The 283,715-nt window shown below is 42.8% G+C and overlaps 3 protein-coding genes across 9 annotated transcripts; 1 reads left to right on the top strand and 2 right to left on the bottom strand.

Moving 5' to 3' along the window:
* Positions 1-69,188: 69,188 nt before the first annotated feature.
* BCL9 (BCL9 transcription coactivator) lies at positions 69,189-176,273 on the top strand. Of its 5 annotated transcripts, none has more exons than XM_054974985.1 (9): positions 69,189-69,329; positions 159,959-160,040; positions 162,204-162,510; positions 164,024-164,340; positions 167,000-167,189; positions 167,758-167,854; positions 168,060-170,295; positions 172,975-173,235; positions 174,853-176,273. In XM_054974985.1, exons 3-9 carry the CDS (start codon positions 162,458-162,460, stop codon positions 175,959-175,961), a joined length of 4,263 nt encoding a protein of 1,420 aa, XP_054830960.1. In that variant the 5' UTR covers positions 69,189-69,329; positions 159,959-160,040; positions 162,204-162,457; the 3' UTR covers positions 175,962-176,273. The 5 variants fall into 5 exon arrangements, with proteins under 5 accessions (XP_054830960.1, XP_054830959.1, XP_054830962.1 ...); XM_054974984.1 differs by lacking the exon at positions 69,189-69,329 and adding an exon at positions 143,139-143,273; XM_054974987.1 differs by lacking the exon at positions 69,189-69,329 and adding an exon at positions 143,139-143,273 and having other exon boundaries at positions 162,163-162,510.
* A 431-nt stretch (positions 176,274-176,704) lies between these two features.
* ACP6 (acid phosphatase 6, lysophosphatidic) lies at positions 176,705-190,684 on the bottom strand. 3 transcript variants are annotated; one of them, XM_054974989.1, is made up of 10 exons: positions 190,238-190,684; positions 186,723-186,851; positions 186,510-186,640; positions 186,078-186,157; positions 185,060-185,147; positions 183,827-183,959; positions 181,174-181,274; positions 180,835-180,930; positions 179,651-179,810; positions 176,705-179,335 (listed from the first exon to the last, which is right to left on the bottom strand). In XM_054974989.1, exons 1-10 carry the CDS (start codon positions 190,409-190,411, stop codon positions 179,207-179,209), a joined length of 1,221 nt encoding a protein of 406 aa, XP_054830964.1. In that variant the 5' UTR covers positions 190,412-190,684; the 3' UTR covers positions 176,705-179,206. The 3 variants fall into 3 exon arrangements, with proteins under 3 accessions (XP_054830964.1, XP_054830965.1, XP_054830966.1); XM_054974990.1 differs by having other exon boundaries at positions 179,651-179,747; XM_054974991.1 differs by lacking the exon at positions 179,651-179,810 and having other exon boundaries at positions 179,205-179,335.
* Positions 190,685-208,087: 17,403 nt separating this feature from the next.
* On the bottom strand, positions 208,088-227,789 carry GJA5 (gap junction protein alpha 5). Its single transcript, XM_054974992.1, has 2 exons — positions 227,548-227,789; positions 208,088-211,458 (listed from the first exon to the last, which is right to left on the bottom strand). Exon 2 carries the CDS (start codon positions 211,431-211,433, stop codon positions 210,330-210,332), a length of 1,104 nt encoding a protein of 367 aa, XP_054830967.1. The 5' UTR covers positions 211,434-211,458; positions 227,548-227,789; the 3' UTR covers positions 208,088-210,329.
* Positions 227,790-283,715: the final 55,926 nt, after the last annotated feature.

Genomic DNA, 283,715 nt, shown 5'->3' with positions numbered 1-283,715 from the left:
TCGGCTGTGGTCAGCGCAGTGGCTGAATACACGTCAGTGTCCAAGGCGCCGCATGCCTCTACGGGCTCTAAGGCATGCTGCAGACGTGCTCCGCAACTTCTGCGGGAACCGGCAACGGGATGTACTAAAACGAATGACAGGATTGCCCATTGGAAATAATGGGAGAGGCTTGAATGCCCATTGGAAATAATGGGAAACTGGAATGCCCATTGAATTGCATGGGCTCCATTGAAACACATTAGAGCAAAAAAAGAGGTGCAACGAAAACATGGAATGGATTTTGAAGGAAAGTGTCTGGGCCCAGATAGCCTGTTCTGGGACGGGATTGAAAAGCCCCATGCTGGAATGACGGCCCCTGGGTGTGCCAGAAGGGCTCAGGGACTGGATTGACAGGCCCCATGCTGGAATGACGGCCCCTGGGTGTGCTAGAAGGGCTCAGGGACTGGAATGACAGGCCCCTGACTGGAATAAAGGCCCCCGGGTGTGCCAGAAGGGCTCAGGGACTGGAATAACAGCCCCCTGACTGGAATAAAGGCCCCTGGGTGTGCCAGAAGGGCTCGGGGACTGGAATGACCAGCCCTATGCTGGAATGACGGCCCCTGGGTGTGCCAGAAGGGCTCAGGGACTGGAATGACAGGCCCCATGCTGGAATGACGGCCCCTGGGTGTGCCAGAAGGGCTCAGGGACTGGATTGACAGGCCCCATGCTGGAATGACGGCCCCTGGGTGTGCCAGAAGGGCTCAGGGACTGGATTGACAGGCCCCATGCTGGAATGACGGCCCCTGGGTGTGCTAGAAGGGCTCAGGGACTGGAATGACAGGCCCCTGACTGGAATAAAGGCCCCCGGGTGTGCCAGAAGGGCTCAGGGACTGGAATGACAGCCCCCTGACTGGAATAAAGGCCCCTGGGTGTGCCAGAAGGGCTCGGGGACTGGAATGACCAGCCCCATGCTGGAATGACGGCCCCTGGGTGTGCCAGAAGGGCTCAGGGACTGGAATGACAGGCCCCTGACTGGAATGACGGTCCCTGGGTGTGACAGAAGAACTCGGGGACTGGAATGACAGGCCCCTGACTGGAATAAAGGCCCCTGGGTGTGACAGAAGGGCTCGGGGACTGGAATGACAGGCCCCTGACTGGAATGACGGCCCCTGGGTGTGCCAGAAGGGCTCGGGGACTGGAATGACCGGCCCCATGCTGGAATGACGGCCTCTGGGGGTGCCAGAAGGGCACGGGGACTGGAATGACAGGCCCCTGACTGGAATAAAGGCCCCCGGGTGTGCCAGAAGGGCGCTGAGACTGGAATGACAGGCCCCTGACTGGAATGACAGGCCCTGGGTGTGCCAGAAGGGCACGGGGACTGGAATGACAGGCCCCTGACTGGAATAAAGGCCCCCGGGTGTGCCAGAAGGGCGCTGAGACTGGAATGACAGGCCCCTGACTGGAATGACAGGCCCTGGGTGTGCCAGAAGGGCTCGGGGACTGGAATGACAGGCTCCTGACTGGAATGACGGCCCCTGGATGTGCCAGAAGGGCTCAGGGACTGGAATGACCGGCCCCATGCTGGAATGACGGCCTCTGGGGGTGCCAGAAGGGCACGGGGACTGGAATGACAGGCCCCTGACTGGAATAAAGGCCCCTGGGTGTGCCTGAAGGGCTCTGGGACTGGAATGACTGGCCCCTGACTGGAATGAAGGGCCCTCGGTGTGACAGAAGGGCTCGGGGACTGGAATGACAGGCCCCTGACTGGAATGACAGGCCCTGGGTGTGCCAGAAGTGCTCGGGGACTGGAATGACAGGCCCCAGACTGGAATGACGGCCCCTGGGTGTGCCAGAAGGGCTCGGGGACTGGATTGACAGGCCCCATGCTGGAATGACGGCCCCTGGGTGTGCCAGAAGGGCTCGGGGACTGGAATGACAGGCCCCTGACTGGAATGACGGCCCCTGGGTGTGCCAGAAGGGCTCTGGGACTGGAATGACAGGCCCCAGACTGGAATGACGGCACCTGGGTGTGATAAACTATGTCTTGGCTCCTTGCTAATGCTATTTCTTTAAACTTGAAAATATTTGCTGTTTGTTACTCGTATCAGGACAAGCTTTACTGTATAAACTCAACATTACCTCCACTGACCTATCAAAATCTGCACAAAAAAGATAACTCATTCAGCCCCTACCCCTCATAAAGGAACTAATTCCAGTAAGAAACAACTGAGCAACAAAATGGAAAGCATTCTAGAGTCAAGAAATCGTTTTTTTCCCCATTTTCTTGCAAGCCGTATAAGTGGGGAAGGGGGGGAAACAATCCAAACTTTTAAAAAAAAACAGTTTAATATGTCACTAGCAGTTTGTGCTACCCAGCAGTATTGAGGTTCGGGGGGGGGGGGACATTTTCTCTTGCTCCCAATAAAGACAGGCCCTTGATTTTGCACTTTTGTTCAACAGGCCGAAATGAGGTCACTTTCCACAGGGTCTCTCAGAGGCTGTACGTATATCATGTTTTTTGATTTAGCATTTGGTATGAAAATTGCTTTCTTATTAATTTGAGTTCAATAGTTTTTGTGGGGTCCAAAGGGGAAGGGAATATAACATATCGTTATCAATATTATATTGCCTTTTCAATGGGTGGTGGGTAGGGGGTGAAATTTTGTTATTTTATACTAGAAACAGAGCCCGTTGTGCAAATAAATACAATGGGCTCTAGAAAGCTGGGGCTGGGGAGGGCTGGTGGGAAGTTGTGGTTAGAAAGGGCTGGCAGGTGGGGGGCAAGGTGGGTCTGGGGAGAGGTGAGAAGCAGGAGGGGTCTGGGGAGGGATGGCAGGTAGGGAGGCAACGAGGTTTTGGGGAGGTCTGAGAGTCAGTTGGGGTGTGGAGAGGAAAGGCATTTAGGTAGGCAATGGGGTTTGGGGGAGGGCTGAGAGCCAGGTGGGATGTGGAGAGGAAAGGCAGGTAGGGAGGCAATGAGGTTTTGGGGAGGGCTGAGAGCCAGGTAGGGTGTGGAAAGGAAATGCAGGCAGGGAGGCAATGGGTGTTTGGGAAGCAGTCAGAGGCAGGTGGGGGTGGGGAGAGTAATGGCAGTTAGGGAGGCAATGGGGTTTTGGGGAGGGCTGAGAGCCAGGTGAGGTGTGGAGAGGAAAGGTAGGGAGGGAGGCAATGGGGTTTGGGGGAGGGCTGAGAGCCAGGTGGAGTGTGGAGGGGAAAGGCAGGTAGGGAGGCAATGGGGTTTTCGGGAGGGGTCAGAGGCAGGTGGGGTGTGGAAAGGAAAGGCAGGGAGGGAGGCAATGGGGGTTTGGATCGGAGAGCGGAGTGCCGTGGCTCCAGAGGCCTTGCAGGGCGGTGGCGCTCCGCTCACGCCGCCTTTCCCCAGGCCCGAGGAGAGTGGAGCACTGCTGCCCTGTGAGGCCCCAGGAGCCGTGTGCACTGCTCTCCTCGAACCTGGGGCAAGACGCCGCAAGAGGAGCACCGCCGCCATGCAAGGCCCCAGGTCTTTGCAGAGCGGTGTGCCCGGCTCCGGCAGGGCTGACATGGCAGCGGGTGCTTTGCCCTTGTCCCGTCCCTGCCGAAAGCAGCGCGGCGCGGTTCTGGCAGGGGTCAGAGGGCAGCAGGCTTCTCTCCTGCCGCGGCTCCCCTGAGGCTTTCTGACACGCCGCCCTTGCTGCCCTTCCCGCGCCACCATGGGAAAGGCTGAGAGGGGCACCGCTGTGGTGCAAGGGCTGAGCGCTGCTGCCGTGCAAAGCCCCGGATCTTTGCAGAGTGGCACACCTGGCTCCGGCAGGGCTGACGCAGCAGCGAGCACTTTGCCCTCACCCTGTCACCCCGTCCCTTCCGAAAGCGGTGCGGCTTGGCTCCAGCATGGATCAGACTGTGGCGGGCTTCTCTCCCGCCATTGCTCCCCCAGGGCTTGCCGGCACGCCACCCTTCCCATGCCGCTGCCACCACCCTCCAAACGGGCTGCGAAGCCTGCGGCATCGAGCAGCACCCTCCAGAAGCGGCCTGCCTGGTGCACTCTTATGCTGGTGCACCCTGCGCAAGCGCACCAGCATCAATGTGAGTCATTGGAAACCCGCTAAGGGAATTATAAAGTAGGACTAGCAACAAAGCCCATTGTGGGGGGAAAAACCAACAGGCTCTAGAAAGGGCGGGGCAGGCATTTCCGCTTCCACCGCAACATGATCTGGTCAAGGGGAGGGCAGGGCAGCCGGGCCTGGCATTGCCCCCTCTGCTGCACCCCAATATGGGCAGGGGGAAGACAGGGTGGCTGGGCCTGGCATTGCTCCCTCCCCAGTGCTGACCAATCATGTTGGGAAAGGGCTGGGAGGCGGGACCGTCCATCCTGCCACCTCCTCACCCCAACTGGGCTGCAGAGGGTTTGGTAGGTGGACCCTTCCCTCCACCAGCCAATCCCAGGCCTGATTTGGACACCATAGAGCCAGGAGCATCGCTGGGGGGGGGGGGGAGAAGGGCCCTGGAGTGCTCTTGTGCACTGCAGCCACCCGATTCTGCCCAGAATTGGGCCACTGTGGAGACCAGTAGAGCTTCTGGGCAGGCAGAAAGGGCCCAGGAGCACTCCTGAGCCCTGCAGCTGGCTTATTTAGCCCTGATTCGAGCTGAATCGGCCAGCTGTGGAAACTGGGAGTTCTATCTGTGTTGGGGGCAGAAATGGCCCTGGAGTACTCCGGTGCTCCACAGTGCATCGAATTGGGACTGCTTTGGTCTGAAATCGCCCTACTGTGGTGCATAGGAGCATGCTGAACCATCAGAGAGTGTGCCCAGGGAGCGGCATTCCCCGTGCTTCCCCCAATTGGCCTGGCCCTGCAAGTGTATGGCAGATAGACCTGAGCTGTATGGGTCTGGAGGGCAGGTTAACTCACTGTGCAAAGCTATGGCAAGTAGACGTGGCCTTGAGACATGCAGGGGCCAAGTAGCCATGGCAAATAGATCTGGCCTTCGGAAGTGCGATCAGATCTACCTGCTTTGCAATGCCATGGTGAATAGACCTGTCCTTCAGACATGCAGAAGCCAGGTCTGCACCCCCCCCCCCCCCACGGGCCATTCAATGCCATAGCAATTAGACCTGGCCTTCAGATTAGTAGAGGTCAGGTCTACCCACCAAACAAAGCCATGGTGAGTAGACCCAACCTTCGGATATGTGTGTTGGCCAGGTCTACCTGCCTGGCAAACCTGTAGCAGGTTAATCTGGCCTCTATTGGCCAGAGGCCAGGTCCACTTACTGTGCAATATCATAGCAAGTAGACCTTGGTTCTGCACATCTGGCATGCAAGCCGGGTTACCAACTGCACACACAACCTCTCCATGCAGCAGATCGAGGCTTGGAGGTGGGAAACGGAGGTGGAGCTGTGGAGATAGAGGGCAAGCAACACTCTCCACACCTGTGCCCTCTTCCCCACAGCAGACCGAGGCTTGGGCAGGATCCTTGGGAGGCGGAGTGCAGTCAAGCCAGGCATGCCCCAGACCGCCTTGACCCAATCGTGTCTGGTGAGGGTAGAGCCAACAGCTCTGCAATGCCATGGAGAGTAGACCTGGCCTTCGGACATGCAGGGGCCAGGTGTATTCCCCTTGTAATGCCATGGCAAGTAGACCTGACCATCAGAAGAGTGGAGGTCAGGTCTACTTACCAAAGTCTTGATGAGTAGAGCTGGCCTTCAGAGGTGTACAAAGGCCAGGTCTATCTGCTCTGCAAAACAATAACAGGTAGATCTGGCCTCTGCCACTTCGGAGGCCAGGTCTACTCCCTGTGCAAGGCCAAGGGAAGTAGACCTGGGCTCTGCAGGTCCATCATTCAATCCACATTACCTGCTGCCTTCTCCTCCTCTCCCACTGCTGGGGGGAACCTTGGGAGGAGGATCACAGGGAAGCAAGGTTTGCCCCATAACTGCCAGCCCATAACTGCGCTGAGCAGATTTTGAAAAATATTCCTTAGGCATCAGCTGACAACTCATTACAGGGATCTTCACCGTGTGACCAAAGGAACACTGCACCCAGTCTTTGCTTGCTCACTCACCTGCTGCAGCAGTCATTTAGTGTCTGCACCCACCATGGTGTGTCAGAATCACAAACATGCCAGCTGGCTCCAAAGGGTCGCAAGTTTGGGGACCCATTTTTTTACTCTTGGATTTATAGTCTGTTATCACAGCAACCTGACCAAAAGTGAATTAGAACAAACTCAATAAATAGATAAAACAGCAAAAGCATGCAACAAAATAAGACCATGAGTTTGTCAACTGTTAAGCTAAGGTATGAAATGGGTTTTTTCACAGAGAGACGTGCTCTGGGCCAGTGGTCGACAGAATTAGCAAAATTGAGCAAGGAATTTGAGTGGGGTGTGACACTTGAGGGGGACATGGAAGTCTGGATGGCTGTGGAAAACGCTGTGGGAGCAGGAAGGGAGAGAACAGAAGGATTTATGCCTGAAAATAGAAGAGGTGGCTGATATAGACTTCATGAAATTGTGATGAAACTGACCAGGTGAGAGGAAGGATAAAGATATAGGAGGATCTGAAACGATGATAGCTAAACAAATCCCTGGAATATAAATTGAAATGTTAAGTGTTTGATTCCAGTCTTGGTGACTTCAGTTGGAGACAACTATCTCCATAAGAGACCATTATTCCAGTCATGGGCATGTCATTCCAGCCACAGAACAATTCTACAATTTTTAGAGATTATTAGTCCATACAGGGATGATTCAATTAGCTCCCACAAAGCTTCCACCACACCAGGGGCTTTCAGGGCAATGATGGGACTGAAATTCAACTGCAAGACCACATCTCTCACACCTATAGACCACTATTCCAGTCGAGGGTCTGTCATTCCAGTCCCAGAGCCCTTCTGGCACACCTAGCGGCCATCAGTCCAGTTAGGGGCCTGTCATTCCAGTCCCCGTGCCCTTCTGTCACACCCAGGGGCCGTCATTCCAGTCAGGGGCCTGTCATTCCAGTCCCCGAGCCCTTCTGGCACACCCGGGGGCCTTTATTCCAGTCAGGGGCCTGTCATTCCAGTCCCTGAGCCCTTCTAGCACACCCAGGGGCCGTCATTCCAGCATGGGGCCTGTCATTCCAGTCCCCGAGCCCTTCTGTCATACCCAGGGGCCGTCATTCCAGTCAGGGGCCTGTCATTCCAGTCCCCGAGCCCTTCTGGCACACCCAGGGGCCTTTATTCCAGTCAGGGGGCTGTCATTCCAGTCCCTGAGCCCTTCTGGCACACCCGGGGGCCTTTATTCCAGTCAGGGGCCTGTCATTCCAGTCCCTGAGCCCTTCTAGCACACCCAGGGGCCATCATTCCAGCATGGGGCCTGTCAATCCAGTCCCTGAGCCCTTCTGGCACACCCAGGGGCCGTCATTCCAGCATGGGGCCTGTCAATCCAGTCCCTGAGCCCTTCTGGCACACCCAGGGGCCGTCATTCCAGCATGGGGCTTTTCAATCCCGTCCCAGAACAGGCTATCTGGGCCCAGACACTTTCCTTCAAAATCCATTCCACGTTTTCTTTGCACCTCTTTTTTTGCTCTAATGTGTTTCAATGGAGCCCATGCAAGTCACTGGGCATTCCAGTTTCCCATTATTTCCAATGGGCATTCAAGCCTCTCCCATTATTTCCAATGGGCAATCCTGTCATTCGTTTTAGTACATCCCACCGGCAACAACAGCGCGAGAGCCGGATCGGGCGCCTCCTGCGGTTCCGAAGCAATAGCAGCAGCAACTCTAAAGGAGACTTGGCTACGGGAAGGAAGGCGGGCGACGCACATCCAGGGGCGGGCTAGCCCTTAAGGTCACTGGGGGCGATGCCCTGCGCCCACCAGTCCGCCCAGCCTCCCTAGCTTGAAAGATTGGCTCCCTCGTCCTGCTCCTAGCTCGGGCAGGCGCTCCCTCCATCCTTGTGGCTGGGCCCCCATTCCACGTCTAGCAAGGGGAGAGCTGTGCTGCCAAGTGCCAGGTGCCCCGAGGCAGATGGCCACAACCCATAATTGAGTGGTGGTTTCCAGGCTCTTGAGCGCACCTTCCGAGCTCAGCCAACACAAAAAAGTCACACAGCCTCTTCCCCCGCCCACTGTGGGAACCTTTTAAAAGGACTCCTTTGGAACCTGGAAACTTCGGATCCTGCATTCTGAGAGTGATTCTGCACACATTGGATAATGCACTTCCAATCCTCTTTATAGATCATTTGGAACTGATTTTTTTGTGTGCGGAACAAAACATCCACCTCAAACGATTGATAAAGTGCATTGAAAGTGCATTATCCAACATGTGCGGAATCAGCCTGATGTTTGTCGAATAATCAGAATTCACCCTGAATGTTATCGAGGAATGCTTAGTAAAGAGGAGTGGAAACCCTGCCCTGCTCTGCCCTTTGTTGGCATCTGGTTTTGGTACTCTAAAGAAACGGGGTTCCTTTCTTTATTAGCTGCTTTTCCGTGCATTTTGTTCGAGGCACCCTTGCATAAAGATAAGTGTAAGTTAGGGGAAGTCATCCCGAGACCGTGGAAGACATTATTTTACAAGACAAAATGTATGTGTGTGCGCAATGGTGCAGAAGTGCGCTATGTGTTGGCAAAACTCCGCATCGCCTCCCCTCTCCCCGCCCCCTCCAGTTAAGCCCTGCCCTTGCTCTTACAGGATGTCAAAAAGATAGCTCTTTATCCAAAAACATGCACAGGAGTTAGGTGGTCTCATGCTAGTGAGCAAATTTCAAGTGTTTATAGTAGGATAGTATAAAGATTATTTTTTTTAGTGCATTTTAATCCTGCTCTTCCTCTAGGAAGCTCAGAACAGAGCACATGACTCTCTGTTCCTCCATAACTCTCCTCAGGACAACCCTGGAAATAAATTAGGCTGTGAGAGAATGACTGTGCTCCAACATACCTAGCCAGCTTTATAGCAGAGTGGCAAGCTGAACTGGGCTCTCCCAGATCCTGGTTGGACACCCTGCACACGGGCCACACAGCACTTAGGTAAATAATTAGGCTTCCTTTCTCTGAAGTTCATGCAGCCTTGCACTTCTATTCCCAAAAAGAACACATACCTTTAGATTTCTTGAGAGTTTGTTTGTTTGTTACTCATATAGTTCTCCATTTAGCATCACATCAACCCTGTGAGGTAGGCAGGGCCAGCGCACCCATTGAGGCCAGGTAGGCAGTGGCCTCAGGTGCGGGGTGCCGGAGGGAGTGCCGGAGGAGGCGCGGGGGGCGGGAGCGTGCACCACAAAGCAGCAGCCTCCTATCCCTCCCACCCCATGCTGCTGCCGCCGCCAGCACAAGCCCCTGGCCGGGCGCAGCTGCCGTGGGCAGGCATCTGTGGTGGCGCAGGCAACCAAGCAGGAGAGCTTAGAGACCGCCCGCCGCAGCGATCGAGCCAGCAGCGGTGCACACGCTCCCGTGATGACGTCACGTGTGATGTCATCATGCAGGCCGGTGCACGCGTGCTTGCGCACGCGGGGGGGGCACCCGACCGGCTGGCCACGAGCGCGGCAAACCCTTGCGCCACCCTGGAGGTAGGTTTGGTTGAGACCATGTGATTGGCCCAAGGTCACCCAGGGAGCCTGCATGGCAGAGTGGGGATTTGAAGCTGGACTTCCCAGGCCCTAGTCTGGCACTCTGACCACGACACCACGCTGGATCTAAATGAAGTGTATTCACTTGGAGAGAGGAAAAGGATGTAGTTTAGAAACCCTATGACATGCCTACCATTACAGTTCCTCTTGCCCAAGATCTGCAGTGGGGACAATTCGGCCCCCTGTATCATGCTTGTTTTTCACAATTGTGACCATCACATAGATCTGCATACAAATGAAAGGACATCATTACTCTGCTGGGGAAAAGGATGTTGTTTGTTGTTCAGCATTAAATCTTTACTAGGGAAAGCACTTCCACAGGGGCTCTGCATTCAGACAATGGGATTTTGGTGCTGTTTGGGGATTTGTTGGACAAGATTTCCTGAAGGGATGTGAGGGACATCCCATTCTCTGACTGTGTTCAGAGAATGGGATTCTACTGCAAGTAAAATATTCTGATGGATGAGTTTTTCTCCAAAATAGCTCCACATTACATTTGGGTTGCAGTGGATTCTGACTGACAGGAACTTATGAGGCCCAGTCTGTCAAAAACAGTCTCGATCAACTTTTGGTACCTTCACCCAGGAATTGGATGCTTCAGAAGGGAGATTCTGATGGAAAGTTTTTTGGATAGCCTGGTTGTAAAAGACTGTATTGCGGAACCCCCATGAAGTATAAGTTACTATAACTTCCTTGCCTAAATATATATATTTTGATTGGGATCTTGGCATATGAGGACACACCATTTCCTTGACATGAAATAGCCCCAGGGAGTCCTTATTTTCTCGCTGGGGAAACTTGCATGTACATGTAAGTGGTTCCCTTGAGTTGTTTCAGACAAGAGAAACTGCACAACTCTCCCTGCATACCATGTCTGGGAATTAAGTTCCAAGCACAAAACTTCCAAAGAATGACTGATCGCCAGGACTTAGGGTAGCCCCACAGGGACTCTGAGGATAATGTGAACCATCCCAAAGAGTTTGCTTCAATTGCTCATATTTAGGTTTACTTCCAATAAGAGATTGTGTCAAAAGCTTCACTAGAAATACGGGCTTTGATAAGAGAGTTGAAGGAAGTAAGAGAGAAATGGAATGGTGCAGGTGTTCTAGGAAGCCATTCCAGGCATGAGGGGCAGCAAGGGACAAAGGGCACTGGAGGGAGCGGGGTTCTTTGGGCAGCTGAAGGTGGAGGAATGAAGACCATGGACGGATTTTTTTGAGTATGAGAACTGAGAGATAATAAGAAGCAAGGCCATAGAAGACTGTGAAGGTTAGAATGAAAAGTCTGTGCTGAATCTGGGAAACGAGAGGCAACTATTGTAGGGATCTGAGGAGGAGAATCACATTTAACAAAAGCCTTATGAACATAAAAAGGCAAAGCCTTAAAAGGATATCTTTTCTTAATTCAGAGACTGTACTATGCACACGTATAATAATATTACATTTGAGTCAACATGCATAAGGTCGGACTGCATATAAGACACTGGTCTCCAGTGTGGCACTCGCGGGTGCCATGGTGTTCACAATTGGTTTCCTGGTGCCTGCTTGTTTTTAGAGATAAAATCCAAAGGGCCTTGAACAGAACAGAAAACACCAGGGAGTTTACCAGTTCTGAGCTCATCTCAGGTGGGTGTGTCACAGCCACAGCCCCTTGGCTTGGCCATGAACACTTTCTTTTGTCTTTCAGCATGGTAACCTCTTACTGTTGGTGCTCTCTACTCTTTCTCAAAAGTCTAAAAGTGTTTATAGGCCTACTAAGGTCAGGGGAATTGCAGTCTAAGATTTTGGAGCTTAACCCAGTCTCAGCCTATATTCCTTTATCTTAAGAAGTCTTTGTAGTGTATTGACCCTCTCAAGTTACCATACTAGGAAGTGATGGAGTTCAGAATCCTGGCAGAGTAGTTCCTCTTTCCTGTTCCAAAATCATTGTGGCTTTTGCTAGTAGCCTGTTCCCGTCTATATTATTGTGCTTACAATGAAGATCAATTGTGTCATCAATGTCATCACCTCTTTCTGACACAATACTCTTGTAGTCTGCTGTGTTGTGATCTTACAAGATCTTAGAGCCAAGCTACATGTGACGAGCTTCATAACTGGAACTCCAGGTGTATTATCTGGCCCTAGAAAGCAACCACAGGAACATCTGATATGGATCAGTGTCAGGGAGAAAGGAATTATCTCTACCCTGCCATGCCATTTTTCCATCTAGTCCCCTTGGGCTGCTTTAAGCCCCAGAAGAAAAAAATATAGGATTGTGCTTCTTTTTTTCCCTACTGGGGCTTAAACCAACTTGAAGGGGGTGGCATTTTCAATTGAGGAAACATCATGGGTGGAGGAAGAATTTCCTAACACTGCAGGTTGATCCAAGACAGGCTGCCTGCAGGTGGTTTTAGGGAAAAAATAGATCAGGAATTCCATTCCATGGAATCCATCCTCATGTATAGGTCAGTGCTTTCTTGGGATATCAATAATTGCTTGTGTCTCTGTCAAATTCACTGGGGTATCATAATGTCCAGAATTACCCCTAGTGTAACTCCACATTGACTTTCAATTATTCTTTTTCTTTTGGGAATAAGAATAGATTCAATTATCCTGATCCTCCATGGAAATATTAGAAACTACATCAATAGGCAGCAGCATCTCCAGAAAAGATCGACAACTTGCAGAGCACTCAGTATGGATTTCAGTAACATTGGGAGGTTTATTAAGATGGAGTCAAAAGAGTATCTTATCTGTGTTTTTTCCTGTTTCCTGAGTTGATGAAGTCATTCCTCATTCATACCTGAATGAACTTTAAATAGGAACTGCACTAGTTAGAGGAACTCTCCAACAAGACTTTAAATGAGATTATTCTGTGAAAAGAATTATCCTGCCATTGAGAAAACAAGTTGAGCAAAGAGGAGCCAGGGGAGTCCCCCCTCCCCTCTTCCCTTCCATTTCAGTCTCCACCTAAATAACAAATCATTCATCCATTTGGGATCTTACTATTTCAAAGTTTGCTAGCTTCCTTCAACTAATCACCCCAGGAGAAAAACTGCCAATATTGGATAATTAAGTTACATGGGGCTCCATTAAAACTTTATGAGACAATATTTTTGAGATCTGCAGTTGCAAATTAGCTGCAATGGGCATTGTTAAGAAGATATTGTTTGCATAAGACATAAATAGAAGAGGGTTGTACATCAGAGTATCCTCTGGTGGCTGAAAAATGCAGCAATATTCATTGTGCTCAACTCCAAAATTACAAATAGAGCCCAGAGCATTCATTAAGGAATGCGATTGTGCTGCAGACAGGCACACCAAGTCAGAACTCTGGAGACCTGATTTTCCTTTCTGACATCCAAGATGATTCACTTTTTTTCAAGTGCGTGTGTATGAAGAATCAAACACTTCCCCAACTTTATAATGGATTGCAATGTATCTACTGATTGGATGCATTGATGGTCAAGCTTCAAGAATTTGCCTTATTAATGAAAACCTTCAATTGACATATAAACATTATAAGCTACATTGCTGGTAGTTTCTGGAATCTCTGATTATTTTCATGTATGCCCTCTCAACACGCGTCTTCTTTCTCTTGCCCCTTTCTATTGGTTTCCTGTATCTGATTTCAAATTGCAAGGTATTGTTTATTGCTGTGTTAACAGTGGCACATAATGACCATCTATAATAGCAGTGAAAAAATCATAATTGTGTCTCCCAAGCCCAATAGCTATGAGCACAAGTTGCTCTTACTTGTCTGGGGAACTATGGAGCTTCATGAAGAACTCAAAAAAGCCCATGTGAGAAGATGGATGTGGTTCAATTCCTGTCAGCCGGATTCCCTTCATTCCCAAAGTCCAAATCTGCAACAAAGTGTTTACAAAGCTCCCAAAGGTAAATAAGAAAGAGGTGCATAAATTTCACCTGTTTATTGACAAGACTTCCTGGCTCTGCATTAATCCTCATTAATTCTGTCTACTTGGATATGTATATGTGATAGAGCGGTGGTGGTAACTGCTCAGGATTAAGTACAAACACAGTGTTACAAGATATCACGGGACTGACTCAGTGCGTGTTGGTTGTTAGACCAGCCCTTAAAGGTTCAATCTTATGCACCCTTTTTTAGGAGTAAGCACAATTAAACATTATTGAACTTACTTCTAAGAAGACATGTTAAAGATCACACTGCATGTCCGGCATGAATATAAAATGTAAAATATGATCTCTGGTCAAATCCAATGTCACCCTACTACTCTTAGAAAGGAAGAACTTTAAGATGTGGGGCATGTTACATTTTCATGCAATTCAATAATTTCTTATTTAGGTCATATTAGTTACACCATCCCTTGGTGTATTTTACAGTTTGGCAGATGACAAAATCTTAACATTCCATAGCTGTAAGGAACTCCTTGCCTTAAGACAAAACATCTGCATCGAAACCATCCGTGGCAGATGCCTATCTGAAACTTCCAAAGAAGAAAAGTCGGCAAACACCTTGAGGCTGCTTATTCCATTGAGGAGTTGCTCTTCCAGCTAGCCTTTTTGTTAGTTGCTTAAACAATAACAATCTGCCTTTAGTTTACATTTATGGTTTCTTGCCCAAGTTTCGATAATGTGAATAATGACTTCTCTCCTTTTTCCTCTGATAATCTTTGTGTCAAATGCCTCCTCTACAGCTCTGCCTTCTGTGGCTGGTCATATCTGGTAGGAAGAGGCAGGGAGATGCACAATAGAAAGAGGAGAAGGAATGGTTTCAAAGCTACCATCTAGCTGATTCAGTTTATGCGGGAAATGTAAAATCCAGGTTAACTGTAACGTGCGAAAACTTATTCAGTCTTCAAATGCAATTCAGTTATCAAGCAGTTATCAAGCAATTCAGTTATCAAATTAGCCATCTTTTCATAGATATAGCTTACACTTTTTGATTTGCATTGTTATCTTATTCTGTAATCCAATCTTATTGCATTGTCTTGTTGTTTTTAGTGCTTTGTTTTTATATTTGGTAATCCTCCTTGAGTCTCAGTGAGAAAAGTGGACTAATAATTAACTCAGTAAATTGTGAGAATCAGAATTAAGTAGTAGCTACCATTCCATCCACCCACATACATATTTTCCAAATGATTTTAATCTTGATTTAAATGTGGTGGTGAGGGAAAAGCACACTCTCGTGGGATTTTGCATTCTCATAGCATCTGGGTCATATCTACATGAATTATTTGCCCCAAGTTCAAAGCTATTGGCATTTTTTTTCTGATCTGCTGACAGCATTATGGTATATTCAGGTACGTCCTCGGGTCTATCAAGTTTTGTAAATTCCCATCTTTCAGTATCTCCACAAGAAAAGGGGCTAGAGACTTACTTTCTTTTTAAAAACTGAAAGCTTGGAATTCATAAGACCTGATAGACAGATTGTTGCAATGTTATATCGATATATCAATATTCAGTTGCTGTGTTTTTAAATGGAAAAAGCCTTGGGGGTGTGGGGATGGCTGCTGCCAGGAAGCTGGGGCAAAGAAGCTATGGGGAAACCTGCCATGTGGAAGCCTTGTTGCCTCTGGCAGCCACAAAAGAAATGGAGCCTGTCCCTGTGTGGAAAACACCTTGTTCAGACTGAGATAGTACCCATGTAAAGCAGCTACATGTGCTTTCTAGCTGTTTTGCATGGTATTTGTTCATTTTAAGGCTGGCTTTAGTGCAGCAGACAGAGGAATAAGGCTTAATCTTTAGTAGTATCCCAGGTTGACTTGCAAGAGCTTTTTTTTTAAGTATATCAACAAATAAAAAGTATACTCCATACCAAATCTTGTATCCTGAATAACATCATTATTCAACAGACATAAAATGCCCATTGAAATCAATGACAAAGTGCTAGCTGATTTCAAATGCAATCTGGTTACATCATGCATACTCTGTACACAGATAAACTTCTGCTGTTTTACCCCAAAGCAAGAAATGATTAGATTCTAGAGAAATCCTATAGTCCTAAAGATGCTCCTCTTTGTATGCCCCCCCCCCCACCTGAAGCACTGCCTTTGTTCGTTGACCAAGTTCTGCATTTGCAGGTGAGTGTCCATATAGTTTCTAAGAGCTTGGATTCTGAATTTGATCAGACACATAGCACAGTCTATAGAGCTGTTGACTTATTGGGGATGCACCATCAAAAACGCTATATGCAACTCAGAAATTGTGGTTCCTTCATTTATGAAGGTGGGTGAGCATTTCCATGCTGAGGGTGAGATTTTTGTGGGCACTCATTCACATGTGCCAAAGCTGGAAAATATGAACAGGCAACAGTGTATATTGAGAGGATTACGCTGTGTGTGATCTTCCCTTATGCATGGTTGATTGTAACAAGTGGAAAGAGCTAAAGAGACAGAGAAAGAAATGAGAGTTTCTTGCCGGAATTGCCCAGAAAATGGGGTGCAGTCTTGAGAAAGAAGGGCACGGAGTGTTTTCTTGAGAATGAACAAGGTTTGAGTCCAGTAGCACCTTAAAAGACCTGTAAGATTTTCCAGGGTATAAGCTTTCGAGTGTCAAGCTCCCTTAGTCAGATAATGGGAATGAAAAGCTGCTTGCCTGATTTGTGCTGTACTCATGTATTGGTAAATAAAACAAATATTCTAAACATTACAAATATTATACATCTACAGTGCTCTCATATCCAATGGAAACAAACCAGCAATATTGCCCATTGAACTTCTTACCGCTTGGAAACAGTACGTTTGTAACAGTCTGCATTACAGTTTTTCAGTTATCCAGATTAATTGGGTTCTTTGTTCTGTCGGCACAGGGATAAGGCTGGGGCAATCAGAGATGTGCCAGTCTCCATATATTTCAATCCAAAATTTTTGTCTAGAATAACTATTACATTACAAGCAGTCAAGCACACAAGAAAATGCAGGTTTTGGATTTGGTTTCGTTTTCTTGGCTATGTCGGATGCTCCTCTCCGCAGGTCCGGGAGGAAGCGCCCGAGCAGCCTGACCGGGCGGCTGATCTGCGAAGATTAGCCCCCAGAACTCCCAGTGAGGGAGGCAGGGTCCGGAACGCGGCGGGAAGAGCCCCCTGAAATCGATGCAGGGGGTAAATTGCCCGTTTGTTCCTATGGAGGCCGGCAGACGTGCGCAGCACCTCGAGTGCTGCCGGGCCATGGAAAACGGCAAAGAGCAGAACTAGGTGGAAGCCTGTAAGTAAGCGAATCCCTTCTGTTATTACAAGCGCACGCGAAGGAGTGGTGGGATCTGAAGCTAAGAAGGCTCGTTCTTCCCCCTCGCTGAGTTTCAGAATTTGGTCGGCGGTCCCCCCCCCCCCTAAAATGGCAGCGAAAAAGCAGAGTCCCGCTTTGGGCAAGTCAATCTTGGCTGCCCTGCAGGGGAAAGGAGAGTCGCTCGAGGACTTGGTGAAGAGGTCGGTTATCGAAGCCATAAAGCCCTTTGTTGACAAGCTGAATGAAACAGATCAAAGGGTGGGCTTAATTGAGAGCGAAGTGAAAACCATTAAGGAAGCAGCGGGGGGGGGGCAGAGAAGTCTGCTCGGGAAAATGCGTCACTCGTGAGGGCAACGAATAAAGAGTTAAAGCTGGTGGAGAACCAGCTGATCGGGCTACAAGTGGTACGAACACAGACAATTTTGCGCCTCCAGAATGTGAAAGAGGAGGAAAATGAGGATTTAAGGGATCTGGCCTCGGAACTATTGGCGACACCCGCGAGGGCAACTAAAGAAGAGGTAAAAAGCACCATTTTGGAAGTCCGTCGGGCTTCTTCAAAATATGCAATGAAGCGTCAGCTGCCTCGCAAGATCATCATCGAGTTTTCATCTAAAAGGATCCGAGACACTATCCTATACAACTCATATAATGCGGATCTGGATTTTCTGGGTAATAAAGTCAAGATACTGAAGGACGTTCCATTTTTAGTTCGGAAAAGAAGATTTAAATATAAAAAGTTTGCAGCTCGTCTGAGGGAACGTGGAATAAAGTATAAATGGCTATTTCCGGAAGGTATCTGGTTTAGCTACAAAGATCAAGCTTACAAGATAACATCAGAAGCTCAACTAAGGGATTTTGAGGACAAAAATCAAGAATTTCAGCAAGACACCAAGCAAGAAGAAAAGGATTTGAAGTCTGAAGGGGGGGGGGGAACAAGCACTGCGGTTGCAGTTGCTCAGAGAGAACTGCATCCGAGGCCCAGGGTGGGGAGGAAGACTTAATTTGGACTGTAATCTGTATTTTGCAAGGTCAACCACTCCATCAATATCTTACAAAGTTTTAATTTTTTAATAATGGCAGTATGAAGGGAAAGCATTATTTGTAGTGTAGTGTTGTTACATGTTGCTGTTTTTTTTTCTTTCCTTCCCCTGCCCCCCTTCTTTCCCTCTGTATTGTTAGTTAATGTAGGTAATAAAAAAATAAAAAAAAATAAAAAAAGAAAGAAAATGCGGGTTTTGTAGCTGTGTGAAATGGTTTGGCATGTATTTTATAATAAAATAAGCCTAATAGTTGGCTGTACCTGCCCACATCAAAAGTGAAAGAGATTTGGTAGTGGCTGATGCTTGCAGAACACATAAATGGGAGGGGGAGTAAACTGGTATGCTGTTGAGTAATGACAGGGCAGTGTCAAACTAACAGAAGGTCAAATTTCAGCATAACATTAGGAAAAGCAGGGCAACGAATGAATTAATGAAGCTGCATGGACAAACTATAGGACCTCCTTCCATCTGGCACAACATTGTATACTCTAGTTGGCAATGGCTCTCCAAAATCACAGCAAAACATCTTTCCTAAACCTATGACTTGAAGATCCTTTTATCCCAGAGATATCGTGGATTAAACCAAAAACCCCTTGCTTGCAAAATATACTACTGAGCTATGGTGCTCTGGAGCACTTTAGATAACAGAGCACCCAGCCTTCACTTACAACAGAGGGTTAGACAATAACTACATTCAGATGCTGTGACAAGCAGATGTTTGTCCATGCTGCCATGTACAGTGACAGGAAAAAATGTTTTGAGAGAAGTTAAAAGTAAAATCCTTCACTTGCTCATAGCGAAGTTACAAGTAGCCAATTGGAGATTACAACCCTGGCCCATTAACAATAATGAGTTATAAAATATTTGTTTAAAAATATTTATATGTCTCCCTTTCTGCCAAGCAACTCTGGACCAAATACTGTAAGAAATAATGAGATAAATGTAATTAAACATAAAAATAACACATATTACATTAAACCCACATTAACATACCTATCTAAAACCAGCTTATGCTCACCTTGCAGGATATTTTATCATCAATCGTCGTCATCATCACCCTCTTCATCATCATCTGCCCTTCTAATTCAGACCCCTTTTCTGCAAAAGTGTGGTACGCTTGTCTTTCTTCATCACCTAGGTGAATACATGTGGTACCCCTTGCTGAATCAATAATAGAAATACAGCTATGGATTTTAGTTGACTTTGGCAGTGGAGATCTTCTTTGAGGGAGAATGTGGAATAAATCTATAGGCTTATATTTCCTCCTTTGTTGGAACAGATCAAATGATCACTCTAGAGTTCAGTAGTGTCCAGCTGTCCAGAAAGAGACTCATGTGTACAGCAGTATGTTCACAATCTATTGCTACATGCAAAGAAATGTAGACTTGTGCCATTGACTCATAAGTAAGGCTGGGTATTGTGGGATATTGTGCATTCACCTCCTGGATTTTCTAGTTGGAAAGTTGAATTATCACAGTGGCATAATATCCCAATTCTACCCAAAGAATTCTAAGGGTCTGCAGTCTACGAATATCCTTGAAATTACTCCCTAATACTGGAAAGCAGCTGTTTAAACCACGGTATTGGATCATGCATAAAGATGTCTGTAATGTCAGATGATATCAGTGATGTTCCTAAGAGAGGAATGCCATAATTTTCATGCTGACTAGATTCATGCAATTCAACCCTATAATGTTTCTCTCTCTTCAACAACTTCTTTTGCACCCTCCAGTTCTACCCTTATTTGTAACTCCAAATCACCACCTTTTGCTTCAGCCTCCCCATTCTTAGATAATGTTTTTGCATCATTCAACAATCCTTCTTCTTCTTGATACTATTTTCTAGTTCTGGGAGAACGAATGGAAGAAAGGGTAAGATCCAGTTGTTTCTTAGTGTATTTACACAACTGGTCTTTTTTTGTTTCTCTTCACTTTCTTGAATTATATAAGACTTATGGTTGTTGGGGGTTTTCCGGGCTGTCTTGCCGTGGTCTTGGCATTGTAGTTCCTGACGTTTCGCCAGCAGCTGTGGCTGGCATCTTATATAAGACTTGTTAGTGGCTCACAAACCATCCTGAACTTATAGCGATAAAAAGTTATGCCTGAAACACCGAAGAACCGTGATAGTCGCTGTGGACATTGGTGCTCTACATAGACTTCACTGACTACATAGATCTTCATTGACTGTCTCTGTACATGAGACATCTTACACGAGGATACTCCCTTCACTTGAGCATCCTCAAGTGAAGGGAAACGCAATGTTAGCTGGGAAGCATAATCTGTCAATTTCACCTCTCTACAGGAAGGTAGAAAAATACAGAGCCTGCAGAGATGGCTCCTCAGAGAGTTTGTTAATTTCATCTTCACCTCCCAGAAGGCTCTGTCAATTTCAACTCCTTTTCAGGGATGTGAAGATTAAATTAACAACATCTCCGAGGAGCAATCTCTGCCAGCTCTTTTTAAACTATCCTCATGTAGAGAGGTGAAATTGACAGAGCTTTTAAACTGTCTTTTTAAACTATGCTTCCTGGCTAACATTGTGTCTCACTTCACTTGAGCGTCTGAGTCTCTCTACACAAGACATTATACGAGGTTGTTCAAGTGTAGAGAGACTCAATGCTAGCCAGGAAGCATAGTTTTAAAAGACAGAGCCAAAGGCTCTGTCAATTTCACCTCTCTATAGAGCCGGCAAAGATCACTCCTCAGAAGGTTTGTTAATTTCTTCTTCACCTCTCCAAAGGGGAGGTGAAATTGACAGAGACAGATGTCTTGTGTATAGATACTCTGGGTAAAGCAATCACTTGTAAAGTCACAGAGGCTGCAGTCCCAGTCTAGCCATGCACAAACAAAGTTTTCAGGTGTGATTTATTGTACAAGTATCTGGATGTGCATCTGAATGCCTACGATGGATGGTATTCTTATTCGGGTATGCTGCAGAATGTGCATTTGAATATATATCTAATTTATAGCCAGCGGCTTGGATCCTATGAACAAGTTCCATGTGTGTTACTTAGAGGTTTTCTGCACAATTTTTTCCTGTTGCTTCTGGCCTCATATGGCTTAGATTTATCCCCTGATTTCCACACACTTCCTTTGCTTTTAGTTTTTGCATCTGGTTTTTTTATTTCCCCTTGTTTTTTCCCGGTTCTTTTGAGGCCACTTTTACCCCAATCTTTTTCTGGAAACCGATTTTGAGTTGATTTTTTCCTCGTGTAATGTTTTTTCAGTGTTGTTTTCCCACCCACTCCCACCCATCTTCCACCCACTTTTAGATGACTGGACGTTCGTTATCATCGAACCACTCCTCCTGCCTCCTTTCTGGCTCCCCTCCTGGTTTTGTATTCTATCTCTTTTATCGTCATTTTCACAGTGTTATCTCAAACTACAATTGTACAATACATCACAGCTTTCTTTAATAACAAAAAAAGAGTAAATCTCTAGCCTGTTCTATTGAGGAAATATGCCTTTTTTCTTATAGCTCTGCAAACGAAGCAGTTAGAGACTTACTCTTTTTTAAAAAATGAAAGCTGGGTATTCAGAGAATCTGCTGCATGTATTGTTATAATCAGGGCTTTTTTTCTGGAAAAAGAGGTGGTGGAACTCAGTGGTGGAACTCAGAACCGCACAATGACATCACTTGGGGTCAGCTGGAACAAGGGGGGAGTTTTTTAAAGTTTAAATCACCCTTGGTGAAAATGGTCACATGGCCGGTGGCCCCGCCCCCTGATCTCCAGACAGAGAGAAGTTTAGATTGCCCTCCATGCCACACCAGCTCCAGTGGCGCGGAGGGCAATCTAAACTCCCCTCTGTCTGGAGATCATGGGGCGAGGCCACCGGTCATGTGACCATTTTCAAGAGGTGCCGTGTTCCCGCTGAAAAACAACCCTGGTTACAATGGTAGGTTGCTATAACACTGAAAATGATAAAATTAAAAAATTGTAAATGCCCTTAGATCCCAGGGTCCTCCCTGGGGTCCAAGGGCATTTACAATTTTTTAATTTTATCATTTTCATAGTGTTAGTGTTATTTTATCATTTTCATAGTGTTATAGCCCCTGGGGCCAAAGCAGCGTGGTATGAAAAGCTCGTCACTGCTGCTGCTCTGGGCTCAGTTTCCACAGAGCTTGGTTTGCCCCAACAGTGCTAGTCTCCACCTTCCAACTCTGGAAAAGCCTGAGTGGGGCTGCTCCCTTTTTAGATTTCTCCATGCAACGATTTCCCCATGTGTTCATTTTCAGGATTTTTTTTTAAAAAAATCAGCCTTTATATCATTATAACATTATAAGCATGCACAAAAAAATTAGAAAGTGGGGAGTGATGTGACATGACTGATGATGCCACCAATAGCAACAGCACCCTCATGTAAACATCCTGACTATTTAAGGTACATTCAGAACAAAATAAACCAACCACAAAATAGTTAAAAAAGGAGGGCAGATGTGTAGAAGAATCGTACCCAAACTGATTCCAGTGCTTGGGGATTGACTGCTAAGAAAATCAGGAATAAGATGAGGGTATTACATGTTCTTTTGCATTGTCATTTGTATGCTAGTATACGTCAAACATATTTAAAATCTGCTTTAGCTAGTATGATGGACTGCTCTGACTCACTCAAAGTCTACAGACTGTTGAATGATTCCTTTCCTGACGTCACTGAGAAGGTGGCCAAGTTTCTCCATTCTGCTTTAAAGCTGCATCAAAGGATATCATGGAAATAAGCTATAAATGTATTTATGTATTTGTAATGTAGTATCCTTTTAACCTTGTTTTTCTTTTTTGTAAGTGGATAACTTGAATTGTTGCTATATGCCAATAAAGGCGAACTTGAACTTGAACTAAGATGAGTGTATGGGAAAGCCCTGCCACAGGGCACACTTCTTATTCCCCTAAAACATCTCTTGAAAACCACTGGTCTTGAGAAATTGGAATTTATAGTGGCAGTGGAGTCACCCTCTGCAGCAGAGACCAAGACTAAGTAGTGGGCACAGAATTCATTCCTAGGATCCAGGCCATAGTTCACAATCCTGCAAAGGTATGTGTGAATGTGCTCATAAATCTACATGGATGTAAACCTTTCAGTGTTGTGTTGTGTTGTGTTGTGCAGTGCAGTGCAGTGCAGTGCAGTGCAGTGCAGTGCAGTGCAGTGGTACGAGCAGGAACTGAGAAACCCAGACTAACATGCCCATTCCATCATAGAGCTGCCCTGAGCAACTTGGAGGAAGACTGGAATAAAAATGTACTAAAACAAGTGGTCTGACCTGGATGGCCCAGACTAGCCTGATCTCATCAGATGTTGGCTGCTAAGCAGGGTTGGCCCTGGTTACTACTTGGATAGGAGACTAGCAAGGGTCAGCCAGACATCACCTCTGTCTTTGGCCTTGAAATCTTATGTGGTTGCTGTAAGTTGCCTGAGACTTGACAGCACTTTGCCTGAGACTTGACAGATAAATAAATCATAATATACAAATATTTCTAGCAGGGTTGTTGTGGAGAGTGTTTTATTAGCATCTTTATTAACTGATGCAGAGATACCATAAACATTTTCTTTGATAAAGCTTTATGATAAAATGAGAGACACTCTAAACAGCCATTTAGGTTGTGAATTTGTGATAACTCAATAGACTCTTGGAATTTTTCCCTTCAAAGAGCTCCCATCTTATATCATAAACTACTTTTGACACTCTACCCCTTTTTTATCTTGCTATACAGCAGTGGGAGCTGCTTTTCAAGATAAGAAGCTGAAGCTTAATTGGAAGGAAGGGACCTCAGCCGGGTATAATGCCTTCAAGTCTACTTTCCAAAGCTGCCACCTGCTAGAGAACTAATCTCCATAGTCTGCAAGATCAGTTGTAATTCCAGAAGATCTCCATGCCACACCTAGAAGTTAGCAGCCCTAACACAACTAGTTTTGTAGTTCTTTGGATTCTGGTCATTGTTAATTTTATGGATCTGATTCGGTCCTTTGTGAGAAAATGTAGGGTTAACCTACATACAAAATATATGAATGTTTTATTTGGGATAAACAAAATAATTCTCACGAAAATGTCCAAATGGATGTTATGTATAAAGAATGGTAATAAATATAAGTTTCATCTATAAAAGCTTATCTTTGATTTAGTAGGAATTACATTTTTATGAGGAAATATGTACCCTGTAGGACACAGAGAAAAACTAAAGAAATGAGATCCACTTATAAGCTATGTGAAAGTAATAGAAGAAAGACAAAGATTCAGCATTCCTAGGTACACTGAAATTATTTATGAGGTAAGAGATATCTTAAAAAATTAATCTTGCTTCAAGATGTGAAAAATAAATAAGTTATCCTGCTATAGGGTGACAGGGAAAATAACTCAATAAAATAAGTTTGTTACTGTTGTCTGCACCAAAGAAGAAACTTGTCTACAAATGCCTTATTATTTGGAAACCACTATATGGAAAGATTTAAAAGGGCCTCCATGATAAAGCATGTATGAAATCTGCTTTACTTATGATATTCAAGCAGATTTTTTTTCAAAGTAGGGATTGCTCCTACTTCTGCATACAAAGGATCGATGTAACATATAACTCGTGGATTCCATTTGGACTTTATTTTGGAACTCTGGCAAAATATGATTGCCAGACTCAAAGTGAACTTCTGACTATCCTGCAAGTAAAAATAAAACAAAACTTAAAAAAAATATATTCAAGGAACAATTAGAAAACTATAGTAGAACTTAGCAGGCCAAATAATGGGTAGGTCATGAAATGCTCTATAAGTCACTGTTAAAGAATTTTTAGGCGCATTTTATAAAATCTTGTTCTGAGCATACATTCAAAGCTAACAGCACATAAATCATGTAAACAAGTAAGGAAGCCTTGCTCCAAGTGTCAATTTTTTCTCTCTGAGATATCCTGCAGGTCATATAGGTCTCCCCAGTGGATGGTAAAGGTCACTGAGCAAAGTATAAACATTTTCTTGTTTTGGTTATTTTAATTAGATAAGTAAGATTTCAACCTTGTATGCATTCTTTCCTTAAGAGAATTTCAGATACATGGCTCCAGCTTCTCAAATGTTTGTATAATTCATTTGTCACTCAAGCTTGTCAGATGGCATGTTCTCTGGGGAAATGCATCATCTTGCGTCATTTTGACAAGGTGTATGCGTCATTGTGACAGAGTTTTATCATAAACTCTGATCTTTTATTCTGTAAACAAATAGCAATTATTCTGTAAACAATTAGGGCTGAAGGGTATTTAAAGCCCTCAAATGTTACTGGCCTTTACACGTCTCCCCAAAATGGAGAATGTGTCATGTGTTATTAATTAAATAATAAACCCATATTTCTTTGAAGATCACTGCTTGATGTCTTGATTCTGTGTAAAGTCATTGGCTGAAAGGGGAGACAAATTAAAATGCAGAGTACTCTAAATAAAATCCCCTTTCAGTCACGTAACCAGCCATCTGAACTGAACTCTGAAATAATTTGGCAGCCAATGTAGCTGTTTTAAAATAGATAAGATGCATTTTGCTTGGCTAGCCCCTGACAAAAGTCAAAAGTCAGACAGCTATATTCTGAGCCCGTTGTAGCCAGGTTGTCTTCAAAGGCAGCCCAACGTACAGCATATTACAGTAATCCAGCCATGAGGGTGCAAAATATTGTGTTAGTGTGGTCAGGTTGGCTGCTTCTCTTTTGGAATACTCTCACATTTTTTTTAAATATCACCCACCAAGTAGAAATATAGCACAGCTGAGAAAGAGATTCTAGCCCAAATCATCACCTCCCCACCCCCACCCCCTTTTAAAAAAAAACTTTCAGGGAGCTTTTCTTCATTAAGGAAGTGCTCAAAACTGAGATCCCAGGCTGCTACCTGATATGGTATGGTTTGGTGTCACCTCTAGGCTCTACCACCTCATTCTGCTCCGTATGAATCCATCATTTCTTGAGAAGACACTGTAGTTATGAGGGACACTTCTTTCACTTTCATGTATTAGAGAACCTAATTCTCTCAGTGGACAGTAGATGACAAAATATAAGAAGGTAATTTCCTCAAAACTCTTTCAGTGCATATAAGATGGTACTTCATTATTCAAACAGAACTAAAGTAGCAATGTCTCTCCTTCTTGACATCCTCACTCCTGAGCATTTAAGAATTCTCTCTCTGTGGCTCTGTGTATCCTTGGAGAGGCCTGAACCTCTGCGACTAGATGAAAAAGAGTGGTTGAGGGCACTCAGATAAGCTCCACATGTGTCAGCTGTAGAGAGGAGGCAGAATACTACTCCTAATTCCTAATTATCTGTGGTTCAGTTATAAGGATTGTACTTGAATCCTTAAATGGAATCCTTGAGCTGCTGTAGCACAGTGGTTAAGTGGTTCAGCTGCGAATCAGCACTCCACTGGTTCAAATCCCACTACTACCAAGAACTCAGTAGGTGGCCTTGGGTAAGCCACTGCTCTCAGCCCCAGCTCTCCAGCCGTATTGTGGTTATAATAATAATACTAACTTGTTCACTCATCTGGGTGAGGAAATAATAATAATAATAATAATAATAATAATAATAATAATAAATCTCACCAAGGAGGGCCAATTGCTGCCTTTCCTTGCAATATCTTCAGGGTTTTCCATACAGGTTTTCAGATAGGAAATGCCTCCATGCAGCTGTGTTAAGCCTAAGTAGAGAAAAAAGACGTACTATATTTTCAATACTAGATTTTCAAATGGGGAAGTAATGCAGGGGAGAAAATGTAAGCTTCCCTTCCTCAGTGCCAGTGAAGACTGGATTCCACTATGGCTGCCAAATGTAGTTTCCAACCACTGACTTCTAGCATCACGTATACTTTAACCCTTAAACTCAGGACTCTTTTTGGTGGTTATGGTGGTACTTGTTGCTGGAACTGAATAATGGCACATTTGGGGGAGAGGACTCTCCTAAGTCCTGAGGGGAGAATTGGTGGAAATCAATGCAACCGTTCCTATGAGTACCAACACCTTTTTAAAAACAAACCAAAACAACCACTACTAAAACTGATTTTTTTGGAAAACCCCTCAGTGTTAAACAGTAGCAGTAACTGCAGTGAAAATAATTTCTGATGGAGGTTTTAGACATATAGTCCAAGTATACAGTTAGTTTGGGCAGAGAAATGCTTTAATTTACTGTCCTTGTAGTTTCCCTTATCTAATGTTCTTTTCATGAAACCCTAAACAGGAATACGTCTTGGTGAATTGAGTACTTGTTCATTATTCTGGACACATTTTATTAATATTCTCACTGCATGGGTGGTAGCAACTTTGGGAAAACAAATGACCACTCAAAATGTTTGCAGAAAACATGAAAAAAACTCACATACCAGCACGGCTAAAAACATATCACTCTTATCTGTCCCCAGCCGTTTTACTGATAGGGAGAGGCAGAATTTTGAACTCCAAGAAAGAAGGGAGGGAGAGGCCAATATAATTTCAGGATGTAACATTTTCCAGTTTACCCCTGACCTTCTTCTCATCCTCAATTATCCTGCAAGACTCATAGTTCACCTCTCCCCAGAAAATCATACTCACATGAAGGAGCTACTGGGTTTCAGTAGTTCAAAAAATGAAGGGTTGTAGAGATGACAGTCTCTCTATTCCAATGGACATGGAAGGAAGGAAGTGTTGTTATATCAGGGAAACAGTAACTTAGCATGGGCAGAGATGCTTTGGTTTCTGCTGTTCATATAGCATTGAGGCATAAGTGCAGTGACAGATGAGAACTATTACTGCATGCTACCTAAACTATTCATGGGAGGGGTCTGGAAGTGCTTGGCTTGCAGGCCAAGTCACTTATCAACTGATTCCATGCTCTTCTTCTCAACCCCTTACGCCAACTCTCACAAAACTCTTGTGGGGAAATGATACAGTATTTTATATCACTAGAAAACCCTGACCTGGATAGCCATCCTGACTGGGGTGGCTCAGGCTAGCCCAGTCTCATCAGATCTTGGAAGCTTAGCAGGGTTAGCCCTTGTTAGTACTTGGATGGGAGACCACCAAGGAAGTCCAGGGTCACTACAGATGATGGAAAACCAGTTTTGAATGTCTCTTGCTTTGAAAACCTTAAGGGGTTGCCATAAGTTGGCTGCAATTTGATGGCACTTTTCACTACCAGAAAACAATGGGAAAGAATAGATTGTCCATGTCAATATCAGGGGCTAGATGACAGTTCAGGACCTCTGAACACCTCAAAATCTTACTTTTGCTTCAATATATTAACCCACATAAACGAACACTTGCATTCAGCTTCTAGTAAAGATCTTTAAAATGGATGAAGGCTTCCACAATAAATTAAATCTATTCTACTTGTTCCCACAAGAGGGCGGCAGAGCCTGGTAGTAAGAAAACAGGTGTTTAAAAATACCTTGTGAGTTACACAGTTAAATCAAAATCTGCATTTTTTCTGAATTACGTTATGAATGCTGGAGGCTGGGGTTTATATTTACATTTTGATCCCATAATTGTCTGAATAACTGCCTCATACGTAGAGCAAAGCTTAAGATACAACAAAGGAGCACTGATGTAAGTTGTATTCCTTTTCTTGTAGCTTTCTTTCCTTTGTCTTATGTCTTTATTCCTTTCCATGTCATTCCCTTCCTGCTTGCCTGCCAGTTTCTTCCCTGCTTTTATGGCATGTGCACACACATACCACTGCATATTCTCTTATCTCTTTCCCAGTCATGCTGCTTCCCCTCTCTGAATCACTCCTGTGAAAAGGAACTGAATAATTGCTCAAATGCTGAGCCACTATCTTGCTTACATTATTTGGAGTACATCCATCCATTCCAAAAATATCAGGGGAATGGCTGAATTGTGGGCTTTCTGCTGATTCATTCTTCACTCACCATGCCGGATGTATTAGAACCACCCCCGTTATCCAGAACACCTAACTGCCACTACGCCGCCACTGGAGCACAGCGTCATTTGTGATTTACCCTTCTACCCATCCCGAGGTCTTTAAATGGATAGTAATTGCAGCTTCTTGCAAAAATACACCCAGTTTAAAAGATTTTTTACAAAAACATTTGGAACGAGTAGATTAGGACATCGCCAGAAGCACAAGTCCCCATTGACAGATCTAGATGTTACACTTATCCACTCTTCTGCTTTCTCTCTGTAATATCTCGTACAATTTATCAGACATCATGACACTGCATGTCACTCTGCCCCTGGCATCGGTAGCTAATGATGGGAAGTAAAAGTGGGAAGATGCCCAGCAAAGCTATAGTACAAAACTCTCCTTCTATAGACACTACAGGACATAATGAGGGAGGTTTCTGAAAGCCAGCCTTTCCATTCCACAGAACTCTGCTTTTTAATATGTAACAGTTATCTTCTGATTAATGGTTGCTCAGAGAACTCATGAAACTCAGAAAACAAAATACATGGGAGCTGGACCCAATCACAACTCTTGTTGCACCATTTATTACAGAACATTCATGAGTCAGATGCATGATGTGAATCTGCCTGACTTCCTGAGAAGTGCATTAGTTAATGTATATGATGAAGTAAACTCTGATTCACAAAAGCTGGCGCCATAACAAGCTGGTTAGCATTAAAGGTGCCACAAGACTCTTTCCTCAGCAAACTAACACAGCTGCCCCTTTGGAATGTGTTCAGAGAAGGTTAGAACTTGGTTGTTTGGTACTACCACCCTCATTAAAACGGCAGAAAAACAATAACTCAGTGGTAGAGCTCCTGGTTGACATGTAAGACATTCCAGATTCAATCTTTGGCATTGCCAGTGAAAATGATCTTGGGTAACAGCGCTGGGAAAATACCTTTGATGGGCTTTGGAGAGTTGCTGCCAGTCAGAGTTGACCACAGGGAGGCTTGAGGGATCAGTAGTCTGATTCAGAATTAGGTTGGTTCAGATGTTCATTATTTTGTACCTAAATGTATTTCTGACATAGTCCTTTTCTTGAGACCTTCTAGAAATGATCAAATGTCAGAACTCTGACAGGAGGAAGTCAATTTATGCCTGGGTCCTCCAAAAAGCTGGTCCTCGGCACCACTTTCCATTTATAGTCTTCTTGAGCAGAACTAACTCTTTGTCTTCCTCTATGCCTCATCAGTGTGATTGATTCTGGGTCAGTCTTACCTCTATAGCAGTCTAAAACTCAGGTAAATTTTAATGAAAGTTTTATCAACCATGTAGATTAAAGGTTACACAATGCTTTGCTGAATGTCAGCTTGCTAGGGAAAAACATGGGAAGAGATCTGGTATAAAGCTGATACCCTGACTGTGCATGGATACCAGAACCTAGTATCTTTTCCCAGCCTTGTCTACTTCTAGGCTAGTTTTCAGTTTCTGCGTTGACTCCTTGACCATCAGTCCCACCTGTCTCTGTCCTTGTCCTGCTCATTTGGACTGCCTACCAGGGACAAATCTTTTCCACTCTCTTGGACCTACATAGCCATTTCAAGAGATGCTCCTGTATTTCCTATGTCCTTGGTCTTGTAGGAAAGCATTGCATCCATTTCAAGAGTTACAAAAATGAGCAGTGAATTGTTGACACTGCCTCCAGAAGTCAAATGTTAAGGTTTTTTAAATGTTACATAACCCACAAAATACCTTAAAACTATTGTGCACATTTTCAGATAAGGAAGCCATGTTGGTCTGCAGGATTTGAGACCAACAAGATTTTTGTAAGTAAACTTTCAAGAGTCTGAAGAAAGGAGCTCTGACTCTCAAAAAGTCATACTCTGAAAATCTTGTTAATCTCTAAGGTGCGACTGGACTGAAATCCTATTGTGCTCATTTATGGCACATTTACATCTAAAGTTCCCCCTCAGTAAAACTCAGTAGTTCCCCCTCAGTAAAACCAGTTGAAGTGGAAGTTTTCAGCAGGAAAATGGTAGAAAAGTGAGCATTAAATAGTTTTTAAACTGCAGCCATCTTCTGTTTTAAAAAAAAAATGAATTGGGAACAACAATCATGATACTATATCTAACATGAAGTTCCATTTCTTCATACATTTTATTTCCATCATTTATACCCCACATTTCCATTTGCCCAAGGCAGCTTACAATCATAGTTGCAAGGCTGCAAAAAGATAGCTAAAATCATCATCAGAAAATACAAAAAAGAACTCAAATAGTGTTTGTAGTAATAAGGGGCTAAAGGATTTATAACCAGCACATCTAGTCATGAGTGTCAGGTCTGGGCCTGACAATTCCTTATCAGAGGATTTATATGTCTTTCCTTATTCCCCACTGCCTCTCCAGTTCTGTTTGTCAAGAAGAAATGTGGTGCACTGTGCCTCAGCAACGATTACCAGGCACTGAACAAGATCACCATCAAGAACCACTATCCCTTGCCTTTAATCCAGAGTTGTTGGAGCGGCTCCAGGGGGGCTCAATCTATACAAAGCTAGATCTTCATGGGGCACACAACCTGGTCTGCGTCTAGCAGGCAATGAATAGAAAATGGCATTTTATACCTGCTATTGCCAGTCTGAGTATCTGGTCATGCCCTTTGAACTTTGCAATGTTCCTGCAGTATTTCAGCATTTTATGAAAGACTTCTTTTATGACTTATTGAATCAGTGTACCATAGTGTACCTAGATGACATCCTTTGTCCTACACACAGCCTGTGAAGATGGTGCTGCTGTGACTACAGCAACATAGCCTAGCAAAGCTGGAAAAATGTGCATTCACCCTATCCAAAGTAGAATACCTGGTGTACAAATGGAGGCCCAAAGGTATTTATTTTTTTATTTTATCATATTTATATTCCGCCCTCCCCACAAGCAGGCTCAGGGAGGATCTGGGGTAGGAGCTGTCCACCCCAAAACCTGAAGGATGTCCAGCACTTCCTATGTTTTACCAACTACTGTTGCTGTTTTATCCCAGTATATGCAGTGTTACCCCTTTGACACAACTACTCAAGGCTCAAGAGCCTTTCAAGTGGACCCCAGAAGCACAATAGGCATTCCAGACTCAGAAAATCCCATTCACCTCCAAATCACTACTCTAACATCTGGACCATCAGCACACCTTTGTGTTGAGATCAACACCTCCAGCCTGGGTTTGGAAGCAATCCTGCTACAACATGACCTCTCTGAGCTCTTGTTTCCCTGAGGCTATTACTCCAAACAATTCACTCCTGCCAAAAGAAACTATGCCATCTGGAAGAAGGAGTATTTGCATTAAAGAGAGGTCTGGTGGCATCATCTCGATGGAGTCTGGTACCCAGACCTGTGGAGGTCTGTAATGACCACTGGAATCTGAAGTACTTGCAGACAGCCCAAAAGCTCAACAAGAAGCAAATCCATTAGTCACGTTTTCCCCATTTTAATTTTATAGTGACTTACATCCCTAGCTCCCAAAATCACTGCATTGATGCCCTATCTCAGAAGCTGGACTGTACTTACTGTACACTGATTAAGGAACCCCTTACTACTGTTCTCTGCCTTGAATCCTTTGTGGGTATCCATCTGGAATACTATTGAGGGAACAGATATTAACTATCGAACAGCATGATGACCTCACCCAGACCCATTTGAAAGCAATCCAGGACCCAGCTCAGGAATCACACTTGCCCTTTGCTGACCACCAGGAGTTCCATGTTCACTTTGGACCTCTAGGCTTCAAACTTCTATGCTTGTGCCATGATTCCAAATCAGCAAGCATTTTGACCAGTGTAAGACACTACATCTCCTTATCCAAGAGTTCTGGTGGCCTCAGGTGTGAAAAGATGTGTTTTGATATATGGCATCTTGTGTGGGCTGCCACAAAGCCAAGGATCAGTGAGGAAAACCCACAGGGCTATTAACTCTGTTCACATCACTGAGCCCTTAGAGAGCTGTGTCCATGGACTCCCCACTCCCAAGGCTGCAATGCCATCCTGGTTACGCTGAATCTGTTCTCCAAGATGGCTCATTCCGCCCCGTGTGTGGGAGTTCCACCAGCAAAAGGAACTGCGTGGCTGTTTCTCCAGCATGTCTTCTGGCTTCATGGACTTCCAGACTAACTTGGTGATGGAACAAAGACACCAGTTCTGGAATGCTTTGAACAAAGTTCTGGGAACTCACTGGCCCACTTTTTCCAGCCTATCATCTTCAATATGATGGGCAAAGTTAACAGGCAAATGCCACCCTTAAAACACTATTTCTGGTGATATGTCTTCTACTAACAAGATGACTGAGTGGCCCTGCTTCCCCTCACTGAGTCCACATGTAGTAATGCCTTCCATTCCTCTACCCAGCAGACCACCTTCATGACTAATTATGGATATAACCCCCATTTCTTCCTACCAGTCATGGACTTCTTACCAGATCCTGTTGTGGACAGAATGGTTCAGGAATTATAAAGTATACACTATGTGTTATGGGGACAGTTGGCCACACAAAACAGGCTTAGAAGGTGACTGCTGACTGCAAATGACAACCAGTACCACCAATCAAGGTGAGAGATCTGGTATGGCTGTCCATCAGTACTTTGTGGGCAAGACGATCTTGCAGACTAGATGCTTGGTTCATTGGCCCTTACCTTGTCCTGGATCCAGTCCAGCTTCCTCAGCCATCACCACCTCCAATAACAGAGAGGAGTATGAAGTAGCTTGCATACAATCAAGGACAACTCCAATGTTTCTAAGAGTAGAAAGGTTATGGGTCTGAAGCTTTCCTGGGAAGTTGCCCCAGATGTTTACACCCCTGCTGTATTAGGCTGGTTCCATAAGGCATACCCCTGAAAACCTAGCCTGGTCCTCCTCTGTCCAGGGAGCCCTAAGGGGGTGAAATAGTGTCAGATCTGGCCTGACAATTCCTCATGAAAGGATGAAGACACCATGGTGGTAGATCCCCTGGAAGGCAAAACCATGATAGACTTCCCCAAAGTGCTTGGGCTCTTTGACTCCGAGGGGCTGCCAGGGGACTTGAGGCCAGCTGTGGCTACCATACCAGAAGCTCAGAAGGCTTAGGAGAAGGAGCCAGCACCAGAAACTGGGATTGCTGAGTGACCCATGAAGCAGAGTGACCTGCCTGCCTGGACTTGGATCCTGTTTGACTTAGGTTCCCGGTTGCAAACAGGACAAGGAGTTCATTTCACTTGTCTGTTAGGATCTGATAATATCAGGGGCAGCAGCATCAATGCTCTTTTTAAAAAGACAATTCCTGCTTCAGTGCTGAACAAAGACAGAGTTAATTCTTCAGTGATTCAGGAGTGTGAAAACTCTACTTAGTAAACTCTACTAAGAATAATTATATAGCTATCACCATGTGTTGACAGGTTTTATTGTGTTCTGGTGCTTCTTTCTTGGAGACCACATGCCAAAACAGTTAGCCATTTTCATCAGCTACATCCAGATCATCTGTTCAGTCAAAACCCCCTTTGTTTTCAGAATAGGCCTTCAAGAAGGCTGAGGACTCTTTCATCTTCCAAGTGCTGCGCCATTCAATTATGGACAATCCCTTCCTAACAGGTGGACAATATTTCTTCAAGCAAGACTTTTTTTGTTAACTCTCTTTCATTTCCTAGGGTTGTTGAGTCTCTAAACTGAGCTGCTGGGGCTAGATATTTGGGAGCTGTTCGCTAGATGACAGTTACATAATGTGTACATGATTTCCATTCACTCTGTTGTGACATTTGCCTGTTAAACTTCATTCAGTAAAAAAACCCTTTGTCTCTCTTATTTGCTTTATTTTGTCTCATTCCTTTATTTTTCACTCTAGAATGTACGCAGATCTCCTCCTCTCCCAACCACACACACGCATAATTTTTGCACATGGCCCTTAATTTAGATGTCATCTTTTCTTTCTGTTCAGGACCACCTTCTCCCCTGGTCTGCTTTACTCAGTCTTCTCCTTTCTTGTTGATATTTACCTCACCCATCTTCCAAGATGTTCTTTGCATGCTTTCTCTCTCTTTCTGCTCCTCAGCTCCCACTCACACTAGGTGAATGCAGACAACCATTTAACAACTTGCTGTGGTGTGTATAGAATGACTTGGTAACTGGTCATCTGAATTGTTCTGAGGAGTGAAGGTCCATGTGGTACTGAGTGCTGGACATGGACCAGGGTTTGAATCCCTACATGAGCCTTGAAGCTCAGTTGATGTTATTGGCCAGCCATTCTGTCTCTGTCTAATTTATCTTTCAGGGATGGTGTGAGGGGGAAAAATGACAACATCCCATCCAAGTATGCTTTTGAAGATGGGTTGGGGGAATAAATGAGTGAAAGGGTGAAGAGAATTTTTGCCATTCCCTTCTTCAAATTTCTGATTAGGTAATGAAATGTGTTACATTTCCCCACCAACAGACTTTATGGAATCAGTGACTAGCCTGTGGACCAGGAAGATTTGGGTTAAAAAATAGGTGGGCTGTGCCTGGATGAAGTGACAACAGGAAGGCAAGACTGGTGAGAACTAACAGAGCAACCCTGTTCCAAATCCTACTCAGGTCAGGTCTACTCAATGTGGCTTACTCTCAGGAAAGTATTCTTAGGATTGCCCAGTAAGTTGCCTTTAGTGACAAGCCATACCTGACCCAATCACTTGTCGACATTGTTAATTTGGTAGCAGAGGAAAGTGACATGGTTATATATGCTAAAATGTTCCAAACATAAAAATCTGGCGTCTGCTTGATTACATTGCTTAGGACCAAGAAGATGTAACCTCTTATTGTATATCAGTTAGCAGAACAATCACCCCCCCCAAAAGTTCAGTTGTAAAGGTATTGTTCCTAATGTTCAAAACAAGAGGTACCTTGCTCAGTGGTTACAGTGCAGTCCTAAAACAGAGGATTTGGAAGGGTGCAACTCTGCTTCGAATTGCGCTAATGGTCTCCTACAGAAGTAGGCCTTGGCAGCAAATTACTTTTCTTAAGCCAAATAGCAAGATTAAGTACATTTTTTTCACAAAAATCAGGAAGACAGGAAATTTTGGCACCCCTTTGAATATTTCAATGTGTGCTAGTAGAAGGGTGCAGGTTTTACAGAGCAGATCACACTGAGCAAAGGTACGCTGGAAACTGGAAGTCTCCACACACATGTTGTGTTCATTAGACACTGGTGTTGCTAACTTGAAAGAAACAATCAAGCTGCTAATACAGTGAGTCACTATGGAGTCGCAGAAGCTCTCAAGAACCAGCATCGAGGTAACCATTCTCACATCAGGGCACAACTTGTCCCCTTCTGTCCCAATCAGCCATAGAGCTGCTGCAGTGAGGTAGTAGCACCTTCAACTGTGAGGAAACCAGGATTCAAATCCCTGTTCTGCCATGAAGTCCTCAAGGCCAGTCTCTGTCTTTCAGCAAAACAGCAAGGCTTGACGTGAGGATAACAAGAAGGAAATAACGGCATATGCTACACTGACATCCTTGGAGGAAGGGTAGGAGATAAAATGATCTCTGCTGCTGAACCTATAATTTATTCCTTATTCTGTAAAATGGAGTAATGTCTTCCTAAGCAAAAGGCAAGGACAGGTCATCAGCAGATCCTGGTGTGGGTTTCAAAGTGGCCCCCACATGTTTGCATCTAAAATCTCAATCATGTTCCCTCTTGATATGTGAGAATAAGCATTGGCTCATTTCCTCTTGTAGACTTTGTAAACCTCCTCCAGAAGGGCCTGAGAAGAACTGGCAGTTAAGGTGCTTAAGAGTATAAGAACAGTATTCTATTTCTCATGTTTGTAAATTGAATGAAAGAGCCCCATTGATTAGCATATTTGAATTAAAAATGTCTTCAACATTCCTATGTGTTGAGCTGTACATTAAAAATCTGTTTGTGCTATAAATGCCCTTTTAGTACCATCCATGACCAGAAATTTCTACTGGGCAATGAAAAGAACTATTTAATAGCCAGCAATAAATTCTGTAGATTAAGAATGAAGTCCACCTGGAATTTCTCCTGAACTCATTTGGGCTTGCACAAGAGGATGTTCCCCGTGGATTGTGCCCTTATTCTCTAGAGTTCTATAGCTGTCTAGTAAACAGTTTGTAACACATTGACAAATTGAGTGTCAAGTTCCCCTAGCGCAGCTGGTTGACAAAGAGAGTAACAGCTATTTTAGAAGCCAGAGGTAGCTGTGGGACTTGAATTCACCCTCCACGTGAATGCATTTGTACAGGTTTGTTTGTTTTAAAATTGGATTATTACATTTGCAGAGAGAGAGAGAGAGAGAGAGAGAGAGAGAGAGAGAGGAAAAATCCTGTAAAAATCAAGGGAAGATAGCAAATGTGATTGTAAAATGAGCTCGACAATGTATGTGTATGTACATAGCACATTTGGGCTTGTCATACATTTCCTTTGCAGGCAAACACTCTGGCAGGTTAAAGGCTGAGAGTTAGGCTTATAAGACAACACAACACAGTTCAAGAGTGGTGACGGTGTGGGTAGCATTGAAGCATGTTCTTTGGCGTTGGGGTTCCCAGGCTGTCACAACAATGGAGGGACGACTCCTTTTTAGAACTACTATACTCTGCCTAGATCTGCACTTCTCAGCATGGTCCTGCCTTTTGAGCATACTAGAAGAGATACTATGCTTCAAAGGAGAAAGAGGTTAATGATAGCTGCATAATACCTTTTATTGGGGCTAGCCAAAATGATACGAAACAGTACCCAAGATTCTGAGTATTCCAGAATGCTTCATCAGGCTGGATGTTTGTGAGGAGGGGGCGGGGGGGGGGAGAGAAATCTGAAGCGATGAACTTAAGGTGTTGCCTTTTATGCATCCAGTGTAAAATTCTGAGCAGATATAAAATGGTGCTGGTGTCAGATCATCCCTATGGCCTTCTGGGAAGAAAAGGTGGGGAAAAAGCATCTCACTGAAAATACAAAAACCTGCTCATACAAGGCTGAGAGCAGAGGAAGAACATGGTAGCTATTGAACTAGCAATATTGGGGGTTCATTTGAGTTGCAGCACAAGGTAAAGAGGCAAAGGAAACCAAGATAGTGTGACCTTATGTGCGGTGTGTGTGTGTGAACGCTAAGCACAGTCTTTTCCCAGGTTCATTTTTCACCACTTGACAAATCCCTCTGTTTATTGACTGAATCTAGTCATTTACAAAGTAGGACAGGCGTGTAGGTAGCCACTTTGGTTTAAAGCAAAAGGCAAATCCAAAAGCTACAGAGTTATCTTTATTAGAACCAACCAAAATGATGCAAAACAGCATGCAAGCTGTCATGTGCTTTCAAGGGAGATGGCTAGTCCTGGAGACTGAAATCCTAAGCCCAGTTCTCAACTCGATTGAGTAACTGGTGCATATGTTGGCTAAATGTTGTCCCTCAATTTTAAAATATTGACATTCAAACCAGGAAGCAGATCTTTTACACTCAGTGAGTCCGATCCATCTTCTCAGTCCAACAAGAGCCAGTCAAGGAAGTGCCTCTCATATTCTGAGACAATGCTTAGTTATTGGATAGAAAACATATGAAAACTCTGGCCTTCACTAGATGACCTTGGAGATCACTTCCAATTCTACAACTGTATGACTCCAGATTTAGAGCAGACCTAGACATCAATTCAAGGTGCTAGTGCATCTCTTTTAAGCCCTACAAGGTCTAGTATCCCTGCAATTGTTTTTTTAAGGCTGCAGATCCACACATCATCGGATAGTGTGCTGTTGCTGTGCTAGAGAAATCATTCATTCATTTCCCAGATTGTCTTATTCACAGAGGAAAATACAGTTGTGAAGGGTTGCTATAGTAGAAGGGTAGTGTAATATCCAGCGACATGCAGCTCAAGAGTATGAGAAGGCAGGTGCACATTCACATATCCACAAGTGCTCACATAACCCTTCAAAATGAAGCAACAACAAACAAAAATACAGTGCATAGTTACTTCTTCTCAGCAACCCTGCCACTCATGATTCCCATTGGAATGAAACTGATTAGATCGCAAGCTGCTTGAAATCTCACCACTCTGTTGATTTGTAGGGGAATAAGAGAAGCTGCTGCAATTAAGAACTATGCAAACAGATTGAACAGCTTTTCCCCCCACAGCAAGGCTCCCCTCCCCTCCACAATGGACTAGGGCAATAGAATATCACAATTTGCTCCCCAACCCTGCCATCTGCGACTGTGCAATAAGACACAACAAAGATCATTTGGCTGCCTTAGGTTTGTTGGGCCCAACCTCCCAGCAGCCCTTGTAAGAACAGGAAGAAATTACTAGTAGGCCATTGGACACACTCAGAATTCCTCAGAGAGAACATTGGTTCCTTGTTGCACTGGCAAACCTGTATATTTGAACCTCTCCCTCTCCTTGAGCTGCATCATGTTGGAGGCTTCTCCCAACCTGCTGCCTGACCTTAGTTGCAGACCTGTTGAATGTCTGCTCCTATCTGCCTGTTGAAGCAGGGCTGGTGTCAGTGTATCCCAAGGGACCAGTTGCGGGGCCCACATTTCTTGGCAGGGCCCACTGCTGCTGAGTCGACCCTCCCACCTGTTAGAAAAAGGGACTGGCGATGTCTGTGGCTCAAAACTTCAAGACAAGAACCATAGAATTAGACAGGTAGATAGGCTAGTATCAGTCTCTCCTTCCTGCCTACTCTACTATCACTAGGGTTGCCAGCTCCCAGTTGGAAAATTCCTGGAGATCTGGGGCGTGAAACCGGGAGAAACCTGGAGAAAGAGGGGTTTGGGGAGGGAAAGGACCTTGGCATGGCATAATTCCATAGAGTCTACCCCTCAAAGTAGCCATTTTCTCCAGATGAACTGATTGCTGTGGCCTGGAGACCAGTTGTAATTCTGGGAGATCTCCAGCCACTACCTGGAGGCTGGCAAACCTAACTATCACTCACTCGAATTGGTAAAATGTAGTCCAAGAGAACTTCTTTCCTCCTTCTTTCCTCCTTCTCTTCCCTGCATGCCTCAAGAGAAGCAACATGATATTTCCTTCTGGGACAAATGAAACAGATGGCCTGTTATCAATCTGACGACATCCTAGTTAGCTAGATTAGTTAGTCACTTTTTCTTTCCACTATATCTAAGTTAATGTACTTGAATAAATAAATAGACCATTATTGGTTCTTTATCTCAAGGGAGAGGCTCTCTCTGTGCAATTTGTAAAATTGTGTGGTAAATATTAGGCTACACTGCTGTGCTGAAGCTCAGGAGGAGCACTCTGTTAATAAGGAAAGGAAGGGCTGTCTGACTGGTCCAGCCATCCTTAACTAAACCCAACACCACCCACTCTCTTGCTAGCATTCCACCACCTGTACTCCCAGCTGCATACACTGCCCAGTGCCCCCAGGAAAAGGCTGAGGGTGGTGCGGGCATCTGTGAAAATGGGGTGGGTGGGAGGTCTTGCAAGTGGGTAGGGGGACACTCAAGCAGGTGGGAGGCTTGAGTGTAGGTAGGAAGGAAGGGATGCAGGTGAAGGTTTAATGGAAGCAGAGGAGGGGGAGCTCTGGGAGCTCTCTGTCTGGAGCTCGCTAAAACCTAGAACTGACCTTTTTTTTAGGGCTACACCACCCACTCTCTTGCTAGCATTCCACCACCTGTACTCCCAGGGGCAAATACTACCCAGTGCCCCCAGGAAAGGACTAAGGGTGGTGCAGGCATCTGTGAAAATGGGGGGTGGGAGGTCTTGCAAGTGGGCAGAGGGACACACAAACAGATGGATGAGTGTGGGTAGGAAGGAAGGGGTGCAAGTGGGGGTTTACTGGTAGCAGAAGAGGGGGAGCTCTGGGAGCTCTCTGGAGCTCGCCAAAATCTAGAACTGGCCTTGTGTCTAGGGCTACTTTCATATGAGGATTGTTTTGGGGAGCTTCTACACAGGTCTGGGGGCTCCTGGAACAATGTTGCTTCTCAGCAGCGTGGCTCCAGGCAAGCATCCGCATAGACACACTGTCTGCAGCAACTATGGGGAGGTAGGTGGAGCTGAGCTCAGCCTTCAAAATGACAGAGCTTAAAACACCAAATTTCCTCTCCTATCTCTTTAATAGCCCCCCCCCCCGCCCCTCTGCTGCTGAGCCACAGAGAAACTTTGCCCCATGTCTCAGCTGGGAAGGGGGAAAGGAAGGGCTGGTCAAGAGGGCAGTGCTGGCATGATCATTACTGGAGTGGAAGTGTAGTGTCGGTGGGGATGACGGATGTGGATACCATCCCCACCCACGCCCACTCTGCTTGCTGCTGCTTTTACAAGTGGGAGTATTTTTTCTTGCTCCTATGTGGAAACATCCTAGAGCCATCCTGCCTTGACTCTAGGTGAATACCTAGAGTCCTAGGTGAATTTAAAGGTAGGTAAAGGTAGTCCCCTGTGCAAGCACCGAGTCATTACTGACGCATGGGTGCACGTCGCATCATGACGTTTTCTTGGCAGACTTTTGTTACAGGGTGGTTTGCCATTGCCTTCCCCAGTCATCGACACTTTACCCCCAGGAAACTGGGTACTCATTTTACTGACCTTGGAAGGATGGGAGTCTAAGTCAACCTTGAGCCGGCTATCTGAACCCAACTTCTGCCAGGATCCAACTCAGGTTGTGAGCATCCAATGGGATGCAGTACTGCAGCTTACCACTCTGCGCCACGGGGCTCTTTTTAGCGGAATACATTTATTAAGTGGTAATTTACTGTATGGTATGCGACCAGTGAGTAAGGTGGTTATTTATATTTCTTAGCAAGTGGTAACGACAATGCTTCTGTCTTGTTTTATTGTAATGAACTATTTTAACTTTAATGGTGAGGTATGCATTACAAGTGTAATAATAAATAAATCAAATAAAAATCTTACTGCTATTCTAGATTTCTGATCAGTGGCAAAAGGATGGTAAGATTCTTTACAGTGCTTGACAATACAATACAGAAGAAAAATTTACCAAGTAATAACATAGTTGTCCAGGGTTGGAGCCCCCGCCCCCGGACTTGCCAGGAGCAGAGGCTGGGAGGGGGCTGGGAGTGACGGCCTCTGCCTCCCGCACCCCCATGTTGGAAGCCCACCACGCGGCCAGACAGAGGACATCCGTGTACACGTTACCGAGGGAGGTCCAAGGGGTAGAGGGCAAAGACAATGCTCTGGCCTGAGTGGGGCAGAGGAGCATGGTCGATGACGCCTCCAGAGGCAGCTGAAGTGGGGTAAAAGCAGATAGTGCCCCGACTGGCATGACAGCAGCCGAGGCCGGCCGACAACAGGACAAAGACGCCAGAGCAGACTCCGACCCAGGCACCCCACCCAAGCTGCAGCAAGTCAGGTAGTGCAGATGGAGGCCAGGCAGTCCCATCCTCCAATGGGATGTGAGGAGTCCAGGCAGGACGAGAGAAGTCGGCCAACCACCAGAGGGAACATAGGAGTTGAGTCAGCTGCCTGTCAAGCCCAGGGAAAGCGAGGGGGCAAGGCGATAGGGCAAAACTGGGAGACTAAGGCGGGTGCCCCTGCCAGGAACTCCGTAAAAAGGTGAGGGAATGGAGAGATGGGGGTGGAGAGTTGAGGAGAGTGTGCGAACGGAGTGGAGAGCGAGAGAGTGAGAGAAGGAGGGGGAGAGAGGAAGGAGGACAGAGACCTGGAGAGTTACGGAGGAAGCAGCATGGAGGTTGGCAGGTTGAGCAGGCCCACGAGTGGACGAGAGGGAGCGAGGGTGAGGTATATCCCCCCTCCACCCACAGAGCAGGAACCTGTGCAGTCCCTGCCCGTGCTTAAGGGCTGAAAGTCAAGAGCAACGGCACCCAGCGTAGCTGCGTCCATGCCGAAGCGGGACAAAGTGGTGGCCCATACAGGGACTTGCGATACGCCATGGCCACACTACAACTCGGGTGGGAGGAAAGAGCTGGAGCTCACTCACCTTGGTCGTTGGCTAGATGAGCGCCAGGAGAAGCTCTGGCATGCAGTTGCAGCACAGCAGCGGGAGAGCCAGGCTGCCCTGGTCAGAGAACTGTGCCATTGCTGGCGAGAGCCCCGGGCAGCAGGCAGGTGTCTTGGAGGCCAGACCCCAGCGGGGGGCTCCCTCCAGGGTGATGCCTCTGCTTGGACAGGCGGCATGGTGGCCCAGCCTGGCTGCCCCGAGGAGGGGGAGGCACTCCGCAAACTTGGCCAAGAGGCATCTGAGGGGTCTCAGTGGCCTTGGGAACAAGGGCCCTCACACCCCTCCAGGTTGAGAAGGGGCGCCCTTCAGGAATGCAACCTAGCGTGCGAAATCTCCCTGCCCTTTTCCACCAAGCCAGAAGGGATGCCAGGACTGTTGGCCCCTGTAGGGCTAAGCGGCAGGGAGTTTCAGGCCCTCATTGACTCTAGTAGTGCCCTCTCAATGGTATGGAATCAACTTTTCCCCTGGACCTGCCCATCACCTGGATGGCCCCTGTGACCTGCATAGCAGGCCCAGCCTGGAGGTGGCCTCTTGTCTGGCTGACCCAGCCATCGCTCCTGGCCCCCTCCCAGCCTCTGCTCCCAGCAAGTCTAGGAGCAGGGGCTCCAACCCTGGACAACTATGTTATTACTTGGGTCTCAGAACTTCCTACACCCTGGAGGTAGCCCGGGTACCCAACCTGCTGTGGCTCATGCTGCTGGGCTAGATAGCACCACAGTTCCTACGCCTACTCCAAAGGGACTTGCAGTGGAGGACCATCCCACAGGTGATAGTGGCCCTGAAGGAAGAGGCTGTGAGTGACCTGGGGGCAGGCCCCAGAACCACGGTGGAGGAAGACCAGGGAGAGGGGCCCCTGGCGGTGGCTCCGGCCGACCCCACCTTTCGCATGGCTCAGGCAGCAAATGTCTCTTTGCAACAGCTGCAGGAAGGCATGGCGGTTGAAGAAGGACAGGTATGGGATGAACGGAAAGTGGCGTGGGTACCACGGATTGAGAAGCAGGGAGGTGTTTGGGTACGTATGGCCAGAGCCCCTAATGGACAGGGGGAGATCTGGCAGCTGTTGGTGTCTGGCCCCTACCATGCAGAGATTCTGCGCTATGCCCACGAGCACTCATGGGTGGGTCACCTAGGGCATCGGTGTCAGGTTCTAACTGTATTCAAACCAAAGAAACTCCATTTTGATCCTGTCTGTATATTAAGTGTTTTCTTTGCAGGTGGCAAGCCTTCCACTGGAAGCTCACAGAGAGAAGAGGAATGTTATGTCTACAGATATCTGCCTTTCCGACGCCCTTGGGAAACTTTCACTTTCTCACCCTCGGGCCGATTGTTTTGAGAACTAAGGGGGAGGATGGGGCCCACAGGGAACTGCTATTCTGTACCTTTGCTTTTGCCTATCATTCGTAACAATTTCTAAGCTCAGCCCTGATCCTTGGATCTGGGAATGTGGACTTATATTAGTTGTTTATTTTCAGTAAAAGCCTTTTGGAATCAATGAACTCTTGTCTCATTGCAAGGGGTAGTCTGGATTGCAACTTTTATTCAAGCCTCAGTCTGACGGAAGACTCTGGCTAAGATTCTGGAGCACTTCTTCTGGCTTTCAGTCAATGAGGACATGAAGGCTCACTGCCGCTCATGCCCCACCTGCCAGAAGGTCTCAGGCCAGTGGCCCCTCAGGGTCCCACTAGCCCCGCTGACCGTCATCTGGACGCCATTCCACCACATCAGTATGGATTTTGTGGGGCCAATGCCCCGCACAACTCGGGGCTTCCACTATGCCTTGATGACAGTGGATTACGCCACCAGGCGTTCCCTGAAATCATCCCTCTTCGGACTATGCAAGCCCCGGGGGTAGTCAAGGCCCTGATAAGGCTGTTTTCAATGGTGGGGTTGCTAGACCGACGGGTTAGTGGAATGGCTAAACCAAACGGTGAAGGAGGCCCTAAGGAAATTGGCACACAACAGGCCCAACCAGTGGGATTTGTACATCGATTCCCTATTGCTCGCCTTGACGGAAGCACCCCAGGCTTCGACGGGGTTCAGCCCTTCTTTGTTGTTGTATGGGCGCAAGCCTAGAGGGATACTCTCCCTGCTGGAGGAGCAGTTCCCCCCCCCCGGCAGAGGACCAGGCTCTACCAGCCGACAAGTATGTCCGACAGCTGAGGGAGCAGCTGGAATGGGCCAGCGAGGAAGCCACCTAACACCTAGCCCACACCCCAAGCCCAGCAAAAGGTGACCTATGACTGAAGCACCTGGCAACAAGCCTTTCAGCAAGGGGAAAAGGTCCTCGTACACCACACAGCTTTCCTAGGGGAAGGGGGAGACCCATGGAAGGGTCCCTATGAAATGACGAGCGTACTGGGACCCGCAACATATGAGGTCCAGTGTGGCCCCCAGCGACACAATAGCAAGACACTCCACATGAACTTGCTCAATGATGGCACAAACGGCCAAGTGAAGAATGTCAGTTGGCTGAGGATCCCATGGAGCTGCCAACCTATGAGATGTCGTGGACCAGAGTTTGAGGAGCCCAAGGTAAATCCCCAGCTTGATCCAAACCAACGCGGCCAGCTGCGAGCCCTCTCGGAATGCATGCCGGGGGTCTTCTCCCGTAGGCCTGGTAGCACGAGCCTGATATAGCGCGCCATCCCAACTGAGCCAGGGCAGACAGCTCGGGCTACTTGGTGCTCAATCCCCAGGAAGCAGTGGGAGGCCATAGAGTGGGAGATGGCAGAAATGCTTCAGATGGGGGTAATCGAGCCCTTGTGAAGCGCCTGAAGGAGTCCCATAGTTTTGGTGCCGAAGCCAGATGGTACAACCCACTTTTGTATTGACTATCAAGAGCTGAGTAAGGTGGCCAAGTTTGATGCCTACTTCATGCCTGAGCAGATGTGCTTGTGGACCACCTGGGGTCCGCCCAATACTTGTCGGCCCTCGATTTGATGAAGGGGTACTGGCAGGTGCCTGTACGGCCCAAGGACCGGGAGAAAACGGCCTTTGCCACCCAACAAGGCCTTTTTCAGTTTAAATGGATGCCCTTTGGTCTCCATGGAGTGTTCCAGTGACTGGTGGGCCAAGTGCAGGCCGAGTGCAGGGTGTACACAATGGCGTACATTGATGATATCGTCATCTTTAGCCCTGACTGGCCCTTCCATCTCCAACACCTGGAGTCAGTCCTAAAGGCCCTCTGGCTGGCAGGACTCTGAGACAACCCAAAGAAGAGCCATCTGGGTTTACAAGCGCTCCAATACCTTGGTGTCGTGGTTGGAGGAAGCCGGATCCGACCGCCCCCTGACAAAATGGCCTTGATTGGAGACGTGCCCGGCCCCATACCAAGAAGCAGGTCAGGCGATTCATGGGGCTACTCGGATATTACGGGCAGTTCATCCCCCACTTTGCCTCCCAAGTAGCACCCCTATAGACTGTTTAAAGAAGGGGGCACCCAACAAAGTCCGGTGGACCCCAGAGTTGGAGGCAGCTTTCACCAACCTGCAGACTGCCTTCTCTAATACCACGGCCCTGTGGAACTCTGACTTTGACTCGCCCTTTACTTTGGCCATGGACACTTCCGACACCAGTGTTGGGGCCATCCTGACACAGGAGCATGATGGAGTGGACATGCCAATCCTCTTCCTGAGTTGGAAGTTGCAACCCACAGAAAGGTGTTAAGCTACAGTGGAACAGGAGGCGCTAGCAGACAAGTGGGCGGTGGGGGCCCTGCAGTATTACCTTGCCATCAACCCCTTTGTGCTGGTGACAGACCAAGCGCTCCTCCAATGGATGCACCGCATGAAGGAGCACAATCCGCAAGTAGTGTGGTGGTACCTTTCCCTGCTCCTGTTCCAGTTCACCATCAAGTACCATAGCAGAGCCCAACATCTTGACGCGGATTTTATGTCCCAAATGCATGAAGCTGGCCCCGACGCACATATGGAATGGCCAAGGGGGGAGGTGTGTCCAGGGTCGGAGCCCCCGCCCCCAGACTTGCCGGGAGCAGAGGCTGGGAGGGGGCCAGAAAGATGGCCTCTGCCCCCCACACCCCCACATTGGAAGCCCACTGCATGGCCGAACAGAGGACAGCTGCATACACTCTACCAGGGGAGGTCCAAGGGACGGAGGGCGGAGACAATGCTCTGGCCCTAGTGGGGTAGAGAAGCATGGTCGATGATGCCTCCAGAAGTAGCCAAGGCGGGGTAAAAGCGGAGTGCCCTGACTGGCAGGACAGCGGCCAAGGTCGTCTGACAACAAGACAAGGACGCCAGAGCAGACTCCGACCCAGGCGCCCCACCTAAGCTGCAGCGGGTCAGGCGGCGCAGATGGAGGCCAGCCAGTCCCATCCTCCAATGGGATGCAAGGAGTCCACGCAGGGTGAGAGAAGTCGGCCAACCACTGGAGGGAACATGGGAGTCGAGTCAGCTGCCTGTCAAGCCCAGGGAAAGCGAGCAGGCGAGGCGGAAGGCAAGACCGGGAGACTAAGGTGGGTGCCCTTGCCAGGAACTCCGTAAAAAGGCGAGGGAAGGGAGAGATGGGGGTGGAGAATTGAGGAGAGTGTGTGAATGGAGTGGAGAGCGAGAGAGCGAGAGGAGGAGGGGGCGAGAGGAAGGAGGACGGAGACCTGGAGAGTTACGGAGGAAGCGGAATGGAGGTTGGCAGGTTGGGCAGGGCTGCAAGTGGACAAGAGGGAGCGAGGATGAGGTATACCCCCCACACACCCACAGAGCACGAACCTGCGCAGTCCCTGCCTGCACCTAAGGGCCAAAAGTCAAGCACAACGGCACCCAGCGTAGCTGCGTCTATGCTGAAGCGTGACAATAGTTTTAGGGGGTAAGTGTATTGCTCTGTAGTAGAAGAGGAAGATCTGGGTCCAGTAGCACCTTAAAGACTTACTAGATTTCCAGGGTATGGGCTTTGGCTCTCAGAAGTTTGTACCATGGAAATCTAGTAGGTCTTTAAATTTCTTTTTTTTTTTTGAAAAAATTTTATTGGGTTAGAATCCGTTATTTTTACATTTACATTCAATTTTCCCCAAATTTTTCATTTCTAACCCCCTCCCTTTCCCCCCCTTTTGTTGACTTCCAACAGTTTTCCAACCCTTTGTCCCTTTTCCCTTACTTCTATTAAATTCCTCTATCTAAAACAAATATATATTCTCCATTATACTAAGCAGTACATCCTTAACTATTTTTCTTATTATATACCCAAACTGTAAGTCTTTGTTTCCATCTTAGATAAACAATTTATCCCATTTTCCAATTTTAAATATTTCTATATATCATAAACCTATATATCATAAACCATAAAAATCTTACACATTTAAATCAAACAATTTGACTTATTCTCTATATATTACTCATTCTATCTTTTTATGGTAATTCTATATAACTCTCATCACATAGTCAATCAATTTAACTCGTCTATACCTTCAGACATTCAGTTTGGTGCATTATACAAATCTTATTAAAGAAAGAAAATATTGTTGGTTACTCAATCCTTATATTTAATCCTTATAATTAATTATTTCTATCAATATTCTATTTATTAACCTATATATCTCTCTATATATATCAATCTGTTAATCTAACTGCTTATAAATTCACATTTATCTCTTCTCCCCCCGGTAAAGTCACCCCCCTCTACATTTTATTATACTTCAGTAGTTCTCAAACTGCCACAGTTTTCCTCCCACCTCCCATTTCTTCTCCAAATATTGTTTCAGCTTCTCCCAGTCTGTGTTAAACTGCCCTGAGTACAGATTTCTCAGTTTTCTTGTCATCTTGTCCATTTCAGCCATGTACAGCAATTTGTAGATCCAATCTTCAATAGTTGGCACTTCCTGTACTTTCCATTTTTGCGCATACAATAGTCTAGCTGCTGCCGTCATATAAAATATCAGCGTCCTGTAATGGGCTGGAATTCCCTCCATTCCCAAGTTCAGTAGCAGGAGTTCTGGGTTCTTATTAATTTGAAATTGTAAAATTTCACTCATTTCTCTTATTATTACCCCCCAGTACTGCCTGGCTACCTCACACGACCACCACATATGATAGAGGGAGCCCTCATGCTTCCTACATTTCCAGCATTTATTAGAAGTGTTCAAATTCCCTAGCGCAATCTTCTTTGGTGTCATGTACCAACGATAGATCATTTTGTAGATGTTCTCTTTGATATTTGTACGTGTCGTTGTCTTCATTGTAGTCTTCCACAAGTATTCCCATGCCTCCATTGTTATTTCTTTGTTAAAATTTATAGCCCATTTCACCATTTGTGTTTTAACTGTCTCATCCTCAGTATACCATTTCAACAGTACTTGGTATACCTTGGATATTCTTTTCTTGTCCTCTTTAAAAAGGGTCTGCTCTAGTTCCGAATTCTCTATTCGTATACCTCCTTTTACAGAGTCCGAGTTGTACAAATCTCTGATCTGTCTATACTGGAACCAATCATAATTAGGTGATAGTTCCTCTTGCGTCTTTATTCTAAGTTTAGATGCTTCTACTTTAGTTATTTCTTTGTATGTTAAACATTGTCGTTCATTATCAACAGCTCTCGGGTCTATCACCTCATATGGAACCACCCACCAAGGAGTTCCTTCTTGTAGATAAATTCTGTACTTCTTCCAGGTTGTGTATAGACTTCTCCGTACAAAATGGTGCAGGAACATCGAGTTGACCTTTACTTTGTCGTGCCATAGGTATGCGTGCCATCCAAATATTTTTTTATATCCCTCTAGGGCTAATAGTTTCTTATTCTTTAATGTCATCCACTCTTTCAGCCAAACTAGGCAGATTGCATCATGGTAAAGTCTCAGGTTGGGCAGTTGCATTCCGCCTCTTTCCTTTGCATCTTGTAAAACTTTCATTTTCACTCGAGGCTTCTTGCCTGCCCATACAAAGTCTGATATTTTCCTCTGCCATTTTTCAAATTGTTTAGAGTCTCTGATGATTGGTATTGTCTGTAGCAAAAACATCACTCTTGGTAACACATTCATTTTAACTGCTGCAATCCTACCCAACCATGACAGATTAAGCCTATTCCATTTAGTCAAGTCTCTCTCAATCTGAGTCCATAGTTTTTCATAATTATTCTTGAATAAATCTATATTCTTTGCAGTCAGTTCAATTCCCAAATATTTCACCTTACTTGTTACTTCACAGTCCGTTGTTTCCATTAACAGTTGTTGTTTCTGCTTAGTCATATTTTTGCATAGTATCTTTGACTTCTTTTTGTTGATATAGAAACCTGCCAAATCTCCAAACTCCTTGATCTTATCTATCACTTTTGGCATGTTCTCCGATGGGTCCTCTACGATTAACATTATATCATCCGCAAATGCTCTGACCTTGTATGAGTAGTCCTTTATTTTTATTCCTCGAATTTCCTCGTCTTGTCATATTTGTATCATCAGGATCTCCAATACTAAAATGAACAACAGTGGAGACAACGGGCAACCTTGTCTTGTTCCTTTACTTATACTCAGTTTCTTAGTCAATTCATCGTTCACCACAATTGCTGCAGTCTGGTCTCTGTAGATTTCCTTAATTGCTCTGATGAATCTTTCTCCTAATTGTAGCTTTTCCATAGTGGCAAACATAAAGTCCCAATTTAAATTGTCAAATGCCTTTTCAGCGTCAACAAAGAAGAAACCAACCTCTTTATCACAACGCTTATCATAATATTCAATAGCATCAATCACTGTCCTTAAATTGTCTCTTATTTGTCTGTCTGGCAAAAAGCCTGCTTGCTCCTCCTCTATAACTTCCGAAAGCCACCCTTTCAGTCTCTCCGCCAGTATCTTCGCAAAAATTTTATAGTCATTGTTGAGTAACGATATAGGTCTGTAATTTTTCACATTGGTCAAATCTTGGCTCTCTTTTGGGATCAATGATATGTTCGCTTCAGACCAAGTGTCTGGAATCTTTTGATCCCTTAGAACTCCATTGATCACCTCCTTTAGGAATGGTGCCAGCTCATTGGCCATAGTCTTATAAAATTTAGCTGTAAGTCCATCTGGCCCTGGCGCCTTTCCTAGATTTGCAGATTGTATTGCCTTACTTATTTCCTCATCCGTTACTTCACTATTCAGTTTATTTCTCCAAGCGTCCGAGATTTCTGGTAGCGTCATTTTCTCCAGATATGACACTATTGAGTCTTTATTTACTTCTTTCTTGTTGTACAGTTTAGCGTAAAATTTATAAAAGGCTCTACTAATGGTAGTCTGTTCCAAATACGTTTTGTCATCTTCACAAATTTTATTTATTATTTTCTTTTCCCTTCTCTTCTTCAGTTGCCATGCCAGGTACTTCCCAGGTTTATTTGCACCTTCAAACGCTTTCTGATTCAGCCTTTTAAGATTCCACTCCAATTCTTTATTGCTCATTGCTGTTAGCTGTTCTTGCAATATTTTAATTTCCTGGTATAATTTCTTTTTCCCTGGTCTCTTTTTTAACTGTATTTCCTTAGCTTTTATTTTCTCCTCAATCTCTTGTCTCTTCTCCTCTTTCTTCTTTCTTGCTCTACCATTTAAGTCCATTAGTATACCCCTTATAACCGCCTTGTAAGCATCCCAAACTTTATCAGTTGGTACTTCTTTATTCACATTGTATTGTATGAAAAACTTTGTCTCTCTTCTCAATATTTCCAAATTCTCTTTTTCCTGTAGCAAGTCCTCATTTATTCTCCATGCTTTCCTTTTTCTCCTTTTCCCTAATTTCCACATAATTGGGTTATGATCTGAGCCTACCATCGGCATTATTTCTACATCTTTAGTCCATAACGCCAAATCTTTTGAGGCCCAGATCATGTCAATTCTTGATAATGTGGAGTGCCTTGCAGAATAAAAAGTAAACTGTCTGCTTCTAGGATATTCTCTCCTCCATACATCTTCAAGAGTCTCTTGTTGAGTCAGCTCAAAAAAGAGCTTTGGTAATAGTCCTCTTTTCTTTTGTGCCATTGTAGTCTTTTTATCCAGTTCCAAGTCTGTCACTCCATTGAAGTCTCCAGCAAGAATTATCTGATCATATGAAAGATCGTCTAAATGCTTCCTCAAATCCTCAAAGAAGCTCTCTTTTGCACCATTAGGTGCGTAAATTCCGACTACCAACACTCTCTTTAGGTTCCAAGTACATTCCACTGCTACAAATCTGGCTTCCACATCTTTCATTATGAATTTTGGTTGTAGCTCCTCTTTTACATACAACACCACTCCTCTTTTTTTCTTACTTGAGGCCGCTACAAAGTCCTTGCCCAATTTTCCCAATTTTAAATATTTTACATCCTGCTTTCGAATATGAGTCTCTTGCAAACAAACAATATCACATTTTTGTTTTAGTAGCCAGTGAAAAATATTTTTCCTCTTATTCGGTGAATTTAGTCCATTTACATTCCAAGATAATACTTTACACTCCATATTCATAATCTTGTTGGTAAGTCTTTTTCATTGTCCCTTATAAATCGCTCCATCTCCCGCTCAGATCTGATACGCTTTTTGGCACCTCCAAATTCGAAGGACAAACCCTCTGGGAGCTCCCATCTGTACCTGATTTTCATGTCCTTCAGCATCTGGATTAGCGCTTTTTTTTTTCCGATCTAGTAACACTGATCTGGGTAGTTCCTTCATTATAATGATTGTCTTGCCATCAATCTCCAATGGATCTTGAAACTGTTTAGTCACAATCTTCTCTTTCATGTTTCTTGTTGTAAATTGTACAATCACATCTCTTGGTACTTTCCTCTGGGTTGCAATTCTCGAGTTCACACGATATGCCACATCTAGGATAGCCACAACATCCTCCTCCTCCTTCCCCAGGTATTCAGCTAACACCTCCGTCATCTGCTCTTGCGCTGTCTTTCCTTCCATTTCCGGCAGGCCGCGAAATCTCAGCTGCTTCTCCATATGTCTACTTTCCGCAACCGCCATCCTTCCCCTCATCAGCCACATCTCGGTTTGTTGCGTATCTGCTAAGTTCTCCATCGCTCCTTCTACTGTTTTAACTCTCTGCTGCGTCCCTTGTAATTCACTTTGTATTGTTTCCATACCTTTCTTCACTTCTGACAGCTCCGATTTTACTTCTGACAGCTCCGATTTTACTGTCTGTTTAACCTCTTTGATCAGCTCCAATTTCATGTCTTTAAATTCTTTAATCACCTCCAAAAATTTTTTATCCAGGTTTTCTATTGCCGATTGCCACTCTTTCTTCGACATCGTGGGGCTTGCTTTGGCTCGCTCCCACGAGTCCGCTCTCTTCCTTAGCTCCGTGGCGTTAAATTTAGTACCTTTTTTATTTCAAATGTCCTGGTCTTCTTGCATAAATTAATTTTAAAGGGTCCAAAATGTCGGGCGTCTTTTCTCTATGGTCTCTCTATGATTTTATAATCCAATATGGCCTACTTCCTTTTCCGCTGAAGCCGCGACCCTTCCCCTCTCAAAGATGGCGATTCCCTTCTTCCTGCCCTCCAGCAAGGGCCGCTTCTCTCCAGCCGCTCTATTGTTGTTACACACTTCCTGTCTCCCGTCTTCCCACAGCAGATCTCGCGATGGTGTCTTTTTCTCACAGCTCCAAAGCCACAGGTATTCAAAACAATAGTCCGATTTCTTTAATAACTTCTTTAAACTTAGTCTCTTTTCTAATACAACTCCTGCCGAAGCTTCCCCTCCTTTTCGCTAGTCTGTTGCAGTTTAAAAGTCTACTTTTTTTCCTCTCTGTTTTTATCAATCTGTCCCGTATCGGAAGATAGTGATCTTTACCTTCCCTTCACTTTCCTCGGGTTGTAATCGCTGTTTCGATTTCAAGTTCTCCTTTCCACTTCTTCCCCCAATCGAAGCTTGGGTATGTAGGTCTTATGCCAGCCGAATTGGCCCCAAAACTGCCGCAGAGATTGTAGCCGACCCGTCGCAAGGTGGGACCTCAAGGATCGGGAGGGGACCCGTTGTGTAGAGCCCCCCCTCGTCCGAGATCTAACTCACCCTAGGGTCTTGAGCGTTCTTTGCCTGCTCTCCGCCTGACAGCAGTCGGCCGCGGGCTATTTTCACCCCGCCGGCCGCTTAAAACGGCAGTCCGGTCAGCTCCGCAAATGGAGCTGCGTTAGACCTCCATGAATCCCAAACCGGAAGTCCCCGTAGGTCTTTAAATTTCTTCTGGACCTAAATCTTGCTCAGGTAATACATTGCTGAATCAACACATCCAGGCGTAGCGCTAAACTTTAGCTAAACTTCCGGAAGTATAATGTCTTTCTAGTGCAATTTCTGACTTGTGGTGCAATGAGTCAGAAATTGCGCTAGAAAGATGCTATACTTCTGGAAGTTTAGAACAGCTTCAGGAAGTTTAGCGCCATGTGTGGATTCAGCCCATGTTCACCATGGCAAGTTACTGCTTGGCAAATGGTTATTGCTTGACAAGTATATTAATCTTGTACCCCAAATCTATCTCAATTTGTGTGTGACTTATCCCTAATACTACCCAGGCATTCTTGGACCAGTGCCAGTGATTGATGGCTGTTGGCTATGTTCCTGGTTCTGTCCTATGCTCTAACAGAACACAGAACTTAATGGTCTATATCTGCTTTTTTCAGGACTAGGCACCCATGGACATAGGGTGGTTGCTGAAGTTAGTGGTGCACCAGAAAGCTTTGTGCTGCATTGTGGCTCAACAACAACAAAAAGCAGCTGTATAGGAAGAGGTGTCTTTATCTACTGACTTGACACCATTGAGTCACAGCTCTGAGGTTCCAGGCAAGGTTTGGGAGAGCATAGGCATGCTTAGCAGCAGCAGAGAAAGGGGCATTTAACAGTTTAAAGGGCCCTTTCCTGCCTTGCAAGCGGCAGGTCCCTTTAAACTATCAGCCGGCAGGCAGCAGGGGAGGAATCCCCTCCCCTTGCTGCTTGCCAGCTGATAGTTTAAAGGGACCTGCCTGTGGCAGGGCCCTTTAAACAGCCCAACCCCCCCACACACACACTTTCCTTTCCCTGTGGCACGCGACGTTCTCTCTCTCCTCCCGTGAGGGACAGGAAGGCCATCTTCGGCCTCCTCCATCCCTCTGCGGGCCTGCAGGGTGGCGGCGGAGGACGAAAATGGCCTTCTCGCCTCTCAGTGCCAAAAATGGCCTTGCCACCCTTCACATAGCCACTGCAGCGGCCATTTTAGGGGCAGGGAGGCTGTTTTCAGTTTCCTCTGTCACCCTGCAGGTCCGCAGAGGGACAGAGGAGGCCAAAAACGGCCTTGCCATCCCTCAAATGGCTACGGTGGAGGAGGGGGAGGAGGCCTCACACCGTAGGAGTCATCAAGGTAAGTGTGGGGCTGAGGGGGCTGCGGGCTGGGGCTGGGGTTTGTGGGCCGTTTAAAGGGCCCTGCCACTTGCAAGCGGCAGGTCCCTTTAGACTATCAGCTGGCAGGCGGCAAGGAGGGGATCCCCCCCTGCCGCCTGCCAGCTGATAGTTTAAAGGGCCCTGCTGCTTGCAAGCTGCAGGGGAAAGTTTAAATGTCCCTTTCCCAATATGGCCCAAATGAACCCGAACCAGTAACCAGTTCGTGGAAATTCGTAGAAAGGAGCTTCCACAAACCGTGATTCGCGAACTACAAACCAGCCTGGCTTGTGTTTTTTTGGATCGTAATTGGATCCATGCCCATCTCTAATGGTGAGTGTAGCCCTCCATGATTGGTGGTACAATGTGTTAATGTGGTAGTACAAGGGCGCTGCTGTGCACTTCTGTCATTTTGCATATGTGGAGGCCAAAGTAGCAACACTGAGTGGAAAGAGTGCATTCTACACTGGGTGCCTGCCACAGCAAACATCTCTCCAAAGAGCAACTGGGGAGTATGTGTAAACACCCACTACACATAAGATTTCATGAATACAGAACAGTATCATAGAGACAGCCACAATGGCCAATCTAAAGCATTGTGGTCTATAAAAATGAGCACCCTGCAGTCACATTTTCAAGCTTTCTATTGGCAAACACCTGAAAAAGGGGCTATGGACTGTTGCCAAAAAACCAGATATTTGGGAGTTGATTGCAGCAGCACATACTTTAAATGTCCTACGAGTTGCTAATTCAGAGCATTGATTGGTGGTTTCCATGAAATACATGCTGCTGTGTTTAATATATGATACAGAAAAGAAGGGGGAGGCCTGGGCAGCTGGATGACTAGCTTGCCTTATTCCCTGGGTTGGCAACAATGGGGACAACAGCCTGAAAGATGTATGTGTGGTGTGATGTGTGGTGAGTACCCTGCTGGTCACTTATCATAAGCATAATTTCTTTCTAGGAAATCAGTGGCTGGAACTCTATAAAATGGAGTCCCCTCAACACTTCACAAGCAGGCAATGTTTTGATCAAGAGCCTTGCCGTATGATTCACTGAGGCAGATGATGTCTGACTTCCTGGATTTCCACACAAAAAACCTGATTCAGAATAGGCAGAAAAGAAAGGGAGCATCTTCTATGACCATTCCTCCCTCAGTCTGACAGAGCAGTATTCATCTTGCAGATTTGTGTTGCTAGGAGAGGTGGAGGGGAAAAAAACACCTCAACTCAGCCTTGGCATAATGATTATGCATAGCGCTGTTATTTGTTCAGCCTAGGTCCTCCTACTGTACCCTACTGGAAACTACACCATTTTTTTGTATTTCATGATCAATATTTTATTGTATTTCTTGATAAAATAATGCAACTGTGCCACATGACCCTCCCCCTCTCAGTTTGGTAAATAAACATATTTTAATGAGGTGTGTGTGTGGGGGGGGGGGTAAATTAGAATCACAGACAAATTATCCTGCTAGAAAAATCCAAACTCTGCAATTGGTTATCAAAGTGGGAGGGAGACTTTCTCAGGGTGGTACCTACACTTGCTGTGGGATTAGAAGTCTTCTTGGATGAGGGGTAAATCAGAAGTGGCAGGCTTTGTGTTGGCTTTGGTTCTAAGAATTAAAGATCCTAACTTTTATACTTTAGTACATCAGCGGTGAGCAGTGGTGAGAGATGATGTGGAAAAGAAAGACCTAGTGGGAACAGGAACCTAAGCAAAAACAAACACAATTAACTCCTTTCTGTTTTTCAGATATTACCATTCTTTTAAGACTTAATTGCCCATGTCTGTAAGGACTAACTTCTTAGGATTCTACAAAAGATACGTTTCACAAGTCATGTTCAGACTACGATCACCACATATAGATTTCTAGAACTCTTGGTAATGATAACATTTTTAAAAAATTACAGAACACCTTTCAAACACCTTGGTGTCCATTTACATGAAAAGTTTAATGTTTCTTTAAACAAACACTCATCAGGGCTGTTATGAGTAGGTGCTGTGCCAATGACCTAGCAGCACAGAACACTGGTAATGGCTGGGGGAAGGGGGAAACATTTGGTTTTGTTCAGTTGCTGGAGGCTTGATGAGAGCAGCCAGAGTTAGCTATGGTTTCTTCTGTTCTTCAAAAAGACGGAAGACAGTGACAGAAATCTTAACAGATAGTAGCTTCATGCATTAGGGATTATGTTTTATTTAGAGCGTTCTTTTTGTAACTTTACCACCTAGGGTTGTATTATTAATTTCAGTGCCTACGTTCCCCCAAATTCCTAGGTGCTTTGCTTTGTCCTTATTCTGATTTGTTTTTATCCATCAAATTCCTGTTTTTCTCCACACTTCTCTGTAAAGAATATTCAGAGGAAGGACTTAGGGAGTGTGAGGTTCGTCTCACCTGTGGCCATTTAGGTCTGCTATGTGGTACAACCTATATACTGAAAGAGAGCCCAAGAAAGTTGAGATCCTTCTTGTATAAAACTGGGGTGGAAGAAGAGCCAAGGTATCCCCTTCCCTTATTCAAAACCTTGGGGGTTCCAGCTAGGAGCCTGAGGGGGTGGTGGTAGGGTTGGAGGTCAAAAGGGCCAGGGCAGGTTCTCCCACTCACCCATGACAATCCCTCTGAGAGTTAGTGCTGTGTGCCAGAATATGTGACGGAGCATTCTTGTGCCTGAACATTTCCAGCATGAATCTGATGAAATATAAAACTAGCATTATTATGTAGTTTCATTATCCAGCCATTCTCTATACAGGTTATAGTCATCTCATCAATCGTGTATTTGGTTTATGCCGAAAGTCCAAGTGTTATTTTCTTTTTGGTCATCTGTTTTGAAGGTTACAAAGCCATTGCTAGTCCCCCTGCTCCAGAAAAGGCTAAAGCCCATGGATCAGATGGGATTGCAAGCGGTTCCCCCCCCCAATAAATCCTCTCCCTATAAGAGCCTGCATGCCAACTCTATGCTTCTCAGAAACTTCTGCTATTGACCTCTACTTTCAGAACAATTAGATTGGCTCTGCCTTGTGCTAGCCACCACTGAAAAAGAACCTCAAGAGAAAGGTGGTCTACAAATGCTTTTAATAAACAAACTAAGACTTTTAGTCACAGCTACCTCCTGGGATCCAAAATATAGCAATGGGGATCAAACAGCACCCTCTCATTTTGAACCTCCACAGAAAAGGTCAACAATATACCTGCTAACTTCCCACCACCACCACTTCTATTTTACTGGTGTTAGTTGGTTTGTTTAAAAAACATATATCCATGTTTTTACAAGAACTCAAGGTATCTTACAAAGTAAGAAAGGTAGTTAAGAGTAAAACACATCATCAATGAAACCTAACAATCACATTTTGAAGGAGCTAGCAGCAATACAGATGCCTGCCAAGTGCCAGAAAATTCAAAATGTACCCAATTTCAAAGGCTCTCCAGAATAAACAAATTTTCTAGACAATGTTGGACTAAAAAAGGAAGGAGAAGCCAGACAGTTTTCAGAGGACCAAGAGCAAAAGCTCTAAAAGCCCTGCCTCATGTACATGCCAGTGTTATGTCCAATAAGTGGGTTCCCAAAGCAAGGCACCACTGGCTGATTTCAGGTACCAGGCAGGGTGAACGTAGAGCTTGCTTTGGTGCCAAGCTGTGTAGGGCTTTAAAGATTAGCACTTTCCATTCAGCCTGGAAACAAAAAGGAAGCCAGTGCAACTGACATAGCACTGGTCTTAAATGCTCCTGTCCTGATGGCAGAATCTAGTCAATACCTTAGTTGCTGCATTTTGAAGCAGTTAAAGTTTCCAGACAATGTTCAAAAGCAAGTCCACATGGAGCACATTACAGTAATCTAATCTGGATGTTATCAGTACAAGTGTGACTGTGGCTAACTCTGCTCTCTCCAGAAATAGCCATGGGGGTGAGGGGGTGGGGGTGGGGGAGAAAGAATTTGGACCTAGATTGTATGCCATTTTAAAAACTTCAGTCAGTTTCCTTAACATCTGAATCAAAGCTAGTCATGTTAAGAAATCAATCAAAACATTATTTGCCTTAGTTTCATTTGGTAACACTCCCTCCCTCCAGTAATTTACCCAGTGAGAGTTTACCCCTCTCACCAACCCCCAACTCCATTTTCCTTGCTGAGCTTTGGTGCTTTCACAGTCAGCCAGATTAAGAAAAATGGCTAAAACCACCTGAATGAGCTGAAGGATAGGACAGGTTTAGCTCCCCTGACCGAGGTGCTTGGGTTTTGTTTCAAAATAACTCCAACCTTTTGAGGAGTGGGCTGTCTTTTCATCTGCCCATGCCAATAGCAGTTGTTGGGCAGCAGGGTATCATTTATATTGGGGAAAAGAAGGGATTGGTTAGTGTTTTTGTCCTGACATTATAGCTGTTGAGAGACAGATCCTTCCTTTTACCCAACAAGTTTGATGTGTGTGCATGTGCATACATACACATGTATGGTTGCAGAGACAAAGTTTTAGCCCTTGTCTTGCCTCCCACCAGCATCTTCAAGACAGGCAGGATAATGCCCGAGTCTCTGTGCCTATCCCGCCCCCCCAGTCTCTACAGCTAAACCAGTTAAAGCATTTTCCTCCGTCCCCTGTTTACCTATCACCAGGGGAAGGAAGAAGTATCTCTGCCCTGCCTTACAGCCTAATAAAGGAAAGTATTTCCCTGCCTGCCTAAATACTAGAACAGTTCAAAAAATATGATTACATAGAAGATGTTTTGAAAGCCAGTGTAATGTAGAGGATAAAGTGTCAGATGAGGGCTAGGAAACTATAAGGTTAATAGTTTGTTAAATAACCAAACACTTGTTGTAAATGTTTAAATGTTTAAAATTTTATTTGTTTACTGTAATGTATATTCACGCTTTGAACTAAAAAACATTTATGAAATAAAAAGATTAAGGCTAGGGAGGATCCCAGGTTCAAACTCAAACTATTGCCCCGAGGGAGGAAGGACAGGATAAACATGTGAGAGAGAGACTCAGAAAGCCCTCACAACAAACCTACAGACTGGCATAAATAATTTTGTTTGCGTCTGGAGCATTTATGATATGTATGAATGGAAGTTGTTCAGTTTGGATCCTGAATTTCTGATTGCGTGCTCCTCGTCCCAGCTATCACTGCTGTCTGTTTATCCAGAAAGACTATCTAGAATCCAGCTTTCATTCAAGATTAGCTCCATAGCTTGCACTTGTCAAACCATTTTTAGTTTTCAGATTATTGAGTATGTTGATCTGAAAAAATGAATAATCTGACAGCAAATAATCACCCAGAAAGTAAGCAGCAGATATGTGACTGGCTTGTGAAACAGGTAGGAACAAACAGCTTTCTCCTTAATTTGATTTATGTATATAGCACTTTTAATGTGGAAAGCACTTCACAATATTTATTCAGTTTATCCTCAAAACAGTCTGTATGAAGCACTGTGCAGATCATAATAATGCCCTATTTATAGATGAGAAATTAAGGCTGAGCGATAGGGATTTGCTCAATTCACCTCAGTGGCACTGTTGGATAGGAGAGGTTCAGGGTCTTACATTAGCATTAACAAACATCCCGAACCATTTCCCATTGGACCTAGTTGTTCTCTTTACTCAGCATTTTCTGTTTTAGGATGCAATCCTAAACACACTTGCTAGGAAGTCAAAACAGCAGGGTCTTGCTTTTATTGGAGCATTTCTTGTGGCAACTTATAGACTAACAAATGTATTGTGGTGAGCTACAGCCACATCCTAAGAAGTACATCCCAGTGAAATCAATTGTACTTACTTTTGAGGAAACAAGTACAAGATTCAATTGCATAATCCTGTGAGATGACTATATACAGCTCAGCAGCGTGCTTGACTTGCAGTGTGGTACTCCCTCAAAAACAGCTATTGTGGAAAGAAGTGGTGGAGAATATATCATGCCAAGATGTTATATAGTGCAGGATTAGACAGACATGGCCACAGTGGGGGACAGGATGACTCACATACATGTATTAAAGAGTTTTCAGACCCTACATAGCTAACACCCCAAACATGCCTTCATTTTCAGTAACAATCTGTTAAAATAAGACTATCTGCCAGGAAAGCAGGGCAAATAAATGCTTAAAAGAAAGTTGTCAAACTAATTGAGTACCGGATTAGATTCAAGGTTCTGGTATTGACCTATAAGGCCCTGTGTAGACTGGGACCAGCATATATACGGGACTGTCTCTCCCCATATATTCCCCGAAGGACACTCCGATCAGGGGACAAACAGCTGTTGGTGGTCCCTGGCCCCAAGGAGGCCCGCCTAGCCTTGACTAGAGTCCTTTTCAGTCCTGGCTCCCACCTGGTGGAACGCTCTGTCTGCTGAAATCAGGGCCTGGCAGGACCTACTGTCCTTCCGCCAGGCCTGCAAGACAGAGTTGTTCCGCCAGGTATATGGCTGAGGCTGGGCCTCCACCGGCCTGAAAAAAAAAGGGTGTGTGTGTATAAAATCTTAACACTCCCTGTGAAGGCTGTCCACCATCCTGTTTTAAATGTGTATGCATTTTAATTGTGTTTTAATATGTTGTTATTGTTAATAACAATATTATTGTTATTGTTAATATGTTTTTATTGTGTTTTGTATTTTAATATGTTGTTATCTGCCCTGAGCCCACTCGTGGGGAAGGCGGAATAGAAATTTGAAATAAATAAATAAATAAATAAATAAATAAATAAATAAATAAATAAATAAATAAATAAATAAATAAATAAATAAATAAATAAATAAATAATTGTGCTCCATCCCCATAAGGCTCTCCATCCAAATGAACTTGATGAACACAATTTGACTAGAAGTATTCTGAATGTGTATTCTCAACTAGGTGCATTGTCATTTATGTAATCATATTAAAAATACAATTCATAACTATTCAGCAGTCAACATTTGCCAAATTGTCACGCTTACATGATGTCATGCTTATTTGATTTATTGTAACATTAAAATGATTTTTTGTGTATTTTATTATTAATTTAAATACAAACATCTTGAGGGCTTTTACGGAGAGATGAAGTATTTTATAAATACGTAAGTGAATTAAAAAATAAATAACATTGCTGCTCTTATTGTGATTAGCATCCATGCACCCTCCATCTATGTTTTTCTATTAATCCTTTTGGGTTTTCATGATGTGACCTGAGTCTAAGTCTCAAGACTTACATCTGTGTTCTGCATGAATATTAGTTGATATCAGTGTGGAAATTTTCTCAATTTTATGTTCAGTGATGTAACTTTTCAATACTACAGGAATAGTTAAATAGTTGAATTTTGGATAGATTGATAATTTGAATATGATGGGCAGCTCAGTACTAAGCCCCAGATGCCAATGCAGTCATCCTATGTATCCTATACTTCCTTAGAAGGGGAAAGAAATGCCAAAAGGAGCTGGGAACATACTGAGTAACCCCAGAGGCCACAGTGATGCTACCCCTAACATTATGCCATTAAGCCCACCCTCCAACAACAACAATATAACAACATTTCTAACTCGCCCTTCCTGCAAGCGGGCTCAGGGCGAGGTACAGCAGTTATAAAAATAAAATACAAATATTAAAACAATTCATAAAACAACAAAGCTGCCATTTTCTCCAGGGGGACTGATCTCTGTCATCTGGAGATCAGTATTAATTCTGGGAGCATGCCAGGCCTGACCTGGAAGCTGGCAACCCCAGAGGAAGCTGTCCCTCAAGTACCCCAACTGCAAATCCACAGTGGCCTGCAGTGTAAAAACTAGCACTTTGAACTGTGCCTGGAAACAGGCAGGCAGTCAGTATAGATCTTTCGTTCGACACAGGGGTAATATGATCACTGGATCCATCTCCTGACAAAGCCCTGTCTGCTGCACTCTGGATTAATTGAGATTTCTGAACAGTTTTCAAAGGCAACCCCATGCAGAGTGCATTACAGTAATCTAACCTGGATGGGATCAGAGCATTGATCACTGTGGCTATATCAAACCATGGTCAGATCAAATGATAGAAACACACTATTTAAACAGGCTGAACCATTCAAAAATATCAAATGAAAAAGTAAAAAAAGAAAAAGTAACAATACCTGAATATATCTGGGAAAACATTACAGAGAAATCTGCTACCATCCCAGAAGCCAGGGGCTCATAGCAAAGTCTCAGATAATGGTCTCAAGAAATAGAGAGGTGTATATGGAATGCCACTAAATGAGTATAAGGCTCTTTTATGTCCTGTGCAACTAAGCTTGTATCACGAATAGACATGGGCACGAACCAAAAAAATTTAACGACTCTGAGGTTCGTGGTTCGGTGCCGATGACAATCCCGAGGTCGTGAACCGCAACGAAGATTTTCTGTTGCTGAACTGGTTCACGGTTCATGGGGCTCAGGCACTAATACTACTGTGAGCCCTCAGCCGAGGTGCCCACTGAGCTTGGCCCCAGAGCCAGGCAGCAGCCCTGGAACCAGAGGAGATAGATGCCTATCCCAAAAATCCCAGCTCAATTATACTCTCTCTGTCTCTCCCCGAAGGCTAGCAAGTAGCAAGCAAGAGCTCCGTCCCACTTCACTGCTTGCTGAAAGTGAAACCAGAACTGGGATCACAGTGCTTTTTATAAGCTGAGGTCCCATAGAGCAACACAGGAGGTCTGGGTTTGGCCGTCAGAGCTGCCTATCAGGGTTTGCAGGGATGAGATTGGAGTGCCCATGGCTACAGAACACCCCTCCCCCTCCCTCCCCCGGGTGTCTTCTCCCAACTTGTAACCGCTTTGCAGCTTCATAGTTGGAAGGAAGACGTGCCGATCAAGGTAAGCAGGGCGACAGAAGGAGCGCAGACAGAGTTAAGGCATTCCCCCAGCTCCGTTTCCAGGGGAATTGATTGATGGCGCCTGACTGTCTGGCTTCCCGAACTGTGGCCAAATGCACCGAACCAGGCTTCTTCTGAACGCTGGTTCGTTGGACGAGGACAATCACTAACCGCTGGATCACGATCATGCAATCGCCAATTTCGTGGGTTTTTGAAGTTTGTAATGCGGTTTGTGCCCCTCTCTAATCACGAACCAGCCTGAGCCATTGTCCTGCATCCTCATCTTGCTCCAGAGTTTGGAAGAATAGTATATACTGCTTTGTTGACTAAACATGGACATAAAGCGAACACCTTCCTAGGGTCGCCAGCTCTTGGCTGGGAGATTCCTGGGTATGTGGGAGTATCTCTGTGGGGTACAATGCAACAGAGTCCAAAGCAGTCATTATATCAAAGAGAACTATGGACAGCAGTTGCAACTCTAAGAATTTCCAGAATCCACCTGGAGGCTGGCAACCCTACTAATCAAGAGGCTACTACTTGCCAATGCCAAGGTCTGACACAGTCTTCTATTCTCTTTGACCCTGAAAAAAAGGACTCCAGTGCCCCAAGAAACTTCCCAAGCTAGGTCCCAGCCTCAGGTTATAAGATCCAGGGTTCAAGTCTCTGGAATCTCTGAAAACATGAACAAACACATAGCCTCAGGTTATTACTGCTCCCAAAGGATGGTTGAAGTCCATTCAGGTTAATTAAATACCTGTTAACTGATGAAGCCTTTACAACTAGCTTTGTCTGTCAATGGGTGAGGCCATGACTCAGTGGTAGAGCATCGCTTTTACATGCAGGTAGCCTCCTGATTCAATGCATCTCCGGATAAAAAAAAATCAGGTAGTAAGTGATGAAACACCTTTTCTTGAGAGCCTGGGACAAACCACTGCCCCTCAGAATAAGAGCCTGATATGCTAATGATCTGACTTTTTATTTAAGGGCACTTTCATGGAATGCTTTGCTATGCTAGATCTGAGTTGCAAGGATTTGTCTAGTTCTAGCTGTATCAAGAGGGTTAAGAATGCATGCAGTCCTCTATGAAACTTGTTAACATGGTAGTTTAAGATCTGTTTTGCTAGTGTCTTATAGGCACTTTCTAGTTATGACAGTGCTTCTAAATATAACAACACTATTTGCTCATTTTGGATATTTTTCTAAGATGTTTTGCAAGATAGGGTTCCTGACATTCCAGGTCTTGTACAAACACATCCCTAGATTTTGGAACTCAGGACTTCTGACTAATCCTGCTGCTTCCCTAAACATTTTTGCAGCTTCTCTTTCTGTTTTTCTCTTCTTATTAGTTCATTGTAGGTTATCAGAATAAAGATCTGACCATTGTTTTGTCCTAGGATTAAACAGTGAAACAATATTATATTGCCCAAAGTGGATAAGGATTGCAGAAATGGGTCTTGTGAAGAAGTAATTAGATAAAAATTAAGGATATGTACCTGTGTAATTTGTACAAATGTATTTTTCTAAGAAGTGTAAAAATAAGTATAGAGCAGCAACTCCCAGCAGGAGACAAGAATCAAAAGTGACTCTTCAGAATAACATGTTTATGTAATTTAGAGGGTTGTATGCTTTGTTTGTGTATAATACTAACTGGGAAACCTAATTGGGAAACCTTTAACTAAGACACAAAAAGTAACAAATTTTCTAACTGCTTAGATTTCCTTTAAAAGATCAATGTGTATCTGCCCTGAATTCCTTTCCTTTTCCATTTCTGGTAGCTTTGGATATATTTCACATCATCATTGCAGATTTCTAGTTTCATGCCATCTGGAATTTTGCAACATTCTGCTTATGTTCCATTTTTCATACGTCACATGCCTCTGAAAGCAAAAGATACCATCCCCCATCACTTTCCTCTCCCTAACTGACTTCTCCTCCTCCCTGTTATTCCTAAATCAGGTAAAAATCTAGGGAAGTGGAGAGACAGACCAATTTCTCCCTTTGTGACAGAGGCAGAGTGTTGAATAGTTTCAGTAGTTAGTCAGCATTGAGTCAGGAAGCTTGGGTCCCCCCATTCTCCTCCTTTAGGAGGCCTTGGGCAAAGTGTTTAATCACTGTCTCATTCTCCACCTACAAAACTAAGATAATAGTGTTTGCTCCTATTTTTAACATCACTTTGATATCTTTGGGTGAAAGACACACAGCTGAAGTTGCTGTGGAATTTCCTAAGGCCTTGCAAATAATTTGTCGTCTCTGGGTATAATGTGTATTTTTTGAGGCGGGGCTTTGTGGTTCTTATTAAACTTCCAACAGCCGGCCATGTGGTTCAATTTCTGGGCTAAATGAACCCTCATGAACTCATGCAAAATACACAGAGCATAGAGCTTCATGCCATTTAGGTCTTTGTTTAGCATGTGTAATTTTGAATTCAAATTCAAAAGGGGAAGAAAATATTATCTATGATTGTTGGGAAGTCGAGGGGCCCGAGAGCTCTCTCACTCCAGGGTTGTCTGAAGAGCCATCTCCAGCATCTCCTCACCAGTTCAGAAGCATGGGCAGTGACTTGTGTGACTAGCCCTTAATGTCCCATAATCTGACAATCAGCTAGGAGGCAGTGGGTGGGGGAACATAGGGGATGAACTGCTCAGATCTCACATGAATTCTAGAAGGGATGGAACACCAGGATGGGCCAGGCAATGGGAAATCAGTGGAAGAGGATTTCCTGGATCTAGTTCCACAGACTGAGGGCCAAGCTACAAGTGACGAATGACACTTGAATGGCAAGTGGATTGAGTGAAGGGCAAGTGGACAGGGAGAAATACACTTGCTGTTCAAGTGTCATTCGTCACTTGTAGCTTGGCCCTGAGCAGGAGCAGGAGAGTGAGGGTGAACAAAACTCCTTCCCTTCTCATTCTGCGGTCTGTGGGAGGGTACATGGCATCCTTTGCTGGCAAGGACTGTGGGCTAGGGTGGGCTTCCTACATAAGACATTAAAAACATCCCAAATCTAGACAAGCCATAAATACATTACACACAAACATGCTACAGGCTCCAAACACAACTCAACAGTGTTGAGTTTCCAAACCACTTATTTCAGTTGGCTTAAGTGTGCTAAACGGTGTGCTGGATTGCAGGTCTTTATACCTGTAATCCTAAATGTACTTACTAAGAAATAAGTCTAGTTGAACTCAGAAGGTCTCACTTCTAACAGAGATGCTTTTTGTACAGATATTTCGCGAGTTATATATTGATGGAGAAGTGTTTGTTTCTTGGAGAGAAAAAATTGATTGCTCCAAGAATGTAATGATTTATAATAACTTTATCACAATATTCTATCTCACAACAATTTGGGCTTCTCACTGTTCTTTCAAGATCCCCATGAGTTTTCCACACTGTGACACTGAGAGATGTCTGTCTTTTGGTGCTACACCTCTGAAGATGCCAGCCACAGCTGCTGGCGAAATGTCAGGAACTACAGGAACTACAATGCCAAGACCACGGCAATACAGCCCGGAAAACCCACAACAACCAGAGTTCATGAAATGGTCGCAACATTTTAAGTGGAACTGTTTCTTCCTCCAAATCTCCCTATTTTGTTTACTTCAATAATAAAATAGATAGTAAGGGAAAGTTGCACTTCTGTAACTTTGCTTCCAGTTGTGTGTGTGACTTTAGGCAACCTACTTGTATCAACACCATCACCCTACACATACCTCAAGTCAATATGATGTTTATATTACAGGTTTAAATGGTATGTAGGAGCAGCTTCCATAGCCCTTGAGCAACAGCAACAATGATAATTTGAATGTCCAGAGGACTTGGCGGAATACTGCCCTCCCTCTTCTTCTTCCATGCCTCCTTTTTGCTTCCATTAGAAATAACAGAGCCAGGGGCTGATTTCATCTCAAAATTTTATTATTTTCTTATTTTCTCTGTGCTGGCTATCTTGATTGAATCACCCAATGTTTTCTTTAAAACAATAAAAAGTAGCGATAGGAAGGGACATGCATGTGATTGAAGCACATAAATGTGTTTGCATGAGGATTAACGCTTTCTCCCCCATTCTGTTTCCCTGATGGAAGTTGCCTCCCAGAGCTGCTGTTAGCCAAGGTGAGTGTTTGGATGGAAAAACAGTTCAATGCTGGTATCTATGTTTTCTCTCTACTACAGCTGATAAGAGTTCTGGCAGACACTATCAGGTAAACAACAAAGGGGGAGAAAAGGTTATTTACCTCCTCCATTGTTTCATCGCCTCCATTGCTTTTTAACATTATAGAAAACTTGGGAAGATCTAATCATGGATCTCTCATGTAATGTGTGTGTGAGAGTGCCATTAAGTTGCAACCAACATGGCAACAGCAGCAAGGGGCTTTCAAGGCAAGTGCAGAGCAGAGGTGGTTTGTTATTGCCTGCTTCTGCAGAACAACCAGTCTTCCTTGTTGGCCTACCATCCAAGTACCAACCCTGCTTAGCTTGTAGATGTTTTCTCTTGGGCTTTGTGATGGATTCTTAATTGTTGGTAATACTGTATACAAGTTTGGAGAAGAAGAAGATAGGCAGATAGGCAGCAGGCAATGTCATTGTCTCAGATTCTGACCCAAGTTCTTCCTCGGACCTGAAATTAATTGGAAAGCATTGTGTAGCAGTTGCCATCCTAAGCAAAGTCGCATCCTTCTAAGTCTATTGAAGTCAGTAAGTTTAGGAGGGTGTACTTCTGTTTGGCATTGCCCTGTAAGTCAGGGTTTCTCAGCACTTAACCTTCATCTTACAGGGCTGTTGTGAGGACACATATATGAGGTCAAACTATAGCAGAGAACTTTGTATACTGGGAAGGGCTATAGAAATTAATAATTGTTCTTATTACTGGGTGTTCTTAAATAATTAAGGAGGCCCAAATGGATTATGCAAAGCATCTTATTATTTACCTATGGTAACATTTTTGGGAATCTCAGCCAACTGAGGCTGTAAGATGAATTTTACCACCCCAAATGCTCAGTATATGATGCAGAAGAGTTGGATTCCTCTTCCTCATCCCTGCCCCCATAGCTCATTCTTTAATCCCCCCTCCTGTATCCGAAGAAAGAAAAAGCTTTTGCTTGCAGCCTCTCTCTCTCTCTCTGCCATTTTACTGGGACACAGCAGACAGCTTTCTCCCTGCCCCCAACTCAGCCTGGGCTTTTTCCTGTCTCTTAACTCTACCAGTACAGCAGTGAGCAGAGTGTGTGTCTGTGTGTGTGTATAAAGGAAGGGGGGGCTAGGCCAAACCCGCCCGCCTGTCACTGGAGTTTTAGTTTGCATTCTGAAGAAAGGAGGAGGGGGAGGGGGGAGGAGGGAGAAGGGAGGGAGAATGTCTTGTTTGTGGCTTGTCAGCAATTGCTTGAGACAAGCTTCCATGTGTGAAAGCTACTTGGCATGAATGCCTGGGCCATACCAAGTCTCCCGGCAGCGAGAGGGGGAGGCTGGAGGAAAAAACGAGCAGACCGGAGCAGACAATAGGCCCCTAAAGTGTTCCCCCTAAGTTGCTTTGATGTTGTCCTAGTGTCTTAGTACCAGGAGGCCGGGGGACTGCAGGGAAAAGGTCGCGGGGGTTTTCGGGTTGCCATTCGCTCCCCCCCCTTTCGCCTTGGCGGAATCATTCTCCAGAAATTCTCCTCATAACACACAATTTAAAAAAAGAGAAAGAGAGAGAGAGAGAGAGAGAGAGAGAGGGGCAGAACGAGAGAGAAAAGGTAAGAGAGACTACAATTCTTCCTTCTGTGGCAGCAGGGCAGCTCCGCCAGCATCGAGCGTTCCGCGCTTGGCAAGGAAGGGAGGCGGGAGGGGGCAGCCGCTCATTCCGGAGCTGTCTCACTTGGTCGCTCGCTGTGGCTTGGGGGCCGGTGGCAGGCTGGTCACTTCAGAGCCGCCCCGGAGAGAGCCCAGGAATGCCCGTGCGGTGTGTGCGCGCGCGGAGGTGGTTGTCGGTTGGCGTTGTTATTTTGTTGCAGCTGCCCCTTCCGCCCTCCCTCAGCCGCTCGCCTCCTTCTTCCTTGCAGCGTCTTTTGGCTAAGCCCGGGAGGAGAGCGGGGCGGGGGCGGCTGCTGGGTAAAGGGGGCAGAGCGCTCGCAGCGGGCTCCCGGCGGGCGGCCTGTCGGCTCCACGCTTCCCCTTGCGCTTCGTTCGCGGCTTGGAGAGAGCACAAGGGCTGGCCCCGCCAAAGGAGCCGCCGCAGTGATTGCCTGGCTCGCAGCAGCCCTCGCCTGGCTCCGGGCGCATGTGGCCTTTTTTACGCACACACACGGCTCTGCCGTCGCTGCTGAGGAGGCTTTAAGATGCACCACGGCTTGAGCGCTCGGGTTGGAGTGCAGGCACGGGGCAGGAAGGGTGAAAGAAACGGGAGGGATCCAGAAACTTTTTCCAGTCGGTATGGCTATCTCCTCTTCTTCGGTTCGTGCCTCCGTTTCCCCTGGCGTTAAAGCCCTTCAGAAATGCGATCCACACCCACCTCAAGCACAACGCCTTCACGTTTTGAAGCGCTTTCTGCTCAAAAGGCTTTTGGAGAACGCCAAAGTTAGCCTGGTTTGTCTAATTGTCTGTAGTCTTTCAGAAAGCTCTTCCACTCTCCCCTGACAAAGAGGCAAAGGAGCACAGATCAAGTACATGGCATTTCTAAACGAACACAAAGCGTTTTGATTTTATTCTTTCTCTCCTCCCTCTCCCCCCACCTGTTGGCTTCTGTCCTTTTCTGTTGTGTCTTTTTGCAAGATTTACTGGGCGATTAATAGTGAGAATGGGGTGGGAGGAGGAATTAAGGGTTTTCACCCGCCTCTCTAATTGTACATATGTTTAAAAAACATAGCGAGATGCCAGGAAGAAAAGGGAGACCATGAATCTTTTGTCATTGTTATATTCAGACTGTGTATGTGTGTGCGCGCATGTGGATTTAGCTGGGGCATCCAAATCTCTATGTTGTGCAAGAAGGCTTGATTAAAAAATTATATATATAAATTTGTGAAAGTAAACAATTTATTTACAGAATGGTGCCATTTATCATGCAACACATAGCTGGCTGAGTGTGAGGACAACAACTGCTGCTGCTTTTGTAGGTATAACCTTACTGCTGCTGATGTAATGCTAAAGAGGCAAAAATGGGAGGACGGGGGTCTGGTTTATTATTCTGTTTTTTTTAAAAAAATGGATATCACTCTTAGGTTTTGTGGATTTGTGTTACATGTAAAATATTGATAGGATTTAACAGAAGCTGAAGGTGAATTCTCCAAGGTCTTTTTGCTTTTATCACTTACCATGAGTCTAGAGTTTATTACTTTTGGACAGATAACCAGAACCTCAAAAATCTATAAAAGTCTGAGTGGCACAAATTTTCATCAGCCTAACATCCTCTAACAGCCTGAGCCACACAGAAACAGTATTGGGAAGGGAAAGGGAGAGAGATCCATGCTTTTCTAGCTAGGCCTGCAGAATAACATCATGTGTACTGAAGATTGTATGCAGGATGGGGGAGAGAGGGAGAGAGGGAGACAAAATTGGTCTGAGACCCTCCTCAGTCTAGCAAGGAAAATGGAGGCTCCTTCTGCCTCTGCAAAGTGGAAAGCAGGGATTCTGTAGAGCTCTTCTCTATAAAGCACTTTCCCCACATCTAGGCAACCTAACTTTCTTTAGTAAGGTAGTATTTTGTTGTCAAATGCTGTCCATGTTTTTATGGAACTGCATTAATGAGGTAAATCTTACAAGAAGCAGAAAAAAAACTTTTAAGATAATTTTTGGAAAAGGCAATCAGTGTGAAAGAGAGAGAGAGAGAACAACTTTCCTTAAAGGAAGGACTGGCAAAGGTCATTGGCCTGACACTTAAGGGCTGCATCTCACATGGCACTGTATGTACATAGTGAAGGGAAAAATAAAAATAATGTTCATCAGTGTATACTATCATGTGAAGGTTGTACATGCTTTTATTGCGCTGCATGTACACATAATTGGTAAATTATGACTGGCAATCATTTTTCAATGCCTATCCATATGGAAAACTGTACAGTATTTATAGAAGGTGACACACTCTAATGTACATGTTCCTTTTCCTATGCACATGTAGTGGAATTACTGTAATAAGATGGAGAGAAAAAATGCAAAATGAATGGAGCAGATTAGGTGGCAGGGCAATTCCAAAACTCAGGTTCAGACAAATGAAGATACGTTTGTAAGAAAAAATTGACGTAAAAATGGAGCTTTTGTTCAGAATGACGGTGTTATAAGTTTGTTCATGAAAAGGGATTCATTTTGCCAATGAAGATAGGTACACCTTAAAGAAAGGACTCTGAGTAAGAGGACACTGAAGCATGAATGAAGATTTTAGTAGAAAAGGATAGAGCTGTGTGCATGAGTAATCTAGGAAGAGACAGAGATCCCCAAGCACTGCCCTCTATGTTAACAGTGTGCTGTTTCTTATTAGCATTCTTGGGCGGAGGGGAAGTATTTATATGCATTTCGATTCCAGAATTCAGCAGCATCCACTGATCATCCTGTATGTGTTCATGTACTGGCAACACAAATACCATGGTTTATTTCATGAAGTTCCTTCTATGTGCAGAATAAGTGCATCAGATCTGTCACAGAATATAATAATGGATAGTGGTGAAGAATTTCTGTACATACAAAGCACAGTGTACTTCAGTGAGACAAAACAGATGTATGCCATAAATAGGTCTGTATTAATATCAGACTAGCTTATTTCCCTTCAGTTCCTAGCAGACATTTAAATCAGCACAAAGAAGACATAAAATCCTACCATACTATAACAGTAGCATCTAACACTTGAATATCAAAATTCATGTGTATACAGAAACTTGTTGCAATAGGACATGAGGTTGTCATTCATGTCTGCCCTTGCACTGCACTTAGAACTGTTACCTGAATTCTCTGTGCCCCAGAACGGTTGTGGCAGGAGAGTATCTGGTCTGTGGTAAAGAATTTGCTGTCTAGGCTTCCCAGCTCAGACTTCCCGCTCTTTAGCAGTGCACTGTGGAGGCAGCACATGACAGAGTTCAGATCTGTGAGATACAACACAAATCTCTGAATGTGATCTGGATGATGTGATTTTATTCCTTATTTGTTTATGTCAAGATGATCTGCATGTTAATAGGGAGGTCAGGCTGAGTTACTTTTAGGTCTTTTCCAGGTGTGTAGTTCTGTGACATTCCACAGTTGATGTCCTCTTTCATCTCTGGCTCACAATGATTTAATGCGCATACATGCATGCAGCAAATGCTTTATCTCACTCACGTTATCTTTACATATGCTTACTTATACATTCATACTATAAAATTGGATCCAATGTAGACCTGTGCCAGGCTGATCTGATTTTTGGTTCTAAGGGAGCCCTGTTCTTGTAGCATGTTTAAATATGTCCAAAGCATGTTTTGCTTTGTTGAAAAGGTGGGTGGATCTAAATTGTACCCCACTGTTGTTCTTCACACTTTGCTGTAAGAATTCCCACCTGTTTGAATGCAGCCCATAATACTGTTACCTGCTCATGGCTGTTTGGTGCCCTATTTAATTCCAATCTAGTTGCCATTAGGTAAATCACAAAGCTCAACAACAGTGAAGCACTAATTGGCCCCTTGGTGGCAGACTGAGAATAAATGCTGCCAAAGAGTGTTAAGAGGAGAAGAAAAATGGGGCGATGGGTCCTTTAGCTTTAGAAGAAACATTGAACAGTAAATCAGAGCACAGTCAAAAACAGCACTATATGTGGTAGGGTTCATTTTTTTTTAGAGGTAAATTTTCTAGAATGAACAAGTTGCTTTTCCTATGTCTTCCAACAAGTGGTAAGAGTTGGGACTAAAGGGAACACCCATGCAGATTTTTTGTGCCTCTTTTCTCTTTCAAAGCTGCTGATCTAATTAAATCTTCATTTTAAAAATGCTAAATCTGCTAATAAGGCGGTCCAAGCTAAAGGCCAGTAACATGCAACAGCCCGCATTTCCTTGTGTACCATCAACTGCAGCCCAGCCAGTGCTTAAGCAGAGTGTATCTGATAGTTCTGTATAGGGGGTAGGAAATCGTGCCAGGAAAAAAGCAGGAAATGTAGGAAGGCATCCAGAATCTGCTGCCATTTGTTTTCTTTTACTAGTTTGTGAGAGTAACTGGGAGGAAAAAAGGGGATTTAATTTTCATTTTTAAACTTTCATGAATTATATCAAGTGATTCTCAGAAGCTTACTTAGTAGGCAGTACTGAATCACTAGTAAGATTTTGGACTGTCTAGGGTTAACAGACAACAAGGCTGTTGATATATTTTACTAGCCTCCTACACCAACATAGTTCCTGTCTAGTAGACTCCTGAGCCACCAACATAGTTTAGAATATTCATATACTGCAAAACTTAACAAAAATGCATAGACCACAAGCTCTCTTGCCTGTCTCCATTTGCTTTAGACATTCCTGTTTTATGAGTATTCATACACATATAGATTCTGACTATGTAAGATGAAATTTTTTTGCAGTACACAGTTTGGGCAGATGTACATAAGCATTTCAGCTAGCACAGTGTTCCTGTTTTCTGCTTCACTGGGCTTGTTGGAAAGACAGTATGTTCTAGTGGACTGAGCAGAGAGGTCCTGGAAGCCACAAGCATGTTGAGATTGATGCTAATTTGAGGTGTAGCCTGAGGCAAATTAGTAGTAAAAGTAGGATTAACTCTTTGCTTCTTTGTTCCAGCCCCGGTTTTTCAAGACAGAGGCAAGCCCTTTCACTCAAGGGCAGGGCTGGGATGAACATACTTGCAGTGTGTGCGCGCACTCATTGTTTGTGAACACTGTGTTATTCAGTGGCTAGATATTTCATTTTTTTTACACAGAAGAATGTAAGACTCTTGGCTCTTAAGTTTGTAGTCATCAGCTATTGCTTGATAGCACACCACTTGTGTCACACACATCACACAGACTAGCAGCTTCTTCCTCTGCAAGGCTACAGCCACAGATGATCCTTCAGGGGTGTGAGGTGTTTGTATTGAACAGCACAAACATACACAAATGTGAATGACAAATGTTATAAACATATTTACATGAAATTACGAGTGACAACAGATAAAATATGGAAAGAGCTCATCATGTGATCTTTTGCTGCAGGTTCGAACCCAGCCTCTGGGTTTCATCTGAAATGGCTAGTAATATTAGCAAATAGAACACTGGTTCAAGTGTGATTGTTGCCTTCCTCTCCTGCTTCAGGTGGAGTGTGTACAATTAATTTTTATTTATTTAAATAAAATGCATGAGTAATTATGAATCTAGCCTTTCATCAACTACTTTTGCACAATTAACTCATGAAAACTAGCATTTACCCAGTTTTCTCTTGTATGTACTGGAAAAATGGTAAGTTATTAATATACTGAAGAACGTTTTAAAGTAACTAACTACTATTTGTTAAGATGTTTTCCTGAAATATGGTCTGCTTATTTTAAATTAATAAAATACTTGATTGAACCATTGCTGAGGTTCACTGGGCTTGTTGGAAAGACTGCACCTGGCAGTTTGCGGCGGGGGGGGGGGGGGGTCAGTTCTGGGGCCGTGTGGGCCTCTCACCATCTCAAGACAGAAAAGTGTGTGGATGAAATATTTCTCTGCCAATGGGATTTTACAGGAAATCATTTTGAAATGAGGCCATCTTTCTTACTTTATGGAAAGTGCATGCATTTTTGTGGAGTACTACCACTGAAGCAACAACTATCATAGAGCAGCCCTTAGATGCAGATAAGCCAAAAATCAATAGCTGCCCATTCACATAAATTCTCTGTAGTGGTCTCCACTTTATGAAATCGAATGTCCAAAGAACTCAGGAAAGCCCACACTCTCCTGGCCTTCTGCAAACTGTGCAAAACTGAATTATTCAGGAGAGCTTTCTTACACACTTAATAGGGCTATGTAGTAAGGAAGTGGTTCAAAAAGATACTTCGATATAGTGAGAGGGACTGTAGACTATACTACTGTGTACTGTCTGTTACTTTAGTTTATTATGTCAAATTGATTTTGTTTTGTTTCAACATTGTTTCAGCTCTGTTTAATATTTCTGTTTTCATAGTTTTGAGAACTATACCCTATTGTATTGTTCATTGAATGCCCCAGCTGTTGATTCTATTGAACTTTAATGTGTAGTCTTTCTTGAGTCTGTCTGAGAAAGGCCAACTATAAATAGTGTAAATAAATAAATATGACAAAGGAAAAAAATGTTGGGAAGGCAGGCTAAATGAAAAAAGTTTACAAAATGCAACAAAAAAGTGAGAATCCGGAATAATTGTCAATCATTTCTTAATATAATGCTAAATATAACAGTATATGTAATATTGTATTGCCTCATGGTTTGAATTTTGTTTAAACATATGAAATTTTCTATTTGGGTTTCAAATTTTGTACTCCAAGTGAAACCTTCCTACAGTGTTATCGATCTGTCTGTCGATTGATTGATCAATCTTTTGATCGATTGCCTGCCTTTCTCTCTGAGAAGGTGAATTACCAAATATAAAAAATAATGCAATATGACTGCATAAGACATCCAATGAACAATACAATAGGGTTAAGATTACTGAACTTGAGAACAATGCAACAAAAAACCCCTAAGAGGTGATAATGCTTGTAAACAATGCAGAAAGCAGATTACAAAGGCAGAAGACAATGCAGTAAAAGCAAGATGATAATATAATAAACATTGCATCTGGCTACAATCCTGTTCCCTTATAGAAGCATCATCCTGAACCTGTGCATTGTACTACTGTTCTAATCCTTTTCTTAAATGCCCTCCTGAACATTTCTATTTTGCAGATATTGTGAAATGATAGAAATATGGGAGCCTTCCTGTCCAACAAACCTCTGCATGTGTATGTATGTACATTGCAGTTGATTTCGTTGCATGTTCTAGGAAGAATATTTAGTTCACTCGTAGTTGATACAGGACTTGGCTATTAGTGTAGCTAGGTTACCGACTTGGCTATTCATGTAGCTGGATCCTACATGTACTTAGAGTTCAGTATAGACCATGCTGGACATACTCCTGTTGTCCTGCTTTCCAGGAAAAATCACTAGTAGTGGTCATTCAGGGAAGTTTATCTGCCATTATTGATATTCTCATGAGGAGCACCTGATAAGTTTCCAGGCGTCTCCAGAATACAGTTGGAAAACAGCTATTTTATGAAATCACTATGTTAAGTAATTAAAGTGGCAATACTAGTACTAAACGGTGATGTGTGTATTGATAGAACAATATTAAAATAGATGGTGTTAATGTTTTAGACTACACTATTTTTCCCCAAGTTTTTTTTTAAACGGGGGCAATAAATGTGGTTTTACCTTGGTAGAACCCACCCTGGCAAGAATGATGGTAACACTGTATGTTACTTTATTCATTTTTTTTAAAGGGAAGGATAAGGAGTATAGTTTTTTGGAAAAATCACAACTCTGGATAATCAGCACCATGAAACTCCCCCCCCCCCCCGCTGCCTTTCTTTTTCCAGAGCTCTCCCCGGAAGAGGAAAATGTATGTTTGGATCTAGGGAAGATGGTGCTTTCAGAGTCATAAATCTCAGTGGAACTTAATTCGAAACAAGTAGTTTCCATTTCCATTCACAAAACATACACAAATGAATGTTTTCGTTGGTGTCATAGACACCCCAAAGAAACAAGGAAGAAGTTAACTGGGAATCAGCACCACAGGCGGATAAGGCCATGAGCTACTGCACCATAATTTCAGCTCAGGATCAGTAAACTATCTGTGTTCTGGGCAAGACAGTGGTAGCCTGACCTAGATGGATGCGGAATGTTATGTGATGTAGAAGTTTTACATTTCCAGGAGCTAAGGCACAGCTTAAATACAAATGGATGTAAGAAACTCCCTTATCCTTAGTCAGATCCTTGGTGAATCAAAATCACTATTGTCTACTGATCCTTGTAGAGATACCAGGGGTTGAACATGGGACTTCTGCATGCAAAGCAGATGCACAGAGCCATGGGCCCTCCCTTAATGCAGGGTTGCACAAAAGAATCTTGATAGAGTTACCTACAACTACACAATGTAAACAAAGTCATGTTTACAAACTGAACTAATCTTCCCAAGCTGATTGATTTAGGTAAGTATGGGTATTCAAAAGCTTTGAATCTCAAAAAGGGAAGATGGTCATGCTTAGGGAGGTGCCTTCTCAACAACATGAAATGCGAACACTTTGAGGTTACCTCTTGGGTTGAGAGTGCTTCTGGGCATTAAGGCCAAAGATTGAGGAGGATGAGTCAGAGCAGCATTCCTTAAGAACCAGCTGCTTTTACTCTTCATGATAAAGTTTGGGATTCTAATTGGAACCTGATTGACATAGGCCAGTATGGCTTGCTAGCCCCCCAGATAGGCCAGTCTGATCCACAAATAGACTTGTGGCATATAAACAAGTTTTCCTGAATGATTAAAACTGCGTTTATAGAATCCATATTTGAAAGTAAAGAAAACAAGTTTAGGGGTAATATGCACATTTACTAACAGAAAACAGAAAGCTAATACATTGACAAATCCTAACGACAAGATTTGGCTGAATAAAAAAAATCTATGTACACCAACTGCCTCATCAGTTAGCAGGCTTTGAGAGAAAGTCTATCCATCCTTCATCTGCCTTGATTCAAGTGAAGTCTGCTTTGTCCTCTCTGATGTGTTGTTGTCACGATATTACTGTCAACACAGTACTGTACAAGATGTTACATGGCTTTTTGTCTTAGCCGTTGCCACCGCAGCAATAATAGTGATGATGATGATGATGATACATTTATTTATATCCTGTTGTTCTCTCAGTTGGGAACTCAAAGCAGCTTAGAATATTGTTCTCCCCTCCTCCATTTTCCCACAACAACGATCCTGTGAAGTAGACCAGGCTGTGAGTGTGTGAATGGTCCAAGGTCACCCAGTGAGATTCCATAGCAGAAGTGGGGATTTGAACCCAGGTCTCTCTGGATCCTAGTCCAACACTCTATCCTCTATGCTACATTGGTTGGTATTGTTATTAAAAATGAAGCACTTTTACTATATTGTTCACATAAAATAAAAGGTATAAAAACAGTAGATTAAGATAATATATTTAACTGGGCCAGTGGTTTGGGGGGTGGCGGCTGCTGTATAAATACTAAGCACATAAAATTAAAAAACAAAGCTTTCCATTTCACATTATGCTTGTTCAGCCTAAGATAGAATGAACTAAACAAGTCTTGAAAATTTCAAAAAGAAATAGAAAAAGAGGATTGTACTGTCCCTTCCTCCTTTTGGAAATTTAAAAGCTTTCTCTTATCTTTTTTTTTTTTTAAAAAACCTTTAACTGGATGGTTTAATAAAATGTCATCTCTACCAATTTCACTTCTAATTGCATTGTGTATGGTAAACAGCTTTTGGGTGCCAACAAACAGAATCAAACTTGTGTTTCAAGTTAGCCTCTGATCAGTATCTTATCACCCTTAAAATTAATCAAGATCTTGCCAGACCAGCATTTGTAAATTCAGAAGGCTGCAGGACATGATATTGTGTGATTTTGGTGTTCATCTCTCTGAATAACTGCGGAACCAGTTCCTCAACATGGTGGTAGAAGAGTAGCCATTGTTGCTTCCAGTGTTAAGGCAAATGCCTGCTTATTCTGGAGCTTCCAATGGTCTAACTAGACATGACTCTTTAAAAGGACAGAACAGCCATAGGGGGTGGGAAACTGTTGGGAAAGTGATATGGGATTAGATGTATCCCTCATTGGAATCTTATTCCCTACAAGTTCCTATTTGCCCTACAGGGAACCAGGACTATAAGCATCACAGCATTATGAGTGTATATGATTACAAGCAAAAGAACTGGGCTAATGCCTCCAGTATGAATTTGAAAACTCCTCCTGGATAAATTTTGGGTACAGGATCTAATTAAAATCAGGTTTGTTTTGTGCCACATGATGCTGATGTCTCAGTGTTTTTATCCATTTTTATTCAATCCTGTGAGGATAAAATGAAGTTTCAGATTTTGTTTTCAGAATAGTCCTGTAAAGTAAGTTAGGTGACTGGCCGATGTGCCATTCTTCTTATTTACTTGCTTAATACCTGTGCTTTGCTACAGTATTAACTACTTTAAATTCAGTTATAATAGTTATGGGTATGTAACATTTTTTGGTTTGTGCATGGGTTTTTTTAGTTGGTTTTATAGTACAATAGCATAGTACCCAAGCTTCACAAAGTAGTTTGAATAAAGCGAAGCGTGTTAACCGTATTCAGGAGTCTTGTACCATCTTTCTTCAGCTGTCTGCAGTTTCCTTTACATGATTTTTACTTCAGAACACAGAGTTCCACAGCTGACCAATCAGAGGGGGCGGGGGCGGTGCAAGCAGGCAGGAGCCTGCCAGCCACACAGGAAAGCCAGGCCCCACAGGGAGATTGGCAACCCTAGTGAACTTTGAGGGGAAGACTGGGAGGTGCATTTTACCTCAGGACACATTCAGTGACTCTCAGTAGCAACTGCACATTGTTTAGAATGTGGGGGTTGAGGACCAATCAGGCTGCATACGCAAATGACCTCTGTGTTCCAACTGCCTCTGGGGGTGGGGAGAAGATGAGGTGTGGAATGTTGTGAGCCCCAATCAGCCCGCATATGCAAATCACCTTGAAAGGCTGGCCCAATCAGGGAAAAGTGCTGGAGCTGGCAGTGGGTGGGGGCACAAGCAAGCAGCAGCCTGCCAGCCACACCTGGAAGCTGTATCCCTTTGGGGAAACACATTTTACCCCTTTTTACCCCCTTAGGGGGTGAATTTCTCAAAATCCCTTCTTAGTGGGTGTTTATATCATGAAAGGAATGTTCGCCCCAAATTTCATGTTTCTAGGTCCAGAGGTTTGGGCTGGGCATTGATGAGTCAGTCAGGACACTTGTCTTTATATAGAGAGGTTTGTTTAACTTTTTAGCCCTTCCTCACTGTGAACAGGCTTAGGGTGGGTTACATCAGACATAAGTACAATATAAAATCACAATAAAATCATGTAGTCATAATGCACACAAAATGTACAGTTCGCAATCCCCAAGATGGCGGTCTTCATCCTTAACATCTGCCCCTGTTAATAATGCACAGGGGGAATATCCAATAAAATACTTATTAAAAAAAATAATGCACAGGGGGGAAGGAAGGGAAGGGAAGGAGGGGGCAATAGTCAAGTCAGACTGATTCATATAAGAGGCCAAGATGATGACACAGCCCCCTCCCAACAGGAGACTGGTAGGGAGGCTCACCAGATAGCACAGAATGGCCTCAACTATATGCCTGGTGGAACATCTCTGTCTTAACACGCCCACTGAAAAGATAGAAGATCTTGGCTGGCCCAAGTGTCCACCAGGTTGGAGCCAGGACTGAAATTTCTAAGATTGCCTCCCTGAGAGTAAGCCTCACTGAATATACTTGACTAGGATTCTTACTGAGTAAAAGTGAACTGAGTGGCATTGGGCATCCCTGGTAAAGTTCACCACTAACCATTTTTACCACATTGCGTCTCAACATTAGCTCAGCTTAAGAAAAGTGATTTTCAGTATTGATAAGTTTCTTTTTAATGTTACAACATACAAATATTTGTAAGGGGTAGTAGTTGAGTGGTGATGTGTCCAACACTTATTTGTGTTCATGCTTAAACAGCTTGTTTCCATGTTATTTTTCTGCCCTATTTTCCAGGGAATTCTTAACTTCTAGCCTCTAAAACAAGGAAAAGGGATACTTATTATATACAGCCTGGTGCAGTATAGGGTCATGTTAAGGCTGTAGAATCGATGGCTTCTTCTGACCCCCCTAGGGTTACCAGCCTTCAGGTAGTGGCTGGAGATCTCCCAGAATTACAACTGGTCTCCAGGCCACAGAGATCTGTTCACCTGGAGAAAATGGCTACTTTTGGGGTGGACTCTGTGAAATTATGCCATGCCAAGGTCCTTTCCCTCCCCAAACCCACTTTCTCCAGGTTTCATGCCCCAGATCTCCAGGAATTTCCCAACTTGAAGCTGGCAACCCTAGACCCCCTCTCCCTTCTTCCCTTCAGTATGATTTTGTTGGAGGATGTGATCTCATGGTACCCTCTTCCTCAGCCATGGATACCTGTATTTGTGCTGAGGGTGATTAATTTGGCCAGTTTTAGGTTTTCCTGAACTTTTCTCAGATTTTTTTTTAAAAATGTCTTTCCAAAACTATATACTGAGGCATGTTCTTTTGAGCTGATCCTTCCAAACTTAATCCCATTCACTTTGATAGAGAGGGCATTGCTGCATTTGTACTTACTTGCGCAGAAATTGCTGAAAACCAGATTTAGAATCCACAGTTTGAATTGAGCTTGCAAAATCATTGTTTGTGCTGTGTGGCGTGTGTGTGATTTCTTCATTCATTAACCGTTCCACTAATGTGGGCTGCTGATATGGAGGCAGAAGTGAATTTATTATCTTATAAAACGGAATGCTGTGAGGTCAGGGAAAAAAGCAGACAAGCAGTTATAATTGTTGGGAAGTTCTGAACTCTAGTTAGCACAAACTATGGTTTGGTTTGATATCTGAATTAAGCTAAAGTCAGGATCACGCAATTGGGCTCTGTTTATAGCCAATTTATTGCAGCTTCACACAAACATTTTTCATTTACAGAATTAGTGATACAACATTATATATGAAATGGAGGAAACTAGCGACTGTCCCTTTCATACATTTTTGTGAGAACTTTGGGTTTTTTTCTGTTTTTATTTATTCCTTATGTTCTTTGTAATTTTAAGGCTGCAGTCTTATGTATGTTTACATAGGAGTAGCCCTCACTGCTCACTTGATTTCCTGGTAAACAAGCATAGAAATAGGCTCTACATTTAGAGGAAAAACAGCTGAAGATTATTTGAGAAACCTTGAAAATGACAAATGTTACAAATGACAAAATCTTAGGACTGACTGATGGAAATTTTGGTGTAAATGACTGTGTTTAGATAGATTCAGCCACCTGATTTTCTCCAATTCTTACATCTTTGAAAATACAAAATGAAATTTAACTGTCTTTATGCATGACCGTAGGGTAGACTGTAGAGCCTGAAGCACCAGTTGGTATATTTTGTAATCTGAAATGGAGAGCAGAAGTGCTAAAGCAGCAATGGTTCTCAAGTCTTCCCTACTGGGAATGTATAAGGACAAGCTTAATTCATAACTTTTGGCAAGTACATGCTTGTCAAAACCAGTAACTTTTAATTTTATTGTTATATCTATATCCCACCCTTCTTCCAAGAAGCTCAGTAGGGGGTCCCTGAAGTCTCCTATCCAGACGCTGACCAAGTCTAAGCCTTTGTGCTCAGCTTCAGATGTGTCACTGCCTCACATTCCTTCAGACCATAACTGGTTCAGCTGAGTCCCCACCCCCACCTCTGCTTAGACTTATTTGCAGACAAAGAGCTGGCTAAGGGGGAAATGGAGAAAAGTAGGATGTGTCAGAAAGAACTGGTGGCTGTCTCTGATAAAGCTGCCCCTCCCCCTTCTCCCCTCCAGGTCTGTCTAGGGTTACCAACTTCTAGACTGGTGGCCCCTGTAGCTTTCATTTTAATATCAGTTTGATCTGCAGCAATTGTCAGGTGATGTTATTTAGCTCTATGCCATGAAAAGCTTCAGCTGCCTATCAAACCTCTATTAAAGGGACAGGACATTTTCCCTGTCCAGTTGGCAACCTCAATGCTGTATCCCTCCCATGACGTGCATTAATTTTCAGGGCAAATACAGACTAGGAACCCTGTGCTTGTCTTGCAACATGCAGTTAGAAGTTCACTTTCTTTTGCTGTAAATTCCTTGGTCTCTCTGATTTTGCAGATGCTAACAACGTATCGCTGCTGCCACTTGTACCAAAAGTTTCTGTTAGCTTGGTGAAGGCCACTGATCTCATTTTGTATATGCCACTTAGCAACACTTGGGTGTCTCTAAGGACACATCTGCGCAAGGGGTTAACACATAGCAAAGGGTGTTATTGTTTTGAAGTGCATTAGTTAACATGTAGTAGACTGTCTCCAAACATTCAAATGCACATTATATAATGTCTCTCCAGAAATATGTTCACATCACACCCTTTAGGACACCCTTTATTCCCCTGTGTAACCATCCTGTTAGAAACTGGCTCTTCTTGTGCTAAATATGTAGAAGTAAAAAGGGAATTTATTCAGTAACTGCCCTTGTCTTGTTAAGTGATTTTTCAAAACAAACTGTAGAACGAGACCCAGACATTTGCCATTTCTTTTTTATACATTTTATAATCCCTTCTATAAGGTATATTTACTGGAGCCACCATCCTGTGCTTAAGTATTGATATCCGTGCCAGTGCTAGTGTGGTATAGTGGTTAGGATATCCAAGGAGGACCTGAGAGACCCAGGTATGGATGTCTACTCTGCCATGGAAAGTTACTGAGTTACCCTGGGCCAGTCACACACATTTAACCTAGTCTACCTCACAAGGTTGTTAAGATAAAATGGAAGAGAGGAGTAACTTTGGGTCCCCATTGAAGAGACAGGTGGGATATAAATGAAGTAGATAAATGACCCCTAGAAGCCCTTGCGCCTGAATCCTGAGTAGAGGTGGGCACGATCCAAAAAAAAATACCGATCAAGCCGTTCGTGGATCCAGGCCGCCACCGAACCCAAGTCACCGATTCTAACCGATCAAGTCCCATTTCCGATCCGGAATCGGGAATCAGGGAGGCCAAAGCGGGAGGGCGCCCCGCTGTTTCCAGCGATATAGGAACGGTGGTTGGTGGCAGCGGCCTCCAGGCCCGGCGGGCATGGGGAGGTGGCGATGAGCCACCTCCCCTCAGGGAGGGAGGGGATGTTCTCTCTCTCTCTCTCTCTCTCTCTCTCTCTCTCACACACACACACACACACACACACACACACACACACACACTCTCTCTCTCTCTCTCTCTCTCTCTCTCTCTCTCTCTTACTTAGAGCAGGGGGGGGAGTTTTTAACCCGGCAATGAGCCGCCTCCCCTCAGGGAGGGGACATTCACACCAGGGCTGGATCTAAGGTTGCCAGCGCCCAGGGCAACCGTAGTCAGGCTCTTGTGCATGTGCACTAATGGGTCACCCCCCCGCCCATGCAGCAAGCCAGCTGTGCCGGTGCACTGCGGAGCTGGCAGCAGTGCGGAGGCTGCCCACACCATTCACCTGCCCCGCAAGACAAGGGGTGGCCGACTTGCCCGTGCGCCCCTTGTCTTGGGGAAAAGCGAACGGCGCAGGCGGCCTCCCAGCCTCCCGCGCTGCCTTTTGCCTTTCCCCAGGACAAGGGGCGGCCAGCTTGCCCATGCACCCCTTGTCCTGGGGAAAGACAAACGGTGTGGGCGGCCTCCCAGCCACCCGCGCTGCCTTTTGCAGAGAGTGACAGACAGAAAAACACCCATTCCTCCTACAAAGCCCCGTTTTTTTAAAAGTAAACCACCAACCAAAGAGAGGGACATGGAAAACACTTCAAAAAACAAAAAAACATGACCTACTAACTAAAGAATATGTGAAAAAATAAAAGTATATCAAAAGTACAGTGAAATTTATTTAAACAAAACTAGTGAAGCAAACGGCTTGTAAAGGCTCGAAAGCGCAAACGGAGCCTCCGCAGCTCTCTGCCCAGGGGAGGAGAAGTCCGCGGCGGTCCCTGTGCTACTTGTTTTGCCCCCGGAGTCAAAACTCAACAATATACATGTGCCCAATGGCAAACAAATTTGACAAAGTATATTACAAAAGGCGTGAATACAATCAACAAATATATAAAGCCCCAGCTGAAGGGGGTTTACATCAATAAGTTCCTGACAGACTTGCTCATTGCACATACAGGTACACTATACAAAGTGTTACCCAATACAAAGAATACTTTCATGGCAAAATTATTTTCATAGAAAAATTAAAAGTGTAACTTTTAAAAAGTGTTATTTTTTCACATATTCTTTAGTTAGTAGGTCACAGTTTTTTGTTTTTTGAACCATTTTTTTAAAAAGCAAAAAACCTTTGTGCCCATGGCTTCAGAACGCCCCCTTCCCCCTCCCTCCCATGGGTTGCTGCTCCATGGTTGGAAGGAAGCCTGCTAATCAAGGAAAGCTGGGCTTCCATTCGGTTTTCCAGAGTGACAGAAGGAGGGTAAACACAGCTCAGGCGTTCCCCTGGCTCCGTTGCTATGGGAATAGATTATTGGCGCCTGAGTGTCTGGCTCTCCAATTAGATCACGATCCCCCCCCCCGATCAAGCCCCCCCCCAAAACGCTGGATCGGTTGCCATGGATGGAACCGATTAGCTGAGTCCCGAAGGCGCAAATGCCATTATCGGCGGGGTTTTCGTGCCCATCTCTAATCCTGAGTATGTGAATCAGCTGGCAAGCTTCATGGCAGAATGAGAATTTGATCCAAAACTATACCCTACTGGCTCACAAGGTCTTAAGTCATATTCTGGTGTCACACATGCATCAGGCCAGTCTCTGTCTAATCACAGCCTTGTAGTTCTGTCATAAGAACTGGGAGTAAGCCCCATTGAATAGACCTGAGTTGGATTCTGAGTAGATCTGCTCAAGATTTTTTAGTTGCTTCTAACAATGTAGTCCTAAGCAGAGTTACACCCTTCCAAATCCATTGAAGTCAATGGATTTAAGAATTGTGTAACTCTGCTTAGGATTGTGCTGTTAGTAACAGGAGACTTGGCAAGGCACTTTTGATGAAGCACTGCATTTTCCCATATTTTCAGTTTGGAATATCTGTTTTAAAAGGTTAATAATACTCTGTATCAGACCCTGAAAAACCTTGCACTGCAAATGCAGAAATCATGAAAAGAAAATTCTATTAATTCATTCAAGTGTTTTGCTCTGTTTTTGCTATCACATTTTCAGATTTATGGTTGGTTGAAGCCATGAGGGCTAGAAACGGACTTGCTTTAAAAAGAGAAATCTACGAATTCTCAGGATTTTGGCATAGTTTACTGATTGCACTACAGGGTGTGTTGCTCATCCCTATTATAAGATCTCATTTAATTGAAAACTTGCTGAAGTGACTTGAGCAAACATTTATTTACACACACATTGTGTGTGTGTGTGTGTGTGTGTTTATTCTCTCTCTCTTCTCCACTGCCTTGTGCCTGATAAAACTCTTCCTCCTAATGGCTTTGTGACCCCGTTTGTACCCTTAACTTCACTCTGTTGCCATCCTTGGGGATCATAACACAAGCTTTTGACTAAAGGTTCCAGCTTTGTTTCAGCGTTCCACCTGCATACTCGCCCACTCGTTGAGTTGCAAACTACAATATCCTGCTGTCTCAAGGCATGGAAATATTTTTATAATCCCTGACAGCCATGATAAACATTCCTCCTCAGGAATAAACAAACAAGGTGCGCACATTGCCATTACCATCAGTTTACAGCAGCTAAGCCTTTTGTCACTCATCTGCAGGGGACACCTGAGCAATTCCTGTACTAGCAATGTGTGAAGTACTGTTGGCTTAGGTGAGGTGGATGTAAGATTCCAGTAATTCCTGTGGATTGATGTACTAACTGAGTACCAAGGATGGCTGTGTGCGTGTGTGTGTGTGTGGTAAAGCTGTCTCTTGGAGGAAAATTTATTCAGATGTGTTGCCTACGGTCACTCACATTTTGAAGGAAGACATCCACTAAATATTTCTTAGGGATTTGTGCTCTTTGTCCTGGCAAATTTAGGGGAGAAAAAACAACTGGTGATTATTTCAGAAGTCTTGAAATGAAAGATATGGGGACTCTGTGCAACTGTGACATTAAATGCAATTAAATGACATTAAACACAATGAGCAGAAGGAAGAATCTGAAAGCCCCTGACTTTCAGAGATTATGATGCTTTTGAAAATCCTGAATGGAATTTAAATGTGCTTGTGCATGAATTTAGTCCAAAGCACAGATCCTGGAGTAGCAGTCTTGATGTCTGCAGGCATCTGTTCTTAGAGAGGATAGCTAGACAACAGCAATGGATCTTTATTTGTTCTAGGAGGGCCATCCTAAAGAAGGGGGAGAACCCCACTTTTCCTGATTATCAGTTCTTTTAGGATGGTCTAAACAAAACTGCTAATACATTTGTATTGCAAAAAACAGTAATCACTTTTAAATAATATGAATATATCTTATGTATAATTTTAATATATTGCCAATTTAAATGCATTTTTTTAAATCTGTGGCTGTGATTGGTTTGTGCCCTTCTCCAAACCCCTACCATGACTGTAGTAGAATTAGGATTTCATCCAGAATCCCATTCCATTTCTCCGTGAGTACTGTCAGACCTACACAGTGATGGTACCATTCATACCCCATATTGCCCAATTCTATTCATGTTTACTCAAAAGAAAGTCCTGCTGTTTCAGTTATGCTTACTTAGAGTATATATATGCATAGAATTACAATCTTGAATGCATAGGAATAGAGATGGGCACGGAACAAAAAAAACTGAACCAGGAGGTTCGTGGTTTGTGGGGTTTAAAGGCCCCTTTCCGGCCTTAACAGTGGCAGGGAAAGGGGCATTTAACAGTTTAAAGGGCCCTTTCCTGCCTTGCAAGTAGCAGGTCCCTTTAAACTATCAGCTGGCAGGCGGCAGGGGTTGGGATCCCCCCTGCCGCCTGCCAGCTGATAGTTTAAAGAAACTTGCACTTGCAAGTCCCTTAAAGGGGCAGTTTAAATGGCCGTATCCCTGGGGAAATGGCCATTTAAACTGCCCCTATAAATACGACCCAACGAACCAGTATACAGTTTGTGGATGTTCTGTGTAAAGGAGCTTCCATGAACACTGGTTCGCGAACCCTGAACCGGCATGGTTTGTGGGGGTTTTTGGGTCGTATTTAGGTTTGTGCCCATCTCTACATAGGAACCCCCAGAACTGACACTGAAGTCTTGCACACATTTCCTAATGAGTAAATTTTGTTGACCTCAGTGAGTCTTACTTGGGAGTAAATATGAATAGGAAAGCTCTGAGTGTTATGACATGTCTTGGGGCTGCTTTACACTTTAAGTAGTAGTATACTTGTTGATGAACTCTAACCAGTTCCAACTCTCTGGTGAGTATACCTGTACCATGCACATTTTTGCAAATACATACCCATCCCTAGATTAATTTCCTCTGTATACAAGTTAGAGATGTAAAATTTCTAGATGTTTTTGATGCAATGGAACAGAACTAGTCGTCCTGTTTGTGTGTGTGAAAAACAGAAATTTGGGAGATACCTGTAATATATGCAATATTTACCTTCCTATCAAACATATTTATTTTACTACTTTAAAAATATATATCATTTGAAACTTGGCATATAAATAGTATGGATTGTCATATTTATGAAGTTTAAAACTATTAGTGCCTTATAATGCAATCCTTTCTCAGAACCCTGCTCAGGTTTGTTCAACAGGGCTCTGTACAGGAATCTGTTTTTAGGACTGCACTGTTAGTTTTCTACGAGAAAGATTGTAAATGTACTAAATAATTGAGAGCGAACTGCAAAGTGCTGCGCCCTCTGCTATCTTCGCAGATGTACCATAGTGATTGTCGTCTGAGAATTAGGAAAAAATATATGTTAAAATTAGAAAGCAAATTCTGTAGTAAAGAAAAGGAAGTACATCATTTAGATAGAAACCATCTTGTACTGTCACAAAAGGTTGAACTATTAGCATATTTAGATATCAAGTTAAACGTTATAATATTAAAAACAATGAACTATTTAATAATTTATTATACATATAACAACGTATTAGTTGTTGCCAAAATTACTCATATTTAAACAGTAAACATATCTTTGAAAATATGTTGTATATATCTACAGTATACATAGGAATTATTTTCTAATGCTGGAGGTTATCTCGCATACCATAATTTTTCCGTATTATATATTTTGAGAGAGTAAACCTTATCTTAAAAAGCATTTAATTTATCCAGGAAGAAAAAAAACAATTTTTTTTCAGTGTTCCCCAAAATTTTCCACCCCACCCCCCATTTTTCCAGCTTCCCCCTGAGGACTTCATATATCTAGTACACAGAAATCATTTAACACGTACATCCAAATAAAATTATAATTTGTAGCAGCCATTGTATTAATTTGACTATTCCTTGGATAGTCCAGGGTTTGTTCTTCATCTGTAAAATTTGATTTTGGAGCTTGTTCTTCATCTGTAAAACGTGAATAAGCGTGACCTACTTCATAAGGGTTTGGTAATGATAAAAGAAATAAATGCTGTAATTGGCTTTCTCTCAAACTGGCATATACAGTGAGGCATGCAGGTTCAGTTTCTCGTTCAGTGGGACGGTTATGTCTGTATACATTTATATAAAAACTGTGGGAACTTCTGGTTGGCCTCCTGTGATGGCTTTCTCAAGAGGCTTATGTTGAGCTAGCCAAGAAACAGCAAATATCTGAATACCCATGCAAAGAGGTAGCACCAGGAAAAGGCCTTAGCCTCTATACTGTTTGTTTGGCTCTCCAGAGCAGCTGGTTGATTGCTATGTGAAACAATAAGCTGGATGAGATGGACCGCTGGACTGATCCAGTGCGCTCTACTTTTGTTCTTATTAGTAACATCCATTGTGTGAAAAAATACAATGAGCTCTAAAAAACTGTTTCAGTAGGCCCTCACCCGGCAGCAAGCGGGTGCTTCACAGTGCCCTTGAGGCCAGAGTCATTGGCAATGTGCCTGCATGAGGATAAAAAGTGAGTCATCGCCAATACTGCTTGCCTTTTATAGAGTAGGATTTGTACCCCAGAGTTCTTTGAGAAGTCACAGAGTTTTCTGGGCTTTGGCTTTCAGATTGTCCATGACCTCAGGGTTGTGTTCTGGTGTCTTTACGACACTTAGAAAGATCTCAGGGTGCATTTCTCATATTGTGCGTTACTCAGTTGATATCTTTCAAAATACTGCCCCAAGAAGTAACATAAAAAATAAATCGTGTAACTTGTGCAATTTGTCTAGCACAGAGACCTAACTATGTTTTTACCATCTTTTCGTATGATGTACAAAATGGAAACAGTGAATGGTTTTTCCATCTTTCCTTTTCTCTTCTATGAGGGGGGCCACAGTGAATCTTCCTCCAAGGGGATTCCCCTTCTCCTCTTTTTATTGTTGTTGAAGTTCTTTTTTTATTTCTGCCTTGTCTGTGTTTCCCTTCCCTTTGTCCCTCCCTTTCTTCTGTTCATGCCTTTTCCCATTTTCTCTCTTTGAGTGTCTTTGTAATTTTATATGTAACAATCTTCTCATCTTCCTCTGGCATCTTTCATATTCTCCCCCACCCCTTACAAGGTTGCCATCATTTTTGTCTCTACCCTTCTACCACATGCAAATTGCACCTCATTTTCCGCATGTAGTAGGAGATGATACAACTTTAGCTATGCACCTGGTCTTCAGTGCTAGCGTGAGGACTGAGAATGAGGTTGTAGGGGAGAATCCTTGGCCATAATCCACCAGAAGTTACCCTGAACAAGCATATTGGAAGGAACGGTAGCAGTATAAGAATGTCTTGGTGGATTGTGCCCATTGTTTCTGCCACTGTAAGCAGAGGCTAATTCTGCTTGCTGCCTTCCTCTTGTCTTGTGGGTTTTTTGTGCTCTAAAAAACAACCTCTACAACAAAGTAACCCAAGTTAAAAAAGATCCAAGTTATGTCCAATGAATAAATTATGCAGATTAAACAAATTTGCATATTTTTGCCTGATTTGCATAGACTATCCCAGATACTGAACTATTTTATACCATTGTTATTTTCATGTATCTCTTCGTCTCTGGCCCATCTTCCTGGTAATTTCCCCAAATTACTTTCTTCTGCAAAGTCATTATAAAACATAAAATGCATTCTTTCATTGAAGCTGCTACTACACTTCGTTTTGGCAGTGTGTAACCCTTCATCTATTGTGCAACTGAAATCATATTGGATTGCAAGTTCCTTAGGAGCTGACTGTATTTCTTCTTTTTGCATTTCTTCAGCACTGCCAGCTTGTGAGTAATCAATAGGAAATGGTGCCATTGAGGATAAATAGCATGTGCCCCAAGCCTGATTTTTCACTATGTCAATGCCATTGGAAGCAGAGTTTCGCCTTTCTAAGTCCATTGCAATCAATGAGATTTGGAGGATGCAATTCTGCTTAGGATTGTACTGTGTGATTGGGACCAAATCAGATGGGAACTGAGGATAGAATTATAGTTTATTTATGTATTTTCACACACTGTAATGAAACGGACCACCCAGGAACAGCATGGGAAGAGGTATGTGTATGGGGGAAATCAGCAAAATTTGCCTGTGCTTCCAACAGGGGAAATCCTCTGCAGGATCTAACTGTTGGTTACTTATGTAATCTTTAACTATGGAGGGGGAGGGGGGAGCTCATAGAGTTTCACCAAAATCAAACCTTCACAGTTTTTATACAGTTGCAGTGGATCTTGAGTTTAAGCACATATCAGCTGCTGTCATGTGAAATCTGTCCCTCAGACTGATACAGAGAGGAAAGAATTTATATTTGAATACCAAGTATGTTAAAAAAATAGTTGGCAGCATGTGCATAGTGACAGTGGCTGCAGTATACAAAAAAAAAGCACAAGTGTGAATTCAAACATCTGATCCCAGCTTTAGGGACCAGTGCAAGTTTGGCTCACAGCTGTGAGACCAGCTTTAGATCAGTGCTTGGTACTCTCATAGAACCATACCTAAAGCATCTTCTCTGGAAAAGAGTCAGGAAACATATTCAGAGGGGTTTCTTTTGCTTCCAGATGGAGATGCATCTCCAGGTGTGGGTGGGTTGACGGTAGGTCACCATCAGACCATGTAGTGAGAAATCAATGAAGCCCATGTTGGTGGTGTTAGTGACCTCATGTGCTGTGCAGGTGGATAGAAGGAATAGCTGAAGTGTCCAAGCATGAATTCATCTGGTTCCTCAAGGAAGACTACCTGTGCTGTATGCTGTTTTCAACTACTTGGGAGTTTGATCGTTGAAAAATGAAGTTGCTGTAACTCAGCAGAGTACATGGTCTTTGTATGGAATCCTAAGTCCTGCAGAGCCTTAAGCTCCATGTCACACATTAGAGGTTTTGTACATAGTAGTAAAAATGTAATTGCTTGGATCCAACTAGGTTTCCTATTGATGAAAAAAGAAGTAAATATTTTAGGTATATTTTAATGCACACATTTTATTATCTTTTTAAATAAAATGTAAGAGCACAACAACAACTCTAAACTACTGTTTAAAATGTTAACTTTGGCTGAGTGATTATTGAGTTTTCAGGGTATTGGGATAAAGGAATGATTCATGTTGTTAGCTAGGATGTTTGGCTACCTGACTGCAATACATGATGGCAACAGAATCTTGTTCCTGAAGCATTCTCCAGGGAACAAGAATCTGAAAAGCCAGACCTCTCCTGTAAAAATTAAGAATTGTAGCTTGTTTTTGTGTAATCTGCATTGAGTCTCGGTGTGAAAGATAGACTTTAAATTAGGGTTCTGAACACACACAAAAATCGGCTCCATCTGGATCTAGGTATCAGGGATACCATATAAATTCAATATCCCTGAAATCTGGGTCAGATTCTCTAATCCAGTTCAGTAGGATTAGAAAATCCCAAATTTATCTGCCAATTATTCCCTATGGATAAAATTATCGGGGGGGGGGTCAAGCAAATTCCACCAAATTTGCAGTGAATCCAGTCCTCTCTGTCCACTAAAGACCCTTCCAGGTTTCAGGAATACTGGACCAAGGGGTCCAGTTCTGTGGACCTGAATAAGGTGCTCCAAACCACTCTCCATTGTTTCTTATGGGGGAAACATTTCCAAGGCTTTCCAGAGAAACCTTCAGCAAAGGCAGCCCTGGCCAAAAGCCCATCCCAATGCAAGTTCCACTCCCAATGCAAGCTGAACCAACAAAGCCCAAAAGAACCAAGCTATAGCAAGGGAACCAGCATTGAACCAGGTAACCCCAATGTCAAATCAGAGAACCCCAAACTGAAGCAAGGGGAGTGATGAGCCTTGCTGGACGAGCCATGGAGTTTAAAAGACAGCCAGTGGTGTGAAGGGCTGTTTTGGAGACGGGATGGGAATCCACAGCCCTCGTGGAGAAAAGCAGACAGCAGAGGTGGAGCAGCAGCATGATGTGGTTCGAAGAGCCATTGAGCGCTACACCAAGAGAGTGGCAGGAGGCCAGTGGGGGACAGGAGGCAGCAAGGTAGAAAGACTGGGAGAGGGGCCAGCTGGGAGCATGGGGCCAAGGGCATGGGCCAAAGGAGATGGTCTCTCCCCCCCCCCCATACCTAGAAAGGAAAAAAAGCCAGCTTGTAGCAATGGTTGCCAGATTAAACCAAATAAACTAGGTTCAATCCAGCCCATTAATATCCAGCTTCCCAGATCTAATCTGAAATTCTCTATTTTGAACTGGCATGGCTGGATTTTGCTGGATCTGCATAAATCTGACTATTTGACTGGTACATGAAAGCTGGATCACACACTTTCTTTAAATAATGTAAACAAATAAAAATATTATTTCCAGACAGTAGCCTGGTTTTGTTTTATGTGAATGACACATAAGAGAAACTCACATTTTTACAACAGAAACTCAGGCAGGGCTACAAGTTATTTGTGGTGTAAGTCCTATTGTGAGTTTAGAAACAGTCAAAATAATTAGCTTCTCATTTGATTTCTACTGAAGTAAATGGCATAAATCAACCAACCAACCAGCCAGTCCAGATTTCTAGAAAAAAGCACTTACTGACAAAAAATGTTTATCCCATAAAGACAACCAGGAGTCTTGTGCCACCTTAAATGTGTATTTTAGCAAAAACCTGGGGGACTAATAGCACCCACTTAATCTGATATGTGAGGTTGATCCACAGTTTGCAGAACAGCAAGGTCAAAAAGCCAGGAATGCAAAGATTGCAGGGTGTGACATTATTATGTAAAATTAAAATGTAATCAGATTAAGTACAGTGACCAGTCACAAAATCTGGGTTTGTGTCAGGGTCTGGGTTTGTGTCTTATAAGTTGTTGCTGATAAGAAGTTGTTTTAGATTAGGCGACTGTCTGTAGACCAGGAAAATCCTGTCACCTGTGTGAGAGAAGTATATTGCTGGCAATGGGCTGATACGTTGGCCTGGTTTGGGTTTGAGCTGAGAGCTTTGTTGAAAAATGATGTAATCCAACCAGTCCAACAAACCCGGGCGGCAACTTGGTTCCCCTGTTCACTGAGGAAATACTGTTACAGGATATAATGACCTCAGCCACACGATTAGAGGCTAATTCACTTGCAGATCCTCCAGTGTGACATACAAGCCATTATGTATCAACAGAAAACCTTCTGTTGTCTGTATAGCATAAACACATCTCAAACAAATAAGCAGGTACAAATTGGACAAAATCACAAGTCAACATTCTCAAAAAAAAAAAAAAAGGAATTTCCGAGGGACACTCCAGTGTGACTGCCACATTATAATTCATCAAGAAATTTAACTGCATTTTTTGTAGCTTGGACGAAAACGTGGCATTTGTCTGTCTTTATAGATGTTAAGACACTTTAGCAAAGGGGGGGTAAAGGGGGACAATTTTGGGAACAGGTAGTAGGCTCTGCAACAAAATGGCTGCCATAGGGCTGGCTCAGTGGGAGGTTTCAAATTATAGGAGATTACTCTTATGATAGAGGCAGCTGTTTCCAAAAGAGTGCTCTTTGTAGACTAAAGAGATGCCTTCTCGTCTCTTCTGAAGCACCTGATGTCGAGAAAAACCTGGATTTGCTTTAGGGAAGAAATAAGTGAGTACTAGGAAATCTAGTGGAGGGCTCTATGGCGCTCACAGTTTAGCAGAACTAGGGAGACTACATTATCATCAATTACAGGTATTGTGATTGGTCACTGCAGTTTTCTGGGTTACAGCTGAATTTTACATAATAATGTCACACCCTGCATTTCTTGCATTCCATGGCCTTTCAAACCTGCTGTTCTATCAATTGAGGATCCAACTCATACATTCGATGAAGTGGGTGGCCCAGTCCACTGTTGTTTATAAAATGTGTTAGTCTTTAAGGTGCTATAAGACTCCTGTTGTGGTAGATTATCATTGCCTGCCCTCAGGAATTTGTTAACCCTAATATAGTATTATTTTTTAAAAAATTAGGAAATAGTAAACTGAGATCAGAGAAATTTGCTTGTGAGAAGATACTCATCACGGCAGGACCTGCTGAAATCTCTTGCCAGTGATCTTGAGATATGAATGATTCACCAGTTATTATTTTTGTATGTTGATGTTGAGCTTATGGTAGAAATAGAATATGCCTGCTACTTGGAATTCTGTTCTGAGCCAGGAGTACCAAGGACAAAAGTATACACAGTGTTCCACAATCTCCAAGGATATTTATGTAAAAGATGATTAATTACTTCCTTTCTGCAACTTGGTCCTTACTAGACCTATCATAATGGGTTAGTGTTAGAGTTAGGAGTTGACCTTTAAAATGATATAACTAAGGGTGGTAGAGGAGAACACCAGGGAGTTATGGTGAGTTAAGTGAATGACTGGATCCAGTACCAAATTGCTTTGCTGCCTGTTACCAGTGTCATCCCTGGTTGGTCTCCTGGCTTTCACTCACCTTACAATATTGCTCAACACAGGAAAGAAAGGAATATTAATAATGGCAAGGAAAGAGAGGAGTTGTGCGCAAAGTAAGAAACAGTGAAAGTTTTAATCTTTTCTAAGTAGCGAGGACCTTGGAATACTTTGCATAAAAAACGAATGTGTGAGGTGGTAAAATAGTAGAGAGTTCAGTAGCACCTTTAACCAACTTTATTGTAGCATAAGCTTTCAAGAACCACAGCTCTCTTCGTCAGATGCACCTTAGTCTTAAAGGTACTACTGGACTCTTTACTATTTTGCTACTACATACTAACATGGCTAACTCCTCTGGATCTATGAGGCGGTAAAGTGGACTATACCATTTCAAGTTGCAGTTAGGGGTGCTATTTCTGTAGGTTCTCACATATAAAAGCCCATTGCATTAAACAAATGTATCAGAGAGGAAGTCCAGCCTGCTGCCTGCTGTACTAACTTTCTTCTTTAAGGGAGTTTTAAAAAATGTGATTCCCCCTCACCTGCACACTGAGAGGTACGTTCCACTACTGCAAAACTATCCATTTGTTACTGTCTCATTCTGGTGCATGTGTAGACTAGACATAAGAGACTGGAGTGTTGATGCACCTGTGGGTGTTGACTCATAGTGATGAGGTTGTGGCAAGGACCTGTAAACATATAGCTAAGGCAACATCATAAATGGTTTGGGGCCAGATTATCTTAAGGGCCATCTCTTTCTCTTTGTGGCCGATTTTCAGAAGAAAGGTAGGTGTTTACCAGAGACAGGCCTTTTCAGTAGTGGCACATTACTTATGGAATTTCCTTCCTGTGTCTGTTTACTAGCTGTCTAGTTAATACCCAAAGGCCTGCAACAGAGTGGTACCAAGTGACATTGTCCCCCCTCCCCAAGCAGCCATGGCTGTTTTGACACTTGAGAGTGACAAAATAGAGGAGAACTGGGGAAAGTTGGCAAGGAGGTTTGGGAAGTGAATGCAGACTCCCAAATGGGCCAAGGAAAAGGGGATAGATCTTCTAAGGAGAGGAGGTTTTTCCTACCCAGGCAAACGGGATAAGCATTTATGCTTTGGAGAGTGATTCCTGGTCAGGTGATCAGAAAGTGCCTGTGGAGACCTTCAGATTCAATTAACAATGGAAGGAAAGAACTGGTGTATGGAGAGAAGAGGACTGGGGTACTGGGAAGTGGGTACCAGCGTTCCTAACTCCAAAAGTGACAGAGAATACTAACAGAAAGTGTGTGTGTGTGTGTGTGTGTGTGTGTGTTGAATTACCTCATAAATTTTCAACCTTTGATTTCTCCTGACCTTTCCCTTCTGAAATAAATAAACGAGTTAGTTATTTTTTAATTTAAAAAATGCCTCTAGTGCCATTTCTGTTGTTTAAGGATGTGGGAACATCATGGCACATTTCTCTATACCAAATATTAGCTTGTTTCTTCATTTGCTGTGTATACTTCTGACCTTAGACCAATTTCTTTCTCATAGTGCAGATGATAGAGGATTAGAGGCAAGAGAAGTTTTCAGAGTTATACATGTCTGCAGGATTAGGAATTGTAATCACCTAATAGATTATCTTAAATAGCTATTACATAGTTTATTGTAACACTTTTAAATGGAGTAAATGACAGATAAACAATATTTTAAACTTTGTCTTCACTGCAGTTCATCATCCTGGAGGGCACACAGGTGATATAGTTCAGTCCTCCTGGGTCTGACCAGGGCCACAGAATGGTTGCTGCAACATGCCTGAGCACGGGTCATGGCTGTGGTTATCAGAGAGGCAGCAGCATGGACCAGTGCCAGGACTGGCTTTATCCAGAGCTTGTGTCTTTTGTGGTGAGCCAAGGAATGCGCCTAAGACTACTACAGCTGATAAGGAGGGGAAAGTGGAGCCCCAGTGAGAAATCACTGGCAATGAAAAAGCTAGTTGCTGGCTCTACCCACAGGGAGGAATCACAGCCAGGAGGGACTGGATTGGTTGAGAGTGAGACCAAGCATGGGTATAAAAAGCACATCTGGTATGGACTGAGAAGGTTTCCTGTCCAACAGCCAGAAATGCTCGCTGGAAAGGCTGATGGGAGGTGCAAGAGAAGGCAGCTGATGTAAACCCCCAATCGTTTCTGTCTGAGGCCATCAGAAAGGGAGAGGGTGGCACCCATAGAGGTGGGCCCAACCCACAATATGGTCCCTAGGAAGGGTTGGAGGGATGGATCCCTCAGGCTCTACAGAGGGCTGTAAGGGTTTGCCAGTGACAGACTATCTATAGACTTGACAGATATTTTATTCATCACTCTGAAAGAAAAATGATCATAAAAGCCCCCTCCGGGAGGAAATTGAACTAATTTCCCTCCTAATGGGAAAACTGCCCCACCAGTTTTACAATCCCGCCCCCCAGCTTAGTCCTTCAAATCTCTGTACCATGCCATTTGAATATTTCATTTTCCAAAGTTTTGGGTGGTAGGTGGTTTATTGTTCTTGGTTCTGATCCCTATGATTCTTTGCTTCTTATATTTTTGTTGCTCTTGTTTGGTAACCTATATCTGTTGCTGAAATCTGAAATTGGGTCTTATTCTAATTATGACATTTTTATTGGATTTATGGTATTTTTAACAGAATGTGGTCTGCCTCAAGAACTTTAGTTATGAGTGCAGAGTAAAATATTTTTAACAAGTAAAATATTGGACTGACTGGGGCTCTTCCTGTTGTGGTCCAGTTACTATTATGCAGTGCTGTGGGAAAAGGTGGGGGAACCAGAAGAGAAAAAAAGGACAATGTTGTTGTATAACTTCACTCTAGAAAGATACGAAGTAGCAGTGGTGTAATATTGTTAGACCACAATCATGCTTTAAATTAGTTAGAAAAAAATAGGACTTCCCCAGTAGCTGTATAAACAAAAGTCTTGCTGTAAAGAATTCCTATGTCAAGGACCACTGATTCCATGCTAAATCAGTTAATGGATATTCCTTAATTTCCTCTCAGCCCATTGCAAGCTTTGTTCAACATGCGTTCTAATTCAGAATGTGAGCCCAGGTACATTTTTAAATGCGAACCTTATCCTAGAGGCTCTTCTGCCTTGATAGAATGTACTGGTTCCTTTTTTGTTTATGACATGTGATAATCTGGGTAATATAGATTAATTTGTGAAGAGTGTTTATGTATGGAAAATTTGCTTTGATGTAGGAAACTGAATTAAAACAATTCTGGTTTTATGGCAGTTTGAAAAGCACTTTTAAATTAAATGATTACACTTTTTAATATGCGCAAGCATTAAAATTCCAACTGAAATTGGTAGCAAAGATTCCTGCATCTTCAGTGGAAGTAGAATTTCATAACTGGTGTTTCTTTGGCAGTGGGTTTCTCCTCTGAAGAAGAAATCTGGTTCCTTTGGGATCCAGAAAAGATTTTTGGAGGTAGAGAATTATTCTGCAAAAGGAATACAAAGGTTGAAAAGTCCAAGAATAATTAAAAAATAAAATAAAAATTCCCCTTGTTTTTCTTGTAGGCTCCTGGAAGTCATATTTGTGGGTATAAATGAGATCATTTGGCCTAATTAGTTCCAAGCTTAATTAGCAGCAATTATCCCAACATGGGAGTAATACCCAAGTAGAAAGTACAGAGTCCTCGATTAGATAGATCTCTAATTGGTGTTACAATATTGTAATTAAAGCCAGCTTATACGCCTCTGCCTCCGCAAGCGATTTGTTTTATGTCTGATTAAACAGGGAGTCCAGCCGCCTCAAGGAGACCATTGAACACTGATTCAGAAGATAACTTGCTATGCCTTGTTGTAGGGGAGAAATGATGAAATATATATCTTTAAAAATGGCCCCAGCCAAATTCACATCTGTTGCAAGTCCTCTAGAATTAATGAAGTTTCAGTTGGGGTAACTTGGCCTAGAATGTATAACCTCTCTATACAGAACACTAAAGCACAGACTCATTAAAATGTGCACTTTTGCAATTATGTATTCTGTTGAGTACAAGTTAACAACTGCAATTTGTGATAACCAGATGCAGGACCAAGTGTAATTGATTACAGTGTAATTGCTCACTTCCCTGTCTTCCTGCAAAAGTATCCATGCATTGCCCAGTTCATGGGGTTCAGATAAATCTGGAGTTTTAAAAGTGGTATTGTTTACAGTTTATTTAAAGACCGACATTCCACTAAGAAGACCCCAAGGTGATTTACAACTTATTCCAATAAAATAAAATAAAATTAAAAAATCAATTTCAGCAGCACCAAAATACCAGTTTCCACTCCCCACTGCAGCAGCATTATTTACTGATACAATTCAAAACCCTTCAGAAAGAGCAGAACTTCAAAGCCATTTTAAAGGCCTTTAGAATAGTGGCCATTCTCAGCTCCTGAAGAGAAAGAGTTCCACATTCAGAGGACAACAGCTGAAAAATCCCTTCATGGTTTCCTCCAGCTGAAATTCCTCTAAGGCAGATTCCTAGAGGAAGGTCTTCTGAGCTGATCTCATGTACTAGGTTGGCTGATATGGGCAGAAGAAGTACTTGAGACACTCGGGGGCCTAAGCCATGTAGGGCTTTAAAATCAAAGCCAGCATTTTGTGTTCAGCCCAGAAAGAAATTGGAAGCCAGTGCAGATGATATAACAGCATCTCTTAACAGGATTTCTGTGAGGATCCTAGTGGCTGAATTTTGGACAAAATTAAGGACCCAAATTAGGGCTGTCAGTCCTTGAGTTTTTGGGGCTGCATCAGTATTGCATGATTTTACGCAACACTGTGATCTCACTTATGGTTGCATAACAGTTGCTCTAATAATCCCCCAATTGCTAGAGCATCATGGCAATACATGATGTTACTTCTGGTTACATGACCAGCATTGACCCCCCCCTTCCAGTTTTTTTTGCTGTCATACCAGGCAGCAATAGGCAACTTAGGTGAAACCACATAATCTGAACCAGACTTCATTATAGTATTCAGATTTGGATGTTATGAAGGCATGTGCGATTGTGACAAGCCAAGCTTTCTCCAGGACGGATTGCAGCTGGTGAACCAGCTTGAGTTGATAAAAAGCATTCTGAGTTATTTCAGACATTTGATTGTTTAGACGTATTCCCAACTTGCGCACCTGATCTTTCATAGGGACTGTAACCCTATCCAGTGTCATTCCTGGATCAGCCTTAGTCCCACCCATAGCACTTCTATCTTGTCTGGATAAAAAATCAGTTTATTAAAACTCTCACCCAGTCTTTTATGGTTTCGAGATATCAGTTTAACACTTCCATTGCCTTCCCTAGATTTTGATGGAAAGGACACACAGAGCTGTGCAACATCTGACTATGTGCTTCAAATCTCCAGATGCACCCAGTAGATTCCTGTAGATGTTAAAAAATATTAGGGACAAGATTGTTCTTGGTGGTACCCTGTAAGCCAATGGCCATGAGACTGTGCAGAAATCCCTGAGACTCACCTCCTGGTATCTTCCTGCCAGGAGAGAATGATACTGGTCCAATACTGAGTCTCCCAATCCCAGTGTCGCCAAACAGACCAGAAGGGTACAATGGATGGTGATATCAAAAACTACTGAGAAGTCTAGAAGGACCAACAGGAACATACTAAACCTGTCAGTTGTTCAGAGTAGATCAGTTGCTGAGTTTGAGGGCTTATCATTTCAAGGCTTGCCCTAATCTGTGGGAGTGTGATATCTTCCTAAGGCCTTCATTTTTTGGTTTTGGAAAGCAGAATGAAATGTTATTCTATCAGATCTTCTGATTATAGGATCTGTTTTTGAGTGTGTGTGCCAGCTGTGGCTCTGTGTGAGACAGATGATTGTAAACCAAGTGCTGTAATTGAATTTTGGATCAGAAGCTAATAGGCAGAAAGCCTGTTTGAATTTGCTTGACTTTAAGAATGCACTGAAATTATAGTTCCAATTTTAGATCTTCCATGTGCCCACAGTTTTATTTGGGCACTCAGGAGCTGGTTAGCTATTTGCAGACTTTCCCTGTGACAAATAAATTTGTCCTCAGAATAGATGCCATTTTCCCTGTTACATTGTGCTATAGTTCCATTACTAAGTTATTTCTTCTTATAACTACTTAATTACCTTAGTCACTGTCTAGAGGTACATCTGATTGATAGTAAACTTAGCCGGGCCTCTTTGTACCTAAGCAGGGCTAGGATGGGCAAGTTATAGCTTGCAGGCCAAAAAAATGTTCCAGCTAGCAGACTCATTAGAGGAAGATCCATAGAATAGGCAAGTGGAGTCTGCAGAAAACCACTGGTTTGCATGGGAGAAATTGTGCAGAGGTGTGAGGAAGAGATTTCCAAGGGGCAGTGTGCAAACTGAAATGTGCTGACACTTATCAGAATGTATAGAAAACTCTCCTAAGCCAAAGGCAGAAGCTGTGGTTTAGGTTAAAGCCACAAAGGAAGTGAAGGAGGTTACCACTTTCCTTTCTGTGGCCAGAAAATTTGACTGTTGCTCATATGAAAGCCTCTGCAACTTCCTCTCCCTCTAGGAATATCATATTTTCTTTGCAAGTACCAAATGCAAGGCTCTGTTCTGCTGGCCTCTGAGAACCACCTCACACTATTACATTCAGTGACTATTCAACATCTTCCCGGAAGAGGTATATAACTTTGTTTACAGCAGGCATGCAGAACTCAAATTGCCCGAGGGCTGCATTTATATGGGTTTTAGTTAGAATTTTAACTTGGTGTTTTCTTAATTTATCTCATGATCTGTTCACATTTTTTTGATGTTTCCATGAGATGTAGCAGGCACTCCCTTCTCTCTTTGCACCACCATCTCCAAATTACTCCCATTCACATCTCTCTCTGAAGCCCCATTTCTCTCTTTTTTCTTTGTGTTCCATTCTATTCTTTGTATACTTTATCTGTCATTTTTGTTTCATTTTTCTGTACCTCATAGATCTCTCTGCAGCACTATTACTCAGTTATCTCTCTATTCTTCCTGCAACCTATAGTCTTATTTTCACACCCATCCATCAATTATGCCTTCTTTCCTTAAAATCTTTTTTAAAAAGATGTATGAGTTTAATACAGAGGGCAGAAGACAAAGACGGCAAGTGTATGTACATATGTTTAGGAAAAAATAAGAAAAGATCTTGGTGAATATGTTAGCATTGGGCTAATCAGATGTATTTAAAAAAATTGCAAGTGTTCTTGATAAAGATGGTAGTGTTGATGGGGAGAGTTTTATTGAAAATGTTGAAATGGTAAAACATATTGCCAACACTAAAGGCAGTGAAGGACGGGCTCCCTTTTTATTTTCTTCCTTTCTCTTTTTCTCATTAAACAGCCTAAAGAATAAAACAGAACTTGGCACTAGGAGTGAACACTGCTACTAATGGTGTACATTAAAACTAATCACATGAAAATTGGATGGTATGGACACTCTCTTAGAAAACAGAATGTGCTGTGAAGGGATGTGATTTCACTCTACAAATATATCAAAGATAGTATAAACTCTGATCTTGTCAGATCTTGGAATTTCAGCAGAGTCAGCCTTGATTTGTTACTTGGATGGAAAACCATCAAGTAATCCAAGGGTTGCTCTGCTGAGGCAGGCACTGGCAAACCATCTCCGTTTTTCACTTGCCTCAAAAACCCTATGGAGGTCGCCATAAGTTAGCTGCAACTTGACAGCACTTTATACACATATAATAGAGAGAGAAGAGCAATTTTGATTAGAAACAAGAGTAGATTGAAGAACTATTATTTAGTTTGCTTATCTCTGTGTTGCCTTTTGATCCCTTACAGGGCCACCCAAGGCAGCTCACTGCTACATAAAAACATAAATGTTAAAATAAGTAAAATATAAGCATAAAATCATCCATAGGTCACAATAGAAGAATATATGGCATCTTCAAGCAGTCAGCCAACTCAAAGGATATCTGCAACAGAAATGCCTTCATCTCCCCTCCGCAAGCCTGTAAAGCTGGCATCAGCCTCATCTCATAGGGAGGGGATCATAACCTGGAGGTAGCTGAAAAGGTCCACCTTAGGCAAGGCAAGTTCCTGAAGGAAAGCCTACTTCATGTCTGAGGCATCAGGTGTAAATCAGCCATTAACAAGTATTGGTTGATGTCCTGCAGAAGGGTTTTGACAATTAGAAGCATAACAATCTAGACTAGGTAACTTAGAACACCTCACTGATTTCCAGATGGATTTATGAAGAGTCGTAATTTTATTCTCCCATAGCACATTAGGGTCAGAAATTTTCTTCCCTGCCTGAGGCTTTAGATACTGCTACAGTCAGAAGATGTTGCATGTCAGAAACATGCACCCCTAATACAAACCAGCCCCACCAAACTGTAAGCAGTCCATCAGCCACCAACAGTTTGATATATCTGCCCCCCACCCATGCTTGTTTGGAACTACAAAGCTAAGAAGCCAGCCAGACACCTGTCAGTTACATGGCAGATCAGCTGCTTTTCACTTAGTCAGTCACATTGCAGAGATCTGTCCAAATTGAATTTTCTTGGGGAGATCCATTGGCTTAGCTCAGTTTCTTGTGTTATCTGGAATTTTATTCTATAGTCAACTTTCTGCAGACTACTTGCTTATGGATTGGGTGGCATGGATTGAAGTGTGGGGACTGGTGTATGAATGACACTACTTTGCGAGTGAGAAAACTAGATGTCTTTTGGGAACCTTCCTATTCTGTGAAGAGCATGATGGTCCATTTTTAAGAGACCCAGAGAATGCTGTTCTTTGAGATCGCTTGCTACCGAATAATTTATGGCAAACATATGAGGAAGTGTTTTACTTCCTGATATTCAATCCTATCTTTGGTTTTTTGCACTTTCAGTTATTCCCACTTTTTTTTTGTTTTTGCAATTGTGAACCCTGCTCTGGATTTAACAAGTTTTTGTTTGAAAGCCCAAATCTGCTTGGGTTCTATTTGTGCTGTGATTCCAGGTTTCAGTCTTCCTTCTCATTGCAGATTCTGGGTAGATTTCAGATTCCCAGTTGTTTGGAGTTGATTGACACGTTTTGCATCAGTTTAAGCTGCACCTATCTGACTTGTTTGTTGATTTAGAGCCAATTCGGCTGGAATGGCCACAGCACATTGTTTTGCTGATGTTTTCCCCTCATTTATACTGTTTAAAATGAATCAGAGGCTTTACTTGTATGTGCCTGAAATAACTTGCTCCCTAATTTGAGCTTCCTTGGATTTCTGTAACTTTCCCCTTTCTCTTTTGGCCACTTTCACATTCAGAAAAACAGCACAGAAGATTGACGTTTGTGTGCTGCTGGAGTCATGCTAGGAGGCAACTGGAGGAATGTGGAATAGTTCCTAGGATGGAACAAACAATGAGCAATCCTCACTTTCAGTTCACTGGAATGTAAAACAGATACCTCAATCCAAACAATCATAACATCGCTGCGTGGTCATAGGCCTGGTATGTGACAGTAACCAGTTTGTGCAAACTGTGCTTTCAGATCAGACTTCCCAAGTGAGGGCTGTACATGGTAAGAGCATTTTAAAAGTGTTCCCCAAAGAGCCATTATGTCTTATGTAGTCCTGAACCTCCCATTAACATCTCACCTTAGCCTCTAACCTTGACAATGGGTCACAGCAGTTATTTCACTTACTAGGTGTGAAAATCAGATTTTGCCATGTGAGGATTATTGCTCTATCAGGTGTATTACATTATCTGTTTGTGCTTTCTTTTTCTTGAAAAGGCTTTCCTAGAAGCATACCATTAAAGATTCTTGTGTGATGAATGCATCCTCCTCTACAGCGTGCTTCTTTTGCACAACATCCTTTGCTTTTATTTTGGGAGGACGTTTCTTCTTTGTTATTATATACATCCCCCTATATGTTATATTAGGGTCTGGAGCAAGGCCAAAATATCAGCGGGAAAATGGGTACATTTAACCAGGACCCAGGGTTCCAGGTGGTAGGCACATTGCTATGGCGCAATCTATCTATGATATTTTTTAAAAAAAGCAGATTTTTCTTTAGGCTTCATGACATTGTATACATGTGTTGGAATGAGGCACGAATGACCATGTTTCAGATTTGTTCTGGTTCCAGAGAGAAAAAAGATGCTTTGGTCCTGTACCAGAGTTATTGTTTATATTGCCTATCTTAATAAATTCATGTGTTGATTCAGCAAGTTTTTAAGATTGCCTTTTGAGCTGCTACGATCAGGGCTGGAGAAGAATTCAAATAAATTTTTAGGAGTCAACTTTTTAATGACTAAAAAACAAAATTCAAAATTTCTAAATTACACCATCAGATTTTGGTGAATTATCCGTCCATGTGTCTTACCCCTCCCCCTAGACTTCTGAAAGAATAGTGGTGGCTTTCCTAATAAAACAGGAAGTTTAAGGAATGTTAATACCTGAACTTGTCACTTGTTCATTGTTTTAAGAATAAGAGTAAATGGTAAGGTAAGGTATTAACACTCCCAGGATAATTAGTGTAAATATTACATGTAGAAGGCATGAATACTAAGAATGCCATCCCCCCAGCGGAGGTGGAGGATGTCCTGTCCCCAGCCCCTTGCTCTCTTCCTCCGCTCACCTGTCACAGGTGAGAAAGCACCTTGGGAGAAGGCATGTCCCCCTGTGACCTGTAGCTTCTGCGTCGTTCCAGAAAATGTCAAGTTTCTAGCTTAATGGGTGGGCAGGGGAGTCTGTGCATGTTTTGTGTGTGCATTGGGTGTAAGTACCAAGTGCCTGCCAGTGGCAGGCAACCTTCCAGCAGTTTGCCTGCTTGTCCACCAGTCACTGGTGACTGGCATAAGGTTCCAAGCCACATGGCAATCGCTTACCACCCACTGGCAGGCACCCCAGGAACAAGCGTGGCATACATGCTCCCAGCAGAGGACCCTTGCTCTTTGCTTTGGGTCAGTTTTGGCCCCAAAGGGACCAATTCTCTCTCTTTTTTTTAAAAAAAAAAGATTTTTATTGGGTGAGTAAAATTTAATATTACAACTTTTTTGATTAATACCCTCATTTCCATATTTCCTCCCCCTTTCCCCTCCCCCCTTTATCTCAGACTTCCAACAGTTTTCCAACCCACTGTCTAAATCTACTACTTATATCTCTTTTTCTTTTCTTATTCATTCTAATATACTACTAAAATAAATATTATATGTTAAACTATAAAAAACCTAATATCAAATTACAACATGTTTCTAACTTATCTCTTCTCCTCTTGTAAAGATCGCCCTCTCTTCCCTTCTGCCAAATTAATAGTTATCTAGCACCCACATTTCTCCCTTTACGTCCCACTTCTTTTCTAAATACTGTTTTAGTTTCCCCCAGTCATTAAAGAACTCCTCTGGACTCTGTTCTCTCAGCTTTCTTGTCATTTTGTCCATTTCTGCCATGTACAGCAATTTTTGTATCCAATTTTCAATAGATGGTACTTCTTTTGTCTTCCACTTCTGAGCGTATAGAATTCTCGCCGCTGTTGTCATGTAAAATAGTAATGTTCTATATTGCCTGGGAATCCCCTCCATATTCAAATTCAACAACAGCAGTTCTGGGTTCTTATTTATTTGAATTTGTAAAATTGCAGTCATAGCTTCTATAATATTTCCCCAGAACTGCTTTGCTACCTCACAGGTCCACCACATATGATATAATGAACCTTCATGGTTTTTACATTTCCAGCACTTATCTGACATTTTGTTATTCCCATATGCTATTTTCTTTGGCATTAAGTACCATCTATATATCATCTTGTAAACATTTTCTTTAATATTAGTACAAGTTGATATCTTCAATGTATTTTTCCACAAGTATTCCCATGCCTCCATTGTTATGTCTCTATTGCAGTTTATAGCCCACTTCACCATCTGGACTTTAACAGTTTTGTCTTCTGTATACCATTTTAACAAGATCTTATAAACTTTAGAAATCTTTTTCTTGCCTTCTTGTAGTATACATTCTTCCAATTCTGAGTTTTTCCATTTAAATCCCGATTTTAAACAATCCAAATCATATAAGTCTTTAATCTGCCTATATTGGAACCATCCGTAATAAGATACTTCATCTTCTGTTTTAAGCTTAATCATATTCTGCTCCATTTTCAACACCTCTTTATATGACATACATTGTTCCCTATTATAAATTATCCTCGGGTCAATAGCTTCCATTGGCACCACCCACGTCGGGATACCTTCATCCAAATATTTTTTATATTTTTGCCAAACCGTGAAGAGACTTCGCCTAATATAATGATGCAGAAACATAGAGTCCGCTTTAATTTTATCGTACCTTAAGTACACATGCCAACCAAAAATTTTTTTATATCCTTCGAGAGTTAAGAGTTTAAGATTCTCTAACAACATCCATTCTTTAAGCCACACCAAACATATTGCTTCATGGTATAATCTTATATTTGGTAATTGTAATCCCCCTCTTTCTTTGGCATCACATAAAACTTTCATCTTCGCTCGAGGCTTCTTCCCTGCCCATACAAAGTCTGATATTTTCCTTTGCCACTTGTCAAATTGCTTGTTGTCTCTTATTATTGGTATTGTTTGCAGTAAAAACATAATTCGTGGAAGTACATTCATTTTAATTACTGCTATTCTTCCCAGCCACGACAAATTCAACTTACTCCATTTGATTAAGTCTCTATCAATTTGTTGCCACAGCTTTTCATAATTGTTCTTGAATAAGTCAATATTTTTAGCAGTAAGCTCTATTCCTAAATATTTTACTTTATGTGTTACTTCACAGTTGGTAATTTCCATTAATTCTTGTTGTCTTTGTTTCACCATATTCTTACATAATATCTTAGATTTTCTTTTGTTAACATAAAATCCAGCCAAATCACCAAATTCTTTTATCTTATCCAACAATCTTGGCATATTTTGGATTGGATCCTCTACAGTAACCATTACATCATCTGCAAAAGCTCTGACTTTGTATGTAAATCCCTTAATCTTCATACCTCTTATGGCGTCGTCTTCTTGTATCTGCATCAATAAAATTTCCAATATCAAGACAAACAACAGTGGAGACAATGGGCAACCTTGCCTTGTACCCTTCCGTATTTCCAGTCTCTTAGTTAATTTGTCATTTACTATGATTGCTGCACACTGGTCTTTATATATAGTTCTTACCGCTTGGATGAACTCTTTTCCCATCTGTAACTTCTCCACTGTGGCGAACATAAAATTCCAATTTAAATTGTCAAAAGTGTTCTCTGCATCCACAAAAAAGAAACCAACTTCCTTTTCACAGTGTCTGTCATAGTATTCTATTGCATTTATTACAGTCCTTAGATTGTCTTTAATCTGTCTGTTTGGTAAAAATCCTGCTTGCTCTTCTGCAATAAATTCAGCCAGCCATTCCTTCAGCCTCTCCGCCAATATTTTCGCAAAAATCTTGTAGTCATTATTTAACAGTGATATAGGTCAATATTTTTTTACATTACATGGGTCCTGTTTTTCTTTTGGAATCAGTGATATATTAGCCTCATTCCAGGTTTCCGGAATCTTTTGTCCCTTTAAGATCCCATTCATCACTTTTTTCAGGAAAGGCACCACCTCTTTTGCCATTACTTTATAAAATTTAGCCGTTATTCCATCAGGTCCTGGTGCCTTCCCCAATTTAGTCAACTGTATTGCATCCATAATTTCTGTTTCTGTTATTTCAGCATTTAGTTTTCGCTTCCACTTCTCAGATAGCTTTGGTAAGTCAATTTTGCTCAAATATTGATCAATACTAACCTTCTTTACCACTTTACTCTGATATAATTTGGCATAAAATTTATAAAATGCTCTACTTATGGCTGATTGATCCATTAACGTCTTATCTTCTTCTTATCTTCTTAACGTCTTAGTTATCACTCTTTTTTCCCTCCTCTTCTTTAATTGCCAAGCTAAATATTTCTCCGGCTTGTTGGCACCCTCAAATGTTTTTTGTTTTAGTTTCTTCAATTCCCATTCCAATTCTTTGTTCTCCATTGCTTTTCATTGTTCTTGCAGAATCTTTATCTCCAGGTGTAGTTTCTTTCCCCCCGGTCTTTTCTTTAATTGCGTCTCTTTGATTTTTATCTTTTCCTGAATTTCTTTCCTTTTTTCTTCGTTTCTTTTTTTGTCTCTCGCATTTAATTCCATTAAGACCCCTCTCATTACAGCTTTGTACGTATCCCATACTTTATACGTTGGTTCAGATTTATCCAAATCATATTGTATAAAAAATCTGGTTTCTTTCTGTAACAAATCTAAATTGCCCTCCTGTTGCAGTAAATCGTTAATTCTCCATCTAAATTTTTTAATACATTTCCCAAATCTCTACATAACTGGATTGTGATCTGAGCTTACTTTGGGCATAATTTCAACCTCTTTAGTCCATATTGCCAATTCCTTAGAGGCCCAGATTATATCAATTCTCGATAGCGACGAGTGCCTTGCCGAATAATAGGTAAATTGCTTGGCTTTGGAGTTATTTCTTCTCCACACATCCTCCAAATTTTCTTGTTTTTGTATTTCAAAAAAAGATTTTGGCAATAATCCCCGTTTCTTTTGAGTCCCCTTTGTTTTCTTGTCTTCCTGTAAGTTTACCACTCCATTAAAATCCCCTGCCAGGATTATTTGTGAATAAGTCACTCCATCTAATTGCTTCTGTAATTCTTTAAAAAAATTGTCTTTAGCTCCATTTGGTGCATAAATCCCTACTATTAGTGCCTTTTGGGAGTTCCAAATAATTTCCACCGCAAGATATCTAGCTTCAGAGTCACTAAATATCATTTTAGGTTGCAGCTCCTCCTTGATATGTAACACAACTCCCCTTTTTTCTGTTTTGCTGCGGCGACAAATTCTTTTCCTAATTTGTAATTTTTTAAGTACTTTTGATCTTGTTTTTTAACATGGGTCTCTTGTAAGCAAATTATATTACAATATTGCTTGAATAGCCAATGAAAAATAGTTTTACGCTTGGAAGGTGAGTTAAGTCCATTTACATTCCATGATATTACTTTACACTCCATAATCAAATTCTGGGTCTTTTAGGTAAGTCTTTATCATTGTCCAACAAGAACATCTCCATCTCATGCCGCGATCTGATAGTTCTCCTAGTTGCTTGAAATTCAAAACTCAGACCCTCTGGAATCTCCCATCTATATCTTATATTCAAACTCTTTCAAAATCTGAGTCAGATCTCTATATTTTTTCCTTTCTATCAAGATTTTTTTAGGTAACTCCTTCATTATTCTCACCTTTTTTCCTTCCATTACCAGTGGGTTTTGAAATTGCTTGCTCACAATGTCTTCTTTCATTTTTTTGGTAGTAAACTGCACAATCATATCTCTAGGCAGATTTTTTTTGAGCTGCATATCTTGAATTAATTCTGTACACCACATCCACATGTCTTACGATCTCTTCCATGGTTTTATTCAAGAATTCTGCTAGTATTTCCGATATCTGTTCCTGGGCTACCTTCCCCTCCTCCTCCAGAACACCATGAAATCTAAGTTGTCTCTCCATATATTTACATTCCATCACCACCACTCTTTCATTCAAGCCTGTGGTTTCTGCTTTAAATGTAGTGGTTAGCTTCTCCGTCTTTTCTTCCACCTCGTTAACTTTTTGCTGCGTCGTCTGTAGTTCCTTCTTGACCTCATCAATACTCTGTTAACTCCACCACTTCAGTTTTAATTGTCTCCTTGAGATCCTTCATCATCTCTTGTATTACATCTTTTAGTTCTTTGTTGCCTTCAGCCACTTTCTTATCCAAATTATTAAATGCCGACTGCCAGTCCTTTTTTGACATCGTGGGGCTCGATTTGCTCTGCTCCCACGAGTCTGCTCTATTTTGCAATTCTGTGGCTTAAATATTTAAGTTCCCAAATTAAATTTCTTGTTTTACTAGTATTTTGTCCAAAAGTTAGCTCTTTAACTGTCCAAAATGGCGGGCGTCTTTTCTCTATGGTTTTAAATCGAAGCTTTGCCCTTACCCTTCTCCAAGATGGCCCACTTCCGGTTGCAATGAGGGCTTGCCCTTGCCCTCAAAATGGCGCACTTCCGCTTCCGCCTTTCCCTTCACAGCCGCTCTAGCCTCGCATCTCGATGTTTATGACGCACTTCCTGTTCCTTCCCCGTCGTCGCACTGCTACTTTCTCACGCGATGTTTCTTCGTTCCCACAGTTCGCTATCTCTTTAATCCACAGGTATGTAAATAATAATCCTTTCTTCGCGTCTAATTCTTTTCTAAAAGCTTCTTTTCATACAGTTCTTTTACCGGGGTGAACTTAATTAGTCCTGTTAAACTTTCTACTTCAGCTTTCTGCTTGAATTTAAATCCTCTAGTCCAATTTCAAACTCGTAGAAGAGATAACGATCTTTACCTTGCCGGGTCTTTTCTGGGTTGTAATCACTGTTTCAGATGTTCAGATTAGTCCAAATTAGTTACTGAAGCTTGGGTACGGCGATCCTATGCCAACTCAATGACTCCAAAGCTGCTGCAGAGATTTCTGCCACACTTCTTAGAGCGGGACCTCAAGGCTGGGAGGGAATCCTTTGCGCAGAACCCCCCCTCAGCCGAGATCTACATGCCCTCGGGGTCTCAAGCGTTCTTGCCTGCTCTCCGCCTGAGAGCAGGGGGCCATGGGCGATCTAGCACCCCACCAGCCCTGACAAACAGCAACTTGGATAGCTCAGCTCCCCGAACTGCGTCAGACCACCATGATTCCCAAGCCGGAAGTCTGCCCCCAAGCTGAAAGTCCACCTGGTCAGTTTTGGCCCCAAAGGGACCAATTCTCAAAAGCGTTGGCCCCATGCAAAGCATAAGGGGCACTCCCACAGGCGGCATGATGATGTCACTTCCAGAAGTGATGTCATTGTTTGGGTGCTGGGAGCGTGCACAAGTACTGGGTGCCTCCCTCTGGGAGGGTATAGGGACCTGGCAACCCTACTCTTGGGGGACCTGGTGTTACCAGAACTGCTTTTTATAATGGGGGAAATTAGCTTTAGCAGTCTGTAACTAAAAATAGCGCGGATCTAACCTATGTTTACGGAGGTCCCGATTCCAGACACTCTAGTGACAAAGAGGCAGACTACAAATAGGTTCCAAACACGTGTATTTACTAATAGTGTGGCGTAAGCCTGAACTTGCACATACACACAAGAAAGCATACAAGGACTAGGAAGTACAGAGTAAGAAATATAGAGACTTTCGCATTAGCACGTTCCCAAAGTCGGTGGGGAATACTCACAATCCTGAAGTGAAGCAGAGACACAACAGCGAGGTGGCCCAATGCCAGCAATGGGACCATGGACAGACAGCAAGGGGTTCTGGACAGGAATGGCCTAAGCACCGAGTGGTCTGAGAGACCAGCTTAAATACCCCAAAACGTACCCCGGGGCTGGTGCTGTACTTGGTGGTTCTCACAGATTAAAACAAAGGTTCTAATGGGTTACTGAATGGCTTGTATGGGCCACTTTGGTAATCTGATTGTGATAAGTGACACCTCAGGAAGAGGGGACAAAGGAGGGAGGGGGAAATCCGAGTGGGCTGAATGGATGTTCCAGCGGACAGGGCTTGTCCTGATGTCGTCAGCTCTGGAATGCGGAGGTTTCTTTGAGATGCATTCTCTAAGTGCTTGGGATGGTCGGCACTTAGTTCCTTCTCCGGGGCAGCTCCTAAGATATGCAGAGCGTGGCGAGGTACTCTCGCTGCGGATGTGGTGTGCCCGCTTCGCTGAAATGGCTTCCCAAAGCAGTCTTTTTCCCTGGGTCTTCTGGCTGCCTGAGAACATGGATGCCGGCTGGGCATAGCTGGAGCTGGATAGCAGGCTGCCCGGTAGCGAGGGCAAGCTCGGCGACCGGCCCGTGGGAGGCTCCAGGCGGGAACTGACCAGGGAGCGCCTAGCCAGGCTTGCTGGAGGTTTCCCCGGCAGGCGCCCGGCTGCTAGCAGCGGCTTGGGCCCATAGGAGGCAGGCTTCCATGGAGGCAGGGGGAACAGCACATAAAACACAGTCCAAAGCAGGGAACAGGCACGGTCCGTGGCAGATGGCAGTGCAGGCACGGGGCACACTTGTAATAAAGTCCAAACACACACTGGGAAGTCCAGATACAGGGCAGGGCAGGGCTGCCCAGGAAGAGAGTCCTTTGTGCAGTTAACCAAACATGGAGTCAGGGAACTACACAGTCTATTGCAGCAGCAAGGTAATTAACACGCAGGCAGGAAACTGACACGTGTATTAGAACACACACAAGCAGGGCAATCTTGGTGTAGCAGTGAAACAGCAATGCAGGAAACTTTAACACAGTCCATGGCAGGCCTTAAAGCAGGAGGGGGGCCTACTTGGCAACACTGGCACCCCTAATGAGTACTGGAGTATGTAGAAATGAGTGTTAGAGTTTGGAAGTAAACATATCCAAGAGTGTTACACAACTACAGTAGATAATAAAATAGTTCAGGGGGCCCAAATCTTTTTGAACCTGGTGGGCACCTTGAATTTTGATAAGGCAGTGGGTACAACGAAAATTGGCTGCCACAGGAGGTGGGGCAGTCACAAAATACCAGGACTATGCATAACTCTAATAGTAACTCTTCAGCATTTCAAACAGAAGCTCTGTATAACCAAATGCATTTTAAAATGAATATACTGTTTTAAAATATTTCCTTGCATACACACAGTTTACCTTCAGTCACACAGTAAAGAGCATTGTGCTGTGGTGGCAGCTGATTCCAAAGCAACATTTTAAAAAATCTGCATAGCCAATCAGAAGCCATGCTGGGCAAAAGCCCCATGTGGCTGTGCCCACTTTCTAAAAACACTTGGTGGGCAACAGGAAAGGTGTTGGTGGGTGCCATGGTGCCCATGGGTGCCACGTTGGAGACCCCTGGAATAGATAATAGACACATGCCTCAACAAAATCTTTTAGAGAACAGTATTTTGTTTGTCATCATCTGACTTACAAGCATTTCTGAATGGTAGGGGATTTGTGCCTGGAAGATGTTCTGCAAGACTGTGTTGTCAGAGTGAATATGGGGACACAGCTGGCATCGTGGTTTATTGCAGGCCCTGGTCCAGAGTCTGGGTCAGTGTTGGGAAGTGTATTGTTGAGGGTGAAGAGTTGTTTAAGATTGAGGCAGGAAAAGGTTTCTCTCCCAATGCTTGTGTGAGAAGAGTATCATTGTCGAGCATCGTTTGCAAGTCATTAATGATGTGCTGAACTGGTTTGAGCTGAGAGCTGTTTGTGACCAACAGTCATGTTCTGTTGTTGTTTCATTTGGGCCTGTTTTGTAGCAGGTTATCCCTTGGTATCATTCTTTTTGCATAACAGGTGAGAATCTCTGTCAAAGAAATTGGAACAGATACAGTTGTAACAGAGCTTGACTTTAGATGATGTGTGCTTAGGATGGTGTGCTTAGGATGATGACTGGAGGTGTGTAGATATTTTGTCAAACAGAAAGTTACTTATATAAGATGGTTCTTAAGTTTGCATCATGTATTTGTATTGTGGAGTCTAGAAAATGTAGTTCCTGTGTGGATTGATTAATGGTCAGGTTGATGGGGTAGAAGTTACTGAAGGCCTCATGGAATTCCTTCAGTGCTTCTTCCCCTTTTGTCTAGATGATAAAAATGTCATCAATGAATCTCAAATAAAAGAGGAGTGTTAGCGAGTAGAAGCTGAGAAAATGCTGTTGGTATATTTTGGTGTCATGCAAGTGCCCAGGGCTGTGCCATTGATCTGAAGGATCACCAAAATTGGAGTAGTTGTGGAGGAGGATAAACTGGCAGAGCTTGGTAACGAGGTCAGCTGTGGTGTTGTCAGCGACGGTGTTCCTAATGGCTTCTAGTCCCTGTTTGTGGGGGATGCTGGTGTATGGTGTATGGTGGCCAAAACAATGTTATCTGGAAGATTGTTAACAGGTTGTATTTTTCTCAGGAAGCTGGCCGTTCTTGGACTCTGTTGAACTTCTAATTGATAACGTTGAGGTTCCATATGAATTCCAGTCTGGCAGCTTCACAATAGAGTCCCCCTTTCAAACTCTTTTCCCCTGCAATATAGCAGCTTTCAAATGTGTGATTGAATGTCCAAGGTGAATGATATGCTCCCCTGCTGCTTTTAATTTTTAATATCTTGTTTATGTGGTGCTAGTCTTGTCTGGTAGAGGGGCATTGCTTGCAGATATCACATAACATCAATTGTGCTTATATACTGCTCTTCTAGACATATTAGTGCCCCACTCAGAGCAGTGAACAGCCAGTGATATTATCCCCAAAATGCAGCTAGGGAGCTGCGGCTGAGAGGAGTGGCTTACCCAAGGCTACATACTGAGCTCATGGCAGTAGTGAGATTCGAACCAACCACTTAACCATTATGCAAAAAGACAAACAAGTAAACTTTGGTGGTTATTGGATTCCATGATAATATCACTCACTTAAATAAAGGGACAGAACTGACAACACGGTTTGCTGCAGGAAATAATTCCTTGGTTTGTACCTTTGTTCGTAGTCCATAAGTGAAAAACTTGCATCTGGCTCCTGAGTAGAGGTGGGCACGAACAGCAATACGAACAAAAAAAAGCCATGAACAACCCAGCTGTTTGTGAGCAAGCTGTTCGTGAGGCCCCGTTCCCGGTGAACATGTGTTTGTTCCAAGCCTTCTTTGTGGCATTCGTCAGCCCTTTGTAAAGCCAGACAGTCTGGCACCTTTCAATCAATTCCCCTGGCAACAAAGGCATGGACTGTCTGAACTCTGTCTGAACTCCTGGCTTTCCTTCTGGCTTGTAACCCCTCAAAGTAGCTTCCAGCAGACAGTCCAGTTTTTGCCACTGTGAAGAGAAAGTGACATTAAAGGGGGAGACCCATGGATCATGCCTTTTCTGGAGTGCAATCTCTTTGAAACTTGTGGGGTCTTCAGAGGACAGTAAGGACTATGTCCCCTGCAACTTTGGTGGGTATTGGACATTGGGAAGGTCAGTTGGTAACCCCTCAAAGTAGCTTCCAGCAGACAGTGCAGTTTTTGCCACGGTGAAGAGAAAGTGACATTAAAGGGGGAGACCCATGGATCATGCCTTTCCCAGTGTGCAATCTCTCTGAAATTTGGGGGTCTTCAGAGGACAGTAAGGACTATGTCCCCTGCAACTTTGGTGGTTATTGGACATTGGGAAGGTCAGTTGGTAACCCCTCAAAGTAGCTTCCAGCAGACAGTCCAGTTTTTGCCACTGTGAAGAGAAAATGACATTAAAGGGGGAGACCCATGGATCATGCCTTTCCCGGCTCAAGTTCAGCTAAGTCCCAAGGGGGCCATTCTGGCTCCCATGAACCTCCAACTACGAACATGTTCGTGAACATGTCATGTCCGTTGATGTTCATGAATCCCTGTTCGTGGATAACAACGAACATCGTGTTTGGGGTTTTTTCCCTGTTCGTGCCCACCTCTACTCCTGAGCTGTATGTCAACAAGACAGATCCTTTCTTCAAGGCCTAGAAGAAAGGATCTGTCTTCCAGGGTTGTCTGTAGACCCTTGATTATGTGTTGAGAGACTTTAGGTGATAACTAGTGGTAGTAGATCACATTCTATGCTGGATTTGGCTTTTTTTATGTGAGCCCTGGGTACCATCTGGCTTTTTAAAATATGTACCATTTACTAAGTGGGCATTGTAGTTTTAAGAATGCTTCATGGTAATCCCATGTGTGTTTGTCCCTGTCCAAAAGAATGGAACAGAAGTGGTTTTATTTTATGTTTTGGAAATAAACAATGGATTGTAAATTGTTTTGGATGGCAACTGGAAGCATGTACGTAGGTGTACAGAGATATTTTTTTAATACTAGATTCTGGGGGGAAACAGCAGCGGATATCTACCACGATCATGTCCCTGGTTTGGGGGGCTTCCCATATTTATGTGGCTGGCTACTGCTGGACACTGGATGCTGGACAAAATTAACCTTGGTCAGAGCCAGCAAGATAGTCCTTATGTTTTCTGTTGGATTTTCCACCAGGAAAGACACTGAATGATTGCTTCTGCTGGATCTGTTCTTATCAGATAAACTGACTGAGCTGAGATTTGAAGTGGGGACTCGTGGATTGAAACCAAGGTCTCAAATTACTGGACCACACTGCTGTGGTTAGGTATGATGAACTTCTTTTTTTTTTTAAATCCTGTTCATAGGATCAGATAGAAGTCTGAGAGGGACTTGTAGGCCTCTGTAAAATGTGTGCCTTCAGAAATTTCTTTTCTCTTCCCTGAAAGAGAAAAGTAATGGCAAAGAATCTGTTAGATCCCCACCCCCGCCCCAGAAAAACTCAACCCAAAAGATTCCATCATCCAGGCCACAAGCTGAGGAATGTCTGACAAAATTGCTTTATCTGCTTCACACACAGAGCTTGCAGAATCAATTGGCTATAGAAACTTCAGAGTTCTGCAGACAGACCCAGGAGACACCCTCATCAAGCAAAGTGTTCTATGCACTTTTAACTATAAGTCTTCAATTATCACTGTTCCTTGTAGTGTTTTTCTTTATAAGTATAGATTCAGTGGCACTGCACATTTTTGTTTGATAGCAATATTCTGTATTAGCAAAGTGTCATCAAAATGTTATTAATACAGATCTTTCCAGTTTCTGTCACATTATATGATAGCCATTATATAGCTTCTTACATACTTTTAAAATGTTTTGCTTTACTGTACATTGTGAAATCATTACACTGAAATATCTGATTAACATGTGTAATCTTCTATTTTCCAATGCTTTCCAAATGGTCTTAGTATCTCCTGGTTGATCCACAGACCAAGTTACAAAGAGCTGTTTAAGGTCATTTGAAGGGCCTGAGCTTGCTTAGTAGAACGTTTTTTGGGTTTGTTTTTTTTGTCTTTGGACCTATGCCACATGTTTTGAAACTTTTCCATTTCAAAAGCAGTTTCTGTGCAGTATGGGGGCCAGTGGGGAGCTACAATTTAAAGAAAACTCATCTAAAGCCCCTTTGGACTCTCAAAACTAGTTTCACAGTTCTTTGAATCGTAACAGTCCTTTAATATAGGAACTGAAGAATCACAAATTGTGTAAGGCCATCTAGTGAGCTGATGGTTGAGACTGGAATCAGCAACTTAATGAATCATAGCGTACACAGTTGGACCCCATCCTATATGAGAAAAATATTTATTTTATGTGAACAAGAACTTCTATAAAAAGAGAATGGTGAATGAAGATGGTGATGGTGATGATAGGGAGATTAGGATAGAACAGATAGGACGAGTTTGAGTGGATAAGCAGATCATGTTAGAGAGGCACCTACATTCACCTTCTATTCTTAATCTAGCCCTGAGGTTTACACGGTGGAGAAAGACATACTATCCAGTCATTCCAAGTTATTTTTTTCTGCCTTCAGATAAAGAAAAATAAATCTAAAGACAATTTATTGTCTCTTGTAGCATATAAGCCTGTCTCCCCATGGGTGAAATACACTTGGACTTTTTAAAAGAATCTTGCTCAACCATTATGGAGGCATATTTATTTAGTTAATTAGAAATTATATCTTATCTGTCTCCTTACATTCAGAGCAGCTTACATTATACAAAAGTTAAAATATAATATCAACAATAAAGAATAATGAACCAAAAATGACAAAACCAGTAAACCAACAGATCAGAAGTCCATTCAAGGAAGCATTAAACTGCAATCAGCAATCCCAAGCAGTTGCCAACCCCACCCCCCACGAAGATTGCCTTGCACCTCTTGCTCAGTAAGGCAAAGCAAAGGAGCTCGGCAGCTGTCCTCTGGAAGAAGGGGAGAGAGTCTGTGGCACTGGAAGAGCATCTTCTTTGCATGCAGAAGGTTTGAGATTCAGTTCCTGTCATCTTCAGTTAAAAGCACCAGGTAGCACATTATATGCTACCTGATGCTTTTAACTGGAGATGACAGGAACTGAAAGACCTCTACCTTAGAACTGGGAGAACTGCTGCCCGTCAGTGCAGACAATACTGATAGACCAAAGTTCATGTGTTCAGACCGTTTCATAGGATCTGAGCCACAACTGAGAATAGTTTCTGTCTAATTGAGGAGGTCTTTCCCAAGTGGGCAGAAGGGACTTGCGGGAGAAACTGACCATTTTACATGGCTTAGGTAGGGTTTTTTTTGTTTGTTTGTTTGGTTTGATATATGCCCGGTGCTAAACTGTTATTTTTCTTGAGTAAACACTTTTTCATCTTTTGTCAATTTATTAAGATATCAAGTAAGATGTTAATTTTGGTTTTCAAATCACCACCAGACAATTGTAACATCATGTAATTCTTTAATTCCTGTGTCTTTTGATTATTCCTGTAGGTTGCTAGCAGTGCCATCCCAAGAAAAGTTACACACTTCTAAGTCTATTGGTTGTAACTGTTACAGAATGAAAAGGGAAAATAAGGATGCATCCCAGATAGATACTTCTGTTCATAACTGATAGTTTTAAATTTTATTTGTATATGTTTAGAATAAGTTAAGTGGTATTTTTTTAAATTGATCTATATCAAATTCAATATAATTATAGTGTCACTTTTAGTTACCTTCCACATTTCTCCAAAAACTTTTAACAGCATGCTTGCAATTAATAGTTAGATTAAAAGAGAGATTTTAAGAGTTAAAAGGTAGCAATTTGAATGGTTGGAGGCCAGAATGAAGATGAAATTTTAATTTTGTTATCAGTCCATCAGCTTTAATCCTGGTGGATATTGGCAAATAAAACTTTTCACCAGACCAAAACCAAGAAAGTTTCATGGTACAGAGGTTCATCAAAAGCTGCTTGCATGAACAGGAGTGTTAATACCAAAAAGAATACTGGATGTCAGGATTTAGCAGTGACTGCAATTAGTTTGACATTTAAGAACTAGGATTAATTTCCTGAATTAAAAAATGACAGTCCGGGACAATCTATTTTTAGTCTGGAAAAAATTGGACAATAAAAATGTGACATTTTATATTCAGTCTCCAGTTGATAGTACATGTTCAAAGTTCCTTGATTGTGTACTGAACATAAAAGCAATTGGATTACATTATTTAGATTAATCTACTATGAGGCTTTACCATGGAATATGTAGTTCTTCTGAAGTCAGTGGGTTAGACATTCTTACACAAGAGGCAAGTTAGGTCCCCTCATTTCTCCAGAATGCAGAAAACAGACCAAATACATCATACCAAGAGTTGAAGTCACCCTTAACATGGGAAAAATACTATGAAAGAAACAAAAAGTAAATAATGACTTTTTGAAAAAGAAGACCTCGAAATATAGGACCAAGGGTCTAACAGGTTGTTTAAGATCATGCAAAGGTCTTGAGTAAACCAAGCGGCCCTTGAAAACTGATTTACATCCAATATCACACATTACTTTAAAAAACTACCTTCAGTTTCCAAAGCAGTTTGCAATAGAACATGGGATGCTGTTCAAGAATAAAGTCTAAGTAGAATCTTACACCCTATTCTCATGGAGCACAGGACTAGAGATGGGCACGAAACAAACCCTGAGTTTTGTGGTTTGTCGCATCCCACGAACCACAAACCACGTTCATGAAATTGCCCCGTTTCGCAAAATGATTCATTAGGTTTGTAATTCATCAGATCTTGGGGCCCTACAACCGCCCCTTTCATACCCAGAGATGCCAAACTCGCAGGGAGACTTCAGCAGGCTCTCCTCCAGCCACTGTCCAAGTTTAGTGAAGATTGCAATAAGAAGAAACAAAGAAAATCAAAGGAAAAAAGAGGAGGCCTCAGTCAAGCTAGGCCCCTGATCCAGGCAATGCCCTGAGACTGGAGTGGGGTGGAGGAAAAAAGGCACCCTCACCCAACAACCTTCCCAGCAAGGACAAGAGCAGAAAATAAGAAAGAGGCTTTTCAGTCTCTTTTGAAGCAGCAGCAAATCCCAAATCTACTCTCTCTCACTCCAAATCCCAGCAACTGCTCCTCCCTCTCCCTCTGTCTACTGGAACTGAAAGCAGGAGGCAGAGAGCTGTGCCTTATATAAGAAACGCTCTCATGGAGCAGAAGTGGAGCTCTCTTGTTGGCAGACAGACCTGCCTAAAAGGGTTTGGAGGGATCAGATTGGTGTTCCCATGGCTACAGAAGGCCCATCTTCCCCCTGCTCATTGTTGTCATGGAAAAGAATGGGAGATCTCAGGTTGGCAGGGAGAACTGCCTATCAAGGTTATGTGGACTAAGATTGGGGTTTCACGGCAACAAAAGGCCTGCAGACATTCCGGGCCTATGTTACCTAGGGAATCAATGGATTGGCGCCAGCCTGTCTGGCATCATGAAGCATTCACAAATTGAATGAACTGGCCCCCAAAGTCATGGATTTTGTGAAAAATGCACGCCCACAAAACCCATTTTTGCGATATGTGAATTGGCCCAATCCGTCACAAAATTTGATTCGTGTTTCGATTTGTGCCCATGTCTAACAGTGACTATCTTCCCTAATATGTAAATCCCCAAATGGGTGGCAGTCTGTGGGAGAATGTGAAATGAGAAGTGGTTCTCGGTCATGTAGAAAGGAAGAGCACCTATGTGGAGACATTTTCTCAGTCACTGTCCCACAACCTGCAAAACCCCCAGGTATTGCTCTGTGTGTTTGTGGGCATATACTGTAATTAATGTCATGCATTCTAAGGAAAGTAAACTATTGGCAATCTACCAGATTCATCTGGGTTATGTGTAGCAGGATGGGAGGAAGGGGACTGGGCAATATGATTGGCATTTGAAAGCTGAGGCTGATTGGTTATCACCTTGCACAATCACATGTGTAGATGGATCTCAGCCCTTGTTTTGGGGATTTGGGAAACCATAATCAGGTATCATACTTGGCATATATGCCAAATATTGTTTCTTGTAGATCCAGCTCCACACAAAGCCACCTTTATGGTAATTCTATAAGACGCAGAAGAGGAGAAGAGAAACATGGCTCTAAGGCCCTAAGAGACAAGTATCCCTTGAGTTTTTCTAGTCTCTTATCTCATTCCCATGTAATGAGGATGTAGTCCTAATGGAGCAGGAATTCCATATGTATCAGGAATCCCGTATGTGTCTATTTCTCCTTCCCTTCATTTTCCACCTACCAGATTTAGTACAGCATCTAGACAAGCTGGGAATTGGGTAAGAGGTAACTCACCCATAGGGGATGACGACTTGTCAGCCCCAGCATTCTTTTATCCCTTTTGTGCATACTCATGAACACCGGCAAGGAAAGCACTACTCTAATGATCCAGTCTCTCACTGTTTCCTTCCTGTGAGTACAGGAAAACAAGACTCCTCTGGAGCAGGCTCAGGGAAAGGGGCAAATTTGGAAATGCAAGAGGCTAGCAGAGGCTAGACACTGACTTTTAGTCTCTAGAAGCCATTCATGCAGAGTCTGATAGTAGAATGCTGAGGTGATAAACTGTATCATTTGGGACTGCAGGTAGAAGCTATTAATGTCTGGGGACAGACTCCACCGCTCCCCAAATGGGCTGCAATGAGCCCCCTCCACCTCCCCACCCCACTTACCAGCTGGGAGGCAGCCCTGGTAGGCTCCAACTGAAATGTGACTCACCCGGCGGCAGCAGCTTGGCAACAGATCAGCCGAGCCTTCTGGGATGCGGCTTGTCCGGCGGCGGTGGCAGAAGGAACGGGCTGCAGGGAGGACGAGCCCTTGGCATTGCAACTGTACCAGACACCCCACCGATCTCGCCAGCTGCGCTGGAGGCCTGTGTGGTGAGAGACGAGGCAGGGTAATGAAGCTGTGCAGGAGAGCTCCACATTGATGCCATGGTCCCGGGGATGCTGCCAACAGACGAGCACCAATGGTGCGGTCTCGGCTCACCCCAGGGAAGCCTACCTCCAGGATCAGACCACCCCCACAGCCCAACAGGCAGCTGGTGATTCGCCAGGGGCTTGGCTGGCACGGGAGGGCCTTGGAAGAGGGAGGGAGAAGCACGGGGTGACAGGAGGCAGGCCCAGTCAGAAGCCTTGACTAGGGCAAGGTCACAACATGGCCACACCTGGCCCAGGTGTTGGGCCTCACCTTGGGGGTTGGGACATGGGAGTTGGAGTGGGGATGGCATTAGGGGAGGTATAAAGGAGGGCTCCATACCCTGGCCAGGGAGAATGGAGGAAGTCTGCTCCTGAAGTAAAAGGCAGCTTCTCAGGTGGCTACCAGACCCAGAGGCTTGCAGCACCCATTCTGAGGCACTTGGGGGAGCCCTCCCTCACCCCCAAGCACTTCGCACTTGGCCAACCAGGCAGCTGAAGTCAGGGAAGGCAGGACGGACCTGCGACCCATGGCCGGTTGGAGCCAACTCCAGCCAGCGCCACTGACAGACCCGCCGCCCCTGACAATTACCTTTATTTAATTTTTTTTTTAAAAGCAGTCTCCTCATAATCCTTTGTCAAGGTTCTAGGAACTAATATCGCCACTGTTTTGTGCTCCAGGGATCCACAGGGCATAAAGTGGCAAGCATTTCATCTCATATTTATGGGTGAGCTACATTTCAGCTATATTGATAATTCTTGAAACTGCATTCTATTATGAAAAAATTCTTTGCTTGAAAGGCTTCCAGATTCAAACACAACCCTTTTTGCTTTCTGATGCTGCTCTGCTTGGACTTCAACCGATGATGATAACAACAACAACAACAACAACAACAACATTCGATTTATATACCGCCCTTCAGGACAACTTAATGCCCACTCAGAGCGGTTTACGAAGTATGCCATTATTATCCTCACAACAAAACACCCTGTGAGGTGGGTGGGGCTGAGAGAGCTCCAGAGAGCTGTGACTAGCCCAAGGTACCCAGCTGGCTTCAAGTGGAGGACTGGGGAATCAAACCTGGCTCTCCAGATTAGAGTCCTGCGCTCTTAACCACTACACCAGAATGAAGAAGTATTATGAAGAAGTGAGTGGGTATTACTGGGTTTGCTGAGTTAAATGATGTTAATCTTGTACCTCCTTTAATTAAAGTCTGGAGTAAGATATTGGTTGGCAGTGGCCGTGGACTCATCATAATACATAGGTTAGAATTTTTTCTCACATGCCACCTGACTGTTGTGCCTGACACACTTTTCTGAAAGCCCTTCTTTGCCTTTTGGACATTGTATACATTTACTCTGTATAGCCAGTCTTGTGCAGGCTTATGATGCAGGATGTGTAGCAAGCTGTCTGCAATTATTCCTTTTTTTAAAAAAAAAGATCTTACAAAGGATCTTGTTGTATTTTTTATACACTAGGTGCAACAAACAAATTCATTTACTGAATAGGTTATTAGGGGTGGGGGTGGAAGGAAATCAATATATTAGCAATTTGTGTTTATGTGTGAAGTTTTACACAAATGTACGCTAAAGTCAGGATGTGTCAATCCTCTTTTTTCAAAGATTTAACTTCTAGAGTTGAGGACAAGCTGAAAACTGAACAACGATAATACACATATATTGTTGAAGGCTTTCACAGCCGGAGAGCGATGGTTGTTGTGGATTTTCCAGGCTGTATAGCCGTGGTCTTGACATTGTAGTTTCTGACGTGTTGCCAGCAGCTGTGACTGGCATCTTCAGAGGTGTAGCACCAAAAGACAGAGGTCTCTCAGAGCCAAGCTACAAGTGACGCCTTACACAGGTTGGACACTTGTCAGCTTCCCTCAAGTTTTGATGGGAAATGTAGGCATCCTGGTTTTACAGCTTGGCTCTCCATTACAGCTGCAAGACTAGGATGTCTACATTTCCCATCGAAACTTGAGGGAAGCTAACAAGTGTCCAACCTGTGTCAGGCGTCACTTGTAGCTTTGCTCTCAGTGTCACGGTGTGGAGAAGATGTTGGCAGGTAATTTATATCTACCCACCTTCCTAAGTAGATATAAATTACACCTGCCAACATCTTCTCTGCACTGTGACACTGAGAGATCTCTGTCTTTTGGTGCTACACCTCTAAAGATGCCAGTCACAGCTGCTGACAAAACGTCAGGAACTACAATGCCAAGACCACGGCTATACAGCCCAGAAAATCCACAACAACCGTCTATAATACACATGTTCACATTAACTTTTTTCAAGGCATCCCCAACATCTCTGTCAGTGGAAAAAGGACTATGGAAAGTTAACTTACCAGGCTCAGGTATGTATTACACATACATCCCACCTTTTCCTGTTATGGAATCCAAGGCAGCATATAAAGGCTTACCAAATTCTCCCATCCAGGTACTGACTAAACCCAGACCTACATAGCTTCATAAGGTTACTGCTATAACTTGTGTCTTCAGACCATCTCCTAAGAACCCTGGGCCACCAGAAAACAGGGATGATCTCTGGTAGATAGGGATCATTGGGGCATTATGTAGTGTTGCCTCATTCACTGAAGTAGGGATAGAGCTGAGTTTTAATTTGGAGCAGTGTCCTTAAAAAAAATCTTAATTTTCCTCACTTAATTTTCCTCAGTTTAATCGCTTGATACTGCAGTATCAAGCAATTAAACTGCCTTTCAAGAGTTACTGAACAATATCATGGTTTCATTGGACAGGAAAGGCAGAATCTTTATTTAAGTAACATATTAAAGAATAACTTGAAACTGGAATAAGTAAAAAGAACTTGTGTGATCAAAGAGAAGGTACAGTAAAAAGACAAGAGGCAGTAGAATGGTGGAGTGAAGGCAATAAGAAAGAGTAAAGGTAACTAAAAGAAATGAAATGAAAATGCTACTGGATTATTGGGAGATGCATGTGGTAGATCTGAATAGCATCCACAAATTTTAGAGTATTCTATTGTAATGTAAGATTGACTCTGAGTCAAATCCTTCACACATTAAAGCAGTCCAAGTTCCTTCATATCTCAAGCACTTTGCCATGTGTCCTGCATGTTGTACAACTCACTCGCCTAAGTTGTCCTAAACTTCTCTGCAATTTTATCTTACTCTGTAAGGGCCATATTCTCAGGCAGAAAAACATCAGTTGAATAACACAAGAGAAAATATACAGCAGTATTTCCCAACTTAGAAAAACCCCTAAATTAATTTTTCAAATATTGAGGAATATGAAAACATATAAAAAGTTTATAGCGGGAAGCACAATTAAATTACTGCTAAATTATTGTCATGTGTATTATCAATGCTTTGTAACAATACAAAATGAACACAGACACAATACAACTCAATATAATCTTAGTAACCACAATATTTTGAGGGATATTTGGAATTTTTCATGGTATTTCAAATGTTTTATTCCATGATTTTTTGCTGAACCTCTGACAATGTCCTGCAGAACCCCAGGGTTCTGTGGAACCCTGGTTGAGATACACTGATATAGAGGCTTAGGACACGTGATAATTTGAATCATTATACTGGTGGAGAATTCCTGAATTCCAAAGAAATGATGTCTTAGTTTAACAAAGAAGATATACACATTCATTTGTATGAATATATATATAGTGCAAAGAGAGGATCTATAAAATAGGTCAGTTCCAGATCTGCTAGGAGATTATAACTCAAAAGCATTATTTTTCATTTTGCTTGAAACTTACAGTTCAGTCCTGAGCAGTTACTCCAATATAAACCCACTGAAATCAAAAGATATTGACACGAACTCCCCCCCCCCAGCTTTTGCTCTGCATTTTCCTACCCACCCTTAATGGCAGTGGATTTAATTTTGGGTCCAATACAACATTATTATGCTTCCTCCAACCTTCCAGATTTCCCTCAGCTGTACTGTTACTTTCACCAAACTTGCTCTAGTTTGCCCTTTGTGGAATACTCTATGGAAAGAGGATTTGGGAAAGCTTGAAAGGGAAAGATTTCCACACCTCCCTGCCCTCATCCAGTGCCATCTCTGATGGGTTTTTTGCTATCTTTTTAAAAAAAGGTGAAAAGACTATAGCAAGGGTGGCCAAACTTGCTTAATGTAAGAGCCACATAGAATAAATGTCAGATGTTTAAGAGCTGCAAGACATGATGGACTGAAGTGACTTCAGATGAAGGGGCAAATTTGGGGGTGTGTCCTGAAAGTGACATCACAGGAAGGGGTGGGCTTTGGGTGCAATATGCTGGAAGACACATCATTGGAAGGGGTGGAGCTTGGGAAGATCCATCACCTGACCTTTGACTTGAAATTACATCACAAAAGTAATGTCACATCCTTGCTAGGCTTCACCCCAAAATCCCCAGGTATTTTCTGAGTCAGACCTAGCAACCTCAACATTTGTATTGAAAACATGAAAGACATGGAAAGAAAGAAGGAAAAAGGGGAAAGGGGGGGAAAGATATGGAAAGAAAGAAGGAAGAAAAAAGGAAAAGGGAGGGAAGGGAGGGAAATTAAACTAAACTAAACTAAAAAATGTATGGCCACAGCGATACTCAGAGACCTCTGGGAGCCACACAGTATGTCTAGAAGAGCCACATGTCGCTCCTGAGCCGCAGTTTGGCCACCCCTGGACTATAGCAATATATAATTCAGCAATTTTTTTTAAAATGGCAAAAAGTTGGTAGTGATGGGTGGAAGGGAAAAGCATGGTGTAAATATGTGTGTAGAAGCACCACTGCAACTTCAAGTGCCTTTGCATTTGCAGTGATCAGAACAGGGAATCATCCCCATTCCGAAGCAAAACCTGTAAGTTACATGTTGTCCATGACAGGATCCACATCTTAAATTTGATTGTTGAACTTTAGTTAACACTCCGGTTTAAGGATTAATTTATGGCACTCATTTCCAAGAGTAGGGTAATCAATGCTCTTTGGGGAGGCCGGTGATTGCTGAGAAAGGATCATGTTTCAAAAGGCATTTGAGGAATGATATTGCTTGGCTTAAGGTAGGATAATCTAATGGAAATGTAAAATCTTATTTTTGGTATTTCCTAGATAATGTCCTGGGAGATACTAATTTATGTAGAGTGTGTTGTAGGACCCTTGACATGGCAGAGGCATTGCTAAATGTAAGTTCATCAAGAGAAGTCTCATGTTTATAGCCGCACTATGTGTTGCTAGCTCTGCCAGAATATGAGAGTCCGAATAACTTCTGTATTCATGGATCCAAACCTCCTCATCCCCAAGCATGATGAATGGGTCACCTTCGGCTAAAGGAGCAGATATTCTTACGTTCTCATGAAATATTCACTTTCCTTTTAGCTAATTTTGCTTGCCTTTCGCTGCTGCTGCTACTCATGCTTATAAAATGCTAACAAAAATGTCAGATGCTTTACAAAAGGCTAGGGAAGATGTACAAGGTAGCATCCTGTTTCCAGTCACTTAGAAATAAGTCTCAAGGATATCAACATAAAGTACTTCCAGATAAGTGAGTTTAGGATTATAGGGAGAACAAATGTGAACAGAAAAGGTAAATGTTCGAAAGGGGGAGTAGCAAAGTTTAGTATATGCTTGCTTTCTCCTCACAGAACTTCTATTTCTTTAACATCAGCATGACAGGCAGAAATGTAACAGGTGCAAGTTATTCCATCATGGAGACATGAGGGGGAAGACTGTATTTGTTACTTTTCTGCCTGTCAAAAGCCATCAAACCTTTGCCCTAAAGTAAGGTGGCAACTTTAAATGGGAGAAAGTTAACCGGACATTACCTAGGTAACTTTCATTTAGGTTCAGTCTCAAGCAAATGAGCATAGAAAGAAAGTGAGGATGGTAAATAAGAGAGTACATGTGGCCTGGTAAAGTGTGTATAATTGATGCTTAATGGAAGAGGCTGGATAAGACATGCCGATAAAAGGAGGAAAAGTAGCAGCATGAGAGGAAAGCAGGTACTGGGGCCCTTCAATGGATGGGGTGATTGGGATGGAGAGTGCAGGGACACAGGCACAGGCAGCTAGCTGTGGATCTGTGAGGTGCAGAAGGAGGTGAGATGAAACACTAATGGCATTCCGTTTAGAGTTGGGAAGCAAATTACAGGCGTGTTAATGCTCCATGAACATCTGAGACCCTGTGAATTGTTGGAAGGAAAGAAGTTGTAGTAATGGGAAATAAAATTCAAAACTTGTGTGCATTGTGTGTGTGCGCGTGTGTGCGTGTGGGCATGTGTGTGTTTAAAGACATTAAATGTACATGTGCCTTTCATAAATGAGATTTGTTTATCTTGAGCACCAAATACTTTGCAAGAGGCAGTCCTCATTTGAGTACTGAGTCCCAGCTACACAGAATCCCCATATTCAGAGAAGGTACTAAACTAAGTACTGGCCAGCCCTTGGTCATATTCTAAGGCAGAACTAGGATTCTCTTGGAATACCACCTCCCTAATGCCTAACAGCCAACATGAGCTGATTGAGTTAGTCTTGGTATTGGTGCTGGAGTTTCCAAGGCTGTTGATTTTGAGGGACTTTGGTACCCACAGCAAGGCCTTGCTCTCTGGAGCAACTCAGAATTTCATGGCTGCTATAGCCACCATAGGTATACCTCAGCTGACACAATAACCAAGGCATATAGCAGGTCACATCATACATTTGGTTTTGATCCCATGATATTGAAGGATCAAGCTTGCAGTTTCACTGGAGTCTTGGATACCTCATTGACACTGGATGGTCAGGAGATGGAAATGTCATGGACCAGTCAGGATAATAATGATACGGGAATGGGAGCATTCTTTCTAACTCCATTGTTATGGACAGACCACTTTCTAATTGGGTTTAGGCTTGAGGGGACACAGAACCCCTGCATGGTGTGGTATCAATTCAAACAAATCATTTCTGGAGAAAGATAGATCCATATGGTTTCTTCATAGCACTGTGAGATTTTCTGTCTAGCATGATTGGCAAGCTTGGCACAAATTTAGTAGGTCTTGCAAGCAGTAAACGCAATTGCTCCCACATCTTCAGAGTCATCACATGCCCTGGTTCTCAGGAGCTATGAAACAGTTGGGATGATAGCTAGAGTGAGGGGGAGGAATTTCTGCACAAATACTCTATTGTATTGTTTATTGAATGTTCTAGTTTTGTATTGACTTATTCTATGTAATCTGCCTTGAGACCCAGTGAGAAAGGAGGACTATAAATAAATACATTATCTGACCAAACAGAAGTAAGAACCCATTTCTGGGCCTGCTGCGTGGCAGTGATGGTAGCAAAGAAATCTTACTTCCCCATTACCATTGTGATTTCACTGTACCAACTAGTCATGCTGTTCCTAGAGATGTAACATTTCTAGACATTTTGAAGCCTGGGGGCGGGATTTAAATGTATGTAATACTTATAAAACCTAAACTTATTTTACAAAATAAAATACATAATTTATAACTCAGGATTAATTCTTTTACTGTTTAATTTATGAAAATTAAAAGTATAAATACCTTAGTTTTCTATAGGAAAAATGACCCCCTAGAGAGAGACAGAAAGGAGGAGAGAGATTCATGCAAACTGCTACACCTTACAGTTTTAGATGGGTAACCCTGTTGGTCTGCAGTAGAACAGCAGGATTTGAGTCCAGTAGCACCTCGAAGACCAATAAGATTTTCAGAGTGCAAGTTTTTGAGAGTCAGAGTCAAACTCTTGTCTGAAGAAGGGAACTCTGAACCTTGAAGGCTTACACCCTGAAAATCTTGTTGGTCTGTAAGGTGCCACTGGACTAAAATCCTGCTTTGCTACACCTTATTCTACTTTAGCACATGTATCTTCATTTTTGCCATTTGAGAGGAAAAAACTGATAATCAAAAACAGTACTAAAGTAAAGAAAAATGTGTTATTTGTTCAGAAGCAGTCTACTAGCATATTTAGATAATGAGTTAAAATTTAAAACATTGAATGCTTCTGTGGTGCGTTGTCACTATATACATTATACAGCATATTATGTGTTTGTGTAGTGCTGTCAAGTCGTACGTGACTTATGGCAACCTTTGCTGGGGTTTCCAAGGAAAGAGACTAACAGAGGTGGTCTGCCATTGCCTGTCTCCTCTGCATAATGACCCTGGTCTTCCTTCCAATTACTAACTAAGGCCAACCCTGTTTAATTTCTGAGATCTGATGAGATTGAACCAGCCTAGTCCATCCAGATCAGGGCCTCTATAGCATATTAACCGTGGACAAAATTAGTCACATTTAAACAATAACGATATGCTTCAAAATATGTTGCATATGTCAACAGGATATGGAGAGTTGCAGAGTCGCCTTACCATCCTGGAGGGAAGGAGCACTCACCTTTTCATTGCTCTTGCACTCCTGAGGCAACACGAAGACGTTACTTCTGGGAAGTAACGTCATCATGCAGGCCTGTTGCAAAGCACGAGAACACTTTTGAGGCAGCATGATGACGGCACTCCCAGGAGTGATGTCATTGCACTGCCTCAGGAGTAAGCTCAGGAGGTCTGTTTCCCCACCTTTCCCCCCTGCCAGTCAGGTGGGTGGTGGTGAGGGGGGGGGTGGAAGTAGGGTTCTCAGGTGCCTGCCGGCAGCAAGCAAACTCCTGGGGATTGCCCCCTCACCTGCTGACATGCCAATGATCGGAGGGAGTTGGCAAGCCCTGCAGAGGTCACCTGCCTCCAGCAGGCACCCCAGGAACACACACAGTGCACGTGCTCCTGGGGAGTGGATGCAGTGACATCACTTCTGGAAGTGATGTCATTGTGCCGGCTGCAGGAGCATTCCCATGATTTGTTTTAGGCCGATTTGGGCCCCAAATGGATCAAATCGGCCCCACGTGGAGCACAGGAGCCCTCCTGCAGCCAGCATGATGATGTCACTTCTGGAAGTGACATCATTGCTCAAGTGTCAGGGTGCACACATGAAGAATAACCATGCTAGCAACATGAGGTAAGTGTCAAGTCCCTCCCCCTCCCGCCAGGAGGGTACATGTACCTGGCAACCCTAAGAGGGAGCGGGGGAAACCCCGCCCCACTGGGGGATGTGGGATCCCAAAATACACACCATAATGACCATTATTTAATACTGTAGATTGTTTTAAATGAAAATATTCAAGCTGCATATTCTGAGTGAGTAAAATCTTATATTGCCCTGACATGGATAGCCTGTGTAAGCCTGATCTCGTCAAATCTCAAGCTAAGCAGGGTCAGCCTTGATTAGTAATTGGATGCGAGACCTCCAAATAAGACCAAGGTTGCAGAGGCAGACAATGGCAAACCACCTCTGTTAGTCTCTTGCCATGAAAACCCCTCCAGAGGTTGCCATAAGTCAGCTATGACTTGACAGCACTCTCCACCACCAAAACCTTGTATTAAAAAACATTTCATTCATTCCAAAAGTGTAAATATTCCATAGGAGTTTTTTCAGTGTTCCTCCAAATTTCCAGGTTTTACCTTGGAAAAACTGAAAATAAGTCCCTAGGAAACATCATGTTTTCCCCCTGAAGATTTCTGTCCTCTCAACAGGTCTTCTCATCTCTTCTTGTTCCGCTTTGTAAAAGGCTTGCTGCATGTAGGCCCTCTGGATAAAATAGCTGATCTTTCAGAAACTCGCTGCGATCAATTTGCAAAACACTTTGCAGAATAAAATCAAATTATCCAATAATAATGTAAGTATTGTTAACTACAAAAGTTCTGAATGTTTCTGAGTCAGGGTTCAATGGATACTTTTCAGTTGATAATGAGTCTCAGTGAAAAAGGTGGACTACAAATAACATAAATAGATAACCTGAGGCTACAGACAGAATACTTAAGACTGGATCCATCAGATCCATCAGTCTTGTACTGAATCTGCCATTTTTGTGTAGGATTTTGGAGAAGGTGGTGGCCACTGATCTCTCCAGGTATTTCTGGACAAAATTGATTACCTTGATCGCTTTCGGGTTAGCTTTCATCCAGGTTGTGCCACAAAAGTGCTTTTATCATCTTAATGGATATACTGATTTGTGAGGCATGTCTTTGCTGGTTCTTCTGGAATCCTCAGTGGTTTCTCGCTGGACGACTTCTTAATGGAGATGAGCCAGGTTCATATTAGACTGATTTCAGTCTTTTCTGGAGGATAGGTTTAGAAGATAGTGTTCAAAATCTTCTGCTTAGCTTCTTAGCCACTGTTTTTCAGCTTCTTGCAAGGATCCATCTTGCCTCCCAGGCTATTTAATATTTATATGAAATTTCTGGAAGAGATTGTCTAGGAAGCTAGAGTTAGTTTTAGTGAGTATGCAGATGACATCTGACTCCTTCAAGATAATAATAACATTCAATAACATGTGATTTATATACTGCCCTTCAGAACAACTTAACGGTCACTCAGAGCAGTTTACAAAGTGTGTTATTTTCGTGACAATCACCTGTGAGGTGGGTGGGGCTGAGAGAGCTTCTAGAAGCTGTGACTGACCCAAGGTCAGCTGGCTTCAAGTGGAGGAGGAATCAATCCTGGTTCTCGAGATTAAAGTCCTACCGCTCTTAACCGCTGCATTAAACTGGCTCCTATGGAAGTGTGGGAAAACTTAATATGTTTGGAGGCTATGAGGGACTGAATGAAGTAAACAAACTGAAATTGCATCAGACAAAATGGGAGATGGTGTACATCAAGGGTAAAGCTTATAGGTGTTCAACCTGCACTGGATTTGGTTATACTCCCCTGAAGGAGTAAGCTTGCAGTGTGATCTTCAGTGCCTCATTTATCCTGGATTTTCAGAATATGGTACGCAGAATTTCATCTTAAATTAGTGTGCCAGCAGTGGTCTTTTCTGGACAAGGTTAACATGGCCACCATCACACTTGCTTTGGTAACATCCAGGTTCGAACAACAACAACAAAAGCTGCACTCATATAACCGTTCTTCTCGACAGATTAGTGCCCCACTCAGAGCGATGAACAGTCAGTGTTATTATTATCCCAATATAGCTGGGGAGCTGGGGCTGAGAGTAACGGCTTTCCCAAGGCCTCCTACTGAGTTCATGGCAATAGTGGGATTATAATAATGGTAATATAACATTTGATTTATAAACTGCCCTTCAGGAAGACTTAATACCCACTCAGAGTGGTTTGCAAAGTATGTTATTATTATCCCCACAAAAATCTCCTGGGGGGGGGCGTGCTGAGAGGACTCTGAGGAGCTGTGACCCAGCTGGCTTCAAGTAGAGGAGTGGGGAATCAAACGTGGTTCTCCAGATTAGAGTCCCATGCTCTTAACCACTACACCAAACTGATTAGAAACAGGTGAATACTGATTCACAACCCAGCCACTTAACCACTATTGTACAGCAGACTACTACCATAGCATGCTTTATGTGGGCTTGTCTTTGAAGATGGTTTGGAAGCTTCAGCTGGTTCAGAATGTTGCAGCCAAGATGTTAACAGGAACTGGTCACAGCACATCACTCCCATGATGTGCTAATTACATGTGCTGTCAGTATCAATACAAAGTGCTGGTGATAACCTTTAGAGCTGTAGATGGCCCAAGTCCTCTGCCTGTATGTACCAGCTTGTGCTCCAGGGTCAGCAGGAAAGCTTTACCCAAGAATCCCTGGTCAGGGAAATCTGACTGCTAGGAACCTGTATATAACTTCCTTGGAAGCTGCCCCTGCCCTATGGAACTTGCTCCCCTATGCACTGTCAGGGCTCCTTCTTTGTGATGCAGAGTTAGAATGTCAGTCTAGAATCTCAGAGACCCAGGTTTGAATCCCCTCAGTGCCATAGAAAGTTGCTGGCTAACCTTGGGCCAGTCATGTATTCTCAGCCTAACATACCTTACAGGGTTGATGTGAGGATAAAATCAAGGGGGAGATAATATTCTGTAAAGGTCTTCTGGTGCACGTTGAAGGCTTTTTTTTAATTATGAAGGCTTGAGCTAATTTTTCTCTGGCATTTTAAAATATCTGTATTGAGTTCTGATTGTCATTTGTTTTATATTGATATTGTGTGGCTTTTGGCCACTTTTAATATTTATCTTACATAGAGAAGTGAGATATAAATATTTTCATGAAAGAAGCAAGCAAGCAATTTTATAAGCATTCTGGATTTGATTCCTGCAGTTCTGTAGACACATACAATGGGGTAAGCCCCACTGAATTTGGACTTACTTCTGAATATACATATAAAGAATTATACCGTACTTCTGCTGCAACCAGTACATATGCACTACCTCCTCTAGGGGTTCATCATAGTATTCTTTATGGCAGCAGCACAATTACTGTTGCAGATATGTCTGCATGGAGAGGCTCCATATGGCTGCTCGTTGATCAATTTCAGCACAGGGAAACTGTCTACACTACTTCCACCTCTTTGGGGTGAGGGTGGGGAGCTTCCAGGTGAGCATGGGACTGTCAACGCAATAGTTCTTTCTTATCCATAGAGAGCTCCTTACATCAACAGCTGTGTAAAGGCATCTCCACAAAGATCTTGCCTGCAGAAGCATCTGTCAGCAGCAATCATATTGCTGCTATAACACAAAATGATACCATTGAGTTTCAAAGCTGTAGGTTATGTGCAAACTGTATAATGGTAGACCAATGGTCCTTTCAAAATAGGAAAAGCCGCCTATATAATAGGTCCAATTGGAAATAACAAAGTATCAGGAGGAAGAATGTGCTTAGCCTCATCAGTCTCCTACTCTTCGTAGTCCCCTATCCTCATTCCCCACTCAGAGGTAAAAGATACAGTTCCCTGCATCTTTTCCTCCCATGGGAAAAAAAAATCTAATTGGGGGTGATAAAATGGTTCAAGGGAAGTATTTCCCTCCCTTCTGGAGCTCTGTTTAAACTTTTAGGCTTTGTGTCTGCTCTTCCTTTGAAAAAATAATGGGAACATTTACATTTAACAGAATGTATTATGTGGCTTGGCTTTTAAAACATACTTATTTAATTTTTGTATTTAAAATACATATATACCCAACAATACCATGAGCATCTCAGGACATACAGGTAAAATCAATCAGGTCTGGCTTCTCCAGCAATCATACCATGATGGAAAGAGATTTGCAGTTTCTAAAATTCTACACAACTTTCAAACTTGTTCGGTCCTGCATTGAATCTGGAAAAGCATGCAGTGTAATAAAACTCGTGTGTGTATACAATAGAGTTTATGAACATGTAGTTTCTATCTCCTTACAATACGAAATCAAACTACTGGCTCTTGCTTCAGATACGTATTACAATAAAAATGGCAACATGCAAATAGGGATTTAGAAAATCAGTGTATAACAGCACTAGAAAATTCCATGTGCTGAATTCCTTAATTACTTACATTATTGATATACCTCTATACTACATGAATGCTAAATGTTGCCATTATAAGTTTGATGCTGGTGCCTAGGAATTTGAAATGGTTGTTCAGATTAGGGCCAGCAACTACCTACCTAAAAATCTGATGCTGATATGTCAGAATTGGAAATTTCTTCTTAGCCCTGATTTACAGCGCTGCATCAGCACTGATGTTTCTAGTTAGTGATGGATTTGCTGTAATAGTCTAAAGAAATGAGAGTGTTGTATTATTTGTAGAGGACAGTCTTCCATTCCAAGTCCAATTGAAGTTGTTGGCAATAATTGTTAAATCCCTGAACAGGCTGGGGCCTCTCCACCTGAGCCTGCATCTCAGCACACCACCTGTCAAACAGCAGTTTAGTGTAGCTGAGATCCATTGCTGTTTGCTTCGAGGGTGAAATACCTCAATAGGGATTTCTCTTGTGAGAACCCTTGCCTTGGGAATTCATTCCCCTAGGAAGTTGCTATAGCAGATTCCCACAGTCAACAAAGGGAAATGCCAAAGTACTTTGAAAAAATGAGGAAAGCATTGTGACATTTTTTCAGGACCTTCCAAAATAGAAAGATGTAATAGATTCAAGTAGGCTCTAAGGAAAGGAGTTAAGGGCTTGTCGAGATGAGTTGGCTCTCCTGACTGCTTAGTGCAATGGTGCTAAACCTGAAGCAGCAAAGAAAGAACCGAAGGGAAAGGGGGGGGGACCTATTAACATGAGAACATCTTGCAATGGCTGTTTTCTTTTACTGTGCAAGCAGCACAGTCCAAAAGAGTAGCATTTGCAAGATAGCCTCGTTTGAACTAGTGGGGATCAGAACGGGGATTGTCACAGCCCCTGTGCAACTTTAGGTGTTCGGTGCACGGATACTCCTCTGGTAGCAGCCTATGTTAAGGACGATTGTCTATTTGAGATTTCGATTCAGGGCCCCCAAAGCTTTGTATTCGATGTAGTCCATTAGGGCTGCAATCCTATGCATGTAAGCCTTTGAGCAAGCTTCATTGAATACTTTGGAAGCCTGCAGAGGTTTGATTAAATATGCAAGGGACTGGGCGCTAAACCTTCTCCAAATAGAGGCAGTCTGTTATCAAGCACAGGATGGATACAGGGGTAAATTTCCACAAATGGAAGGGATTTTTGTTGACTGTCCCCTCCAACTGCAGACCCCCAAGTTGCCCCTCAAACCATTCCTTAAGGTTCCGATAAAAGCAGCATTCCAGAGAACATTTTAAGATGCAGCATAAGAATATAAGAAGACCCGGCTGAATCAAACTAGTGGTCCACCTAGTCCAGCTTTCTGTTTCACCCAGCGGCCAACCAGTTGCCCTGGAGGGCAAACAGGACATAGAGACTAGGCTCCCACTCCTGTTGTCTCCCAGCACTGGTATTACGAGAGTTGCTGCTTCTGGCTATGCAGGTTCCCTTTATTAAACATGCCAGGTAGAATTGATGGACCATGGAGCTATCTAATCCCACTTTAAAGCTTTCTTCTCTTGTGGCTTTCACTACTTCTCCTTCTTAATTCACAAAGTAAAGGAGTATTTCCTTTTGTCTGTTCTGAACTTAGTGGGGGAGATGAGGTGAGGAAGTCCAGTTCAGTGGAAATTACTGTTGGCTCCAACCCATCATTAAGTAGTTCAATATCCTTATTTCATTTTGGCAGCACATGATGGAGAAAAGTACATTTTTTTGCTGTTCTGATCAAATGTAAATAATCAGATTTCAGCTACATGAGCAGGTGATTTTTTTATGGTGTTCAAATAAAATGCTGATACTAAGCAATCAGTACAAAATCACTAAGATCCATTCTTAAAGGCAATCATTATGCCCTACCTAAATACAGACAAGTGAAACTTTTATAAAAATATGCATAAAGTATCGTAACTTTTATATTTACTGAATATTATACATATCCCTTATATTTTTATTTGCATAATGCTGCATATTCTGCATTGGTTTTCTCACACTTAACAGCTTTTCTTGAAGGAACACTTGATCATCTTGTTGCATACTTTTAAGACCTCTGGAACTGGCATTCAGATGAGACACCAATGATTTAGTATCCATTATTTTGTACAACCAGAATCCTCTGAAAAAGGATCTCTCTACTACAAACTTAGTCCTTGTGACCCATCTTTCAGCCTGGTAGACATCATGTCAGCCATGATAAACTAGACTTTCCTAAGTAGTTGATGATAGTGTGGTATAGTGGACAGAGAGTGGACTGGGGTGAGCTGGCTCAAATTCCTACTCAGCCATGAAGTGACCTTGGCCCTTATCTCTCAGTTCAATCTATCCCACAAAATTATTGTGAAGATGAAATGAGAGAAGTGGGGGAGGGGGACTGTTTATGACACCCTGAATTCCTTGAAGGATGTATGGGATAAACATGTGTGCATGGTTTAAAAATTTGTAAATGGATTGATTCATTCTGGTCCTGCTCACAGACATTTATTTTGTCATATTTAACTATAGTTAGGCTTCCTGGCATTTGGGAGTGATGGAAGGATAAGGTAACAATACTATGCATGCTTACTGGGAATTAAAATTCATCCAGCAAAGATTCTGCTGGATTCGTGAGTCATGAAAGAACTTGACTGCCAATTTGGTTTGACATAACTTTCCCTTTTTCCCCTTCTGGATGGGCCCTTTCAAATTGTCCTAAATGTATTCCACACAATGCCCACTCTCTTGGCATATTGTAATTCATTGTATAAAAATCGTATCAAATGTGCATGTGGCCAAGGCAAACCAGCAATGAACAATGACAGTACCATCCAGCAACTTATGGCCATCTTATTTTTGCCTTGGTTTGTGGGCTGTTGAAAAGAACAAGGAAGTCCTTTTTGATTCTTTGTGCAATTTTCAGTGTCATTCTAGAAACACTGGAGGTGCTTTTTGCCTATATAGTTTGTGAATTGGATCAACAATTGAATCATCAGCAGTTCCATCTGTCAAGTATTACTAAGTCTGGGAAGACATCCAGGAATGGATTTCCCATGGTTTCTATAGTCAGTGACAGGCTTCTGACTTGCCATTGGAAATTCATTGGCTTTGAGTGCCTTTACTTGTGATGCAGGCAGTTTGGGGAGATGCTGGGATCATCATCAGGAAAATACTGTCCTTCAGACTGCTTCAATAGCTTGGGTACTTGTGCACCAAAGTGCACTGAGCACTGGAAGCCCCCAACTTTTCAGTAAGTTCAGCTGCACCACCAACTGCACCCTTTGCAATCTTGCTTATATGCTTGTTCAGTTGGGATTGCAGAGAAAATGTTTGTCGTCTTACTAAGGAGCCAGACACTGATTCTGAAACTCCTTGAATGGCCTCAATAATAATTTCATCTCTCTGATACATATACTGCATGCATTTTCTACAATGCATACAGTCCAAGACAAAGAACAAAGGTGTTAACTTCTCTGGAACTTCAAAACTAGAAGGAAATTTCTGCATGTGTGTGCTCTCTTGAAGATCAGAATAAGTGTTTCATACTGTAAAGCAAGATCTCACAATATGGAAACAATGACTGTTCTATTGCATGTCATTCCTTAAGGCTTACCTGGAAGATGCAATTATGGGAACCCTCAGAAAGCAGGAAGGCACACTGTTGGAGATGGTGAGGGGCCATGAGCTAGTAATAGGCTGGCAAGGAGGTCTATATTTCCAGGTGTTTACCATTGGCTTAGAGGGCAAATGTGGAATCTTGTTAGATTTTTGGTACAATGAATCAGGGATCTTCAGTACTACTTCTAAGTTGCTGAAAAGCTATTCTGCCACTTTTCTGATTTCTGACAGGCATTGCTGATACATGTTCAAACATCTTTGCAACCATAAGGACTAGTAACTGTTTTTAAAACCAAAAATAAATGAAGTAAATAAAAGAAATTTTCCTGAAGCCCAGTTCACAGCAGCCAATCCTACATTCTGAGCTTTTTTCTATATTTATGCAGAATTGAATCAGATAGTGTCCTAAAACTGAGAGTTGTTATTCAGTGTATGATGGCAATGGAAGGATCTCTCAAACTATACTGAATCTTTTGCTAAAGGAGGGAGACGGACAATCTTCCTCCTGTTTTGGTACAGAAACTAAAGCACTAAAGAGTTCCTGGTACATAAACTAACCTTTCTTTGTGGGGACATCAGAGAGGGAGGATGACATGTTGAAGCTGTAAAAAGAAAGGCAAAGTAATATAAACTAAACTTACCAGTTGATCTTTACCTACCATGTCCTATATCTCTTTGGGGAGGCACATGCATTCTAACCAATAATAATATCCAAGTTGATGTCTGGTTAAAAAATGGAGCTTCTGGGCCACTGTCTCAGCTTGTCTGCCCATTGCTATTTCTGCTACTGTTGGTGGCTATTTGCAGGAGGGGACAGGGGAGAGACAAAAAGGAAAGAATGTGAATTTGCCTAAAAGATTAAAGTGGTGTTGAAACAGAAAACTAAAGCAGCAAAATGTGTGAATGGAAGGGGAAAATTCCTAGTAGAGGAGGGCAAAAAAGTAGGAGTAAATGTTCTGGGGATCATGCTAGGCAAATAAGTTTGTAAGAGTGAATGATGGCATCTGAAGAGGGGAAAATCTTATACTTTATACAGCAAAGAAAAGGGGGCAAGGTATTTTATTTTGTTACATTGCCATTTAATTGGTGAGGCACACAGAAAAGTTTAAAGCTAGTCTCCAAAAATTCTTAAAACCATTGTGGCTTCTAGATGGCTGTCTCCATTAATGGTCATCCACATAAATGACAAATTTCCTTTAGATTTTCACGGTGAGTTGTATCCAGGTAGATGGCACAAAATACACGAGCTGGGTTTGGTCGACAGCCCCAGGATTGCATAATGGAGCAGAGAAGGGGGCGGATGCCGGGGAGAAAAATTGGTCTGGGAATACGATATAGATGCAATGAAAACACTACTCACCCTTTAAAAAAACGACTAGCTGCCACGCAAATCCTGAACCGGTGACACCCCCTTCACCATACACATTGAGCACATTTTCGCTTTTCATTCCGTAAAATCAAAGCCCCTGCTTGCAACTGAGACAAAATTCTGTACTACTGTGGACATTTCAATTCACGGCTTCTATGCCCCGGGGTGGGGGAGAGTACGTGTGTTACTTTGTTCGCATTGTGCTGCTGTTAGCCTTCCTACCTCACTCGTCTTACAGCCGTTTTTAGCAAAAGCCTGTTTTAGGCTTGCATGTCTCATCCTAGCGAGGTGTCGAAGAGTGAGATGCGGTTGCAATACCTGCCCGCCCTCCCTCCGAGGCCATGAGGTGTGGGAACTGCATGGAGTCCCCTACCTGGGTGTGGCTAAGGCTTAGGACGTGTTCCCTTCCTTTGCAAAGAAGAATGCATGAATTTCTACGGCAGACCAGGCACCAGAGGCTTTTGATGCCTTCCAATCCATTCAGAGGAACGCGCAGTGGTGAGGATGATTCTAAGGAGCTACGGATGGGGGGGGGGGGGTGAAAGGAAAAGGGTGCGTGTCGCTTTAAGGAGTGCCTTTGGGTGGCTGCATCTTTAAAAGGAAGAGGCGGTGGAAAAGAAACTACCTTGAGGTACGGGGTTGGCCTATGCTAATTGAGGGGGCGGTGCCGGGATGAATGGAGGGAGGTAAGGGCGGTGCGGCTTACAGGGGAGGAAGGGCCCGTGTATTCGGGTCTGTCCCTTTAAGGAACCAGTTGATACCATTAGGGAGAAAGGGGAGGGGGAGAAGTCTTCGTTCATCCCCTCCCCCTTGGAATAGTACCATTCCCGCTGTTGGAAATGGAGGCGGTCCTATCGCTTGAGGAGCCACAGTCCGAGAGCGAGTAAGTCGGGGATGAACCATTGCTTGGGTGGGGCGGGGGCGCGCACGAGAGGCGGTTTTGTGCGTTGAGGGGGGAGGTGGCGAGGCGATGGGCGGTACCATGTGGGAGAGGAGGGAGGCTGGCTGGCGGACAATGGAGCCTGTGTGTGTTTGCGGGAAGGGAACGAGTTCGCTCTCGCCGGGGGGAGACGCTGCGCTACCCACTCCCTCCCGGGGCTGAAAGGTGCTCCCCCCGGCCGGGCCAGGGCCCCTGTGTGGAGAGCGGTGAGTGCGCTGGGGGCTCCGCGTGGCGCCAGCACCCGTGGAAGCTGCGGGTCACGGGGGGAGGGGGCGAGGCAGGGCTCGCGCATAAGGGGCGGCTTTGGGCGCCCGCCCGCCTGCTTGTTTCGGGGAAAGTTTCAGAGTTTGGGGGCTGGCCCCAGCCTGGTGCGGGCGGGCGCGGAGAGCGCGTGGGGGTCGGAGGGAGTCCCCGTGAGGCGGGAGGGGTCGGGGCTGGGGAGGGGGCGTGTTTGAAGCATGAGGGGGAGAACAAACGGGCGGGGAGCCTGGGAAGGAGAGGGGCGCCCTGTCTGTCCCTCGAGTGGGGCGGGGGGAGGGAGAGAAAGGGAGAGGAGCGTCTTAAGGAAAGAGGCGAGGCACACCTGGGGCCGCGCTTGGGAATGGGGGGGGGGGTGTTTCTCCATTTCCTCTCCTGTTCTCCTTTTATTTACTAACTTGAGGCCGGGGGGGGGGAATCTGTATCTTGGGCGGCTTCTGTAACGTCAGAGGATCCCACAGTTGCCTTTAGAGGTGAGACGCTTTTAATTCTTCAGGTTGTATTGGGGGTAGGGAAGGATACATTGCAGTGGTGTCTGTCTGTGAGGGGCTTAGTATGGACCGGGAGGTGAGAAGTAGAAGGCTGAGTGACTATGGGCTCTCAGCTCTTTTGGCATGGTATTCAGGAAGTGGATTTATGGTTTGTAGAGCTGGAGCACTAAGCTGGAATGGCTAGGACATGATGCTCCCCCCCCCCTCCTGTGCTGTTGATGGTGGAAGACTGACTCCATATGCAACTGGTACTTGTCCTGGTAGTATAAAAGGGAACACTATATCTTTAAAAAGTTACAGTTTCTTGTTTGGTCTTGTAGATACTGGACTTTAGTATCTACTTAGGTGATAATGTGTATTTGAAATGCTGTCCTCCTTGAAGGTTCACATTTCACTTCAATTTTGAACTCTTGAGATTTATAGTACTTACAGAAAAGAGATCTTACAAATGCATGAGTCTTGTGTTCAAGAACAATTATGTAAGAGTAGGCAGCCATTATTTGGCAAAGTTTATAAATTTCATAACTGCATTAGGACAGTTCAGGCATGAAGTGGGGCCTTATGTTGCATTTCTTGGGTCTGGCGCAGTGGCACTTTCTCTGCAGCTTACAAACAACGAAATAAGCCACATTTATTTCCATCCCAGGCATGAGACCTGTACTTCAGGGAGATTCGCAGCTTACCCATTCCTCTAGTTATGCCTGTTTCATGGTGGGAACCATGTGCCAACCACAAGCCCCACTCCTCTTTGCTTAAACGTGCAGCAAAAGCCAGGTTGGGCAGTGATGCTCGGAAGAAATATAGGTGATATGTCAAAGAGTCACATGTGGTTCTAGAGTGACTGAGTATCAGTGGTCTGGTTGGTGTTTCAAATGACAGTAATGGTAAGGTGAAGTAGCTTGGAAGGGTGGTCTGTTTGCTTGAAAAGCGAAATATTTTCATCTTGGAGATTGTGCCCTGAGTCCAGCTTGGTGGGCTTTTGGGGGTGGGGAGTTAAGTTTTTCTCCAAATAATGTCTTTCTATTACATCATTGGAAATTGACTAGAATGTAATGTGTTACACTGAGTTAAAAGCTGCAAATCTGTCTTTCTATTTTAGGTGACACTGAATTCTTGAATTACTTTAAGATGTTGTAAAATGGTGGCAAGCTAGAAAACACTTGTATAAAAATAAACTGAGAAAAGCACAATGGAGTATAGCAGTGTGGGCACATAGTCTTCCCAAAATACAGCTTACCTCTATTTGGCCTTATTTTTAATTTATATAGATAGCACTGAAAATGTGCAGAGTTGTTCATAATCACTGAAACAATTCTGGGAGATGTGTTTTCTCTGAGGGGAATTGAGGGCACTTTCATAAGTGATATCCTTTTGTGCCTCACTTTTGAATACTGCTCTCTGTTTTATTTTCTAAAACAAAACAGTAGGACAATCATTTTTAACTAGCATATATGTTGCTTTTATGCATCACTGTGGTTAATGTGGCTCTCATTCAATTTGCAGATGTGTGAAATTTAGTCAGGATAATGTGGTGAATCAGAGATATGCTCATAGTCCTTGGATGAATTTGACAAACTTGGAATTATAACTCCAGCTTCACATGGTAGTATTTTGTGTAAAGGTCTTTTCTAAACTTTGCTTAGGGCCTAACAACTTGTTCAGCATGTCCTGGGGGAGGAGGGGGTGAAGAGACTGGTGAAAAAAACCTGAACAACTGGCATGTTTCATTTGTCCATCATTTAGGTGCCAAGATACAAATAGTGGAATAAAAATGGAACATACCTGTATCATTCTGTGGTAATGAGCTGCAGTAAATCCAGACGGTTTTACTTGTTTCTGTCACACTTTTCAAACAAGTAACAATGAGGATGTAATGCTGTTAAAGAATGAAATTTTTGATTTTTAGTTTTAACTTGTGATTATAAGTGTTATGAGATAACATCTGAGTGCAATAAAAAGGATTCTGGGTAACAGACACTGATCATGTGAATAGCCCAGCTTGTATAGTAAATGCTGTTTTTTCACCTCAGCACTAGTTGGCTCAAGGTTGACTCAGCCTTCCATCCTTCCGAGGTCGGTAAATTGAGTACTCAGTTTCCTGGGGGTAAAATGTAGATGAATGGGAAAGGCAATGGCAAAGCACCCCATAAAAAGTCTGCCAAGAAAATGTCATCATGTCCCCCCATGGGTCAGTAATGACTCGGTGCTTGCACAGGGGACTACCTTTACCTTTCCTAGTTAACTTACGGGGCAGGGGAAAGAATGGGGTTAACCTCTGCCAGAGACCTACAGCCTGCCATTACTTCCTAATTGTCCTCCCTTATAGGACCAATCCTGCAATCTGGAAGAGCATTTACTCCTAACTAGTTTGTGAGTGCCTGTATTTACTTGGTAATTATTAGTAGCTGAACATTCAGAGGAGCAAAGATAAGGATCAGAATTTCTGGCTGAATATATAGGGAAGTTAACCCAGTCTCATCAGAGCTTGGGAGCTAACAGAGTTGGTTATGCTCAGTACATAGATGGAAGACCAAGGAGTGCAGGCTGCTAAGTGGAGGGGGGCTGTGGCAAACTGCTTCTGCTCATCATTTACCTGGAATATCCCATGAATGGAGTTGCCATGAATCGTTTGTAATTTGATGACACTTTCTTTTGTATATTTGAGGGGACTGATGATTGAGTGTCTAGTTTTTCTTTCATTTGCTCAAAGGGTTCTAAGGGATAGCAGGGTTGAAAATTGGCTTCAAGGTAAGACCTATGTTCGCTTTCCAGAGAGAATGAGCTGTGTGGGGAAAAATCATGGTTGATTAATTTCAACTTGCTGTCCCTCGGCAGGGGCTCAATACAGTGTCAGCATAGTAATGGGCAGGGAGGTGGTGTTCATCAGGTGAATTAACTTGTTCATCAGGTGAATTACAAAAAACTGAGTTATATACATATTGTTGGGCTCTATGGACAGGTTAGATCTTTTGTTGGCGTACTGTTCACTCTGCTGCTTAACAGGCTCTCTGAATTAACTTGTGGAAATAGTCACAAGCCTAGTGTTGGAAACCCAAAGGCTATTACTTTTAACGGCGTTCAAAATCTCACTGCACTTGCTAAGGAGGATCTGAAATGGAACTCTATAGTCAACATGACAACCATGGGTGTGGTGGGGCTCTCTAAATGTACCCAATTTATGTATTTACCTTCTGGATTAGAATATTCCCAACACAAACTCTTCAGCAGCTCCCTTTTCATGAACCATTTATTTTTTTATTTAAAAATTAATATGCTGTGTCTTCAGCAACCTACTTATGATGCAAAATAGTAAAATAATGAAAACACATAAATATACCAATATTAACATAAGTCATAAAATAGTGCTCTGGCTAGGGCAAAAAATGGTAGAATCTGTTTAAAAGTTGGGGTAGAGAAATGTTTTGAGCTGGCACCTAAAGAAGTGGCAGGTGAATCTCAAGTAAGAGAGCATATCAAATGTGAAGTGCCACTATTGTAAAAGCCCTGTCTGTGATTGTCACCTGCCTTGCTTTGGCAGGTTGGATTGCAGAATGCAGGGCTTGAAAAAAGGATCTTAACTTGTGAGTAGAGATGGGCATGAACCAAAATTAAGCACGAACCAGGCTGGTTTGTGATTCGTGAACCATGGTTTGTCAAATCCCATTTCTGACGAACCGCCACAAACTTTTTGGCTGGTTTGTTTGGTTCATTTTTTGGTTCGTCACTGCAGACAGCCTGATGCCAATCAATCAGTTTCCTAGGCAGCAGGGGATGGATTTCCTGCAGCCCTTCTACTGACCCGGAAGTGATGGTTTTCTGACCCGGAAGCGACGTTTTCATGAACTGAACGAGCCAGTTTGCAAACCAGGGGCAGGTTCATGAAAGTTCATGGTTTGTGAAATTTGACGAACCACATGGTTTGTTTTTTTCCCGGTTCATGCCCATCTCTACTTGTGAGTTGAGCAGTGCAGGAGGACGTTGTGAGTTGTTAGAGCTGCAGAAATTAATAGCTGCTACAGGTGTGAGAAAAGCCAGCATGGTGTAGTGGCTAGAGTTTGGGGCTAGGTTCTGGGAGACCTGGGTTTAAATGCCCACTGTGCCATAAAAGCTTGTTAGTTGACTTTGGGACAGTCACATACTCTCAGCCTAACCTTTCTCACAGGGTTATAAGGATTAATTGGAGGAGATGAACTAAGTAATCTGCTTTGGGTCCCCACTGGGAAGAAAGGAGGGATCTAAATGAAGTAAAAAAAAATGAAAATAGTCTGATCACAAAGAGTCATTGGGACCCCTAACTGTCTCTATTTCTTTCATTTTATTAAAAATACTTTTAAAATATTTGTGTGTGGAAGATTTTAGTTTTTACAGAGGGCCAAGAAAACTTTTAGGTGGTAATGTAATTCAGGCCTTGACAAATTTTCTTTGGGTTGAGGAGCCAGCCTAAAAATTTAGGAGTGAGTCTAATTTTTCAGCCTTCAGGAATTTGTATTTTAATTATCTAATTATTGCCACTCCAAAATCTAATCCTAATTCTGTCACAATTACTCATATAGTTATTAAACCTATGATTAAAAAGTGTAGCATGTAAATAATTATTGATTTTAAAATTCCATTTAATTGAATATTGGAGCCAGTACAGAAAGCAACTGATTAAGAAATGAATTTGTTCACTATTACTGCATATAAACAAGCAATGACAAGAATTTAATGTACATTTATTATTATGTCATGCAACAAAACATTGTAATATGAAATGATAAATGAGCTTGGGGTTGGATCCAGCCATTTTTTTTGCTCAGCTTCTGCCAGTTTTCCTCCTTATTACAGTCCCCGTTCCACATGGCTTCTGTCCAGGTCCTGTGATCCCAAACTCATCCTGTTTAGTGGACAGAAGGGACCTCTTCCTCCCTTTTCCACTAGTGGAAAAACTGGCTGTATACAGCCCTTTATACTTGCTCTGATAATTGCTGACAGGCACTACAATGAAATCATTACTGAAAATATTAAGTGCTATAATGAAATTTCTAGACACTCTGACAATCTGGCGCCTGGGATTTGTTGAGTCTTTGTATAATTGATCAAGCTTATGAATATTCAACTGAACTAAATTATTTTGGTAGCCTTAGTTACTGTCTGCAAGCCATTGTGGGATTAAGGAATCTGTTAGAGAAATTTAGGTGAAGCCAGTACTAGACAGTCCATACGCTGGTACGCAAAAGTTTGAGATTTATTTATTTATTTATTTATTGTGTGTGTGCACGCGTGTCCGTCCCCTCTCATGTGGGAGATGTTAGGGGAGTAGGATGTGTTTCCTTGGCTCAGACTGAAGGATCATAAATCCTCTGTCATTCTCTTCTTCTTTTGTGTTCTTTTTCTGGTGCTCTTGTATTTACTTCAGTTCTTATAGCAAGGGTCCCTCTCTGCCTTCTCTTTTGCTTCTACTGAAGCTGCTATTGTGGCAAAAATAGTTCCAAGCAAACACATGCTTCTAGAGAAATGGTGCCAAGCTGCAGGCCTACATGCCTGTTACCCTTGAAGCTGCAGTAACTGCTTTGACTTTGTGGAAGGTGGGTGCAGTTTGGTTCTTCCCTTCCAACCCCTATAATACCTTGCCAAATTGATTTGAGAAATGGCATAGCATAGGGTTGGAGGAGAACAAGCATTGAGAGAAAGAGAGGCAGAGAAAGGGCAAGGAAGGAATGTGAAAGGTAATGAAAGAAGAACATGGATTGTGAATTGAGTGACTGACAACAAAGTTAAGGGAACTTGAAAAGCTATAAGGAGAATGTGGAAAGGATCCAGAAGCAGGGTAGCAAGTGGGTTCTATGTTGGGCATCATAGTCCTATAAGAGTTCTTAAGAGTACAGTATTACATGATATTATTTTTAATATTAAACTGCTGGAACAGGTTTTTTGAAGTTGTAGGGAGCAGAGTTGTCAATATGCATTTGACACCCAGCACTGTTATCAGACCTAGATGTGATGTTGGATTTCTTGAACAAACTTTGCTGAAATAACTTGAATTCTTATTTTTTCTCCCTGCTGCTATTGTATGTTTTTGTGTGTTTAGTAGCAATATTGAAAAAGTTTGTAATTAACTGGTTCAAAAATATGAATCTGGCTAGCTTGTAGTGGTTGAAAAGTGCCTTTTGTGTTCTTCAGCTGGGAATGTAAAGCAGGATTCTACGTATGTGCAAAATAGTAAAAAGTCCAGTAGCACCTTTAAGACTAACCAACTTTATTGAGGCATACACTTTTGAGAAACACTGCTCTCTTCATCAGATGTATCATACTTTTTACTGTTTTGCAACTACAGACTAACACGGCTAACTTTTCTTTACATATGTGCAGTTACTATTCAAGCTTACTGGGTTGTTTTGAATGTAAGTGTTCAAAACTTCTTTTGCCCAGGTCCTAGGTACTGCTAATAGCCCTGTTGAGCAAAACAACCTGAAGAAAGGCACAGTGTAAAGGTAGTTTTAGGTGGGTAGCTGTGTTGATCTGCAGTAGAACAGCAGAATTTGAGTCCAATGGCACCGCTCACGTCTGAAGAAGGGAGTTCTGACTCTCAGAAGCTTACACTCTGAAACTCTTGTTCGTTTCCAAGATGTCACTGAACTCAAATCTTACTATGTAAAGATGCAAATAAGAAGGCTTTTAAAGGCTCTAGGAGACTTTTGATTTCCTGAGATATTCCATAGGACACACAACTTGGGAAACTTCTCATCCTTGGGAGCAATAGTCAGTGCCTGAGCTTCACTAAGCTTAGGTAAGAATGCTAGTTTGAATGAGCTGAAGCAAAAGTGGTGTGTATTGTGTGCGTGCGTAAACATATTCTCTCTCTTTCCCTCTTTTTTTCTCTCTCTCTCTCTGTGTAAGGTCATCGCATGTGATTGATAAGAGCCCTTCTCACTGTAGGCCTTCAGATAAAGATTCCCCAACACCAGGATAAGAAAACAAATTGCATTACTTGCCTGGCTTCATGGACCCCTAAGCCAGTGGTACCCGCTCCATGAGGTATGACTGAGATTATCAAGGTGCCCAAAAGGGAGCAAGCTGGCAAGGGGAGGGGGGAGGTTAAAACAGTCATACTCACATAAGTGGCTCCTGAGCCACTATTACTGTCCTGGGACAACCAGGACCCTTAGCCCTCCTACACAGATGTTCTTCTCTATTCCTGTATATGTGTATGTAATCTGAGGAGGGCACTGCCTAAATTTCAGTTCATTTTGGGTCAGGGTGCTTTCCTGGTCTTAGACAGACAAGATCAGGAATTGTAGAGCTCCCTTTCTTCCAAAGCTTGGGAGCCTCCCTGTAGGCTATATTGGGACACATAGTTCCTTTAAAATCAGTGTTTGGGGGACTAGCACAGCTCTTGTTCTGCAGAGTTTGGTCAATAAAACTTGAGAGTAATTTGAGCTCTCTTGTTTCTGGTGTATGATCTTTTGGGAGAGGATGTGTGGAGGGGTAGGTTTGCTGGTAGTAGAAATGATAATTCCTTGGGAGCAGTAACCATGCATGTGCCAACATTATAAACTTGGAAAAGCTAATTTGTTTTCTAAGGTCCTTCCTCCCAACATGAAGTTCTGGTGTATGGAGCTGTAGCTGATTCCAAATTGAACTGAGGGGAGTTCCGCATTGCTAGTTGTTGTTTAGTTTTTGTGTGTGTTTTTATTGATTTTTAAAATGTGAGCTGGTTTGAAACAAGACATAAACGTAGATAAAACAAATAGTGGATGTCTTACCAAAATTGGAGCCTTGTGGCTCACAACGCTGTGAAGCAGTTGTGCTTTCTTTCAAAAACAGTTCTGTGTCTGCTGATAGACTAAAACTGTTTATATGGCTTTTCTTTTTCTGGTTTTTTTTTTAAATGTCTTGCCCATTTACATTAAAGAGCTGGCGAAGTTTTCACCTTCAGCATATTTTATACTTCTGCTAACAACTAGTGGGAATTACTTTCCAAATGATAAAAAGTAGCAGTATTGAAGACCTCTTAGAACCTTAATTGAAAAAGGATAATCTGTAAATATTTTATCCAGTAGATGACTTTTAGTCTGCTAATCATGCTCAACAACTTTTAAACTGTAGAATTCTTGCTGAAATGTTATCTTGCTTTCTACTTGTTTGTCTTGGTTATCCATTAAGGGAAGTCATCCTCTTTTTGCGTATGATTAGAAACCTGTGAGGCTATAATTGGACTCTGAAATACTGCTTTGATTCTGTTTAATCCTTTAAATTAAGAATGGTCACTTATTAATGGGACAACTATCTTTTAAAAGATGAAACAGTGGTTTTCAAATAGCTCAGATGAAAAATGACTAGGGGAAGACTGCGTAGGTCTGTTAGATCTCCAGATTTAGGGTTGAATCCAAAGTTATGTTAATGTGGCATATTTATACTCTCCCCTTCTCAGTAGATTCCCCTTTCCTCAGCAGCTTCCTGCACCCTCTGAAATGTTGCTGCTAAGGCGCAAGGGAACTTGTAGAGGATAGAGACTTGATTGGAGTTGTCTCCCTCCACAAGAGCGAAAGAAGGCAACTCTTGGGGAGTCCTTCTCTGCACCTTTGTGATCATGGTATTCTGTTCTGCAGGGTCTCTTGACACTCAGTAATGACATTTTGTGGACAGGGAAAGCAACTGGGAAATGGAAAGTGGCTGAAAAATCATTTCTGTGAACTTGTGTCCACATACCTTTGGCATTAAAAGTTCCTAGAGCTTATGACTGAAAAACAAATCTGAAATGTAAAATGACATGTAAAATGACAACAAATCCAGTTCATTTCAAAAAAAGAAAATCCATATTTTGTTCCCCTCATGGGTGATGTAAAGTTGTTGGAAAGATGGAACAAAGATCAGCAGAACTAATATATCTGTTGAAGGGAGCTTTGACTCATGGGAATGGATACCCTGAAAACCTTGTTGGTTTTTAAGGGGCCACAAGACTTAAATCTTGAAGAACTGATGCTGTAACTTTTTGGTAGAGTTCTGATCATGGTTAGGTCTCAGAGTTTTCCTTTGAATTCAGCTCATAGGATTTAGTTAGCAAGTGAGATCTAATTAATTCCTATATTTCTATGAATCTGTCTCTTCTCTCCCCAGTGCATCCTTGAGGTGTGAATGTTATTTTATCTTGTATCCTGGATTGTTCATGTGTAAACCATTGACTTGTGAAATTTCTCTGTTTCTGCTCAACTAAAACAGTTTGACTCCAGTTTTTGGACAACTTTGGTTATTGAGGAAATAGTGTCTGCCAGTACGCATTGAGCTTTGTACCCGTATAGTTGTAGTGCATTCTTGGTTAGCTTTTTTGTTAGCTGAGATTGTGTTAATGGTATATCTGTATGCAGTTCCCAATTTTTAAATCTTTCAGAATCTGGTAGATTTCATTTTGAATAATTGGGTATTGAGAGATTTTGTCTAGTCTAAGGGATGGATATATAATATAGTTACAATTTAGTAGCTGTTGTTTCACTTGTGCAAAAGTCTTTACACATTTAGAAATTAAGAAGAAACAGAAGAAACACTGAATGTCCAAATAACTTGTCCTTGATTGTGGAGAGAGGACATCGCTCAGGAATAAAGTATACATTTTGCATACAGAAGGGTCTGGAAATATCTAGCATATTCAGATTAAGGAATGGAAAGCTCAGGACTAGGAAAGACTTCTGCCTATTGAAGCAGTCATTATTTCGATAGATGCCAACAGCCTGACAGTGCGAAGTTGAGGGGAGGGGCTGTAGCTCAGTGGCAGAGCTTCTATTCGGCATGAAGAAGGTCCCAGGTTCAATCCCCAGCATCTTCTGTAAAATGACCTGGTATTACGTGATGTGAAAGATCTCTACCTAAAACCATAGAGTGCTGCTGGCAGTCTTGAGTAGATGACTTTGATGGACCAAGGGCTTGATTGAGTATAAGGCAGATGCATGTGTTCGTGTGTGTTCATAAAGGAGAATATGATCATGTACACACCTAGGAATAAGATTAACAATACAGTTGGACTTATTTAGGCATAATAGCACATTGCATATTACTACGTGTTGCTGCTTATTTTAGATTTGTAGCCTGTTCTTTTTGAAGGATTATGGTGTTATACTAATGTAAGAAGACCAAAAAAAAAATCATTCTAAGAGTGGTGGAACATGAAGGAGATTAGCTTTGCTATTGTGAACACAGTCAACCAGCTTAAACCATAGGTAAAAGAAGTGTAGTAAATATCAGAAAGGCATATTTTACCTCTCTGAACATCAATATCAAATGTTACTCTTTGGTTTTATTACTGTTAAGTTGCAATTCCTATTGAGCACTTTTATGCATGTTTCAATATTGCTACCATTTTGTTGCTTTAATCATGTGTTTCTAACATGGAACTTAGTCTTGTCTAGACTACGGCATTTTTGAACTATGTTGATTTGGCTGTGATGATGATAAAATAGCTAACAGTTGTCACAAAATACTTAAATTGAATTTTAAAATACTAGCCATTGATGAGCAAATGTTAGTCTCTGGTAAAGGGAGAAGGAATGTGACGTCTCTTTTTCCAGCCTCCTTTTGTGTATCTTCAGTAATTCTATAAGTAGAAATACCTTAGATACTATGTAGGTAGCTGTCACTCCTGAACTTTAAAGAGGTTGATTGAGCCACTTCCCACCAAATGGCTGCCTCAGATTGTCTTATTGTTCTGAAAATTTAAAGAACTCATAAGCAAGATGGATATAGATCTGTGAAGTCTTTTCTTCCCCAAGAGTAGCTGTAGGAGTCTTGTGAAGCTGCTGTCACATTAATTTGAAGGTAGGATGGTATTACCAATCAAGTTAGGGCTAAGAGTGCAAACAAAGAGTAGGCAGGAAGTAAAGATGATATTTTCTAGATCTCTGACACCAGAAGTCAAAAATCAAAACATGACACAGATCATCCTGATAAGGTTTTGAAACCTAAATCCCACTTGGGTTTCTAGATTTGAGGAAACTGCAGCAAGATTTTCTTTTGCAAATGAGTAGGCTAGATTATTAATATTTATCTTGTAGTTATACATCTTTGTGGATATCATCCTAAGAAAGTCAAATACGCATTTCTGCATGGCTGTGTGAGCTTAATTTTAGGTTTTGGGCTACTGAACCTGCATCACAGAAAAATCTTTTCTATGTTATAAAATACCCCATGGCAAGTCAGCTGTATAGAGTAACTGAATTACCTTAGCCTGATCAATGAATATGCCATCTGAATTTGGAAGTAACTGGGAAATCCTAGTCCTACAATTAACTTGGCTTAAAATTTCTTCCCACATTTAGAACGTAAGTTGTCTTTCACTTTTCTTTCGTGGGTGCTCTCAATTGTGTACAGACAGAATAATGGTATAAAGCATTATGATATTGTAAGTTGCATATCCCCTCAGGTTAGGTCCCTTTCAATTGGAGGAGTTTTTAGATATCAGGCATACTGATTCAGTACAGCCAGCACCGTTGAATCAGAGAAATGTGCTAATCCCTGTGAGTCCGTATGGCAGGCTGAGGAATTGGTGGAGTGGCACAGGAGATGAAGTTCCAACCACCAATTTTCCTGATAATTATTTTTACAAGCTGTTTTGTGGTTTTTACCTCTCGTTTTAGCACTCTGCATACTAAACCTTCTTTTGTCCCCTTAATGCCTACATGGGGGCTAATTTTTTGAGTGCGCCCTTCAAAGACTCCTTTACTTATGTTTTTGCTGTCATTTTGTTGTCACTGATTAGGACTTTTTTATTGTATCTCTTTATACCTCAGAGTTTGGCACAGTTTACTTAAATATTTATACCTCACATGGGGCTTGAAGCAGCTCATAATGTTCTCTTCCTTTGTTTTATCTTCACAGCAACCCTGTAAGTTAGGTTAGGCTGAGAAAGAGAAGGAGCGGCCCGTGGTAATTCAACAGCCTTCCATGATAGAGTAGAGATTTGAACCTGGGTCACTAATCCTAGCTTGACAGTAACCTGTATACCATCTGGCCCATCGCCTGCAAAAGTTAAAACCCTAATTGTACCTCTCTGTAATTAGAGGGTCATAGGGTTATTAACTGCTTAAACAATGTCTGAATTTATGTCTAAAAATCCATTTTTTTAGATTTCTGGTGTATGAGTCTGGTTAATGGCTAAAGTTGTCTGTTAAAGACTTTTTTTGTTTGTGTCAAATCACAGCTGACTTATGACAACTCCATAGGGACTACTTATCCTTATTTAACATAGATAATATATTGGAACCTATAGTTTAGTTTTGAACATCGTTTTCAGTGTATTCTTTTTCTTGACAAAACAACTCTGAGTTTAAAAGAGACCTTTCTGTTATACAAGAAGGAGAGATTAATTGGGGATTTCATAGAATCTTTAATATAAAATTATATTGTATGAGAATTTTGCTTCATAAATCCTATTGTAGGAATTTTAATTAGGTTAAATGTATAGAAATTACTGTAATAATGTTCAGGTCTTCTGTCTCTCTTAACCCTTGATTGAATGTCTTCAGCTACTATGGATGATATAAGGGAGATTCACAATGCTTTTTCTTGTCCCCCCACCCTTTTCAGTATGTCTTATACAGAGTCTTCGAATTAGCCTGAAAGAACCCTGACTTGTCTCCAGATCCCTTGCCCCTATTCTAGCTATAAGTGCAGGGAAGAGGGTGTTTCAGGCATCCTGACCCCAAGTGAAGCCATAACTCAGCAATCTGTTTGTAAACAAATGGGCAACCAGTGTAGACCTTTTCAGTCCAGGGGTGTAAGGTCTTCTACTGTATTGGTGGTTGTACACAAAATTTGTTTTGACCATGATAAAGAAAAATGTTTGAATTGTTCTTCTACGCCATTTCCGTTCAGCACAGTATTCCATTACTTACCCAAGGTAACAATCAGCTGTGATCTGACAGTTAAATTTTTTGAGAACAGAATTGTTATTGAGGAAAAGATCTTCAGTTATATGGGAAACAAACCACTATAGCAATACCAGTTTAAGAATTTGATACGTAGTTCTAATGGTAGGATCTAAAGTTACCAAGAAGGATAAATAAAACTTTTCTGGGACTTGGGCTTTCACACGGTTATGTCATTATCCTTTTCAGAGATAACTCTCTGCAAAGCATAACATGCTTGTTTGTTTACACAATTAACGATATTTTCAGAATCTGTTTAATTTCTGATATCCTATTATAACAAAAAGGAAAACTACATTTTGAACACTGGCACTTTTTTCCAGTGCCAGCCTTGGAATATAGTTGTCTTGGATAACCTCTTACATTTCCATAGGGCAGTGTTAGTTTGCAAACTCCCAGAGAATTGACACTTCTTTGCTTCTTTGGTGGGTGGAGGAAGTGCCTGCTGCTGTGGAACATAAATGGTAAGAGCTGGACATTGAGGCAAGGTCACTCACTGGTGAACAGGATTTCTCTTTTCACGTATGAAGGTTCAGACGTATGAACTGCCTCCTTTCTCTCCTTCTCCCTGCCATTTGGTATTCCTGTATTCTGCACACACAAGCTTTCTCATTTCTGCTATTCTCTTTTTAAAATTATTTTATTAAAACAGAAAAGAGCATTGAACTGTAGAAAAAAATACCAAAAACAGAAAGTAACATTAGACAGTAAACATAATATCGATAACAGAATGTGTAACAAAGTATTAAAATGCATAATAATATAACAAAAAGTAACATTAGAGAATAAACGTAATATCAAAAACAGAATATACAGCAGTAAAAAAAAAGAGCAAGAATCCAGTAGCAGCTATAAGACAGAATTTATGGTAGGATATGAGCTTTTGTGAGTCACAGCTCACTTCTTCAGAATATAGAGCAGAATGTTAAAACTGCATAATATTTCTCCTCTCCATCCCCCCACTTATGTTAGGATACATTGTACACGCCATTTTATATTCAGCATTTTAAGAAAAAACTTTTATATTTCAGCCAAATAATCAAGAAAAACCTTTCTATTTTTCCTGAAATTCTGAAATTGGCCTGTTATGCATATATAAGAAGTTAATTTAGCCATTTACATATAAACATGCAATTTATTCATCCATTCAGTCACAAGTGGACAAAGTTCCACCTTACATTTTGTTGCATATACTACTCTTGCCACCGTCACCATGTATTTAAAGAGTTCACTGTGTTAGTTTGTAATATTTCTTGGCAAAATATTTAATAATATTTTTGGGGTCCAGCACATAGTGGCACTTTAATATCGTTTGCATCTCTTCATGTATTTTTATCCAGCATCTTCTCGCTTTCTTGCATGTCCATTGTTTCTGCCATTCTCAGTGAAGCTGGGTTCCTAGTTCAGTCTCCATGGCACTGATCCTTATTTTATACACTCTGTGGTGCATCTTCTGGGATTCAGCTTGTGTTTCCTGCGTGTGGTCCTGATCTTGATACCTGTGGGCTTAACTTCGGCTGCTCTTCCTGTCACATGTTTGCAGCTCAATGAGTCCCATACTGCAACCTAGGGGTTATAAGTGGGTCCTAAGTATTAAAAGGTTAAATACTATAGTCTTCAAGTTAAAAAAAACCTCAGTTTAAAACTGGCTCCTCCTGTTGCAGATAACCACCAATGATGTAGTACAGAAGTTAGACTAGAGTCTTGGGGACCTAGATTCATATCCCCATTCTGCCATGAAGCTTGCTGGGTGTCCTTGAGTCAGTTGCTGCCTCTCAACCTAACCTGTCTCATGAGGTTGTTGTGAGTATAAGATGTAGGAGGTAAGAATGATGAATGCCACCCTGAGCCCCTTGGAGGAAGGGTGGGATAAAAATGCATAGTGTCGTACAATAAAAGAAAAGAAATACTAACATTCTGAGCTGTTCTTGTTCAGAAATGGCACTTATCTTTATGTATGAAAACTTATATTTGGAAGTATCAACCTTTGACCATTCATCCCCAGACATACTAATGCATTCAGTCTCAATGCAGAAACCAGTGCATTATTAATAAAGCCTATGTGATGGAAAGGCTGTTCTATATTTCTTAAGGCTTACCAAGAAAGGGGTGGGATGGGGGGAGCAGGCTTCTGATCATAGTCTACCATACCATAGATCCTCATTCTTTCTTAACTGTGCATAAAGAGAATCAAAGAGTTGCATCTCTGGTATGTTTAGTAGGATATTGTCTCATTCCAAAGTGGACAGATAATGTTGATGGGAGAATACAAGTTCTGATAAGGTTATGGATTTCTTGTATTATGTTGGAGATACCACTTCACTCTAGGAATAATAATGGTGGATATAATATTTTGAGGAAAGAGCATTCTAATTCCCAAATATTAAATTTCTAATTCTAGTTAGTGAGTCTTGATTAGTGAAATTAAATGAATGTTTTCAAATCATATTAACCTCACCTCTCTAGAATTGTGCTGCAGTTGGATAGTTCTCCTGTGCAATACTTATTTAGGAGCAAGCTCCAAGTTGGAACTGTGGGCTAAGAAATCTTGCACAAAATTGCTCAGCAGGCCATGATAATATCCAGCAATTACTATTTTAAGACCTAAGTGTCTAAACCAAATATTTTTGGTTAATGAACCTCTGCTGTAGATCCAGGATGATTCTGCTATTGATTATCCTAAAGACTGCCACTTAAAAAAGTGAAGTAGCTATCCTGATTCTGTGTGTGATGGGTGGAGTTTGTCTTAATAGATCAATGAAGAGAGAACATAAAAGAACAAGGCAACTCAGTATGTTCACTGCATGAGGGCAGAACAACTTTTGCTGACATAACAAGTAATATATCTACTGGAACTACTACTCTACATATGGCATCATTTTCTGTTCTTGGGATTTCATAGCTTTTTACTGTACCATTAATTGGGTAAGGGCAGTCTAGCTGTTCCCACCCATTATTTTGATGCTCTCCTTTATCGTTACGCAACGTCTGCTTTCTAAGGGGGCATTCACTATGCAGCCCAAGGTGAATAGGAATTGTGCCTGCTTCTCCCATTTCTGTCTCCTTTTTTATTCTGTTTCAGTCTTCTGCAGTATCAGAGAGGGGGCACAGAGGAGTTGTTGAATAAGAACCCAGTCAAACTATTTGTATGACTGGGTTAACATAACATTTGTATATGTGTGTGCGGGGGAGGGGGGTGTTCTGTACTTTGGATCCTTCTTTATTGAAGCATTTGTTTTGTTTCAGGTGATCTTTATTCGTATGCAAAAGGGTTCTGAAAGGTTCTCCTTCAGAATGATCAACATCATGTTGTGACAGTGAAGTTCTGGTAAGTTGTATGTAGAAGTAAAAAGAATATGAGAGGATTTGCAAATGCTCTCACTTATGTTGACTTGAAAATTTGTTACTGAGATCACTTTTGAAGAGGATTGGGGTACTAGGAAGTGGGTACCAGCATTCCTAATTCCAGAAGTGACAGAGAAGACAAAAAAGAAAGTATACCGTAGTGCCTGGGCAAAACCAAGGGGAGAAAAGCCTCAAAACAAAAGTATTTTATGTATCTGAGGAAAGCATAAAAACTGAATACTGTGCATGTTCTGGTTTTACCTCATAAATTTTCAATCCCTGATTTCACCTGACCTTTTCCCTTCTAAAATAAATAAACAAATTAGTTATTTTTAATTTTAAAAACGCTTCTGGTGCCATTTCTGTTTAAGTACGAGGGAATATCATACCAGCCGCCTAGCTTCACACAACAGACGTACTCTAAGCAGGGCCTCTGAATATGACCAAAGTGAATGGGTAGGTTCATATGGGAGAGGGTGGTCCTTATGATATACTGGTCTGAAATCGTATAGGGTTTCTGTGGTCAATACCAGCATCTTGAATTGGGCTCGGAAGCAAATTTAGAACCAGTACAGTTGGAACAAAACTGGAACAATATGGTCCCTACAGCCCATTCCTGTCAGTGTTTTGGCTGCAGCATTCTTTACCAACTGAAGCTTCTGGACGGTCTTCAAGGGCAGCCCAATGTAGAGCACATTACAGTGTCTAATCTAGATGTTACAAAGGATTCATGAACATTAAGTATATTGTCCTAGTACAATGGAAGAGGTAGTCCTTGGGGCAGTTTCTGTGTTGTGAGAACAAGGTCTTGGGTGATGCTGTCTGTATACAGTTCATGTAAAGTACAGTGCTACCTTTGGCACAGAAGTGTTGTATCTTCTTGAGCATTAAAATTACTATTAGCTCTCTTCTGACATTTCTGGAATTAATAGGTTTGATTGGCACACTCTGTTCTTTGCCATGGGCAAAACAATAAACCCACCAATGTTGGTTGTAAGGCAATAAAAATAAAGAGCATTTGCCGATCTTGTAGGGATCATTAAATAGCTCTTACTCAAGGAAAGGATTTTTTATCCCAAAAAAGAGTTAACTGAAGTAAGAGAGTATGGTAGAATGATTTCTTCAAAATATGTTGATACAGCATTATTGTGACGGAAAATTCAGTACCAGTAATGTACTATCATACCTAGCCGGTCTCTCATTTGTAGAATGTTACTGCAGTGCCAGATAGCAGTTAAGTTTTTCAGAGAGATCTGTCAAATACAGTTTCCTTAAAACAACTTCTTCCTAACACGTAGGAACCTGTCGAACTGTTTGCTGAATTATAAAAGAAATATTTAATTTTGAGTTAAAATTATCTAGTGCTACATTAGCAATAAATCTACTTTTGCTATGAAAGAGAAGATAGAAAATTATGTCAGCATGCTCTTGCCTGAAGGACAAAAATACTTTAGATCTCTTTATTAATAGTGATGAAACAGCTTAGTTTTTAAAATTTATACCTGACATAATGCTTGGTGTCTGAATTTCCATGGTAAATATATTTTTAAATATACTTGGTGGAGTGGAAAACTTGATCTGGCAAACTCAAAAACTGCATAATATTTTTAGTAGAAGTAGTGAACTTTTGGCCAGATTGGAGAAGCAAAGTATTGTGAATCTGGTAAATGTTATTTGGAACCTGGAGTTGTTTTTTCTCCCCATCTCACTTTCTTTCAGTTCTGTCACCTATTGCATCATGGTATTTGTGGCTTATTTAAAAATCTGCATCTAGATTTGTATTGCAAATCTGGATTTTAGTGCTATGTCTAGAAACTAGTATTTTTTGGAATGCTCAGACTTAAAAAATGTTTGCCTGTCTACTGATGTGTTTTATACACGATTTGGATTTGACTGCAGATAAAACTTTCCCTTTATCTGTTAGATCTAGCATACCTGGTTGTTTACATATCTAATGTCTGAAGAATGTTTATTTTCAGTTGTTTATGTACATGCAACTTCCATTTAGTTGAACGCTTCTTACCTGCCTCTTTCAATTAAAAAGTGGAAGAAACACCAATTATTGATTAATCTAATTTAGTTAATTGGAGATTTCTTTTTACTAGTCTACTGTTCAGTCTACTGTTCTTTGGCTGGTTTGGTGCAGTGTGCCCTGGAGATGCGAGACTTCCTCACAGCAGCAGGAGTCACACGTTTGGAGAATGCTGGAGCTGCAAGACGGAAAGGCCCAGTGCAACAACGGAGAGAACAAAAGAGGAAAAAGACAAGCATATCGACAGCACTGAGGAAAGCACGGGACAGAAAGTGTTTCAGAACTGCCAGCAGCAATAGCCGGCACCCTAGGGGAACTTGACAAGAGCCAGTTGGTGTGCGTGGCCTGTGTGCTTAGGATTTCTGTCAATGCATTCCAGTAACCCCAAAGTGAGAAATTCCCCATCAGGAAATGCCCAGAAGTAAGTAGTAAGTCTTAATTCTTCCACAAAGTTTACAACAGAATGGCATATGAAGAAGGGCTGTTTGCCTTCTATTCTTAAACTGTCATAAGAGGTTCATCTGTTAATTTTATTGAGAGATGGGAGAACTCTGTTCACATGCTGACCATTTCTATGTGTTATTCCATCAAGCATGGTGTGTCCTTGCATCCTCTTCAGGTTTATAATTTTTCTTATCTAGACCAAAATTTCCCTGCCTCTTTCATACAACCTTCTGAATTGTCAGAACTTTTGAGGAGAGGTGACAGATTTGATCAGTCTGCTTGACAGCTGCTAGCTCATTCATGAAGGAAATAAATACATTTAACAGGCAAAAAATTGCTTGGTGTAAATTCTCCGATCCAGTGTTCAGGGGGAAATGCGCTGGTTCCATCAGAGAACACAGGCTGGCCCAAAGTGTTTTTTACAAATCCAGCAAAATGACATGCAGAAAAAACTAATTTGAATAGTTTGACTGGATGATATGGGCAGTCTGGCTAAAATAACCAAAACACATGCATGCCTTATGTAAAAGAAACAACCACGCTGAATTCTTACATTTAGCTTCCACTGTCTTATTGCAAGCACTAAGTACATCTTATCTGAGGACTAATCCATATGTTATGTATGATCACTGAAATATTACAGTCATAAATAGTAATATTTGGGCAAGCATATGATACTCCAGATTTGTATTTATTTAGATGATTTCTATCCCATTTCTTTTTAGAAGTATTTAAGGAGGCTTACCTCAAGCATATTAAATAAATAGAATGCAATCTTATCAAGCAAATTAATGTGTGGAAGTTGGATCTTGGGTCCTGTGTTGCTTAATGCACATATCAGCTGCTCAATATAGCACATGGATCAGCTCTGAGAACTGTGTTTCACCACCTCTGCAACACTGTAAGGATTGAAAGCTTAGTTAAATCTGTTTTATAGCTGTGCACTTTTTTCAGTGGGAAGTAAACTGTGCATCTACCTTCTGTTTTAAAACAATTGAATTGATTTGTTTAATCTACTACTCTCGTCTTTCAGCAGTTAACGGATAAAAATTCATAAGTATGTAAATTGAGACGTAGCTACAGCTCTCCGGTTAGCTTGAATTCTCTAGTAGTTGAACTGTGTTGTTTTGAATCCAGATAGGTGACGTTGTGACTTTATGGTGCTCTGATTATTTACTTTGTGCTGGCCTTAGTGTGAGGCATGTCTTTGTACATAGAAACCATTGTCTTTATTGACAGAAGCTGCAGAGGTAGATCCCCATGTGACTGACTGGTTCCTGGGATATGGGTAGCTGCTGCCTTGTTTTTTCCTCAAATAGTGATACCTCAAGCAGGATAGTAACTATTTCAAGACATTTTTGAAATAGCAGTTGGATGATGCTAAGCATGCAGATGTCTTGTTGGTGCCTGCCACAATGTATAAAGAGAGGCTGTGGAGGTGGCAACTGCTGAGTGAATTGGCATTCTTATGTTCTGTTTCTCCTTTTCAGTAGTCCCAAATCAAAGCAGGAGGTGATGGTACGTCCCCCTACAGTGATGTCCCCATCTGGTAACCCCCAGCTGGACTCTAAATTCTCCAACCAGGGTAAACAGGGGGGCTCAACAGGCCAATCCCAGCCCTCTCCCTGTGACCCCAAGAGTGGGGGCCATACACCGAAAGTGCTCCCAGGACAAGGAGGAAGCATGGGGTTGAAGAATGGGGCTGGCAATGGTTCAAAGGGGAAAGGAAAGAGAGAGAGGAGCATTTCAGCAGACTCCTTTGAACAGAGAGATGCTGGAACTCCCAGTGATGAAGCTGAAATCAAAGGTATGCACACACATGAAGATGCAGCGATATTGATGGATGCTGATTTTGATTGAGACTTTGTAGCAGATCAATTTGTTCTTGTCTGTAATATTTTGACTTGTTCTCAGCCCATGAAATAGAGCAGTAAATTCTGCAATTAGTTATAAAGAAAATGCATTTTAAGGAATTAATAACCCTTTTACAAGAATCATTTCTTTGAGCTTTTATTTGTTTAAGATTCTTTTGATGGATGTGAGGGAATGGAACAAGTCCATGGACCCTGCTCTTGCTATGGCTATTCTCATTGACTGTCACTAGCAGCTGATGTTTCTTTCATTGGAACTAAGCGGCTTGATCCCATGGAAAATTTCCATGAACATAAGGAGGGACTCGTTTCGCTGATTTCCTTTCCTGCTGCAGACTCCACCCTCCCGCTGTTCCTGGGGCAGCATTTCAGGGGCATTTGGGACTGCTGCAGGGGGAGGAAGGTTTGCCTCACTGAAAGAAGTCCCTTCCGTGGGATCCAACCCAGGGTCTGATTTTCAGAGTGGCGGGGGTGGGGGAGGGAGGATGAGCTGCTGCGTCTATATGTTTAAAGCAGCACTTGAAATACTGAGATGTCATTAATAATGGATAAGATGTGCATGTATTTTGTCCTCTGACATCTATAGTGGAATCCAAAATATTTTGTGAAAAGTAGTAGCAAGTGTTGAAGAACTTGCTTAGATCAGCTTTTCATGATCAGGATTAAATTTTAATGCTTGATTATTATGCATTTCAGTTGATCTCCCTTATTGGACAGATGCATTGATGTGGTGCTTTGCAGTTTGAGCCCTTGAAATGGAAAGAGTTAAAACCTGTAACAAAAAATGAGTTCCTGTGGAAGAAAATTGTGAGAAAGAGAGACCTTGGGAAGCAAAAGCTTTGCTTTTGGATCTCTCTCTCATCCTGCAACATAACAGGGTCATATGACCTTCAGCGTTTCATGGATTGGGAACAAATGGGCTTATATTCTGCCTTTTGTCTCAATGAAGACATGTTGGATGTAGTAAGGAGAGCTCTCTTCGACCCTTTTTCCATTTGTTTTCATGGGTATAATTCTTGAACTGAATTATACCCATGTGCTTGTGCCTACTGGCTCAGTGAAATTGACATTAGCTAGAAATTGGGAGAGGATTTTTGCAGCTAGTAAAATAGCAGCTTACTTTGCCACATACTTGAATGTAGCCTTAATTGAGGCGGGGAAAGCCTTTCTGTTGCAACAGTGTGGTGTCCCAGAGACTTATGGAATGCAGGTCTAATGTCAGTCTCCAAGATCTTATACCATTTGGAGTGTTGGAGAAAGTGTTCCCACTGTTCTTAGTCAGGCTGCTGTTGAACTTGTGGCTCAGCAGCACTTGCATGGAAACTCTTTTGCATGAACTGATGCCTCTGTTTGGAGCCATGATTTGCATGGTCATGTTTATAGCCAAGTTATTGCAGTCATTATCCATGTAAGGGTGAACAACCAACAGAACAACCATGCCAAGAACGGAACTGTTTGGGGATGATCCCTTTTTCTTCCCACCAGCACCTACTGGACTGGAGTACCTCTACTCCTGTGTTCCATTATTGGCTGAGCCAGACAGTTCCTTTTTATAGCCACACTTTTAAAAATAACATCCTTCATTATTCACTTAAATATATTCTCTGTGCTTTATCCCACGTGGTATTTGTGGGATTGCACCTTCCAGGTACTCACTAGCCTCTGGAATCTGAAAAAAAATAAGGTGCTTGCTGCAACAGCCAGGAAGCAAGTTTCTCATTTTATGCAGCTCCTAACTTTTACAAACAGTTTACATGCCTGGATATATTGCAGGTTTGGTCTTTCCTTAAAGGATAGTACAAAAGCCTCAAATCAGGTATTGTGTCGCTTCATGGTATTACCTTCTTTCTGTAAGGCTCCAGAAATAACCTTATTTGGCCTTAGAGCCTATTTCCTATTCCTCAAGTTCATGATGGCGGGTAATAACTATTTAAATATGCAGACATTATACTGAAAGTGGCAAGATAATCCACACGAATGAAATGTTCAAACCTACTGATGCTTACATTTTGTGGTGCTCTTTGAAAATCCCCCAAATTTAACTCCTGGCACATTTCTGCTAGGGAGGTAGCTAGGGAACCTGGGGTAAAGCCATAGAAAGATGCTGTTTTCACTCTTACGAGTACTACTATTTTGAAATATCAAATAACAAGGCATCTTTATATTAGTATGAATGTATTTACTTTAAAATGCATGGTTTTAAAACCGTTGTTATCTAACCAAACAGTGTAAAAGGTTCCATAGCTTTGTCTATGGCAGGAATTTGCCCACTTGTTATTCTCCTAGGACCTGCCTAATCAATCTTCAGGGATCTTGTGAAGTGAAAGTTAAATATCAACCTGCTACATTGTATAGTGTGAAAATTCTATTCCTAAAGGTTGTGTAGAAGCCTCAAAATAGTCTAATATACAGATTGTAACATGTAATAAAAGATGCGCATGGTGAAAAACAGCTTGATGTAGTTATTGGCATGAGGATGGACACATTAAAAAATTATCCCATATGAACTGACGAAATATATTTCTCAGGATTATGTAAGTTTTCAGTATTATGAGAATAGTTTCTGTGCTTCATGACTGAAAGTTGTCTTTCCAGACCTGGGATCTACTGATCATGCAAAGTCGCAAGACTCCCAGCATTCAGCACACTCCATGGCTCCTTCAAATGCCTCAGCCCCACGATCTTCCACACCTTCCCATGGTCAGGCTGCCACTTCGGAGCCAGGTAGCATGCAGAAGACTCCATCCAAAGTGGTTTATGTCTTTTCAACCGAGATGGCAAATAAGTAAGTGAACCTTGGGGTTACCATTGAACATAGCTATTATTTCAGTTTTAGCCCAAGATGTGGGATTGGAAATTTTCATACAAGATGTCTTTCTTCCGTGATTATGACTTCATCATGTGTTGCATTGCAAGTGGCTCTGTTTTGCTATCTGTATGCAATGAAATGGTAGCTAATTATGATGGCTTATTGCAAGCACGTAATGGTGACATAGTTGTTTGTGGAGGAGTGTGCAGTTCTCTTCAATGAACCAGTAAGCATGTAGGAAAGCTTTAAAAAACCTTGCTTGTAAACAGTGAAATACTTTAACATCTCTTACTACACTCTGGCTGAAGCATGGTGGTCGTGAAGGATAGTGGCAATGTATTTGCAGCCTTGTGTTGATGGGATTGCCCTCTGAAATGGAATTGTGTGTTCTCTGACATGATCCAGCACATATAGAGGATGAACAAACAGTAAAATTTATTGTTCTCTAGGATTTACAAAAGCAAGTGAAGTATTTTTCTTACCCTCTTATAAAATGTGGTTGTAACTATAGAAAAAGATCCAGATTTCTTCTTTGTCTTTTCAGGGCTGCAGAAGCTGTGCTGAAGGGACAAGTCGAAACCATTGTATCTTTTCACATTCAGAACATCTCTAACAAGGCAGAGCGAAACACTTTACCATTGGTAGGTAACCTGTACACAGGTAAAGAAAAATGGGAAGGGGGGGGCTGCTCATGGTTTGGGTGAAAACTTTAGCACCTTGAAATACATGCTTCACCTTGGTTAATTGAGTAGTCAGAAGTTGTTGGAGTTTGAATGTCTTGGTGTTCTTCACCTATTTTTTTCTGTTTACTAGAGCCAGTTGAATTTTCTTATTTTTCCTCTCCAGAACACTCAGATTCCACCGCTCCGAAATGATACAAAGCCCCAGGCTCAGTCGCAGCTTCCTGTTTCCCAAGAGCAGACTCCACCCCAGAATGCCAAAATGCAGCAAACTCCACCCATTCCAGTTCCAACACCAGCACCCAAATCTACTGGCCCTCTTTGCCCCATTGACCAGGACAATCCAGGATTAGAAAATAAAGTCATGTCTGCAGGAAGTCCTGCAAACTCTACCCCTCTGCAAACTGAAGGATTTGGGCAGACTTCAACCCCCAATAACAGAGAAGTAAGTCCAATATCTCAAGGAAGTAATAGTTCCACTGCAGACCCTAAAGGTCCCAGCCAGCAGGTATCTGGAGGGGACCCACAAAATATGGGTGAAAATCCAGATGGATTATCTCAAGAGCAGCTGGAACACAGAGAACGTTCACTGCAGACTCTACGAGATATTCAGCGCATGCTTTTTCCCGATGAGAAGGAGTTCACTGGAGGACAACCTGGGGGGCCTCAGCCAAGTTCTGGAGTACTGGATGGACCCCAAAAGAAGTCTGAAGGGCCAATACAAGCAATGATGGCTCAGTCCCAAAGTTTAGGTAAAGGGCCAGGGCCTCGGACTGAAGGAGGGGTTCCTTTTGGCCCCCAAGGGCACAGAGACATGCCCTTCTCACCAGATGAGGTTGGGCCACCATCCATGAACTCTCAGCCTGGCCCTATAGGACCAGACCACTTGGATCACATGACTCCTGAACAGGTGGCCTGGTTGAAGCTTCAACAGGAGTTCTATGAGGAAAAGAGGAGGAAGCAAGAACAGGTTGTACAGCAGTGTTCTTTGCAGGATATGATGGTTCACCAGCATGGGCCTCGAGGGTTGGTCAGAGGCCCCCCACCACCGTACCAGATAACCCCAGGTGAGGGCTGGGGACCTGGTGGCCCAGAAGCCTTTCCTGATGGCATCACTATGTCCCATTCATTGCCCCCAAGGGGCATGGCCCCCCATCCCAATGTGCCTGGCAGTCAGATGCGGCTGCCTGGATTTCCTGGAATGATAAACCCTGATATAGAGGGTCCCAATGTCCCAAATGCCACAACTAGACCTGGGCTTTCAGGTGTTCCTTGGCCAGAAGATGTGCCAAAAATTCCCGATGGCCGAAACTTCCCTTCTGGCCAGGGGGTCTTCAGTGGCCCTGGTCGAGGGGAGCGGTTTCCAAATCCTCAGGGCTTGCCTGAAGATATGTTTCAACAGCAGTTAGCTGAAAAACAGCTAGGACTAGCCCCTGGCATGACCATCGAAGGGATCAGGCCTGGCATGGATATGAACCGGATGATTCCCCCTCAGAGACACATGGAGCCTGGCAATAACCCCATATTTCCACGTATGCCAGTTGAAGGATCAATGAGCCCATCCAGGGGAGAATTTGCAAAAGGAATGCCACCTCAAATGGCAGCTGGTCGGGATTTGGAATTTGGGATGGGCCCTGGTAGCATGAAGGGGGATGTGAATATGAATGTTAACATAAGTTCTAACCCACCAATGATACCTCAAAAGATGAGGGAAACTGGTGTGGGCCCAGAGGAGATTATGAAAATGCGCCCAGGTGTCTCAGAAATGCTCCCCTCTCAGCAGAAAATGGTACCCTTGCCATTTGGTGACCATCCACAGCAGGATTACGGAATGGGCCCAAGACCTTTCCATCCCATGCCTCAGGGTCCTGGAGTCAGTCTCCGGAATCATAGAGAGCAAATAGGGCCTGACCAAAGGACTAACAGCCGGCTTAGCCACATGCCACCACTACCTCTGAACCCCTCCAGTAACCCAAACAGCCTCAACACAGCTCCTCCTGTTCAACGCAATCTTGGCCGCAAGCCCTTGGATGTCTCTGTTGGTGCCAGCCAGGTTCATTCACCAGGCATAAACCCACTAAAATCTCCCACAATGCGCCAGGTCCAATCTCCAATGCTGGGTTCACCCTCTGGGAATCTCAAATCTCCTCAGACTCCATCCCAGCTGGCAGGGATACTTGCAGGTCCGGCTGCTGCAGCAGCTGCAGCTTCAATCAAGTCTCCCCCTGTTATGGGTTCTGCTGCCGCATCACCTGTCCATCTCAAGTCTCCATCCCTTCCTGCACCTTCTCCAGGATGGACTTCATCTCCAAAGCCTCCATTGCAGAGTCCTGGAATCCCCCCTAACCACAAAGCATCTCTTGCTATGTCTTCACCAGCCATGATGGGGAATGTTGAGTCAGGTTAGTTTTTCCTCTCTGTTTTTCTGGGCTAGTAGGTTGCTACTTTTTCAAAGTCCCCTGCTCTTGTGCCTTCACTAGCAATTTGAAGTACAGAGGTTTAGTAGGTCAGATTGCTTCTGGTACAGAGGAATTGTATGAAAACGATCACTTGCTAAATGTCAGTGTTAGGCACAGGAGTAAAGCTAGTTTTAAAAGTGGGTGGAAGTACTGAGTGATGTATGGATAGCTTAGATCATGAAGCAATGGTTGCATAAACAGATCAGTTTTCCTGGCTTGGAAATATTACTTATATTCTAGACTAAAAAATCCTAAGTAGTCTATAGTAGATTATAATTACTATTCCATTCAAGACATAATTATCGTGTCCAAGTGAGGCAGATGTATTCTTGCTCTTCTGCAACCCTTGTCTTTGTTGGAGGTCTTCCATCCAGTTATGAACTGAGGCCAACCCTGTTTAGCTTCTGAGATCTGATGAGCTCGGGCTTGCCTGGGCTATCCAGGTTAGGGCATATTGCTGTTTAGGTAGTAGCTTTATAAAATAAGAACAGTTGCCAGCTGTACTGAAGATGAGCAAGACTGCAGAATTGGGGTGGGTGAAAGAAGCAGGCGGGGAAAGAATATTATCATTAAACAGTTCCATTGGGAAATGACTTCTGCTAAATTCTGTCCTCTTGCTTAGCTTCACCAATTCTTTGGGAGGAAGCTAAAAATTGATCTAGAGTTGACATGCTACTGGATGGTTTGATTGCAGATACCAGCTGGATTCAGCATAGCTTTTGCCATTCCACAAAACATAGTCCCTTCTCTTGATTCAGTGTCTAAGATGCCCTGTAGAATTTCAAGTCCTGCTTAATCTTCCAGATTTATAGCTTAAAGGCAACCGGCTGTTTTCATCCTGCAAGGTTCTAATAAAGCAAGTCCCTGGTGTGCAGTGTTTGCATGCAGTTGTTTGATGGAGCCAGCCTTGGGAGCTCTTCAGTCTGTGAAATCACATTATTCCAGGAATTAGGAAGGCAACCAGGTCAGCTGTTTGGCTACATTGCCCTCTAGTGCTTCAAAGGGATCACTGCAATAGCGTGCTTCAAACAAAAAACACACATTCCTGCATCTCTGAGCCAGGGTGATGGGGCTTTCCAGCCTTTTTCTGTTAAAACTTAGTATCTGTCAAAGTACCCCAGAGGCTTATTTTATTTTGAGTAAATCTTGTGTGTCAAAGAACTCCTAATTTCAAGAGTAAGATCAACATTTAAGCCACACACTGCAAAACAGTTGGAATAAAATCAGCTGAGAGGGGTCTGCAAGGAATTGCCAGGGAGGAGAGAAATGGTTTAGAAATCCCCACCCTCCCCCTACGTCAGTCCAACTGCCTCCAGGGTTCTGTAAATCATCAGGTGATAGAGTGGACTGATTTCTTCTCCTTCTAGCTCCCCACCCCCGTACCTTGTTCAGTTGACTCAGCTCTTCTCTTTGTGTCATGCCTTCTGGATCATGCTCACCCCTCATCCAACCAAGTTTTGGATTTTTAAATTTTCGTAAATTAAAAATCATTTTTTTCTTTGGGTGGCTTGTTTTTGCTATTTTTATTAATGGCATGAGCCATCCACTTGACACATTAGAAAACTTCTGTCCCCACTGCTAATCTGATATTCTGGAAGATAAAGAGATTCAGAATTGACATCTCAGCCTTACTAATCCTCCCCTTCTCACACTAATTCAGAGAGTTGCAGTTTTACTGGAATGAGATTACAATGAAATCTTACTTTCAAGAATTAGGCTTCAGGTGGAAAACAACTTTGCCTAACAGCTGAAAGCTGGCAATGATTGCACTGTTGAATAAACTTATTTGTGCTGGTAGAGAACATGGCTTTTGATCAGCTGGTTGGCTTCTTCACATTGAAAGTCTAGCATGACATGTAGTTCAACTTCTGTGATTCTCTAGCTGTTCAGTTTTCCTCTACATACGCCATGACAGTGATGTTCTGGGTCCACACTGGCATTTACCAGTTAGATAACTTGGAATTCACTATATACTTTACTTCAGTGTAGGCAAAGTTATTCTTTTATTTTAATTTATAAACATGGGACTTGTTATGCCTTTTCTCTCCCTCCTGGATTCTTTGCTCAAGCCATACTACAGATTACTGGTCTCCCCTCTCCTCCCCCAAAACTCACAGAAACCACCCATTACTTGAAGTTTACAGCAGGGTCAAAAGGTGGAGGGCACTCACCCACATGTTCATGAGGAACCAGATCCTGAATGACTTGTGGCTGAACAAATTCTGGACCAAGTTTTCATGTGTAAAATTATAGTGAGAAAGCAATTTGGTTGAAAGTCACCCTTTGACAAAAGTACAGTTTTTAAGGAAAACTGTAGCTCACTGGTAGAATACATGTATATGCTGAAGGTCCTTGTTGCAATTACTGGACCAGGACCTTTCCACATACAAGGATTGTGGGTAGCAGAACTGTGAAAGACCTCTGGGACCATGTAGGGCTACAGCAGTCAGCACTTGATAAAGCTGATCAATAATATTGCTTGGTGTAAAGCAACTTCAAATGGGCACAGTAGCACCCAGTCTGGAGCACAGGAAGTTGCTATGTGCATATGCTCTTAGTGATGCTCCTAGTGCATTCTAGGTCAAATCTAGGCTTTTAATCATTAACTTGCATTTTTTTTAGGTGGCGCACCCCCTTCAACGGTTAGCCAGGCAGCTCCTGTGACTCTTCCTGGAAATCTTCCTTCTAGTAGTCCATACACAATGCCTCCAGAACCTACCCTGTCTCAGAATCCTCTCTCCATCATGATGTCCCGGATGTCCAAGTTTGCCATGCCCAGCTCAACACCGCTCTACCATGATGCTATCAAGACTGTAGCCTCATCAGATGATGACTCTCCTCCAGCACGTTCTCCAAACTTACCACCAATGAATAGTCTTTCAGGTAAAATACAAGTGCTGGCATGGATGGGGCATGTAGCATGTAGCTATTATCTCTAGTCACTGAGAACAGGTATTAGAAAGATAGAGAAAAGCTGATAAAAGTTTTATTTGTTGCAGTAAACTGTTGTGTGAATAGCTTTTCCAGCAGCATGAACTCTGTCTTATTAAACTATGGCTCACTAAAATTAGACCTGCTGGAATCAAGGTGTTGAAAACAGAGTCTCTGTTTGACCAAGTTTCAGTTAACAGTGTACTACGTTGGGATTTTGAAAAGTGTAAGTTGAAATTGAGGATATCCTTTCTCTTTTCCATATATTTGCTTAATTTTCCACCAACAGCTTTTACAAATAAACAGGCCTTCTCTTTTTGTGTGGTCATGGTTTTTACTCCAGCAATTATTTATAGGCAAATGAGAGCTAGTTCCCAATCCACCAGTCTGTTCATTGTTGATGTAACATTACCAGGTGTGGGACCGGTAATATTAGTCTTTTGTCATCGAGCATCCAGGATCTTGTTCTAATAAGGGAAGTCGAAAGGCCAAGAGGTTCTCTTCTGATAATGACTTTATTTGACTTTTTCTGGTCAGGTAAGGGAAGTTTTAAAAATGACTGAGTTTTATCATGCTCACTTGAATGCCATTGGGCCTCTCTTGTAAAGCAAAAATACTGTTGGAATTAGTTTGAAGGAGCAAGTGTGCATGATCTTGAGTTTCTAAGGCAATTAAATGATTGGAGCTCTGTTCACTTGTGTTTTGTGTAGGCACACTCCTTTTTCAAGCAGGAGCTGGAAAAGGTGAGAGAGGGGAAACGGGTCGCATAGAGCCCTCCTGTGGCATTGTTGTGGCTGGCTGGCTTTGAGCTTAGCTGCCCTGTGACTAGGAAGTAGTCTTTTCGACAGGAAACTCAAAAATTGTAGACTATACATTTGCTTCAGCATCTTTGTTCTTACTAGAGGCACATCCCTAATAGGCTTTGCCTACAATATCTCAGTTCCTCTTCTTGTTTATGCTGAAAGACGAGGAATAAGCAAGCATCCTTTCTCATTTTAGAGTAGGATTGGATACTATAGTGCTGCTACTATGTTGTGTACAGGCTTCTTATAGGAAGTTCAGTTACGGCAAGCAACATCCCCTGAAAGATGGTTTGCCTACCAATATTGATCTTACCCTGTCGTACATAACAGTAGAGGAGTGCTGTATGATAGAGAATGCTCAGAGCAGCAGATGCACCCGTTTTGTGTGAATACCATCCATTGTAGAATATGCCTTTGAATCCTCTACAATATAATAAGGGGTTTGTTGGGAGAAAAATTAACATTGGAAAGGCACTCTTGTGGCACAGTCAACACCATAAAATGCCGTTATGTCTATAGTAGAGAATGGCATCTCTGACACCTATAACATGGGAGAAAAGTCAGGCATAGCAAATGGGAAGCGGCCATATAGGAGTATTGTTCTGATATGGTGCGATACGCAGGATTTCTAATGAGTTGTTGTAATGAAATGCTTTTTGAATAGCTGCATTTTCTGGAAAAAAAAGTGGTTCTGCTGCATTATGTGAAGGTTTGTATTTTCACTGGCTTCTGTTTTTCTAAAATTGATTATTTCTGTTCTTTCCAGGAATGGGCATTAACTCACAGAATCCTCGTGTTTCTGGTCCAAACCAGTCGGGCCCAATGCCAACACTTAGCCCAATGGGAATGACTCAGCCTCTTTCTCATAGTAACCAGATGCCCTCTCCAAATGCTATGGGACCCAGTATACCTCCTCATGGTGTCCCTGTGGGACCTGGCCTGATGTCACACAATCCAATGATGGGCCATGGTTCCCAAGATTCTCCAATGGTACCTCAAGGACGTTTGGGCTTTCCACAGGGGTTTCCTCCAGTACAGTCTCCTCCACAACAGGTACCATTTCCCCATAATGGACCTAGTGGAGGGCAAGGCAACTTTCCAGCTGGAATGACCTTCCATGGTGAAGGGCCTTTGGGGCGTCCCACCAGTATGCCCCAGAGTTCAACGGATCCAGCACTTTGCAAGTCTGGAGGTCCTGGTGGACCGGACTCTTTCACTGTTCTAGGAAACAACATGCCTTCAGTTTTTACTGATCCAGAGCTGCAGGAAGTGATTCGTCCTGGAGCCACTGGAATACCAGAATTTGACCTGTCCAGGATTATTCCATCAGAGAAGCCTAGCCAGACACTACAGTATTTCCCTCGTGGGGAAGTGCCAGGTCGCAAGCAGCCACAGGGTGTTGGTCCTGGATTTTCTCACATGCAGGGAATGATGGGAGAACAGAATCCAAGAATGGGGCTGGCATTACCTGGCATGGGAGGCCCAGGGCCAGTAGGAACTCCAGACATTCCTCTGGGAACAGCATCATCTATGCCAGGCCATAACCCAATGAGACCGCCTGCCTTTCTGCAACAAGGCATGATGGGACCTCACCATCGAATGATGTCACCAGCACAAACAGCAATGCCTGGCCAGCCCACTCTAATGAGCAACCCAGTGGGTATGATTCCAGGCAAGGACCGAGCTCCTGCTGGGCTGTACAGCCACCCAGGACCTGTGGGTTCACCTGGTATGATGATGTCAATGCAGGGCATGATAGGCCCCCAACAGAACATCATGATTCCTCCACAGATGAGACCTCGGGGTATGGCTGCTGATGTAGGAATGGGAGGATTTAGCCAAGGCCCTGGAAACCCAGGGAACATGATGTTTTAAGCTGCTACAAGACTGGATGATTCTGATCCTTCTTGAGATGAGATTCCAGGTCCTGGGTGCTGCCTGAGAGCTCCAGGAGCACAGTTTGGCCATGCAATAGGTGAAAACAGACCAGAGGATGCTTTGGGAAATCTCGAATGTATGGAATTACCTGAAAACAAATGAATTCATTTTAACAGGTTGTTTTTTTAAGATTTATTTTTTAAAAATTATTTTTGTGTACTTGGGTATCCTGTGATGGCACCTGCTTTGAGAATCTGTAGCTGTATTTTGAGAATTGCCATTTGTCACAAGTTGCACCATTCTCTGTATGTTTACGTCCTTTGGACTGGCTTCTCCCAGGACTCTTGGTTATTTTGGGGGGTTATTTTTGTGTACTGTACTATATTGTAAAAGGGATTTTAGCAGAGACTTTAGTCTTTGGGGTGAGAGGCTGTTTACTTTTAGATGGAAAATCCATCTTCAGAACTTTGGACTATTTTCCTTCAACTCCAATGTATAGAAAAACCAAACTACGACCTCAGAGCAGAGTATTAATGAAAAGCACAAAAGGAACTTAAGTTCAATGAGGGGGAAACTTTTAAAAGAAATAAATTAAGGACATATTTTTCAAAATTATGGAGTGCTGTCCAGCACCTTTGTCTCTCCCTCCCACTCTTAAAAAAAAAAAAAAATCTCAGTCCTCCCCAGCCTTTACTGTCTCCTCCTCTGGCAGCTGCAATACATTGTATTATTTTGGGGAGTAAATCTTGGAGAGCCGCTTCTCATGCTGGGAGTGTTGCCACTTTCAGGAAGAGGCTGGACTTGGACACTGTTACATTCTACAGTAGTCTTACTGTTTCTTATTCTTCTTTTCTTAGAAACCCCCGCCCCCCCCCCCCCCAAGTGACTATTAATGTGGGAGTGGAACAGACACTAAAAGTTACCCTGACTTTTTTTGTGGCTATTTTTTCGTTCCCCAGCGTAAAACGTTCTCTGTGTAACCTCCATTAAATTTGGTACAAAACCACTTGCCAGGGCTGTGGTGTCAGAAAAATAAAATATATTGTTTCTTACAAAAAACAGAACTAGTTCCTTTCTCTGTTACTACAATCCAGTTTTGTCCTGTATCTGGGTTATTTCCAAACAAATTTGGGGGCAGCAGAATTAAAAAATAGCTGGGCATTGTATGATATCATTTCTGTTGACTGAAAGTTTTGCAATGGGTGGTAACTAGTTTGTATTCAGACTTGGTCCATACATCTCTGTAGTCCATTTGTGCTAGTACAATCCCACTGAAAAGTGGGTAGTTTGTACAAACAGTGGGATCTCATGCTTTTGCAATGAGTTGCCACGGATAGAGATTTCTTCAGAGACATCTGAATTCCATGTCTACCCAGGGAATGTGTAGCATTTATTTACTGCAAGCTTAATACACATCTTTTAAAAAAAGAATGAATTGTTTGGGGAAAATATTTGTGCCCAGTAACCAAAAATGGTAAGGAACTTTACAGTGGGTGGAAGTGTTAGCAAACTGCATAAAATCCCACTTCACCACATTGTGCTGATCAATCTGTAGCTGTTGCCTGGGGAACAGCTACCACAGGTCCAACCTGTAGTGATACTCTTAAGGTTTCTGCCTTCGTTTTTTTAAATAACATCAGTAAATTACCTGAGAAGCTTTTTACCTAGTTGAAATTTCTGAGGGATGTCTGGAGCAACTTGTATCTGAGAATATCCTTAGAGTAGTTTAAGAGCTGGCATATGATTGTGTCTGTAGCCCTGTCTGTTGTTCTTGAAAGAAAGAGGTACTTACAGACTGCTTCCTGGACTAAATGGTTGCATTAAAAAGAAGTGGGCTGGATGGGAGAAATACTTAACAAACTAGTGCAGGATTCAGTGCCACTGTCCATGATTAGGAATAATGGTAGCACTGTCATTTGCATAGCTACCTGACTTTCATTTGGGTTAGCAGTTATCTCTGGGGCAGAGATCAGCACAGCCCTCCTCTGATACAAGATGTCCCAGATTTATCACTGCTGCTGTCACTGCAGGGAGCAACCATTTGGAATCCCAACTGAGTACTCATTTATTAGACTTAACAGCTTTGGGTTGGTCATATTAAGGACATACTGCCCATTTCCCTTGCAACAGCCACAGTCTTAATTCTTAATTGCCACCAAGTACCATAATTGGATGGAAGTTTTTTTTTAAAAATATTTCTGGGCTGCCATCAGCTATTTTCTTTATTTTGTTCCCTTTCGCTAACTGCACTACATTCCAATGTTAGTCAAAAATGGTTCTGCATGAGAACAGGTTTTTTTGTTAACACTTCAAACTCAGCTCTAGCCTGTGTCAAAGAAGTGATGTTATTTGGTTGAGCGATTTTCTTTGTGTGGCTGAGCATATTTAAAATATGACTGAAAGCAATACCGTATTTATTCTGCAACAGAAGTTTACTCCCAACTATTTATAAAGTAGCTGCTTGAAAGTTCAAGGCAAGAGTTTGTCCTACTAATGGCTAGAGTTTCTTAAAAAAACAGGACAGTGAAGGGGTTTCTGGAAGCAAAGGTCAGTGCCTAATGGTCTGTGTGGCTAGTTTTGAAGTTACAACAAGGTGCATTCCCTGTGCTGGGTTTTCTTTCTGAGTTAAGTTCCAGTGCTGGAAAATTCAGCATTAGTGTTTTCCCTTTTCCTCAGAAGTGGTTTTACATGAGGAAGCTGGTGTGAACCACACTGGGACAGTTCAGTTAGCTTTACTACACAATCAGCCAAAGTGCTGGAATTGAAGCCCTTGCAAGAGCTGATGATGATTCTCCTTTCCTTTTTAAGGTTTACATATTATTCTTGTTCTCTGGGTTTTCATTCTTTGTGGAGAAACAATACAAAAGACTAGGATTATATTGAGTTTGGATCAAGATTTTCATTAAAAATGTTATTAAAACTTTTGAAAAGCTCAAAGGAATGATAGCAGATGTGGAAGGCACCTCTCATTCCCTTCAGGGTAAGCAGAATTATGTGCTCCATTATACTATCAGCTCTTGTTGTGGGGCAGAAATGTCCTGTGAGGATGCAGTTGGGATCTTAGACACATTTTTCATCTAAAGCAACCTATTTCCAAAATGGATAAGCGTTCTCCTCATTTCCAATAGCAAAATCTAAGGATGCGGCACTAGAAATGTTAATTTATGAGAGAACATGCCTTGTTTTCATGGTATTTAGAAATGTATAGTAAGAATATAATTTTACTATCGTTCGTCATCCTTTTACAGTCTCTCATCTGATTTGGAGCAAAGCAGATTGTACTCCTCAGGATTTGTGCTGTAATGTGTAATGGCATTCATAAAATCCTCCAAGGGACAGAGACCAGCTCTGCATCCTCTTGCAATCACTTCCTGCAGAAAAACAAAACAAATTTTAAGCAACACTTCTGAAGCATTTCGAGAAAATCTTGAGACACAGAAATTATACTGCATCAATGCTACTTGCACAAGGGAACCAAGATGCTTTATTTTAAAAAAGAGAACCCAAAGAAAGTAGTACTAAGGCTTCATGTGCTAACTTGAACAGGCTGCTTGACTTGTTACTCTGCCTGGTATTCAAATGAAGCTCAAGCTAGAGCTTGCCTTCTGCATATCCAGAAGAATCCACCACAGTTCAGCAGCCAGTGCCCTGTATTCTTGCATGAGGCATCAGCATGGATTCTTTACCTCTCCGTTATAAGACAGTTGTATAAACCAGTCCTTGGAATGCTGGTAGAGTTCCAGTGTCACATCTGAAGCATATGGAGGCCACTTGTAGTTGAAGCTTCCCAGAGCCAGCAATAGTGGAAAGAGGGTAACATCGTGAACAGCATATAATATGAGCTTTCTGAAGGGGGGGGGAAAACACCCACATTAGCACAACTGAATCTTGTTTCCACTTGCATACTTTAGGTGTTAGCCTTTTGTCATCTCCGTTCTACTTACATGCAGTATTAATTCTGTTGCTAATATATTTCCGTGTGGGTAGAGATTATTTAAGCAGGAATGCATGTGGTTCTTGCTTCTGTTTCTTCTCTATTTTACACACCAGCACTTCATTATACTTGTTCACTGCTGTTGAACATTGGCAAGTGGCTTCTGCCTGGTTAGTCTAATTTTATAAATACCTGAAGTAGGATGGTTTTGTCAGATCTCTCCAACAGTTCTTATTAGAAGGCAAAGGTCTAATATATCCATCTTTATAATACTTTTTTCTTTATGATTTTTACATATATCTAATCTAGTCCCTGTCCCTCAGGCTTCCTTTCATTCGCTGTTTGTTTTCAGTCCAGTTTCTATGTCTTATGTTTTTTGAAGGCACATATTATATGTATGTTCTTAATGGATTAGAATGTATCAACTGGATGTATCTGTATTGTACATCATCTGTTGCAAAGAACAGGAAGAAACTAGATCAGCGTCTCTCACGCCCCCACACTCTCTCAACTCCCTCACTCAATACCTCCCCCTACTGTCCACCAGCATAAAGGCATCCTGGGTTGCTGATGTCTCTTTTCTCACATTATGCTTCATGGAATCAGCTACACAATTTAGTACCTATTAAACACTAAGTGAATCATGTCCCACCTGGTGTGGAGAGAACAATAAAGCCAGTTCCACAAAAAACATGATCTAGGGATCTTGGAGTCATGACGGGTTGCCATGGTACCCCAGTTCTTGTAAACAGCTTTTAAAAGATAAGGGGCGGGATGCTACCATTACCTTTAGGAGTTTCAGCTTCTCGCCTTCTAATTTTAATAAATTTAATTTTTCTGCAAAGCTAGAGGTACCTCTGGGTTTTCAAGAATGTAAACTCTATCTGGGAGATTGAACTCATTTTATGGGGCCAGATCTTGACTATAAGGATATACCTGGCCTTGATGTCGGCTGAGGAAGGATCTATTGCCTCTCTGATGTTCTTCTGCAGTTCATAAAGAAGAGGACCAACAGACATCTGAAGAGTTTCCCTGAGGGAAAAGGTAGTGTCAGGAATATGTATAAAAATTGCTTTTAGAATACATACTTAGAATAAGGCTTGAATTTATAGTTGAGTGAGTGTTGATAAGCTAGAAGACTCTACTAGCTAAGTGTGGGGGGCGGGGATCTGTATTCTAATTACAAAAATGAAGTTGTGCTCAGCTAGCAAAAATCCGAATATAAATCTTTCCTACTCACACACACCTCCCTCCCTGAGCCAAGGTCCTGCTCACCTTAAGTTGCATTCAGTGACATAAAGGAGCGAATCAATGGCTCTTTGCTCAATTATTTGTAGAAAATTCTTCAGAAGAGGGCAGCTAGGCAGATTGTGTGCCTGAAAGAGAGCAGTGTGTAAGTCAAACAATATACAGCTGTACAAGCTTGCAAGTAGTTCTCCATCCAAGACAAGCATAGACACTATTCATGATCAGACACCTTCAGCTCATCTAATCCAAAGCCTTGCGTAATTTAAGGAACCAGGTTCATTTTTCACCCCTGATCTTTGTGATGAAACTTGTTTCTGGAAATGCAAGGTAGCTGTGTTAATTTTCACTTTCCTCCAAGCTGGGGAGATGGGATTGTGGTTAAGAGGGTTGGACACCAAGCCTTCCAAATGCTAGATCATATTTCACAATTAGACTTCTCCCTTATTTTATGTACTTTAAAAAGATTAGCATAATATTAATAAGCTGAAACTATAGGCATGTTTGCTTCAGAGCAAAGCTCTATTGGGCTTAGTTTACTTCCAAGTAAGCATGCATAGGACTGGCTTGACAAGCCAAAAGAGGCCAGGGTAGAGGCTTCCTGACAGTAAAATCTTGTGCAAAATTACTCCAGTCTAAGTCCAATGACTTCAATGGACTTAAACTGGAGTGACTGCATGGGAATGCAGTGTAAGGAGGATCCTACATTTTCCTTCTGGCAATTTCAAAATCAATCAGTTTTTAAAAAAAATATTTCTGTGCACTTACCCTTCTCATATATTTGTTTATAGCACCTATCTCCAGGACTGATAACATAAATGCACACATTCCTTGAAGTATGTAAGTCAACAAGGAGGACAGGTCTGTCCCTCAAGAAGCTTACAATCTGAATTTATACAGTGATTCAGAAAGAGGAGAGTCAAAGGAAAGCTGGAATGAACAGACGTGCATGCACAATAAAACCCTTAACATCTGGGTGATCTAATAGATTTCACTGGAACTGGATAAATGGGTGGGATTCCAGTTTCACAGCCTGATCTTAGCTGAAGGAATTAAGGTGCATCTCGCCAGGTGTCCTCCTTTGTATGCTCTTGCCCTGCCTCTTTCAAGTGGCAGGGTCAGATCCTCTGCCTTCCACAGCTCCTGTGTTTATATCCAGGTAGGCCTGGATAGATGCATTTGAAGCTTGGTGGGGCGTGGGGAACTCCAGGTGAAATTTCATCACCATATGGTTGTGGTAGTGAGATTTGGAGAGTGCACTAAATAGCATGTGTCCTGAATGGGTGTCGTCAGAGGTACCACATTCACCCTTATCTACTATTAGGGAATTAACAGTTTGCCCTGCAGAAAAATACAGCAGGATGTCACTGGTTCCCAAATAAGTAGCTTTGTTACAGTAATGTTAAAGCAAGTAGGAGCTGATCAGGAAATCAGCAGCAGAATGTGAGGAATAACATGAGAGAGAAAAACGAGGAAGTTTAGAATATGATGCTTTGATGTATGTTTCTTTTCCTAAAAGGTAAAGCACCCTCTTGGGCTCTAGTCCACTCTGTGGACTGTAGTACAAGGATGCTTTTTAAGCTGTGTTTGGTTTGTTGGATGCATATCTGGCTTCTCATCAAGAAGGTCAGAAATGGTGGACAAGCTTCTTTGAAGGGCAGTTTTCCCACTGGTCCTGAGCTTTCCCTCCAATTCGCAGCTACAGGGGAGTTGTGCTTACAGTTTATGCCAGGGAATTGCTAGGATCACAGGCATGACCAATGCTTGCATGAGAGATTTTTGGCAGGACTATCCACATGGAAAAGATGACTTGCCTGAACAAGCTCTTACCCCTCTATCGGGAACATGTGGTCCCAATATTACAGCAATTATACTGGCTACCAATCTATTCTGAGACCAATCTAAGGTGCTGGCTTGCGATGAGGGTATCTGAAGGCCCTGAGCCTGCTGGTGAGGAGGGCAGAATATAAATCAAATATAAAATAAAATCTTTTCCCATATGTTCCTGCCCCGGAGTTTAGATTATAGTGAGAGAGACTCCCTGACTGCCCCATCAACCAATGAAACTCAGTTAGTGGGCACATAAGAGAGGGCCCTTTCAGTGTCAGCCCTGATTATGGAACAATCTCCACAGGGAAGTGCGTCTGATCCCTCATAATTTAGTGTCAGGAGGCAGCTGAAGACTGGTTTATTCAAGACAGTTTTTTAATGTATTTTTATCTGTCTTTTAACTGTTTTTAACTATTGTTTTTCGTATTTTATATTGCAAGTCACCTTGAGCACATATGTAGGAAAGGAAATCTTTATTTTAAACAAATAATGCACCATGGCCCTTTGCAGAGAGTTTCATGACAGATGGTATGAAGTAGACAATGAGAGAGTAAAACAGGGTGGAAGGAGTTAGACAAGAATAGGAAAAAGGCAGTGTGAGCTACATGCCCAAAGTACTCGCTTTCACCTTTAATCAAGTTTAAAGAGGTTAAACCTAAAGCTTTGAGAGAGGTGAGTTCTGAGAAAGAATCTGAAAGAGTGGGGAGAACAGCGGCGCTTTCCCCCATAGCAGGATCTTCTCAGTCAACCTCATTTAGGAACTAAATGGTTGTTTGGACTAACCTACCTTCAGTGCAGTTTCTCCCACATGCTTTGAAAATATTATAGACATTTCTAGGAAAGTGTTGCTTACCTGTTCAGCAAAGACGTTGTCAAGTAGGACAAAAAAATCAATTTGCTTCTCACTGTTGATTCCCACTTTTTCTTTAATTGTCTTCAGATCATCAGAGATGCCTGGCTGTAAACACATGGTGGCCATCCTTTCCCTGGTGAGGAAAAGGAAACACTTCAGAGCACTACAAAAAAGTTTCTCTGGGATTAGAGGATGTTATTTTAAACCAGATATGAAGGATTCTGACTTTGCCTCCCCCAGCACCCAAGAAGCTTTTAATGCTTTGTTCTGTTTGGGAAATGGAGCAATTTCTCATACCGCTAGGGGTGGTCCTGCGGTAGACAGATTTTTTTTGCATCTGTCAGCTCAGTCCTAAAAGATGCTAAAGTAAGCACATTATACACTCCATGAAATATAAATAGGTTGTGATTGAGATGGGCTACAGAATAGCCCCCTGAAGATGATTGCATAAATGAAATGGTTTTTATCAGCATCATTTGACTGGCTAAAAAAGGAAATAAGCGAAGTGTGAAGCATGCCCAGATGGCTTTCTAAGGTTTTCATTTTTGCCTTTTTTACTCTTATTTTACTATTACATTATACTACTTGCCCTTTGCACAGAATAGGAACAGTAACTTTTTTTCTCCTGCTTGAGCGTCTCATAGAGCGACTCCTCGACTCTGCAGTGTTCCCACAGTGTTACATGACGCTATGACAAAATCCAGCATGGCCATTCCCAAAGGCTTCTGCAGCTGCCTATAGTTTACATAGACTGCAGAAGGGTGCAAAGTAGGACATCGAGCCTGGACTTGCTTCAGAGAAGAAGCTGTGCTCCAAAAGCCAGAGTAAACCATATAAACAGTTCAGGGGATCAGGTGGAACAACTTTTTAAAATACATAAATAAACATTCCCTTTGATAAGCAAATGATTGCCTGCATACAATAACATTTTTGAAAGGTCACGCCACAGGAAACCAATTTGTTCCTTGGGTGCAACTGCCCTTTTATTTGAAATATATACATGCTCCCTTTCCAGTGCAGTTCAAAGGTGGCTTACAGACCTGATGACAGGCCCTGGCCCCCTCAGTCAGACACACAGGGTTGTTGTGAGGAAAAACAATATACACTGCCCGTACCTATCTGGAGGAAGGGTGGGGTTAAAAAATCATATCTCCATAACCATAACAGTTAAAACAACACATTTTTTGTCTTCACAGTAGTACCAATACTTTCAGCAGCCTTATGGCAGTTTACCTGTTCACCTGTTTCAGGCGCTGGCAGTTCTGTAAATTAGGGTAGAGGATTTCTGATTTTGCTTCATCTGTGACAATGGTAATAGGCCCTGTATAATAAAAGATTTGTCTTAGTGCAGTATGTTTAGAATTGGTGTTTTAAATGTTAAAAGTTCTAACAAATACAACGCTCCATGCAACTTTAATGGAATTTGCAGACCAGGAGCACAATTTGGGTTTTTTTGTGTATATCATAAACCACCCATAACACCTATCCTTACTTGTTTAAAGCTCATTAGAGAACTTACTCTGTATGTGTATGACCTCAAATTTCTACAAGATGCTAGAGCCCACTCTGGTAATTGATACCTATATTATTGTATGCCTTCACATAGCCAGTGGCAATATACATAGCTTTTAAATATTCTGCTTATATAATAATCTCCTAAACATGTGCAAATCTCTTCTTCATAATCCTGTTAAAAAACCACTGCAGTGTAAACATAGAAGATAAACGTAGAATATTTTGCTTCTCTAGACTAAAAAATTGGGCTATCACATCACCAACTTCTGCTTGTCACTTAGGTTCTAGACTGGCTTCCTTTCAGGACAATAACACACCAACATTTGATGAGTTACTTAATAGCCTTTAGCAATTTAGCGTCATGTTGCTCACATTTCTCATTGCCCGTTTCCGAACCTGGTAATCCTGTTCTGAATCAAACCAGGCTTGAAGCTCCAGGGGGAACAAGTAAAGGAGGGACACTCAGGGTTAGAGAACAAAACACGAAATGAATATTGCAAATCATAGCTTCTTTACTGTGAATTATAATAGAAGGCCTATGCGACTTTTGCAGAAATTCTTGGCATTCTCATAAGACTGCAATTTCTCATTTACAGCATAGATGCAGTCTGAAAGAATTCACCAGTATAGGAACTGATAGGGATGAAAGGAGAAATTCAAAGAGAACAGCAATGCTGCAATGAACAAGGAGAAACAAAGGCAGGATTGAGAACAGAAGCTCTCTGTCAGTTCTAACCTTCTTTCTGCTGTTGAAATAGCCCAGCTAGCAAACAGCGTGTGGATTCCAGATTCCGAAAAATATTAGTAGAACGAACACTGAAAGACAAAGTAACCCATGAAGTGGAGCAAACAAGTGGTTTATTCCTGTACAAACTGATTGGGGGGGAGGGGACACAAATATCCTAATGGCCTTGAGGAGATTATGGATGACTACCAGCCCTGGGCAACTGCTATCAATATCAAACTCTCTAAAATACTCTTAGAATCACAAAAGACTTGATGCCTATATCTGTGCAAGCTGGAAAGATACAGCAAAGAACTCACTGCAGTACTACGTGAGAGGGGACTTTGCAGAAAGTCTACTGAGGTTCTTTACGTGATGGGAAGGGTAGATCTTTGAGAAATGCAAAAGCAATTAGGAAACAGATTGGAATATGAAGAAACTCACAAGACCTCTGAAGGTCTGAATGCTGGAGAGAGGAAACTGATGTCCTCGATATAACGCTTCCTCAGTCGCTCCCCTAGGGCAAACATCTGCTGCATGCCCACTTTGGTCAGCTGCCCAGCAATCACACCACCCTGGAAGTACAGCAGTTGTCTTAAATTATGAAAAGAAATATATCACTGAAGCAAAACACATGCATCCAAATCGGTTTCTCACCTTCAGCACAACCTTTTGGTATTGATCTTCATAAGGAGAATAAGGTCTTGGACCTCCAGACAGATCAGTTACTGCATAATCAAACTCTGTTTGAGCAGGGATCTCCAGGAGTGCAGGATCCCATTCCACCTGTTCCAGAAAGAAAAGAGGTAAGGAACAGTTCTTTAAGAATACAGACGTTTACACAACTTAGCAGCCTGCTCCTATGGGGAGCAGATTACTTTTAACAGACTTCGAGATAGATAGTTCGCAACAGATTAGACAGGGCTCCCTGATCTTTCTTCACCTGCAGGCAGCTTTGAAATTCTGACACAGGGTGGTGGGTTGCAACTGCAAAATGGCTGCCTCAAGAGGCAGAACCAACCACAAAATGTCAGAGAGTGAAGTTCTGCATAACTCTAATTGCAGGCAAAATCTCTCTTAATGCAATGCCTTTTAAAATGAAAATACTGTTCTACATTATTTTCTTGCATACGTACAGCTTAAACTTCAGTCATGCAGTGAAAATACTTGGGCTATTGTGACAATTGCTACCATAGCTAAGCTTTTAAAAGTTTGCACAGCCAATCAGAAGCTCAGTAAGGAAAAGACCACCAGGCCCTGCTCACTTTCTGTAAACACTTGGTGGGCACCATGTTGTGGACTGCTGGATCACACAATGGTGTCTAGTTTAATATGCAAGTTATGCTATTGTAAAATATTGAGGAACATACATGGATTAGTATTTTGAAACATTCAACAGTGTAACTTGAAGTCTTACCAAATCATCTCATGACCACTACAGGAAGCCCTGGCTGAAACACTGCACTTAATTACTCTAGAGAGGCAAAAGGTGCGAGACCACCAGTTAACTACAGGGATGAGTCTTGCATACTACTGTACACTCAACTATAGTAATCCATGTGCTGCTGAATGCTTGTCTTGGAAACGTTGCAAAGTAGCAAATGCTTTAACATGGAAGATTCAAAAGAGCTTTATACATCTCTGGAATATCACTAATCTTTTCCTTTCTATGCAACTTTAAGACTAACCAATAAATAAATAAATAAATAAAATTGGTTAGTCTTAAAGGTGCTACTGGACTCTTTTTGATTTTGCTACCACAGACTAACACGGCTAACTCCTCTGCATCTTTCCTTTCTATGCTTATACTTGCAAGTACATCTGCTGTTAGTAGCACATGGCTACTAACAGCTGTGGTATGTGCTTAGAAACCAAAAGGCTATTTCCACCTTCATTCCAAACACAATTGCATTTTTTTTATTTAGTAAAACTCATCATGAAGAGGGTGAGCAGAAACTGCAATGCTTTCACACCACTTGATTCAATCTTTATGAATGACATCTGGGAAAAGCATTGGTCTGGTCAGAAACTCAAAATCCAGCCTGATACTTTTCCCGAACCCAAACAGTCTACCATCTACAGCAGAGAAACAAAACCAGAAATTTGCACTCAATTGGAAGTAAAGGTACCAACACTATTGTACAAATGGCCACATCTAAATAAATACAGGGAGCTAATGTAACAAGATAGTTAACACAATGTTATCAAAAAAGGTGAAAACATAAAAGTAAATTCCTGTCATCTTTACTAGATATTTTTCTCACTCTTCCTCCAGGAAGCTCAGGACTATGTGAATGATTTACATACCATAAACATAAAACACTCATATTTATCCTCCAAATAATCCTGTGAGGAAGTCATGTGATGCAGCGGTAAGAGTACAGACCTGAATACAAATTCCTCACTCAGTTATAAGCAATCTTGAGTCACCTCAGCCAACCACTTTTACCCTAACCCACCTCAGACAGCTGTTGAGAGAAAGAGAGAACCATGAGTGGTAGACAGAGGAAGGGCAGAATAAGAATGTACAATAGGATAAAGAAAAGGTAATAGGCCGAGACAGTGACTAGTCAACGGTCACTCAGTAAGCTTCAGAGACAAATGTGGAAGTGAACCTGGGCCTTGCTGTTCTTAGTCTCACATGCACTACATGTGGATGCGGCAGCACAATGGCTAAGTGTTTGAGCAGTGAATCTGCACTCTACTGGTTCGAATCCTACTATTTCTTTTTTTTTTTTTAATTTATTTTTTTAAACCAAACAAACAAACAAAAAGAATCCTACTATTTCCATGAGCTCAACAGGTGGCTTTGGATAAGCCACTCCTCTCAGCCCCAGCTCCCCATTTCTATTGTGGGCATAACAATTATACTTTGTTCACCATTCTGAACGGGGCACTAATCTATCTAGAAGAGCAGTATATAAGCACAATTATTTCCACTGCATCCCACTGGCTGTTACCAGTACTGCACGTTACTTTGCTGGATAGTTACACTTAAAGGAATCAAGACAAGTTCCTGTCCATACTGAACGAGTAAAGTGTCTTGGAAAAAGCAATCTGCCTTTGTTATAGAGACATTCCTACATCTACTCTGGGAACGCCCTGTTGGCTGGTGAGGTTGGCAGCCCCTGCCAGAGTGTATTGCCGGTATCAAGGCAGCTTCAGCAGGTCAATTCATTCCCTGAGCTCTGCCACGGTCTACATTTTATTTACCCAATACTATCAATATGTTTGCATTTCTACATTAGCCTCGGCTTCCAGGCCTAACGGGAACTATATATGAGACTGTAGATTTGTGGTCTGAAGATCTGTTTTCATACTTTCTGTACTTTGATCCTCGTGCTAGAAAGAAGGTATCAACAAAGCAAATCTCTCTCAGTTATACTTTGGTCCCACCTGCTGTGGCCAGACCAGTGGCTGGCATATTTTGCCATGCGGCTGCTGTGCTCTTATGACCTACTAAAAAAACCTGCAGCACCTCCTTCAAGGATTGTGTAACCTATTTTTGGAATTAGGAATTCTGAAGTCAGGAAGCCTCTAGATGACATCTGGCCTCTGCCTTTAATTCCCTTGAGACCGTGGCGCTCATTTTCAGCTCACAGTTGCAATATTTATTTATTTATACCTCACTTTTCTCCCCAAAGAGAACAAAAACAGTGTACAAATACATGCCATAGAATATTTGGTCTTATAACGGGGATTGAAGCACCCTAAGCACTTCAGAGCCCTACATCAAGGTTTGTGTTCGTTAGGATTGTTTAAAACAAAAAGAGCAAGCTTCGGGTCCAGTAGCACCCTAAAGTCCACTCAGATTTCCGGGGTATAAGCTTTCAAGAGTCAAAGCTCTGATGAAGGAAGCTCTGACTCTCAAAAGCCCATATCCTGGAAATCTAGTTGGTTTCTAAGGTGCAACCTCATGCAAATCCTGCTCTTCTACTACAGCCCAATAAAAGATCTTAAAACAAAAACCCACTTTCTATCCTAACCCGGTTGCAGGGCTGCAAACAGAAGGAGAGGGGAGATTCCAGGGGTCCAGCGGACCCGCGTAAGGCATGGTCTTTCCTTTTTATGGATCTGGGTGATGCGAGGGGGACCGCGCGATGCAGACCCGTTAACCCTCCTACGATCAAAGCGCAGCCAGTTCTTATTGCGCCCCATCAGCCCAGGCTCACCTGCTCGACGTCGGGGATGGCCCGGAGAGGGGTGCGCGCTCCGTGCCGAAAGAGAACCAGCACCAGCTTCAGCTCCGGCTGGTCTTTGCGGCTCGCTTCGGCTAGGGCTCTCCGCCTGCCATGCACGCAGCAAGCGAGAGCGCCCAAGACCCCAGCCCGAGTCCACAGACTCATGCCGACAAAGGAGCCTCTGAAGTGAGCCAGAACAGTGTAGGTTAAGTCGTGACGACGAGAAGAGGGCAGCACCAGGCAGCTGGAGTAACAGCGAATGCAAGTTCCTCTAAAGGAACTCGTCTACTTTAATTGCCTTCCCTTTACAATTCCCTAGTTGGACTTAAGTTGCACCTTGCGCATCGTCCTACGGCTTGCGGCTCTCAGAATCTGCTGGGGCTCCCTTCGGCGGAATCCTGGACAGAGATGGACCTTGGGAAATGAGGTTTCCCAAGAAGTCAGCTTTCTGGCGCAAGAAGCCCTTCAAAGACTACAACTCCCAGAGAACAGCGGGGCGCTTGAAGGGCCGGCGCGTTCCTTTCGAGCCGGTCACGTGTAGGGCGCGGGAAAAGGTGACCTGATTAAGCGGCGCCTTCGAGCTGAGTAGCTGAGGTGAGGCTTTGTTTGCGGGAAGTAGCAGTTTGTTAGTGCAAACAGCTTGAGCGTCATAGCATCTTTATTTAGAAGGCTTATATCTTGCTTTTCTCAAGGAGAAGCGTCTTGTTATTTTGGGTAGTCATTCTGTGAAATGGAACACAATTCTCATTTTAGAAGTATGGCTGAAGGTGGTGATTAGTTCACACAAGCAGAGTTAATAGCTGCAACATTTAGATGTCGCGTTTTTGTATGAATTAGTTTTACTTGTGTTATTTATAGTTTCAGGCGAGTAGCTGTGTTGGTCTGCAGTAGAAGCGCAAGATTTGGGTCCAGTAGGACCTTAAGACCCTGGAAACCTAGTTGGCCTTTAAGGTACCACTGGATCTGAATCTTGCTCTTGTGTTATTTATAGTCACCTTTCTCACTGAGACTGGAAGTGGATTGCACAGAATAAGTCAATACAATCAACAGGATGGGACATGTAATCGACAGTGCAATAGAATTTGACTTTAGAAATCATTCTGGAACTAACCAGGAATCAGACACAGTGCATAAGCATTAACATGACTCATTAAACAAAGCAAAAATTGCATAGTAAGAACCTACTTACAGCAACAGATAGTAAAGATTATATACTATATATTATTATATATATTGTCCAGAATCTTTTACCTAGAATGGCTTTTTTAAAAAAAAAATGTTTATTCTAACTAGGGATCCCAGTTCCTCCAGTGGGGTGGGGGATCGCTTGCTTCCCACCTCCACCCTGGCCACCACTCACCTGGCTATCAGGAAGAGTGAGAACAGTCCCCCCCCCCCTCACACGCTCCTGGAGCAGTGCGATGATGTCACTTATGTGGAGTGATGTCATTGCAGCGTTCCGAGAGCACTCCCATGCCTGCATGATGGCGCAGGGGCACTCTCAGGGCAGTGAGAAGGTGAGTTCCAGGACCCTCCTCTTCTGTCAGGAGGGTAAGGGGGCCTGGCAACTTCAATTCTAACGTCGTTTCAGTGAGTGCATGCACACAGACATGAAAGCTAAACAGTGAACAGAAAGGCTGAACAGGAAGATCTTGAAAATGAAGAAAGAGGCAATGATGAAAGGAGCAAATACACCCCCCCCTCCACCTCAAGGGGAAGGGAAATACAAATAAATAATTATTAATTTTCCTAAAGGGATAAAAATCCACCCTAATACAATAGAATTTCATTCTTACATCCTATTTATTATAGGTCATGCTGTCCTTCTCTCTGATGTCAGTTCATGTCTTAAGCATTTGGTGGAGTTTCCAGCACTGAGGGCTGAGGTGTTTGACAATAACAACATTCCTTGTAATCTTAAGTTTCTGCTCAGTGATGTTTCCCATGTGAAGGGTATGTGGCCTAATAGTAGGCTGAAAGCTGTCCATGACCAAGCAGAGTCCAGGACAAAGTTAATCCATTTTTCTGTCATTTGCCAGAATGGTACAGTAATGGTGCAAGTCCACAAGAGTTGTAGCAGTGTCCCCTTGGCATATCTGTAGAGCCTTGGGATTCCTTTGCAAAATTCCTTGCTAATAAAAACTCTCAGATTCAATCTTTTGGGGGCAGTTCCCGGGCTGAGGGTATTAGAAACAGTTGCTTGTCAGATTTGTATGGATTGTTTAAGATAGAATGAAATTACCAGGATCCTTACAGTGGTGTTGTCAGGGCTAGACTTTGGGGTGGAAATTTAGGGTCCCTGCTCACATGCTGACATGAAGCTTTTTCATTTGAAGTATACCCTCTAAAGGGAGGTGCCATTAATAAGACAGTTCTTGAGGCAGTGAATGCCGCACCTGTAAAGTTGCCTCTTGCTTAGTTAAAACTTGTTAGGGCAAACTAAGAGCTTCTCTGTCAAGGATAATCATGTGCTTGACTCCCAGTCAGTTTCCTAGGTGCTTGAACAGCATGCTTTGCTAGGGGGACAAAAAGCATCCCCAGATAAGGATGACCAACTACAAACTATCTACAGAGCTACTAACCTGCTTGTTTGGGGCAAGACTGTAGAGCAAATAGTGACACACCAACTAAAGGCTGTGAAAAACGTGCCTGGTTTGGGCCTAACATGTGTTAAGAATTATGCCTGCTTGACCAGAATTTTGCAATGCTTGTTGGGAACAGTGCTAGTGAAAAAAGAAAGATCTCAGTTCCAGAGACATCTGTGTTACCTAGGGTTACCAGGAGCCCTTACCTTCCCAGTGGGAGTGGAGAGGACCCAGCACTCACCTTTTTTCTTCTCTTCACTCACACGAAGTGCATATGTGCTCCCGGCACCAACGTGATGTCACTTCCGGAAGTGATGTCATGCTGGCAGTGGGAGCACTCCTGCACTCTGCGCGGAGCCAAGTCTTTGAGAATCGGTCCCAAACGAAGTGCGGGAGCACTTCTGTGGCTGGCCCAAAGATGTCATTTCTGGAAGTAGTAAAAAGTCCAGTAGCACCTTCAAGACTAATCAACTTTATTGAGACATGAGCTTTTGAGAACCATAGCTCTCTTCATCACATGCATGGAGATGCATGCCCATGCATCTGACGAAGAGAGCTGTGGTTCTCGAAAGCTTATGCCTCAATAGTTGGTTAGTCTTAAAGGTGCTATTGGACTTTTTATTATTTTGCAACTGCAGAGTAACACGGCTAACTCCTCTAGATCTATGAGTTCTGGAAGTGAAGTCGTCATGTTCGTTGGGAGTGCATGCACCGTGCATGTTCCCAGGGTGTCTGCCAGAGACGGGCAATCTCCAGGTGGCTCAATGAGGAAAACCAACAGGAGATTGCCTGCCAATGGCAGGCACTTGAGACCCCTATATCTGCCACAGGTGCAAGGCTCCCTTGAAACTGCTAGAGGGGGGATTGAGGCACCCAAGGTCAACTTTTCTGTGTAACATTGCGTCTTGTTAGCTTATCTGAACCAGCTAGATTCTCAGTAGAGGATAGACACTGCTATAAGAGCCTAGTTCAGCTGAAGAGGCTCTTACGTCACTGCCGTATTCTGAGTGGTTAATTAATCTTGCCCTGTTGCTGGGCTTTGGGGGATAAAAGTTGGTTTAGTTAGCTACTTCTTTTGAACATGGGGCTTGGATATGATTCCTAGTTACTCGGATTTATAGTCATACTTTGGTGCCTGGAAACTTTGGTGCTGAACTTTGTATTGCTGACTAAATACTTGGCATGTATGTTTAGATGCTAGATTATTTAGCTTTTGTGTTATATCTATTTTTTTATTCATGCGTTTTTGTTTAGTATTTTAATTACTTATTAATAAACAAATTATATTTTATGACTCTGTGGTATTTCTTTGGTTCAGTTGCTTCAATCTGAAGACAGTGGCCGTTTCCAGACGGCTTACCTGCCTCCGGAACATCGCGCCATGTTGCAGGGAAAACGTGAAATATCGTGTTTTCTCGCGTGAGTTTTGCGCGACGTCACGTGACGTCACGCAAAACTCGCACGAGAAAACGCGATATTTCGCGTTTTCCCCGCAACATGGCGCGATGTTCCGGAGGCAGGTAAGCCGTCTGGAAACGGCCAGTGTCTTTTCCAATATGATCTGTGCTATCTATGATAATGTTTTGGTTGAGATTCAGCTTGCTGTCTCTCAAGTACAGTCTGGTTAGGCATGGGCTGGTTCCCCACCCCACTGCTAGGAGTTAGTAGGGAACCTGGTGGCAGCTACCCATTTGTTAGGCAGGTGGCCCTGGATAGGCTCCCCCTGACCTGAGACCCCTGGCTGGGGTTCACCACACAAGCAATTCTTCTTCCCTTGGCCCTTTTAAGTCTGGTTTTGAACCCAGTTGTGGGATGGGGACAGTTTGCAGCATTGGAGTATGATCTCCAGTTATAAAAGGATAAGGGAAATATGTTTCTTTTGATCCTCTTAGTTCTGTCACCTACAATCAATATAACTGATAGTTCCATTTGCGAAATCATTTTGAGCATGGTTAGAGGATATATATGGCACTTTCCTCCATTGTTTCAGGGTTTAAAAAAAATCAGAACCATAGCAGAAAGTCTCCTTTTACAAGGCTGAAACAATACTGCGGGAATTACTTGGTGATGTTTCTCAAGGTTCTGTACTTCTGTGCTTTTAAATATTTATACGAGATCAGTGAGTGAGATCATGCAGAGTTGTGTGTTACTGTTATATTGATGGCATCCAACTATACATCTCTTCGTCTAAACTTCTAGATGCTGCTATCTCTACCCTAAATTGGTGTCTAGAGAGCATGCTGCAACTAAAACAAAGCAAAGGCGAAGCCATGTTCTTGAGATCTTAGATCCACTGAGTCTGAGGTGTGAAAATGTACCCTGCGCCATGAGGGCAGTTGCAGATGATAGCCATCAGCCACCATTTCCCCTCTTTGACACTGGAGGGCTTTTTTTCAAATTGGCAATAGCTATTGTATTACAGTTTTAGCAATATATCTAATTCTTAACACGGCCCCATTTGTGGATGCTTAAATCCAGAGATTTGGGCAATGGGCAGACTAGCCAGATCTTTCTAAAAACCTGAGAAAAACCCCAGGTTTGCAGAAAAATCTGAAATATTAAAAAAAAATAGGGGTTAAAACTCTCCAAAATGACAGAAGCATTAAGAAATTAATGCTCTCAGTGGCCATAGTGAGGCTTTCAAGCCTCCTTTTCTGTTGGTAAATGGCAGGGGGAGGAGGCAGGGCCCTTTCCAGGGCTGGTTTGACCTTTGAAGGATGACTAGGTCCAGCAGTAACCACTAGGAGACTTGCTACCATGCAACTTGCATTACTCACACAGGCCAGCAGTTTGTTTCTGTTCAACAGCAGGAACCCCACAACAGCTTCTGCGATACAGTGGTCAGAGTTTCAGATTAGGATCTGGAAGACTAAGGTTTGAATCCCCATTCTGACATGGAAGCTCAGTGGGTAACCTTGGGCCAGTTACACATTCTCAGCCTAACTTACCTCACAGGCTTGTTGTGAGGTTGAAATGGAGGAGAGGTGAATGATGTAAGCTGCTGTAAGATGAAAATATAAGTGAAGTAAATATAGCTGACAATGGGGAGAAGATAAAAGGTCGGTGGGTGGGAAGGAGAAAAGGAGGCAGGGGAAGTTGGGGATATGGGTGCTGCCAAGAGGAAGGGTGAGAAAGTCATGTGGGGACAGGGATACAAGGGAAAGTGAAGGACAGTTGCAAGTCCTTGCAGGTTCCCCACTGAGTAACTGGGCCTGGCCTGGCCAGCAGCATGAAACGTATACATAGTTTTCCTGGGAAGAGGCTGCCAGGGGAAGAGAAGGAGGGAAAACTGAAGACAGGTGAGCAGGTAAAGGTAGGTTGGCTGGTGGATGGAAAGAAGAGAAGGAAGCAGAAAAGGAGAGAGACTATAGGGGCTTTCAAGAAAGGAAAAAAGGAAATAGTAGGAGAGGGGGAAATGAGATCCCGCCCCCAAGTCTTTGTGAGTCTCCTGCTTGTAACATTATAATGATCTATTTTAACAATCTATTAGTTCCTCTGAATTCTTGGCTGAGGCAAGGCAACTGGTGGTGCTGTGGGTGGGTCTTTCAAAAACGTGCAGCTTCCCATTTACACGGCGTGCAAACATACTTTGCAAAAGATCATATCCAACCAGGTTTGCAAAAGATCGGAATAAAGCAGGGGAAAACCAGGGAACTGTATGATTAGGAGATGATGTTGTGCAGATGCTTCAAAAAAAGAAAAAGCTGCTTCAGTTTGGAGATATATATGAATGTGCGCGCGCGCGCACACACACACACACACACACACCCACTCCCCCCCCCGTAATGGATCCAGAGGTTGCATAAAATGGTGTCAGATGGAGATGTCTGAGTAGGTAGACATGCACACGGCCAGGTAAAAAATTATTTCAATAAAACCCTTATTTATGTATTTATTGAAAGCATTTGTATGCCGCCTTTCCCACATAAATAGAGTTCCCAAGGCAGCAAACATCAATACATTTTGGGGTAAGGACAGGCAACCAATAGTAAGCAAGAAGCAGCTTGCAAATGGTTTATTCAAAACTTTATTTATAGAGATAGGTTTTATTAGAGGTAGGTTTTATAACCTGTATAGTTTGGTTTCTGCACACGTACATTATGAGCTTAGATTGTGATGAATGTCCTATTTCTCACAAGCCAGATTTTCTTTAAACATTTTATTTATTGGAATTTTACAAAATAAGATATAAATAAACATAAGCCACACAGTAGGCCATCCATAAAATTCAATTGGAATTTGGTGTGGAAAAGCAAGATTTGGTCCAGTAACACCTTAAAGACTAACTAGATTTCCACGGTATAAGGTTTCTAAAGTCAAACCAGCACAGCTATCCACCTGAAACTATCTTAATGTGAGGAGTAGCATTATAACTTTTTTGACCACTAGAGAGCAATCATGGGTTTTGGAAATGGATTGCATGGGTAAAGTCTGTTGCAGAGAAAATTGAGGAAGAAACAGTATCTTCACTTTTTACACAGGGAGAAGCAAAGCAATATTTCCCATCTATTCAAGCTGGGTATTTTATGAACTACATCTATAAGTCTTATACAGTCTCTGCTGGGTAAATATATGGTCTTGGGTTTGAAATGACTATCTCAGATGAGCCTATAGCTCAAAGGGACTCATGGGAAAACCATATAGGGAAAATAATCTCTTTTCTTGCCAAGAGGGAATCAGATAAAGATTTACCTGTTGAGCTCCTCTTCAAAAAATAAGTAAGTATTGGAGGGGGATCTTTCTTCCAAAATATACTACTGGAAATAATTTAAAATAGTTATTTTGTTATTTATATATTGCTATTTCTCAAGTTTTGGAAACACAAGATGTTCAGCAGGAAGGCGGCAAATAATTTTGTATATCTTAAATGCTTTATATTTAGTCAAAAGTGTATGTAGTTGCTATTGTAAATAGATCTGCCTTCTGTCAAGGCACTGTGGGTGTGTGGGAAGGGGTATAGTTACTGAATAACGAGAGAGAGCGAGAGAGAGAGCAGGGCAACTGTATCCAGTTAGGTTTCTTAACAGAGAGGTATGTGTGTGAAGTTCTAATGCATTCAGAATGGGAATGCAAGTTCATAATATTTGAGAAATACTGCCTTGGAGATATTAGCGTTAGGATAAAAACAAGGAAGAGGCATGTGGCATTTCCAAGAAAAAAATTCCAGCAGGATATAACTGTTGCAGTCAAATCAAAAAGGAGTCTTGTATCATTTTAATGACTAACCAGTTTAAGGCATAAGGTTTTGGAGGCTAAAGCCTTCATCAGATGCATGAAGCTATACCTCAACACACAGATATACACAGGGACTAGAGTTGCCAGATAGTATTGAAAATAAAATAGGACATACCTGTTTATATGTCTTAATGCGGGTGCTCCTGGGCCCTGTGTGATGATGTTACATCCTGAAGTGACATCATTTGCTGTCCCACCTACTTGGTTGGCTTTTGCAGGCCTGGCCTCACTGAGGGGTGCAGTGGCAGAGCGAGGCTTGGCGCAGGCTGTGCAACCGCCTCTTTCCCTTGTCCCGGCCAGCCTCACTGAGGGGCGGAGCAGCAGAGTGAGGCCCGAGTGCCTCTTTACCACACAGGCCGCTGTCAGGTACCTGGTATTTTGATCACTTTTTCCCTGGACAGTCTGTGTGAATATTGGACTGTCCAGCTCAAAACCAGATACCTGACAGCCCTAATAGAGACAGAAGAAATGTAGGGTAAAATGACATTTCTATAAAAAAAACTCATATACAAGAGAAGCACAGTAACCAGTGACAACAGTTGTAGATAGCAGTAACATAGGCTGCATAGCCTTGTTAAGCGATTTAAACCCTGTAGTGACTATGAAAGATGTAATGTCTGTTTAAACTCAGATTAATCCAATTAAACCTACTGTTAAATTCTAATTCAACAAAAACAGAAAAGAGTCTTACTGGAATTTTTGGGGTCTTTAAGGTGTTCCCCTTTTTGCTGCAACAGACATACTTAGCATATTTACTCTGATATCTTGGTAAAAGACTTACTCATTTATAGCGATTCAAACAAAGGCTGATCCAAGTGCATACTTACAGCTCAAAGATACTATATAAGATACAGTGAGAAGCTAGTCCACCTACCCTTGGGTAAGACACTTGTTGCTGCCTTTGTTATCAGCCAAAGGAATTGCTGAAGGTGCAGCTGCTTTTCTTCAGTCCCCTTTATGATGGAAGGGATGACTCCAGAAGCAGTGGTGAGAGACTAGTCCACTAAGGCCTCTCCCCAACCAAGTATTCCTTGTCTTGTTAGTGCCTCTTCTATCCTCCAAAATCGATTGTAAAATGTTACCAGGATATGCACCATAGTGGCAAGATCTTTCTGCCCGTGAAAGGCCAAAACTGCTGGAAGATGGCCTTGGCCACTTCTACCACTTGTTTATCCAACAGGCAGCTCAAGGCCAGCGACACCCCAAGCTACAAATGTACTTCTTTAAGAGGAGTGCTACTCCCCCCACAACAGGATATATCCCAGTTCCTCCGTCAGACCTTCCCCACACCAGTAGTTTTTTCATTTTACGTTTCAGCTTGTTAACCCTAATCCATCCCAAAACTGCTTCCAGGCACCTGTTCATGATTTCTACAGTCTCCCTAAGATCTGCTGGAAGTACAAGATAGAGCTCAGTATCATTTGTATATTGGTGGAAATTCACCCCACATCTCCCGATGACCTCTCAGAGTGGCTTCACGTAGATGGTAAAAAGCAGGGGGGACACGGTGGAACCTTGCAGGATCTTATAGGCCAGAGGCCAATGGGTGGAGCAGCAGGTCCCCTGCACCACACTCTGAAACCAACCTTCATAATAAGACCAAATCCACCACAAAACTGTCTCCCCCAGTTCTGGCCGAAAGGTGGTATTATCCAGAAGGATAATACCATGATTGATGATATCAAAAGCTGCTGAGAGGTCCAGGAGATTCAACAGAGTTGCACTCGTCCTGGGTATCTCCCAGCTCAGGTCATCCACAAGGGCAACCAAGCCCATTTCAATCCCATAACTAGGCCTGACACCAGATTGAAATGGATGCAAACAGTTAGTCTCATTCAGGGATCCCTGAAGTTGCCCAGCCACCTCTTATTCTATCACTTTACTCAAGAGTGGTACATTTGAGACTGGACAGTAGTTTTTCAAGTGTCCTGGGTATGGAGTAAGTTTCTTTAAGAGTGGATGCACCGCTGTCTGTTGCAAGGCTGAGACCACCACCACCTCTCTCAGAGTGGCATTTACTGTCATCTATTCATAGATGATGAGCTATTTAAACAGGACAGATGATTCTCGATGTACCTACAAATGTTGAGGCTACCAAATTAGATAAAATTAGGCCCTTGGATTAGTCTTTTGCTGCTCAGGACTCCTATACAAAATTAGGATCTCCAATTATTTTATTTTTATTTATTTTTCTTTATTTATGCCATGCCTTTCTCCTCAATAGGGACCCAAAGTGGCTTATATCATTGTCCTCTCCCTTTTTATCCTTACAACAAATGTGTGAGGTAGGTTAGGTAGAGAGTGTGTTACTGGCCCAAGGTCACCTAGCAAGCTTCCATGGCAGAGTGGGGATTCAAGCTTGGGTCTCCCAGGTCCTCGTCTAATACTCAAACCACTGTGCCGCACTGGCTCTCAGTTAAGTGGTTATTTGGTACAAATGACTAACTTGACCTTGGTCCACCTTATTTTTCCTTCATTTTGGGGAGGGGAGTAATACAAGCAAGGGGTCTCACGTCTGAAGAAATTTATTAAACTTTTTTTTTCATCAGATTGTAAAGGCAATTATAGAATCTGGACTGAGAATGCCTTATATCATTTTAATTTGGAATATGAATGTGTATTAAATAAATAGGTTATATTGAAATCCCCAATTCATAGTCTTCAGAGGACATTGGGCCAAGAGACCCCAGATAAACATGACCTCTTTACTTCATTTACCTGTGGAACCGATTCAGCAGGATGTGTGCTCTGCAGGTCCAGACTACATTTAAATGACACCTAGATAATATGATGGTTTTCAAAGATTCCAAAATGAAGGACAGCAGTAATTCCACAGTTTTATTTCAGATTTTTTTTAAAAAGCTAAAATCTTTCTAAAGAAGGTCCAGTCTTACAGTATTCAAAGATATCTTTGAGCCTTCTGGTGAACATAACTTGTGACCAACCTGCATTCATTACCACAAAATAAACTCTTTAAAAAACCTCTTTTCATCCGTTTCAGCCTTCTTATTTAGTGATCTAGTGAGTCTACTGGAAAATGAGTCAGTAAATGAACATTTTAATTCTGGTTCTCAGCAAACATTATGGACACTTTGACACCTGGCTGTTTTCCATAAACAGGAGAGATTCTCTCTATAATATCATAGAACATAATGAACTGTAAGTCTTACGGTAAGGGAGAAGATTTTAAAAAAATTAAGGAGGATCAATATTATCTTCCCTAGCACTGATACGGCTTATGACTATTTTTTTCTTCATTTCAGTGATTATCCCTGGAAGAACATTGTGCTACCAACATTCAAATAACAATTAGGTTATGCTCCAACCTTCTGTGAGCATCAAAGGTCTGCTTGAGTTCTCTTCCACACTCCGCAGTTCCCTATATAAGCTGAGCTCTCTTCTCCATTGAAGTGAACAAGGAAACTCTTTTGTGCACAGATGACTGGATCCCCCAAATGTTAGTGGGCTTTCTTTGATCACAATCATGACTAAGTTTTCTCATTGACATCAGTGAGTCAGGCAGATATAGGGTGCTCATTACAGGCTGGGGCCATGACCCTAATTACTATTTGGGTTTTGGGGAAGATAAATGGGGAAATTGTGTAGATTCCCCTGAGTTACACAGAAGAAGGATGGGATATGAATGTGAGGAAGAGAATAGAAAAGCATGGTGCGCACAAAGAGACAACCACCTATAATTAGCCTGTTCACGCACAGAGCAAATAATGTGATTTACTTATATATGATGATTAGATTGGGGCTTGGTAGTATAAGGGTGGATAGCCCTTGGCAACTCTGAGCTGATGAACATTGCATCCTTACAATTAGATCTACCTATAAAATGTCTCCTTGCTGTAACAATCATAGTGTGTGCTCTTAGGTTGCCTCAACTGTTCCTGTAATCATGCATTTGGCTTACTTTGGTCTCTGTGAATGAGTATTCAGAGGCCTAACAGAAGAACATTAATGTTTCTTAATGCCTGCAAGTGATTTCCTGAATAGGCAGTTCATATTCAGGACACATGACACATTTTTCCTGGGTACATCCTTGGGTTGGGTTAGTAGACATGTTCTGGGTGTCCATGCCACGTGGGCATTCATGAGCCAAATTCAGATCAGGACAAAGATCTGAAGCCCTCTCTTGCACATTTTTTTGACCTGAAATAGCCCCAGGAGGTGTTATTTGTGCTATCATAGAAACATAGAGCTGGAAGGGACCCTGAAGGAAATTCACAGCTACCCCCCAACCCCCCCAGTGATCCCTTCTCTACACCCAGAGGAAGGCAAAAAACCTCCGCTTCTACTGATTGTGCATGTATAATGTGCCATTATTTATTTGGTTTGATTTATACCCCTCCCTCGCCACAAATGGGCTCAGGGTGGCTAACAACATTAATAAAAAACAGTGAATTAATCACAAAACCATAAAATCAATAATAATCTTTAAAAAGTCATTAAAATAGTCCAGGCGCAGGCTATTTAAATAAATATTTGGGAGTCCGTATATGGGCACAGTAGATGGCCGAGGGCAGCCACAGAAAAAGTGGTGATCTTAGATGGAAGAAGGGGGACACCCGCTGGCACTCAGCCAAAGGCCCGGTGGAACATCTCCGTTTTACAGGCCCTGCGGAACTGTAACAGGTCCCACAGGGGCTGGATCTCCAGTGGGAGAGTGTTCCACTAGGCCGGGGCCAGGGCAGAAAAAGCCCTGGCCCTGGTTGAGGCCAGACAGATGTCCTTTGGGCCGGGGACCACCAGGAGTTGCTTGTCTGCAGAACACAATGCCCTGCAGGGGACGTAATGGAAGAGGCGGTCCCGCAGGTATGCAGGTCCCAGTCTGTGAAGGGCTTTAAACATGAAGGTTAACACCTTGAACCGGATCCTGGCACAGCACAGGATGAATGTGCTCTCAGATTGGCGTTCCAGTAAGGATGTGTGCCGCTGCGTTCTGGACCAGTTGTAACTTCTGGGTCAGCCCCAAGGGCAGCCCAGCATAGAGTGAGTTGCAGTAGTCTAACCTGGAAATGACCTTTGCATGGATTACTGTGGCCAGGTCCCAGGGTGAAAGATAGGGCGCCAGTTGCCTGGCCTGTCAAAGATGGAAAAAGGCAGACCTGGCAATGGTCGCGACCTGGGCCTCCATTGAAAGTGTGGCATCCAAGGTCACACCCAGGCTCCTCACTGTCGGTTTCAATTGTACCCCATTGAGGATTGCAAGCCGGGTCCCCAGCTCGATCGACCCATGACCCATTACATCACAGCCAACTAATGATGACTCCCCCCCATACAGTTTTCAAGGCAAAAGACAAACAGAAGTAGTTTGCCATTGCCTCCCTCTCCATAGTGATCCTGTCTTCCTTAGTGGTCTCCCATCTAAGTATTAACCAGGGCTGACTCTGCTTAGCTTCTGAAATCTGATGAGATCTGGCTAGCCTGGGCCATCCAGGGCAGGGCACTTGTTGAGTACATAGGGCAAATAATGGCTTCCTGAGTCCATTTCAGGTTGAGACCATGGTGCAGGAGTGAAAGTCGAAACTTCCTCTCCTGACACACCACAGTCCCAATCCAAATTAAGCCTGTGTTTACCTGGGACTAGATTTACCAGGCCTTCCATCCTCTTCCAGCTGCTCCCACAGCCACCCAGTAGGGCAGTGGGGGGAAATGGGGGAGGGAAATTTGCACCAATGGTATGACATCACTTCTGGTGCAAAACCATAAGAGTTTGGGGAGGATCCCAGAGCACCGTGCCAACAAAGTGACATCACTTCTGGTTTTAGGCTAGAAGTGACATGCCATTGGCATGGGATTATTCCTCCCTTTCCTGCCAGTTGTCAGCCAGTTGCTGGCAACCCTACCTGATAGGCACGGACTCCCAAAGTCCAGTGCCTAACGGACCTGGGCTTGTGCCCAGGAAAATCTTATCAAATAGGCCTAAATGTGAATGTTCTGCAGGTATTTGCATGAAAACCAGCATCTTGGATGTAAGAGAATTCCTCCAGCCTAAGGAACTTTCCTCAAATTTACATGACTCTTTTGCTGGAAGAAGGTTTCAATGTTTACTTAGTGGATTGATAGGATATAGGCCTGAATTTTTATCTGAAGTTAATTGAAACCGTGGCTGCGGTTTGAGGACTTTACAGATTGATCTCTTGCTATCTGCTGCCTGTGTTTAGGAGCCTTCAATATGCTCTGCTTGCATAGTTGTAAATAAAGCAAATATTGCTAAGAGAGCCTAAGTGCATAGTTAAATAGAAAAGAGTCCAGTAGCACCTTTAAGACTAACCAACTTTACTGTAGCTTAAGCTTTCGAGAATCACAGTTGAACTGTGATTCTCAAAAGCTTATGCTACAGTGAAGTTGGTTAGTCTTAAAGGTGCTACTGGACTCTTCTATTTTGCTACTACAGACTAACACGGCTGACTCCTCTGGATCTAAGTGCATAGTTCTGTCTCATCTAAAAGAAACTAAACCCTGGCACTAGCCTTGGAACATCTCACTTGTTGAGCGGGCGGGGGGGGGGCATACAACAGTACACTCCATCTTAAGGACTTATTTTCTGTCAAAACTCCAGCTATTAATGTATAGGGTAGTAAAATCTCTAAGCTGTGGTTTGAAAGGCCATAGTTTCCTTCCCATTCTAACAAGCAGCTGGTATAAGAAGGTCTTCAGGCTCTTGTGTATTCCATATTCATCAGCTCCCCTCTGGATTGCTTTCTATTTTAATTGCCACCCCAATATTTGATGTGGGTGGGGATCAGGCAACCAATAGGAGAGAGCTTTAGCTGTGTCTTAGGAATCATAGTATGTGCATTCAAGACATTACTGGCTGCCCAGCTGTTGGATGCATGTTATTTTCAGAAACTCAATAATCCCAAGGAGGGTTATGGATGGAATAGTGTGAATATTTGTGTGCATGGTGGTGGTGGGGAGGGGGGATGACAGTGGGTTGAGGTGCAAAGCTCAGGAGTTCCCAGGCACTGTAGTGGGAGAGCTCTGTGGAGAGATGATTTCAATTTGCTGGTTAACATAATCTAGCACAAAACAAGGGGAGGCAATTATTTCTGTCTGTGAGGGCAAATCCCAATATACAGAGCGTTTAGCATTTCGCTTCCAAGCAGCACCTGCTTCTTCCTATACAGTATCTATTTTCCCATTTTAAAATGTATTTTTAGTGTTAGTGTATGCACACATATAGCCAAATGGCTCCAACTGATGTGAAAGATGCTGCGGATTATGATGATGCCTGGCAGGACAGCTAGAATAGTTAAGTTTGTCAAAGTTTCCATTATAAATCTCCTTTTTGAAAGGTTTATAATGTCTCATTCTATTTGTAGCTCACAAATACCTACTCATTTTTTTAAAAGAAGTTTCCCACCCATTGATGGTTATCAGTTGGCTGGTCTGAGACTACATTTTTGAAGTTTTCAGTGATCCTTAAAAAGCACATTCTCAGGAGGTAAAGGCTGCTGTGGGTGACTCCTCTGCTGCAGCCATTTTTCAGGTGCTGCCCTTAAGAGGAAGGTGGCAAAAGCTTCTTAATAGAAGTGAAATGAATGGTTCCTGCCTCAATGAGATCAGAGTCTCTTTCTTCACCAGGGAGCTAGCAAGGAGAAGCAACTTTTGACTTTCAGCCCCTGCATAACAAAGAAGTCTTTTCCTTTCCAGCTTTTTTTAATGGGGAAAAAAACCCCATTGAGCCTACTCTTCTATGTTCTGTCCCATCAATTTCATTCTAGCTACCAAGTTAGAGTTTTGATTGTTAGCCTGATCATGTCAGATCTTGGAGCTTAGCAAGATCTCATTCTTGGAAATGAGAAGGCCAAATGAGCATTCCAACTCCCTCTTCTGTCTTGTCTTGGATCCACAAGCTGCCTGAGGTCTGTCAGAGAACCTGGGTTCAAATATATGGAGAGGAACCCAATGGTAGAGAACATGCTTTTTGTATAAAGGATCCAGGGTTGAGTTTCTGGTATCTCCACTCAGTCAGCACAGGCTCTTAGGTAACCATTATGGACAAGAACTCTGCATTAGAAGAGAACTACTGGGATACCTAAATACATTGTATTTTTTTTGTTTAATGACCATTTAAAAATAGGTTTTCTTTTTATAGAACTGGACTGTTTTTGCTGGAAGACCATGGCTAGTTTCAGAATTCCTTATTGGTGTTGCTTAGACTCAGCTATGGCATGCAAATCTCAACAGCTGATCATCAAACAGCTTTAGAATCAGTGCTGCATAGTTTAGCCCTAGCAGCATTCTCTGTTACAAAGAACCCTGGAAAAGTCACAGAAGCAGCAGAAGGCGGCCACGTCATGCCTGCGATTCTGTGTGACAAACAGGTTGTGTGTGCATGTGTGTATGTGGGGGAGTGTTTTCTATATGTGGACAGAACAGTTTTGCCTTCCCCATCCACTCTGGACAAGATGTGAACCTGGGGGAAATAAAAAGGGCAGGTGAACCTGAAGTGCTCAGAGCTGATTCACCTTCTCTCCCCCGTTCATGCTGGACTAGAAGCAGCCTGAGTCTAGGGAAGACAGAGCCATCTTACTCTATTGTTTTCCTTCCCCTGTCCTCCACTCAGAAACCTTTCCCTGTTACCTACAGAAGACAGCTCTTAGCCTGTGCTGTGTGCAAAGAAATCAATAATGGAGGAGGGAGAGGAGCTGCTCCACAGCAAAATTTGATAGGCCTTTACTTAGTTTTTGCTTAAAATCAGAGAAGATTAAGAAAGCCACTACTTTTCAGATGCATTGACAGTAGCTGAGCAGTAGCCCTGATCCAGCATCTATGACAGCATGACAGCTGTACATAATGGAGTTGTTAGTGCTGGCAGGTACAGCTATAATCTAGCTGTTGTGAGAAAATCTGTTTCATAAACAATCAAAACATGTCCTTTACTGACAGAGGAAAATCTCACATCTGCCTGCAGTTTCAGTGAGAAAGGTGGGCTATGCATAAAATAAATAAATCTTTCAAAGAAATGTTAATTTAAGAAATATGACCAGAAAGGGTCTGAATGGAATGGTGGGATGTAGCTGTACGAGAGAGTAATTTTGCACATTTTTTCTCTTCAGGAGAGAAAAAATAGCAGATAACTAAATGCTCACCAAAGAATACCTGTGTTTTCAGACATTTATATTTCATTTTAGTGAGATCATTTCAAACAGCCACTCCCAGATTTCTGAGATTAGTGCTTCTTCAGTCATATTTTGGTCTCATGGTGCTTACTGAAGCTGCAGAGAACCTGATCTTTGGAGAGACCACTCCAGCTTACTGGACCAATGTGGGCCATCGAGTCGTACTGCAGGATTTCCACTGTCCAAGTGTGTCCTTTCCTGAGTATCTACTTATGTGTTACAATGTCCAAACAATTTCAAAGGAATTAGGCTGTTGTAGCAAACTAAAACTAGAATCTAGCAGCACCTTAGAAACTGACCAAATTTGTTCCAGCATAAGTTTTTGTGAGTCACTCATAAACATACGCTAGAAAAAATTGTGTCTTTAATGTCCAAGTAGAACTGGTGAGGAATATACATATTTTTCAATATATCAAGGAAAACATCTAAAGATATATATCAGCCTGCAGTTTAGATACTGATTATACATTCAAACATATGATAACAAATATATTGAGTGAATGAAATCCTGCCCTCAAGTTGTAGTTGACTTATGGTGACCCCTGGCAGAGATTTCATAGCAAGAGACTAACAGAGGTAGTTTGTCATTGCCTGCCTCTGCAACCCTGGTCTTCACTGGAGGTCTCCCATCCAGTTACTAACCAAGGTTGACCCTGCTTAGTTTCTGAGATCTTATAAGATCAGGCTCTCTTGGGCTATCCAGGTCAGGGCTAACAAATGTATTAGCTTTCTAAAAGTCACAGGACTCTGCTATTTTCTTTTTCTTTTTTGCTCCAATGTAGCATGGAATTTACCAAATCTGAGGCTGTTATACTTGTTATGGTTTTTGAAGGTCAAGTTTAAGTTTCCCATACTGACTGTGAGAGAGAAGAAATGCAAAGGTGAAGGATTCTACTCCAAACTTTATTAGGACAAAACAAAGCACAGTAGATTATCTGCAACTTCTTAAGCAGAGAACATGCAAATTCCCATCTTCCCTCAAACTGAACATCACAAAATAGTGCTTTGGTTTGTGGGGAAATTGAGGACTTTGATGATAGGACTCTCTAAACAGTTTTTCTCTGTTTCTTATCACATGCCTTTTCCTCAAGTACATTGGGGCTGTCATTGCTCTTACTTTCCTGAGCCGAGAAAAGGGGAGGGGTGTCCACTTGCAAGAAAGCCCTTTCAAGGAGTGAGGGCACTGTTTACTTCCTCCCTCGTAATTTGAGCACCATGTGTAACATCATATAAAACACATTAAAGTTAGATAGGACACCCTACTATCTGGTTACTAGACCTTTTGAAAACAAGATGACAATGTAAATTCAGTTCTGTAATAAGCAGACTGATCCACAACCCATGCCTGTGTGCATCTGAACAGTTTACAAGTCCTTTTAAATGGCACTGGACAGCTGCTCATTATCCACTTTGATTGAACAAGCTGAAGGGTGCTTTGCTTGTTCTTTAGTGATAAATATCAGTCAAACATGGCCTCTATCACAATAATTTTAAAGGAGCAAGTTGAGGTAAAATAGCAAGGCTGAATTATGCTTTAAGTCTTCTGTGGATACCCAAAAGCTTTGGCTTCTCCGTTGATCAAATTGGTACCTTTTCCTAGGCACCGGCACCCAAGGGACATGGATTCAGGTACCTCAAGGTCAGAAGCAGAAGTTTCCATTCCAGAAGTCATAGAAGCTTATCATTCAAGCCATATGGCAAATCAGTTTCTTGAAGCTCTGACAAACTTCAGCCTGTACTGGAAACTCTATATAAATTGTCTAGGTGAGACCAAGCTCTCCTTGGATAACACTGCTTTCAGTTGCCTAAAGACTCTCCTGACTGCTTCCTTAACCATCCCAACTTTTTCTGATACTGCTGTTCTCATTACTAGAGTAGGGGACTTGTCAGCACTGCTGCTCTGCTGTACTGATTGTTTCCCTGGATGTTGATTCCTGCTTTGAATCTGCCTCACATAAATGGTTTAGAACTTCCTGGAGCTGAGGTTGGAAATGTCCTCCGAACCTGAAATTGTATCTTACTTTCATTATTGCTTGAACCTGGATGTATCCCTGCCAGGTTCTTTAAATTTTAGAATGAAGAATGGAATAAAGACTATTAGATAAAATCACAAAAACAAATCCATTTTCCACCCCTTAGGGTTTTTCCATATTTTTCCTGAGATTGTATTAGTTTCCATGGGAAATATTGCTTTCATCAAATGCAGAGTTCTGTTGAAATTAGTTGCTGCCATACTGAGCCAATGTTTGTCTTGTCCTGTGAGGCTGGCAAACAGTTCTTATTGATTAGTCAAAGTCTAAAGTGATTACATACAGACATATGAATATAAAAAATTCAAGTAAAATTCATTGCACATTTACTTTGCATAAGTATGTCAAGCTGGTATAGTTTGTGGAGCCCAGCAGAGAAAAGAGGAAAAGTAAAGGTATTTATATCAGATAACCTGATATTTCACTTTGCCAAGAGGAGAAAAACTCACTTTGCGTGCTTACAAATCTCTTAAAATTATTCCCAGACATAACCTATTGGTGTTAAGAATCAACTTCATCTTTAAAGTAGATGTCCTTAAGGTCAATTACTCATCTTTATCCAAGAAGACAGAAATTGAGAGTGTCATCATAATATGTGCCAATCGCACCTCCCTGTTAATTTTGTAAATGGTTACAATCTGAGGATATGTCCACTTCACACCTTTAAATTACATTCAAACATGTTATGAATCATGGTTCTTTATTAAGAAATTCTTGGAACTGTAGTTCTGTGGAAGGACTTGTGACCTCCAACAATGATTTCCCTGCTGTTCTCAACTACAGTTCCCAGGGTTTTTAAGGAAGTCATAATGGTTATACTGGTTTACATTTGTAAGGCTAAATATGCTTTGAGTAGATACCGCCTCAAGCTCTTGATGAGAATGCTATATTTCTTCTAATTATTTCTTGGAAAAGTCACCTTTCTAAAAATGATTTATTCAATGCATGAAATCAACTTTGAAATTAGCTTTTTGGAATATATCTAACCATTTACTGAGTTGGACTGGATTGAACTCAAGCTCAGACTTGCAGTACTTCAAAAGCAAAACTGCAGGTGTCTGGTGTACTTGTTCCTCTTGTTCCTGCTGAAGGTAGTTCACACTGATAGGTCATCAGATCTCACCTTACTACTACTGGAACGGCTGGACTTGCTGGGCCTGCGGTTGTCATGGAAGTAGCCATTAGGGAGCAAGCAAGGGGCAGAGCTATTGTTGGGTTCAGGATTTTGTGTATAGTTAACCTGGATAAATTGACTCTCTCCAACTTCATCCTCTTGGTTGTGAACCCTCTCTGTTGCAAAGTTGGCTGTGTTCTGTTGAGAGGCCATTTTATTACTGAAGGGGCTGATATATTTCCCACTAGGATTAGCAAGACACTGATTAAAATCTGGAGGAGGAGTACAACTTTGTGTGATCTTCTCTTGCGATCCCAGTTCCAGTTTACCACTGACTGGGCTAAGATTGCTTTTGCAAGAACCAGAGATCTTCTCTTTGGCTTTTTTCCATCCCAAGTGATAAAGTTCAGCCAAGCTTAAGAAGAGGGACAGTGCAGCTACGGCAAGCATGAAGATAATAAAGATATTCTTCTCTGTTGGACGAGAGACGTAGCAGTTAACTGGATGGGGGCAGGGCTGCCGGTGACAGATGTATAGTGTCTCAAGGAAGATTCCATACAGCATGTATTGTCCTACAATGAAAGCTATCTCCATGGTGGTACGGATTAAAATACTGCAGACATAGGTGTTCAACAAAGTGCCCCGAAGAATGATTCTCCCGCTTCCTTCCTCCCAACAAGACAGCTCAGACTTTTCTACTGCTGGATACTCATGCTGGCGGAAAGAGTCACTGTTTGGCTTTGCTCCTTCTTTGACTTCCTTCATTTTCCTTTTTTCTTCCATGCGCACTGTGTGCATTGCGTGGCCCATGTACAACAAGGAGGGAGTGGAGACAAAGATAATCTGAAGGACCCAGTATCTGATGTGGGAGATGGGGAAAGCTTTGTCATAGCAAACATTCTCACAGCCAGGCTGCCGGGTATCGCACATGAAGTCAGACTGTTCATCTCCCCATGAGGACTCCGCTGCTGTGCCCAGAACAAGCATCCGAAAGATAAAGAGCACCGTCAGCCAGACTTTCCCCACCACTGTGGAGTGCTTGTGGACTTCTTCAAGGAATTCTCCTAGGAAGCTCCAGTCACCCATTTTTGCTTACTAGGCGGAATGGCCTCTGAAAAAAGACAGCAAGAGAGAGTGGGTGAAGAAGAGAGGTCAATGCAGCTGGTTAATATTTTATCTACAAATGGGGTGGTATTTAAATGTCTCTAAGGCTATTATAAAACCTATCAAGGAAGCAATAAATGCCATTTCCTCTTAAGTAAAATGCCTCATCTCATTACAATATGGAGATGGGATGCCACAGTCAAAATGTCTTCAGAAAGGCAAAAAGTGTAAATTTCACTTTCAGCCTTCCCTATTAAAATTGTCCTCCACATATTAATCTGTTAACACTTTAGTTATCTAATCTACCAGTTAAAGCTGTGATCCCAAGTCCATTTCAAGTTCCAATGAATTTGATAGGATTTACTTCTGAGCAAATCAACACAGAATTAAGTTGTAAAGCTGAATGTACCTCTGTAGATACACGCAGGGGTCATTTCGTAGAAAAAGAGCGGGAGGAAGTCATTAGCATATGCCACACCCCTTGCCATCGCTGGAAGTGGTTCATTAGCATAACTGATTTGCATATGCCGCACCCCCTGACATTACCTATCCTGGCTGTTTTGGGCCCAATCCTGGCCATTCAGGGCCGAAATTGGGGCCAAAAGGGGCTGAAAATGGCCAAAAAGGGGCCCAAAATGGTCAGGATCGGGCTGCTGCTTAATGGAAGAGTGATCCACCACCCGTCAGAGGCCCGATCTGGGCCGTTTTGGCCCCAATCCAGGCTGAAACGAGCCCAAAATAGCCGAGAGTCAGGTGGGCAGGGCCACCTGACGTGACCTCTTTGGGGAACTGCTGGAACTGCATTCCTGTGCGTTCCCCCTTGAAATGAGCCCTGGATACACATGATAACTACTGCCCTACAGTAGCTCTTCTGAGACCCAGCTGCATCTGGGTCTCTGATAAGCATGAGTGAATGAATGGCCAGTCTCACTGAAGTCCCTGTATTTTCTCATTTAGCCTAGCACAATTCCTCATTGGCTTCATTCACTGTGCTGGTGTTTAAGGAATCCATCTTCCTTTCCCAGAAGACAACATGATGGTGGAATGCAGCTGTAAGTGATGCAACTGAAAGAGGGAGTCAATGTAGATATTGCATTCCAAATCCCAATAGTGGTCTTTGGTTAGACCTCGAACTATAAAACACCTTTGTTCCATCTTTTATAAGACGAAAGCTTTGCATTCCTAGTTTTCATGGCCATAGCCTCTTTTTACTTATGCTGTCACATGCTCTGACTGAGAAGGGATTACTTTATGTGCCAGACAAAGCAGAGATTTTGACAAGCAAAGAACTGTGAATGCATCTAAAGAACTCACTTGACAAGGTGGGCAGAGTCCATTCCACCCATGTAAGCTTCTGCTCTTCAGATAACTCTTTTCTGTACAGGCTTCAATTCTGTTCCCTGTGTTGAGAAAACTAAGGCTTCTCCGCTTGTTTAAAAATGGAGTAGTAGCTAAAATTGGAGTAGCAGTGATATAAATAGCAGAACGCTACAGCTAACATTTTCCCACAAGAAAAGTGATAAAAAGTCCTTAGCTCTACAGAATGTACTGATCTGTGTGCTGTAAACTATGTTAATATGTTTCTTTAATAACACACGCAAACACACACCTCATAACTCAGATCCGTATGGAACTGAAAATCAAACCAGACAAGGTGCTGGGAATTTGAAGTATTTTTTTCTTTTTTAAATAGTCAATATAAGGGGCCCTGATTTGAATTAGAACCCCCATGAGTCTTCCCCCATGACATTTCCTGACTTGAAATGGCAGTCACTGGAAGCATCCAAGTGATACAAAAACCACTAGCCAATCTCATTCCAGAAAACTTATGCTTGACTTGTGATCCCAGTATCTACAGGCCTCTTTCAACATGGGTCTCCAGTCTCCACTATGAAATGACAGCAAAAGTCACCTAGCTTTGGGGAAAGCAGATAATGAACCTTCCCTCAATACCCCATCAATGAAGTGGGGTTAATGCTTCCTAATTTGTGAGGAAGGTGAAAAATGCATTTTTGATGGAAGAAGCTCAGATACTTATAATGTTTACAGGAATGGGACCTGCAAGGACTTGCAGGGGGCATCTTATTTTCCCCTGCATCCTCTCCTCTACTATTTTCTCTTTCCCTTCCTTGAAAGCCCCCATAGAATCTCCCCCTTTCCTGCTTTCCTTCTTTCTTTTCTACCTATTAGTGCACCTACCTTTATCTGCCCTCCTGTTTTTAAGTTTCTTGCCTTCCCTCCCCCTGGCAACTTCTCTCCAGCTGTGTAGTGGCCACTGGGCAGGCTGAGTGATATGGGTAGTGAGTTTGTGGTAGTCTCTGCTAGGCTTGTCCCCAGTGAATCTCCATCTATCAGGTGTCATGACAGGGCAGTTTTGGCTGTCAACCATGGCTTTGCTTTGCTGAAACCAAGGATTAGAAGGCTTAGCCATACTGCTGTAGTTGCATAGCAACCTCCAGAACGACCGCTGAGAGCTCAGTAGGCATTCTTATAGTTCTTTCTATTTTGAGGAGTTTTAATCCCACAATTTTTAATTGGATTTTTTTAAAAACCTAAGATTTCCTTGATGTTTGTAGAGATATTCCACGCCCCCCCCCCAAGTTGGGTCTAGCAACATTTTGTGGATTTGTTAATCTGCACTGTATGGCCCAGTTTAGAATTAGATATATGATTGTTTGGAATAATGGTTGAGGCTCAGTATTTCTCACTACTAGTCTTGTTTTTAAACAATAAGGATGTTTGTTGAAAGTACATAATATTTATTTTTAACAGACCTTCTGCCTGAAACCTGATGCTACTCATCCTTGGTTTCCACTGGTTTGGAAGCTAGGGATCCCAGGTGTCTGTCAGTGGTAGGTAATCTCTTTGTGGGTTGTCTCCTTGCCAGCCAGTCACTGGCGACTGGCAAGAAGTTTTGGGCTGCCTGGAAATTGCCTGCCACCAGAAGCCACTCCAGAAACATGCACAGTGAGCATGCTCCCAGCGGACATGATGACATCACTTCCAGAAGTGTTGTCATTGCATCAGCTGCAGGAGTGATCCCATGCTTCGTTTGGGGTTGATTTTGGCCCCAAACACAGCGCAGAGCACAGAAGTGCTCCTGCAGCTGGCGTGACAATGTCACTTTGAGAAGTGATGCCATCACATGACTGCAGGAGTGCGTGTGAAGACACACATGTGGAAGGTTCAAGGTAAGTGCCAGCTTTCCTCTGCGGCTGTCAGTAGGGTATAGGGACCTGGCAACCCTAGGGAGCTGACCAGGTATGGTTTTATCCCACAGACTGCTACATTTAAAGACCTAGCAACACGTAGATTTGGTCAACTGTACAGGTCCTTACCAAGAAATTGTTGTCCCAGAGGCAGTATAGTACAGAGGTTATAATTTTGGACTAGGATTTTGTAAACTTGGATTCAAATTCCCACACTGCCTTGAAGTACACTGGATAACCTTAGACCAATCCTCCTCTCTTTCAGCATAAGTTACTTTGCAGGATTGTTGTCAGGATAAAATGGGACAGTGCCCTGACCTTCTTGGGGTATGGGCAGGATAAAATGGGATAGATAGATAGATATCCCAACTCGTCTAGTAACAAGGTGGATGGGGGGGAGGGGATAGAGTGAATGACACCACACCATTAGCACAACGTCACTTCCAGTGAATACCCTCAAGTGACATCACTACACCAATGGCATTTGGGCCAACTGTACGAAGTTTGGATGAACCCTATAGCATTGCACTTGTGCAGTGATGCTGGAAATGACTGGTCCAGTCATAGCCCACATGAGCTAGGATGAGCCCACATAAAAGTGTTCCCTGATGCTGTAACATCTGAGTGCACTGCAGTATATGTACAATCTGGTCAACACAGCCAGCATGTGGTGCAAAAATTCAATTATTTTCTTAAAGCAACCATACCCTGCATTGAAGTCAGTGAGATGCTTAAATATAATGAATGGATACTTCTTGCATGTCAATAAACTGCACAAAAAGCTGAGCATTTCAGCCTTTTGTAGAAAATAGAAATATATTATAAAATATAGAAAAGTATTCAGCCTTGATGTACAACCTGTAACTTGGAAGTTCACATCCATGCTTATGAATCCATCTATGTGGACTGAACACCAGCTGAAGGACTGTAACTGGAGGATAATGTTAAGTGGCAGATAATGACCTTGGGTGTGAGTGTATGGGAGGCTTGCTGCACAGCTTGGTGTTAGGCCTAGTTTTACTTAGCATCTTTATCAGTGACTTCAAAGCTGAGTTAGCTGGCACGTAACTAACCATGTAAATCTTACAGTTGGTACTAAATTAGGAGGTGCTGGATACATGAGTGAGGACAGCCAAATAATATGGAGCAACCTAGAGAGATTGGGAAATATTGGCATTGTTTTATTGTAGTGTGTGTGAGGGGGCAGGAGAAATATTAATTTCATTTTCCAAAGCTCTGTTTAGTATGCACCTAATGAAAAGGAAGACTTTAAAAAAAGCAGTAAAATTTTGAGAGACTGAGATGGTAATAACAGGTAGTACGCACAATGAAACAGAGGAGTATAATATAGTGTTCTCAGGTAAGGCACATAAGGATTTCTCTGCAGTATATATAAATTAGTACATATGTGCCCTTGGGATGGATCCAGCTCCTTCTGTCTAGTCTCTTTAACCTCTTCCCTACCTACTGTGTCCATTCTAAAATTTAACTTCTCTCCCCACCCATTCCTGTTCCCAAACATTTCCCCTGGAAAAATGCTCTGCTTCAATGGTATGACTCATCATATAGTTATATAGATTGAAAAGAAAAATACACAGCATTTCTCCTCTGGTAGCCTATCAATAAATATGCATTAAAAAGATGCATATCTTTTTAAATAATAAATATGCATTAATATTGGTAACTGTTAGATAGTGATCTCTATCCAACCCACAACTGTTTGCATGGACTGGAAAATGATTTAATATCTAGAATTCCCTCTCAGAAAACTGCTGTCATTTTAAAAAACAAACTTTAGTGACCAGCAGCTGTGGTATTTGTGTTACAGGTGATACTCGAGATTGAAATTACTGTTTATTTTTCTGTCAGAATATAAAATATGTGGCAGACTTTAGAGTTGTTGCAAGGGCAAGAGCACTAGTCTAATTGGCAAAATTAATGCGCTAATATTGATCCACATTTTGCTGAAAAAGTTGCTATTTTTGAAATAACTGGCTGATACTAAAAAAAAATGTTAGTGGATGAATATGTTCTGGATGCCCTCCAGGATTTATAAGATATTCTATGGCTGTGGGCCTGAATTTAGGCTTCTTGTTTGATTGAGCGTGCATTGTTCTCATGATATCTGCTATGGCTAAAACGATACTACTTATTTATTACAGATAGGTAGGTGTTTCTTATTTACTTCATTCATACTTCATTTCTCTCAAAGGTGGGCCCAAAGTGACTTATATTGTTGTCCTTTCCTCCGTTTGAACTGTAATCCTAAACAAAGTTACTCCAGTCTAAACCCATTGATTTTAATGGGCTTAGACTGGAGTATATCTGCTTAGGATTGCACTGTTTATCCTCACAACAACCCTGTAGGGTAGGTTAGGCTAAGAGTAGGTAACTGGCCTAAGGTCACCCATAAAGCTTCCATGGCAGAATGGGGATTCAAACCTACTGTTTCCCACTCCATTCACTACACCACATCCTAACCATGTTGCAGATGACATGTTCATCTGTCTACTTGCAACAATAAAGGAGAAAATCTGAATCTGCTGAGTTTTTCAGAAAGAGAATATTCTCTATATTTTGGACCAGTATTTAGTTCTTCAACAGATTTGCACCACACTTCATATTGTGAGACTTTCTAATTTAAAAAAAGGAAAGAAAGAACCAAAATAGTTGGCTCTAACCCTCTGTCCCATTTTTTGGCCTCTTCTTCAGCCTCAGAGCTATGACACCCCAAAACATACACAGCAAAATCCCTGAAACTATCTCTGCAAAATCACCCATTCCTTTTTCCAATGCCATGAGGCAGAGCAGATAGAGAGAGGAGTAGAATGGTGTGAAATCCACCTCCAGGGCAAGCCAAAACAGGAACTGGAGGAGAAACTGTTTTACATTCTGGTATGTCTCAAATTCTTTCCAGCGAAGTACTGACATTCCAAAGGGCAAAGTTCAGGGATAAAATAAAATGCTAAGTGGTAAAACTAAAGCGATGCTTGTAGTAACTAAGTGACCAGGATTTAGAATCACATCATTCTGAACTCTTCTGCCTAATTTATGGCAGATGAGAAAGGCGGTGGTGGAAATAATATCTTGTCAAAACGGAGGTGTTTTGAATCAAGCAAATACAGTTGCACGTGTCCTTTTTTATTGAAATCTCAAATAGGAGTGGCATTTTTATAGTTGCTTTATGCTGCCCATCAGAAGAGTCTTAAAGACAATAATTGCTGTAGACCTAAAATGTTTAGGAATGAGAAGAATCCCTGAACCAGCATTGTTAACTTTTAAAATTAACAAATAGATAAAATGTAGGGAGGGAAGGAAGAAGCTGGTTCATCTGTTTTTCAGATTCCGAAAAGTTCTAGTCCCACACATGCTGATGGAGTGATAAAATTGATTAGACCAAATTGCAAGCAATAATGTCTAATCAATTCCACCCCTAAAATGAAATACAATATTCTTGAGTTGAAAGACACTTAGGAGAGAAAAAGAAAAGGTCTTGCGTATGTTTGTTTGCTTAAAGGATTTTATGAATATTTCTCTAGTAAAGTGGCTAAGTCCTAGGGCTACCAACCTCCAGGTGAGATCTGGATTTGCCTACTTCAGGCAGATAATCTCCTGGTGGTCCAGCTGTCCCACATGCCCTTGTGTCTGGGTGAAACAGAGGGGTGGGAATGATGTCAGTGATCAGCTGATATCATGTCCAAACTTTCACCGAGATGTGATGTTGACATATTGTACAACATCATGTCTGCCTCTTACCTCTCCCCTAAAACTCCTGGGAAGAGCCAGGTAGCATCCTGGCATTCCTAGGTCTGGAGATCCCCCAGAATTACAGCTGATCTCCAGACAACAAAGATTAGTTCCCCTTGAAGAAATGGCAGTTTTGGAGGGTGGACTCTATTGCATTATTTCCCTGCTGAGCTCCCCCTCTTCCCCCAAACTCCACCCTCCCCAGGCTTTGCACTCAAATCTCCAGGAATTTTCCAAGCTGGAGCTGTCAAACCTACAGCCCTTTAGCTATAGCAGTTCTGAAACTGTGTGGCATGGGAAACGAGTGTCTAACTCATCATTATTGAAGCCACAGGTGCTATATATTAGAACCATAACAATAATATATACTTAAAGGCAGTACTGAGAGCCCAAAAGTGGATGGGGAGGGCTCAGCATGAAAACAAGTGTCTGTATCTCCCACACCCAACGTGCTATGAAGATGTCTTGATTTTCCCAAATCACATAATATTTACATAGTATCTGTATACAGTATCAGACCTTCTGCACTCACATATTAATGACTATGAAGGCCTATATCTAAATGCCTACAGATTAATTAAGTAGTGGGTGGGCTAATATCTTGTTAAACAGAATGCCAAAACAAACACTTGTTTGATGGGTAACCTGCATGAAGAGATTCAAAATAGCATTTTTATTTAAGATATTTTAAACTAGCATTTCTCCCCAAAGTGGACTCAAGCTGGGTAGGTATCATCCCTTGGAAACAACCTCCCCATAAGCATGCATTTACAAAACAAAAAAGTAAAACCTTCAAACTACAACAAAAAATCCTGAGCAACTAGTGTCCGTTATTAATAACCAAGTGTAATCCAGTGATTATAGGTGGCCATGTTTACCAGATTTCAGTGGCTGGTCTGATCGAACAAGAAAGCAAAGACAGAATAAAAGATCCCAAATTCTGGATTATTGTTTATAAGATTATTAAAAACGATATGGATAAAGTTCATAAGAATATGGTGCAGTGTGAACTCACAGCTCATATTACAAGGACATCATCTGCCAAAGAATGACATATTAAAGTCTAAAGAGGCTACTGAGAAAAAATGAAGATGCACTGTTCTAATAGTAAAATCAAAAAGAGTCCAGTAGCACCTTTAAGACTAACCAACTTTATTGTAGCATAAGCTTTCGAGAATCATAGTTCTCTTCGTCAGATGCATCTGATGAAGAGAACTGTGATTCTCAAAAGCTTATGCTACAATAAAGTTGGTTAGTCTTAAAGGTGCTACTGGACTCTTTTTGATTTTGCTACTACAGACTAACACGGCTAACTCCTCTGTTCTGATAGTGCCTTGAAGCAATGTCGCATCCTTCTGTTGACTTCAGTAGACTTAGAAAGGTATAACTCTGTATCTGATATTTTCCTTAATTTGCTCCCAAAATTGCTTTGGGAGAGTTTCTTTCTGTCACAAGATACTTTTGGCTTCACAAAACTGAAATTTCTGGCAGATGCTCTCATTACCCTTCCAGATTAGAGATGGTGTTTAATTCCACACAGCTTACCTGAAGCCAGGATGTTGCGGAACATGCCGGAAAAAATACAGAAGATCGCATTTTCTCTGGCATGTTCCACAATGTTCCTCAACGTCTCAGCTTCAGGTAAGCCGTGTGGAATCGGCCCATGTATGCTTTAAGTTAAATAAAGCCAGTTCCAACCTGTTGGTCTCTTAGACCTCAGCCCTCCCAAGGAAAACACTGCACTGCATTCAAGGGTTTAGGATAGAGGACTGCTGCTTTAGTGGTTACATTTGTACTCTGTCTCCAATCACATTTTACATTTGCAATTACAATTTTTAAATGATCATTTTACTCACCCGTCTCTTCCTGCTTCTTGAAATGACTCTTCCTTCTGTTATTCAATAGAGTCTTAATGCTTTCTTAGCATTTTGTACTTTCAATCATCTTCTTTCTCTTTTCCTGCTACTTTTTTCCATCAGTTATTGTTTCTCTCCCTCCCTCCCACATGATCTCCTAGGATCTACCTTTCCTAGTCACTGTCCCCTCCTTAAAAAGTCTTTATAGATTTACCCCCTCCTTCATGGTCCACCTTTCTAGTTAGTCCATTCAGGCACCTACTATGATGATTGTTGTTTTTAATCTCTTTTCAGTTGTCAAGATAGAAGCATTGCACTTTTAATCCTTTCAAGATAACAAGACATTATCAAGCCTCTCTTTAAACAGAGACACAGTGATGCTCCTTGTGTGACCAGAGGGAAAATAGGGATGCTTGGTTACGGGGGGGGGGGGCGGGAGTTGTTCCATGCTACTTCTGAAAAGCTCCACCAATTAAACAAGTTTGGAGAGTTCAAAGAGCCTCTTATTTGTTGAGAGTACTTTTCTTAGAGGGGGGGAAAACATGTATATAACCAAAAATTCACACAGGGAGTAAAAATAGAATTAAACAGTTCTGGACACTGTTCACAACACAAACAGCCTATTGAGAATTTAGAATGCGGCCAGCACCAATATCAAGGCTTCATAAAAGCAGCAAGAACCTTGCTACAGAAAATCAAAGGGGAGTGCAGATTCCTTCTCCTCACAGGCATTTGAGTTCCTCCCACTTTATTGAAATCTCCTCCTGCCAACAAATAATAACATACCTATAACCCTAATAGCTATACATGCTCCCCTGTGCAGATTTAAAACAAAACAAAACAACAAGGAGACCACACAGGTCTAGGGTGCAAGATTCTGCAAACCTCTGCATGAGTATTTGAACAAGTGGTGCTACAATAATACTACTTACATAGCACTTACCCTTAAAGCTCAAAGTGCTTCCTCCAACATTATCTCAGAGCTATAAACAGCTCTGTAAGTTAGGCAAGCATTATTGGGATTTTATGGGAAAGGTGAGATTGAATGGGCAGCCTAACATAACTATAGTGAGTTCATGACAAAGATGTACGTTGATTCAGGGACTTCCAGTTCATACTCTTAAACACGCCTGTGGCAGACAGGACTGGCCCCAGCTCTGCCTCTCCTGAGAAACCAACCAATGAGAGGGAATGGAATGCTGAGCCTGGAACAGTTGGAGTCCATTGGAGAGAGTGAGAGGCTGAGAGGGGAAGGAACTACTGAGAGAGGGCAGCAGAGAAAGATAGCTGGATGTAAATCTGTTCTGATAAGTTGTGCCCTTCCCCATTTAACCAGAATTTATTTATGAGTTTAAAGCCATTCACTCCTATGTTCCATCTTGTAAATAAAGTTTAAGTTGTTTTGTTTAACCCTGGATGGCTTGAAGTCATTGGCTGAGGGAAAATTTCACACATAGAGACCTCAGATGCTCTGGTCACATTAAATGGGTCAAGTTTAAGCATATGGTGGCAGTGTATATAAGGAAATGAAACTTTAAGTTTCCTTTCCCCAATAGCCCTTGACAGTAGCTGGGTAGGGGAAGTAGGTAGAGGGAACAGGCTTCCTGTCCGGTGGAGCCTCTGAGAACAGGAGAGAGGTGACCCTGAGAGGATTTGGGTCAGGACTCTCTGCCTGCTAAATTGGAGGCTAGACAGGTGGCATGTCATGGCCAGCCCTTATCTGCCTAGGAAGCCCCAAACGTGTAAGGGGAGGTTTAGGATGGGTGACAGGGTGTGTGAAAGGCTACGGGTCTGCCACAACACCACTATACCAGCTTTCTTGAAGTGATTCATTCTCCCACTGGCACTTCCTCTGAGTAGGCTTGCCAGCCTCCGGGTGATAGCTGGAGATCCCCCGGAATTACAACTGATCTCCAGGGAACAGAGATCAGTTACCCTGGAGAAAATGGCTGCTTTGAAGAGTGAACTCTATGGAATTATACCCCACTGAGGCTCCTCCCCTCCCCAAACCCCACCCTCTTCAGGCTCCACTCCCAAAATCTCCAGGAATTTCCAAGCCTGGACCTGGCAACCCTAACTCTGGGACAGTCCACCCACAACATCTGGTCTAATTAAGTAGAAAAGGGGGGAATGGGAAGCATTGCCATGTGTGGACAATGACTTCAATCCAAAGTAGTGTGAGCTGAGCTCAGCAAGAAGAATGGAAATTTCCCATCTCTTCTCTCTTTCTGTGGGCCACTGTCCTCTCCCCAACAGGGATCCCATGGATCAGGGAATCAAAGGAACAGTGCTGTGAGAATGGAACCTAGAAGTGGGAGGGCGGAATCTTAAAAAACCACTGCCTTCCTCTGCTGGTGGAGATGCCCTTCCCTTGGCAGAGAACAAAGTTTGGATCCAAGCCAATAACATCAGAACTGAAAGCATTAAATGATTCAGCAGAATATTTAACTAATTAAATATTAGTTAAATTAGTTAAATTAGTCAAAGGTGAACTTTAGCTGGCTTTCTATCCATGTCTTCCAGATGGGTATCCTGAGGGGCTTAGTATTGTTATCAACCATGTACGATGTATACTATATAGTTATATAACAATAGACTTGCTCAATAAGTTATTTTCTAATTTTCTGAAGTAGTTCAGAGTTAATCTTTTGAATTCAAAGATGAAAGCACTTCCAGGGGGGTTTCATGCAGAAATCAGGAGGGAGAAGGAAAATCTGCTCTGAGATCACAGCTCCCACTTGCCATTCTTAGACTTCAACCCATAATTTTTGATAAACATCTTCAAATTATAACCATCTTGTCAGTTCTCTAATGTTTTGAACTGATTAATTAATCCATTATTTGATAGAATGAATGCAAAGTAGTTCACAGACGGAATAAAACTTGATTCAGATGACAGCATAAAAAAAAGCAATGTAAAGATATGTTGCCAGTTAAAAGACCCAGGAGGAGCAAAGAGCTGTTGGGATTATGATTTGAAACAATTGCTCTACAGAGCAATAATACAGCATTGTTCATTGGCACAATATAAGAAAATGTTTCCTTTGAAGCCCATTATCTGTTAGAGAGATAATGCTTATATAAATGAGCAGCTCTTCAGTTTTACAGGCCGGCACATTAATTTTACCTCTTTTCTGAGATAAAACAACACCAGAGCTGATCCGGGGGGGGGGGAGAGAAGGGGGCCAGAAATCTGAAATACTGGAGAATTTTCAGAATTTAAAATATGATATCAAAATTTAACATTTCAATTTCAGAATGAAAACCTGATCTCACAATTCACAATTAAGTTGCTTTCATTTGATTAATATTTGATTTCATTCACATTTAGCATTTCTATAATACAATCACTTTCAGTGCATCTGATGAAGAGAACTTGATTCTCGAAAGCTTATGCTATAATAAAATTGGTTAGTCTTAAAGGTGCTACTGGACTCTTTTTGATTTTGCTATTACAGACTAACAGGGCTAACTCCTCTGGAGTGTGACATTGTTACACTAATCTTTATACCAACTTTATAAAGTAGAACAGGAAATTCATTACAGGCTAGAGCAGAAAGTCTTGCCTAAGGCCATTCACTGAGCTTGAGGCTGAGATTAGATTTGAAATGGCAATCTCCTAGAGGCTCAGGTTCTCTTAGCCACTATGTTGTATCACCTCATTGCATAAGTACAATTAAATATTGGGTTGGATCCCAAACACCACCAGCAGAGTAGAGTTGACAGAGCAGAGTGGAGTTGCAGAATCTGTGGACATCAAATTATAACACTGTTCATTGACTATTATTTATTTATTTAGATATTTATTTTATTCAGGTATTTCCAGGTATACTCCACTTTTCTTCCAACTGGAGACTCAAAGCAGCTTACAACAGTGTTATCCCAACCTCACGCAACCTTGTGAGATAGTTATGCTGAGAGAGAGTAACCTAAGGTCACTCAGTGAGCCTTCATAGGTCTCTCAGATCCTAATTTGATACTCTAACCACTATATCACATTGGCTTTCAACCTGTCTCTTAACTATTTGGAGACTGTGGGAAAGAGGCACACATTCAGAAAATATTTGTCATCAAAATTAACAGAGGAGAATTTTGAGACCTTTTTTTTGGAAGCAAATTCATTTTAACTCTGAAGGTTAAAGTGCATGATACTTCAGGCTTTGGATTTGACTGCGGCTTTGTTAAATGAGGTGATTGTTTTAGGTGGGTAGCCTTGTTTGTCTTTAGTAGAACAGCAGAATTTCAGTCCAGTGGCACCTTAGAGAACAACAAGATTTTCAGGGTATAAGCTTTCGAGAGTCAGAGCTGCCTTTTAATACCTTGGGTGGTTAAACTACACAAGAAGTTGTCCGAATCCACACTTTCCTACTTTCCGCTTTTCATGTGCATTAATCATGCTGGATTCTATCCCGCAATGTTCCAGTCTGTGTTCACATCCCTTCTCTTACTGCCGCTGCCTCGCGCTATACTTCATCCACATCCCTGGTAGAATCGCGCAATATGGGGCGGGTTTAGATCCGATGTCGCCGATGACGACATCACGTTCATTTCCCCCCCCCCATTTTTTCATCAGATTTCCGCTATAGCATTTTTTTGCTAAATTGCTATGGCGAGGCCACACCCCTATGATGCCTGTGATCAGTTAATGTTATTCTATGCCTTCTTCTTTGAAATCCATTGGACCATTATTCTGGTGGGCTAATTTGAACTGTTATTTAAGGTGGGGGTGATCCAAACTCTCCAAACGGGCAGACTAATTATTTGACACTTGAATGTAATGTTAGAATGACAGATTTCCGCTATAATGGTAATTTCAACAGTTAAAAAAATTAATTTTAACAGCCACCAATATTTCCAACTGTTCGGCATCCTAAAAATGACACGGAAATGGAAATGACGCTACCCCTTGATGTCTCCACGGGGATTTTGGAGCACATCAATTAAGATTTATGGCCGGGATTGTGCAACAATGCTGGGAAAGTCCCCTTTTTTTTAAAAAAAGGGAAAGGGCGGGTAGGCAGGCATGCTGCGGAGAGAGTGGAAAAGCTTGATAATTGCACGGCAAAGAGGGATGGTGTTCCAGAAACACGGAAGTGGGGTGGTTTGAAGGAGGCAGTCTCCTTGTGAAACGCTTCTATTTGTCCACATCCACGGTGAGAACCACGCAAGAGAAGCGTTTGAACACATGACAAATTTGTCTGAGGTGCAATGCGAAAGACACGAGAGAATGGCTGGATTGAGGTAAGAGTATGTGAACAGCCCTCTGAGAAGCGAATAATGGGCGGGAAAAAAGTGGAAAACTTGAGACGTGTGGATTCGGCCATTGTTTGTTCTGTCAGTTTCTTCCATATTCTTGCACTAAACAGAGGAATCCTTTTAATGTTTAAATTTCAGAAAACCATATTGACTTTCTTAGCTGGAGTAGAGATCTTAATATTGACAACTCACAATTTTACTGCTTTGTTAACTAAATCACAATATTTGGTGCGATATGCTCTGGGTTCATTTACTTTGAGAGGTGTGGATTTATTCAGTAGGACCTACTCCCAGGGAATTGTTCTTAGGACTGCACAGACTGTCATGCAGCCTTTGCTTACCTTCTAGATAGAGATATATTGTGAATATTTGCTAGCAGGGTGAGGAGCTTTGTATGTGCTCAGAGGCACTCTTTAGTGCTCTTTTACACATCACATAGCTAAATATTTGCATTAAACAGGAACCAGGAGTGAGCATTAATTATCCCTTTCTTCAATTACACATTGCTAAATCATCTTCTGAATTTGAGTAATTTGTGACTACTTCGTTCAGTCATTATCTTTCCTTGTGTAACCTTTTAACCTCTTGCAATGGAGATTCATGTGAAATTTGTTATTGTGAAAAGTTCTTCGATGCAATATGGTTAAAATAAATTAACCATATTTAATTATTTTAAATCTAAATATGGTTAAAATAAATTAACCATATTTAGATTTAGAATAATTAAATCTAGAGGTCAGGGATGCCTGTGTGAATCATCTTATCATGGTAAAAAATGGTTGTACAGACTGAATTATAAGTTAGGTCCACATAATATTTTTGTTCTACCACAAATTGGTGGGTTTTTATACAACTCATAAAATACAACTCAAAAGCCTTTCGGCTTCCTAGTGATTATATATTCTAATACTTTGATCTAGGAGGCTAGCAGAATATATTACTTCCTTCCTAACCTTGCTCCACATGGAATTAGTATTTACTGAAAAGAAAAAAAATCCCCTAGCATGTTGGAAGAAAAGTAGTTATATAATAAGTCCACCATAACATGGCACAATTACAGACTGAATTTGCAACCATATTTTCATAAGGGTGATGGAATTGTTTCTGCTGGACTTGCCCAAATAGGGTTTAGCCCAGCCTATAGTTTAATATGTTTCATCCCATCACAATCAGAGATCATTAGTTTATCTTGAACTTTGTGGAAGATGGAGAATGAATACTTTAAAAAACTGAAACTTCTTTGAGATTTTAAATGTTTTGTATAGTTTACTTCTGGATGTTAAATCTCAGAACTTCAGAATCATCTTCATTATCATTTTTAGTAATAACATTACAATGGTCACTTCTTCCTCATGATACAGGAAGGAAGTTTTAGGTATAATAGGCAGAAAAGACACAACCTTGTTTTGCATTATGGCTTAGAAATGAGAATATTACATAGTAAATGGTGAGGATTACAAGCCATGAGGAAACTACTTTCTCAATACAAAGACATAGCTGAGAACATTATAACATCTATTGCAAAGAATGACTAATAGATGTTCTTTTTCACCTACATGACACTTTTATGTTAGCATCCTTTGCAAACATTTAGGTAGCAATTGTATGTAGATTTACATTAGTATAGTGCCTGTTAAGTCTTTTGTTGTTTTGAAAAAGGGAAGCATTCTCACAAAGAAAAAAGTACAATTTGGGGGGGGGGGGTCATCTAATTTGCATAGACAACACAGTACAGTGGCTAGAGAGCTACAAGATCTTCATGTCTTCAGTCAATGGAATTTGCTTAAATCTGATGAAATAGAAGCATTTAGCATAACACAACCCTCCCTCTTGCCCCATATGCATTCTCCTTTTTTACTTCTTTCACAAGGTTTAGAAAGCATGAACAGCACCATCCTAAACAAGGTACCTCTTTCTAAACCCATTGACTTAGCTAGACTTTGAAGGATGTAACTCTGTTTAGGATGGAACTGAGAAGGAGTTATATGAAATGAGATTGATGAAAACAGTTAGTTACTAATAACTTACCTTTTAGCTATATTTGAAGGCTGCTGGAAACATACCTCTCAGTATCCAGCCTGGATCTTTGTCTAGTAAGTGACACTTTGGCTGAGGTAAATAACTCACACGGTCGCAGGAACCACTCTTCTTGTCTGGTATCAGCTGTCTGTCTGAAGGTTCCCAGAAAAACCGAAGGAAGCAGGGTCTTCCAGTTTCTGAGTGCTGTACGACATGACCCAGCAGCTGTCGGACTCTGATTCACTTAGAGAGTCATCGTTGTGGATTGGGATATAAATGTGGTCTCAAGGAGGCTTTATTATAAGCAGTGCCTTGGCTCAAGCTGAGCACTTCCTTTAGCTCCCAGCAACTCTATTTTTAATGAAGGAATTTGAGGCTATCTCAAAGGAAGTCAAATTGTTTTAGGAAAACAATAGCAAAGTAACTAAAGGTTTATTAGTTTCCTCCCCTGGGGACTGGAATGCAGTTGTCAATTGGACCAAATTGATGGACGGGCTATTTATTTAAAGCCTAATTCACAAGGCTCCTGCATTCAATTCTGTTTAGACTTTTTTAAAAAAAGATAATAAACTGGTATCTGAAAGAAGCAGCAGCTTAAAAGTGCAAGCGAGATGTTATGGCAAGATCCTTAGCTGCACCTGCTGTAGCTTATAGTTTTGATAGGCTGTTCTCAAAATGAAATACTTAGCTACCTTCACCATTGCTGCCCCCCCCATGCTTCCTCAGATGAGCTAGTCCATGTTAAATTTATATTATATTTGCAAAGCCCCATTTTGTGCTGAAGAAGAAATAGCAAGCTTCTGCTGTGACTCCTGGAGGAATAATCACCTGGAAGACCACTTTGGAAACTATACCAGAGTGCTTTTGCTCTGCTCCCATTTGTTTTGTTGGGGCCTCTGAGGGCAACCTGAACAAGCCTAATGGATTGTTTCCTTGGTTGTCATTTTTATCTCTATAATGAAGGTCCACAACTTTTATTTTAAGCTCACTGATCCTTATTTTTCGATCTATGCCTCACATTAAAACATAATATAACCTTCTTGTGTATAACCAAAATCCTTTAATTGTTAAATATGCTGATGTCTCTGTGTCACCAGCTTTGTGTTGAAAGGCACCTTCATTGTGGCATCTTTGCTTATGTCATGTACCCTCATCCCACTATTGCCTATGTTATATAGGCTGTGAAGTTATTTTAAAAATTACTATTTCAAAAGTCTGCAAAAGGTTTTTGACCAGACACAATAATGTAACCAAAGAAATGTATGTGTATAAGTCTCTCTCTTTCTCTCTGTCTCAAGGTAGCAATGTACCTATCATCTGCTTTATCATCTCTGAAAAACCACTGGCCTGTATCCAACCACATTCTGAGATCTTAAGGGCCCTTAATTTTTTCCTTTAGGTGGGACACTGAGTTCCTGAGCATTTGCTAGGTCCCAGGAATGAAATTTGAGGGGCTGCATTGGGAGAGGGGGCACCAATGAGAGACCAAGGTGGGGACATGGGGGGTGACCATTGGTGTTGCCATGATGTCCCTTCCAGCAATCACCAACAGGGGGCTGCGTTTGGACTCCAACCACTGCCAACTAACAAGAAAGTAACCAGAAGTATACACTAGAGTAATCACAATTATACCCTTTTCTCGAATTTTGAATAATTTTTACTATATATTAGAATAAAGTGCAAAGTGCCCAAATATTTGGAAACGATTGTATATAGTCAATAAATATTCAATAAATATCCCATAAATACTTTATGACATTATACAAAAATATATCCCTTCTATTTACAAAGTTTATACGAAAGCCCAGCCAGTGTAGAGCTTCCAAAGAGAAAAGCACAAGGTAAGTATAAGTTTTCTAATTCGATCTCTTTCAGGAACTATGTTGAACGAAGTAAGAACCTCCAAAGATGACAATGTCCAGAACTGATTGCCAGTATTTAATAGCAGAGCCTAACAGGCATTAACAGCATATTTCCTTCCGTTTCACTCAAGGCTTTTTCAAAGGCTCACATTAAACATGACAAACACTATAAAAATGAATTATAATAAAGCATATAACTAATTAAGCAAAGTTGTTGTCTGTGTTCATTATAATTACAATTTATATATCAGTTAAGGTTCTTTACTTACAAATTCCCATTGTTTGTTGTATTTATGTCACCAGGTTGGGGAAAAAATGACGGTCAATTGCCTAGGAGAAAGTTAACACCCACTCTGTTTTAAGCAGCCTATTCTTATGTTCTTAAAGGAACAGCAATAAAGTGTAAAAGTCTATAAAAATGTGAATATTCAGTCTCATTGTTTAAACCATGAGGGGATAAAGAATTAAGTCTATAGATCATTTGGATTCTTTTTGTAAAAGTTTTTGATGTGTGTCATAGTTTACGGAAGGGTTGATTACAGTTAGTACTGACACCCTAAAATCCCTACAATTAGAATGATAATCCATAAAATGTGAAACAAGAGGGCATCCACAACTCTATTTCTAATTCTGGACACATGTTCTTGCACCCTCACTTTCAAAGAGCATGAGGTGCTCCCCACATAAAATTTGGGCCAACTGCATTGGATCACATACACAATGTTGTTAGTTCTACAGGTAGAGAAGTCCGAACTATATAGGGCTTTATTAGTTTGTGGATTTACAGTGTGTGTTACCGGGATAGACAAATCACAGACATTGCAATTCTCATACGGGAAATGGCCCATTGGTATGACATTGAGACATTGGGACTTACCTTGTAGTTTTCTCTTTGGAAGCTCTACACCAGTTGGACTTTCGTATAAACTTTGTAAATAGATGGGATATATTTCTGTATAATGTTATAAAGTATTTATGGTATATTTATTGAATATTTATTGACTATATACAATCGTTTCCAAACAGTTGGGCACTTTGCACTTTATACTAATATATAGTAAAAATTATTCAAAATTTGAAAAAAGAGTATAATTGTGATTACTCTAGTGTATACCTCCGGTTATTTTCTTGTTAGTTGGCAGATGATGTCACTTCTAGGCAAACCTGAAAGTGACATCACACCACTTTAGGAATTGGCTGAAACTCTATGGTAAAACCAGAGTTTTCTGTGATTTCTAGAGAAAACTAATTTCAGGGTTTTCCTGGGAATGATGTTACACTGATGGCTGACAACCAATGGCCATTTTTTACTTTATTAAATGGCAGCTAGAGCATCCCTTACTGGGGGGGGGGGGCAAACCTAGAAAGACCAGTTAAGGAAAGTGAAGTGCTCTGGAGCAGCTCACCCATTAGGCAGCCCTAGACTATTGCTTATGCCCCTGACCTCAGCACTGATGCTCTGGCCAGTTGGTCAGCTCAGGGTTTGCTTACCCCGGGACTTTACCATAGCTTTCAGGGATTCCTAGAAAATTGCCCAGAAGTGGTACTTCCTGGTTTGAATGCAGCCCCCTTTCTCCTTACTGTATTGGTGGGAAAGTGAACCCTGCCTGGCTGGTCAGTGGCTCAAGGTACACCTGAGCCAGCATGCCCAGGGTGCAGAAAGCCATTGGGCCAGCCCTGAAGTATCCTTAAGTTTTTGGAACTGTGAGGTTGGATATAAGCCAGTATCTGCATCCAGCTAAGGCTCATTTGTACATTTGAATGACTCTGATGAGCATTTTTGAACTTCAGAATCACATTTGAGGATTTATTCATACTTTCAACCTATATTTCATAAGGTGATGGTTTCAGGAGCAATTGAAAAAGTGCTAGAATATGGTCAGGAGGCTATTAATTTTTATACAAGAGGGTTACAACTGAGGTTTCATGGAGAAGGGCTAATCTAATTTCCCCTTTACTTTCTATCTTGTCCTGGTTACCATTGCCTTTCTTCCTTTCTCTTCCCTCTCCCCAGCTGTCATTACCTCCCTGATTGCTGTTGCTTCCCCCATCCTGCTTGCTACCACCATGTCCTCCTTCTCCTTGTTCTGCCCACTGCTGCCTTTCAAGGCCCATGCCTGATCTCCAGACAGGTGCCTTGACAAGCATTGTGGTTCTTGTGGGGATTGGCAATGGCAGCCAAATTCTGGCCAGATTTCTTCTCAACATCTGCACATGCTCAGATATTACAACTGAGTCTTCTGTGGGATTCCCCTCCCCCCCATTTTTGACAATTTTAGGTTTTTCTTCAAACCTCAGAGTTCCTTCAGTTTGCCAAACATACATATAGTTGTAGCTGGCCATCTACCCCGGGGGGCAGCTTATCAGATAGATATATTATTTTTGTTAGTGTAAGGAGATCTTCCATTTAAGAGTTTTACCAGTTAATCCATAACCCTTTCATATGTATGCCTGGATGTTAATTCTGATACAGAGACATGTTTTTCAGATAATAATATTTTGGTGATCTTTTGTGGGTGTTTCGGTTTTGTGAAGTTGCAAAGACTGGAATTATTTGGTAGAATGGAGCACAGCTAGGCTCTTCATCTCTCCTGTCTTATTGGTAGGTTTTACTGTCAAAACTGATAATGGCTGTTAGCTGTCTGCTGGATCTTTGGGTGGGAGAGGGGCATGATGTGCATGCTGAAATTGTGATTCCAGCAGAAGCCTTGGGAAGGCATAATACAAGAAGAAACCTGCTGGGTCAGACTACAACTGGATCTCAAGACAAAATTAATTATCGGTTTGGGTTTCCTGTTATTTACTCCCATACATTTACTTACAGGTATTTCTGAACTCTTTTTGCAATATAAACTTGATAACATTATCAAATGGACAGTCCTGTTATATGATTGATCTAGAATATGTGCATACAGAAACATTTGGTGTTAGTTATGTTTTGAACATCTTGTGATTATATGTTGCACAGGAAGTATTCAGTTTGGTATTGTATCACTAGGTTGAAATATGGTTGTGTCTGTAAGATTTTTAAAAATTAGTTTGCCTGATTAGAATTGTTTTGAGTATCTTTTGTAGATGGTGATGCTTCATCTTTTTGTTGTTATTTTTTTAGTTGCACAACTAAAGAATTAACAAAACCATAAATGCCAGTTTGAAGATGGGAACACATCAGCTGAATTAGAGTCCTGCATGAAGTGATTCTGAACATGTTGTACATCAATTGTGGTATCAAGTAGACTGTGCCAAAGTGTTGATGCCTGCAACAAATGGTTACTAGTCAGCACCGCATACATCATGAAAGTAATGGAAATTTCTGGTTCAATAAAAGCTGTGTGCTGAGAAACTGTCAACAGCTTGGAATACTAAAGCTTCCAAAGCTGGCATCTGGAGAATCCTGTGTTGGAGTCTTTTTCACAAGACTGCCTGCTTGCCTTTCTCTCTCTCTCTCTCTCTCTCTCTCTCTCTCTCTCTCTCTCTCTCTGGCCTCTTCCCCCCCTCTCTTACACACAAACCAGGCTGCCTTTCAATAGCTGGGAGTTTCAAGATCATTAGTAGCCTCAGAAGCTTAGTAATATTCAATTTAACTGATGAGAGACAATTAGACAATGAATGGAAATGTGTGTGTTCTTGAGAAAAATAGAAGAGCCTGATGCTATTATGCTTCTGGTACAGCTGCATGATAGGAAAGTTAACTCACTGGAAACATGGAAATCCTTGGATATGTCACTCCTTTGAACTTCAGATTTCTCAGCTATATTTGGGGAAGGCTTCTGGAGAGGTGGCAAAGAACTGACCTAAATTATAACTAAGTTGCATGTCTTATCATTAAAAACACCTCTTTTAATTTCAACACACTATAATGAATAAACCAAATTAGCAAGCTGCCATGCCCCATGAATGAATTTTACAAATATTGGCTGGGATCCTATACTATGCAAATACAACCATGTATACAGATAGGAACTTTGGGACCTCACCCCTCCCACTGCAGCCTGCCATGCCCGTCTGGGATCCTGCCTCCTGGAGTCTATGGATCCAGCTAATAGCTTGGGGGAAGGAGTTGGGGGTCTGTAGTGGGAGGAGGAAATCAATAAAAAATACTCCCTTTTATGTGTGCTGAATAGTTAGGACCTAACCCATTAACTTCAAATTATTATCTTCTGCTATCTTTTGATAATCAAAATGCAGTATTTGCATTTGTAAACATTCCCAATGAAGTACCACATATCACAAAGAAGACTCAAGTTCCTTAACATGAGAGCCTGCTGCTCACAGCTTCTAACAGGGCCATGGCTGGTTTGCTTATTTTGCACACCTGTGAGTCCTCTTTTAATCTGCTTTCTGGTTTATTATGGGGCCCTCAAGCTTACTGGTGCAGTTAAGAAAATTAGATGGAGAAATTTTGGGAATGAAATCACTTAAGTGCATCTGTGAGGTTTATAACTAAAAGAATGCTGGGGAGAGTGACTGAAATTAGAAATAAAATCCAATGTATGGTGTGATTGAATGTGGAAAATTGCTGTTCCTGTGTGAGGAATGTCATATCTGTCATTCCCCTTCCCCCAACTCTGCAGTTTACATCATATCAATTTTTTACCTCATGTGATTAAAATAATCTCTCTGGCCTGCTGAACAAAGGGGAAAATACATATTCCAAAACAGAAGCAAGGAACTTGACTTGTGTGCCATTATAATATAAGCCAAAATTGTAGGAGATTCTTAGCTGTACAGTTAAACATTGGTCCCTTTATATGTTCTTGTACAATGGGTGAGGATGGTAATTTTTTCTTCAATTATTATATGATATTCAAATGCAGTTGATAGCAGTGAATTTTCAACCTAAATCAAAAGTAGATCAGTTTAATCAGTTTTGTGTCCTTAATAAGAAAATGGATGGAAAATGGATGGAAATGGAAAATAGATATAAGGCTAAATTGTTTTTATTTTATCAGTATCCCTCAAAACAACTCTGATGTATAGAATCAGTATCATGAATAGGTGACACTGTGGGAAAGCAGGATTTTTTTCATTAGAAATGCAAAATGAAGGAAGTGTTTATAGAATGGTAGGTTGGATAAGAGTGACCTTCACAGTCTAGAATGGTGGGAGAGGGAAATCATTGCTCCTTTCTTGGGACATGATCTGTGGTCTGCCTCTGGGAAAAAGTAAAGCATAAGTCTTGCATGTGATATTCATGTGGGCAATGCAGAGCTTTTCAGAAAATGATTCTGTGTCCCTATAAAAGAAATTTTTCATCTTGTCTTCTAAGATCAAAGTGAACCCAAGGCTGGCTTGACACAATGCTCCCAGTATTGAAGAATTTTATTACCACGTCAAGGATACCACGGGATGTGACCGCAGAAAGGTCAATAAAAATATAATTTGAAATGGCTTAGGAGACAGGCAGAAGGGGGGGGGGGGACTGTGAAAATAAAACCACAAGTCATTTCTGAAGGCTGATACTCATGAAGGCGAAGTTTCCCCTCCACTCCTCTGCACCGGCCTAGCAAGAAGATAGTGAAAGTAATCCTGAAATTTGCTTTCTTAGAAATGATAGCAGTCAGACCACATCAGGGAAACAAAGATCTTATCTGACTTAACATTTAACAATAGTTTTATGAATAACTTCATACTTGGGAATTAGCATTGTTGATATTGACTATGAGAACAAATAGCTACAGATGGGACTTTCAGAGAAAGCATCTAAAGGTACATAGGAATTACCCTCTCTTTCTGCCATTTTGGAACTCACAGTGGCATACGCAGGGCTAAACCACACAAGACACCTGGCATGTGTCCTTCTCGTGTTGGGTTTCTGCAAGTTTCCCTGGGAAGTGTGGTCTGACAAAGAATGACCACTTGATGCGATTCTCCTTCAGGGAGAATTGCCAGGGGAGGGAAGCTTGCTGGCTACTCTCCCCCACCTCCTCCTCCCTTACATCCACAGGGATTTCATGGGTTCAACCGAGCAAAGTGGGGAAGCCTTCTTCTCTGGGATCTCAGGCTGTGGACATTGCCTTGCTGGAGCTTGGCTGTTTGGTTAGCGGTGGATTGCATCTGCATTTCCTCCCCTCTCCCCTCCCCTCTATTGCGAAAAGGGTTTGGATTTTTCCTCACGCTCTCAAACACCAGAGAGCTTTTTGAATGAATCAATTGATGTCCCTCCCACTTCCCCTCCACTTGTGTGTCCTGTGGATATGGAGTGGAGAAGGGAGAAAAGAGCAAATTCCACACTGCCTACTGGAGGAATAAAAGTGTGAATCACCCTGAACTGGACTAGGGAAAAAAGAGTGAACTGGGTGTTGGTGGTGTCCCCATCTCTCCAGTGCTGTAGTGTCTACTTTTTTTGTCTTCTCTGTCTTGCAAAGCTGGCAAAGTGATTAGAATACCCTTGGAAGGGAAAGGGGGAAGAGGAGGAGGAGCAAGAACGGTTCCCCCAACCCTATCTGCCGAGATGCATCTTTAAAACAACAAAAAAGCAAGCTCCATTTGCCCCATGAAGTGTGAGTGTAAAGCGACCGCAAAGAGCAAGGGAGGAAGAAGTGGGGGATATCAGTTGGCCAGCCACCAGAATCACCAGAATCCCTCCCCTAGTGATTCTGCTTGGTGGAGAATCACAGTGAGTAGCTGTTCTTTGTCAAACTACACTTCCCAGGGAAACTTGTGGGAACCTGACACGTGAAGGACACATGCCAGGTGTCTCGTGTAGTTTAGCCCACAGTTTCCATGTCTCCTGAGCAGACACAAAACTGCTGAGCTTTAGCAAGGTTTCTATTTCATGTCTCTTTAGACTAGCAAGGTTTCTATTTCACATCTCCTTAGACCATGAGCATTATAGACATAATCCTGCCCAAACTTTTACATCCTATTGATTTCAGTGATTGAGATCTGTGCTTAAATTTCTTAACTGAAATCAATTGGAATTAAAAGTTTGTATTTAGTTTTGATTATGCTCTATGTTTTCTTGCATTTGGGAAGTGGCACCATTTTGTACATTTAATTCTCTAGTCACTTACTGTATAAATTTTAAACATTTATAGGGCAAACTGGATTCAGGAAACTTTCAGACCTTGTGTAGAACTGTCCAAAGCTGTACACACTTAAAGTGCCCTAGAGTGGTGTAAATTCTACTTAGATTATATTGAACTAGGATCCACATTAAATCCCTTCATGGCCATTAAGCAAACAGGGTATTCTGGGTTCAGTCACTTTCTCTCAGTCTAAGATACCTCACAAAGTTTATGTGAGGATTGTCCGGGGTCTGAGGCTCTGTCCCCAGACTTAGCAGGAAAAGGGGAGGGGAGACAGCCAGATGACCACTGCTCAGCTGTCAAACAGACACCGAGGCCCTGCCATGCTCAGCAACAGAGGGAAGGGAAGGGACACTCAAGCTCCAGAGAGTCAATCGGGGCAGGGGGAAGCCAGCCAGCCCCATCCTCTGGTGGGAGAATAGGAGCCCAAGCTAGGAAGGAGGGAGCATGGGCATCAGAGGTGGCCAGACAGCAAGACCACCAACTCACTGACAGAAGCTGAAAGACAGCACTGGGCCATACCTCACTCAGCAGGCAAGCTAGAGGAGACTGGGAAGGGGCAGCTGGGTGCAAAACAACCCCAGGTGAAGCTGCCTGAGGCATGCAGCAGGAGAAGCAGGGCAGACAGCCAATGGAGGCACAGGTGTGCCTGCCCCAATCAGCCAGCCCAGTAGAGAGAGTTTGGCAGCCAGCCAAGGAGGCACAGGTGTGACGGCTCAGGGTAGCCAATAGAGTAAGCCCAGGTACAACTGCCTGATCCAGCCAGGGCCCTGGCTAGAGTGCAGGAAGGGGGCGTGGCTGACAGGTGGAGCAGGGAATGGGTGAAGGGATAAAAGGATGTTGAAGGGACCTGCAAGTGGACTGAGAGGGTGTGGTATACCCCCCCCTTCTGCCACAGAGCGGGATCCCACATATTTTCTGAAGGTCCTTTAAGGCTGAAGTCAGGCAGGCCAGCGTCTCACAGGGCAGTGCCCCTGGCAGAACCTGACAAGGATGAAAAGCAGAAGGAGCCATGTACACCATACTGAGTTCTTGGTGGAAGGTGGGATAAAATGTAATAGATAAATCTATTAATGGACCTACCAACCATTTCAACTGGGCCCTTTTCACACTGCTTACCTTGACTCGCAACGATGCGGAACATCACGTTTTCTTGTGCGAGATTTGCTTGATGTTCCGCATTTTTAGCACAATGTTCCATGTCGTTGCGAGTCAAGGTAAGCAGTGTGAAAAGGGCCCTGGTAAATAGCAGTTCTGGGGAAAGAAGATTGGTGCCATGGTATTAGGGAGCTAGTGGTGGCAACATGAGGCAATTTGTGTGTTTCTTTCCAGAAAATAGCATCTTTGGGAGTGGTATATTTGATACATGGAGGAAAAGAATAACATCCTGATCTGAATTCAGGCCTCTGCAGCTACTATTTATCAACAAAAAGTACTTGGAAGATTCATTCACAAGTTTCCAGTGCCTCATCTAGTTGGGCTCTTGGTGGCATTATACAGTGTATACACAGTTATTGATTCCAACTCCTTCATTCCGGACCCTTCTGCATCTCATTGGATATGATTAAACACCCAGCCAGCACCATTTTAAAATTTTGGGAACATGATGATACCCATCTTGAAAGAGCCAAATTGGCTGCCAGTCGGTTTCCATGTTCAATTCAAAGTGCAGCTTATGACCTTTTAAACCTTTAATGGCCTGGAACTTATATATTAGAAAGACTATTTCCCTTCACATGTCCCTGTGTGCTATCTATGGCCCTCAAGTAGCCATTTTTTTGGCTATCCCACCACTTAGGGTTGCCTCTCTGGCATACAGGCATACCTACCTCATTATGGCTCCTGCTCTGTGAAATGGGCTCACTGAAGAAATGAGAGGGGTCTCCCTCCTGGAAGTTTTTCAGGAGGCATTGCAAGCCTTGCTTGTTTGCCAGGCCTTTTGAGGAGGTGAGAATGGCAGGCATTTTTTAAGGGAGGAGGAAAAGAGAGACTTGTGGTTTGTTATTTCATTTTGGTTTTAACTAGAAATGTTTTAAACTATTATTGTAAACTTCCTTAAATCACATGGAAATACAAGGTATAAATATTTTAATAAATATAAATAGAAGGTAACTAGGTTGGAGGTGGGAGGGAAAGAAGGAAGCAGGGAAAGAGGAGAGTCTAGGAGGCTGCCAGGAGTAGGGAAAGGGCAAACAGTGTGGGGAGGGGGATACACAGAGAAAATTAGATACCTCCCCATTAGTCCTCACGGGTCTCCCACATATTATTTATAATTGCTTGCAGAGGGGAAGTTGGTGGGCTGCTGAATGTTCCTTCATATCAAAACAAACAACTATGTTTTTTATTGGGGGTGTGTGAAGACTCTATTTGGGAATAGTTCATCACAGCAATGCAGCTATAATGACTTGAGAAAAACGAAACATGAGAATTCTTTAAATGCAGTGTACAGACACATCGTAAAATAATCTTGAATTATTTGACAGAAAAAGCATCAAAATGGCCTTTTCTGCTTATTAACTTAGGATACAAGAAATTGCAATTGAATGGAAATGTTGAAAATAATGGACACAGCTGAATTGTTAGGGCTACTACTGTTGTTCTTGAACACTCAAAGGATGAGAGATAAGCATGTCAGCTATTTTAGTGATTAAACCAGTTGGTACTTATTTGCAATCTGGTGCCCTGTTCTCTCCTGAAGATCTTGTGATTTCCCTCGAGCATGTATATTCCAAAAGTTTGTCACATTCTTGCCAATACTTTACCTTCTTCCAAGGCTGTGAGAACTTTCAAATTGCTGTTCCATTAATTATAATTCTATGAAATTTCTGTTCCTCCACCCATACTTTGGGATTCTCTTTTTTGTGCTCATGGAATTGAGCTGGAGCTAATGACATTGTATTTAAAGTTCCACTCAGAGTTCTGGAAGATAAACCAGTGAAAATGATCTCAACTAATGGAAGCTAACTCAACAGATGTCACCTTATCTTTTGTTTCTCTTGCTTTTGGAAGTGGAAGTTCATAAATGATATAATTTCCAGCACAATGCATAAGCAATGGATTGCTGCTCTAACAATTGGTCCACGAGACATCTGCCATGTGAAGAACATGTGTTGGGAGATGCAATGTTAGCCAGAAAGGGTAGTTTAAAAATACAGAATCGGCGGCAGGGCAAAGGCTTTGCTATACACTGGAGCTGTGTGAAGGAGCTATGAAATGCCAGAAGGGAAACTTCAGCCCATTATAACCTCTGCAGGTCCAAGCCCGGCTCTAGAAGGCAGCTCCAGCTCATTGCCATTCCTTGCTGCCTTCTGGTTGTTGTGACCCCACACAGTTTTAGACTGGAGAGGTGAAAATTGACAGAGCCTCCAGGGAGGCAAAGATGAAATTAACAAACCCTCTGAGGAATGATCTTCCAACTCTTATCTTTTAAAATTACACTTCCCGGCTAACATTGTGTCTCCCTACATTTGACGAACACGCCCCGAGGCCTCATGTAGAGAGACTTAGTGTTTGGACTCTGAAGCTGTATTTGAGAGAATTGACGTGTCGTTTCTGCATCATGCTAGAAATGATGGCATTTTCTGGCACAATGGGTGGCAAGTGTGTGTTCTGTGTGCATGCCTCAAGCCAGCCTCCAGCCTTTCCAGGTGACTTTTCCTGTGACAGCATGGTGTAGCAGTTATAGTGTCAAGTCCCCACTCTGACATGGAAGCTTGCTGAATGAGTTTGGGCCAATCACATGCTCTCAGACTGACTTACCTCACAGGGTTGTTGTGAAGAATAATTGGCGGAGAGGAGAACTATCTATGCAAGCTTCTGTGGGTCCCTACTAGGGAGAAAGGCAGGATATAAATGACATAAGCAATCAAATAACACACCCACCCATAGCCAGGGGAGCAGCGTCAGGGGGACAGAGGCTGGTGGAGGCTGAGGGTGGGGAATACCCCAATAAGGTGGGGGATCTGGCAAACCTGAAATAAACAGAAGCCCAGTGGCTACTTAAAGATTGATATAATTTATTCCATCGTGAGCTTTTATGAGTCAGAGCTCAGTTGATCAGATGTATGGAGAGTAGATCCATAGAAGATATATTGATATTCCAAGTTACAAGCAACAGAAAAGGGAGTGGTGAGGCGTTACAAAAAGAGGCTGTTACGGGAAATACCCAGAGTACACAGGCAAACTCTGTTCACGCCTGCACTCCTAGTTTTCTGTGTCAAGGGATCTTTTGTCTGAGCTTGAAACGAGAGCAAACCTGAGCAATACCTTAGCGAGGAGCTGTGAATGGCAGACAGTGAGGAAGACAATCCTTAAACATTAATTTTTATTGAACATATAAAATTAATATTTAAAAAGTAGGCAAATGCAGGGAGATTGAAAGAGTAGTATCACATATCTTATTCTGAATGGACCGACAGACTATGGATCAATAGATCAGCAAAATGGAGCTCGGAACAGAATGCGGTGTGTGTGTGTGTGTGTGTGTGTGTGTGGCAGTTCTCTACAAAACAGAAGGAAGTCTCAGGTTTGTAGAGAAATCTGAAATCTAAACAAACAAACAAATTAGGGGATTAAAACTCCTGAAAATAATAGAAACAACACCTGCAGTTTTAAGAAAAGGATGCCTACTGCTGAAGACTGTGGAGCAGATGAAGGTTGGCTGGTATGTAGGAAGAAGAGAAGGATGCAGGAAAAAGGGAGAGGCTTTGGGGGCTGTCAGGGAAAGAACAGAGGGAATGAAGTAGAAAATAAGATGCCCCCCACAAGTCCTTGTCAGTCCCCCACTTGTAAAATGGTAAATTCTGGGACTTATCGAACTGCTCAGAACCAAATGACATATAAAACTCAACCTAGCATATGTGAAACTAGTAATAACAAGAAAATCAGAAGATTCCTAATGGAAGCCACCTCAGTTAGACTAGATATTTGTTCCTCAGGCTGGTCCAAAAAGTCATAGCCCACTTTGGTGTTGTTATGAGCATTCAGTGTCCCCAGAAGGGGAGAGAATTGGGGGCAGGTAGGGGGGCCGAGGATGCTGATTCTCTCTGAGCAGCACTTTGAGCAAGGGGATGGGGAGAAGGAAGGGTGAGATGCTTAAAGAAGCAGAGCAGAAATTTTCATATGTTGCCTGGTTTCTGCAGCCCAATGCAGCAAGAGAAGTTCCAGGAGGGAGAGTCCAAGTGAGAAGAGGGTCTCAGACAGTGATTTCAATGATGCAAGAGCAATCCTTGGGAACTAGATTAAATCTAATTTCTCCCTTGCTGGGATGCTATTATTATCCTGCTTTGCTTTGGGCATTTACCATTGAGGCCAAGTCCTATTGGTGGCATTTTTAGAACCTTTCCATCATTGGGCCAAATTTGCAGAACTGTGTCCACGACTGGAGAGTTTTGCTCTCTGACTGGAGATATTTTAGAATTCTTGCTCTGACTGGGAAAGAGTCAGAAACCTGGCAGTTACTGGTGAGTTTGGATTTTTGTAAAGATAAAGCACCTTTACCCAAAAATGGTCTTAAGGAAGGAGAGGAAAATGATAGACGCCAGGATGAACCTCCTGGGTGTGATGATTGAGTCACCTTAGAGGCAAACCGCACTGATGGCCCTGGATTCACGAGCAGATTTCTAGCAAAGTCTGCATGGCAAGGCAGATTCCTGGATGGTCCTAGGAGTTGGATTGTTATCCTGTAAAACTTAATCATTAATCATGTCCTTTTGATGAGCCTTCAGGTGCCAAAGATGAGAGTGATTGTCAAGGGAGTGTCTGGACTCCAGGGGAGTCTGGCTACTTCCTTGTGAGTAATCGCCTGCAGTCTGATTGTAATATCTCAGCATTAATATCCAACATAGGTCCTCTCCCACAATCTCAGACATCCTATGGCCTGAGAAGTCATGGCTCAAGAAATTGTCTCCCAACCCAGGACTGCTTATGAGGTTACAAGGCCGGTTAGAGACAATACTCAATTAAAGAGAATTCAGTCCATTTAGAATTGGTGAGGACCACTTCCTACGGTGGAAAAATAGGCAGAGTAGGATGAACAGAATCAGATTTAATCAAGGAAGGTGAAGTGTCAGACATGATAAGCAAAACTAATATCCATCTCTCTTGAATCATGACAGGCTTAACACATGAAAGAGGTCACATCTTGGACGTAATCTTTCTACTGAGCCTTTGAGGGAAGATCTGGTTTCAGGGTTGAGGATTTGGCCTGAATCATCATCTGAGCACTAACTAAGGCAAAGGTGACTGTGGTTCCAATAGACCACAGGAGAGGGACCCTAGTTAACATGAAGGCTCATGGATCTTAATGGATTCTAGAATGCTCTGGGGGATTTGAAGATTTCAGACACGTGCTTGTTGAGGCTGTGGTGGCAGCTTGGAACATAAAGCAAGTTAGCTCAGCTCCAAAAAATGCTTTCTTCCAATTTGGTTTAACCTGGAAGATAGCCCCCTACTTTGATACACCGATGTGGCCACTTGGATCCATGCCACAGTAACATTGAGACTAGAGTACCGTCATGCACTTTCCATAGGTCTCCCCTCAAAAACAACTCAGAGACTGTAGTTGGTGCAAAATGCTGCAGCTGAATTATTATCAAGAGCTAGCTATAGCATGCATATTACTCCCATTCTGCAGTCACTTGGTTGACTGTCAATCAGCCACTGGGTTCTAGTCAAAGTACTGGCCATCACATATAAAGCTCTTCATGGCCTTAGACTCTCATTTCTGCAGGACTACTTCTCCTCCTGTGCTCCACATCCACCTTGTGGAATGCCCTACCTGTGGAATGCCCTGCTGCTGTTCTGGCATTCTGCAGACTATGTAAAACAGGAGAGCATTTTTATAACAGTTGTAGTGCAAATCAGTGTCCTACATGGTGGATATTTAAAAGAAATAAAAATGCTTTTAAGCTCCATACACAGAGTTCTCATCATCTCATCTGGCTTTGTCCCTTTGTTTCCATATCTAAGAGAGATTTTATTTTTGCCTTGCTGATAAGATAACTTTTAACCCCAGACCAGACGAGACCCGTTAGGGGGTTCCCACGGCAGGACATGATGATTGCTATACAATAAGGAAAGCAATAAAGAATGGCCTTTCTAATCAATATCCTGCCTAGACATTAAGTGGCTGTTTTTCCTATCTAAACATCTGCCTTGTTTATTGGTCTTGCACTGGATTACAAGCGTAGATTTTTGAGACAACAGGATACAGGGACTCCCCCCTCCCCAGCTTGTTTCAGCTGACTCTGTCTCAGCAAAAGCTTCACTTATTGAAAAAGAGGAGTGATTTGTTAGCTTGCACTTTGATTTGCATGCAATCAGTTACGTTTTAGTAAACTGGAGCTGGTGTGAGAAAGATTGCTCAAAGTAGAAATGTTTAAAAATATTTTGGGGGGCTCTCAGAGTGTCTGGACAACTGAAATTACCAGTCTGTCCTTGGCTGGATGGTGATGATACAAATAGGATTCTGCTTGTTTTGGCTTTTGTTGTAAAACCAAACATTATTTCAGTGTTCATGGCTGTATGTCAAAAGTTTGCCTTAAAGTTATGTTTGGCATTGGACTTCAAATAATTACCTTATTATGAGTTGATGCTACTAGAGTCCACATGGTTGTCTAAAAAAATGGCACCCGTGGGCCAAGAGATTCATGGGAACAATCCTCCCCCCTTTATGATGTAGAAATTCAAGCTCAATGACCACCATTTTGGTAAATGCCATGATCACTTTGAAATTGTTCTGGAGCTAAAAAAAGACAAGAATGCAGACAAGAAAAATCTAATGAATTTATCCATAGCAAAATGTTTCCATGAGTCTTCAGACTCCTAGCAGGGCATTTGGGATTTCATGGTTCCCAACAGATGCTTGGAAAGCTGACAAGAATAACATTAATTTAAACAGCTCAACAAACTGCTGCTCTGCCATTTGGTCAAACCCTGTTTGCTACAGTTTCTGAACAGGAGAAGACTTCTGTGGGGTGGGGGGTGGGGGAGCTGTGGGATTGATTCCACCTAAGTTTAGCAGTCTACCATTTCTGGCAGCTTGAACTAGCCAAATATCTTTTCCTAACAGAAGTGAACCCAGTTCTTCCAGGAGATAAACAGGATCGGCTGTATAAATCCCTTTCTCTTCGCTATTTAACATTGCTTAACATTGCTGAATTGTTAATTGATGTTTAACTGTAATGGCATAAAATGTTATGTTTTCTACCATGTAGCACTTGGTATGATCATCCTTATTCATTTACTTTTCAGAGCCCTGTCATAGTCATTTCCCATAATCTTAATGCACACAATAAAAGTGTGGCAATAAGCCAAAGTGGTGGGCTTTCAGGTAGCTAGACTGCGTTTCTTGAATGCTGAATAAGGAAATATTGCCATTTTGTAGCCTTATGTGGCCCAGTTGTGTTGTACACAGACAAGAAAAGGGAGTTCTTCATACTGCTACAGAGTTCAGGGTCCAGTCTCATTACAACAGCATCCAGGACTGGGTTATAAAGATGTAAGCAGCTGGTCTTGGTGATACAATGACATCTTCCATTACAGATGCCTGTAATTATGATGGACCTATTCCATTACAGATGCCCAAGTACACCAAATTTCCTTTCTGATGTTGAAAGGGTGTTGGAATGAGTGTAAACATCTTGCATTGTTGTTTACAGTTTCAGTTTATGCAGAGCACATTTGTTTGCAGTTTCTGAATAAATTGTAATTGCCTTCAGGAATCCATCCATCCATCCTTTTACCAGCTCAGGAGTGGTAAATTCTAGAAGCAAGCTGTTCATTCTCTGATTTTAGGAGAACATCCTATAATGCTGAAAACGAGGCATCTTCTTTCACAGGTAAACACTTTTGGAGCAACGCAACAGTTACATTGCATTCAAGATCAGTGCGGATGACAACATGGCACGGATTTGCAGCTTTCCCCTCAGACTTTTCACTCAGGATGAGTATAGCTTGATCTCCAAACCTCTTTCTATTCTTAATTTCACTGTTTCCAAGGGCAGGGCAACAGTACTAGTGAAAGTCAAGAACAGCTGCCAACTATCTACCTACAGAACCAATCACCCCAGGCCTCCTCCACATCCAATTCATTTTAAATTCAGGTAACTTGCCTAAAATGTCTCCTTGTGACCATTTCCCCACATCAGATGTAACCATATATTAAGGGAGATAATCCATTATACTTGGAGAGTAGCTGTTGGAACTTATTGACATCTGTTATGGTACTATTCAGGAGACTATGGCTTCCTGTAAGTGAAGAAGTCTACACTCAAATCTCAATGGGTGGGTAAGAACATATGAAAGAAGCTGATCCTTTGGGTATATTACAAGGCAATCCTGAGTGGGAGGGAGGAAAGTGCTTACGGAGCAGATTAAGGGGTATGCTGCCATAACTCAAATTTACACAGGTGTAACTTCCCCCTGCCAGTGGCCGAACGAGTTGGCGGCGGCCAAGATAGGCAGCCGAACAGAGGTGTGAGTGAGACGTAAGTCCCCGGGCTGGCACTGGGGTGGCAGGCTGGGGAGCAGGCCACAACTTAGTTGGCTCCCAAAGCCACTCCAGGTCTGGGCATGCCCACTGCAGCGATAGAGAGTTATACTGCTAAAAACAGTGGCATAGTCCATTGGTGCCCATTTTACGGGGGAAACTCACTCTCTGGCTCAATGCCCAGCCCCACCCAAGTAGCTCAGTGGAACACAGAATGCAGACTACCACCAGGACCAATCCATGTGCACCTTGTGGCGGCTGAACCCCGCCCCCCACATGTCCAACCAGCTTACCATAGACCCTATATACCTTCCAGGCAGAGTGCCCATTAACCCAGGTTAGTTGAGAGGCAGCCGGAGGCTCTGCCCGACAGCTCCCTGCCGTGGGGACTTAGAGCTACGGGGACTTAGAAGATGAGGTGGGAGAGGGTGCTGACAGTGCTGGTGCACAAGTGCACTTGGGGGACTTTGAAGAATCAGGGAGTACTTAGCACTCAAGGGAAGAAGTGCCTAATCTGGAATGTCATACTAACAAAATCCATCTAAATTTCCTTGCAGGTTATCTGACACCTGAGTCCCGGGTCATGAAGAAGCGAGGGTGCTCTGACAGATAAGAAGGAGCTGGGATGGTGGCACCCCAGCTTGCTCGTTAGCACCAGCTGCCCCCTCCCCTCACCTGCACCCTCCCAAACACCTGCCTCTGCAGGTGAGGCTTGCCAGTGAGGGGGCAGTGGCTTCCCCTGCCAGTCATGAAGGCAGTTGCCCGGGGAACCGCCCTTGACACAGCCATTTTGGGGGGGGGGGGTCCAGCTTCCCATTTGGGGGCTCTATTCCCCATGGGGGGGCTGATCCTGGGTGCTGGGTCCCTCTTCACTCTTCGCAGCTTTTCTAGTCCCACTTTTCAGGGAGGGGGAACCTGTTTCTGGCGGTGGCAGCGGGGGGGGGGGATTTGCAAGTGAGCAGAGCTTCAATCACCTGGCCTTCATCAGAAATGGGGGTTAGACAGACAAGAGGGAGGGTGCCCTGTCTGTACCTTCAATGTTACCTCTGCTCCCCCAGGCAGGGATGCTTGCTCCCTGAGGGGGTGTGTCACTGGGCAGTGAAGATCACAGCCTGCCCATTGGCAAAATCAAAAAGAGTCCAGTAGCACCTTTAAGACTAACCAATTTTATTGTAGCATAAGCTTTCAAGAATCACAGTTCTCTTCGTCAGATGCATGGAGGGCAAAAAGAAACTGGTCAGATATAGAGGAGGAGAGGGGAGGGCGGACAAGTTCCCAGCTTGACAGGGGACTATGAATGGTTATCTCACTATCAAAAGTAACTGATTTCTTTTACAGAAGCAAACTGATCTCCATATCAGAAGGAGCTGTTTGCATCTCCATATCAGAAGGAACTGTTTGCATCTACTCCGCCCTCCCCTCTCCTCCTCTATATCTGACCAGTTTCTTTTTGCCCTCCATGCATCTGATGAAGAGAACTGTGATTCTCGAAAGCTTATGCTACAATAAAATTGGTTAGTCTTAAAGGTGCTACTGGACTGTTTTTGATTTTGCTACTACAGACTAACACGGCTAACTCCTCTGGATCTATGCCCATTGGCTGCACTGCTATTCGCCCCTCCCGTGCCTGTCAGGGGAGTGGTGCTGCCATTGGCTGGTGCTGGCAGGGTTGTCAGGGGGAATGGCAGGTGGGTGGTCTTAGCAGTGGCTGTGCCTTGTCTTACCAAGCTTGTGTGCCAGCATGGCTCTCCTGCAAAAATCCATAAGGAGTGGTGGAGCGGTGCCACTTTTACACTGACGCACGGCGCCGGGCCAGACCTTAGGATTGGGCTGCCTGTATCTGATCATTTGAGGTTTTATAGTCAGCCAGTAAGATGAGATGAAATCTGTATAGCTAGTGTTACCAGCAACTGATGCTTCCAAACCACCTTCAAAAGCACCTCCAGAGAGAGCACATCCCAGAAATCTAACTTATAAATCTAAATGATACGGCTTACCATGTTTCTGGTCACAAGATGATATACGGTGTGAGTACTTGCCATGCGTTGTTGTAATCTGAATCTCTGTCCTTCCAGTCTGCCCTGTTTGGCTTTCAGAAGGTACAAGCAAAGCCTTGATCTAGTCTGCCTAGCACATGCATGCAGTCCAAATAATGGAATTACTGTATTTATGAATGGGATGTGGTCCAAGGGTGATTAATAAAATTCCAAAAGCGCATCCTTCCTCTGAACTCGCAGAGTTCTGGTTATTATGTGACTCTTTCCAATTATGATGAAATTTCATATGGCAAAAAGAAATTGACAAGCCACAAACAACAATCATATGATAAATGGTGCTGGATGTTACAACACCAGAAGTCACTGTAAGGAAGTATTTGGCTTTCACGTAATGTACTATGTAGACTAGTACAACTATAGAAACAGTATGAAATCTTTGTTCATAAAAGTAATCTTAGACAGAGAGGAAAATAAAGAAAAGCGTTTTCGCATACAGGCTCTCCTACAGAAATGGTTTCAGACTGCTACACGTGGAAAAAATTTCTTGGAATTGTCTCTAAAGAAGAAATCAAATGCAGAAATTTAGATCTTTTTCTGTATCGTTTGATTTTTTTGATTCTGACCCACCAATCAGCTTCATGGCACTAATGCATGCTTCACATGGCTTCTATTCTTGTCCTTAAATTAATACTTTACTAACTCAAGCAACTGCATGCTCCAGGTGTAATTGTGCAGTTTTCACAATCGTGGAATGCTTTAATGCTGTGCAAATTCAATCCCCATCGCCCCAGTGCATTAGGATTACCTGGTTCTGTTTCTTGCATTACTGGTTTTGCAATAAAACCTTTTGCACAGATATGTCTAAACATCCTACTCATGAATCTTTACTTGAAGAAACTAAATAAAATTTCAGTTCTGCTGTAATTGCTTTCCAGAGAACAATCCCCCAATTTTATGAAGAAATATCAACCTTAGACCATAGAAGAGAGAGGCTAGAATTGTCTACTGAGGCAGCTGCTTGTGGAACAACACAGATCCTCAGTACACAAGTGACAGGCAGAGAATCATAAACCCAGCTTCAGTTCTCATCAATAGCACCTTCTTGTTGATTTTAGCACGTCGTTATCACTAGCTGGCTCACCTCATGGTAGCTATGATAAAATTCCATCCCTGGTGGAATCTTCTGACCAAGTCTGCTGAGAATGCAGGAAATTGAATTGAGGACTCTGAGCCTGGAAAGAGAACAGAGTGGACACACCTGATAGTGCAGTGCTAAAGAGCATTAAACAACTTCTACGTTGATTGAAGTCAATGGGCTTAGAAGAGTGTAACTCTGCTTAGGATGACACTTGAGATGGAGCTCATCCCACGGACATTCCATGCTTTCCTTCAGCAGTTTATTTTTTACTGTTAAACAATTCTTAAAGTTTCTTAGGTAGATTGAGTACTTACATACCACTGGCCACATTCACATGATTCAGAAGTCTTGGAATAGACTGCTAGAATTTACTAGTGCCATTTAAAGCACTTTTCAGACCCTCTTTTCAGCTGTTGGGGTGTATGTGGATAGAAGAGAAATGCATTATTTTAGTCATGGCAAGCCTGACATGGCAACTGATTTGGATAACATCTGGCCAAGAGGGAAATGCTTCAAGAACTGAGAAAGGCATGAGATGGAGCAGAATTTTGTGTAGAGGTAGACCTCCTATACCTCCCACCTTTCATGTAAATTTGTAGTTAAGATTGGCCCTATCTCTCCTGTCCTCCAGATCCTTCTAAGTCAACTTAAAGGTATCAAGAGATCTCAGCAATTTCCCATCATATAGAGGGAACGGATCCTCCCTCAACATTAATCTGTTACATATTGCCTGGTTTTGTGTGTGGGTGTATTTACTTTTGAGAGAAGCCTTTGCCTCTGTGCCTCTCCACTTGCAAAGCAGATAAACTGCCTGTCAAGGACTGGGGCAAAGTCTTAGCCTCTGACTTCATCCGCCCAATCAAGTCCGTGCAACTCTGCCTGCCTGCCAGCTAATGCAACCAAAGGATTTGCCCGTGTCATCCCTTTCTAAGAAGAAAAAGCAAAGCTTTGCTTTTCCCTAGTGGAGTCAGATTTAGATAATGTTCACACAAACAGGGTCCATTTTTATAGAATCAGAAGCCACTGAGATGATTTTATGATTGGTAGAAAGTACAAATTGGTAGAAAGTACAAATACAGCACAGAGGCAGTAGAACATCCCTGTTCAGAGAGAACGTAGGTACTCTCTTCTAATTTAATGATGTCGCTTTCAAGCTGGATCATTGTCTTCCCTTGTTGATGTCACTGCCTGGAAAAAGGAAACAACAGGGTACCAAACTATTGCTTACAGCTAAACGTTTCTGAGTACTACTGAATGTACTGATGTTATGTGTACACACACACACACACACACACACAAACACACACACTAGCTTGATACCCGTGCTTTGCTTATGGTATTTAACTACTTTAAATCCTATTATAATACTTAAGGGTATGTAACATGTTTTTGGTTTGTGTTTTTTGGCAGAAGCCACACAGGAAAGCCAGGCCCCATGGGGAGATTGGCAACCCTAGTGAACTTTGAGGGGAAGACTGGGAGGTGAATTTTACCTCAGGACACATTCAATTACTCCCAATAGCAACTGCATACTGTTTAGAACGTAGATTGGTCCAAATGAGGACCAATCAGGCCACATACACAAATTACATCTTGTTCCAACTGTCTCTGACAGGGATGAGATGTGAAATGCTTTGAGCCCCAATCAGCCCGCATATGCAAATGACCTCGAAAGGCTGGCCCAATCAGAGAAGAGTGGCCAAGCTGGCGGTGTGTGGGGGTGCAAGCAGGCAGCAGCCTGCCAGCCACACAAGGAAGCTGTATCCCTTTAGGGAAACACATTTTACCCCTTTTTACCCCCTTAGGGGACAAATTTCTTAAAATCCCTTCTTAGTCCCTTCCTTCATGAAAGGAATGTTCTCCCCAAATTTCATGTTTCTAGGTCCAGGGGTTTGGGTTTGGGCTGGGCATTGATGAGTCAGTCAGAACACTTGTCTTTATATAGATAGATAAACTAGCTTGATACCTGTGCTTTGCTACAGTATTTAACTACTTTAAATCCAGTTATAATACTTATGGGTCTGTAATTTTTTTGAGTTGGTTTTGTTTCTCGATCCAGGGGTTTGGGCTGCATCGATGCGTCAGTCAGGACACTTGTCTTTATGTATATAGATGTTTTAGTCTTTTAATGTAAAATATTTATTTTTATTTATTGTGGATTTTAATATTGTAAACAGCTTCAAGCTTCATTTCAAGAGAGAAGCAGTCTAAAAATTTGAAAAATAAATAAATAGTGACAGGCCCCACACATGAAAGAAGCCACACCTTGGACTTAATCTTTTGTATTGAGCCTGGGAGGGGAGGTCTTCTCCCAGCATTTGAGATTTGGCTTGAACCATGGTCTGACCATTATCTACTGAAGGCAATGACAAATATAGCCCCGATGCACCACAAAAAAGGGGAACACATTAAAATGGTCTGTCCACAGAGGCTCATGGATCCTTGTGGATTCCAAAATGTTCTGGGGGCTTTTAGAATTCCAAACACCTACTCCGATGAGGCTGTGGTGGAAGCTCGGAACATGAAGCTCCTTGAAGCCATTGATAATATTGCTCCTTATTGACCTCTCCCACCTTTGAGGCAGAAGGCAGCTCCGTGGATTGCCACACAGACAGGTAATTTAAAGAGGACTGGAAGACGTCTAGAAAGACGCTCGTGGAGAATTCATGTTGAATCTGATAGAGTGCACTACGAACCCATTGGAAGACCTATCATGTGGCAATGATAGCAGCAAAGAAACATTATTTTCTGAAACAATTGCCTCAACTGGTTTCACTTCTTCTGACTCCTAAATCTGAATCTTTACTGGCACAGGAACAGACAATTAGTTGTAACAGCTTTGCAATTTTTTTGCTGACAAAATAGCTGAAATACTATCTGATACTGATGCCAGCTGTAATTTAGGTAGGGCAGAAGAAATGCCTAATACATTGTCTAGTCCACTTGTGGGACATTTTGACCCAGTTACAGTGATGAATATTGACAGAATCCTGGCATCTGTGAAGACCACTGCTTGTGCCCTGGATCCTTGCCCATCTTAGCTGCTAAAATCATGTAAATAACTGTATAACTAAGCCCTTTATGTCTATTATAAATCCATTACTAACCAAGGTGCCTTCTACCAGCCATTCAAAGAAGTGATTATCTACCTGCTACTTTAAAAAAAACCATCCCTAGACAAAAAATGATGAGGCCAATTATTGCTCAGTCTCTACTCTGCCCTTTCTGGGCCAAGTGATTGAGATAGCATTAGCTGATCATCTTCAGGTCTTCTTGGATAACTCTTATGCTCTGGACCTTTTTCAGTCTGTGTTCAAGCCAGGCTATGGGACTGAGATGGCTCTGGTGGCTTTAGGTGATGACCAAAGTCTGAATATAGACAAAAGCCATGCTTCTTCATTGCTCCTCCAGGATCTAGCTATAGTGTTTGATACAGTAGACCATGTCATCCTTTGGCTTTTGGAGGCAGAAGTAGGTATCAGGATGTGCCTTGAACTGGTTTAAATCATTCCTCATGGAATGAACTCACCTTCTGCATAGGTCTCCCTTCGAAGACAGTTCAGAGACTCCAGTTGGTACAGGATGCTGCAGCTCAATTATTTTCAGGAGCTAGGTTGAGCAAGCATATTTCCCCCATTCTCATCAGATACTAGGTTCAGTTCAAGGTTTTGGCTACTACATGCAAAACCCTTCATGGCTTTGGACTTTCATATCTGTGGGACTTCCTCTCTCCCTATACTCTGCTATTGCAGCCTTGCTCATCTGAACAGGGCCTTCTGCAAGTTCTTCCCTGCAACTGGGTAAAATCAAGGGACTGATAAAGGGACCCTAGACTATACTACACTGTCTGTTGATGTAGGTATGCTTCTACTAGTTAATTTCCACATCATTTAACATAATGTCAAATTGCTTATGTTTTGTTTCAGCACTATTTCAGTTTTGAATCTGGATTTATGCTTGTATCCAGGTTTCTGCTATCTCTATCATATTGTATTGTTTATTGAGTGTCCTGGTCATTGATTGTATTAATCCTACTTTGCATAATCCACTTTGAGTCTCGATCAAAAAGTCAGACTATAAATAACAAAAATAAAATAATTTTAAAATGTGAGATTAAAATTTAGGAGTAGACTTTGATTCCAGCAACATAAAATATTATTGCAAATATCCAGCTATAACAGACCTACAATACAATGAGCATTACACAAATATATAGCATTAAACAAGCTCCCTCTGTGTGTGATATGATGTGATGTGTCTGTAAAGCACTGTTAACTTGAAAGAGAGGTGTGTGGATGGAAATAAATGGCTGGATGTATATAGAAAGCACAAGGATTCCAATGGATCTTCAGTCACTGATCAGAGTGTTTATTAAGCCTCTGTCCTCTGCCTGCCATTCCAAATATGCGCTGGGCTATCAGAAAGGATGGCTCCAACTATGCTCAGTTGTTAATCATTCCCCCAGATATAGGTGGCATATCAAATTGCTGTATCCAGTTGGACACATGACAGCATATTTGCTGGGGGTCTGAAGGTAAAACGGGCTCAAGGTATTTGTCAAAGGGTGAGCGATGAGGGGAGGGGGGTAGGGGATACATTTCCTGATCTCTTCAGCTGTCTGGCTGGAAAAAGGAAGACCAAAAGCATTTCAGATCTGTTTGTCATTGTAGAGCAAGGATTTCAACACTTTACCGAGCACCAAATATCTAACAGAAATGATGGGAATGTCACCTTGTCTGCCTAGGTTCAAGGGAATGGTGTTTGTTGGGACAAATGGATTAAGAAGATGGAAATGGAACACAAGGAGACTTTAAAAGGAACCATGGCTGGAGAAGCTGAGGGGAAGGCAGTAGAACAGAATGGAATTCATGAAGAGGAAAATAACAGATGGATAAAGGGACAAGAAATAGAAGACAAAAGATTCGAATGATGTGCTGTATAAAGTGTAAGCCAGTATTTAACCAGATTTGTTTGAACACAACTTTAATTAATTGACTGTTAAACTCAGAGCAGTTCCTTGAAAGATGAACCTATATTTTAAAATCACACAAATATAAAAGTTTAATGTGCTTCCATGAATGATGAGAACTACCAGCTGAGCTTGTGGTACAAGTTAGTTTCCTTTGAGTGAGAGGAAATTGGAGACTTCGGACGTCTTTGTAATATTTGTTATAGTGTCTCTTTCCAATTTTTGTACAAAGAAAATTGACACAGCATGCAGACAATAATCCATTGACACCCCCTCCCCGTTGGAATAAAGAGGCAGACAACAAGGCTTGGGTAATAAAGGGGCACTTTTTATTTTGGCAACAACATGAACTGCAATAACTAAAACCTGGCAAGGGCCTAACCAGCGGTACAGGTCAAACCCTGGGGTCACTACTCTTGGACCCCACCTTGACCTGTCTGGGCGAGACCCGCTGCACCGGATGTGAGCCATCCTAATGCATGGCTGGGATCCGGCCAGCCTGGTGGATGGTTTCCTCCTTAAAGCTCCAAGCACCCCCGCCGTGGAGCATGAGGGAAGGACTTGTCCAGGGGATCCCACCAGGCAGCCTGCCCTCTCAACTGGCTGCCATAAAGCATGCCAGCCGATCCTGACAGGCCCCTAATATCCCCACCAATGGGGATGTGCCAAGGGTACTCACCATCCCGCTAACATCCCCCCAACTAAATCCTGCCAGTGATGGCCTATACAGCACCACTGTAGCAAATAGCCACAGCTCCAGCAAGCAGTACAAGGTAGGCAAAAAACTTCTTTCCAAGGTCCAATCAGGAAAAAAGAAAAAAAAATCCTACCTGCCCCCCCCAAAAGGCAATTGGTCAAAACCTGCACTGTCACTGGTTGGGCGGGTGGGCCAAGCACGAGGCGGCGAGTGATGTTATGGGGGCAGGGCAGTCCTCTTAAGGCTCATAGCCCCGCCCCCACTCACGTGACCCTATGAGGCCAGGGGAACGTTGCCGCTTATCCTCCGTGGTGGCAAATGTGGCCCCTGGCCTCAAGCCTTTGGCTGCCGGCTGGGTAGGGGCCAAATTATCAGATTCCCAAAGAGAGCTTTGGTCCCTAAAGGATTTCACCTTCAGCTGATTCAAAGTCACCAGTCTCTCTCTCTGTCTCTCTCTGTCTCTCTCTCTGCCCTTTTAAAAATTTCCTTTTTTTTAAAGCTGCAAGTTGGCTTCAGATTGTTTTTCTGCTTAGTAGCTGAAGATGCCTCCATTCCAAACTGATGGGTCTTACATTCCAAATGTTAGAGGGTAGAGTCCTTAGATTCACTGGTGAAACATCCAGCAACTTTCCTAGATTATTGTTATTTTACTATTTTATTTGTTACAAGCAACTTAACAAAAACAACAACATCTATTTATATACCACCTTTCAAGACAACTTAACGCCCACTCAGAGCAGTTTACAAAGTATGTCATTATTATTTCCTCAACCAAAGGAATGCTCCAATATAAAAGAAAATGCAGGTACTTAAGTATTGCTTATCACTGAAGAATTGCTAGCCACCCAGATTTCAGTCTTTAGGTACACTCTCAAATTTGCTAGTCACAGTGCAGAGGAACAAGTAATTTCTCTGAAAGATAGTTGAACCACATGGCAGGGGGAAAGTCCTGCAGTCTTGGAGGGTCTTCAGGAACATGCTTTGCTTGGGTGTCTCTTTGGATGGGCATTGGGAGGCTCACATAGAGGTTTAAAAAGTTACAATAGAAGCCAGTCTGTACAACTCCAGAAACTAAAGCAATTTGTTCATAGTAGTTTTCTGTTTGGTAATGCTAGAATGAGTTGGCAAGATAGGGAGCATGGCAGAGGCCTAAGAAGAAAAGGGAGTGTGTAGTTTAGTAATTAGTGTACAATTAGTAACATGAAAGTCGTATTATTTATTTATTTACATTGTTTATAGTCTGCCTTTCTTGCTGAGACTCAAGACAGATTACACAGTTTATGTCAATATGGTCAATGGATGAAACATTCAATAAACAATGCAACAAGGTAAGGATTGCAAAAAAAAAACCAAGCAGAAATTTGATACAGAGCCAAAAACAGTGCTGAAACAAAACATAGGCAATTCGACATATTACAAGATGTGGAAACTATCTAGTAGGAGTATGACTTTGTGCCTCTTAAAACATTCTCTTACCAGACTAATCTTGAAACAAATTACAGGAGTCCTACCAGTGCCCTGATTACATTGCCAAATCAAGGCAGACCTTAAACCGATGCCTGGAGGCAGTTTTGGCATGGATGAGGGCTAGTAAGCCAAAGGTGAATCCTGACTAGAGATGGGCATGAAATGGGAAAAAAACGAACCCTGAGTTTCATGGTTCGTTGCATTCCATGAAAAACGAAACACGAACTTTCATGAAATTGTCCCATTTCACGAAACGATTCACTAGGTTCATGATTCGTCAGATTCTGGGGCTCTACAACAACCCCCTTCATATCCAGAGATGCCAAACTTGCAGGGAGACTTCAGCAGGCTCTCCTCCAGCCACCCTCCAAGTAGCCTATTCAGGCTCTCTTTGCTGACCTTTCTCTCCCGTCCTCCTGCTTTCTGCCACTTCTGGAAGAAAAGTCAAGTGGAGCAGATCTGCTTGTGTTTTTCTCTCTTCAAGTTATCTTTGCTGACTTTCCCTTCCCTTCCCGTCCTCCTGCTGCTCTGACATGCCCTCCTCCCCCCCTGTCTCCAAGTTCTTAAAGGAAAAGCCAAGCAGAGCGGATCCATTCTGGGGAGCTTGGGCATGGTGGTGCGTGGGAAGGCATATCAGAGCAGCAGGAGGATGGGAGGTTGAGAGTCAGGGAAGGGTTCCTGAAGCTAGCAAGCAGTAGCAGAAGGAGCTGCTGAGGCTGCTGCCTCCGCCGCTACTCCACCATTCCATTCTTAAAAATGAAGAAGGGAAAAAGAGAGGGAAAGGAGTCTCTGACTATAGTTCCCAGGTAAACTTGCACAGACTGGCATTGCTCAGCACTCAGGTTTGCAGGGAGAGCTGCCTATCAAGGTTATGTGGGCTAAGATTGGGGTTTCCACGGCAACAAAAGGTCTGCAGACATTCCAGGCCTATGTTGCCTAGGGAATCAATGGATCAGCGCCAGCCTGTCTGGCATCACAAATTGAAATAATCAGCCCCAAAAGTCATGGATTTTGTGAAAAAGACGGCCCCATGAAACGCATTTTCACAAGACACAAATTGGCCCAATTCATCACGAAATTTGATTCGTATTTCGATTTGTGCCCATGCCTAATCCTGACAAGATGGAGGTTATACTAATGTCCAGAAGGACTGATCTGGGATCCGGAAGAGATTGCAATTCCCCTAAAATAGCAAGTTTGAAGTCTGGGGTGCTGCTGGACCTGGGTGGTTGATAAACAGGTGGCCAGGGATGCCTTCTACCAGCTTTGGCCAGTGAACCAGCTGTAACCTTTCTTGAATAAGAAACATCTTGTCATTGTGATGCATGCCCTAGCAACATCTAGATTAGTTTACTGAAATGTGGTATATGTGGAGCTGCCCTTGAAGAGTATCCAGAAACTTCCAGTTTGTTTCTGGGCCCGATTCAAAGTGCTGGAATTGACATTTAAAGCTGTATGCTTCCTGGGACCTGCATACCTTAAGTTCTGCCTACTCCCATATGAAACTTCAATCATCATGTTCATCCTCAGGGTCCTCCTTTAAGAGCCTCATCCTTTGAGCCTAGACAGGTGGCAACCTGAGAAATGCCTTTCTCAGTCATGGCACCAAAATTATGGAATTCTCCCCTCAGGGAGATTCGGCTATCTCCCTTCATCACTGTCACGTGATTGCCAACTCTGAGTTGAGAAATTCCTGGGAATTGGGGGGAGGGGGTTGAAACTTGGAGTGGGCGGGGTGTCAGGAGGGGAGGGAGCTCAGCGGGGTATAATACTATAGAGTCCACCTCCAAAGCTGGCAGTTTTCTTCAGGGAAATTGTTCTCTGTAGTCAGGAGATCAGTTGTAATTGTGGGAAATCCCAAGGCCTCACATGGAGGCTGGAAACCCTACCAACAATGGGTGAAGATTCTTCTGTTTTGCCTGTCATGTCCTTTTTGTTTTTCTCTGTAAGTTTTATATATATGTAACGTTTTCAAAAGTTAATTTTTCAATCTTTTAAAATTGTTTGATGTCCTCCAGCTTCAGCAGTTGCTTTGTGGTAGCTTTGCAGTAGTTGCAACACAGGACTGCCATCAGTTTTGCTACAGTTTAGCTGAGGGACTCTGGAAGAGTTAGACCCAAATGAAGATGGAAGTGCAGAACAAGGAGAGAGAGTGAGAATGTGGCTCTTCTATCAGCCTGCCCAGCAACCATCCCTGGCCTCCGCCTTCTCCTCTTGAATGTCAGCAATGGCCAATCATTCTGCCACAGAGGGAAGAAAAAACAGCAGTCCTGAATCTCACTGGCCTGCTTACCCCCAGTTGTACTTATAACAGTGTCATTATATGCAGCAATGCAAAGTGAGTCTTTTGATATTAGTGAACTTTAGGGTTTCCTTCTAGTTCTGGTCTGGGAAATTCCTTAAGATTTGTGCGTAAAGTAAAGCCGTGGACAGCACCGATCCGCTGGGTCCCGATCGCGCGAATGCCATTATCGTGGGTATTTTTCTATCGTAATGCCGTTCATGCCCATCTCTACTGCTAACCTCAGGTGGGGCCAGGAGATTGCCTGGAATTACAACTGATCTCCAGATGACAGAGATCAGTTCTCTTGGAGCAAATGGCTGCTTTGGAGGGTGGGCTGTATGCCGTTATACTCTGATGAGGTCTTTCCCTTCCCCATACCCTGCCGTCCCTAGGCTCTGTCTCCAAATTTCCCAGAATTTTCCAACCCAGAGTAATAATAATCATAATAACTGCACTTGTATACAACTCTTCTAGATAGATTAGTGCCCCACTTAGAGTGATGAACAAAGTCAGTGCTATTATCCTCACAATATTATCCTCACAATACAGAGGAGTGGCTTACCCAAGGCCACCTGCAAAGTTCATGGCAGTAGTGGGATTCCAACCAGTAGAGTGCTGATTTGCAGCCCAGCCACTTAACCACTATGCTAAAGCAGCTCTAGCCAACCCTAGGGTTGCCAGGTCCAGGTTGGGAAACTCCTGGAGATATCAGGAGTGGAGCCTGGAAAGAGTGGAGTTTGGGGAGGGGCCTCAGTGAGATATAATGCCATAGAGTCTACCCTCCAAAGCAGCCATTTTCTCCAGGGGAACTGATTTTTGTGGCTTGGAGATCAGTTGTAATTCTGGGAGATCTCCAGCCCCCATCTGAAAGGGTGGCAACTCTACCTAGGGTGGAGCCTGTGGAAGGTGAGGTCTGAGAAGGGGAGCTACCTCAGCAGGGTACAATTCCAACGAGTTCATCATTCAGAGCTACCATTTTCTCCAAGGAAACTGATCTGTTTTGCCTGGAGATCAGTTTTAATTCCATGAGATTTCCAGGACCCAGTTGGAGGTTGGCAACCTTAGCTAGGCAGGATTTTTCAAACAAAAATCTCAAGTTAACCAACAATGCAATCTTACATAAAGATTGCATTGTTGGTTAACTTGAGATTTTTGTTTGAATAATTGAACAATGATGAGCATAGATAACATTTGATTTATATACCGCCCTTCAGTAAAACTTAATGTCCTCTCAGAGCGGTTTACAAAGTTATTCTCACAACAAAACACCTTGTGAGGTGAGTGGGGCTGAGAGAGCTCCAGAGAACTGTGACTAGCCCAAGGTCACCCAGCTGGCTTCAAATGGAGGAATGGGGAATCAAACCCAGCTCTCCAGATTAGAGTCCCGCGCTCTTAACCACTACACCAAACTGGCTCAGTTAAGTGTATATCTGTATTTTCTTTTTCTTACTAATATTTCAAACTTCAGCAGAGGAGTTGCCATTCCCACAATACAATACTGCAAAGGATTGGAAAGATATAGGAAGGAGCTAAGAGTACTTTTGGACAAATTTCATGTGTTGGCACAAAGCCTCTATAATCAAGAAGGGACCTCTTAAATGTGGGTGATCTTTATCAATACATCCACAAAAGCCTTTATGTTCTGTCTGCTCTTTGTGCTTTTGCCGGGAGGCCTGGCTTAGAGCAGCCTGGTGGGAGGGAGAAAGCAAAGCATGATGCAATAAGCTCTTTAGGTGTGGTGCAAAATTCCTGTGAGAAGTCAATGGGGACCCACGGCACTTGAGCCCTCGTGGCTGATAGGGAAACTGAGCTGTGGCCAGTAAGTATTGGGCCTCTGTGAAAAGCTTTCCAAAGATCCCGTGCCAATCTCGGCACACAATGTTATCACTACAAGCCAGCACATGGCCAGGCCTGCTGTGTTCACACAGTCTGGCCATCAGGGACTCAACAAGTCTTTACAGATTTCAGCTGTAAGGCTTTCTGCCAGGACCTTGTTAATGCTCTGGCTTTCTGCTTTGTGGTTCTTGATGGTAACAAAAAGCCCTTGTTTGGGGGTAACCCTGAGGTGGTTATCATTCTTTTTTCCTAGTATTAAAATGGTGCATGTCACCAGACTGAAATAGAGTACCCATCTCCCACCCCTTTATCTTTTGCCAGCATATCTTACCTGCAGCTATTGGTCTTGTTACATTTTTAGAAATTGGTGTTCAGTTCATACTAATTCAGGAATGGCTCGAGCGATTGGAAAGAAAACCCACCCTTTCTGAGATGAATACCATTGTTGTCCTAAGAACACTTTTTTGGGAGTAACTCCCACTGAATAGGCCTGAGTAGTATTTTGAATAGACCTGTTTAGGATTGCTCAATTGTAAGCAGGCCTATTCAGGAGTAAGTCCCTTTTTATTCAATGGGGCTTTCTCTAGGAAAGTATACTCAGGATGTCAGCCTAAGTCATTACAGTGTTATCATGAACAGAGTTACACTGTTGTAAATACACTGAAGTTAGTAAGTTTAGAAAGCTGTTACTCCGCTTAGTCAGGTTACCAACTTCCAGTTAGGGCCTGAAATTCTCCCAGAATTGCTTTGAAGGGTGCTCTGAATGGTATTCCCTAGGAGAAATGTAAATACTACAATGACATCACATCCTTGCCAAGTTCCCTCCCTCCCTAAACTCTGCCCTCCTCAGGCACTGCCCCCAACTCTCCAGGAACATCCCAAACCAGAGCTGGCAACCCTACTGCTTAGACTGGCATTTTGCATACGTAACACAGCCTGCTTAACACTTCAGCCATATGCTGCGACTTGGGTTACCAGCTCTGGATAAGGAAATTCCTGGAGATAGGGACGGAGGGTGGGGTTGGAAGGCTGGGACCTCAGCAAATTATAATGCCATAGAGTTCAAAGCGGCCCGGGGAACTGATTCCTGTAGTCTGAAGATCAATTGTAATTGTAATTATGGAAGATTCCTAGGCCCTACCTGGAGGCTGGCAACCTTAACTATGACCAGTTTTGTGACCAGCCACTTGTGTAACATATGATATTTTTTAAAAAAAACACATCAACAACTCATAAATGTGTAATCTCAGTAGTTGCTGTACCATTGCGGAACTTACTTTTCCTGGATGTTTACTGTAACTCTAGCCTAGGAATCTTTAAGAAGCAATGTTGAATCTTTGTCCCTAAGAATGGTCAACTCACCCACTAGGTGGCACCAGAACCCCAATGGTGGAGGGGTGCCACCCAAACCTGTCACCCCACCCCCACCCAGCCACCTGCTTGCAGCATTAAGCAGTCCTGCCTCAGTGGGTGGCTGGCGGGGAGCCTGCTCCCTCCCTCCCTTCATGGGTGGCAGGGTAGGGGTGGTGTGGTTCCAGCCCTCTTCCTCCTTACCTTCGGTGCACCTTGCTGCCTGGCCTGATGGTAAGGAATAAGGAGATGGGCAGTGGTTTCCTCCAGTAGTGTGTGGTAAGGAAGGCAGACACCACCATGCATTGCCAGCCTCTAGGTGGTGGCTGGACATCTTCTGGATTTACAGCTGATCTCCAGACAACAGAGATGAGAAAATGGCTGCCTTGAAGGATGAACTCTATGGCATTATACTCAGATGAAGTCCCTCCGCTCCCACCCCATGTGCCCCCCCAAGTCTCCAAGAAGTTGGCAGCCCTACACCCAGCAGTTTGAGGATGAGGAGGGCAGGTGGTATCTTCTGACCACAGTAGGAAGTGAAAGGGGGAGGGCCCATGCCATTTTCTGGTCTCCTTGAAGCCCAGAGGGAGGTTGAGGATGGTAGCTACCATCCTCCTGCATCCTGTGGCTGGAGGGGGGCCAGTCCCAGGACACTTTAGCCTAGGGTGCCCAAAATCCTCAGCCTGTCCCTGTCCCTGGTTAGGCATCTAGCAGCTGGAGTTAAGAAAAATGGATTACTTGATATCGTGGTATTTTATTTTATATACATAATAATGTGAAATCACACACACACACCCCACACACACACTCCCCAGCCTCCAGGAGAGCAAACTGTAAGAGCTCAAAAGCATACAAACCTTTCCTGTGATGTAATGTTGGAGCACTAGAAGAGTTGGGAGTTATTTATAGAGTCCTTATTTTCTTTTTAGTCCACCACCTGAGAAGTGACTGATGCTTTGAGAACTGGAATGAAGGGTCGAATCCACATTCACCCATTACCCGCATGTTTATCGGATATCTTCCGTTTGCCTCCAATCCGTGATTTTTTCCTCTTCGTTCACATCCCTGCTTCCAATCCGTCTTTCTTGCGCGTCCCTCCGGTCACATGGCCGCTCAAAAACCGCTTTTTTGGGTGGGACCTTTTTTCCCCGCCCATTTTTTAAAAAAAATTTTGAGCGCACTTTTCCGTTATTTCGATCTTGCCTTATAAAGAAACATCATTGAAGATAATGATGCCTCTCTTTCCCCCACTGACAGCACTGATGGCTCTCTCCCGTTTCTTTTTTGGAAATTTGGAAGCATGTGGGAAGCTTTCGTGGGCATTTCCTATGCAGGACAGTTCAGTGCCTGAATTTTACTGAAGTTTCACTTCCTTGGAGTGTCATTATTTCGATATTTCATAATTTCGATATTACAGTAATATAAAATAAAAAAAATAAAAAACAGTTAAAAAGGAAGTTTCGCGAGTCCGTTCTGAGGATGGATTCACCCCAAAATGATTTTTCAAACTACCAGATTTGATTCAGAAACAGCATAATCAATAAATCCAATGCTATGAAGTCAAAAACAGTCTTTGCAGACTACGGAGCACTTGCAAGTTGAATCAGCCAATAGGAACTCTCAAAACGGCCGGAGAGACAGGAAGGGGGGGTGGTTTTTAAAAAAACCCACATAAATTGCGCATTGGCCCGTTCACGGCCACCGTGAAACTCCCGTTGAAAACCTGTAACCACATATTCGGGAGAAATGCGAATGAAATGCGTCTGTTTAATGAGGTAATGTGACCGGCACTCGGGATTGCGTGGGGAATGCGGGGAACATGCGACTTAGAATGAGTAATGTGGATTCGACCAAGGTTTTTGTGATAAGGGTGACTGAACTGCAATGTGTTGATTTTGGGGGATTAGTTCTTCCCAGAGACTTTCCACATAGTGGCACTTGCTCTGTTGCTCTCCTGCCTCTTCTGATGGCATGGACAAAGTATTCAACACCCTCCTGAGGATGTGAGGATAAGCCTTATCCAGGACTTGATGCTAGCATAACCGAAAGGCATGCAAAGGGGCACCAAAGACTTTCTATTGTGCTAATTCACCACAGTCTTTCCTTTAAAAAAAGACACATGCTAATAGTGCCATCTTGTCTTTTGGGGCTTGTATTTGTGAGGAGGATGGAGAAGTCAGTGGATAAACCCTTTATGAGAGCTTGGAGTTCCTCATTTTCAGCATTGTTGGACTCTAAAATTTATGTGAAGAGATTCTTGTAGGGCATCCATCCTCTCTTCCCATCTGAGGTACTCCAGCTGTGATCTATTTTCACATGAACATATGAGGCTGATGCCAAGTCAGATTATGGGCAGAAGGCCTTTCGCTGGGCATGGCAAGCACTGAACCTGCATTCTGCATGAAAGACGATCTACCAGTGAAGGCATATTATCTATCAACAAGCCATAGATCCTCCTCTCCATCCATCATGGTTTCTTCTTCACCACAGCAGGAAGGGGGAGTAGGGAAAAGGAAATAAAGGAACTGTCCATACCACACTGGCACTCCCATCTACCACAAAGGTGCAATGGGAATCAGAGTCTCATCTAGACGAAAAAGTTCCCATAGCTCCTGATGCCAAATATATCTGCTGTTAAAATAATGACCTTTTTTGACATTCATGCTGTTTTCCTTATCCAGAGTATCAGAATAACAGCATTTTGGGTGGTTTTATCTAGATGCCCCCCATGCTTTTCTGTTGTTGTTGATACTGTACTACTGTTATATTTTGCTAGCTAACCCTTATGAGGGAGGAGGAGAACTAAAAGAGCCACACATAAGCCCCACACTGCTACCACTATCAACTGCCCAACTGGGTTTAAAATCAGCTGGGGTGGGGGCAGGGCAGGGCTACAGCAGGTGGGGGAGGTTCTTCTTCCCCAGACTGGAAGATGATAAAAAGCAGGCCCATCTAGGAGAGAGAGAGGATAGACTGTGGAGAAAGGAGACTGCCAAGGACAAGGTAAGAGAAGAGCAGAGAAGAGCACTCAAGGAATGGAGGGGACCAGGCACCAGAGAGCAATGCCAGGCAGAGGTGCTCCCTAGATAAGGTGGGCTAGCGAGCAGGATCCAGATCTAAGGAAGGGACAGCAGGCTTTAATTAAAGGGACAGCACTCTCTGGATGTGTGTGAAAGAGAATAAATAAAAGGTTCATGGCAGCTGGTGATGAGACGTCTGAGATGGCAGGACATGGGTACCTCTGCCCCCTGAAGTGCCATTGAACCCAAGCCCCTATTCAGAGCTTCTTCTTTTTTTAAAATCACACTCCATATTTAAAGGACACAGCTTCATTGGTCATCTCCTTTTCCCTGCTGTTGCTGCAAAGATGGGGATTTTTTTTCTTCCAAAGAGCCCAGACTAAAGATTCACATACATGCCCTTTGATATAACAAGGCTTTCAACACCAGCTAAAACAATATAAGAAGGGATTTCGAGGATTTTTCTACGCAAGCCCAGATCAGAGGTAGGGCACCATATGCACACAAACATCTTGACTGCATCTGAAAGCCAGATCAGTCCAGGGATTTCCCTGCCTCAGCCTCAGCTTGTTAGCCTTGTCAAAGCAACACATAGGGATGCCATTGACCCACTGATGGCAAGAGGACTCCAGCGAGTCAGGCCCACCCTCCCACATTTAGTCCCCAGTACAGTGGGAGACATGTCTGAGATGGCAGTGATGTCATGCTAAGAGTGACGTCATGTCAGGCCAAAAACCTGGATGTGGTGTCAGTGCGTCAGGGAATACTCGGGCTGTTCCAGAAAACTCCATGGTAAGAAACTTCTGGGGTGGCTAGAGCATCCCCGAGCACTGATATCATTTTAGGCTGGATGTGACATGCAGTGTGTAACATCACCTTCATCCTTTGCCTCATCCCCAAATCCCTGGCCACACAGCATGCTAGCGCTTGGTATGTTTCAAAGGCCGGGACATGGCTGAGCATGAATTGGACTGTGTGGTCCCCTCCAACTGGAGTTGGTGGCTGGGGGTAAGTGAAATGCTCAGTGCGTCTGTTCTGGTTGCACTGAGCACAGGGAAGCTGCTTTCAGGATGGCCATGGCCCAGCATTAGTTCACCAAAGAAAGTTTTCCCAGCTGAAATGAGAGGGATATCCTGATTGCACTGAGCGGTAATGTTCCCCTACTACCTGTCACCAATATTTACATATGACCAATCTCACTGCTGCCACTAGATGGGCAGACTATTAATAGCCATTAAAACTCACCACACCTCCTGACTAGGTGAGACAGGCCTCAATACTAAGAAAACATTCTTAGGATAAAGCTCCATTGAATCAGATGGGACTTACTTCCATGTAGACCTGCTTGGGAGGATTGTTCACACAATATTGCTAATCACATGGCACCTGAAAATGTGGCTTCAATTGAGCTGGAAGCTAAAAATAATCTCTGAACAAACCAACTCTTAAAAACACGAGGAAGCCATTGAGATACAATGGGCTGGGATGAATGTCACTGGGAATCTCAAGGGAAAATGAGTGAGCGAGAGAGTTAAAATCAAAACAAAAGGCCTGTACAGAAATCTACACTTTCAAATTATTGTACATCTATGGAGAAACAAAGTAGAAGCCTGTTTGATTCTTGCAATAGATGGTAGTAAATGTTTGAGGCTGCAATTCTAATAACACACTTGTATGAGTAAGCCTTACTGAATAGAACGGGAATTCTGAATAAAACTGCTTAGCATTACTCCTTAGTAGTATTCTGACAAGGGCGAGACCATTCAGGGTCAGTTTAAATGAGCAGAGAAAGGGAATGACATTCTGGGTTTCAATTTACAATGTTCCCACATATCTATATGGAAAGTGAGAATGGCACTGGCACCTTACAAAAGGATGTTTGGCCTTAACTAAAGATGAACCAAGACCCAACAAGGAACTGTAAAGGAGCCATTTCTAATCAGGCTTGTTCCATCATTCTGTGCAAATGAAAAAAGTCCACACAATTTGCTACTTACGATGTAATTTATCAACTGAGAATCCTCAGTCATTTTTTAAAAAAGTTTCTAGCTGTTATAGTTGCAAAGATAAAATAGAGGCAATGTCAAATAAAATCTCTAACATCCAAGCAACGCGCTTAGTAGGATTTCTAATGACTCAGGGGCCCTATAGATCCTGTTGCTCCTTCCCACAAAAAATAGAATAAATTATGCAAACTAGGGATATATTTCTAGTTTTATCATTTCTTATAAACTACGGAATTTGGGTAAATTTTGTGGGGGTTGTCATTTTCAGTCCAGAGTGTACTCAACCCTTCTAGAGCTCCTTGTAACTAAACTGCATCCTGTTCTACTTCTTGATTATGCAGCAATTTCAGTTTACAACTAATTAATTTACAACTAATTCTGTTTGCAGAATTAGTGCCCTGACCTGGATGGCCCAGCCTAGATTCATCTCAGAAGCTAAGCAAGGTTTGCCCAGGTTTGTACTTGAAGCAAACAAGGGAATCCACCCGGATAGTAGAAAACCAAACAAACAAACAATTCCGGGAATATGTATATATCTAACAGTTTTTTATATTTTTATATAGTGCAAAAGTGCAAAGTGCAAAATATAGTGCATGATTATATACAATAATAAATATACAATAAATACAATAAAATATTGATCTCTCTGTCCCAACATGCAATAAATATGGTAAAAATACAGAATTTGATCCTAATGGATATGAAGTATATTTTTCAAAGGAACAATGTCCATGAATTAATTAAGATGAAAATGTAGCAGCATGCAGATTTCCTCAGATAGAGCTCCAATGCAGACGTGTGGGAGGCATGAGATGGCAAGCTCCAGTCCAAACTGCAAATAAGTCCAAAAGTGCCGACGGGATTATGCGTGCATATTTATACAATTCCCGTTTCGTATAACATACTTCTTCATGGGCACAATAAATATGGACTGGTGCCTTTGTCGCCCATGGCCGGCCGCCGGGAGCCCAGAGCCGAGCGGAGAGGCGGGCGAGGCGCGCCGAGTGCCGGCGCTGCTGCTGCTGCTGCTGCTGCTGCTGGCGGCCTCCCTCCCAGGGAGGGGAGGGAGGGAGGGAAGGAGGGAGGGAGGCCGCCAGCAGCAGCAGCAGCAGCAGCAGCAGCGCCGGCACTCGGCGCGCCTCGCCCGCCTCTCCGCTCGGCTCTGGGCTCCCGGCGGCCGGCCATGGGCGACAAAGGCACCAGTCCATATTTATTGTGCCCATGAAGAAGTATGTTATACGAAACGGGAATTGTATAAATATGCACGCATAATCCCGTCGGCACTTTTGGACTTATTTGCAGTTTGGACTGGAGCTTGCCATCTCATGCCTCCCACACGTCTGCATTGGAGCTCTATCTGAGGAAATCTGCATGCTGCTACATTTTCATCTTAATTAATTCATGGACATTGTTCCTTTGAAAAATATACTTCATATCCATTAGGATCAAATTCTGTATTTTTACCATATTTATTGCATGTTGGGACAGAGAGATCAATATTTTATTGTATTTATTGTATATTTATTATTGTATATAATCATGCACTATATTTTGCACTTTGCACTTTTGCACTATATAAAAATATAAAAAACTGTTAGATATATACATATTCCCGGAATTGTTTGTTTGTCAGGTTTGTACTTGGACAGGGGACCACTGAGGAAGTCAAGGGCTGCTATGACAACCCACCTCTGTTTGACTCTTTGCCTTGGAAATCCTATGGGGTTGTCCTAGGTCAACTGTGATATAATGCACCTTCCAGCACCCATTCCCAGAATTATTGTTAACTGCCATGACCGATCTGTTAACTGGCTGCATGCTGGAGTATAAGTCTTTTAGAGTACAGGTCAAGAAAGTCCTTTGCCATCTTTCCTGTACATTCTCCAGCAGGTTTTTTGTCTCTATGGTCAATATCTCCAAGTATGAGCAACATGGAACTACTTCTGCAACAGTCAAGGGCAGTTCTGTTTGTGCCTTTTTGGTCTACAGCTAGCAGCATTCCCATAAAAATGCCTCTTTCCATAATTCAGAAAACGTCTGGCCAGTTCCAAGAGATGAATTGCCTTTGCCTGACCTGGATCCCATGTCAGGAAAAGAAAACTACATACACGTTCAAGTGTCTCCAAGTCCGAGAGCCTTTTCTTTTAAATAAATTGCTGAAGCATGAGAGGCTTCCGTTCCTTGCTGGCATATTTGCATTGTGCCCAAAGAAACAATCATATCAGGCTCAGGAAGGCAAGTGGCTGGAAGGGCAGGGAAACAGGAACTGTCCCTACGGATGTCCTCCCTGGAGGGAGTCAGACAGTTTCTGGGAACAAACGTTATGGTGAAAAAGTGGAGTCAGGTCCAGCCCAAAGTTCAGATCATGGTAGGGCTCTGTTTCTACAAGAACCAAGGACAGACACAAGCCTCTTTCTGCCATTATTTTTGGTGTTCCTACCTTGCATACCGGGGACAGCGCAGAAAGTGGAGATCCTCCAGTGTGTTTGGTCACTATTTTGTGTGACTAGGGCAACACACGTATTTTCCATCTTTCATATGTACAATCAGAAACCCAGGTCTACAGGTGTGTGCTTACATGTACCAAAGCTTGAAATGTCATGTGCTGCCTGGTACGCACAAAATAGTGGCCGCATGTATCAGGAGGATTGTTTGTAGCACAAGGTTTGCAAGGAACACCCAAAACATAATGACTGAAAAATGTATTGTATGCACTCTAAACCAAAGTATGTGTATGTTATGTATTGCTTGTGTAGAATAAAGGCTTCTGAGGCCTACAAAGCTATTGGTGTTTGGGTGCCGGCACGGCCAATCAGAACTGTTGCTTTGTAGTCCAGTTGCTGTGCTCAAAAGTACATTCTTGTATATAGTTCATGCAAATAAAGGATTCTAGCTGCTTACATTGTATTGGTTGTTGTAAAAGTGGGAGTGGTTTCTACAAATATAAGTTGGTTACTGTTGAGCCTGAGTCTTCAGTCTGTCTGCTTCCAGTCTCCAATAAAGATGTTTATTATAATACAGAGCTGTTAATCTCAATATACAATAGTGTAGCTCCAGCACGGATGGCAAAATCAAAATGCACACTTTACCAAAAACATAAAATTAAAAATGTGCTCAGAACACTCTTTCTCTCTGGTTGTTCCTCATGAAGACTGTAACTATGTATGCATTTATTTATTTATTTATTTATTTATTTATTTATTTATTTGTTTGTTTGTTTGTTTGTTTGTTTATTTATACTCCACTTTTCTCACCATTGGAGACCGAACCCAGCTTACAGCATCATTCTTCCCTCCTCCACTTTATCGTCACAGTAACAACCCTGTGAGGGAAGAAGAGACAGTGTGACTGGCCTGAGGCCACCCAGCAAGATTCTGAAGTGAGGATTCAAACTAGAGGAGACTAGCTCTGGTGTTAGTAAGATCATATTGATCAAACCTTGCAGGGTCTGGATGAAGGTACTACCTTATCTGCTGAGCATGCTATGTAGTCCTATTGGACTCCTTTAGATCCAAAGGGCTTGGGAGTAGACATGGGCACAAACAGCATTATGAACAGAAAAAACCCACGAACAGCCCAATCTGCTGTTCGCAAACAAGCTGTTCGTGAGGCCCCATCCTAAACGAACAGGTGGTCATTGTAAGCATTGTTCGTTGCCCCCTTGGCAACTGAAGGCAGGGACTGAACTCTGTCTGAACTCCTTCTGGCTTTCCTTCTGGCTTTAACCCTTCAAAGTACTTCCAGCAGAGAGTCCGTTTTTCCACTGTGAAGAGAAAATGACAACCAACAGGGAGACCATGGGAGACCAGGGAGACAGCCAACAGGGAGACCAGGGAGATCATGCCTTTCCCGGGGTGCAATCTCTCTGAAACTTGGGGTGTCTTCAGAGGACAGTGAGGACTATGTCCCCTGCAAATTTGGTGGATATTGGACATTGGGAAGGTCAGTTTGTAAGTCCTCAAACTGGCTGCCAGCAGACACTGCTGTTTTTGCCAGGACAGGGCCCTTTAAGCTATCAGCTGGCAGGTGGCAGGGGGGAATCCCCCCTGCTGCCTGTCAGCTGATAGTTTAAAGGGATCTTTAAAGGGCCAGGTAAGTGGGTTTGAGGGGAGAGGGGGCTAAGTGGGGGGGGTCGGGTGGGAGTGGTTGTGCCCCCCACGAACAATGAACATGTTCAGGAACAGTTCATGTTCGTCCATGTTCATTGTTCATGGATGGCAATGAATGACGAACAGGGTGTTTGGGTTTTCCCCCCCATTCATGCCCATGTCTACATGGAAGTTCCCATTGGGATGATTTTTCTTCTCTGTGCTGTATCAGTATTCAAAAGCTGTTTTCAACGAAGCATGGGATTGGAAGAATGTTTGAGAAACCTAAGCCAACAGTTCTCATGGGCTTATAGAATGAATGGTGCTGTCCTTAGGATCTTGGCCATATAATTTCATGTGCAGGCACATGGCTACAACCGTTGTGTCCCCTTATATTGTCTGGCTTGATGTATTTTTATGTGAACTGGTTTATGAATTCTACATATCTGGTCCATAGTCTGTTCTTTGCAGTTTATTTTAATTGCAATAGTTATTAGACTTGTCTATTTTATAGTTTTACTGTAATGTTGTCTAGTCAATTAGTGTAACAAAAATACTCACTGACCTGCTCTGCTCAAATGCCAGTTGCCCAGGGACAGGTGAATGGGAAGTGAAAATTGGTCTTGAGCAAGCCAAGTAGCAGAAGCCACTCCACTCAGACCTGATCAGCAACACCAAAAATGCTGCTAGCTTACTTGTTGCTTCCTCCCACAAACTGGTGGCTGTGCAGGAAAAGATAAACGTTGTCACTGAAGGATCTGAGCCGAGTGGCCCTTGAGACATTGGCAGAGTTGCTGACACTTGACTCTGCTTGCTTCTGAGTGCCAATGGTTCTCTATGGCATCAGCCTACTGGGAAATTCCTTTATGAGTTAAATGGCCAGTCTGGCCCTGCCTAGGGACTATAGACAGTTGATCACTGTATCACTCCAATCTTGATTCATCTACAATGGCTCCCAGTTTGCTTCTGGGACCAATTCAAGGTGCTGGTATTGACCTTTAAATTCCTTTTTGGCTTGGGCCCAGCATCCCTTAAGCACTGCCTACTCCCATTGGAGCCTACCCCAATAGGGTTGCTAACTCCAGGTTGGGAAATTCCTGAAGATTTGGGGTGCAGCCTGGGGAGAGTTGGGTTTGGGGAGGGGAGAGAAAAGAGCCATTTTCTCCAGGGGAACTGATCTCTGTGATCTGAAGATCAGTTTAATCCTGAGAGATCCCAAGGCTCCACCCTACTACCCAACCATCTTTGAGGAAACTGCTTCAGGAGGGCCTTCTTGGTCGTGACTAGACAAGGGCATGAACGGGGAAGAAACCCTGAACAGGCCGTTCGGTGTTTGTTCCTGATGACGAACTCGAACAGCCAACTGGACCCGAACATGTCCCATTACCGAATGTGTTCAGTGTTCAGTGTTTGTCGGTGCCAGAGGGCCCCCTCTTAGCACTTAGAGAGCCCATATTCACAGGGAATGTGCAGCAGGCTCTTCTCCAGCCACCACCCAAGTTTGGTCAAGATTGCAGTATGGCTCTCGGAGTTATACATTCCTGGAGGGAGGGGGTAGAGCCCTAGCCCAACACTTCCAGAGACCTGACCAGATCAGGCACTAATAATCAGGGTGAGCCCTCAGCCGAGGTGCCCACTGAGCTTGGTCCCAGGGCCTGGCAGCAGCCCTGGAACCAGAGGGGATAGCTCCCTATCCCACCCACCACACACAGAAAAAAGCCCAGCTCCAATGCACTCTCCCTCTCTCTCTCCCAAAAGGCTATTAAGAGCTCTGTCCCACTCCACTGCTTGCTGAAAGTGAAACCAGAACTGGGAATGCAGTGTCCTTTTATAAGCTGAGGACTGATTGAGAAACTCAGGAGGCCTGTGGTTGGCAGTCAGAACTGCCTAACAGGGTTTAAAGGGATGAGATTGGAGTTCCCATGGCTACAGAACACCCCCCTCCTCCCTCCCCACCCCTGGTGTCTCTGCTCCCACGTTACCAATTGTAACCGATTTGCAGCTCCACGCTTGGAAGGAACACCTGCCCATCAAACTAAGTTGGGCTTTGATTGGGGTGTCCGGGGCAAAAGAGGGAGTGCAGACAGAGTTCAGGCACTCCCCCCTCTGTTGCCGAGGCAATTGATTGAAGGCACCTGAGCGTCTAGCTTCCTGAACAGCAGCCGAGCACAATGAACGAGGCTTGCGCCGACCGCCTGTTCGGCTGGAATGGCGCATCACGAACAGCCCATTCGCGAGCAGCTGACCGGCCTGTTCGTGGGTTTTTTCCATTCATAATGCTGTTCGTGCCCATGTCTAGTCATGACACCAAAACTGTGGAATTGCCTCCCCAAGGAGACTCATCTGTCCCCCTCTATCCTTGTCTTGCAGCATTAGGTGAAGGTTTTCTGATTTTCTGTTTTGTTTCATTTGGCATTCCCTTACTCACACTTCCTCATGGTTATGTTTTTACTGCTGTTTTATATACATGTTTTGTTTTTTAAAATTTTTAACTGTTTGCCATCTTGAGGGTCCTAATTGAGTGGAAGGCAGGATAAAAATGTTTTAGAAAAGTAGAAGAAGGACCTCTTCTAGAGGTTCAAAGGCTGCTGAATAGGTTTGGGGTTTGTTTGTATTCTATGTAGTCTGATTTCAAGCCACCACAATAATTTGGGATACTAAAAATGTGTGATTGTGTTTTGTATATCCAGATCAGGGGAAATTCAGGTGAAAATGAAACAGTAAACTGTTAGTCTTGAGAAACAAAGAGGAAGAGGAGAACATGGGAGAAAATGCCAAGCACAACAGCTCAAGAAGAACCTCTGGACTGGGTGAACAGAGAATGTAAGGAGGAACCATACCTGGGGAGGATGTCTCCCTCTCCATTTGCAACCTGTGCTTTTCTCTGGCATTTTGAGACTGTTCTTGATTTCTTGCAGGTTTTTTTCTATTAGCATGTACAGTGGTTCTGACTGGATTATTATTGGTCCTCCATTTTTTCCCAGGACCTCACATTCAAAAGCTGCTGTGGAAGGAGCCCATGATGGCACTCAGGCAATATGCTTCAGCGGTGTCCCCAAAGGTCCTCTGCTATGGCACTCAGCAGTTTACCAGGTGGTTCCTTGCTAGGGAGTAGTACCACCCAGCAAGTACAGATTCAGGGAATATTTTTCCTCTGTGCTGTGTGATGGTCATAGCCTTGTTGTAAAAGTAATCAACATTTTGTGATATGATTCTCAATTGTTCACCTATTTCTTCTTTATTAGAGGGTGTAGATATACTTACTTACCCATCTGTAGAAAGAATGGAGAATATTGTGAGTGATCGTATAGTTATTGTGGAAACAGCAGAACAGCAGCAAAATGATACTTCTGTGTTTAAATAGGAACTGTTTATTTACAAAACAATTTGGAAGATCTAGTGGGAAACTTTGACTGCAAACAGTTTGTCTATATCCCTCTTGTTTGTTCAGGTCTAGCTCCTCCTGCACTCAAAACAGCAAACTGATGAGAGCTGAAAGCAGTCTTCCTCTCGCTGGCTTCCATCAAGTGCTGTGCTGGAAAAGGCAGTAAGATGCAAGAATATTAGATGCTATCCAAGAGGTGCCTGTGACATTTACAGATGGACCTACATACAACAATGGAAAAGCAGGAAAAGCAGCATTTCCCCAGCACAAAGACATTATCGTTTGAATGCTGGGAAAACGTTACTTCACTACAACAAATATGTTATCTGGGGAAAAGACTTTTGGATTCTTCACAACGGCTGAGTAATAATTGCACATTTATTGCATAATAAAACAATTGGCTTAGAGAGTCTGAAAGATTGATTGATGTAAAAAATTTTGTCCAGTCATGCATTGAAGAAGGTCCAAGGTCAATAGAACATTGTGGGTAAGATTGCCAGCCTCCAGGTGGTGGCTGGAGATCTCCTTGAATTACAATTGTACTCCAAGCTACAGATCTCATCTGCTGGAGAAAATGGCTGGTTTGGAGGGTGGACTCTATGGCATTATGCCCTTCTGAGGTCCCTCCTCTCTCCAAGCTCCAACTTCCCAGACTTTACCTTCAAATCTCCAGGAATTTCCTAGCCCATAGTTGGCAACCTTACTCTAGACCAAGGGTCTGCCATCTGCAACAGATGGTTTTAGAGCAAAAGCCGTAAGGCTCTAACACACATGGTGATAACCTTATCCGCTAGCAAGTCTATTTTTAACATTAAAATAATGAAAAATGTATATCTCTGCGCACACAATTTTGGGAAGGGGAAAAATGTCTGTGTATGAATATGCAACGATCATTTGTGGTCTGTAAGGAACTAAAATGTAAAATCAAATTATATTATGAGTTCTGGTGATAAAGGGTTGGATCGTACCAACTTTTCTGCCTGTATGAAAGGAAGGAGGGGTCCCTTCTGACCTCTAAAGTTCCTATGTTTGAACTGGGGGGACAAAATGGAACAAAAGCCACATAGGAGCGGGCTGCAATAAGGAAGGAAATTGAATGAAATTGTCCCTTCTCCTACTTGTTTGAATGGAAAAGCTGGTAGAGTCCTGAAATGTGACGCAAAGGGGGCACAGATTGCTCAGAAACAAAATTAAGTTCCTAGTGTAGAAAATAAGAATAATTAAAAGGTAGTGTAGGAGCCATCAAAAGGAAGATGATGTAAAGAAGGACAGAATAAATTGCTCAATGTACATCCTGAAATTCCTACTGCAAGCCCAAATAAATAACAGTATTAATGTGCGAATATAGCACCCTCTTGTGGGATTCATGTACACCAAAAGTCTGCAACCAAACGTTTAGGCTGTTTTTGTACTATTCAGTCGTTCATTTTCCTTAATAAGCTGCAAATAGAATTGTAACTGGAGTTCTGCCTGGGATTTGAAATAGCACTGTATTCCCCATTAAAATCCAACGATGCCTGGACCCATGCTTAAGCTTGTACTATATAATTACTCAGAAATAAGGTTTTGCTCCCCCTGCAATTTTCATTTAATCCCTGATCCAGTGGTTAATTGTTCTCTTTGGGCTGGACTTTAAATACTGCTTTTCACTTTGCAGTCAAATTGCTGGCTCATTTAAATTTTTTTTATTATAACAGTTTCTTAATAACACTATAATAATAACAACGATAAAATAAAATTAGGGTGGCATTTGCTGCAAAGAGAGAAACAGTATTTACTATGCAATCCTAAGGGGTGGCTTGAAAGTGCTCAGAGAGTGGACTACGGTTTACATTGTTGTAACTCACACTTGGACATCATTCTAAACCCCCCCTCCCTTGCTGGTGGCCTGGCAAGGCACACCCCTGCCGCAGGCTGGTGGCAGAGGCCAGGACAGGCAGCCAGATGAGGCATGAGCAAGATGTAAGTCCCTGCCTCAGCACCAGGGGGTATGGTGGGGCACGGTGCAACTTACTTGGTTCCCAAAGCTGCCCCAGGGCTGGGCACGCCCACTGCAGAGGCAGAAACTTACGCCGTGAAAAATGATGGCATAGTCCATTGGCACCCATTTTACAGGGGTAAGTAGGGGAAGGCGGCTGGAGGCTCTGCCGTGCTGCTCCCACCTGTGAGGACTTGGAGTGCGAGATGGGAGAGAGAGAACATGGTGGAGGGGGAAGAGTGTGCTGTGGGAACTTTGTGAAAAATGGTTGTACCTTGCACTCACCCAGGGAGGAGAGCTAAGTTCAGACTCTGACTAATAACTGCCACCTGAGTTAGTTTGCAGTTTCACCGACCTCTGAGTCCTGGCTCAGGGAAGGGCGAGGACACTCTGACAGGTATGCAGTTGGGGTGGCCGCCGCCCCGCCTTGCTCAGTCACACCAGCCCCCGCCTCCCTTCTCCCACACCCTCCCAAACGGCAGCTTCTGTAGCTGAAGCTTGCTGGGGGGGGAGGCTGGCTCCTGCCTATAAGCCAATGCAGCCCATACCTGCCAAGGAGGCAGATATTTAATGAGCCGTGCCTGGCACAGCTGTTGTAGGGCGAGCGGATTCTGAGGGCTCACGCCTTAGCTCCAAGCAAACACCCTTGGCTGGGCTCTCTCCTCCGACAGGAGAGATAGCGCTGCTGCAGGTGGGGGTGACTGGCTGCTCACTCTCATAACTCCCTGTCAATGGCAGCCACACAACCCCTAGACTCTCTCCCTCACAGGATCAGAGCTTCCAGCAGCCATGGAAGCAGACTACCCAGATGCGTGTGGGGGGAACTTTCTCGCTGGAAAGGCATGCATCATCTGGTTTCTGGCAGCGGCTGTGACAATGGAGCTGCTGCTGCTGCTGCCCCCCCCCCCATGGACAACCAGGATGCCGCAGACTGGGCTAGGCCCAATCCCCTTGCCACACATGTGTCTGTTTCCCTTTCAGGCATGTCACAGCCCATCAGGGAGGCCAAGGAGCACGGCCGTTCCAGCCCTGGTGATCCCCTTTGACTGCCATTCAAGTCAAGCCCAGGGAGCATTCCCCCAGGCAGCCCACATCTTAAACTTGCTCTTGTGAGGACCCCTCAAGGAATGGATCTCTCCCTGAAGCCTCCTGGGATGATGTTGTGGGTTGCCAGTGACTTCATCTGAATTCTTCATCAAAACTCAGTGAAAATTTGATAGCAAGTCCAGACTGAATGAGTAGTGTAGAAACAACCTTAGCTGGTTATTTCAAAGTAAGCCGTGATTCCTCATCTCTATTGCTTGCATGTACTTTTCCCCAGATGTTCTTCACCTGTCATCTTCTGCCCTCTAGTATTCTTATCTCCCCCTCATATCTGTGGCCCAATCCTTCCCCCAGCTGTCACTGACCTACTGCCCTTTCAGGTCAACCCCCTAGTTCTGTTTCTTCTACCAGGATCAGAGCTAATCAACCAATGACAACCTGTTCTATTGCCCTGCCCTCTGTGATATTTGGGCAAATGAGTCAGTTACTGCCAGCGGCTTTATCATTGTCACCTTCACCATAAAATCCCCTAGTGAATTCAATACAAAGTTACATTATACAACTTGCAAATAATAATCCTTTCTATCCTTAGACAGAATTGAAAGATTGCTATAAAGTATATACAAACAATCTTTTATAGGCTTAACCCACTTTTTAGGAACTTTAAAAGTTTGAAGACCTTACAAAATTCTTCTTTGGGCATATAAAATGGATAGTTATATAAACTCAGTTACAAAAGTGCTGAGAACAAAAAAGAGATAGCTAGATAAGAGTCAGCACAGGCTGAATTGGAGTTTATTTGTTCATGCCCACAGTGATGGCTCAAGGCCTAGGTTGCCAGTTTTTTATGAACAAATGACAAAGCCCAGTTGAGTTAGGCAGATCACCTGGCCGTTAAACACAATTTGATTATTATTGGAGTACAAGATGAGCATTTATACCACTAGTTTGGAAATAGGTCAGCCTTATATGCAGTGGAGTGGGGTGCTCTAGAGGGGAGTACGCTGCACTTCTCCAACCACCCAGCTTGCTGGCGCTGTCTCTTGAACTTGTGGGCGCAAGATCTGCAGGGGGTTGAAATCCGCTGCACAAACTCTGTATGTGTGGTTAAACCTCTACATTTCATCTAGGAGGCCAGTTGTGCATGCCGAGTCTGCATGATACTCAATATTGTACTGTTGGTGCACTGTAATAATTATTTACAAATAAATTTTCCTGTGCAGACGAGATGATCCAGTAGTGCACTTAGAGTGCCATATCAAATGATGTATGGATGATTTCAGAGTCTGTGTGTTTGGTTCAGCAGCATGGATGCTTGCTGACATCGAAGCTGGGGCAAATGCACTCAATAGGCACAGAGGCAAGGTATGCCCACCCCTGTCCCGTCACCATATTTAGGGCTGGAACATCATCCGAACCAGCTATTAATTACCATGTTGTGTCACTGACCTTCCCAAAGATTAACAGGTACTGGTATCTGGCTGGCACCAATTGATGCTTCCATTTCTATTCCCAATTATTTGTCAATGAATTAGTGGGCAGAAAGTTTACAAGACTGCTGTCGTGTAAAACATTATTATATTAGGACAGTGAATAGGATACATACAAGAAGAAAACACCTTGGTAATACCTATTGGTATTGCCACTTAGACAGTAAAATCTACTAAGTAATACATCTCTAGAACAGATGAAATGATATTTTTTGACTAGCCTAACTGCTTGGGAATCCTAGACAATTCCAATGACAGAATTTTGCAAGCTTGATGTACTTGCTGACGAATGTCAGTTAAATGTGTGTGCGCATAACTGTGTGCGTGCATGTGTGGAGAAAATGTATGCACAGGAGACCTCACTGGCAGCTAACTGAGAGTCTCTCTACACAAGACATCTTACAGGGGGACACTCAAGTGAAAGATCTTATACTTGGTCTCCCATTGTGGATACACATGCTCTGCTAGAGAGGCAGAGTACACTTGAATAGAAGACCACACAGAAAGTAAGTCACTTGAATGTCCCCGTGTAAGATGTCTCGTGTAAAGAGGCTGTGGGCTATTGCTCCATTTGGCCCAAGATCTATACTCCACTGCATTTGTGGCAGTCAGCCTCTGACTCTGCTTGGCTGAGCTGGTACAAGGGCTTAGAATGCTCAGATGCTCAAGGAACAAAATGCACAGCATCCCTAGCCAAACTGGCCTGTGGCAAATTGCTTCCTGACCCCAAAGTGGCAATCAGAATTACCCTGGGCGTGTAAGAAGAGGCCACGAGAACTAAGCACTGATGTAACCCTTCGTGATCTCCCTCTCATGATCTGCCTAGGTCATGTGGAAACACCATTCCCCCCCCCCCCTAAATACTGTGGTTTAGGAGGCAAGGGAGAGCAAGAGCTCTGTGGGGAGACAGGGATGATAACTCAAAATGAAGCAATATGGGCTGAATGGAGGTGATGGGTGGGGGGGGCACTGAACACACACTGACCTGATCAAACCAGCCTATTTGGCTCTTGGCTCTTTTTCACAGAAAGCTCTAACTAAAATGATTAGGCCCAGCCCTGTATTCCTCCGCCTCTGGGCATCCTCCCAGTTACCCTTTTGCTTCCAAAACATGGGGCCATCTTCAAAACAATTGCACAGTTGGTTATATGTGGAATTTAAAGCTGTAAGACAAAAGCTATTTGTTTTTCTAACAATGATAATATTTGGTTAAAAATAAAGTCAAAATTTTTAAAAGAACGTGTCTTCCAAATTATTTAAGTAAACCAGTGGAGATTTTCTTGCATGAATCCTAGAGAGAAATCCTCAGTGCGTAGCCATTGTGTGTGTACTACATAGCTTGAATGTTTGCTTTATCTAGCATGTCAGCAGGAAATATGATTTCTAGCGAAGCAGATTAAAAGTTGATAACGTTGTTCCAGGGGCTGCTCACTCCCACCATCTGGGGTTGTATTCTATCCAACTAACAGAACGTGCCCTCATGCATGATCTGCTCTGTTCAGTAAAGAGGCCCTGCCCTGTGCTGACATGATCATGTTAGAAATCCTCTTGAAACAACAAGCCACACAACTCTCTATTCTCTTCCATTCCAGGACTGGGCTGCAAGGGAAAGGTTTCTGGATGGGCTTGTTACAAAGACTTGATTCCTGGCAAAGGAAGGAGGTACATGTGCAGAAAAGAAGAGGTGGTCAAGGTTCATGCCTAGGTTTGCCAGTCTCCAGGAAGGACCTACAGTTCTCCTGGAAGGACAACTGGCCCCCAGGCTACAGAGATCAATTTCTCTGGAAGTAATGGAGGCTACAAAGGATAGACACAGCCCTGCTGAGTTCCCTTCCATCCCAAAATTCCACTCTCACTTAGCCCTGTGCCCAAATCTCCAGGAATTTCCCCATCTGGAGTTGGCAACCTCAGGTTCTGTGCCTCTGAGCATGAACAGGGTTTTTCCCTTTAGGAAAATGAGGGTTTTTTTTCCTACAGGACATAGGAACAAAGTGCTTCTGAGCACAGACAAAGAGCACTTTCTTTGTGAAGGAAATGCAACCTTGCTTTTGTCTAGGATCCTGCTCCTTACCTGCTCCTTACCCTAAAGACAGCCAGAGTAGGGCAAAACGGGCCTCACAGAGTTGAGAAAAAATAGAATGAAATTACTTGACAAAGAGGGAGAGGGCTCTGCTCTGGCTTAGCTGTATGGCATCTGGAAGATTAACACACACTTGGATGCCAACTTGTTGAACGTGCCCTGCAAAAGGGCATCAGCCACCTCTGTGCACCACTTAGTAAAGGTCAGCTCTCCTCATGGCCGTGCAGGTCACAGGCATTTGCAATTTTCATGCACAAGACACAGCACAACAACACACCCTTATACTACAAATGTAGCCCCTACCCTCATGTACCACCTGAAGCCTGTGTTTACAATGTCACATTCCTCCACATGAAGAAAGGTTAGCGTAGACTGGAAAGGCAGTCACTTAAGTGGCCGCAGCTGCACTTCATTAACAAATGCAACCCCAGAGATGGTGCATGTACAGCTTAGTTCCTCATCAGGGAACTTTATATACAGTTCTTGTGTATACAGGAAGGCTGTATACACAACTGCTCCCATTTCTATGCTTTTGTCAGTTTTTCAAGGTGCCTCCATTCTGTGAAGTTGCTGCAGCCACTTACAAAGCGCCACACAGAAGTTGTTTCACACAAACAGTATCTCTGGGTGCACCATCTCTGTCCGCAAGTACACGGCTTAGCCTGCATATGGAGTTGTTTACATCAGCACTGCTGGCAAATATGACCAAGGTTATTGTCTTGCTTACAAAGGTATAGATGCTTATATTGGCTGTAACGAAATCATTGATTTTCCTTTCATTTCTTTGAAGCCCTACATGGAAATGTGGAGTCCCATTTAGCAAGGAAGGCTGGCTACAGTTCTGATGTGTTAACAACAAATGTACTGATGACCAATCTACTCTGAGGTGAGTTTTGGTCATATGTATGTGGGAAGGGAGACTGATCTATCAAAGTAGCACATGTCAGGTATAGATGTGGCAAGAAGTGTGCTGGAATGTGGTAAAAGGATCATTTGTATTGGCTCTCTGACTCTCCACAATTTCCTAGATGACGCATAATAACAATTCTGAATAGACAAGGCCAGAGATGTTTCAGTTTGTGTTCATTACTGTACATACCTGGACATTTCAATGTAGTGCTAATTCTGATCTTTATAAATACCGTCTTGGCTATGCTACACTATCAATGCCTGCTGCCTGTCCCTAGGTCCTCTTTGTTCCTATTCAGCATGTACACACTTTTTTTTCCTTTCGGTGTCTCACTTGTTGTCTTTCCATTCTATTGTTCTCCATGTCACCAAATGTCATTCACTTTCTAAAGATGTCTGGCTTGGAGCTTATATAGTGCAGGGCAAGCAAAGCCCACCCATCAGTGCTGATCCAGTCACATCTGCTCAGTCGTGCGATACGGTTGGGACTTTTAGAGCAGGGAGAAACTAAAATTCACTTTTTTATTTTTGCTGGAGTGCCTGACGACAAGGGGAGCACAGTTCTTCAGCGGATCCTTTCATTGTGGCAAGTTGCCTGTTTGATGGCATTAATTTATACAGACTCACTTTTTAGCTCTAGGTAGTTGAAATCATAGCAATGGCAATCTGAGAATGAGGTTGTGTTACTCACATGAAAGCAGGATACTAGGGCCATTCTTCCAACATGCACTCATCTGTAAGGAATGCAAAAATATGTGCTTGGAGTTGTGCTTCGTAAATAAAAATAGTCATGGCATCTTGATTCAAATGTGCATCTTTCTGTGTGGGCACCATACAGAAGAATAAGCACCGAAAAATTGCACTTGCAAAGATGCCTTGATGCAAGATAGGCAGAGCACAATTTCCATTTGCATTTATGTACGAGTCCCATTGACCTTCAGTAGGACTGATGTTCTCAGTTCCTCAAGAGGGCATTGCTGGGGTTAAGTGCTGACAGGGAAAAAAACCAGCTGGTGCAGATACCCACTAAAAAGGATGGTACTGAAGAACAATGCATTGGAATATGAAGTCTTGTCTTGGTTCTTCAGTGACAGATTTGTGTGTGTGATTATTGGATAAACCATTGAAGTTAGAAATAGCCTTTCCAGTACAGGCTCTTTATTAACAAAAATACTTGACAGCTATTTGCCCCAAATAATTCAATTTTCTAATAGAACACAGGATGAGAGAACCATATTGAAAATGTTACATTATGAATTTTTGTAGAAGTTGTGAGCACAGATTGAATGTTTCTGAATGATCTGATCCCGTTATAGAGTACTGTCTGTGATTTCCTTTAAATTTAGCAAGTTGCTTGTAGAAAACTTGAGGGAACAATACAAAACACAGACCTTTTCCCCTTGAACTAAATGCATTAGGTATGTGGTATTGAAAATGTCAGTTTTGAAAGATGATCTAACAGATGTGGTTGATACCAAATAGTAACAATAGATTATTTAAAAAAATATACACAATACTTGTTGGTTCCTGCTGTTAGTTGTAATCATTCTGATTTGGTACTTAAATTTGCATTGTGGTTCTTGAGGTAGATATTCCTATGAAAGGGAACATCACCTCAATTGGTGTAAATATGGGGCTTTTCGCTTGGTAGTCTGTTGGTTCTAGCCCTATACCACTTTGATTTATTCCCTGAGTTCTGCATGCATTTTTTTGCCTTTAGTTTTTGCTTCAAGATTTCGAGTTTTCCTCAAGGTTTTTTCCAGGTCTTTTTGAGGCCACTTTTACCCCAATCTTTTTCTGGAAGCCAATTCTGAGTCAATTTTTTCCTGATTCATAATGTTTCTTTTGGTTTTGTTTGTCCCATTCTTTCCCACCCACCTCCAACCTACTTTTTGATTATTGGACATTCATCATCGAACTAATCCTCCCCCTGCCTTCTTTTCCCCTTCCTAGTTTTGTTTTGATTCTTTTAAAACTGCATTTATTGATAGATCAACCTACCATTTTAATAATAAGTGCAGCAGGTTCTCTGAATCCTCAGCTTTCATTTTTAAAA

This window comes from Eublepharis macularius, chromosome 3 (assembly GCF_028583425.1).
Source record: "Eublepharis macularius isolate TG4126 chromosome 3, MPM_Emac_v1.0, whole genome shotgun sequence".
Taxonomy (NCBI): Eukaryota; Metazoa; Chordata; class Lepidosauria; order Squamata; family Eublepharidae; genus Eublepharis; species Eublepharis macularius.
The sequence above is the reverse complement of the archived record's forward strand: the minus strand, read 5'-3'. Positions and strand labels throughout refer to the sequence as shown.

Bases quoted from the DNA above. Each gene is read 5' to 3' on its own strand.
- GJA5 (XM_054974992.1), bottom strand. From the start codon at position 211,433: ATGGGTGACTGGAGCTTCCTAGGAGAATTCCTTGAAGAAGTCCACAAG.
- ACP6 (XM_054974989.1), bottom strand. From the start codon at position 190,411: ATGAGTCTGTGGACTCGGGCTGGGGTCTTGGGCGCTCTCGCTTGCTGC. The intron at 186,158-186,509 runs GTGAGTTTCTTC...TTTGTCTTTCAG, and splicing joins TTCAGACCTTCAGAGGTCTT to TGTTCGTTCTACTAATATTT. The intron at 180,931-181,173 runs GTGAGCAGGACC...CTTTTCCCTCAG, and splicing joins GTCACTGAATGCAACTTAAG to GGAAACTCTTCAGATGTCTG.
- BCL9 (XM_054974985.1), top strand. From the start codon at position 162,458: ATGCATTCCAGTAACCCCAAAGTGAGAAATTCCCCATCAGGAAATGCC. The intron at 164,341-166,999 runs GTATGCACACAC...TTGTCTTTCCAG, and splicing joins TGATGAAGCTGAAATCAAAG to ACCTGGGATCTACTGATCAT. The intron at 170,296-172,974 runs GTTAGTTTTTCC...CATTTTTTTTAG, and splicing joins GATGGGGAATGTTGAGTCAG to GTGGCGCACCCCCTTCAACG.